The sequence below is a fragment of the Haemaphysalis longicornis genome, unplaced genomic scaffold (assembly GCF_048455015.1).
Source record: "Haemaphysalis longicornis isolate Haplotype H1 unplaced genomic scaffold, Haemaphysalis longicornis Haplotype H1 scaffold_9, whole genome shotgun sequence".
In the NCBI taxonomy this organism is placed as follows: Eukaryota; Metazoa; Arthropoda; class Arachnida; order Ixodida; family Ixodidae; genus Haemaphysalis; species Haemaphysalis longicornis.
In genome coordinates, this window is record NW_027526460.1 from 112,808,966 (window position 1) to 113,097,323 (window position 288,358).

Consider the following 288,358-nt stretch of genomic DNA (forward strand, 5'->3'; position numbering starts at 1 on the left):
TCATATCGCCGCGGCCTCGAGGAACTGCCGTCGTCGGAAGAGAGGTACCGCTCACTGACCTGAAACTCCAAACCCGCGCACATCTCCTTATCTCCACCGGCCAACCGCGCACAGAACAAGAAACGACATCGAGATTAGGCCAAGTTCGCCACGTCGGAGGCAACACCTATAGCAAAAACAACCAAAGAGACATCAGCGCCTACAAAAGACTCGTACCTGCTTCGTTTGCTGACCAGCGGGTGACAGCAGTCCCGTGGTCATCGTGCGACCGTCATCCGACTAACGGTTATCGCCGCCTTCGCGGCACTTGCAACTTTTTTGTCATACTGTCCATCTACGCTTCGGGTCCCAGCAGACGACGTCCCAGCAGACGACGTTCCAGCAGACGACGGGCGGGTCTAGCAGACGACAACGCAGACGCCCGACGGCCGCTCTTCAAGAACACGGCCACGCCATGACGCAACACTCTTCGCGGTGCCAAGCGGTCTTCCTCGCAATTCTAGCGTCCGCTCTAGTGGGACAGTGCTGGGCGGCGTGGAAGCCCTGCACGGCGAACAACGGCGAAGTGCTGGACCTGACGGTGAACGCTCCGCGCCACAAGGACAGCTACGTGCTCCAGAAGGGCACCAACGTGACGCTCAACGTGGCCTTCTGGGCGACCGCAGACGCCGAGCATGTGACGGCCTGCGCCCACGGCATGGTCATGGGAGTGCCCATAAGGCTGAAGATGCCCAACGAGGACGGCTGCAGGGAGAGCGGCATCGAGTGCCCCGTCAAGAACGGCGAGCGGTACACGTACGTGCAGCACTTCGAGGTCAAGCCTTCCTATCCCAAGATGAGTGCCACCCTCAAGTTGGCCCTCGGGGACGACAAAGGCGGCGTCATGGCCTGCGTGCTTCTGCCAGTCGAGATCGTCGAGTGATGTGCGTGCGCGGAACTCGCAAGAGTGCCTTGTGATGTCTTTAACGCTTGTCGACGTGTATAGGTGATACCGATGTATTTAATACGTCAGCGCGTATTAAACAGGAAGGTGTCCATGCCTACCTGGCGCTTCCTACTATCTAATAGCAACAATTATTTGCATAGTCATTCCTCTGCGCTTTTATCGATTTTTAAAGGACCGTGTTCTCTATCACTCTTTTTTTTTTCGATTCGTTGCTCAATGACTTGATTTTGCGAGTTCTTAAATTTCGCAGATTTCAATAATCCCCGTCAATTCGGGAGAAATTTGAGCACTAGATCAGATCTTCCGAAACAAACATTAAGGTAAATTCTTCTCTTGAAAATCTGTAAATGAACAAAAACTTGCTCTTATGCATATATTTCAACGTGACTGCCTCGTATAGTTTAGAAACGTGTCACGCTGCAAACAAAATATTAGCAGGTGTAACGGAAAATCGCCTCTGGACATGGGGATTTCCGCCCCCGATTGCCATTCTTTCGACTTTGCATTGCGTCCGCACACATCACGAGGCGCGTGCACAGTTCAGCGTAACTCGCTCGTGTTTACTTGGAACAGTTCCCCTTCACGTAGCGTTCACATTATGGCCAATCAATGGATTTACAATCCTTCGTACAGCCTGAATTTTTGAATGTTCCGCGGGCACTAGAGTCTGCAAAATATTGACGACAGAAAATGCTGAATGCCCCTGACAGCTTTATAAAATTCGAAACAGATATGCTGTCGCAACATACCTCCATACTGAGCAGCGTATACCGACTAGTCGATTTTCTTCTTTGGCATTCACCTAGCGCGACTAATATAGCGATTTATACAGACGGCGTTCCGCCTGACTTCTGAATTACGCGATGCCTCTGCGGCGGGAAATATCGCGACCGACTTTGGCGTGCGTATATTCGCGAACCTTTTTACATTTCCGTTACGAATTTTCTTGAGGCCACTTCACTTTTGAGAATTTCAGCACCGTATTTACGCACAGCGTTCACCTGAAATACAAAACTCTAAATTCACGTCACTAGTGGGTACACTTAATTTTATCCACCCCTTCTACCAATCGGAAGCGGTTCCAAGAAAGCGCCAGAACAATTAGTAGTTATATCACCCCCCCCCCCCCCCTCCCCCCGCCATCCATCGACTAGTCTGAAGGTGAATTTGTAAGGTTTGGTTTGCACAAAATTACAGTGAAAGACGCTGGCATACGCGAAATAAGGGCGGAGGGATTATAACTACTAATTGTTCTGCCACAAGCTAGTGATAACTAACGCCGAACATAGCAAGCACAGTAAAACCACGATCTTTTTGCCACCAGCCCGTCGTAAACATCGCACTCACTTCCCGCGATCTGCGGGGTCGACCAGCATGCCACTTCACTTTGGCACAAGCCAAGGAAGCTTTTAACCGCACACGCTGAGTTGAGTCGTCGCTAGTGATTAGCAATTCCGAACACAGCAAGCAGAATCCACCTTCAGGAGCACACCGTCGCCTTCCATCGTAAAGCGAGCTCATCAACAGCACACAAGCATCCGACGCCGGCCTGCAGGTGCTCTGTTCGGGCAGTCAGCGATCCCACGTTAGTTTCACTCACCGCGATTGCAACGTGCCAACCACGGGAGCTATTTAAGAACACAGGAGCAAAAAACATGTTCTATAAGACGCAAATTACTGCACACAGAGAAAAGAAAACGTTGAGGTGCTCCGCTCTACCTGCCGCCGTGTTGTAAACACAGGGACACGCAAGGGCCGTATCGTACGCACGCTACTTAGCTGAAACAGGCTAACAGCGTGCGCTCGTTTTACAGCCGCTAAACGCAAAACCAACTTTGCGTGCTGCGCATGCGCAGTTCCACCGACGCAAGGGAAGAGCGAGCAATAACACTTTGCGTAGGGCTGATCTACTGCAGCGAAAAAGAGCCGGGAGATCATGTAAAGTATGCTAACTGCGTCCCCAAGTTGCGTTTTTTGCAGTGTCTAGAGTGCGACCCGGCGGCTCTTTGGCGGGGCCTTGTAGTGCCGCCCGACGGCGCTGCAAGCGTATGCTCCCTAGAGCCACTAAATAAGCTACGCTTTTTATTAGTGACGCTAATGCTCCCTTAAGGGGCCTTAATGCTCCCGTCTCCCACCGTCTCCCGTGCCGTCCGGCCGGCCGGCCAGTGAAAGGCGGAGCTTTCGCACACGGCCAGCACCGCGCCTTCGAGCTTCAGTCGTCTTAAGATGCCTATACGAAAGAAAAGAAGTTTTTTACGACGTTGTGTTAATGTATCCCTGCGAGCAAGCGAGCCGAAACCAAGGTGCAATAGCGCTCACCCAGTGACTCGCTATCGGGCACGTGGGGGGCGCGACGCGTGTCGCGAGATGAGGCCGTGTTTCGCACTTGCGACGAGAGAGGATGCGACTTCATTCAGCTACAACATAGTTTAGCGGAGCTGTTACCCGACCTGTATAACTTCATTGGTGCTTCAACCATTTGCAGTCAAAGAAAATTATGTTACATGGACGCGACAAAAACAGGTACAAATTACAACTGAGAGCTTAGCGTTCCGTCCAGACGAAGCCGGCGTGAAATTTGTAGTTCCGTCCAGACGAAAGCAAAACCGGCTGATTAGACGCTATGCTCAGTCTTGAGATTTAATGTACAGGTTGCGCCTCGGATAACGGCACAATTGTACCACGTTGGATTGCCCAGGACCAGAGGTCGGCAAACTCACTCATGAGTCCACTCACTCAGACTCATTTGGACTCAAACTCACTCGTGAGTTTGAGTTTGAGTGAGAGCGAGGCTAGTGTGGCATGGTGAGTTTGAGCTTGAGTGAGTTTGAGCCGAGTGATCACGACTGAGTTTGAGTCCGATTGAGTTTGAGTCCATTTTGAGTTCTGAGTACATTTTGAGTTTGAGTCCATTTTGAGTTCTGAGTACATTTTGAGTTTGAGTCCATTTTGAGTTCTGAGTACATTTTGAGTTTGAGTCCATTTTGAGTTCTGAGTACAATTTGAGTTTGAGTCCATTTTGAGTTCTGAGTACATTTTGAGTTTGAGTCCATTTTGAGTTCTGAGTACATTTTGAGTTTGAGTCCATTTTGAGTTTGAGTTCATTTTGAGTTCTGAGTACAATTTGAGTTTGAGCTCATTTTGAGTTCTGAGTACATTTTGAGTTTGAGTCCATTTTGAGTTTGAGTCCATTTTGAGTTCTGAGTACATTTTGAGTTTGAGTCCATTTTGAGTTCTGAGTACATTTTGAGTTTCAGCACATTTTGAGTTTGATTACATATTGCGTTTTGAGTACATTTTGAGTTCTGAGTAAATAGGAGTTTTAAGTCCATTTGGAGTTTGAGTACATATGAGTAGCCTAGCAGGCAGCTATGGTTGGCTGTTAAGTTTCATGCGTCACTGTGGGCTCGGAATTCAAGTTACCTGCGGGTATGGCACCAATCGCGATCTGCATGATCGGTTGGGAGGGAGGTGGTGTCTGATTTTTTTTTTGTTTCTTGTAGAATTTTTATGGCCATAAGCACTTGCTGTATACCTAATTTTCGCGGCTGGGCGCGTGAGTGATAATTGACTGGTGAGGTCATAAAAAAGGGTTGTCTTAACTTTTCCTCCTGACGGATCCACTAAGAGCGTGGGAAAGGGTGGTGGGAAAGCACACGGCGGCGCTGGCGTGCTGGTTGTTCGCCTGCTACTGTTAACGGCTTGATATACTAGGGGTCACAAAGGAAGAGGTGAGAGCCGGGGGGAAATGGGGGCGGGGGCTGTCCTTTCTACTGTTTCAAATGAATTAGCTGAATTGACTGGGCAGCGCCCCTTAAGACAGAATAATGACCACGTTAGATTGGGTGAAAAGTGAAACTGATGAGGCTAAGGCGTGTAAGGTATCAAATGAAAGGTCCGGATTAACGGAATCACGCGGGGTAAATAAAAAAAATGCTTCCTGATTGTAGTCATCAGGCAGTCATAATGAGTCATAGATTGGGTTAAAATTCAAAATGACGCTGCGAGGGCATGTGGGGAATCAAATTCAAGGTCTCGATGTGGGGAATCATTCGGGACGAACATGAGATATGGATATATCATGACGTAGTCATGGTAAATCAAAGATTCGGTTAAAATTCAGGTTCATGACGCTAGGGCGTATCAAATTAAAGGTCTCGATGAGGGTAATCACGTGCTTCCTGATTATTATCATGACATAGTCAAAATGGGTCATAAATTAGGTTAAAATTCACAATGATGCCACTGGGTGTCCGGGGTATCAAATTGAAGGTTCCGATAAGGAAAATCACGAGGGACAAAAATGTGGTAGGGCTATATCATGAGATAGTCATGGTTAGTCATTGATTGGTTTAACGTTCAAATTGATTCCGCTAGGATTTGATGGGTATCAAATCAATGGTCTTGATGAGCCGAATCACGTGGGAGAAATACAAAAATGCTTCCTGGTTATAACCATTAGATTGTCATGGCGAGTCTTACATTGGGGTAAAATTCGAAGTGACCCCGCTAGGGAGTGTAGGGTATCAAATTTACGGTCTTGAAGAGGGGAATCACGTGGTACAAATAAAAAAAAGGCTTCGTAGTTCGAATCATGAGATGGTCATTATGAGTCATAGATGGGGTTAAATTCAAGGTGAGGCCGCTGAAGCATGTGGGGCGTCAAATTGAAGGTTCCAGTTAGGGGAATCACGTCGGACACTTAAATAATGCGTCCTGGTTACAGTCATGAGAGTCATGGTTAGTTTGACTGGTATGAATTCCATATGACCATGCTAGGGTATGTGGGGTATCAAATTAAAGGTATCGTCGAGGGGGATCACGTGGGACAAATATAAAAATGCTTTCTGGTTATAATTATGAGGATATAGCAAAAGGTATATAGCAAAAGGTACACACTCACACTCACACTCACACTCACACTCTCACTCACACTCTCACTCACACTCTCACTCTCACTCACACACTCACACTCTCACTCTCACTCACACTCACACTCTCACTCTCACTCACACTCTCACTCTCACTCTCACTCTCACTCACACTCACACTCTCACTCTCACTCACACTCTCACTCTCACTCACACTCACACTCTCACTCTCACTCACACTCTCACTCTCACTCTCACTCTCACTCACACTCTCACTCTCACTCTCACTCACACTCACACTCTCACTCACACTCACACTCTCACTCTCACTCTCACACTCACTCTCACTCACACTCACACTCACTCTCACACTCACTCACACTCCCACTCCCACTCCCAGTCGCACTCGCACTCTCCCTCTCACTCTCACTCCCACTCCCACTCTCACTCTCACTCTCACTCTCACACTCACTCACACTCACTCACACTCTCACTCTCACTCTCACTCAGTCACACTCACACTCACACTCTCACTCTCACTCACACTCTCAATCTCACACTCTCAAACTCTCACTCTCACTCTCTGACTGTCTCAATCTCTGTGAGGCCATGTGAGTTCTGAATTCATTTTGAGTTCTCAGCCCATTTTGAGTTCTGAGTTCATTTTGAGTTTTGAGTACATTTTGAGTTTTGAGTCCATTTTGAGTTTGAGTACATTTTGAGTTTTGAGTACATTTTGAGTTTTGAGTACATTTTGAGTTTGAGTACATTTTGAAGTTTGAGTACATTTTGAGTATTGAGTTCACTTTGAGTTTGAGTACATTTTGAGTTTTGAGTCCATTTTGAGTTTTGAGTTCATTTTGAGTTTGAGTACATTTTGAGTTTTGAGTCCATTTTGAGTTTGAGTTCACTTTGAGTTTGAGTACATTTTGAGTTTTGAGTCCATTTTGAGTTTTGAGTTCATTTTGAGTTTGAGTACATTTTGAGTTTGAGTCCATTTTGAGTTTGAGTACACTTTGAGTTTGAGTACATTTTGAGTTTTGAGTACATTTTGAGTTTTGAGTCCAAATTGAGTTTGAGTACATTTTGAGTTTGAGTACATTTTGAGTTTTGATTACATTTTGAGTTTGAGTACATTTTGAGTTTGAGTACATTTTGAGTTTTGATTACATTTTGAGTTTGAGTACATTTTGAGTTCTGAGTACATTTTGAGTTTTGAGTCCGAGTGAGTTCTGAGTTTTGAGCTCAATGTGAGTTTGAGTTTGAGTGAGCGCAGATGTGCTGCTCAGCATTGAGTCTGAGTTTGAGTGAGTGGTGATTCGAAAAAAAAAATTGTGAGTGAGTTTGAGTGAGCCGCGCCAACTTTGCCGAGGTATGCCCAGGTCATGCTTTTTTTTTTTTGTGCGTGGTTGTGCCAGCGTTTTGTAACAGCTGACTTCGCACCCACTTTACAATTGACGCGGTGAGAGCAGTCGGTCTTGATTTTGCGCTCAACCGGCCGCTCCGCTACCGCTCACTAGAGCCAAGGCCGACGTATCCATCGTCGGAGTTCCGATCATCTGTAGTTCGTAATGGTGATTAATAATTAACGGTTATTCTGGCTAGTCAATAAGCGGAAGAGGTTCGTTCGGCTGGGTAAATATCAAGAAAGACTGCTCTCGCTGCTTGTTGTGAAGCGGGCGTGGCCGAGGTAGCGGATTGGAGTTCCGTTTGACGGATTTAAACTTCCTCCGATCGCCTTTCGTGAGTTTTGTTGATTTTTACCCAACCGGTCAAACCGCTTCCTCTCATTGACTAGCCAGAGTCACAATTGATTAATAATCCCTCTCAATGAGAAGATTGGCCGTCAAACGAACCGCCAAGCTCGACCACGCCCGATTTCGTTACCGGCTACGTCGGGTGACTCTGCAGCCGTTATTAACTGTACCGTTTTGCGATGTCGTCGACCGACGAGGGACGAGCGATCGGCTCCGCTGTCGCAAAGCGACGAAAAGCGATGGCCGCCTCATCGCTTTGCGACGTGGCGCGGCGTGCTAATCAAGTCGCCATTGGGAATGACTAAGCGCACGTTGCACCTTGGTTTCGGCTCGCTTGCTCACAGGGATACATTAACACATTAACACAACGGCTTATATAACCACCCGCGAGCGTCCGATGTTGAGCTGGCGGATGCGTCATAAGGAACTTATTTTCTTTCATCAGGCGCCGCGCTGGCCGTGTGCCGAGAGCTCTGTACAAGAGCCGCTCAAGCGCCGGACCGGCCGGACGGCACGGGACTGGGAGCATACGTTTGCAGCGCCGTCGGACGGCACTGCAAGGCCTAGCTAAAGAGCCGTCGGACGGCACTGTAGACACTGCGTTCTTTTTAACGTCTTGCTTTTTTTTTTGTTGATATATTTTACTTTTTCGTATGTTTATGTTCTCACTCTCTCTTTTCTTAGGGAGGGGGGGGGGCACAGCTGAGTCAGCTGCTCCCCGTCCCTTCGCCCTCCGAAATGAAATCCTGCACATGACACAAGTGAAAACTGTAAATGTTCTCCCATAATTAGAATTTCGCACCGCAATTCATTTGTGCCGAAAGCCTGCACGCTTCACCGGTGGAATGCTTCACCACACGCCCCCGCGTAATACAGGAAAGCCAATTACGTGGGGGAAAGGACTTAGTAGAGCACTGCACGGGCCTGGGCTTGAACTCATGGGCCTGGACGTTAATAATCCCTACGTGAAGTGAAGAAAATTGCATTAAAAGGAATGTTCTGAGCCTATTTCTCCGCGCCTGCTGATATTATAGTTGCACGCATTGTTTCAAAAACGTGTTTTGCTAGGTCACTGCACTGCAATTTTAAGGATATTTTCTTTACTGCACAAAGATTTTATATTCTGTGGTATAACACACCAAGGAAAAGATTACAAGAAATTCCATAGCGGGGAAGACATTAATTCAGACAACCTGGAGCTCTGCACTTGTGTCTATGTACATGTGTGTCACACGTCACACCCATTGAAATGCGGCTGCCCTGGCCAGGAATCGAACACGCGTGCTAGAAAGGTAGCACCACTGAGCAAGCAATGAGGATAAAACATTTCAATGCACGTACATACTCGTGTATCGAAATGCGGCCCAAAAATTTCAGAATACCAACCTCTGGCCGAGACGTTGCCAAGATTCTGGTCATCAAAATTGACGGTGCCTCTGATGTAAAAATATAAGCTGTTATTATGCCGATGCAACATAAACTTAAGATGGTGGAAGGTAAACTACCTGTACTACTTAACTCTAAAGTTTAGCATTTCAATCTATGGTGTGCTGTACAGACTAGATATTGTCTGATTGCCCGCTACGAGGACCCTCAACCAAATATAATAAACAAATTTTCTTCAATGTCTAAGCCTGGGCCTGGTCACACACACGCGGACCCTCCCTAGGCTTGAAAATAAATGACCGGGTCCAGGCCAGGCTCACTTACAAATTCCCGGGCCCGGGCCGAGCCCGGGCTAGGTGTTACGGGCTGGGGTCGGGCTTCATAAAGTGGACTCGGGCCGTGCAGAGCTCTAGAGCGTAGTACTATTAGTGAAACACAACTCGACATTGCAATGTTAGTGCATAGCATTCAGCAAGGCTTGGGAGTGGGCTAGTTGGTGTTTTAGCATCTTGAAGTGCAGAGGTGCGCTGCCTGACACGAAACGTAGGACAGGGTTAATACCACAAAAACAGACAAGGTGAAGCGCCTCACCTTGTCTGTTTTTGTGGTATTAACCCTGTCCTACGTTTCGTGTCAGGCAGCGCACCTCTGCACTTCAAGATGCATAGCATTCTTTGCCGAACGTCACAGCCAGGACCGTGTAAAATGCCTTGCATTTCCACAAAAACACAGATCTCGCGGAAGTTACACCTGTAACCGTTATGACAATGGAGATGGCTGGTCGAACATAATTTTGAAAAACCAAAAAATAAGAAAAATATAAAAAAATAGCTAAACTGGCACACCATGTAACAACCGGCATTTCCACAAAAATGCAGATTTGGCGGAAGTTCCACCTGTAATCGTTTTAATAGCGTAAATAGAGATAATTAGTCAAAAAGAATTCTGAAAAAAAAAGAGCAATATAAAAATAGTAAAAATAGCGAACCATGCAACACATTTACACAAAAATGTAGATTTGGCGAAAGTAACAACTTTAATCGTTATAATAGCGTAAACGGAGACAATTGGAGAGACAGAATGTAGAAAAAACAATAAATTTGACTGTAAAGAACGTGCACTCGGGGCAAGTGGCGTAAGAATGTTACGCGTTAGTGGGCAATTGTATGAATTTCTGCAGATTTTTTGTACATGGAGCACTCTGGAAACTCTCCGCGGAAGCACATCTCAGCGTAGAAGCCTTACACCAAGATGCGATGTTGGTGGCTTTACAATCTTCACTCTAGCAAAGCGTCCCGCTTTGAACAAAAACATATGCACAAAATCGCTTTGCAATACTTTAATTACATCGTTGTTAAATCATAGTGACAAGCCAATTTTGAAAGCCTAGAGAATATGGGAGCTGGTCCCAGCTGGGAATTTGGCCATAAACCAAGTGTAACCAGCTACCATTTTCTCGAGGGAAAAAAAAATTTCAAGGCCTGTCTGCAAGCTTGCAAAAATGCATGACCTGTGGGGCTGTATAATACAAAATAGGGTACATCCGCTTGTTGCACAGAGCTGCAGCGCAGCACAGCATAAATCCTTGCGTGTGCCATACAGTTTTTGAACGTTGCCATGTCAGCCTTTTCAGAAAAGGCAAGCAGCCACACATCCATTGCGCTAGTATGCTAATCGCAGCCAAATTATTCTCGATCCATATACTGTCTGTGGCGCAATGCACGTTTGAATCCGAAATTTGTCCAGCAAGTCCCTCTGAAATTTTGCATATGCACCCTTGCGCTCAACCAATTCACTGCCATGGTACCTGAGTCGCTACCCTGCATTTTCTGCTTTGCGGCGCTTGCCTTGCTGTCAAGCCTGCCGCCTGCTCTCAGACATGATCGTAGCTGCTACTTATTGACCGCTACTACCGATCACACCCACATCTACATTCACGGCTCGTAAGCGGATTGCGCGTTCTCCGAGGCAGCCGAATCCATGCTCGCACCGAGTGTGGAATGCTACGCAGTATGGATGGTTTCCTAGCTTCCCTCTTGCTACGCCTTCTCATAGAAAGTGGCGTTATGCAGTATTATTGCACGAGGGGTACGTCAGAAAAATTTCAACATCGATCCGTGTTGCTCTGTAACAGAGTGGGCGAAAGAACTGCATTTGAGAGGAGAGAGGGTGACAGGGCCAAGCAATCATACATATTTTCTCGTCTTCTGGTGTGCAAGGACTCCTGGATTAAGGAGTCTTCCCACCGGCGAGAGGCCACAACACCTTCTGTTCTGCACAATAGAAGTCTTCATCACCATCTTCTCCTGTTGCTCTTTCCTGCCCTTCCCTGCTTGCTAGCCTTCCCATGTGTTCACACCTAGTACCCGCCAAACAGCTCTGGTTCGCGGGGAGAAACAATTTCCATGGTTCATTTACTGATTGTGTGTGTTGATTCTGGGGTTTAGCGCGCCTAAGCTACACGATGATAATGATGATGCTTAGCGGCTTCCCCTTGGTGATGGGGTGGCGTTGCACAGCGGCCTTAGTCATAACGCCACTGTACAATGAGCTCGCCAAAAAAGAAAAATACAGAAAAAGATAAAAAAAAAATACCTTTATGGAATTTTTTTGCTGGTCTGTCTTCTTTGTTCGCATGTCTTCCCAGATTGTTCTCTGCTCTTTCCCCACCAACATTCAAACCTTCTCTTACTAACCTGTACTGCTGTCCAGTTCACTTTTCCGTTAACCTTTGGGGGAACGCGACCTTAGCGCGTTCCCTTTCGCTTGGCTTCGCCGCACTGCTTGCTCCTCGCGGGAACTTGCTTGGCGAGACGTCGGCGAGGGGAACTACCTCCTCGCCGAAGGAGTGTCCTGCGGCCGGTGAGAACAGAGAGCGCGCGGGATGCAAGCGGCGGGAAGTTAGGAAACTACCTCCTCGCCGAAGGAGTGTCCTGTGGCCGGTGTGAGCAGAGAGCGCGCGGGATGCAAGCGGCGGGAAGTTGGAGCTCGGGAAGCGAGGCGACAGGACGGGCCCAGTTGAGGCTCTGTGGGAGCTCCCTGCAGCTGCTGTCTCCCTCCATGATGGAGAGCGTTGTAATGATCAGGAGTCCAACTAGAATATCGCGCCAGACGTACGACTCGCTCCGTTGCACGTTGTCAGCACTTGTATTTCCGGCACGAAAACAAGACCACAAAACGAAAGACTAGCGAATAGTTCCCAGGGCCCAACACACACAGACGGGCAGTTACGTAAAACACAAGTCTCTGGAGAATGTCCTCGCGGCGTCTCACCAAACCCCAGTCCCGGCTCAGATGTCAGCGTCGGTGACTGGCCGAGACTGCTGAGAAGTTGAGTTCCTCGGGCCCACGCCGCGAGGCAAGCGGGCACCGCCCTGTTTGAGCGCTCCTCCGGAACAAGGACGAGAGGTACGCCGTGTCTTCTCGCCGGCCTGGAGGTCCAAACGCAGGCCCGAACCACTGATCGGGCAGCTTCGGTTAGCCCGTCCCCTCTTTTTAAATGCATAGCATTTTAGTAACTCACAATGTCACGCGGCGTTCGGCCTAGTCCGCAGCCAGGCCACTACACTATAAAAGAAACAACAGTTTCCGGCGCCCGGATTCGAACCCATGACGCCGCGGGCGGAACGGCAAGTGCCGGGCGCACTACCGATTGAGCCACGCAACCAACACGGATTTCGATGCACCGATAGCGCCTTATATCCTTCACTCATTTATGGTTTGTTTCGAAAGCGCCATAAGTTGTCACGCGCCTCCGCAAGATGGCGACACAGGTTCCGCGATCGAGACTATGATCGAGAGACCCGCCATAAGTTGTCACGCGCCTCCGCAAGATGGCGACACAGGTCCCGCGATCGAGACTATGATCGAGAGACCAGCAGCGCTGGTCGCGTCTCGTGCTGCCGGGACGCCCCGCTGTAGCCCACCGCAAATTTGATGACGTGCAGCGTGTAACAAGAAAACCAACAACCAATACGTAATCCATACGACTTGCCGGCGCACCCCCTCGGAAATGCTGTGCATTTGATCGTGCCCCTCGCGAGGGGGATGTATTTCGTATGTGTCGATATAATTTTTTCCCTCGTCCTCCTCTTCCCACAGCCTGATCCAGCCATCTGACCGTCCTAGGCGTTGGCCACACACACTTTCCGTTCACCTTACCACAGGCGTGTTGGTGCGGCCGGCGCTGTCCTGTGCTGCCTTGGATGGCATCACTTCGGTGCTGGGCCGCAGTTTACGGTCGGGAGGCTCCTGGGCCTGCTGATACGTCCTCGGCGCATCCGGGCTGAGAGCAGCAGCTGTACGGACGTCATGTGCCAGCGCTGTCACTGCACTTGCTCGGGCTGCAGCTTCAACCCTACCCCTTGAGACCTGCTGTCTTCAACCAGGGCCGGACGGGACCTGCTGGTCACCGCCACCGACTTATAAGGGTGCCAGTGCGAGTGACGATTGCTCGTGTTGGCCTGCGCTGCGCTACGTCGAACCTTTGGTTGAGAACTCTGCAGCCCGGGGTGCATTGAGCCCGCTGATGCCTTCTCAGTGGGTATTGATGCAGGCAGCCCCGGACACAGCTGTCTACGACGAGACTGCATCTGTGCTTGGCATGCCTGTTCGAGCCAATTTATTCACCTCAGCGTCCAGAGCAGCTGTGTTAACCTCGGTGTTACCTGCGACACCTGAGCGCTACATTGTTAGATTGTGCATGCGACTGGCGATACCTGTTTGATGACGGGGAGTGTGAGGACAGCTACTACGCGGGGCGAACCTTCATGTTTTGTTTAGTGTTACGAACACTGCGTCTAGATGTCCCCGCGTTGTATTCTTGCCACCGTACGGAAAGGTTTAAGGTTGGAGGGATGTGGGAACGCGACCTTAGCGCGCTCCCTTTCGTTTGGCATCGCCGCACTGCTTGCTCCTCGCGGGAACTTGCTTGGCGAGACGTCGGCGAGGGGGAACTACCTCCTCGCCGAAGGAGTGTCCTGTGGCCGGTGAGAGCGCGCGGGGTGCACGCGGCGGGAAGTTGGAGCTCGGGAAGCAAGGCGACAGGACGCGCCTGGTGACCTCCTTCCTTCGAGAATAGGGCAAAGAGGAGGGAAACAATGGCTGCCATTGGCGTCCCAGCGAGGCAAACGTGAGCGCGCTGAGGCGCCCCTGGAGATGACTGTTGTCGCGGTGAGTCGAACCTCTCGATTCCCTTAAATTGCGCGGGCGAGGAACTAATGATCCTCGCCGTCAACCAGCTAGCCTGCATGCTCTTTGCATGTTTATTATTCAGTAATAAATGTCAATGAGCGAAAACACTTGTCACTTTGTTCCGTTGAGTCACGGCCCGCCGCGGCTGGCGCGGTACAGCGCGTAGTCGCGGGGTGGGAGAAAGCTTGCTTGCTGGGCGAAACGGAGAAGACCAAAGACTGGTTAATCTCTTTAGTCGCCGGTTTTGGCATTACAGGGGGAAAGTAACCTAACATACTTTTACCCCTGCGATTCCACACCTTCAAGACAAGGGCTTCTGGAAGCTGGATGGCTCCCTCACTGAGGACTGGACGGATACTTTTGCACTCCGTTACAATATGCCGCATGGTTTCTGGCTCCCTGCCGCAGCCTGCGCACAGTTCTTCCTGTACCGGCTCGCACATAAGCGTTTTTGTCCGCAAGCAACCCGCCCGGGCTTCAAAAAGCAATGCACTCCCTTTGGTATTATCGAAGAATTTTTCCCTCGTGATCTCCTGCTTCCCAATCCTGTAGATATCTAAAGACTTCTTCACGTTCATCCTCTTTTTGCAGGTCGTTGTTTCTGTTTCTTTCACTTCATTTTTTACTGCCTTGGTCGTTTCCCCTGCACTTCCAGGTTTCATATACTTTGTCCTGAGCCTTCTGGTTCTTTTCCGACACTTGGGCTATGAGGCGCACCCTGGTGGAGGGCTCTGAATTAATTTTGACCCCCTGGAGATCTTTAATGTGTGCCTTAGTCTTGACACAAGGGCGTTCTTGCTTTTCGCCTTCATCTAAAAAGCTTCCTTGGGCTCAGCTGCACAATGTCTTAGCCATTGAGTCACTGTGGCGGATGATTTCTACAGTGAGCTAGAGACACATCTGCTGGTGTTGCACTGTTGACGAGCGGCTGAACTAGCGGCCGCCTCTACAGTTCTCATTGGAAAGTCTGTTATGCCATGGGCAACGTTACATAGGCAACGTTGCTTGGGATAGCACTCCAGAGGCATTTGACCACCGTTTGCCAGTGCAGGGACAATGTACCCCCAGATTCTTACAGACAGATAGATTTACAATTTTTTGGGTGGTGCCAATTAGCTTTCCCTTTGCTGCAACAGATGTCAGCACATGCCTTAGTGGTTCGCTTTGCTTTCTCAAAGAGTGGAATCGAACTTTCTGACCCGGACACAAATAATTTACAGATTCCTACCCATATAAAAAAGAGGGGGTGGTTACACGCTAAAGGTCCACCTGTGCACCTTTTCTCTCTCAATTCTTTTAACCATGTGAATTGCTGCATAACAAGCGACTAGTAACAACCCAAATTTTGGCACAAGTGTGTCCTTTATTGGGAAGCATTGCGTGGTTTTATTTTTGCAGTAAAGATACCAGCCCGTCCTCTGGAACAGATGCAAACATATACAAAGACAGCAGAAACAGTGCAATGGACGGGACAGGAAGTACAACAGGATGATGTGATGTCCTGTTGTCCTTCTTTGTGCCAGCCATTGCGCTGTTTCAGCTTGCTTCGAAGAAGTATCAACCAGCCCAAATTTCTCTGTTGTTGATGTAAGAAACTGAAGGCACGGTGACACAAGTTTATTTCTCTTGATTTTTCCAGAAAAGTTTGTGGCTTCCACTTACATATACGGTATTTGAAGTAAGAAAAATAACAATAAAAAAGAATGGCTCAGTAACATTCCTGCAAATACTGATTTGCCATGCTTCCGGCCTCTGCATAAAAGGCCTGTTTAAGACATCCCACCAATGCACACGGCACGTTGCTTCATATATGGCACACTGGCACAAAGAGATGCATTTTTACATTTTTACAGGTAACAATAAAATTTACTTGATTACATTTATCTCTTCATATGTTCAAAAACAGTATCACAAGATAACATGGCACGAACAAGAATAAAAAACGAATGCATAGACTTATTCCTACTTCGACGTTTAGAGATTGTACTTTTTTCCAGGTTGACCAGATTGAGAAATTTTTAATACAAATTTTGTCAAGACAGCCTACAACTTTTCTGAATGAACAATTGAAACTGCTCCGAAATGCATTCAAAAAGTTTTTTTTTTTTGCCTGATAACATGGTGATGCTGTCACTTCAAATACAAGCAAGCAACATGTAACAGCCAAAGTACTATTTGCAAGCCTTGCCCAGCACGTTCAGCAAGCCAGAGTAAAAATGCTAAATAAAAACGAACAAAAGCTTGCATAGCCCTTTAAGAAGGGGGCATTGTCAAGTGTTTCTTCAAAACATACCAAAACTGACAAGTGACATAAACAACAAAAAATAATTTATAAAAGTATAGCTTTTATAGAGTACAATCCCTTTCTTTTTTTATGCACACTTTTCACGTAAAAGAAGCCCTAGCTCTTCATTCAATGATTGACAATGATACAGGAAAGAAAAATTGTTAGCTTTGCCTTTAGCTGCAAGCATACACAGTGAAATGCTCAGACATAGCTTTCTATACACATTTTCAGGCTACAAACTCAACACTAAAAACTTCCGTTACACTTCACATAAATGATCGTAGTTCTGTTAAGACACCGGTCAAATGTCTCCACATTTTTAACCATCTTATGTGCACCAAACAAGCATTATAAGTGAGGTACTCAGCACTAATACCACCACACAACGTTAATAACTAGGCTTCATCAAAATACACCCACAGTTGTCGAAAAATCACGCACAAAGCAATTATGAAGTTCCGTGATTAACATGGTGATGCTCCAAAGTACTCATGGGGCTATCAACGCAGCTATCATAAAAACCTTTAACACCACTAGTTTGCATTTCTTATCCATTTAAGCTTTACTCAGAGTGATCCCATCCAAGCCATACTTAATCTATCGAAAAATACTACATCTGCATGATACACAAATTCCAAGTTACATTCAAGAAAGCCCTTGGGTATATTCGTGAGCATGTGTAATTTCTGCGAATCATCACTGAAAGGATTTTTATGCCCTAGTCAACGTGCGCTGAATGACGTGAAAGCTTTGAAACAACAAATTTTCGTTTCTAATAGTGTACTGTTACATTCCTCCCAGTAACCAAGATAAGCAAACACAGCGATTCCCGGGTCGCTCAGACTGAGACATTTGGGTCAAATTTGAGCCCCACACGCAGTGCGTAATAATATGTGAACAATTTTCCAGTAAACCTTTTTCATCTCGCGCTGTGATCAAAGGCATGGATGGTTGAACGCTCGTTGCGCTTCAAGTTTCAGTTTTTGGCTTATTGGAAAGGCTAAGGTTGTACCGGAATCTTGCACAGGGCGATTTAGTGAAGCAAGCAATCAGAGGACCTGTCATGTGAGATACAGCCGACGACCATCTACATTGTGAATAAACCAGGCTTTCGTTTAGTTCCTTGTTCGGTGGCGATCAGCAACTATGCTGTGCTATTCTACTCCCATAATGACCGCAGGGATTTTGGAATTTGGGCGTGAGCCTGCGTAACAGAAAAGAATCACCACGCCACGTCATCGTATGCAAAGCCCACAACATGATAAATTTCCTTTGGTAAATCCCCAAGGCATTAGTGTTTGAATTCTAATGTGTTCAAACCGTACCTGGTTAGTTACCCTTTTGATGTGATTAACAATAAGCCAGTTGTGAGTCTGCGCTGATGTTGTCCTCATGTGTTCCTGTCCCCATTAATTTGCACACAGTCATTTGTTTTTAAGACGGTTTGAATATTGGAACAAACACCTGCTCTCCCAGTAAAAAGAAAATAGAGAAAACAGCCTTTCTGGGAATTAGTTTAACTCGTTTGGCCTCTGCAACTTCTAAGTTAACATATTTGGCCAACAGCACTTCCCTTCCTGTACAAAAGAACGGCAAGTTGGATATACTATCGATCAGCGCAGGTTTTTTGCATTTCCGTTCTTTTGGCATATTTAAGTTGCTTCTCATTCACCTTAATTGGAAAGAAAGGCAATTAAATTTTTAAAAACTTCTACAGGGTGTTAACATGCATACAAACTTTCTGCCAATCATACTCAACACCAGCCTCTCCAGAAAATCAACCCTGGTGGGAGATATTTCCAAGACTAGTTCACACATCTTGCACAATAATACATGGGGTTACAAACCTCTTTTAAGCTCGCAGCAGCCAATTATATTTAAAAACTTCTTTTACTTCGTCAGTTTTACTGCCACCCATAAACCACAGAGTTCTCTTTATTTTCCCAAGGCAATTTTCTAGCTGCCACAGGCAATTTTTGTCGACTACATTTCTTTGCACTCATTAAAAGGCTGCCTACCACCCTGTCACTTCCAAAAGCTTAACCTAACTAGCTTTCCGTTCAGACGCCGAATTCCCACGGAACAAATTTACACGGGGCGGAAACAGCACTGCCAGGCCATCTTGCTAAAACTACACGCCACTTGTCAAAGATGTCCTAAGCGCCAGCACAACCACTATGTTAAACTTCTGCCACCTCGCATTCTGCTGATTACCACTCCTATGTTTGAAAGGTTCGCTGCTGTACAGACATCGAGTCCTCAATTCGAAAGAGAGTCCACCCCTTCCTTCCTCAGATCATCTCCTTCTGTGGCTGGTGCTGCTGGTTCCAAAGCATGGCGTAGAAGGTGGACGGATTGGCAAGTAAGCTTTGGTGGGTGCCCCGCTCGCACACCTTCCCGTCACTCAGGACAAGGATCTCGTCGGCGTCCACCACGGTGGATAAGCGGTGGGCAATGCAGATTGAGGTGCGGCCTTGCGAGGCCCTCCGAAGAGCCATCATGATTTTCTGGAAAGAGAAAAAAGATGAAAGCAAGAAGCCATTTGTCTCAAACAGCGCCTCACTATGCCCCCCTGGCAGCTCTAGCCAGAAAGCATGCACAAAAAATACAAAGTAAACAAATTAAAGTCTTTCCACTCAATGTGAAAGCTATCGGAAGTGCAGACCAGTGATTTGCCATAATGGGCTGTGGCGCCGTTATTTGCTCGCTTCCCACCCATCACGCTCTTCGCCGCCCTGTCTCATTCCTCTCCTGATGAATTCAATGGAGGTTTGTCCAATGCATTTCAAATTTCCCGCCTTCGCAGTGCTTGTGCACCCCCTGTCTGAAGCTGCGCCAGTGGGAGTTCTATTCTTTTTGTGCTTGCTTTTCGTCCCGCACGTGCCGGCGTTGAACTGCCACTTTTTTTCGCTTACTATCGTAAAAACCAACCCAACAAGCGTTCCTAACTAAGTGAACGCAGGCGCTGCCGGTTTATTACGTATATTTTGCCTCAAATGTACCTACAGTTTTCTTTGCACTAAACAATGGGGAGATGTATGACAAGGGCCAGCGGTTCACGAGTTTCAAACGCTTATGACTACCGTATTTACTCGCGTACTGATCGCACATTTTTTTCCAAAATTATGATGCAAATTTAGGGGTGCGTTCATTACACGAGGTAAATTTTTCGCGAAAAAAGTTTCAGCACAGAAAACGCAAGCAAGTTGCAGGTCAGAATTTTTACGATAGGTCTCATGAACATAACAAACATATTAGATAAAAACATAACAAAAACTCCACGGACCACCACCAGCCGCATTGCAAAGTGACGCAGAATGCGGTGTTTTCATGAATTATGGAATGCGCCGGAACAAGTTTGCTGCGAGGTGAGAACAGGTGACCAATAAGTGGCTGCTGCTGTCACAGTGCGGGACATCAAAACAGACACTCTAAGAAAGCTTTCTCTGAGACACTCTAAGACATCTTTTTGTCTGGTGGGTACATTATGTGCATTTAGTGAGAGTTTCTTCCGCACCAATAATGAACTCATCCTTTCCGATATCACTAATACCGACAAAGTCTGCTGCAATAACGTAGCCATGTCCGCTTTGAAAGAGGAGGAAACATAGGCAAGCACGACCATCGTCAGCTAGACTTGGCACAAATACGACATATGGCTGGGGCAAGTTCAGGGTGCGATCATTGCGCAGGAAATAAAAAAAGGTCAAATTTTGACGATGAACTTAAGGGGTGCGATCATTACGCGAGTGCGATCATTATGCGAGAAACCGATTAGCTTTCCAAGCCTCCGTGGGACGCCATGACGACAGCTGCTACGACAGAATGCCGTGGGGCTCTACTTGGGTCCAGCGAGCGAGCTACGACGACAAGGTAAGCCCCTAAAGTGCTCTGCACTTGAAAACACCTCTGTGTTAGCCGCAGCTGCGAAACAAAAGCCAACACACACTGCATCCAACAGAGCTGGCATGGGCACAGCCGTTTTTGTGCAGGAGGATACGGATTTGCGTGATGTCTTGCTAGCAGCTATGATGGACTTGGCACAGAGCTTGCTGTGCAGAATGACTTAGCTGCTGTGAACGGAGAAATGCAGAAGCCCGCACAAACTTTCAAGCGAAGTAGCACTGTGTGTGAGCAACAACGTAAAACACCATTTACAGAATACTATTTAAAACACTATCCATAACATTTTTGTCTCCCCACTTTTACTAATAATTAGCACCCATAGTGGAGGGAGAGGAGGGAAGGTGCAAAAAAGCATGACCTTTCACCCTCCCTTTCTTGGGGGAGGAGGGGGAAAGGTAAATAGTGGCGAAGGAGTTTAAGTTGGGCTCTTAAAACAATTGTGCAAACTAACAGCCTCGTTTAGAGATGTGGCAGAGACTCCGATGCTATTTTTTATCATTACACAAGAGCTTGTAGCCTGCATGCCTTAGATGGAGATCCTAGCAAGGAGACATATCAGCATGATAAAAATTTTTAACTGCCAGCATCTTTATTGCTTGAGTCCACCCCATTACCATGACAAGCAAAATTTTAGCAGGTTTGCCTTTTTTCAGCAAGATTGAGAAATAAGTTGGAGTAAGTATTCCTTGTCGACATTGAACACTTGGAGGGCGCAAGTTGTGGCTAGGGTATACGCAGAGGCAGTCTCGTCTCACAATCAGACTGTGCTGACTTCACCAAGTGTTGTGGGAACAAGCAATGGAGCAGCAGATGCCCAGCAGTGCAAGGTTTCAGGGGGCTGTCCTAGCAATTGAGCACGAGTGTTCATCTAGGGCGAAGACTGGTCCTAGTGGCCTTAAGAACGACATACTATAGATCAACAGCCTGCACTGTACACTCTGGGGGAGAAGCAAAGACTTGACCAACATTTAACATTTCTGAGACTTTTGCATTCCAAGGTTAGTTCTACAAGAGCTGAAGTTCATTTTTTAAAGGGGCCATAAAGACAAAATACAAGCTTGCTTCATTAGAAAGACTGCTTTCTCCCGATGACAATGACACAAGTTTTATCGAAAACTTCAAACAGACTAACACTTTCGTGACCACGCCTAATCCCATCGATAGTATGTTATCGATGAATAGAAATTCAAATTTTGGTGCTCTCCGAGCGCTTCTGGACAGCTAGCACCATCCAAAAGGTAAAAGAGGAAGTAGTGCGTCAGTTTCGCTTTCGGGTTTCTTTTGTCTACCACAGAAAGGGGGGTGGGGTGGGGGGGGGGGGGGCATTTTTAAAGCTCCTTCAACGGCGGGGAGATGAGCTCATGTGGTTTCGATTATGGCGTCAATGCCGCTCGCCAACGCTTCACTCGAACAGCAAATTTTGATGGATTCCGATGAATCTGAGGTAGAATCTGTGGATGATGCTAGCAGCACAGGCACAGAAGACAACTTCAATTCGTCACACTCTAGTTTGGACGGCGAAAGTGGGTCAAACCGCCCTGGAACATCAATAGGTATCTTCCGGTAAGTTTCGCTTTCTCCTCGGGCTGTTTTATCGCGGGCGGACGTTGATGTAAACAGATTCAGCCTGTTCTAAAGGTCACAGCTCTTATCTCCAGGGCGTCGACTTCGTCTGGACAGGACCACTTGGCTCCGGCTGCACAAAGAGTGGAGTTCGCTCCATGAAAACGGCCTGGAGTGGACCTTGGCCTAGTGCTCTGGAGTAGCGCGCGGCGGTTCGTCAGAGCCGTCGATTTTGCTTTACTTTTCCGCCGAAGTCATCAGAGAGATACGCAACCACACAAATAAGTATGCGTGGATGCATATTTTCAGACAGCCAACGTACAGTAAGAGAAACGGATCCCGGAGGGAAGTCACTAAGGAGGAGATGCTCAAGTTCATCGGACTTCTGGTGTACACGAGAATCGTCCAAGTCCCGCGCTTGCATTGTTGTTAAAGTCGACGACATATTTTCAGGCCTTCTTCCCCAATCAGTGATGCCACAGACAAGGTTCAAGGCGTTGTTTGCCCTCTTGAGTGCCCGTGAACCGGAGAAGATTACTGTCTCACCCCACGGGAAGTTTCACTGCGTGTCTTCTCTACTGCAACGCATGAATGATTCATCCGCTCAATTTTTTCAGCTGGGTCAGAACCTTTCCGTTGATAAGAGAATGGTTAAATCTTGTGGGAATCGTGGAGAACCGCAACCCGCGATCCTGGGCCGGCGCACGCTTCGGGAGAGACTTGTGTGCTGAAACCGGTCCGCCGCTCCGCTGGTTCGTCGGCGTCCCCCGAGAGATGGCACCACCGATATGTGTGGGCATAGGCGCGCGCACACGGGCGGTGCGAACGTGTGGGCGCGGGAGACAGGGAAAGTCTCGTCGGAGACCCGGTCGGGGCTGGTTCGGCGGAACATCGCGGCGGTGGCAGATACATGTATCTCAGGTGGGAACTTTGTTTGTCGTGCGCCGTGAGTGCCTGCCTTCCGTTGGCGGTCACGACCCAGACGGCGTGATTCGTGAATGCCGTCGAGCCTTGTGCTCGCATGCTTTGGGATTCCCCAAATAAACGGCTGTGCTTCGGCACTACTGTCTACTGTGTTCTCGTATCGGCGAACCTCGCTGGGCTGCCGTAGGCATGGGAGCCCGCGTGGTTGACACGCTGGGAGCTAGCCTGGTGGCCTACGCCGGAGTACTGGCTAGGTCGCCCTGAGGAACCCTTCAAATCCCACATGGCGCCCGAACGTGGGTCTCGTCTTCAGACGAATTCGAGATTGCTAGCTCCCCGAGAAATGCGTTGCTGCAGTCGCAGCCCGCTACGCTTTGTCTGGAAGACTTCGGATGAAACGCCTCACGCCAGTCGGTAGCAGGCAGACAGTTTTGATGCCCGATACAGCTGTGACGGCAAACGTGTAAACCTCTTACACGCACCAGGCGGTAAGTCAGAAGGATACCTCCAAGCACCGCAGTCGCGGCCCGCTTGCGAGACGGGAGGTACAGTCTTTGTCAAAATTTTGTGGGCCACGGCAACCGTGGCCGGAGCAAGCGCGCGGCCACGCAGGGGCGCTGCGCTTGCCGCTGTCGGCTGGTTGCGGGGCTAAAGAGAGCGAGAGCGAGTGTGCCCGAAGCAACAAGTACTGCGCAAAGTACCTCCGCTGAAGCGAAGTGCGCCTGCTCTGAGAAACCGGCCCCGCTGCACTTATCGCGCCAGCCCTACTACAAAAGGAAGCGCGATAGTTCCCCTCGCTCTCTTTAGCCGTGTAACCAGCCGACAGCGGCAAGCGCAGCGCCCCTGCTCGGCCGCGCGCCTGCTCCGGCCACGGTCGCCGTGGCCCACAAAATTTTGACAAAGACTGTACGTAGGCCTTGTTCCAACATGGCAGCAGGTCGCCTTCCTCGTAGCGCCGTCCCCGCGCAGTCGTGCCGGCGGCGCCGGTTGAAGTTTCCCGCAGGCGCGGCGGACACTACCGAGCGAGGGTGCGGCATTTGGGAGTTTGCAAGCCGCACGGTAAGCCCGCCGCTACTGCGTTTTGAATCTGAGGCGGAGCGTTAGCCGATTTGACGCCTGACAAAGAGCGAGGGGGATCGCTGAAGAATCAGTCTCCTCTCGCTGCGGGGGGAAGCGGGAGCAATGGGACCGTTGTCGCCGTGCTTCCCGAGTGCGTGCGTCTCGATGCCGTGAAGTCTCCGCTCGAGATTGCGTTTAGGCAGTAAGAGCTTCGCGCAGCTCGGCAGCGGGCTCGTTGGTCGCGAGAGACCGCCAGTCTTAGTAAGAGACGGACTCTCAGGCGACCTATACCGGTGATGTGCGCCCGTAAGCCGCTGGTATTGCGGTTGGCACTGGCTCTACGGCAGCTTCTATTGCTGCGAGTAAGTTGCAGGAGCCCCGCCTGCTTGATGCTGACGCTGCTTTGCCAACCAACGCACCAGGCCGAAATAGCTCGGATGGGTGTTTCGATGCCGACAACCTGTAATAGTCAGGCGAGCTGCCTCCAGGCGGGGGTGGCAGCTGAAGTACAGTTGCCGGACTCGTGATTCCGCGAGCAAGCGAACGTGCAAGGGGGAGTACCCTCGGGTATCTTTGTTACCCTATTTGGCGAGGTCGTCGATAAGGTTTCTGGCCGGTCACAGGAGATTGCGAAGTCCCGCTGCTCCCCACTTCAAGTATGGGAATCGTTTGCACCAGTCGGTGAGAGCGAGACCTGCAGCAGACGGACATCACCGGGAGCCATGCCAGTCACCACTGCCACGGACAGCAAGGATGGCCTGCTGAACCACCGGCGGGGCCGAGCGTGGGCCGCGGAACTACCGCCAGTTGCTGCTCCGGTCTGCCGAGCGGCAGCCAACGGTTCGGGAGGACCTGCGGTCGAAGCAGCCACGGAACCCAGGATGCGGCGGGATCTGGCGCCTACGCGAGCGGCGCAAGCCTTTGGGCAGCCGCAGTGGGCGCGGCCGTTCCTGTTGCCACCTCGAGCTGGGAGTGGGGGGTTGCATCATGGCGCGATCCCGGCGCTCGTTGGCTGTGGCTGCAGGCTACCCCCGGGCCTGCCAACCTGCTGTGCTGTCCAGCCGCGAGGGACTCGGAACCTGTGCAATGTGTTCGCGGGTTTGTGAGGCGAGCATCGCGACGGCGGCATCGTGTGGCGAACTTTGGTGTGGACTGGCGTAGGAGTGGCGTTCGGTGGCTGTTTTGCTGACTTGAGGCGTCGTGACAAGTGTGGTGTAACGTGGTGTCACTCGAGCCCAAGTGGCGTCCAGTTTTTAGAGGGGAGGAGTGTGGGAAATCGTGGAGAACTGCGACCCGCGATCCCGAGCCGGCGTGCGCTTCTGGAGAGACTTGTGCGCTGAAACCGGTCCGGCGCTCAACTGGTTCGTCGGCGTGCCCTGAGAGATGGCACCACCAATATGTGCGGGCATAGGCGCGTGCGCGTGGGCAGCGCGGTTGTGTGCGGGCAGGAGATGGGGAGAGTCTCGTCGGAGACCTGGTCGGGGCTGGTTCGGCGGAACATTGCGGCGGTGGCGGATACATGTATCTCAGGTGGGAACTTTGTTGCGCGCCGTGAGTGCCTGCCTCCCGTTCGGGGTCACGACCCGGACGGCGTGATTCGTGAATGCCGTCAAGCCTTGTGCTCGCATGCTTTGGACTCCCCAAATAAAACGGCTGTGCTTTGGCACTACTGTCTACTGTGTTCTCGTATCGGCGAACCTCGCTTGGCTGCCGTAGGCATGGGAGCCCACGTGGTTGACATGCCGGGAGCTAGCGTGGGGGCCTACCCCAGAGTGTTGGCAAAGTCCCCGAGGAACCCCCCACATATCCCACAATCTGAAGGTCGCTCTGGTATTCGAAGTTACATGAGGGACCAAGTGGTCAAATAGGGGTACAAATTATGGGCTTAGGCATATTCGGAAGTGGGCTACGCTGTTCATTTCAACATTACAGTCAAACCTCAACGTAACGAGCCGGTAAAATTCGTAATTTACTTCTTTATATTGAAATTTCGCTACATTCGAATTCCTGGTTAAAATAAAACGTTAACCGCGTGAAGCAGTTCCTGCAAATGAGAACGTCGCGTGCATACACGGCTGGCGTACTGTTTCTGCTTCTGTCGGAGCTTCATCATCTACGCGGGCATCAGCGTGAACCACATGTAGCGTTTTCTGCACGCAAGAACTCGCCGCACAAGCCACAGGCACACTGACACAGCCGCAGAGACCACCCGTGCGATGCGGGTAGCTCCAGCGACCACTTCTAACCACTCGCTGAAACGCAACACGAGGGGCAAATGAAGTTGTTCATGCGGGAAAAAATGCTGATAAAAGGGTGAAAACTGTACTGTAAAACGTTATACGCGTCGCTAAAGAAATTACCCATCAAATGTCCTTCGTGGTGGTAAGTAAGCCTAATCGTCTCTGAAGGGGGGGGGTAGCCGGCATCCCTGAGCGCTTCGAAGCTCCTGCCATACGGTGAGCACCTCCCCATTGACGCAGGTCGTCAGGCTCGTCCCCCTGCTGTGTGCGGCACGAGTCACTTTTTTGCATCGTTTCTGGCTGAGGCACAAGCCGCTGCCAGTGTACAATCGTGGATGCGGGCATAAAAAAAATGCGTGCAAGGCTCATGGCGACCCACAAATGCATCGCCGCACACTTGCTTGAACGATGAAACCAAACAAACATGAGCGAACTCAAACGAAGGGCAAAGCGGTGGCATGCGACAGCGGTGGTGCCATACACAGTTTGTAGGCAAGGAGCTTGTAGGCAAGAAGCTTGCTAACGGACTCCGTGCCTCACTGCATCTGCGGCATTGGGCGGCCCTTGTCGCCATTTGCATTTTATCGAGACCCTGTTTCGGTGCTTGTGTCTCCAAAAATCTGCTTCTACAAACAAAATTTTGTGCGTAATTGTGCATGAAACTTCGTTACACTGAAATTTCAGCAAATGGGAGTTTGTTACACAGAGGGTGAACACACATGGTATGCATACACTTGAAGTTAAAAAAAAAATCCGTGGTTTGTTACATCGGGGGTTTCGTTACGCAAAGTTCATTACATCGAGGTGTGAATGTACACGGGAAGGCGCGAAGTTACTGGCGTGCGTGGATTGGCATTCGATGTCGTGACGTGGCTGTGTGGAAATTATCTTGATTAGGGCTACATAATTTTTTGAGACAATTTTTATACATCAACTTCTTTCTTTATTCACTTGTTGGAGCGCAAGACACTTGCACGGAACAACTCGAAAGATCGGCGTGGGCTTCCGAGTGTACTAAAAGACAGCCAGTGGGAAGAATATTCGAAAAAGGGGGGACGTTCGCTGGCTGCAAGAGGAGGAAGTTTTGCACATGCAATGGAATAACGTCCACAGCCCGCACAGCTAACAAATTTGTCCTTGCAAAATGGAGAAAGAAAATAGGGAATCCGTGGACAGAAATATCAGTAAAAAACAAAAACAAAACAAAAAAACAATGCTTATTCATGAGTATAACAAGGGCATGCTAGAAGTTGGCACATCTGACCAGCTAATTGGATCACAAAACATTCTTATGTAGTCGGTACGGTGGTGGAAGACCCCATTTTTCTACCGTGTAGATATTGCCCTTGTAAATCGTTTTATTGTTTTTGAAGAGCATCGTCAGCACCATCCAGAAGTTCCGGAGCTGTCACGGAGCTTGCACTTCGATCAGTACGCTTTCAGACTCGAGCTAATTGAACAGCTGCTGGGCTGTGATGAGCAACATCTCGCGAGCCCCACTGTCCCTCCTGTGGTGTCCCCTAAAACTGCACCTCAGGGTCCCCAGCACCAAGTACAAAAAATTGAAAAATATCGGAACTGCAAACTGTGTTACGAAGTAAGGAAGGTTGAGCAGAAAGCAAATGTTTGCGAAACATGCGCAGCCAACCTCTGTTTTACCGCGTCAAGAAACTGCTTCGCGCAGTGGCATGATAGGCACTAGTGTTTACATTTTTGTAGGTATATGTAAATAACTTTTGTACTTACAGAGCTTATCTTTGCAGTATTATTCTGTAAGGGCTTTATGTTCAAAATGTATATTTCAAATTTTTTTATGTGTACCCTGTGCAAAGTAGCATTGATGTTTTCATTTTGTTTGTTGCTTTCTTTGTTTTGATAATTTTTCGATGAAATCCCTAATGCATCTGTTGTTTCAAATTATTACTGTTGGAAAGACCTATCCTTCATCTACCATTTCATACTTTACACTTAAGCATCAATAATTTTCAGTGGCAAGAAAAAACATTTCTTGGACTACCCAAGACACAACCGATTTTTCCACGGTCACAAAAGTGTTGTAAACAGTGGTGACTTTACCGTCGCTTTTTGTCGCAGAATCTTGTTTGTGCAACTGTCAGCCAGCGACCTAAGCCACTGCCAAGAAATGTGCATGCGGAATTGTAGTGGGGCCTCTAGTGTCGTTCGGTCGTATCACTCGTATGCTAATGTGCATTTAACACACTGACACTAACTATGTAATTAATGCCGGCCCATATACCGGGTGCGCGAGGTATTTGAGAACAGAAAGTTGGCGTCAAGCACAACAGCATATCTCCAGCAAAATCAGACATACTTTCACCGAAATTTGCGAAGGACTTCTCATATGGTTTAATTCCATAACTACTCAATGAATCCGCCATCGGCAGCCATAAGTGATTAGATTCGGCTTCGCAAACGGCTCCATGCATGGATCAGGTGCTCCTTACAGATGTTGGCCATTGAGTTAGAAATGGCGGCCTTCACCCCGGCTTTTGTATTACGCGGCCCTTTGTTGGCCTCTCTCTCAGTGACGCCCCAGACATAGTAGTCGAGCGGACTTAAATCTGGAGAACTAGGAGTCCACAAGTTGGGAGTGACAGTCGCAGAAGTTGTCAGGCAGCCACCATTGGGTGACGCAGGTGGTGTGCACAGGTGACGAATCTTGCTGAAAGACATATGGTCTTCCTTTCAAAACTCCTTCTATCCATGGCTTTACAATGGTGGCAAGCACATCCACGTAACTGGCCGCATTAACGCGGGGTCTGGCAAAAAAGTGTGGCAGCATGCCGTCACCCTCATTGCTGACAATAGATAACACCACCGCCGGAAAAATTAAGGGGTTCTGACGATGTCTGACCACTGAATGTGCTTTTTCCTTTTCGCTACAGATGCCATGTCACCGCCCCAACACATCAGTTCTGTCCGCGCTTTGTAAACGGAAGACTTCGCTACTTTCAGAAAGGTGGCAATTTCCAAGTCGCTGTGGTGCGCGGCCAGGGTGACGAGGACTGCGTGGCGTTTCAATTCCCGCTTCAACTTGTAAGCTCCCATCTTTGAACAAACTGCACAGTATGAATGATAAGGGGTCGACGAATAAGAAGCCCTACGCCTAGATATATATGATGAGCCTGCTGGTGGCTATGGCGATAAGGAATAGCGTTCTCAAATACCTTGCGCATCCGGTAGGTCAGTCCTCCCCGTAACACATCCCTGTATTGAAAATTTTGAAAGTCTTTCCATATGTCTTGTGCTTTGTAGCTTTTAAAAAAGTGATGTATGTATCTGTGACGACACGCCAGCCGAAGCCGCCGTTATCACCACTGCTCCTTCTCCTCGCGCAACGCTACATTAACCTGCGCTATCGCAATAAACGGTTCGTCTTGGCCCAGCCACTGCCCCGGCGTGTTCGCTTCAGTGACGACGAGGATGGGATGAGAACGGGGCGTCAATTCAGTCCGCCATGAACGCCGCACCCACGGGAGGATACGCCAGCCCGCCGCAGTTCGACGAGACGAGCGACAAGTGGCCCGCTTACCAGGTTCAACTGGAAGCCTTCTTTGAGGGAAATGGCATCACGGAAGACACAAAGAAGCGGGCCCTGCCGGTGACTGCACTGTCCACCCACACCGTCGACGTACTGAGCGGACGCTGTGCTCCGGATAAGGTGAATGAACTTTCATACCCACAAGTGGTAGCCTTGCTTAAGCAGCACTTTTCGCCGGAACTGAACGAGATAGCGCAGTCGTACAAGTTCTTCACCCGCAGCCAGCTGCCCGGCGAACCGGTCCAGGATTTTATCGTGGCGATTCGACAGATAGCGGACACCTGCAATTTTGGCACATCGTTGGATAGAATGCTACGAGATCGCATCGTGTGTGGACTGCAAAGCGCAGGAGTGCGCCGGCAGCTACTCGCGAAACCACAGCTGACGAGAAGCGAAACGGAAGAAATTGCGATATCAGCCAAAATGGCCGAAGCCAACGCGCAAGAGGTAGTAAGCCCCGCCGCTGAGGGAAGTGTGCATGCGCTAGGAGGCCAGTCCTATCGCCCAAGAAGCCGGCCACAGATTGTTGCGTGCTACCGCTGCGGAGCAAAAGGGCACAGACCTGAGGATTGCCACTTCCGCTCGCCGTCATGCTACAGGTGCAAACAACGAGGTCATATTGCCCGAGCCTGTTGCCGCCGTGAGAGTGGTTTCGGGGGGGGGGTGCCACCAGTGCGCCAAGTACACACCTTGTCCTCGCAGGAGGAAGACACGGGCACGGACGGTATGTTCGCGCTGGAGGAAGCGAACAGTAATATCGGCCACGTTGGCATTACGCAACCCATCCTGCGAACCTTGGAGTGTGCTGGGGTTCCAGTGGACATGCAGGTCGACACAGGCTCACCAGTTTCAGTCATCACGTGGCCCACATATGAGCGGAACAAAGCAGTGTGGCCCAAGCTGCGTGGTTCACCATTGAAACAGACCTGCTTCCTGGGACGGCTTCCAGTGCGGGGACAACTTAAGCTCAAGTTTTCGTGCGGAAACAGGTCGACGGAGGGATCTTTGCAAGTCCTTGGTTGCTCCGGCCCCAACCTCTGCGGATGCGACCTGATTCAAGCGTTCCACATACTCGAGGCACCGGTCATGAACGTGAACACGCCAGGTGAGCAACTGCCGTTAGTTGGTGCTGGCAACATTAACGTGGACCGGTTGCTAGCAGAATTCGCTGATGTGTTCGTGCCAGGTTTAGGGCTCATAAAAGGGCCTCCGGTACACTTCGAGACGTGAGAAAACGTGGTGCCGAAATTTTGGAAAGCACGCGAAGTTCCTTATGCTTTTCGTCCAAAGGTCGACGCGGAACTGGACCGCCTTTCGGGCACGGGTATTATTGTCCCGGTGCCTCATTCGAAGTGAGCCGCGCCAGTGGTACCGGTAGCGAAACGGAATGGCTGCATCCGCCTTTGCGGCGATTTTAAACTAACGGTAAACAAAGCCTGTCACACTGAGCAATATCCGTTGCTACGGGTGGAGGATATTCTGGCGACATTAAACGGCGGTGAAGTTTTTACCACGATAGACTTGCGGGAGGCGTACAACCAGCTTCCATCGGATGAGGAAGCCATGCTACTCACGACCATAAATACGCATAAGGGACTGTTCAGCTTCACTCGCCTGCCTTTTGGAATGGCGTCCGCGCCGGCCCTGTTTCAATGCCGTATGGAGACCATTTTGCAGGGGCTTCCGGGTGTTCAGGTCTACCTAGATGACGTCATCGTGGCAGAGAAATGCAATGACTGCACCACACTGCGCGCAGTATTGAAGCGTTTCCAGGAATATGGCGTGCGCTTGAACGCAGACAAGTGCAAGTTCCGCCAACCAGAGGTGGATTTTTTGGGACATCGAATCAGCGCTCGAGCTCTTCAACCAAAGATGGAGAACATAGACGCCATCCTGGAGGTTCAGGCACCGCGGAATCCCGCAGAATTAAGGTCCTACCTTGGCATGGTCATGTACTACCACAAGTTTCTCCCCAACGCATCGACCGCCATGGCGCCCTTATATCAACTACTCCGGAAGGAAGCTAAGTGGGAGTGGGGTACCACTCAACAACAGGCATCCAGCAATGTGAAAGACCTTCTCAAATCCGCAGATTTTCTGGCGAATTTTGACCCACACAGGCCGCTAGTCCTGGAATGCGATGCCTCCCCGGACGGAATCCGCGCAGTGCTTTCACACGATGTCGGGGGCGGGGTACTTCGGCCCATAGGGTTCCGTTCTCAGTTATTGACGGAAGCTGAGAAAAATTACTCGCAGCTGGAGCGTGAAGCCTTGGCACTTGTGTTTGGTGCATCGAAATTCTGACAATACTTACTGGGCAATACTTTCACATTGATGACGGACCATAAGCCGCTTGTGGGACTTTTTCATCCAGACAGGCCAGTACCCGCGATGGCCGCTGCGCGAATCCAGCCATGGGCCCTGCTGCTGAGCGCATACGATTACGTCATCAAACACCAGCCTGGGAAAGACAACGTTCCAGCAGATGCCCTCAGCCGGCTCCCCACGTCAGCAACTTCCCAGCCATGGACGCAGGAAGAAACTGGGGACGATGAGTATGTCCTGCTCACGGAAACCCTCAATGATGGTGTCATGTCGGCGAAGCAACTGGGCACTCTCACGGAGCTCGATGACGATTTAGAAAAGGTGCAAAAATGGGTGCAGGAGGGGTGGCCATGAAATTTGGGGCCTGAGGACCAGCACTTGATGCCATACTTCAACCGGAAGGCTGAGATAACGGGGAGTTACGGGCTTCTCTACAGGGGCCATCGAGTGATCGCCCCTAAGAATGCCCGAGCAGTAATGTTACGTCTGCTGCATGATACTCATCAAGGAATTTGCTCAATGAAGTGGCTAGGGCGCTCCTTGATGTGGTACCCCCGGATCAATAAGGACATTGAGCACATGGTTAAGTCCTGCCCCAGTTGCATCCAAGCTGCCCCTATGTCCCCCAAGAAACCCCCTGTTGCATGGCCGGAAATGAATGAGCGTTGGTCGAGGCTGCATATCGATTTTGCGGGGCCGATCGATGGTCACATGCTACTGATTGTGGTGGATTCACACAGTAAGTGGATAGAAGCGATACCCATGAAGAGTTCCACCACACACGCCACCATAGAGGCTCTGCGCACCTTGTTCAGTACATTCGGGTTGCCCCGGATGCTGGTATCCGATAATGGCCCACAGTTTACGAGTTGGGAATTTCGCAATTTTATGAAGCTGAATAACATAGTACACCTCCGAGCAGCACCGTATCACCCCCAGTCCAATGGGCTCGCCGAGAGGGCTGTTCGTACTATCAAGTTTTCTTTGAAGAAGAATGTGCAGGGGTCACTGAAAACCCGCCTGGCGAGGATTCTGCACAGGTACCGCAGGACGCTGCAGGCTGGGGGCCCGACACCAGCGCAACTCCTAATGGGCTACGATATTCGCTCCAGGCTGGACAACGCAGTGTCCGTTCCGCCCTCGCCAGTTGACCGTTCCCTCCTCGATGTGTGGCAGCCCGGTGAGACAGTCTGGATGAGGAACTTCGGGCGAGGTGAGCCGTGGACTCCAGCCAGCATTACATCGACAGACGGAGCCCGCCTAGTGAAAGCCGACGGTCCGGAGGGGAAAACCATTCGGCGCCACAGCGACCAGGTGAAGCCACGGGAGTTGGAGCACGACCAGGGAGAAGCCAGTGACTCCGGGTGCCAGGAAACTGCCAGTAGACCCCTAGCAGGAGGAACACCGAGGCGAGTGCCAACAAGCAACGAGATCGCTGGGAGCATCTCCACTCCGGTGGGTTGGTCGGGCCGGCAACGCAAACCGCCAGACTGTTACTCACCGTAGGTGGAGCGAAATGATGTATCTGTGACGTCACGCCAGCCGAAGCCGCCGTTATCACCACTGCTCCTTCTCCTTCCCTCCCTCTTAACCCCTCTCGCACAACGCTACATTAACCCGCGCTATCACAATAAATGGTTTGTATTGGCCCAGCCACTGCCCCGGCGTGATCGTTTCAAAAAGCATCTTTCGTGCTTAGACTGGAGGTAACTAGGCTACCGAAGGCCAGTTTTTTCAAACTGAACCAGCTCGTGTTTTGTCTCCATGGCCCCTTTAAGACACACAGCCAAGCACCGCTACCACGAGAAGTACTTGCATTGGTTCTGCCTTTACAACTGGCGCCAATTATCCAAACTATTGTCCCGTTCTGCGGCCTCAAAACGAGCGCGAGCGGAGAGGCAGAACCGCACTCACGTGCTCCGTGATCGAGTCGAGGGAGGAGGTGGCCTCGTCAAACACCAGGATGGGGCTGTTCTTGAGGATGGCCCGGGCGATGGCCACCCGCTGCTTCTCCCCGCCCGAGAGCTTGAGGCCCCGCTCGCCCACCGGGGTGGCGTAGCCCTTGGGCCAGCCCAAGATGGAGTCGTGCAGCTCCGCCATGGTGGCCGCCTGCCGCACGTCTTCCAGCGACCGCGAGAAGTCCCCGTAGTGCAGGTTGTACTCGATCGTGTTATGGAACAGCACCGCGTCCTGCATCCAGGCAGGGGGAAGAAGAAAAATGAAAGCCGTTCCACTCAACGTGAAAGCTGACGGGAGTGCAGAGAAAGTGATTTGCCATAATGGGCGGTGGTGCCGTTATCCGCTCACTGCTACCAGCCAATGCAATTCAAATTTCCCGCCTTCGCAGTGCTCGCGCACCCCCTGCCTAAAACTGCGCCAGTGGGAGTTCTGTTCTTTTTGTGCTTGCTTTTCTTCCCGCATGTGCCAGCGTTGCACTGCCACTTTTTTCCGCTTAGTATCGTAAAAACCAACACAACGAACGTTCATAACTAAATGAACGTAGGCGCTGGCAGTTAATTGTGTACATTTTGCCTCAAATGTACCTGCAGTTTTCGTTGCACTAAACAACGGGGAGATGTATGCCAAGTGCCAGCAGTTCACGAGTTTCGAACGCGTATGACTATAAACCGCTTGGCTTTCAATGCTTCTGGGTTACGCCGCGATGACAGCCGCTACGACGGAACGCCGTGTGACTCAACTCTGGTCCAGCAAGCGAGCTACGACGACAAGGCGAGCCCCTAAAGTGCTCTGCACTTAAAACTTGCTGAAACTTCCAAGTGGGAATTGGTGGATGAACCACTCTGCTACACACCTAGCACTTCTAAAGTTGGCTTCACTACTACACCAGCGTGCGTTGCTGGAAAGACATTTTCGAGAAAATATATAAGGAGTCTGAAATCAGAGTATCAAGAGACTAGTGCCTTTTTCTCCCGGGTTTCCTTGTAGAATGAAAATAAAAGTGATTCTGAAAGGGAATTTCCTGAGTTAGCCACCACATCATATTGTCTTCGACATCGAACATGATCGAATTAGGCACTGAAACCGTGATTCGATTTTGAAGATGTGCTGTAGTGAAGGAGTTTATCGCCACCATGCTTGCCACGAGTACATGTACCTCACTGATTTGCATGGAGATGCATGCTGTGATACAACAAGCAAACGGTTGCTTGTCGAATCCTTTTATCTGCGCGACATGAAGAATAAGTTTTAAAGCATGGAAAAGCGAAACACGTCGCAGTTGTGCCCTACAGCATGCACGGTAAGTGCTGAAAGAAGAGTACACTTACAGCGGGGGTTTTATTCTGGTCAGTGAAGACCCCTAAAAGAACTGCTCGAGTTGCTGCTTGAGTCGAGATTGATTAACAAAACGTTCCCGCGTCACATTCTTTTTCCACAAACGAATGCACACACAGCTGGTGCCGAAACTAAATTCCCAATAACTGAACACCTCTTTTATATCCTTTATGTTCTTTGCACTACATATCCTAATTTTAAAACACGAATGTCTTGCCTTTTTTGCATTAAAGATGATTAAAACATTAGAGGGAATTGCAACAAAGGCGGTCAAACCAAAAACGTGTCAGGAACAAAGAAACCCACCTGGGGAACGATTGCGATAGCTTTCCGCAAGCTGTCGAGATTGACGGTCCTTATGTCCTGGCCATTGATCAGGATCCGCCCTTGCGTAGGGTCAAAGAACCGGTACAACAGCCGAATAACGGTCGACTTTCTGGGATGAACAGAAAAAAACCAGAAATTATCGCTCAGGCAGAAGCGGAAAACTGCAATGAGCAATGAACAAAGTCCACATTGGGGCACCGGTTCAAACAACTGTGGCTCTGAATGGTGGCGACAGGTTATTTATCAACGGAACTTTAACAAGACGTTCTTTGGCTGCCTTTCTCAAAGGACACTGCAGCGTAAAAACAACCCTAGTACCACTTCAGTCACTGCCACTGGGGTCAAAAAAAGGTCCCCTACACCCCAAAGTTGTTGAAGTGGCACGGTCTACCACATCAGAATGCAGAAAACACTTATACACACAACAGAGCACACAGAAGGGGGGGGTTTGTTGCTTTTGTAGCTCAACTGCGAAGGTTGCGTGTTTGGATCCTGTCTGGAGCGCAACTGTTGCCCTATTTTATTCCTTCCCTACCAATTCAAACTTCCTATTTTTAACAGAGATTTCCTTACTATGTTCATTCAAAGACCCCTTCATTCCCAATTATCATAAGCTATACATATATACACATGGTAGCCAGCAGCAAAAGCAAGCGTCTTAGTATAGACAATTAGGCAACCAAGCCGGCCATCACCTCTACTGTTCACTACACTGAAACACAGAGAGCCGGCCCTTGCATGTTATTTGAGGTGGCCTTGCATTGCTGCATCTAGTTCCAAGTTTGTGAAGCTTTATTCCACGTCATAAAAACCTGGGAGGAAAGCAGGAGAACTTAGAAGTGTCACCTTTAATTGTGTATTTCTAAACAAACAATGCATTGTCTTTATTCAAGCAAAAGCAAAAGTAGCTACAAAGGGTCTCATCTTCCAATCCAGACATAGTCACTCAACTTCTATTGTCCCTTCAATGGGTGATACATATGACAAGTGATCGGGCACAATGTTGATAACATAAGCAACCCCAGTTGCTGTTGTGTTTGATGCTTTGTTTGGAACAACCAGCTGGCGATTAATGCATGTACTGAGATCTTTCCACAAGAACATAAGGGGTGCAAGCACGGCACCTTGAGGAACGCCGAAAACGCACCCACTCACCCGGTGCCGCTGCCACCGACCAAGGCCACCTTCTTGCCAGCAGGAATCGAGAAGCTCAGCCCCTTGATGATTGGCTGCCCCTCGATGTAGCCAAAGGCCACCTCTTCAAACTCCACTGTAGCGGTGGCAGGAGTGATCACCAACGGGGGATCCGCCTTGTCGGACTGCATCGAGAACACAGGTGCACTTGCTTCGTGAGAGTGATGAGAACAACGGATGTTAACAGAGTGTGCTGTTATGAAGGAACACCTGATGGAAACAAGCTAAGCAAACTTGATTTTGATTGATTGATTGATTGTAGGGTTTAACGCGCCGACGCAATGCAGGCGATGAGGCGCGCCCTAGTGGAGGGCTCCGGATTAATTTTGGGTAGCATTTCGGCTGGCGTACCCGCAAATTTTCCCGCCATTTTTTCGCGGGGCTACCATGGTTGCCAGACCAGGATTGCCCTCTGTTGATTAGCTCGCATCGTCCGTAAAGGCCGCGGATCTGTCAGCCCGCTCTGGTTACAAACCCCTGCTCGCTCGCGCCGTGGGCTCAGGCTCGAGCCTGGTTTTTTTTTTTCGCTTCGTCCCCACGGGAGGTACTACAAACGTATGGGGCCTGTAAAGGCAGTCCGTAAAGGGGAGTGCAGTCCTGGTCTGGCAACCATGGGGACGAAGCGAAAAAAAAAACCCGGGCTCGAGCCCGAGCCCGCAGCGTGAGCGCGCTGGGGTTTGTATACCCAGAGCGGGCTGACAGATCCGCGGCCTTTACGGACGATGCGAGCTAATCAACAGAGGGAAGTCCTGGTCTGGCAAACATGGTAGCCCCGCGAAAAAAATGGCGGGAAAATGTGCGGGTACGCCAGCCGAAATGCTACCTAATTTTGATCACCTGGGGATCTTTATCGTGCGCCGAAATCTCGTACACACGGGCATTTTTGCTTTTCGCCTCCATAAGAAAAGCGGCCGCCATGGCCGGGAATCGAACCCGCGACCTCGTGCTCAGCAGCGCAACGCCTTAGCCACTGAGCCACCACGGCGGGTAGCTAAGCAAACTTAGAGCTTGTGACAAATGCCCGGCATATAATGCATAATTCATGGGATCGAAACGGCAGTGCACATCCGTGTCAGCAGATTGATTGATTGATTGATTGTAGGGCTTAACACGCCGACGCAGCGGAGGTGAGAACGGAGCAGAGATAGATGGACGATTTAGAAGAAGTTGGGACATGGGTGTATCACAAATAAAAGGTTTGAAAGGATGGTGGGTTATTGACGAAATCTTAAGAGCATAAGGAAGATCCATGTATGTTCGCTGGTGATCTAGGGACCATTTATCGCACCCGACGTATAGGCTTTGTATGGGGCTAGTGCGGAAAGCGTCCGACGCGAGGTGAAGCCCCAAGTGCAGCACTGGGTCTAGCATTTTCAGCGATGTTTTTGCTGCCGACCCATAAACCACACTCCCATAGTCAAAGCGGGACCCCACCAAGCTTGTGAAGACACGTAAGAGGAGTTGCTTGTCCGCACCATAGGAGTGGTGTGAAAGGACCTCAAGAATGTTGATTGATTTGAGGCATTTATGTTTTAGTTTGATGTGAGGAATGACTGCGAGTTTTTCGTCTAATACGACGCCTAAAAAATTGTGTTCCTTTTTTACTGGAATCAAGTTGCCATTCAGTTTAATTTCCGGGTCCGGCTGTATACCCCGCCTCTTTGAGAAGACGACGCAGGTACTTTTTCCAGGATTTTCGCCCAGATTATCAGCTCTTTTCTTGCATGAGCATCTTTGCTTGCGCCTCGTGTGGCATTTCAGCGAGCGGTTAGAAGTGGTCGCTAGAGCTGCCTGCACTACTTCACGGCCAGTGCCAATGCCATGTTGCTGCCTCTTACCCCACCACACACACCACACCAGTTGTATTTGCACCGGCGTCGCTGCACCTGCGGCATGCACTGCACGTTTTCACGAGAAGAAATCGCTCCATGCGGTTCACGCTTTGGAGCGCTGTGCAGATAAGCCACTGCCCCTTCCCTTTTTGAACATCTGTAGATAGCAAGCCGCGTGCAGCTGAAGATTTCCACCATCAGTACGTTGCGCTGATAATCATAGGTGGGGTCAAAGAAACACAAATGTCCCGCTGGCATTCTTATCACATTATCCCACGGCATCTGTTCAGACGCTAAAAATGCAGCTACGTATGAACATTTAAAACACAAACACTACGGAAGTTACAGCCATGCTCGGCGTTTGTAAGACCGCACCTGCAATGTGTAAGACCCTGCAGCAGCGGCTGATGTGGAAGAAAGATAAAAAAAAAAAAGAAGAAAGAAAAAAAGAAACGAAATAAAGACCATGCCTTTCTTTTTAAGTGCTGTGCGTTTGAGTGATGATGAACATAGGATGACTTGAGAAGTAGGTTGAGATGTGGTTGGTTTCGCGCATGTTTTGGTTATACATAGTGCGGTACTGCTTAAAGTGCGGATTTTTGCGGCTCCCGCGACATACGTTATAAGCGGTCTACACTGAGCAAGCGCACCTAAATCAATCGGTTCAGATAACACTAGCAAAATCCTAGTTAGAGCAATTCAGTTCACAGCATCTGCAAGTTTAGTTTATTGCTTTCAGCAGCCTTGCGCTCTACCTCCCTCGTCGCAGGAAGCGTACAATTACACCCTCCAGCCTTAGCAGCATTGCACAATATGTATGAAATGGAGTGCAGACTCGTTCAAATAGCTTCAATCTGTCTTCTACATGTGCTGCTGCTTGCTCCTGCTGCCATGTACGTAACGGGGGAGTTGACGACAATGGTGAATTTCGCCGCTCGTCCGTTTGCTCGTTTCACTGCGTTCTGCTCCCCGCATCTGCGGTGTGCTGGCGTGGACAGCCACCTCTCACTCCTGCCAAATTTAAGGTTGCACCACGAAACACCCCATCCTATGGAACGGCTCGGGCTATGGAACACTCCCCAAGGAACCGTTTTGCTGTCCTAGACGCCATTGCCAACACCAGCTTTATTGCTCAATGGGCCCTTTATGCTTTCGCACTTAAAGGAGTACTAACCCGAAATTTTCGTCTTACGTTTTTTTCGCTGCTATGCGTGCCTACCAGCCCACTAATCACAGCATGACACATTAGACGGTCGAGTGCAGTGTAATCATTCATTTACGGCGTAGTTTATTCGTGTCAGTTTCGGTTTCAACAGAACGAACGCCGAGCGGCCGCCATGACAGGAGGTATCCCGTGACGTCACCATTCTTGCCGTACCGCCGCCGCTCTGAATGCGCGCGCGCGCGCAAGCGCACGCGTACGCTCAGACCGGTTGAGGTCTTCACCGTCCCTACGCGCCCGAGCAGCGCGACGTCAGTCCAAAAACCATGACTTGTACACACGCCGGAGCAGCGCGCGCCAACCCCAGCCAGCACGTTGGCTTCGTCGCGGGAGCCCCGACGTCGGCAGTTTGGGGCAAGTAGCAGATGATGTCGTATCGGCCCGCTCTGGGCTTTCTCGTGCGGGCAAAGACTAAAATGGACTTAAAATATGTTACGCTGAACGGTTGCTGTCAAAACTTGCTGGGAGATATCTCCTGATAAAAAGGAAGCATTTTACATAGTTATTTCAGCTTTGAAATTTCGTGTCAGCACTCCTTTAATAACGCGGAAGTGCCCCCCTGCCCGTTTCCTGTTTTCACTTGCCTTGATGGGCGTCCCGAGCTTCATGAGAGCGAACATGGTCTGCATGTCGATGAGCGACTGCTTCACCTCGCGGTACACCGAGCCGAGAAAGTTGAGCGGCAGCGACAGCTGGAACAACAGCCCGTTCACCATCACCAAGTCGCCCACAGTCATCGTGCCTGCGACATGGCATCACCACAGGAGGGTTTTTCTTTGCTGCTGCAGCACTAACCTCAAGGAAGAGGAGGCAGAGAAAAAAAAAATGCCCAAAAAGATACTCAGCCAATAGCCTTACATAGTCTCGCGAAGCTCCAAATTTTGTGAACGGCACTGGTAACTACAATAGCCAAGTTTGGCTCACTTATTGCGTGAAAAAGAGGCAACAGCAGCCCCAAAGTCAGTGCCTTTGTTGTCGGCTCTTTTCTCATCATCACCCTTAGCAGAGTTTTATGCCACTATGATTAACCAACATGCCTGGGCCACCCTTATAGACAATATTTTCTCCCAAGCACCACTTTGCAGCGACCAGCAGGCTAGACACTGGGTACTCGATCGTTTCCGCACTCTTAAACATGTCTATGCTAAAGTGACGCGCTAAAACTATAATGGGAAAGGGTTGCCACCTTTCCCCGAAGAAAAAAACGGCGATTCAGATGGGGGGGAGTAGAAGTTGAATTTGTGTTGAAAAAAAAAGATGCCACATTTTTTTATTGACATGCAATGCCATTCCTTGTAGCTTTTTTCTACGGAGAAAGCAACATAACTTTTGCACTGAAGGCGATTGAGGGCTATTGCTCTGAATGTGCTGCACTGAAGAGTAACCGCACTTGCTGATCGCGCCGGCGACATTTCGTTGTGCTGTTCCCTCCCTTTGGTACCCTTCCACCTCGGGAATCGTGCTCGGCCACGCATTTCCTCTACTCGCGTTTCTTTGCACAGCTTGTCGACACATATTGGTTGTCGTAGTACGTGTTTACGCTTACAAAAGGCAAAAAAAAAAAAATAATAATAACCGCGGCACAATGGCCAAAAAAACCGGCCAATGTCGGCCGGTTTTAGGTACAGACCGGCAACCGGCCCGCTGTCTAAAAAACTGGTCGGGCCGGTCCAAAACCGGTCAGGCGGTAACCCTAGGAATAAATTAAGGCATCCTGAATCATGCATCATGCACACAGATTCAATTAGCTATACGCGACGGTCTGCCCGAAGCATTCTTTTTGCCCACACATTGAAATTACCGAATTTCATTTCAATGCATCACAGCCACACGTGGGCTGTGAGTTACGTGCCATGGTAGAGGGCTGTGGATTAAAATGACACTGAAGGCAACCAGCAAGTTGGTTCAAACAAAAATCTGACCATCTCATAGACATTTTAGCGTTGATTTGGTGCCAAAAGATGCCTTGATTGTTGAGAAATCGCTAATGAAACATTGATCAAACGTTCGTGCACAGCTCACTTGCTTCCTCGAAATGCGGTACCGCCAACCCAAGTATGAACGAGTAGCGCCATCCAGTGGCAGTCATGAAAGACATCCCACACGCCAGAGGTTTTAACCACTTCGGGTGCAAGTTGCGCGGTATAGCCAGCGGCAGCGGCACCTGTCTTCGCATTTCCGCTGTTCGCTACGTTAATTTGAAAAAAGCTATGCAAAAGAGTGGTATATTTGTGTTTTCGGTAAGCTAATCTATCAATATAGAGTAACTTGTATTTTGGCTTCAGGGTCTCTTTAATGTGGGCAATATGGAGGCAATGCCACACAGACACTATTCTTTTTCACCTCCCGAATAAATTGTATTCACTGGCGTGGAATGCATGTGGGCTGCCATGTGTGTGGCTCGTCACTGGTTATGTCGAGCTCCACGAGATGGCGGTACTTATTCGTGCTGGCGCTCGAAAAAGCACAGCACATGACAACAACAGCTGTTCAATGTTTTACACTGTGCCCCACCGAACGCAAAGTAATGACTCGATGCCAAATACTGTTTTGTGCAGCACCCTACGATCTACCTATCGCCAGACATGGTTGAAATCGTTGCACGACTAGGTAGAGCGGTAAAAATTTCGCAGCCTATGTATGCGTGCACCTGCAATGCGATGGACTAAGTCACGCGCGTATGCTATGAAAGCTGATCGTACCTTCAAGGTCTGTCACCTGTTCAAGGACAACAACAGAAATATTGTTGCCGAACATTTCGCCTTAAAAGGAAGCCCAACACAAGTAATTTGTTTAAATGGCACTTGCGATTTGCCAGCTCTTCTGCTGACTGCACAGTTGAAGCACAGCACAGTTCGGGAGACGACCTTGCACGTACTAGCTGCTACACCACCATCATATCTAAACCGGTGTACGCGTGCAACATTTCTTCAAAACCATTGTTTGCTTTTTGCACTCAACCATGCATTAGAAGGCACTTGTGTCGACATCCGCGGTCGCAGGCAACTGCAGCGTCAGCCTCTTGCGCGTTGTTTCGCCTTCGTTCGCAGCCGCGGTTTCACTTTTCGATGATGTGAAGTTCTCGGTGACAAGAACAGTGCCACCACATAATGTGAGTGTGATTAATAATATGTATATCTTTTCACACTATCGCTGAAAATCTGGTTGAAACGGGACTGACAACGCAAGCCGATGTTTTTTTTCTTCCTGCGAGCTGAGGGTGCAGTGGCAAAAGCCGCGCAATGTCTGAGCCAAACTGGCTCAGAAATGGCAGTTTTCAGTATTTCCAAGTGAAGAAATCACCCACTAAACCTTTCAGTGAATACCATCTATAAGTCAGAATACAGGTCAAGATTTTTTACGAAAAAAATTGCCGAGAAGTCACCCCTTGACCTACATATCAGTAATTGGCGTAATGCTAGTTGTCATCTGGCAACCAGGCCGCCCATCGGGCCCATGCAAACTGAAGAGGCCCCATTGCCACCAAAATCAATCAAACGTGCCGCCATCTTCTTTTTTTTTTCCCCTGCTTCTCTCACTGTCAACAAGCCTGTTCATGCTATTTCTTTCTTGCTCAAGATAAGCTCAGGCACTTGGCGCCAGTTCACCACAGCATTTAAACGAGACATTATATGAGTATGTCCAAGCCAAGGGCAATATTTACAACTGGTGGAAGTTTCGCGCCACCGAAAGGCCGAAAAGAGTGCCCGCTACTGGCGTAATCTGAAGGGGCAGCTCTCTGTATGCAACACTCAAAGACCTCGTCTCATGGGTGCCACGTTGTACACCTGGAACTGAAGGACAAGGTGGCAACTTTTGTCCACGAGCATCGAGCGAGGTCTCTATGAATGGATGGCCGGCAGCAACCCCAAGACACTAGCTGGCTGCCTGCACAGATTGGATCCCGTGACGGTCTGCATGTGGGTGGCCTGCGCTCAACGCCCGCTTCCTGATGGCATGGTTTTGTGAGCGTTTAAGATTGTGACGACTTGCTGTGTGGGGACAGTCAGACAGAAGCAGTCATCCGACAAGATTTCAGACAGCTCTAACAAGTAACTTTAGACAAACCAAATGCTTACAGACTCAATAAAACAATGTTGTGTACGTAATTTTTTTTTGCCCATTTTTCGTCTGCAAGGTAAGGTATTCCGGCTTGACCTGTACTCCGACTTATATGGTACATTACAGAATATGTACTGACACAAAAGTTTTATCGTGAGAAAACTCCGCCCCCGATACTCCCCGATGACTTTCAGCAATTATGGCCATCAAATGTTGAATAAATGAATGAATTAATTTTTTATTGAGAACAACAGGTGCTGCTGTTAGGGCACCTGCCCGGTGGAGGGGATCCCTAGTTCGGGATCCCCTGGCTGTGGCTGGCTGCACAGGCCCTGTTCACCAGGCCAAGCTGGGCTGCAGAGTCCTGGCTGGCCAACCCCGTGCCATCCACCGTTGATTGGAGGGACTGTGGATTGGTTGCAGACCTGACCTGGTGTTTTCTGGCACTCCCATACCTGATGGTATAGGGTACTGAGTGCTGGGCAGTAACTGCAGGTGGCTTGATACAGTATTCAGTCAGATATATGGCATGGAGGAAGGTGTGGTTTGGATACGTGTTCGTTCGGAGTCTTCTGAAAATGGTAGCTTCGACTCGTCTGTGTTGAGGGTGTCGATGGGGGAACATTCGCCGTTGGTGTCAATAGTAGGCCAAGATGTCTGTGTAGCACAGGGGAGGTTGTTGATGAGATGGAGAGGGAAACGGTCTGGTATATATAGGCGCGGGCAGTGGCGCGAGCTGCCTCGTTCCCCTTGAAGGATTTGTGACTGGGAACCCAGGCTACGTAGACCTTGGGAGAGTTCAGGCTCGTTTGGAGAGTATAAAGTGCCGTTGGGAATGCGTCCTCGTTAATAATTCCTGCAAGCGGTCTGTGAATCCATGATTATGGTGACTGTGTTGTTGGCAGTAGTTACTGCATGGGCTATTGCGGCTTCTTCGGCAGTATTGATTGGTGTGGTCTTGACTGTGGTAGACGTTATTTCCTGTCCCTATCCATTCACTCTACATGGGCGGGCAGGTGTGGATAAGGAGATGCGTCTACATAGAACCTATTGCAGTCATTGTTGTTGCTTGGAACCAATTTTAAGGGGGACTCACCTGATTACATTACTATGGCACTTGCTGATTCATGACAGTAAGGGCTAAAACCAATCTTGCACCAATGCAAAACGTTTTACAGATCCATGAAAATGTTCCTAACCGCATAGTTTGCTAATTTCAGAAATATATCACTTCTGCATTAAAATTGATTGATTGTAGGGTTTAACGCGCCGACGCAACGCAGGCGATGAGGCGCGCCGTAGTGGAGGGCTCCGGATTAATTTTGACCACCTGGGGATCTTTAACGTGCGCCGAAATCCCGTACACACGGCCGTTTTTGCTTTTCGCCTCCATAAGAAAAGCGGATGCCGCGGCCGGGAATCGAACCCGCGACCTCGTGCTCAGCAGCGCAACGCCTTAGCCACTGAGTCACCGCGGCGGGTCAACATTGAAATAAAAAAGTAACAAGAAACACAGTTTAGCTTAGCCAGTTTGCACCAGATGGCACTCGCCATCTAGCAAGCGAGCGTTTCATTACTTTATTACAGTACTAAAGTGATGTATGCCTACAATAAGTAAACTATGCCGCTAGGAAAATTTTCATAAAACTGGAAAGCTATTCGCATTGGTGCGTAGTGGCTTATAAGCCTGTGGGCCATGAATCAGCAAGTCCCATAACAATGTGATCAGGTGTGTCTTTCTTAATAAGAGGACTTAATAAAGCAAAGCTTGGTTTTCAAACCAGAAAACACTAAATAAAGTAATGTTTGCTTATGTTACCCTAGTTTTTTATCTTTTATAACTTACAATAGCGGCTCCAAGCACTTCAATACTACTTCAGCGTTCTGCCGACAGATAACAGGATAGTCAACTTGCCCCTCGCTTGCTCCTGCTTTCCCCCAGAGCAGGGGGGTCCACCGCAAACCGGTTTTTGATACATAGGGCCTACAGGAAACTTCGCAACTGGTGGCCATTTCAAAGGCCTTCTGAAGGCCGTTGGACCAATCAAGTGCCCTATTGTGAATACATATGATCTAACAAAACTTGTTGCTGCGCTAGTTGGTACATACTTAAAGAAAGAAGAAAACGTGGCGCAAGCTAGATGTGGACGAAAAAGAGAAGATACAGCAGATACGGCACCTATATCTGTTGTATCTTCTCTCCATCCACGTCTACAGACCTCCCAACCTAGCAACATAAAAATTCGGGAGACCGCAGTGGGGGGGAAGAGGGGGGCGTGTTTTTTTTTTTTACTTTAGCATTTCAGAAATTGCTGAGACTGGAAACTGACACCAGAACAAGGTAAGGGTGTTTATTTTGAGCTTTTTTGTTCTTCCATAATGAGAAACTCCAGTCCTCGTTCTTGAAGTAGAGCATGCCGAACTTCTGTAGTTGTGAAGAAACCTTTTCCCTCGCTTTCTTTTGCTACGTCGGCGAGCGTGTATCGCGGCCGGCCCTTGTAAGCTATAAGCAACATTCCAGCAGCGCCCAAACGCGTGGTGCATGCAGTGTATCGCACGCACTGCAGTATATTTTGCACACCGTGGTGCGGTGCTCACGGTATAGCACCTTGAATATAGTACTTGGCGGCCCTCAATGATATGATTACAAGGAACTAGAAGTGTGGTGGCGAGTGGTCTTCTAAAGCAACGCAACTGTTGCAGCTGGAAATACCAACAAACGCACTTAAATAAAAAAACGAACTCTCTGCTGTTCAAGAGAATCGAGATAAAATTCGTACAATCAGGAGACTGTCGAAATTCAGGAGTCTCCGGGACAATTTTGGGGAGTTGGCAGGTATGCGTCTAGTTTGAGCCCCGTTTTCTTCTTTCTTTAAGTGAACACACAGGGCGCACTTGTGGGCGAGTGTTCGACTCTCAATTGAAAGTTGTCGTGTAGCACAGGTGTAACCTGGATCAGCACAAGACCCACCGTTGAGGATGTTCTGGCTGGCCAGCAACATGATGGCCGACAGCGAGGCGCTGAAGATGGCGTTCTGGCCGAAATTCAGCAGCGCCAGGCTGGTGGTCGTCTTCAGCGACGCCTCTTGGTACTCGGCGAGCAGCTTGTCATAGTTCTGCACCTCGTACTTCTCATTGTTGAAGTACTGAAGAAAGAACGTCGCAGTGGTACATCGATTACACAATGGCCTCAATGCTGTCACTGTAATTTCACTGACATGTGCACACCGAACTTGACTTGAGTGCCGCTGAGAATATGCGAAGGCTTGGACCACTGGGGCTACTTGGAATTCACTTCAAATCAGCAGGCAAACGTAATTTCGATTTGTCGATGTGGACCAAATAGTAATTCAAACTAGACATCACCTAGCAAAGGAACTTGAAAACAAAAAAATATTGCGTAAAAAAGGCCACTGCGTGTAGCAACAAGCCTTTCATATCAAAATGGCTTCAATAATGCGCTTTGTTGCCTAAAGACCAGTGAGATGACAATATTTCTGGAATTCACCAGTAGAGAACAACACTGTTTGTTCTTCACATGGTGTGTGAAGAAATAAAATTACACGAAATGCTTATACAGTAGCACAATTACACACAGCATGCTTGAGGTGCCTCACCACACAAAAGGCTCCGCAGAGAACACAACAATTGTCATTTTTCTCTAGAGTTCTTAAATAAACGAGCAAGATTTCGATATTACAATTACATGGCAAAAAGAACTCACTTTGACTGTCTCGTAGTTGATCAGCGAGTCGATCGATTGGGCACCAGCTTCATTTTCCGCTTTGTTCATTTGTATGCGGAACTTTGTCCTGCCACAGAAACAAGATGCATTCTTGCTCAGTTCTCAGCATATGGGGACATTGTAATCTCTGCTGTGACAATAATTTAGCACGTAGTCCCTGAACTTCGTCCATCCTTACCGTACAGACTTCATTTTAAATTCACCCATCCCCAAAGCATACTGAAGCACATAATACACCAGTGCAGTGACAGCAGCTTCCACACAGAAGCACAAATCAAAAAAATTAAAGCCGTTCCACTCAATGTGAGAGCTGTCGGAAGTGCAGAGCAGTGATTCGCCATAATGGGCTGTGGCGCCGTTATCCGCGCACTGCTACCACCCAATGCGACTCAAATTTCCCGCCTTCGTTCTTTTTGTGCTTGATTTTCCTCCCGCATGTACCGGCATTGCACTGACATTTCTTTTCGCTTACTGTCGTAAAAACCAACCCAACGAGTGTTCCTAACTAAATGAACGTGGGCGCTGCCGGCTAATTACGTACATTTCGCCTCAAATGTACCCGCAGTTTTCTTTGCGCTAAACAATGGGGAGATGCATGTCAAGCGGCAGCGGTTCACAGGTTTCAAACGCTTATGACTATACAAACCGCTTGGCTTTCGAAGCCTCTGGGTTATGCTGCGACAACAGCCACTACGACGGAACGTCGGCTCTACTTGGGTCCAGCGAGCGAGCTACGACGACAAGGTGCGGCCCTAAAGTGCTCTGCACTTAAAATGCAACAACATCAAAAAAAGACCCGTAACCTTGCATGCAAAGAAGCCGAAGCTTGCAGCATGTGACTAATTCCTCCATACTTTTTTTTTTTGTTGGCCCTGACCACAAATAAAGGACAATTTTTTTTAAATTTGGGGGTTTAATGCACCAAAGCTGCACCTTGGCTATGAGGCGTGCAAAAGTGGAGGGCTCCGGCTTAGGCTTGTGCGAATATTCGGGGGCTTCGAATATTCGAACGAATATTACAGTATTCGAATTCGCTTCGACTCGAATTTAAAATTTCCGATATTTCGAAGTATTTGGGGTGAACGAATATTAAAACTGTTCAAGTTTCGGTTTCGCTAGGCAAGCCGCAGTGCCATTGACATCGCCTACATCTTGACTGCATGTGGAGCGAAGACAAGCTAAGCCACGTTCAGAACGTTGTCGTAGCCTTAGCTCGGCGGTCCGGCGCCTTGCCGGCTCAGTCATATCATCCGCCGGGCCGCGCAGGTCTGTTTGTAAAAGCCGAAATTTTTCCCATTGCAAACAATTCAATTTCGCTGGAACTTATCAGAAATTCGTATTATCCCGGAATTCTTATCACCCAGAAACGTATCATCAAGATTCCACTGTATAGAACTTTTTTATGAAGGTCCCGCCAGGGCCGGAAGCTCAGTGCCTCAGTGACAGGAAGCTCAGTGACACCTGACAGCTATTCGAATTCGCTTCGAAAGTATTCGACCTCAAGGACTATTCGCTTTGAATTCGCTTCGAACTAAAATATTACTATTCGCACAAGCCTACTCCGGATTAATTTTGACCACCCGAGGACCTTTAACGTGCTCCTAAATCTCAATAAACGAGCATTTTCGCCTCACCACAAAGACGGCCACCGTGGCCGGAATCAAACTCGAGTCTTTGGCTTCAGCAGCACAGCACCTTAGCCACTGGCCAGCCGTGGCGGGTAAAAAACATTTAGGCACTGCAACACCTCAAATGTGCAACCATGAACAGGCAAGCAACCAGTGTGGTACCAGGCCTACGCCATACCCTGGTTGAAGATGCAGCCCTATCACGAGCTATAAAAAGATTAGGGAGAAACTAAGAAGGCAATGCAATAAAGTTCAGCAGAGTATTGGTTTAGGCGAGTTGGTACATAGCGAAGTATCGAAGTGCAGCAGAAGACAAGGGACAGAAACACAGCAGACGACGCACAGAGCGCTCTGTGTGTCGTCTTCTGTGTTTGTTTCTGTCCCTCATCTTCTGCTGCACTTTGATACTTTGCAATGCAATAAAGCAATGCGGCAATGTAAAAGAGAGACAACAAGCATAGATAAACAACTTAGACACACACAGAAGAAAAAGAAAGCAATAATGCAGTCAGCTGCCATGCCAAAGCAAGCATTCAGGTATCGTCAGCGACTGACTGCATGCCTCATTGGTGAATTCCAATGCCCGTGTTCCTTGAGGAAAGCTCAGCCAGGCTATGCGGGGAGGACCGTGTTGCTCATGCTAGCAATATATTTTCTCTCAAGCACTGAAATATCAACAGGAAAATTGCCCCTTTGCATTATTTATTTTAGTTTCACTCTCATAAACTTTGTTACACTCAAATAACACATACAAAAATGTTTTGTTATAATGTTTTGTTATACATATAGTTCAAACGGCGTGAGTTACGAAAATTGTGTTATTTTGCTACATCAAGATTTTCATTGCGGTGAAGTTAGCTATACTGAGGTTTAACTGCATATATGAGGTACAGTAAAACCGCGTTACAAAAGACACTTAAGGAGCCTGGGAAACACGTCTTGTAACCAAGGTCTCTCGTATGCGATGTTGCTAACATGGTGAACATAGGAAAGTCAACCAAACCATTCTCATTCAAATGTCTCTTATCACAAAGTGTCTCAGTTAACAGTGTCTCTTGTAGCGAGGCTTTACTGTAATATACTAAAAAGTACTGAGCCAGCCTTAACATTTCCGAAATCCGTGACCTGACTTCAGCACCATTTGATTGAACCCCGAAGTACATACGGAAGCTGTTAATCTCCTACTTGCTGCCTCAATAGGCAGCAAGACGTTAATCATTAAGGTGCCGTGCGGGGTCAACATCACGTTCATAAGAGCAGAGCAACCATTCAATGCCACTGCATCAAGCCGTGCTTCCAATTTGGATGTTCACCAGTTAAAACCGCTGGGGAAATCCATAAATAAATCAAGGACAATTCGATGAAGAGAACAGGTGTAAAATACTGGTAGTGCCAGTTTTATAATTGCACGCAAAAAATGTGGAACCATTGCAGGACGGCGGTAATGGGGGGCATAACAACACCAACGCACAGATGGACTGCCCCTGAATTTACACCTTTGGATATGGGGAGCGCTGTAATAGAGGGCGATGGGGCAATTTTAGTCTACTGCCTTTGTTTTTTTACTTGCTGTATTTGCACAATTCTAACGCACCCCCAATTGTAACGCGCAGGAAAGGCTACTTTAAAAATTTGGAAAAAAAAAAATTGTTTTGATTGGATTGCATTGTATTTTTGGAGGCGTTCGTGTACATGAAAATGCTGCTGGCCGCTTTGAAGCCGATTTCAGCTTTGAGCCCGATTGTAAAGTGCACACCAATTTGAAGGATACTCTTAGCAAAAAAAAAAAAAAAAAAAAAAAAAAAAAAAAAAAAAGGTGCGCGTTAGAATCGTGCAAATTCAGTACACCAATATCCTGCACGTATGAAAAATTTCCTTTATTTTCTTCCCCCATTTCCATAAGACAAGGAGAGCTACCAAAGTAGAGGGAAATCACCCAATCCGGGAGCCACTTACCTCCAATGTGTGATGGCGAATGTAAACACGCTGTAAGTACCAATGCACCCCAACGTCACGGCAGCGAACTTCCCTCCACACTTGTAGTACTGAAAAAGGTCCAGTGAAAAGTTAATGCACCATTACAACAGGGGAAGATTGAAGTGTGCGGGGAATAGAGTTCTAAGTGCCCTCAAAACAAATGCTACCCACTCAACACCACACATTACCCCCTCCCCCCCTTTCCCGGCAATACTGTAAGGTACCCGTATCCTTCTTCTGCATAAAATCACTCTGAATTCGCCAATTCAGAACGAAATAAAACCAAGTATTCCTACCTTCAGCCCTCTATAACGCTGGGATATAAATTGTTTGCTACAACGGTATTTCAAGTACCATGCAGATGCATTTGCTTTCACTGACATTAAACCTAAAAAGACGAGTGCCAGATCCCCGTTTTGTCAGAAAAACTGTTTTGGGAAAATCATTAAATCAAGTGTGCTCAACCCTAGCGCAGTGGTGGCACTTTGGCTTCAAGTTCGAACGATAGCAGGCCCGTCAACAGTTGAATGATATCAAGACTGCCGACAGTGCCTACATTGCTTGTTATGAAAAGTATGGCCATCACACGGAAAACCATAACATTGACTCCTCAATCCAACATGAAACACCAACATGGCGCCTGTATGTGTTCTTTGTGCCTACTTCGTATTCGTCTCTTTAGTTAAACCAGTCCGCGGCATCTTAGCCTTCAACCCAGCGTCCCGGGTAATTGTGGTCGTAGCGCCTAATCCTCCCCTGGCGAGCCTGGGCGGGCAAAAGTGAGTTGTAATTGCCATAGCAACGTCGCCGCCATCTTGAGCTTGGAGGTGTACAAATTGTCATAGCAACACTGCGAGGAGGCGCGAAATGGGGGGGGGGGGGGGGTGCTGATGCTTTCCTCCCCTCGCTTCTTCCCGCCGCTCTGCTGCTGGCCCCGCTAGCCCCGCGCCCTTCGCGCTGCCCGCTAGGCCTCGCCGACGAGACCGGCGCGCTTCCATGCAGGCGTACGTACGCAGCTGGGACAGTAAGACGGCAGCCGAAATCACACTTCAACACTTTATTCACGTTACGAAAATACGACCGAGCACAAACGCAACGTGCCGTGATAAGCACTGATGTTCGACACGGCATAGCATAAGTTGACATCGAACACGGTACACGTATAAGTTGTACAGCTCACGACACCAGCGCTATCGTTCAGATTAAATTCACGCTTCACGAACGAGTGTCTCACCTTTTGCTAACACGAAGCGAAATCACTTCTTGCTGCGCTTCCTTCCTGTGCACGGGGCATATAACCGCTCTTCTGTGGTCTTCGGAGCGCAGACGCAATACTTCTACTATGCTACAACTCGCACGCGAGCCCCGCGACTTCTCTCGTGCACCGTCGCCGCTGTTGCTCCGGCAGCTGCGGCGACCATTATCCCGCTGTCGCGCATGCGCGCCTGAAGTCGCGCCGGGAAGAGGCGGAGTGGGAAAAACAGTGAGAGGAGGAGGAGTGTTTTCCTCGCCCTGCACCGCTGCGACTTGGAGCGCGTACATCAAAGAGGAACTAGCAAAAAGACACCTCAGACTGGTTAAACCACCATTTGGTCACCTCGCTTATTCCTAATACGGTGCGTGTTCTACACTACATTTAATAGACCTTTCCGGAAAGTTGCGCGCGCCCCCAAACGGCGGCCGCAAAGCAGCCTGGGAACTGTGAGCGCCGCAGCAGCCGCCGCCGCCCGGGCCGCTCTTCATGTAGCTCTACCGTGCCAAACCGTGCCGTGCGCGGCAGCGCCTGTGGAGGCAGCATTTGTTGACGGTGCAGCTTCGGCGTTTAACATTGTGTGATGCATGCAGAACATCTGCTATCCTGGACAGCTGTTTTGATAACTGGCTTCTTTTTCAAACTTACGCATTCTTACCACAGCCCGCATTTCTTCAACAAACTGCTGCATTTTGGGGAGTTGCAGTGTGTGTCCCATCGATTCATGCTACACTATGTCTGTATTCGCTTCAAGTACTGTTGCCTAAGAGGTGGCAAGTCTCATTGAGCAATCCTGAGCTCTTTTGCTGTTTTCGGCTGTGTGTAAATATGAAAATAGAAATGTTTATTTCAGTCGAAAAAAGACGAGGCAGCTAGTTTGGTATCATTGCAATAAAAGACAAGTACACTTTTATTCGGTTAGCAAAACTAACCAATACCGACTAAAAGGTAAAACTATTCAGAGGGCGCTAATACAAAACACGAGTTGACATTTCGCTTACTTATCGATTGAGAAGTGGTTCATGTGTTAAGTTGCTCAGGTAGCAACAAGTTTTCCATATCTGGTTTGGCTTGTCAGCCATCGCATTTGGGAAAACATACCACATGTAGTATTCTCAAGTTATTCACTTCTCGAATAACTCGCTCAACGTGTCTCCTCAGCGTGGCGATCTGCCGTGTGCGTGTTTGCTCCGCTACTGTCAGTTGACGCCGACCATTTAACATGGGGGGTACGTCTGTTCAATTTAACGCCAAGTTCACGGAGCTCATCTTCGATCAAAAATCCTGGGTCAGCTATGACGAGCTGTCTCCTTTGTTTTCACTCAGGAAGTACACCATACCTTAAAAGTGAGAAATAATAATTCCACAATGAACGACCGAAAAGAAATAGTCGAAATGCTGAACTCACAATGCCGCAGGAGACAGGCTGCAGGCAGTCGCTGTCGCTCGATAAACCGCATCGTTGTCTGCTGGAGCGAAAGCATTGCTTTATCGCCCTGTTACGCCCTTTGTGCTAAAATTCATTTCAAAACGGGCGTTGATTACTCTGAGCTGACAGGAGTATCTCGACAGTGCTGCATATCACTAGTTTGTCTTGGATGCCTGGAAGCGGGACGGGCGCTTAGGAAGGCGGTGTTTCGTTCACTTCGCGGCAGCATAGGAAACAAAAAAAAAACGTATAAAAAACATAATTTACGTTATAATGCTGGGCTTGCCTGTCTACCGGAGGACACCTCTTGGCTAAGACCTGGTGTGTAAAAGTGGTCGCATACGGTCCATGTAACATTTGCGTCCGCTCGCGTTGAAATGGGCTCCACATATCCTGTGATGCTCGGACGGCTCCCACAAAGCGAATCGGTCATCACGACCCTGGCGATTTATCCGGCGAACCCATTAATCCTTTTTAATTGTCTTGTCCTTCGGAAACTTGTGCAATGAAACGTGCCGGTCTCGTAACGTATTGTTGTCCCAACCGAGCACACAGGACGTTTGTCCGCCTCCTGCAGCTTCCTTGGCGCCATATCGTCAGTATCGCGTAAACTACAAACGCTAAGGCAGGTTGTAAACGAGTGTAGCTTTGCACACGCGGAAATGCATCACGAGTAGCGTGTGCACATGATATGGGCTTCTTCGTTTTCCCACTCGGCTCCCCGCGGGCTGCCGGAAGCAAGAGCTGGTTATTTGTATTTTTCTCGGGTAGCTCAAGTGTCACATTTGTTCTCTATCTCCTCGTGTTGAGGAATGTCTCTTTTCCCGCGGGCAGCCAGAAGCGCGAAGACGCTTTTCAACTGGCAGCAGCTGGTTCCACTCTCCAAGCTAGCAGACGACGTTGCTAGCAGACGGCGAAAGGTTCTCACGCGGTGCCAGCAGTTTCAGAAGGATGGAGAGTTTATTTCTTATTTTGGGTTCTATGGTTTAAAGATGCTTTAATTGATGCGTGACATAACTTTGAAAGCACAGCATTTCATTGACGGGCTCACTCCGCGCACGCGGCGCGCGGCGCCCATGCACCCCGTCGCCGCCGTCGCCGCTCGCACCGCGCGCGCACGCAGTTCCCATGACGCCTTGCGCGGGCCCGCCAGGGGAAGGAGCGGCGCTGCAGTTTCTGGAAAGGTCTATTAAGAATACAATCCAGCTGACAGTGTTATTGTTTGTTTGTTTGTTTGTTTATTTATTTCAGGAATACTGCAGGCCATTAGCCCGAGCAGGAGGGGTACATATATCACACAAAGAAAACAACCACAAAAAGCCCCTTGTGTACATACTGCAAAATATACAAGATCAACCAAGACATGGATAGTATCAGTAACTCAATGGAAAAACAAGAGGAACAACAATGTGTCAGAACAGTGCAGAATTGCAACAAAACAGTCAGCAAAATGATACACAGAAAAGCGGCTATGACGATTAAGACCCGACAGGTATCCATTTTAAACATTGGGTTCAAGGCGCTCTACTGATAGCAGGTCCTCTACAGAAGTGTTATGCCAATCGTTGACTGCGGGAAAAAGGAAAATTCGAACAAATCAGTCTGAGCAAAGAACGGCGTGAGAGATAAAGTGTGTGAATGACGAGTTTTATTAATTTTACGAAGAAATAGAGATGTTGAGGGCTCAGAAATGTGCCCTACCATAGGCAACTGCTTCTTGGGTGGACCCACCCCTTGTAAACTGTTAGATTTCAGAAAAGAAAGGCAGACTCGCACACAGGTAGTGCTGGCACTTCATGTTCAACAGAGCCTGGCACTTAAACCTAACCTCCGTGCGAACATTGGCCGCATATAATCCACAATCCGCATGTCTGGACTTGGAGAACAGACCATCGCTGCGTCGACTGCAACACAGGCCTTTCATTTAATCAGACACGTAATATTCTGCAGTAATGGGTTGATTGAAGCCAAAATGAAATACCAATAATCAATGTGCGGTGCTGCAAAGGAGAGGGCAGAAGTACAAGGCAAATGTAAATAAAATTTACTTACGAAACGACAAGTACATAAGGCTCATTAATTGCTCAAACCCAAGAATATGCCAAAATATTTTCGGTTTAGCAGCCTTCTTTTGACCCCATTCTTTGCTCGAAGATGCAGCCTACTTTCTTGGTCAATTTTCCCAAAAAAGGAAATTAAAAATAAAATGTCTGAAGATATTACTCCCCTAGGTTCATATGCAGAAAAAGAACTAACTTTGCGCAATACAAAATTTAGAGCGCTTTAACCGTCTTCTCGATGGGCAAAGCAGGCATACTGAAATGTTCAGTTGAAAATAAGGAGGAAATCCTTGGACACTTGAGTAAAGAACCCCAAATTTTAATACACCTGGGGTTCCTTTTACATCCACCAAACAGTTTCTATCCACCATTTCTGTCTTGTATAATACAGCAAAACCCGAATAATACGACTGTCAAAGGACTGCGTGAAAGCTTTTTATGACCAAGGTGTCTGATGATTGGGTACGGGTAAATGCCGGCCTAGTAGACGGTATCACGCAATAGGTTAGCTAAGAACTTATTTAAATTACTCTATTTAGCGCATTCTCACATTATGTGTGAACCCTCGGCTAAAACTAGAAGTTTTTAAAACAGAGAAACGCCTATTCTGTTCCCCCCCTTCCCCCCCCCCCCCCCCATGGCATCTGTGCTAAAGTCACTGGAACTTGGAAAGTACTGCCATCTCTTTCTCTTCGCTGTCACGCAAATCCGCACCGTTCCTTGGCCCGTTTAGGTCGTGTGGTCGGTGGCGACCACTTTCGGTCCTTCTGGGATTATGCGGGATTATGCTGGGATTATGCGGCAATCGGATTCCATCATCGCTTTCTTTCATTACATTAGGTGCTACAATGCAATGTAAAGGATAACAGAATGCCGGCATGCTCTCCTTTTGGCTGCAGCAACAGAGGGGAGTCTGGAAAGGCACTTTTTTTTATTCTAAGAGGCAAGGCGAGCAATATGGATACACAGGATTCGACAGGACAAATTTGTCAGCACAGGGAATACCAGACTGTGTGAGGGCTTTACAGAGGGCTTTACTGATGAAATGGGATAGTTGAAGTGTTCAAAGGCAAAAACATTACGTGTTGTTGTATGGAGTCCATTCCGCAGCTTATGCCATTTTTGTTCGAGGACCAATAAAGAACTTTACTAAAGAACAAAGAAAGGTCGGGAGGATGCGGCGAAGCGGTGTAAAAGATGGAGAAAACGCTGGTGCATCCCCACCAGGGCCTGTCATATGAAGTGGACCGCGTGAACTTGAGCGTTGTATAATTGGGGTTTTTAATGCATGTTTCTATAAGGAGTCTGCCGGGACAACAGTGATCCATCGTAAAAAGCATATCACTGTAACACCGGGGGACATATCACTGGGGTTCCACTGCATATAACTGCTCAGCAAAATGGCAGTTCTCGAGCGTACGGTAAGTAAGCTACATTAAGAGTTAAGGCATGTCTCCTACCATTCATTCGGAATGCTTGAATAAGGACACAATTTGCAGGCACCGTGCACGCAATAAAAGTGTGCACTGTCTCATTTTACGTAACAGGCCCAAAGAATTGTAACTTCTGCTCAAAACAGAGTCAATAAAGTAAATGTTCAAAGCACTTACTAACACAGAGCTGACGAGGGCAACCTCAAAGATGGTGGGAACAATGTTGAACACCAACGCGGAGAGAACAAAATTGATGCCCCTGAAAGGAAGCAAGGACAAGCCCATTTCAGTTGGAAACACGTAGCTCTATATATGGCCACACTATTGCACAACCAGTCCTGAGAGAAAAAAAAAAGGGCAATATACAAACCACTTTTCTAATCAGCAGGCGTACATACGAAGTTAAGCATAGCAGCAAAGTTAACAGTTCAGCAGCCTGTCAAGGGAGCTGCCGCCATTTAACGTCGGCCGTACAATAAGCCCTTGCTATAACTAAGCCAATAGAAAAGGGGATATCAAATAGTTTGCACGGGCACTTGATGAATGTGGGAAAGCCACAAAACAATAAAAATAGTCGTGGAAGTACATGAGAAAACTGCGAAGATATTAAACCTGACATTGATTGAAACAGACATTGTTGATAATGGCCTAGAAACATAAGTAGCCGAGTTTGCCGAGTGCATCTCTCCTGTAATCAGTTCCCGCGCTGCATCACAATATCATCGCAACTGCTACACTGCACTCCACAGTAAAACCTCGTTAATTCGGGCCCCATTATTTTGGCAATCCGGATGGTTTGGTGTCCCTACTCCCTCCTTTCAAAAATTTACATCACCTTTGTTATTTCAGTGCAAATTTAGCATAATTTCACGACTCTAATGCATCCCTGATTGCAACGCACAGGCAAGTTTTCTCATGAAAATTGAAAAAAATATTGTAATCTGAAAAAATAATTAGAAAATGAATATGTGCAACAGCTGGCTTAATTATGCCATCAAGGAATGGGTATGCCAAAATTTACTCGCATGATGTTGACCAATTGTTTAGGACATGGTTTCTCAAAGTGGGTTCCGCGGAACTTAGGGGTTCCGTAGGGCCCTCCTCTGGGTTCCGCGAGCCACTGATAAATTTTCCCTCATTCCGAACCCGAGGGGCTTAAGTCTAAGGAACCTCCATTACTCATGCCCAAGTGTCAGTCAGCACATCTCAGTGCATAACACAAAGGCGCGAGCTGCGCAATAAATCCCGCCAGCAGCTTGTAGCCAGCCAGACTCCGAAAACAGGCCACGTGGTTAAACTATTGCACTTGAATCTCGGCCTTATATTACCCCATGCACATTTCTCCTGTTCGGAGATAGGTGCCTTTAGCGTACGCGCTAGCGTAAAGTCAACATTCACGTGCAATAAATTCGGAATTTATTGCACGTGAATGTAGCATGAACGGAATGAAAAATGGCGAGAGAGGGGGGGGGGGGGGGGGTTTCTTGGCACTTAACGGAGCTTAGCAGGGTTCCCTGGGACCAACATGCCTGAGAACCCCTGGTTTAAGACATGCCGCGGTGGCTCAGTGGCTAAGGTGTTGTGCTGCTGAGCCCAAGGACACGGGTTCGATTCCAGGCCACTGTGGCCACTTTTCTGATGAAGGCCGCTGGATGTTTTGAAGCCGGTTTAGATTTTGCACCCATTTGTAACACATTTGTAACACCCATTTGCACACAAATTTGAAGACTGCTTCTAGCAAAAAAAAAAAAAAAATCCCGGGCCACCTCCAGTAATGTGAAACCTGAGGAGGGGCGAAGCATGCAGTGTATTTTTGGCGCCTTGGCATTTTTGTCAACAGAGATGAAATCGTTGGAAGGTACAGGTATACAGGTTTGCTGTGAAAGTCTCTTGTCTTTGAAGCACAAGGCTCTCTAGCGAGAGGTGTAAACAAGTGCCCCGGTGTTTTTTTAGTACGCGTTACATCCTAGTGCGAGGCGTAAACAAGTGTCCCGGTGTTTTAGTACCGTGACTACATCAGACGGGGGTTTCTTCCTCTGGCCAGCCACGCAGCTGGAGAACCGGTCGAGCTCTGCTGCGAACGCTTCACCCATTTGCTGCCCCGTGCGCGCAGGCTTGCTCCTGAGCTGCTGACCGTCTGGCTGCTCACTCAACGGCTGCAACATCACTTCAATGGCCGCGCTCTTCTCGATTTCAGTTTCAAAATCGCCGATTTTTGCTGACCGCTTGCGGCATCCTCGTGCGTATTTCAGCTGTTGTATTTTGCATCTTGCTTTCTTTTTCAGCAGACTATACGAAAATAGCATTTTCCCGAGGCCGAAAATTTAAATGCAGTTCGGCTTTAATTAGACTGAAATTTCTGGTATGTATTGGAAATTTCTGTGGGAAGGGTGCGGCTAGAAAGAAGGGAAATGTTAGGATGTGTGAGGTTTACTCGTCATTCCCTATTTCCATCTGTATACCTTCCTTTCTAGCTACGGGGTAGCCTGATTATTAATTCACAGCGCATGCTAAATTCACTCCCCAACGGCGACTGGGCGCTGCCTTTGCCTCTGCATTGCGATGTCATGGCGCCAGCCTTCAGGCCTTAAAATTCTAGAGGGTGTTGGTACATTGCGGCCAGTAAACAGTCAGCAGCGCCACGCCAAACACCGACAAACGAGAAACAGGGCCTTTTTCTTTTCTCGGAGGATGGCGCAGTCAGACCAGCCGTATTGCGTTTTTCTTTCACAAGGTGTTTGCTTTGATGCTCTATGCAATACTTTTGCTCTGCATGAGTTGTCACACATTTGCAAACTTGGTCTTCGTGCCCAGCTATCCGCCAAACAGCAAACTAGTATCACCAGCTTTGTCGCAAAGTAATGGTACCCATAAAACAATTGTAAATGAGCCGTTTTGTTGTTCATTCGATAATTCGACATTCGGATAATTCGTACTTTTTTTGTTTACACCCTAGAGATCTAAATTAAAAAGATTTCACTGTACTTCATTGCGAACCTGTTTAAGACCTAAGACACTTGCAATGTAGTTGCTACTATGCAACGCTTCTGAATAAAGCGATATTAAAGAAATATTTAAAAATTTTGATATAACAAGGAATCACGGCATTACTATATGCTCAACACCTAGCTTTACGAATTCCTGACTAATTTCTGCACCTTGCCTTCACCACAGACCTACAAACAACAAGAATGCTTGCAAAGTCAGACAAGACTTTATACAGCAAAAGCTTGTTAATTCGAACTCGGTTAATTTGAACTTCCGGTTAATTCGAACTCCTGCCCTTGTCCCGGCACAGTCGTGTTTATTTCAACGGGGGAAAACTCCCGATAACTCGAACGCACCGGTATCCAGAACGGTTAATTTGAACTATGAAGAAGTCGGCCTAGAGTGATTACAATGTGTTGCGAGTCCAAACCAATCAAATTTGCTAGAGATGCAAAACGAAACAAAAAACCACAGCGTGGCACGCGTGGTAGGCTCCTGCAACAGCTTATTTCGCTTCTACAGAGGGCAGCGCGCCACCGGCGCCAGTGCTCCGGTGCATGCCATTATTGTTTACGAAACATTATTTATTAAATCACCTGCCACAAACATGCAGTACTATCATCTAATTAGCGATAACGAGTCCAGAGGTGGCTTACCTATTTGGGTTCTGCCCGCGCAGTGTTGAGTGATTTCCATTCATTCTATAGCCTTGGGCCGGTAATTCGAACTCCACTTAATTTGAACAATTTTATGGTCCCCTTCAAGTTCGAATTAATGAGCTTTTACTGCATCAATAAAACCTGCACAAGCCTCGAACAATTTTATCATGAAATAAGCTGTTCCCCTTTTGAAAAAGCTCCTCCTCCCTTTCCTTTGAATACAGGGTCCATTATAAAAGTAATGCACATGATTTCATTATGATGCAACTATGCATGGCAGCGTGGTAAAACCAGTCGGGAAATGTGGTGGGGGGTCTGCCCTTCCAACGCAACCGGTCGAAGTTTACTACGAGCAGTGTGAGCAGATAACATGGTGCGATGGAGCATTTGCTTGAACAGCGATACTTGCTGAAGCTTGGAAAGAATGCAACCGAAATATTCCAGATGCTTCAAGAGGCCTTCAAGGACAACTGCATTTCAAGGTCACAGCAAGTGGCGCACAAAATCATCCGCCCACCCCAAGAAAGCGCGAATGAGCTAGTCTCGAATCAAAACGACGCTCACTCTCTTCTTTGATGCCCGAGGAATCGTCCATTTTAAGTTTGTTCTGCCGGTAGAAACTGTCAACTCAGCGTTTTTACCTGGAGTTGCTCAACAGTTTGAAATGCCGGGTCACGCGAGTGAGGGCTGACATCAAAGCCACGGTCAAGCTCCACCATAACAATGCCCCCAACCACGCGCCCTTCATCGTTACCAACTTCCTGGCCCGGAGCAACACCCCCGTGGTCCCCCATCCCCCTTACAGTCCCGATTTGGCTCTGTGCGATTTTTGTTTTTGTTTCCCCGAGTGAAGAGAGCGCTGAAAGGAAATCAATGGGAGACCACGGAAACCATCCAAAAGCATGTTACGACGTTCTTGAGAGACATTCCCATCGAGGACTTTCAGGGTGCCTTCCAGGCGTGGCAGACACATCTCCACAAGTGTATTGATGCAGGGGGAGAGTATTTTGAAGAATTTTACCCATTTGTACAGGTCTGGCCAGTAAATCTATTTTAACCGCGGAGCTGTTCAGCCAATCGTTATTTTTCGTGTCCGCGGTTAAAAATTGCAAGAATATGCCGAGCGCTTGTGAGCACGTGCCTCGCAGTGACCAACCAGCGGGTAAAAAACAAAGAGAATGCTATGTGTTCGTGTATGTGTGTGTCTAGTGGCGACCGCCCAGCGTCCCCGGCGCATGTTTGTCAAGCTAAGCGTATCACCTTAACGAGATTGGCCAGGACTGGCAAAAAAAAATAAAAATAACCCTCCAGCGTTTGCCATAATCGTGACAACACTTGTTCGGAACGAGGAAGACACGTAATAGCGTACACCACACCTCCAAGGTAATGCCCAATGATTATCAATTCCAAAAAAATGAAGAAGCTCGCACTTCTACCAACAATGATGCAGTGAAGGTATTGTGGCAGCGAAAAAGAAGCAAATCGGCTGCAATCATGGACTTAAACCCTTGTGATGGTCAAGAAGGTTGCGGATAGCTTTGCTACCTTCAAGCCTTACGCGTTAGTGTGAGCTGCCTTTATTTTTTTTTTCACCAGAAAATGTGCATTACTTTCATAATGACCCCTGTACACATATGTCACAGCATAACTCAAATGGCTTCTAATGAAAGCCAAAAAAAAGTTCAGAGCAAATTTAACCAGCACATCCAGTAACAAGCGCCACTCTGCCTTTTACTTTCAATGCACACATTTGGCTGTTTACAGTCCAATTGAAGCTGAACATGTTTGGCTTCCAACTATCCTTATCCTGTGTTGCATGAATTCATTCTTCATTCTTTCTTACTCTCATTTCATCTCCCCACCAAGCTGTTGTACATGCACTGAAACCGATATGAACACCAACTCAATCCGGTTAGCTTTGTAAGAGCTCAGATTTAATAAAGTCAACACTCAGGGCAGACCAACTGTGATGACAATGACATCAGCTCTCTATGCACGAGAGGAGCATCACAGCCATGGAGTTTCATATTAATATATGCTAGAAGAAAATCTGTCATTGCAATCGCATGCCGTCATGGGTTATGCGTAGCAGCTAGCAATGTTTCTCTACAACTTGGCTTGGCTTGCTGCATGGCTTCTTTTCGCTCTTGAAGCCCAAATCAACAAAAATGGCTAACACCTTTTTTTTACTTTCGTGTTGCATGAAGCTTTAAAAAAATTCCTGACCAGTAATTTTTTTGCAACTTCACTTTCCCATTAATAAAACAACTAGTATAAATAATCTTCCACAATATTCTTGTTGGCTTTTTGCAGCCCCAGGCAATTTTTGAGCATGTTGGCGAGCCACGCCAAGGACAAGTGGAACGTGCCTCCTACACTTGCTGAAGCGAAGCTTTCACAGACTTTAGAGCTGGATTTCTTTGTAGCACACATTAGTATAGAATTCTAGATAACAGTTATACACTGTGATGCCCTCTGCCTGCCTGAAGGGGGCAAGTACCTCGTTCCGCGATCGATGGCCTTGGAGAGAGCGCCTGTCTGCCGGGACAGGTGGAAGTTGAGGTCCAGCTGATGCAGGTGCAGGAAGAGACGTCGCGCCACCTCCCGTATCGAGTGGTGCGCCACCTTGGCAAACACGGCATTGCGGAGCTCGTTGAAGCCCGCCGCTCCAGCCCTGGCAAGCCCATCTGGGGGGAAAGAAGAGAAAAAGGTGGAACCCCAATTACATATACAACGACCTGCTTCTTACAATGGATCACTGCGGTCCCGGCAAACTCCCCATAAAAACAATACATTAAAACCCCAATTATACAACGCTCACGGGCACGTGATCCGCTTCAAAAGACAGACACTGGTGACAGACGCTGGCCACTTTTTATGCCGCTTCCCCCCCTTGTCCCGACCTTCGTTTATTCTTGACCCCCGTTCGATGCTGCTTGATGTGCAAAGGGCTGCAGGTGGGCCCAACCACTTGCTGAACAGACGCAAGCAAGCAGACGGGTACTGGAGGGAGGGAGTTAACCTCCGATGGCCCCACGCGACAGCACAACACCAATGCCCCTACCGCGAGAAGTCAAAGTCTCGGTGGCTGGCGGACTGCGCATTTGAAGCTCCTATCGAGCCGACGAACGTGGAAACACATGCAACGCAACCAACACCCATTTTCCTCGCCCGGTCGGACCAAATTTCTTCCATTCACGACGCTCTCCCCCCCCCCGCTTGTTCCAGCCTCCGCATTGCGCACCGGTCCTTTCTTTCCAGCCTTTACCACTCTTACCCACTGATCCCGCTTATCAGTGTCTTTCAAAGCCACGTTGTCGCTCCGTTCCTTTCTTTCCCGCCTTTTCCGCCTTTTTTTCCATTGCCGCCTTGTCCTATTGTTCGTTTCACTTTGCCTTGGCAGTTTCGCACTCTCACCTTTCCCCTCTCAATTTGCTTGGCCGAATCAGCTTTTCCAGCTTATCTCGCACGCACGAGGCACGAGACTGGCGGGCTCGCGCCAACGGCATGGGGGTCATGCGACATGCGGTGCATGGCTGGCGGGCTAGGGCAGACGCTGTGGTGAGGAGGGGATCACAAAATAGGCGGTTTTTCTTTTTTTTTTTTTTAGAAAATTAAGATTTTAGCCAGGGTTCGCAAATTATGCGAAAATGCGCTAAATTTGGTGGTCTAAATAAGTTTTAAGCACAGCTGTCGCGTGAGGCCCGTCTACGAGGCTGGCATTTACTCGTACCCCGATCATACGACACCCCGGTCATACAAAGCTTTCGCGCAGTCCCTTGAAAGTCATATTAGCAAGGTTCCACTGTACAACCCACTGTGGCGGCTGAGCGGCTAAGGCATTGTGCTGTTGAGCCCAAGGACATGGGTTCGAATCCCGGCTGCGATGGCTGCCTTTCAGATGGAGGCAAAAAAAAAAAAAAACACCCATGTGTTGGTATTTTGGGACGTGCTAAAGATCCACAGGCCGTCAAAATTAATCCGGAGCCCTCCACTATGTGTCTTGGAACCGAGGTGTATTTAAGTGAATGACAAAATTGGAAATTTGGGAGCTCAGTACACAGCCACACAGTGAAAGAGGCAAGAGAAAAAAAAGGAAATTCTGGTATTTTACATCACTGAACTGAAGTGTTGTCAGTGTAATTTTATAGTCATTTTGTTCATTTGTATAGGAGGTCCCGCTTGCAGTTTTCATAACCATGGGACCTCCTCCTGTATATACTGTGTACCCATATCATGTTTTTTTAATAAAACTTATTTTCAATTCAATTCAATTCAATCTGTTTTCTTTTTTGTGATGCTTGAGCGCAGTCAGTGTTGACCTGGAGTAGTATAGCTATAATACTTCACACTAAACTTGGTGGTCCCGTACTTTATGGTCACAAAAACAAATGCTCAGAAAATCTGGAAACCTCATTTAAGAAAAGCGACAAGTACAATGTGTGAATTCCATAAACACAGGTGACGGCGATTGAAAAAACACACGCAGCCTCTGTGCGTCTTAAATTTAACTAGAAGGTGAGCAAAAAAAAAGACAATACCTTAAAATACTTCCGTGTATAATGTCTGGTGCTAGATGATGCATTTGCTATGCACATTGCAATAAAATAGAGCAAAGAAGAGAAGAGCCAAGGAAAACAAAACAAAGACAAAAAAACTCAAACAACCTGCGATTCATCACAACAAAGTATTTTTAAATTTCTTGATATTTGCACTCCAAGCAGCACACTCATCAACAAAGATACTTATACTACTTAGTCGCAATGTGGTGCTTCTAGGGTGGAATGCTTTTCTTTTGCCAAACAGAAACATGCTGAACATAAAAGGCCTGAAAACAATGGTAAGGCTGAACTGAAATTATCCTTTAGTGAGACAGAACGCAATTTTAAATTCTTTTTTATTACATGATGGTCTATGAAAGCTTGCACGGAAATAACTTTTACCTGAGCACACTTGAATAAACTTTCGGCAACAAAAGGGCTTCAAGGTATATTAGTCGAACAAATTCCCCCATTGCAACCATTCCTAAAAGTGATACTAAGCAACTCTCAGGGAAAGCACTACATATTACCACATTTTTCATTGAAAGAAAGTCGCTGATTCAACACTTTCATTCAGGGAGTTCCACGATATGATTTGTAAACCCAATGCACCACAATAAGTTTGGTTTTCAGGCTGTACTTGACATTTCTAATTGCTCTGATCTGTACTGGGAACTGTACTGTACTTGCTTTAGTTGATTTCATTTTCATTTGCTTTTAAAGGGATAGACAACCGATTGAGTAAACGCTCTCTATCCCAAATGAAAGGGCATCCCTTAAAACACCTTAACATGAAACGGTCTAGCTGATAGCGCCCTAGAACTTTTTAAATCGAAATTTTTAGATCTACGAGCCGTATGTGTCCTCCCCAAAAAAATGCTGGCAACCATGACATACAGTATATCGTGGTAACATACTTTTGTCTGTATGCGAGACGAAAAGCGGTATTTATAAAAAACGTCCTCAGCTAAAGAAATGTGAATTGCAGGCTTTCTTATTCCTTTGTGTGTTGTTTTAAACAACAGAAGTAGCCACCTGTATGAACTGATGGCCTAGTATGACATACTCTATTTTGCACAAAGGCGCCATCTATTGGGATGGGCGAGAGGAAAAATGTTGGCTTCATGTTGTGGAGGTCGGCAGTTTGATTCTCCGTGGGTGCGTTCTTTCTTTCTTTTTTTTTTTTCTAAGCTGAGGTTGCCCCTTTTGGAAACTGAAAACAAATATTTCAGCAGAAGAAATGCTCCTGGCTCGGGCAGAATCATCAAACAACGTACAATACAAGCCGGAAGTTTCTTCCCTGGGTCTGTTTTCTGAATGTTGCAGTTAATTCTGGGTATGGAGGTTCAGTTAGCCACACTGAGAGCAACCCAGCGGCAGTGAGCGGCGGGTATCTTAAATTTTCAAAAGAATGTTTCAGAATACCTATAAAATTTAAACTTATAGAAATACTTGTGTTAAAAGGTTTTTAATAAGTGAACAATTGCTTCAGCCGTTTCAGACGCTGCAGGGTTTGCAGGTCACGTGACCAGGACATGTAACATAGCGTCACGTTTCTTCACTACGAACCGCCACCTTTCAGATTTCAGAAAATTCAGCGCCAAATTAAAATACTATCTGCCAATTTGTTCACAAATTCCTTGCGGTTACCCCACTATGTAATATGCTGGCTTTCATATGAGCTAGAGAGCATATACTCGACAAAAACCGGTTGTCTGTCCCTTTAAGGAAATGAAAATGAAATGAACTGAAGCAAGTGTAGTACAGTTCTCAATACAAATCAGAGCAATTCGAAATGTCAGGTACAGCCTGAAAACCAAACTCATTATGGTGCCTTGGGTCTACAGATCATATCATGGAACTCTCTGAGTGGAAGTGTTGAAACGGCGACATTTCTTTCAATGAAAAAAGTATTCAGCATTGTGGTAATGCACACTGGATAAATTTGCCCCATAGTTTGTGCGGCATTTATTTACATTCCAATGTTCTGGTGTAAGGGTCTTGTAGACTCCAATGTTTTCTTTTAATCCTGCAAGTCGGATTAGCACATCGTCATTACTGATTAAACCTAATTTATAATGACACAGCTTATAGCTACACATGAAATTAATAGGAACAGCGTCAAATTTTTTAAAAGCATCAGCAGTGTGCGAGATTCAAGGAAGTTTACAACAAAAACGAATGACTCGGTTTTGCATAAAGTGTGAGCTTGTGTAAGTTTCCATTCGAGGTAGTTCTCCAAACAGGAATTCCATTGTTAAACAAAAATAATGAGTTATATAGAAGCATGTTGATTGATAGCGGAAGATAAAAACAGCGGCGGCGTATGATGCCGTTTGTTTTAAACAATTTGCCAATATATGTAATAGGGTTATCCAGCACCATATTTTCATTAAAGTATACCCCAAGTGTTTTAAAAGATTTTAATACTTCTATTTCTATGTTGTTTAATTTAATGGACAGTAACTAAATTCTTTTGTTGTGGGAATGAAAGAGGACAGCATAAGTTTTACTGACATTTATTTTTAGACAATTATCAATAGCCCAATTATTAATTTTGGTTAGTGTTTCATTTGCGCTAGCTGCGACAGCAGTACCAGAGATACAAGCGAAATTATCAATACTGCTCGTGTACACAGAAACGTGCTACATATATGACTGTGTATTTATTACCATTGTTGCTTGAGATTGTGATTAACCGTGCTAACACTACATTTCTACATTGCTGCCATATGTGTAAACATGAGGCATGAGTCAAGAGATGTTTGGATCTCCTCCTGCCTTGCTTTGTGGGCATAATGCACCGTTGTCCAAATAAAGGTTCGATTTGATTTGATGTTTGAGCCATGCCAGCGGTTGTAGTAGTTTGGAACGATTCTGCCTACATATACTTCGTGTGGAAGGATTCTGTCACCTTGGCCAGGTAGCTGAACCGAGTGACACAGACCAAAATTTCCACATATATGCAGCCCAAGAAAGGCTACTGTTTTTAAAAGTCCCAGCATTACAATACAGGACACGCACAGATCACTGACTCTAGCGACTCCAATCGAGGGCCCGGTAAGAGCCTTCGCACAAACAACACGAAGGCAAGGACTCACATCCAACAAGAAGGGCAAAAGCCGCCGACGTTAACGTGCTCGATGCGTCGGCGAGTGTCAGATGGCTTCCCGTATGTTCGTTGAGGTAATCGACAGCAGCTTTGAAGATGAATGGTACTCCGATATTGATAACCTACAAAAGAGATGTGGGAGCAAATGGTTGGGGTACAACACGATTGCCCGAATACCAATCACCACAAGGAGAAAAAGAAAAGATCATTGCTCAAGCCACACTGCACTATGCAGATATGCATTAGTTGCACTACAGTGCCTAGACAGTGCCATCTGTTTTTTTTTCTACGCTACAACCAGCCTTTCCAGTAGTACTCTAGATACATGATCAGAACAGCTGGCCCTACACTTGACAGAAAGCAGCAGCGTATGCATGAGACACTGCCACTTCTTTATGAGGGACATTCTGAAGTGGTGATATTTTGACAGCTGGCAAGATCGCCGCTGCTGCAGAAGTTTCAGTCCTCAGTTGCCCTGCCAAACCCACACCGGCTGCTTTAAAAATGGCGCTGCAGTCCGGCTAGACCTGTTGAGCCCAATTAAGCTTGCGGCTTATTTATTATTCCTGTTTTTATCCCTCGTTATAACGTAGGCATACAATAAAGAAATGTTTCCAAAATTGTGCGCCCCCCTCCCCACCCCTCCCCTCAAAACCACAAGTGTGTTGATAACGAGCCGGTGCACTGTAAACTGTACCCTATCGGAACCATGGGTGTGTCCATTGATAGTACCGTATTTATTCGAATATAAGGCAAGGTTTTTTTCCAAAATCCGTAGCCTCAAAGTCATACGCCGCCCTATATTCGAAGCTCAGTATATATATAGATATGGCGACATTTTTTTTTTGGCTACCTTTTTGGTCCCACCATATAACGAGCCTGCTCCTCCACAACCGGATGCATCCCTTCCTATTGGGCCCCAGCAATACCGACAGTACAAAGTGATGAGTAGGAAACGGCTGTTTGATGCATTGTTACCAGGATTCCTTTCTACTCTCAATTGCCCGAATAGGCAAGGAGAAATCTTTGCCAATAAGGTTTACGCGAACCCTGCCTATACTCTGGATATCATCCATAAATGGACTCATCCACATGGTCTCTCCCTCAAAATGTCCATTTTATCAATCACACACTGACCCTAACCTTTTTCATTAAATATGGATATGCCCTCACTTTGCTCGGGGTCGAGAACAACTCCTTGCCTCCTATGCCCTCCCAAGTGATGCGCCCCCGCCGCCGGTGGCTCAGTGGCTAAGGCGTTGCGCTGCTGAGCACGAGGTCTCGGGTTCGATTCCCGGCCGCGGCGGCCGCTTTTCTGATGGAGGCGAAAAGCAAAAAACGCCCATGTGTACGAGATTTCGGCGCATGTTAAAGATCCCCAGGTGGGCAAAATTAATCCGGAGCCCTCCACTACGGTGCGCCTCATCGCCTGCGTTGCGTAGGCGTGTTAAACCACACAATCAATCAATCGATTAAATGATGCGCAAGAACACTTACTAAGAGTTCGGAGTGACACCACCCTACTTGAAGGAATTTTGCGGTTTTCACAACACAGTGGTCTCTATAAGGTTGTCCGATACGTGAATGACAATCCCTCAATCCCTTTTTCAGTGTTCCCTTTGGAAGAACTCTAACTGTTGTCCAGTTTGTGCACATTCACTGTACTGCCCTTCAATGTGTTTTTTTTTAACTCAAGAGCACTACACAAGAACTGAATACTATCACCTTTCAATAATCTGTAAGCCCCCTCCCCACCCCCACCCCTTATTCCCTTTTCCCCACCAGGGCTTCCTGCCTCTTTCTCATTAAAGCCTATCAATCAATCAATCAACTCTCCAAACTGCACCCTCGCCCAATAATCGTGACTGCCTTATAATCGAATAAACGCAGTAAGCCTGTGCATAGCAAAAACAAGTCCTACTTGTTGTATTCTCCCTACTTAAATATAGCGCAACACAGGTGCACTAAGTTTCACCAGCACTGTAGTGGCCGCCACTGGCAGGCACCACTTTAAGCTTGGCATTTGGACCAATAGCTAGCATAATTCTAGGCATTACAGCCGTGCAACAAAGAAATGTAAATCCCCTAGCTGAAAACTGTCATGGTATTCTCGGATGCAGCTTATGTCATGGCAGCTGCCGCAGAAAGATGCTTTGTCAATTATCACCCCTACCACACAATTTACAAAAAAAAAAAAAAAAAAAGAGAAAGAAACGTTTACCACCCTTTTCTGAAGAAAGTTGAGAAAAGAAGTTCAAAGCTGTCTCGCATCAAAACTGCATCAAAAGTGCGTCAAAACCTTGGTTAACAGTGTGTCCAACCTTTTGACAGTATGTCCAATCGATCATCAAAACTTCAAACGCCCCAACTGCAAACGGAGAACAAACCCATGGGACAATTTTTCGTGCACTGAGTAGACGCATCTACGAAGGATCGAAATGTACACCGATACGTGGTTTATGAGAAAAAGGTGCGCACTATTGTACTCCTCCTTCCCTTTTTCTTGATGTTCTCGAGCATGAATTACCTGTTACGTTTCCTGTTGTCATTGAGCCCTGTTGTATTATGAAGATAATCAAGCCATTAAAAATGCCATCATTCTGCGGCACTGATAACAAATTGTAAATTTCTGAAGCAGACTGAAGTGTACTCTTCTCTTTCTTTTAAGTAAGGTATTTGAGCAATCACTTCAACATGGCATCTTACCACACCAATCGAAAATAGGCAAAGTAGTCCCGCGATATAAATCTGGTAATAAGCATTCTCCACACAACGATAGACCAATTTCGTTGACCTAAAATTATGGAACATGTACTGTACACTCAAATTTTCAACTTTTGAGACTAAAATCAAACGGCTTTTCTTTTTCCACTCAACATGGCTTCCGTTGATCATTCTCATGTGAAACCCAGATAGTACTTTTCACTCCTTCCTTGCATGGCATACTCGATAAAGGTTCCCAAGCTGATTGCATTTTTCTTGATTTCCAGAAGGCATTCGGCAAAGTTAACTACACATTACTGATGATAAAGCTTCGTAGATTAAATTTAGAAGCCAGATTATTAACATGGCTTGAATGCTTTCTTACTAACTAACCGTGAACAGTATGTATCTGTTAAAGGCCAACTGCACTCAAAATTTCGACCTCTTGAAAACCCTATTTCCGTATAGTCTGCTTAAGGGGAGACGCGGGTCTTGGAATCCCGAAATTTGGCCAAAAAATCGATTTTTAGAAATCGCCATTTTCGGAAAGTAGAGCTATTTTTCTACCGGTTAGCAAAATATCCAGACCCTGGAGTACGTATTTGAGCCATAATATCAATTTATAGCACCGACGCCCGCTAAAATCGGCCAAGATTCGACGCGAAAATAGCATTTTTTCGACGACTCGCCCCTCGGGTTCTACATGCCCCACGGCGTCCATCTTGGTCTCATTCGAAAGCGCGTCTTTTCGTTTTCAATTCCCCGCCAGAACCACTCCGTTTCGTCCATTGGTTGCGAGTAAAACCGGGGTAGAAAAGAGACGGAACGCGCCGCCCAATTGGCTACTGACTGCACGTGACCGCAGGGCGCAACCTCATTGGCTGGGCGCCGTGGGTCGTCTGCTCGGCACTCTCATCACAGTGCAACGGCTCATGTATTCATCTATGCGAGGACCGGCAAAAGCCCCGCATGGCGTAAAAATAAAGTAAATATGTCTATCGATAACTGAAAGGAAGAACTAGCAGTATTAAAAGCGCCTGGAGTACGATTTTCTGCGTGTCTGACGACGACTTTTCGCGAGAACGGCGCCGAGACGGAGGTAGGCTTAGCGCCCCCGCGGGCTGCCGAGACGATAGCGTAGCGATATGATTACGCCTGCGGGGGCACTAAGTTGCGTCTATCTTTCGATCAGCAGCAAATAGAAAGAAAAGAAATGATAAAGTGGAGGATGCCGCACGCCGACGTCGCAAAGGAAGTACGTGTTCATTCTGTTATCAACGATGCCGCGGCGGGTCGGCCCGCACTCCGGCGCGCGCTTCCTTGTCGGCAGGTTACCATATAGATGAGCGATTTGGGAATTATAAATGCTCGCACTGAGCACAATGTGCGTTAGTGACGTGATATACGAGTAGATTAGACCGAAAACGTGGTTATCCCACCTAGCCAAGCACATGCACGTTACAGAACAGTGCGGGCGGGCATTCCGTTACCAGCCCCTTCGCTGCAACTCATTTCACGCGATGCAAATCCGATTTGATTGTTACAAATGAAGCAGTAACATAACAAAATAAACGTCTACAACTGTGGTGCACGATCGGCACCTCAGCCCTAGTCGCCAAAGAGTGACGGCGCGCTGCCAACAGCATAAAAATTGAAGCAACGTTCTGGCTTTGCTTTTGTTCAGTTTTTCGGCCAGGTGCCATCTGTAGACAGAGGATTTCATAATTTTCCCACCAACGGATTTCAGCAAACTTGGTATGCTCTTGTTGAGCGAAAAGCGAGCTACATTCGAGAACCTTTCTTTTTTTCATATGCTCAATAGATAAAACTGTCACTTGTAGTAAAACTTCAACTGCGATTTTCTCAGCTTCCCTTTTTTTGCATATGTGCCTAGCCTTACAGGGGTTTTGAGGTAGTTTTTTTCAAAGGATTTCTACAAGTGTTATACCGTTGAATTCGGGATAAAATGAACTGCATGCTGAAGCTATTTTAATTGGCTCATTTTGCCTCAAATAAATGTTATGAGTTATAATTAGAGGTCATTAAGTTTTCAGAAAACTGTACTTGGCATAATTTTATTAATTCTATCCAATCAACTACCTTTACAGGAATATAAATAGCTTCAGCATGCATGGCAAGTCTTAAGCTACACATCCATACCATTTCTTTTAAGAAAAATTTAATAAAAAGTTCCTTAAAGGCCCGTAAGAAATTACTTAATTAGGCTCTAGTGTTTTCTTTGTAACTCAAAAAATAATTATACCACTTGAAAACTAATTACATATTTGAAATGAGGAAGACAAAACACATATGCACAGTGATTTTCATTATCACAGACCAATTAATAAAAAAGTTAATTTCAAGACCCACGTCTCCCCTTAAAAAGAAAGCAACACGCAAAATACAACAGCTGAAATACGCGCGTGGACGCCGCAAGCGGTCAGCAAAAATCGACGTTTTGGAAACCGAAACCGAGGAGAGTGCGACCATTGCAGTGACGTTGCAGCCGTCCAGCGAGCGGCCAGACGGTCACCAGCTCGGGAGAAAGTCTGCGCGCAAGCTCTACGCGCGCACGGGGCAGCATATGGGTGAAGCGTGCGCAGCAGAGCTCGACCGGTTCTCCAGCTGCGTGGCTGGTCAGAGGAAGAAACCCCCGTCGGGTAGAATGTCACATGCGCATCATGGCTGTTTATGCGATCCGCCGGCAGGTGCAGCGTGGTCTGCGGCGGAGCTTTCTTTTAAACGCTTCTGAATGATTAACGAGGCGTTTCACAGGGCTACCACTCGTGTCCGAGCTGTTTGGGGGTACTTTCTACGCATTAAAAATTAATTTGGTCGAGGTGAAATTTGTGCGCAGTTGGCCTTTAATGACCGCGATTCTCCTCTAATCAAAGTAATGTTAGGTGTACAGTAAGGTTCTGCCTTGGGTCCATTACTCTTTCTTCATTACATTAATGATTTACCCAGGTATGTCTGTTCTCAAATACATTTATATGCAGACGACTGCATTATTTATCATGAAATCCATACTGACCATGACAAGTTGAAGGTGCAACAATATTTAGATAACATTATGTCTTGGTGTGAAAATTGGAAGATGGAGTCAAATTCAGATAAAATTAATGCGCGTCTCACATCTGAATGAGGATCCCCCAATACATAAGCTAAACAATATTAACTTAAAAAGTGTAAAATATGAGCATTATCTTGGCGTGCACCTAACTTCCACATTATCGTGGAAACCACATATTGGAACAATAACAAGTAGTGCGAACCGCATGCTAGGTTACCTGCGGAGGAATTTTAGCACGGCCCGTTTCGTTAAAACTACTTTTGTAAAAAACGTTAGTTCGTTCCAAACTTTAGTATGCCGCCGCCGCACGAGATCCTTGTCATGCTAATCTTGATCAAGCCATTGAACTTGTACAAAACAACGCTTGTGGCTTCATCCTATCAAATTATAACCGCACTGCCGGTGTCACATCTATGAAATCTACACTGTCTTTACCTTGTCTATCTCTTCGTGAGAACGTTTTCCAACTTAGTCTCTTTTTCAAGATATATATAGTCATGCTTTGCTTACAAACAACCTAATCTCTCTGCCTGCATACCGTTCTGCCCATATAGATCCTCAACATAAAGTCGCAATAACACAATGTCGCACGAATACCTTCTTTTATTCATTTTTTCCAAATACGGCCAATGATTGGAATAGTCTACCCCGTGACATTGCGCGGATATAGGACTTTGCTCTTCTTCGTCAGACCTTATGTGCTTTTTTCCTGGGCGACAATGTGGCATTACTAATTTTCATATTGTTATATTATGTGTTGTTTTTGAAGTGCTGCTGTTTTGTAAATTTTTGTACTACCAGTGTTACATGTCAGCCCACGTGTTTTTTGTAAGGGTGTTTTTTTGTGCCGCAGGTTGCATTCATCTACTCTTTTCTGTCTTTTTCTATGTACCCCACTCCCCTCTACAATGCGTAAGCCCTTGAAGGTATGTGAAAAAAAAATATATAAATAAATACATAAATACATAAATAAATCAATGCATGCATAGTTTATGTAGAACCACTTGTTTTTCCCGATTTTCAGGCAGCATTTTGACAGAATGAAAGCCCAGCTTCACACACCTACTGTGGGTCCACAGATCTTGTCAGAGCTTTTTGATTGACCACACAGTCTATGGGGAAATGCATTAGTTTTGTGACATTCTGACACGACTCCATCGGTCCCACTAAGAGAGCTTTTATTTTTAAAGAAACTGTTGAGACCAATTGTTACAAAGCATGTAACATGTCCACAAAATTGGGTGAAAAGCATAAACTTGGCCCACATCCTAATAGCAGGGGTGAGACAGCTGAATCAGATTTGGGAGCAGTTTTTGGAGCAGCGAAATCTTGATTCTGGAGCAGAAGAAGCTTGATTTGGAGCAGAATGATGACATTTATTACGTCACCTTAGGAGTCTAAAAATCAAATTTTTGGCAACTCGGGGGGGAAGGCGGGGGGGGGGGGGAGTGAACTTTTTAATGGGTTTTGAACGTACATAACACTGAAACAGCCTTTCAATGAAGTTTTTTCTACTAGAGTATCACAGGGCACGAACTGCACTACCTTTTTACAAGCCATTTATAAATTCTTAGGCTCTATGCATAGATAGCATGGAGTGCCGTAGAAAACATCGAATCGAAAAGCTAAGCAATCGTAAGGCATTTTCATTATCATGTGAATGCCGAAATTATTATTTTTGTAATCCCAGACTCGGCTTTACACACAATTGTAGAGGCATGGCAAAAGTTGCGTGAAGCAAGGTGACAATCTTCGCACCCCACCAGCCCTCTCATTTCAATCCGCAAGGTGCGCATTCACTACGATCGCAATTTGAATAACGTTGGTATGTTTAGCGACCTCCCTCTTAGCATTAAATTTTCCTTCAGATAGATGAACCATTATTACTAGCATGCAATAATAGCCCGTCCCGCTATCGGCCATTGCTTGAACATTTTGCGGCAATGTAGCCTGCGCCACCATTTCTGCAGTGTCGATCGTCCCATTTCCGCCACTCGCAAGCTCGCTGTCAAAGGCAGCAATAACTCAGCGTTTTATTATAACACCGCAATAAGTCCGAAATTTCCCTTCAAGCACGGACCGCGCCTCACACCCGAGGCCGAAACATGGCGAATTTACGGGCCCCACGTTGTTTTTGATGAATTCCCGTTCTTCGAGTCACGCAACTTCCCTCAACAGATCAAACGACTAAATGTAAACCCAGCCACCCCCATAACCAAAACCACACTATAAATCAGGGAAGAGCACTCTGCCTGAACCACGAGCAACTGCTTTGCCTGACGGCCATATTTTCCAATGTCGTTCCGAAGATACGGCGCCCCGAAAATTGCAGTTTTTTTCATCAATTTTCACCAGTAGTTTGTCGCCTGAGTACACATACGGATTTTTTCTACAGGTCTTTGCAATTTTAGGTTTTCCATGGGAAAACTTAAAAAAACTTACAGAATATAACATGTGCAACCCAACAAGGTGACCTTCGAAAAAACTATTAGGGGACAATTTTATGCAGGTTTTTTATTGAATGATCAATCAATTAAACCTTTACAAACAGGATCACCTTGGGGGTGCTGGAAAATTATGCCGTCACTAAGCATTTTCCCCACTGAAACTGGTGGGAGCGTTAAAATCCTTGGCTCTCTGACTCTTTTGAAGCAGTTTGGCGCAATTTTTGCAACTTTCAAGCTATTGGAGCAGCCTGGAGCAGGAAAGCAAATTTGTATCAAAAGTGTGCAAAATGCGCAGCTGTCTCACCCCTGTAATAGCATTCTGATAGACAAACCACACCGTACGCAACGAAAAAAAAAAAAAAAAAGGCAGAACCTGACAGGCTGGAAAGCCATACGATAATCGTACTTGCGTAGATTTCATGTTCGCATTGCACATGCTTACCCCAGCCCATGCAGTCAGGCAAAGGCTGCGCATTGTCTGCTACTGCGTCCAGCATCTATCAAATTGCCCTCACTGCTTTAACTGCATCAGGTTTACTGCGAACGACGACCTGCATTATGGACTGTTGCCTAGCATACATGCATTTCACAAACGCAATATGCATTTCACAAACGCAAAACGCAATATATCACGCCTCTTACCAATGTCTCGGTGATGCACTAATGGAGCACATTTGAAGGCTTTGTCCTGAGGTATAGTAGTTAATTCCCCATTATTCTTAAATGGACAGACAACTAATTTATGTGGAGTGCACGTCCTCTAGCTCATATGAAAGCCGGTGTTTTATATGGTCGGGTAACCACAAGGAATTTCTGAATGAATCTGTGGAAATTATTGTAGTTTGACACTAAACTTTCTGATGTCTGAAAGGGGGCGCTATGCAGTGTCTAAATGTATCGAGTTCCCCTATGGAGCTAAGAGTGGTGCAATCATTTTCCACGCGCCGCATTGACGATGTCGCTCCAATTATCTGATGCCGCACAGAGAAGCCCCCTCTCCGCCCACACCGCAGCCACCGGCCGAGTGGTACTGCGCCCCGCCCAGCAGCAGCAGCATGAGCGACATTGTAGGAATCCAGCATGGCTACTGCAAAGCGCCACCGACCTAAGCGCCCCCACCGCGCTTCGGCCGCCGTCGGAAACGTGGCGGCACCGCTCCTACACGCGCGACGGGTGGCTTTCCCACAGTACTTCGGATTACAAGATGGCGGACGGTTGCCCAACTCTTAGCTCCCTGTGTATCTAAATGTGACACTACCGTTCATATTTAAACAGTTCCATTTCGTTTCAATATGCGATTCAAAAATTGCATAGCGGTATAGGAAAGACTGCATTTTATTGTTATTTCAGCTGGGGTTATGTTTTGAAATATGTCCCTCTCTTCGTCTCGGGTACAATTAAAATGTTAAATGGGTTAAAGTCTGTTGCCATGCGGCTCACTATAATGATTGCCAACATTCACTTTGGCGGCGTACTTAAAGCTGGTAGATCTAAAAATTCCGCTTTCAAACGTTCTAGGGCCTTATCAGGGAAACTGTTTCAGTTCAAGGTGTTTTAAGTGATGACCTTTCACAAAAAATCCCTTTAAGTGGGAGGCGCATTTTCGATGCACGGCTTTTTTTAATCTTTCCGTGCAACACCAACCGTGTGTAATGGCTTGAGGAGCAGAGGAAGCATGTGTCAGTTGTTGACATAGACAAATCACTATCACTGGCAGTGTTTTCGGCTTCTGTCGACTCTTCTGTAGGGGTTAAGACATCGAGAAAATAAGATGGATTGACCATGTTACACATAATTGTTGGCACCCCTAATGCAGAGGTGAAAGTTATGCGGAATATCCGCACCTGATGTGGAATATGCTTTCTTACTTTTGCAAGAAAACATATTCACTCTTTTCGTCACACTTCTCCACAGACTGACATACGTAAGAGTAATCATTTTGAGGATCAGATGTTTATGGCTTTACTGAGGCTGTGAATGGAATAAATAAAAACGACTGCCCAAGACACATGTTGTGTCTGACTGGCTATTCAAATGGCTTCGCAAGCTAACCTCCCACTCATATTTGCCACTTTGTTTGGCACCATTATAGGCACGTTGCGCTGATGCTTGCCTCGCAAGCAGCAGGGCCATTTTCTATATCCTAGTGGTTCGGGGGGTAATTTTTGTTGTGAAAAGATCCCACGCATAACACGCGCTCGGTTCGTAGCCTTCATATTACAGTTGAACCTCGTTATAAGAGACACTGATGTAAGAGACAAATGGGTATAAGAGACACTATTCACCCACATGGTTGGCTGCCCTATCTTTCCCATTAAATCGACCTCTTTTATAACAGACATTGGATGTGGAAGATTGGTTATAAGGGACAAGTAATCCTTGAAGTTTAGTCAATAATCTCGCTTGTAACAGACATTTTAACTTCAGATGCAGTGCCACCAGTCACTAATTGCAGTTGCTTCCATTGTGGAAACACAGGTGGATGACAGACCCCTGCAGTCGCTATTTATTAAAACTTCAGCAAACACAAAGTGGTTCAGTCAGCTATGAAATGACGATGAGAAGCCCTGCCAATGGAAATGCAACTGACAGAAGTGGTTGAAACTTACTGCCATCCATTGGATGTAGCACGATCGCACATGCGGGCTCTCCCACTCGCTTAGCTCCCAATCAAGAAGCATCGCAGATGTTGGGTCATGCAAGCGTAATGAATAGCCTGAGCACACAGCGGAAGAAGCTGTGCGCTCTGACTATTCATCAGGCTTGTGAACTCAACATCTACGATTGATCTTCCACAAACAAGGAAAGGAAAAAAAGCTTGTAGAATCGGTTGTAAAAAACAGTGTAAATACAGTAATGAAGCAAACAGTTTCATAAATTCTGGGGCCAAACATTAATTAGAATGAATCTTTTGAAACATGCTGTAGTGTTCTTTTGAGCTTATATTAGTCATACAGTGCCCACATTGAACTAGGGTCTGATTAGTGAGTGAAAACATGGTTCCCTGCTTATAAGAGACATCTCATATAAGAGACAGAAACTGCTCCCCGGTACGTGTCTCTTATAAAGGGGTTCAACTGTACAAAAGTGTCGGCACTCTGTCCCAAACACCAACAGCCAGGATTATTACGAGTCAAAAGAAGACATCTAGGGTAATGTCATGATAACAAGACCGAGAAGAACGGACAGCTTAAGCAGCGCAGACGAAAATACGTCAGTCGCTGCTATTGTAGCCAACAAGTCAGACTGCAGATAACACAAATTGCAGGGAGGAATCGATGCATTCATCACGGCAGTCTTTCTTTACACCGTGTCTCAGTGCCAACCCCAAAGATTGTTGGCACGACATGCGGCAGGCAGCGAGTGAAAACTGCTCGAGAAATCGCCGCTCCTTTATCGATGCCCTAGCGTGCGCTGCAGACAACTTTAGTAGGAAAAGTGCCGCGCTCACAGCGGCCTCTGTGCGGTGCAACGTGGCTATGCGTCTATTACATGTGCGTCATTACAAAAACGCACGCAAAGCTACACTGAGCTCTCGTTTGGTATGGTTTCGCTCGGTCTTAAGTAATTAGCACTTGTCAATGCATGCGGCAAGATGCTACTGCCAGAATTGTACAAACGTTCCAACGACAAACACAGTGGCCACAGTAAAAACCGCGGGTGAGGTAACGGCGTCACATACCTTAGCCAAGATCAATATTCCCAAGGCTATAACAACTCTCGTCCGAATCTCCGGCTTCTCCTTTGGCCAAAGGTAGACGAACATCTGCCGTATGATGGACCAGCTGCCGACCGACTCTACGGGAACTCCAACTTGAGCCGTCAGCAGCGTCGAAGCTCCGGGGTGGAAGCATTTTCTCGGCTTCCCTAGCTGGACGTTTCTCTGAAGAAGCTGTGTTCGGACAAGAAAAGCCCAAAGCACATACTACTTTCACTGCAAGGTACAATACTAATTATTGTCAGACCAAGCGTTACCGACTATCAGCGATTCGTCTGACTTTCCAAGGCGGACTAGCTTTGATCTACGTCTACTTGTTGATACCGCGTTATTGGCAAACGGAAACAAAGTACGAACTCAACTACACGTACTTGGTGTTTACCTTAATGTGAGGCAATTGTTTCAGCAGAGGGATATCGTGGCGACCACTTGGAAACTGCCCCGACAAAAGGCACACGGAAGACGCAAAAAGAAGAGGAGAAAGAAGACAGAAAGACGGCGTGTTAGAAACACAGAAGCGATAACGTTACAACGCGATAGATACATGCACAGATTAGACAGAGAGCGACGACAAGGACATAAAACAAGAAGCCTTCACCCACAAGTGCGAAATAAGGTCATCGCTGAGTTTCTCGGTACAGCTGACAAAGTCGGATATGATATGTAAAACCAGTTTCCACCTAATCGTTAACGACGCGCACTGTTTTGAATGACCTAATCGGGTCATTGAATACGACCCAGCTGACTACTCACCTGCTTTTTCGGGCAAATGAGGCGAATCGTAGGAGAAAATGACAGCTTGTTCGGCGAAATGCTTAAGAACCTACGCCATACATGAGCAGAACTACTGGCATGCAGCGGTGAGACCGAATTTATCTTGAAACTGCCTGAGCGGCAACATCGCCCAATTATTACGTACGCCGCCATGCTGGCAGCCGACTGTCGATTGCCCTGCCGCTCGCAGATTAAACGCGAGCATTCTAGTTTCGGTTTCGGAAACATTTCGCCCGACAGGAGCCGCGGTGTTGAATCTTAGTTCTGCGCTGCATTCCTGAACTGGTGAAAATGCGCAGCTAAACAAAAAAAGAAACTTTGTATTAATATGAAATATTCAAGCCCAAATCAGCGTGTTATTCACACGTAAATGTTCTTCGGATATCGAAATATATGCCATAGGGAAGCCCCATTAGCATAGAGTTTCAGAATTTCGCTTGGCGTATGAAAACTGCATTTACGCGTGTTGTATTCCAACAGCAGCTCTATCTAAGCTTGATAAAACCAAAATACGAATCACGCATTTTCTCCCAGCTTCGTCGGAGGGCGACACAGGCTCATGCGCCTTCGATTTTTCGGATCTCAGAAACGGACACGCGGCCGCACCTCTCCCTTCCTCGGGCATCCCTCCTCCGGTAGAGAAAGCGCAGAGGCGCGAACATGTCGCTCGGGATGCCCAGCGGCGAGCGAAACTCCCCGCGTTCGAAATGACTACAACGGAGACCGCATCGCCGCCTCTCGATCCGGCCCCGCCCTTGGTTTTCCGACACCATGACGACGACGTCCGATCCGCGCGGCCCAGCCACCGCCGTCCAGCGCCGTCCACGACACCGTGCTCCGTAGTGGTCGTACATCTACGCCGGGCTGCCTTCGGGGATCGTGCGTGACGACGTGAACGTGGTGTGATTCGGTGTGCCTGTCGGGAGCGGCGTTGTGTTGTTGTTACGTGCCCGTCGGCGCTCGTGCGAGTACGTCGGCCGGTGCCGCCGATGGGGGAGACGAGAGCCGCGGCGTGCCCCCCGAGTTTGCGGCGGTGGCGGCGGTCCGCCGCGCCGCGTTCGTCGTCGCGGGTTGTGCCGACGACGGCGGCGATCAATACGGCTCGGAGAAGAGCGGCGGCGGCGGCGGGCTGTTGAGGTCGGCCTCCGAGAGAAGAAGGGACGCCGCGATGCACCTGCACTTTGAGCGCAGCTGGTCGTCTCGCACCGACTGCTCGGTGCTGTCGCTCACGTGGATGGGAAAAGTGCCCGACGAGCTGCCCGAGGAGGACGGATGGCGGCTCAACCGCGTCAACTACTACCAGGACGGCTGGCTGGCGTCCGGCAACGCGCGCGGGATCGTGGGAGTCACCTTCACCACATGTCACTGCCGCAAGACGGCCGAGCACCCGCAGCGCACAAACTACAACCTGCGTGGTCACCGGTCCGAGGTGAGAGGCGCCGGGTATTCAATGGGTCGCCAGAGCACGTGTCGCGTGCGGGCACGCCTTCGATTATGACGAGACGGCGCGTGGCGGTTTTGCGGACACGTGCTCGACCCTTTGCTGTTCCCGATAGCGAGTCGAATCGATGGCTATGTAAGGAATACGATGTTGAGGGGACTTAGTGGTTGAAAACGAGACAGAAAATATGCGTGACTGCTGTTTAGATTACCCGCAAGAAGAAAATAAAATGTACCAGAGAATATACCGCATATACACAGTGCCCCACACGAGCTGATGTGAAACAAACAAAATAAAATTATATATTAAAATTATGCGCGGAAACCGTTTATAATGTCACCGACAAAAAAAAAATTGAAGTAATAAACACCAGAAAAAGAAACTCAGCTTTCTATTTAGGAGGGATAATTGGGTTGCGTGGCCGCGTCACGAAGAATTTTTCTAATTTCTCACTTCGTTCAGTAAAACACCATCGTGAGCATAAACATTATTTACGAGTCCTGCAAGAGATAGATATTCAAACACAAAATAGGTGACGTTAGTACAACTTCATCGGCGCGTAAACACGCCGCTTTGCGAAATTGGAGAAATGCCCATACGAATGCATGCAAGAAGAGAAAATAAAATTGGAAAACAGAAGAGAGAAATTGTGATCAGGCAGAGCAAATTAAGCGTCACATTAGGATGCGTTAGGCGGATTTTAATATCCTTTAGAAAGCAAGCGTCCATCAAGAATGCATTCAGAGAAATCCAGAAAGTGCGCCAATATCTTCTACTTGTTAGAAGAGGTCCTTACAGAGTTTGAGGATACGTCATAAGTCCGCCAAGATCGCAACATTCTGCACTTCTCTTTTTTTTTTGCTGGAAGTGTAACGATAGTATGGGCAGACTATATGCACGGTTAAAACTATATCAGTATCTTTCCGAGAAAACGCAATTTTCACAGCTACAGTTTGATTTTATAGGTCAGGGCAACAGATCGCGCACTTCGAGAAACAGGAAGTATGCGAAATCTACAGAAATATGTCAGCTTACTTTGTAATTGTAGCGATCACCTCCTCTGGACTTGTAATGTTCGGCCTGTGCCGTGCATTCATAGGTTGATGCCAATGTCCGCGACATAGCTGAAATCGTTTGCTTGCCTTACACTAAAATTACACTGAAATTCCAGTGATAATGTCCTTGACTCGAAACGTGCCTCCAAATCAGCCATGAGTCATTTTTTATCCACACTAAAACCAAGAATCGCCGGGCAAACGACGTTGCATAATCGTTAGTTGTTCGGGTTACCTATATTTTAATATGTTTACGCGCTTTGTATTCCTTGGAAAATTTATTTTTCCTTCATATATCTCCGTCCACCGTTTTTCGTTCCTAACTAGCCGTGGTGAAATTTTTACAATCATAGCAAAGCCCTTACCGATAAAGTTACCGATAAATACACGCAGTCATCACGTTTCGATGTAAGTACGGAGTGCTGAGCACTCGATATTTGGTAATTTTGCGCTCTTTGAATCGTTTTTAGTCGGGCAAGCTCGTAGGCACTTGCCTTTCGCGTTTGTGTTGCTGCCACCGTGTTCGATTCTTTTTTGCGCTTGCCACATTCTTTTTTACGGTTAAATTTTAAATTAACAGTAACTATTACGAAACTGTGCCTCCTGTAGCGGTGTACGTTACGTAATGCTGTGCCAAAAAGCCAGTAGAAACGGACGTAGAGCGACAGTCCGTGCGTTAATTAAGCGACCTCACGGAATGCAGTTAAGGGGAAAATTAGGTAGACAGTTCATTCATGGTGAAAAAAAATTGCGCGGGAAATATCGAAGCTCGTTTGAACTGCATTCAAATAGACGCAAAAAGTAATAATAGTTCATTTGGAATGCTTAACGCTATTTTGTAAGCTGGCTTCTCCTCTGAAAGACCGCTAATGCAGTGAAGCCACCTTCAACGAGCACTTTCAGTCGTGCTGTTCATTCGTGGTTGACGTTACTCGCTAACACAAGGGTGACTATAAACAAAATTTATTCAAGTAGAATGGTTGTCCGCGCACCTTACGGCTCTCGCTTCTCTACTTTCTCCCGCGGTCGTGCATCGTTCTGTGTTGTCTTCCTATTACATTTTTTTTTGTCTCGGTATGGGCGCACGTGATTTTATTACGCAACGTTAGCCATGTGTTATGTTTCACTGATCGCGAAATAAGACCAGTATTGTCTGTTGTTGCGGGTGTTAAAAAGCGGAACGAAAAAAAAAGGCTCTGTTCATTTTCACCCCGCCTTTTAAGCTGAACTTTCGAGCAGCCTTGGTTACTTCGCGGTATTCATGTTAATATCAGCTGAACAGTCAAGGTGGGCAGTAATGATGCTAGTACTAATAATAATAAATTGGAGTAGTCATAGTGAGGCTTGCTTTTTTTTCCACCCAACGTGATTGCGAAATACACGCTTCTGTCGGCGACATTGTCCAGGTACTACATCTGTGCTGTTATATCCCGGTGCCTTTTGGAGACAATGAGCGAAAGACGCCGTGACAGATGCTCTGTCGCAAATAAGGACGATTATGCTATATCTACTTTATGCTTTTAAACCTACGCACATGCGGGGAAGAAATCGTTACGCCAAAAAAAAAAGAATTCCCGGTAGGATTTAAACCACTTCCTAAGAGCAATAAACGAATCAACAACTTAAATTTATCTAGCTCAAAGAACAAAAAAACATCACTTTGAGCCCCTCAGACCAAATCGGTTTAGCTGGCAATGTGATGTATTATGACACTTATACAAAGATTTTTGACCTGTACGAATATTACGCAGATGGCCAGGGAATTACGACGAATGCTAGAAACCTTGACATTATACCACCATACAACCTACTTTTGTTTGTGCCCGAGAATAAAGAAATCGCGTTTAGAAAGCCGTAACGACAAAATGAAAATTCGGTTAGTTCAAAAGATTGCTTAAGAACAACGCAGAAAGGCGGCACAACAAGAGGAGAGGGCACGAACACGACGCTGTACAAACATAATGTACCAAATAGCCCGATCACCCCTGCTAGCTTAAAAAAGCCTCATTTGCCCCGATTGAAATGATGCCAGTTTTAACGTAAATTAAGCAGATTGAATGTTAAGGAGGAAAGTAAAGCTGTATCGACTCACTGGACCCGTTTCACCCAGCCTTACAACGCCAGAGGGATTTTGCTGGTGCGGTTAGCGGCCGCAGACCAAAACCATCGCCGATAAGCGTGTCCGTGTGATTGTAGTGGTGACGTTAGTTCGACCCGTTTCATTCACTCACCTCTCACACCTTTCCCCTCCTGTCTCGCTCTTCTCACAATAAACACAGTCGATGTTTTCCCAAGTCAATTGAATTTTACCGCGCTCCACTGCTTGCGTGCCATTTTCTGGAACCTTTGGTTACTGTTAGATTTGGAATGACGCCACGAGGGCTGGTGTCACGCACGAGCCCTCTCAACAGCGCAGCTGTTTAGAGAGTTTAGAGAGAGAGAGAGAGAGAGAGAGAGAGAGAGAGAGAGAGAGAACTGTTTAATTTGGGTCGGAGAGGTCAGCTCTGCTAGCGGCAGTGCTTATTTCGCCAGATGGGGGTGATTACAATGCAGTGAAGTGAATGTGAGAGATTGGGAAGGCAACAATGAGAGAGAAAACAAAAGTTAAATAAAAAAATGGCACGCAATGAAATGCAAAGAAAAAACTTAAAAAAAAAGTTAGCTAAAAAAAATGGAGTGAATGGAGCCCAAGAAGGACGAGTCTTAACGCACCAAAAAACCTCGTAGGCCTGAGAAAGGAGATGCCCGGAAATCAAACCTAGGACCTTTACGCCGTGAAACCGACAACCTAACCACTGGACCACCCCAGAAAACCGAGGGGCACGACGGGGTTAGCAGCGACGGAGAACAATAACATGTGCAGCCAAATGGAAAGAAAGAAAAGGTTGTGTTGGCACGCACTGCGCAACACCTACAAATAAAAAAAAAGAACAGATAGGAATTTTCACAAGTATTAGGTCCAAATGGGCTAATTACGAAGCGGAAAAAAATGAACATAGCAACGAATATAGGTGCCCATAGCGTGCACAAACCATTCCATCTCGCCTTTCCAGGCCGCATTATTACGAGATGGGAAGGCAAATGCGCACATGTGTTTGGGAGGTTGGGAATAAATAATAAAAAGCGATAGCCTGACCCCCCAAATTAAGCGCTACAGCAAACAATTAAAAGACCGCCCCCGCATGAAACAAAGTAGACATACCAGGGGAAAAAATGGTTCCTGTGGTTCCTGGCTCGTGTTGTGAAACCGATTTCTATGAGATTACGTTCGTGGCGTGATCTCTCGCGTGCTGTTCTCCTACCCATTTCACGTGCGTTCGCGCCTGAAGTGGGCAGCACAGACGCCGAGTTCGCAAAGCTGGTTGCCGCGGGTTCTAGCAAGTGCTAAAGCGGTCCACTTTGGGAAAGATGTGAAAGGCCACGGACAAAACAATCCGACCCTGTCAGTCATGGAGAACTTCCAGCGGCAAGTTCGGCAATAAATGTGAGGTTCAACAGCAGGGTCTCCGACGAAGGGAGAGGGGCCGCCAGCTTTGCTGTTTCTCCAGCCTTGCACCACTAGTGTGAGCTGCGCCAATTTTTTGGTATTTTTGGGTCAAAACATTTTTTTCAAGTTGTACTTTAACACGAAAGTGTTTTATTTTGGGATACAACAAGATTTCACAGACATCATATCCGTCACGAAAGTGACGCCAGTACAACGAAGCAAGCGGCCTGTAAAGGCTGCACCCCTGCACACAGGGTCTTCTTGCGGGGAAGCAACCTTTAGTACTAAAGAGTGTACGTTATACGGTAGAACACGCATGTATCGAACTCCAAGGCGATCGCAAAAAAGTTCGATACATCGATAATTCGAAATATAAAATATGCCCATCTAAAGCTTATCTGAAAGCTCCACACATCACAGAGCTCTTTAAAATCGCGACAAGTGGTAACTTGCGGCGCAGCGTTTGATATATCGAATGTGCCCGTGATCGGAAGCTCGATACGCGCGTACAACAGCGCTATGCTTTTGCATGGGATTTCCAAGGGGGTGTTCAGACTGTTCGATATAGACAATAATTCGATATATGCGTGTTCGATATATTGGTGTTCGACTGTATTTAGGCTTGTTCGTTTTCTGGCTTTATGTTTTAACACGAAAGTGTTTTATGCCGGGATACATCAAGATTTCGCTGGCGTCACATCCGTCACGGAAATGACGCCAGTACACCTTTGCCCAAGCGACCCGCCAGCAGGACGTCGCTCGCCAAGCGAACCCACAAGACAGCCGCCGACCCGCAAATCATGATCAGCTGCAGATTTCGCTGCACATTTCACTTTCGTGCTTTACCGATTCCTATGACAGAGGAATCAACCACGTATTTTTATTTAATGAATACTGCAAATATCACTCGTACAGGCATTGACGTTTTTTTCCCCAAATATGCCTAATGCTTTCTTTTAGTCAAACAATGTTGACAAGTATGAACATAGCCACCAGAATTAATAGTTTGAAAAGTTTTGCCTATGTAAACGTCTCGTTCAAGAATATTTTAAACGTTTGTGCGGGCGTCTGAATTGCAGACAGACAGAGGCACAGACAGATAGCCAGGCCAAACTTTTCGCGTTTAAGAAGCCTAAGAAGAGTATCGTCTTCAAAAGAAAACATGAGCGAAAGCGGCATAAAAAATCATTCCAACGTTCGGCTCCCTCACGCACGGTTGCTGAAGGCAGCATTCGAGCCTGGGTAACAGTCGAGAACCCTCCCGGAATGCGCCTCCCCGCTTCCCGCCGTCATTGTATTCTCGTCACGCATGATGGGAGTAACCCTGAACCGTTTTTGCGCGCGCTCGTGTTTCGTAGACAGCGCTAAGGTCACACCACCACGTTGAAATTTTCATGGCCGTGTTATACGTGCAACGAAGTGTAATTTTTTTTTTGTCAAATAGCACGTATAGAAGTGGAATGTTTGAGGCAGGTGCCGTGAGCTAACATCATTAGACCTTATGTGCCACCGTTCTTACAAAGCCATTACATTTTGCGATGATATAGGAGGCGGCGATATAGGAGGATTGAGGAGTACTTTTTATTTTCCGTTCCCTTGACCCGCACCTGCAACGTCCCCTTCCACTAAGCCTCCCACGGTCTGACGCAACTCTTTTGTGCCGTCTCTGGCTGGGAGTGGCATTCACAAATGCTTACTCGTACTTGATAGGAATGGCAGCAAGTGAGGAGTGCGAAACGTGTGGCACGCCGGAGACGATACGCCACGTTTTATGCGAGTGCCCACGCTACTCGCCTGAAAGAAAGAAGCTGTCGTCAGCGCTGAGGAACTTAGACTCTCGGCGGCCATTTTCGGAGGAGAAGGTTCTGTGCCACTGGCCGTCTCTGTCATCCGCTGAGAAGGCGACTAAGGAACTCGTACGCTTTCTACGGGCCACGAACTTTAAACACCAGACTTTAGACTGAAAGCCGTCAGTGGCAATCACTGAACTTGAGCGTTTAGTGCTGCAGCGCTGGGCATACCTGTCTGCTCCAACTTTTCTTCATTCTCTCCTTTCTTTTTTTTTTTGCCTATTTTCCCTTTCCCACGTGCAGAGTAGCAAACTAGGCCCTATCCAGGTTAACTTTCCTGCACTCCTTCTACATCCTTCCTTCCTTCCTACCTCAGTATTCAGAATTTTAATGGTAAGCTATTTCTTGTTTGATATAAAATTTTATTTTTTTACGAACAGTTTATGCTGGTCAAACGCGCTAGCAACTCGTTAAATGCAGCCCTGCAGACTTAACAGTGACGTCACTGTCGACATCACCAAGTCGCCGAGGAGGATGTGGCAAGGGAAGTGCACCACTTGTGAGCACACTTTATTCGGGACGAAATGAGAGCCAGCCAGCCGAAAAAAAAAAAAAAACTCGGAAAGTAAACTACACATATTTAAGTTGAATCCAGTAAAAAATCCCGGGCCATCTCCACTAACGTGAAGCCTTGGAAGGGGCGAAGCATGCAGTGTGCGCTGGCGTTTCCCACAGCAAAATCGCTGCTAATGGATAATGAGAGACAGAAGACGATTTTGTTTCAACTATATACATATGTACATTTATTACATACAATCGGCAATCGCGTAGCTAATCCCAATCAATATGCATAATGTATTTCTTTGGATCCTCTCCCTCGCCCTAATGCTCCTGGTATTGATGACGCTTGTGCGCTTACAAGTCGTAAATCGTGCCGAGCTCACGTAGAGGTATACAGCTTTGCTGTACAAGTCTCGTGTCTTTGATTCACCAAGCCTTCTAGCGCGAGGCATCGGATAACGAGTGTCCCGGTGTGTTCTTTTAGTACGCCTTTTTGCCCACGGAGATGAAACGTTCTAGCGCGAGGCGTCGGAAAACGAGTGTCCCGGTGTTTTAGTACCGTGACCGCACGAGACGACGACAGGAGACGCCGACAGCCAGGGCCCCTAAGGTGCTTCGTCCCTAAAATGTTCGTAACTTTTGTATGTGCTTTATTTGAGCGGCTCACTAATAATGATCCGACTCAGATAGAAAAGCTATAATATACAAGTTTTATGGCGTTTCCTTCATGATTCCCACAGTCTACCGAACTTTGTTCTCATATTCCGCGTATTACTGAGGATCGAAACTTGAAGCTTAGTTTCTTAAACCCATCAGCATTACGCCAAATTCCCACCATTAACGAAACCGTCTCCCCTTTTTACTATCAAGGTAAGCAATTTTTAAGCCGTCTTGTCGTTGCGAAAGCCTCATTAAGAAAAGTGCCATGAAGTAAAATACCGCCAAATTTATCCGCGCCGCATCGAGCTAATGGAATTAAAACTTAAAGCATTACCTAAGCTAACGTCCTTTTTAATGAACTTTTCCCGACGTGGAGCAGAAAATCTATTATGCAAAGACAATTATGTACTAAACTACGTACTTCTCAGTCGTCGTTTTTGAACGGAACTGAGTGGCAGCGCATGCACTTCGAGTTTTCTGTCGTTTTACCCGTGGCCACCCAGCGAAAGTAAAAAGGTGGCATTTGTTTTCTAATATTTGAGCGAGACGGTTTGTTGGGGGGTGGTCTTGACAGTGGCTGCTGAGCCCCGGTGACGGGTGAGGCAGTGGGCATTTCTGCATACCGCACGCATGCTAGGGACGGTGCGGACTAAAATAATTGGAGGAAAAAGATCATCGAAGCACTTAAGTCTGCCTACGTGCTTTGAAATATAAAGCATTACGGCTTTTTCTGGCGATGCGTAGGTGGCGTTAAGTGTCCCGAGGAACATTTTTCTAGTTTTATTTTAATGAGGAGTATATAAACTTAGGCGCCTGCACATTACACCTGTATTTTCACCTCTACTTTCGCGTCTACTGCAAACCTCTATTAGCATTCCGTGACCAAGGCGCGCCTGTTCCGCTTACATGTCGCAACGTGTTCTCCCTACGTGCTGTGCTGCGCGAGGATTGTTGGTACAGTCAACAGCGCCGGATTTTTCGTCTCGGGAAGAGTATAAGGCGTTTGCCTTGAAGCGCCAAATACGGAGAGGAGAAACGCGAGAAACCTCCCAGTTTGCAGAGTTACCGTTCTAACCACATGACCGTTTTCAAACTGCAGGTTTATAGAGTCAGAGGGCCTCGGTAACTGTATAGGCTTTTCTGTCCGTTGGTGTATTGGTCTGCGAAAAAATGTAAACTACTTCTTCTATGCCCTCATGCCCGCAAGGGCATTTTTGGCTGTAGGGTTTCCTTATTCAAGGAACTCATGCACGTTGCACGTAGACACACACACACACTATATATATATATATATATATATATATATATATATATATATATATATATATATATATATATATATATATATATACACACTGTTTTTTCTACGAGCAGAGGGAACCAGTACCTGCGCTGTCTGCCCCGTCCGCCTAATTATGCAAGTGCCGGCGAGGTTCTGTTTCGTGACCCGGGCGGTGACAAGAGCTGCCTCAGTGCGGCCTTGGGGTAGACGGGCGATGAGGGCTGACAGCTTCGGAGCACAGCATGTCCAAGCAGTGCTGTCGACACGGATCGAACATGTTTTGCGGATCTGCGCCTCCCGTCGACGAGTGCATGCGACGGGTGTCAGACGCCGCCCAGAAGCCACGAAGCTCTGCGTCGCCGACTTCCCCATGAATATAATAATGGTCCCCGCGTACACCGATGAGAACGGCTCATCCGTTCGCAGAAACGCCTCACGTTGATCGACGTGCATGTTTTGACCTTATCGGTGTTTACTGCACAAGATTGTCCGTGTCATGGTCGGAAGCTTTTCGCGGAAGGGCGGCACCCTATGACGAGTGACAGGTTCTCTGTTTGTGGCGACTAGGATAATCGAAAGGGAAGGCTTGGTAGTTTTTACAAAGGTAGTACCTCCAGTGCTTGTTGTTGTGCCGGGGGAAGGCGGACTTCTACTTAGCGGAAGTAAGTGAAGAAGAGGGGGAAGAGGATGTGCCGTGCTCTTTGTTCCCCTCCTCCATCTTCTCACCTTCAAATCGAAAGTTTTAGGGGACGGATTTCGCGGAGATGTAGTATGTTGGAAGGTAACATCTTTTTAAAGGCTAACGGGTAGGGGAGCACCCGGACACTGCGCAATGCCCTTCAGAGCATAGTGCATATAAAATGACCACTAGGGTATGGCCAAAAATTAGAGCGGAAATGCGTAGACCTGTTGCCATGGCCATGTAATGGGTCCGAGGAGCTTATGCCCCAGGTAAGAGCAGAGGGACGTGCAGGGTTAAATTCTTACGGTAAGGGCGCGGACATAATGCAGAAGTGCCATAGTATGTGACGTTTGTCGCGCATTATTAAAGTCATAATGGTCTAATTCCCGGGCTACACGGCCATTTCCAAGGCCTTCCTAAGGCCATCAAACGCATTTTATAATGAGTGGCGCTTAGTCTAGGACGATGGAGCTCTTGTAAGTGGTGAACTGTCAGTTGAAAGTTTCCGTGTAGCCGAGATATAAGTCAATTTGGGGCATTGCGAAAGAACGCTTCAGTGCATAGTTTCCCCGCTTTTAGAAGAAAGCTTGCAGATACGAGTGCCTACATTAGCTTATATTGACTCAGTCTCCTGTGATGAGCCAATAGTTCAGACGCCTGAAGCGCACTTTATTACAGCTGTTTCGAAAGCCCTCTAGAAGCTTTCATGTGTGCCACACAAGCTTTTAGCAGGGCGGCATGTTGCACTGACACGACGAACTCATCCGCTAGTGGAGACACAGTTATCAGGGCCGCAGGACTTGCACCACTCCTTCCCTTGTCTTAAAAATGTGAACCCGTTGCTTCGCCATTGAGCGATATGGATGTACGCCATACCGGAAGCAACGGAGAAACTTTAATGGGGATTGTCCTACCCGCGACGTGTGGGATCGTTGCGCGCAAGTGCAAATGCGATAAGGGTCAATACGCGGATGGATCGAATAAAAAGCTCCTTACCGAGTAATGACATCTCTGCTCCCCACATCGCGTCGCTCACTCATGCTCATTTTCGCGAGCTAGGGAGCGGGACAAACGCGTTAGCAACGGGTGCTCTAATGGAAGAAACGTCGAGGGAGGGCGTTTTTTTCCCTAAATGGCTGTGGTGAAGGGGTCACGAACAAGGAGTAATGCACATCTAAAGAGAATTTTGGCTCTGAAAAGAATCGGGAAGGAGGAATGAGGTCAAAAAGAGGTTTCAGCATGAAGAATTTTAAGAGCGCACGTAAAAGAGCTGAGTCTTCAACATTGCTGAGAAGAAAGATCGACGCACAACAGTAGAGGAGTTCCCACTCCCGGTCCCTCTATGGTCACATAGGGCGTGCCATTTCCCGCAGAGTAGTGCCAAAACAAAGGGGGGGGGGGGGGGGAAGGGAACGTCAGCTTGTCAGGCTTTTGTATAGCCTTTTTGACCGTTCCCCTCGACGACTGTACTATTATGAGCAATATGAAAGGGAACACAGGAACGCATAGAAAACACCCTCAGACCCAGCTATGCGTGATACGCAGCGGCCGCCGTCGGACACAAAGTGGAAAGGGGGACGCTGTCTAACAACTGTTCCCATCCCAGCCGTGCGTCTTATTGGCTGTCGGACGATACCATATTATCGGCAAAATGACCTGAGCTGTTGCTTTGCAGAAATGCCAGCGTGGGGGGGGGGGGGGGGGGGGGGTGCCAACAGTTAGTGGAAGAGCGCCCTCCTTCTCCCTTTCATTTTCACAGCGCCATCCGCGTATCGCTCCGAGTCTGTTTCGAGGCTGTTTGCCACGCGTTCCTGTGTTCCCTTTCATATTGCTCATAATAGTACAGTCATTCCTGTACATGTCGCAAAAAACTTTCAACTTTCAACCATTAATGTGAAGTTTAAAAAGTTTGAAAATTGAACTAGATATTTTTCAGGGTACTTAAGCATTCCATTCTTACGTTGTCTGACGACGAAAGTATTATGGCTTCCCCTGGCGATACTTGCCAAAGGCTTCCTTACTGCCACACCGTGTTTGCGTCTCTTTCATCGCTTTCGTTTCTTCGTCTTTTGGCGCGAGTTACTTCGACAAACGGACTGGTGACATTTCACGCCATGGCCTCCCCAGAATCAGAGATCTTCGTGGCTGACTTGCTTCTGCTCTAATCAGGTGTCGTCATGTTTGCGTGTTAGGGATATGACGTCAACGCCGCACGCACTATGATAATTTTTCCGCCGCTGGCAGCGTGCTCAATTAGCGTGATAGCGTGACGGTAACGCACCCGGCTTGTATACTGTGGAGACCCGGATCCGATTCCCCGTATTAACTCAAATGCGCTTTTTGCTCTTTACAATGGCGGCCATATTCGGTAATGGTCAACAACAACAGCAACAGCAACAACAACAACAGCAACAGTTTTTGGCGCAATGGTGCATTGAGGCTTTCGGCTTAACACTGCAAAGACAACGATGCAGAAACACATAAGTCGTTGCTGGCAACATCTCGAAAACTGGGGTATTTTCCGCGTCATTGTGGAAACTATCAACTTTGGCACTGAGGTTACCGGAGCGACTTCCACGTCGGCTAGAGACTTTGTTCCATCGATTACGTCTCAACGTATCGCTCACAAATACCTACCGGTATCGCCTTGGCCTAACCTCGAACCCGTATTGGCACAACTGCGGTCCACTGGAAACAGTCAAGAATATTTTACTGGAGTTCTTAACATACAGTCAAGCCAGAAACGACCTCGCACAGAAGATCGGGTGCCTCAACTCCAGTTTACTAACTTTAAAAGCACTTCTGGTACCATGGCCATCTCCCTCGTGTCAGCGTAAAGTGTTAACCGCATTATTTGAATGCCTCAATAACATCAGTGTCTCTGAGATGATATAGGACCACAGAACATCCTTGCACTATGCAACCGTCTATGGACTGTTCACCTATCGCACCGACGGTCCCCTACGCATACGCTACCTCTTTTTTTTACTTCTTTGTTTCCTTCTTTCTTCTCTCCCTTCTGCCTTACTTCATATTGCAACTTTATTCCCTCCTCCCCACACCGTAGGGTAGCATGCAGGCGTTAACACGCCGGCAGACCTCTCTGCTTTCGGTTAATAAAAAGCTCTCTCTCTCTCTCTCTCTCTCTCTCTCTCTCTCTCTCAGTCATCTTGAAAAATATGGTATTTGCTGCGTCATTGTGGAAACTATATCTTGTGAAAATGCTGTGTTTGTTTAAAATGCAGCACCACGCGCCAGAAATCATGCTGGTACGAAGCACCTTTAAAAGCACGAAAATTCAACCCTTCGAGCCTTTTTAGACTTCACAATTTCGCTGGACCACGCGCCATCCCGCCGAACATCGAACCGTTCTTTCGCGAACTCAGCTGGTCGCTGAAGTCGTCGTCGGAAACTCGATAAGAGCGGAGAACGAAAAGATGGAGCCTAGTTCTGCCACTAATTCAGCCTGCATAATATACAAAAAGGGCAAAACTGTGGATAATCGCGCTACAGACCCCGCATTAGCCCCGCTTCCTCCCTCTCCGTGTTAATCAAATCTATTTTTCGGTCAGCCCAAAAAACTCATTCGCCCAGACACACTTTTTTTCGCGGTGGTGCAGCCGGAACAGACAGGCGCACGCCAGGGGATCATCACTTTCTCATTTGGCTCACGGCGAGGCCAACGCGGGGAAAGGGTGGGGTTGGGGAAGCGCAGAGGTAAGGTTGAGCCTAGCCGCGCTCTACGTAGGCTGCTGATTGCCTAGCGGAAAATCTCCTTCCCGTTAGAGGACGGCCACGGTGTGTCCCTAATCGTGCTGGTACACGTGTCACGTCGCCCGCCCTGGGAACAGCTGGTACGTACGTGACGTTCAGGTGAAGGCGGAGGACGACTCTTGTTTACACCGTGGCAGACAGTGCCGGGGTAAACAATGAGTTGGTGGTTACCAGAGTGGTCGTTGGGCTTGAGGGGACACTGAAGTGAACGTGTCGCTTTATGGTGCAGTTTAAAGGGACTCTGAAACATTTCCGACAAATGCTTCCACTTTTTCCTTCGCGTCTTGAAGTATCGTGAAAGCTATACCTATCACGCCCGCACGGAGTGGCACTGCGTGATTGGCTCGTCGCAGCAGGGGCCCTATTCTCGACTGCACAAATTCACAGTGAACTGTGGATTTTCCGCAAGTCTTTTCTGATTGGCTTTCACTTTTGGTCTCGTGCTTCCCGTTGGCAAAGCGGTTGTGGGTGCTGTCGTCATTTTGGCGTGTTATGACGTTTACGGGCACCAGTTATAAAGTTTGCCTTATATCTCTTTAGTGAAAGCGCATAATTCTTGGCCGGCAATGAAAAAGTAGACAAAATGTGGCGGACATGACAACGTACGCCTGTCTTTGCTATTCAACAACAATACGGTTTGGATGTCACGCACCATCTGTGATTGGCAGAGAAGGCGCGACGTGATTTAAGCAGCAGGCAGGAACGATCACGTCACGCATTGGCAACTTCAGCCTGCGTAAAAGTGACGTAATGTTACGTAACAGCTTTATATATATATATATATATATATATATATATATATATATATATATATATATATATATATATATATATATATATATATGAAAAGAAAGAAAACCTCGAACAAGGTAGAAGCACGATTGTTGCCAACGTTTCAGCAAAAAGACTTGCCTTCGTCAGGGCTTCTACCTTGTTCGAAGTTTTCTTTTCTTGTGTTCTCTACCATCTTCAAAGTTTTACTGTTCCCTATATATATATATATATATATATATATATATATATATATATATATATATATATAGAGAGAGAGAGAGAGAGAGAGAGAGAGAGAGAGAGAGAGAGAGATTAAATGAACGCTGAAGAGGTTAGCCCCAGGAACGGCGGCGGGACTTGATACTTCATTTGGCGGTGAACAAAGTGAGGCGAAAAAGAAAAAGAAAGGGCGGAAAGTGCGTAGAGACAATGAATAAGAGTGCGAATAAAATAAAATATACTATGAGCATAGAAAATAAATTGCAATATCATGAAAAATATCTGAGGACTTCAAGGTTATAGAAACTCGGGTAATCCTGAGTCAGCTATCAGGAAAGCCTGTGGCCCAAAATAGCTCCGCGCCATGCATTTAAGCCTTACCATTGTCTCATTTTACCCCAGCTGGTGTTTAGCTATAAGCGGTATTAGAGAATTGTGTTTCGTGTTTGGCGTAATTGCTTGAATGTTGCCTTAAATGTTTGCCTTAATTACTCCTTGTAGAGGAATCCGTCCTCTCGCAACGACATCTACAATGTCTGCTCCGTTTTATTTTCGTTATGGCTCTACACGACGGGCTTCTGTAACGCAAGCATTAAAGCAGAGCTCCATGCGCAACAAAAAAATAGGTCAACCACAGTCGCCCCATCTCTGCAATGCACAGAGATTTCCGCGTGTCCGCCATTCGGTTAGTTATCGACGACCTTTTTTTATTGCGTTTCAGTTTCGCGACAATGCTCTTGCGTTCGGTTCAGGGCTGCATACGGGTGAATCGTATACGATGACCTGTTCTGCCCTTGTCCAGGTCAGACGTGCGAGAAATTTTCTCTTTGCGAGATGCGCTTCCGTCTCCGCCCCTTGGATTTGTCTCGTTCGTAGTGCACATGCGCAAAAACCCAGCGAGCCATTCCAAAGCCCATTACGAGATACGCTGGAGCAAAGTGGCACAGCACTTGGGTCGCAGCGGCATTAATAATAGAAGATCGTGCACCGGCTTCCTGTTGTCAACGATAATCAAATGGCAGCATGTGACGTGCTCTGGCACGACGTCAACGAAGTAATATAAACCACCTGGTGTGCCGCATTTCTGCCAGATGGTATAGACTTCATGTGGGAATACGGTGCGGACAGTCAGCGATCCATGTGGGCTGTTGCGCCGCATAATTACGCGCCGCTTCACTCCATAGACCCGCACGGGACCTTTAGGATGCCTGAAGGACTTTCCAAGCATGACGAAGCGGTTCTTCACCGTGTGCGGCTAAATGTCGCTTACACCAATTACTTTCGATTCAAGACGAAACAGGCCGCTTCCCCCTTGTGCACTCTTTGTGACGTGCGCGAGGACCTGAACCACGTGCTATGTGAGTGTACGCGGTATAGAGCCGCCAGAACGTCCCTTTTAGTGTCCTTGGGTCTTCCGCTTTCTAGAGGCCTAACTCTCAGTGACGTGCTAGGCCCTTGGACGAACTCTAAACGAGCATCTCGAGCGACAAAAGCTCTACTGTCTTTCCTGCGAAGCACAGGACTGGGTCAGACTCTTTAAACAGGACTCTCTTAATGAGCGCGTCATCTTCATCACAGTCATTATCATCATCTCTTCATCGATTTCATTTTTTTATACATCTGGTGTAGCAAGCTAGGCGCCTTGGCCAGGCTAACCTCACCAGTATCATTAAATACTATTCTCTCTCTCTCTATCTCTGTCGGACCAAAAGGGAAAGTTTATTAGCGCAGCGGAAATAATCATCCATCGTATTGGTGGATTTGAGCTAATTCTGAATTGGGGTCCAAGAAATTGGCCGCGTGGCTGCTCGTCGTCTTGAAATGCAGCCTCCAGCTCTGAATGCGAGCGCGAGCCCTTTTCGTACTTTTAAAGACGATAGCTTTTCTTGGGCTACTTGAACGCAGAAAGTTTGGTCTGTCTATCTGTCTGTCTGTCTGTCTGCCCGTCTGTCTGACTCGATTCATGCACCCAGCCAAAGTGAAACAGAAGGGGCACAATAGTCTTATGTACCCACAGCCAAACCTAAACGTCTAAGTCCGGTGTCAATGTTCATACTTGCCAACATTGTTTAAAAGAACAAGACATTGCGCAAATGTAAGGGACAAATTCAATACATAACTGATATTTTCAGTGTTGATTTATTAAAAAATTAATGGATGCTTGGTTTTTGGCGATACCAAATGATATACTACATCTACTGCAGAAAACCGCCACCTGCTGTTGCCCCCACACCTGGCGGCATTTAAGAAATAAAACGGCAACACCAACGAAAGGTTCCGCTAGATAGGTTCCACGTTTCGCTTGGAACGCTCGTGGAGTTGGGCAACGTGGTTCTAGAAACGTTGTAGTCGGGCGCCTCGGATTCACGCTCGTCTTCGCCGTACGGCAGCCCTGGCATCGAGACACCCGACTTGGAGCAATGGAACGCGGTAAATTTGAATTGACTTGAGCAAACCTGGAGCATGTTTACCTTGCGAGGAGCGCGGCGGGAGAGGAACAGCATGAGAGGTGAGCGGGAAAGAGAAGGGAGGCATTTACTTGCCAGGGGCGCCGGTCGACTATCGTCTTTCGTCGACATTTGCAACGAAAGAAGCAGATACGCGGCCATTTTTTTATTTTCTTTCACAAAAACTCAAGCGCACATCTATCTCCAATTGAAAAAAAACACAGCTAGTCCTAGTTACGTATACATGTCTTGCCTCAAATATAGTTAATATTTTCTTTTTGCTCAACAATGCAGACAAGTATGAGGTATGGTACCGGCTTTAGCGGTTTTGAAAGGTTTTGCCTATATAAATGTCTGGATCAAGAATTCCTTGATCGGGATGCTCACTCGCGGGACAGACAGACTAAAAGTTTCAGGTTTAGGTTGCCGAAGAAATACTCTCGTTTTTAATAAACTTGGCGTGAACTCCAACCAGATCCCACTGACTGCGCTCCTCAGACACAGAGAATTGGGGACGGTTGTCAGGATCCCGCCTCTGGACGTACGCGCCGTCGTGCACCCCAGCATCTACAACGGTGGTCACAAGATTCATATAGCCGTCCTTCAAACTAGTAACTTTTAAATTGATGAAAACGGAGTTTTTCGTAGTCTTCCAACCAAGTGTCGCATTGAAGGGTTCCTCTCCACGCCCATTCACGTGTCCGAAAAATCTCTGGCCACATTTTGTGCGAAGCACATTACTCCTGACACCAACCCAGGAAACGCCTGGTAGCGTCCTGGGTTCAAGCAAGCGCCTGGTGCGCTGAAGGTCAGCCAAGCGCACATGCGGTTCTCCGCGCAGGCGGAAGCACCACCGAGCACCCATCGCCCCCGATCGAACCAATTCGCAGTGGCGAGGGCTTCCGCAGTGAAAGCGTCTCATCGCTCGTTCGTTCTAAGGGAGGGGGGGGGGGGGGGGAGAAGAGGGAGACAGGGGGCAAAAGTAATGGAGCGTGCCATCAGAAAATGATACGAAAACTTGCTGGCTGTATTAAACTTCACTGCGCGTTCGGGCCCGCAGTGGCACCGCGCCGCGCAGCGTCTGTGTTTTGCCTTGCCGTGGAATTGTGTGCGCGTTTACTGCGACCTTTAGCCAGAAAAGCGAGCTTACTTGGCTGAAAGACGTTCAACCGCGGCAAACTTTGTGGTTGCTGGAATGTATCGTGTCCGAGACGAAAAACTATTTATTAGGGACGACCAGCGTCCGCGGTCGACAGAAATAAAATTTGCTCACACCTTTCGCCTACATTGTGCGTGATGCCTGTGCCGTGTGCTAAAAAGCGTGGCTGCTCGTCCACCGTCACAGAGTGGAATGGCTCCTCATTTTTTTTAGTTTATGCCACGAAGAAAATATCCAGAAGAAAGAAGTTGTACCCCATGATAGCAAAGAAGTGAAAGCAAGCATCCTCACTAAGCGAATATTGAAGAGCAAATAACCTAAAGAGTAAGAAGAGGTTTCCCATAATCCATTGGCACAACTTCAGCGCAAACGTGTCAACAAAGTTCCTCCCCCCGGGCCGAACATCCTAAGGGAGAAATATCATGAGAATGGGTTTCCATGGAAACCTTAGTTTAGATGTGACGGGCGCTATTTTTTAATGGCTACAAAATAAAAAAAAAGAAAGAGTTTCAGCCATACCAAGCAAGAAGGGGAAGATGGGAACTAAGAAGTGAAGGTAAAAAAAGAAATGAGGGATGGTGACAACAGAGTCGCTACGTAGTATCCATAAAAATACGAACTGCTCAAGGAGGTGTCGAAACGCCCTTAGGATAAGCTCGAAGCTATCCACCAGCTTTTGCGCAAAGCGTGAGCTTTTCTTTTTACCGACCGCTATTGCGCAGCGTCTTCAGACAAAGAAACCCCGGGGCAGCCCGAGAAGATTGGTTTTTCTCGTGCTGAGCCCTGCAAGAGTTAACTCCTAACAAAACCAGCGTGCGGCCGAGTATAAGCTCCCACGCAATACGACACAGCACAAAACGAGGCCCTGGAGGAAACGTGTGCGCTTGCCGGGAGTTGTCGGTGGACGCACGGCTTGACGGCCCGTATACAGCTGCCCAAAACTTTTCGAGCCCCGTCATCGTGAGATCTCTCTTGTGTCCTCTAACCCGTTTTATGGGATTTTCGCTTCATTTTTTGCATTACTCTTTGAACAAGGCCGCGCCATGCACATTGTATTTTCGCCGTTTCCTTTCTTTCGAACCTTATTTTATTATTTCTTTCGCCAAACTTTGAGGAGGATGGCAGCGCGAAAAGGATAAAACAAAGAAAATGTCAAGAATGGAGTTCATCGTTGTTTCAAGATGAAGGTTGTGCAAGTTGGTGAGGACTAAACTTAGACAAGATTACTAGCGCAAAAAAGGCAAGTAAGGGATCTCGAAGATTCCATAGCTTACCTTTCTGAGTGTTTTCGTTATTCTTCCCTGCAGCTATATATGTGTGTGAACGCCGGCTGAGGTCTACAGAAGTGACCTTTTGAATTACCCAAGGGCAACTGACACAAGAGGTGAAGATGCGCCTTCGTTTGATTTCCACGGGCTTTTCGTTTTCCCACGCGCATCAGAAGGGCACAAACCAGATTAAACTAAACTATGTTTGATCAGACAGTTCCGACCTCGTGTGCTGAGCCTGCACTCTAAGCCTCTGGGATAACCACATTCATAACCACGAACACAAAAAGTACATACCGTATTTTCGTGCGTATAACCCGCACCGAAAATGCGAGAATTTCAGTGCCAAAGTATACGGGTGTGGATTATACGCAGGGTTTTTCCTTCAGTGCAGCTTCACGCCAAAGCGCATTGTACTGTGAAGCTCCTACGCAGTAACACTGACTACGCCTTGCAGGGCAGAGTGAGTGAGTGAGTGAAAAACTTTATTGAACGAGAAGCCATGGGGCCCAGAGAGGAGCAAGGATGAGGGGAAAAGGGGAAGGTCACTGCTCGCACAATGAACACAGTTGCAGTATTGGGGCCCTAATCACAAAATGAACACATTAAAGTCAGTCAGTGGCACCAAAATGCACAGTTCACATTTAAATGTACTGTATCACACTGTAGACAATGCGGTTCACACTGAAAACAGTGCACGCCGCAGGCAGTTCACATTGTAGACAGAAAGGCCGGAAGTCGACCAGGCCGTTACACCAATTTGTAATGGCCTGGTCGACATCCCCGTTCTGTCTACAATGTGAACTGTCTGCAGCGTGCAGTGTTTTCAGTATGAACTGCATTGTCTACAGTGTGAACTGTACATTATGATTGCACAAAACATACAAGGACAAGGAAGAAAAAACAAGGACAAGCGCACTCTAACAACGGAGGTTCACTAGGGAATGGTGACTTTCGCCTTTCACGCTTTTTCTGCCTACATAGTATGTGATGTGTTGCTTGAGCAGTAGCTTTGGTGTAGCCTTTCCTGTATCAAATGTGCGGGCAATACGCGAGGATTTTTTTTCTGGCGTGCTGAAAGTGGGGGTGCGGATTATATGCGGGGGCGGGTTATACGCGCGAAAATACGGTATAACCACCACCACCCAATGGCCACCATTCATTATTTGCAATGATCCCCATCTGCTATGTTCCTGAGTTCCGGATCAGTTTAACACCGAGATCGGTCGCCGCGCTTACATGGCCATTTAGAAATTGAATAACAACTGTTTTCACCAAGGGTGACCGGGCTCGAAACGGTGATTCCTACCGCCTCTCCAAGGGACAGCGCCCGCCATCGTCACCGAAACAAAATTTTCGCGTTCACTCTATCGGTGGCCGATGGGTCTTGCGTTCGTTGCCTTTAGTTTTTCAGCCACGTTAAAAATGGACGTGGAAGAGTGTGCCAATCACACAGGTAACTCCCACTCCAACTTACATATTTTTCGCACGAAATGAGGACGGAGCATATCAATAAACATTAAAGACGTCCTATGTCTTATAGTGGGAAATGGTGTGGATAATGGTTTGAGCACAAACAACCACAGGTAAGAGGGAGGATGCATTAGGGTAGTCCTAATCCCTTGCACAATCTTCTATTTGTGCCTCTTAGCAGGTTACTGGGGCACATACGCTGCCAATCGCTGGGGTATAAATGAGTAGTTATGCCCCATTTGAAGGGACCCTGCAACACTTTCGATAAAAGCTTTCACTCTTTCCTTCGTATTTGGAACCACTGAGAAAGCTACAGTTATCATCAGCACGACGGAGCGGCACTGCGTGATTTGCTCGTCGCACCACATACGCCTTCCGTTGGTGCTTTGTTTTTGTGGCTCCATTTTTAAAGTTGCTATCGAAGATCGTCCGTTGCTGCAACTGAAGGAAAACAGGCCAACAGCCGCTACATGGCCTCAGTGACGTATTCGGGCCGTCGAAGAACGTCAAGACCGGGAAAGAAAGAAAAATATTTTGAGCGAGTTTTTAAGTTATCTTATGAGCATAGAACAGTAATGTTTGGGTGAGGTACTTTGCGTCCCTTTAATCTAAGTACTGGGTGTATTTGGCGACTACGTTCTGCAAGCATTTAAGATTTCAAAAAAAAGTTGAAAAAAGTGCTGCAGGGTCCTTTTGATGCTTTCCAGGCGTTGGTCGTATGCAGGCTCGCTGAAAGTAACGTTCGCAATTACTGAAAGCGCATGACGGACGTAACGGATGTCCCTAGTTTTGTTGCTGATTTACTGATTTGAGGAACAGAGCCATAACTATGCTTACAACGCTGGTGGCAACATCACCACCAACAACAAAATCACCCTCCACCCGCAGCATTTTCAGGCTAACTTGATGTCCGCACTCCTTCTGTGGCAATAAGACAGAAGATCTCACTAATTTGAGGAGTGAGCGATCCTTCAAAGGGGGAAGGTCTCGGCAAGAAGAAAGGACAAGTAATGTACATGGGAGTGAATTTATACGGAATGTCTCTGAGGCAATAAAGCCTTAGCTTGCTCTCGTGAAGATGCGGTGCTTGGGCGGGAATAAGTTTCCGCGGCAGCCCTTCGTTATGTGAGACGCCAGGACTTTTCCGTTTGTCGTTTCTTCGTGTTAGCACAGTCGCGAAATGGGGTGCAAAAAAAAAAAAAAAAAACCCAGCGTATGCGGGAAAAAAATACGGTAAGTAGAGACAGAGACACACGAGAAATACATAAAAAATAAAAATAAAAGTTTACTGACGCTTCAAAAAGAGGACTTTCTTTCTTCAGAGTACAGAATAAGTTGGTTTCAGGGTTATATATATACAGAAAATGTAGCAAGGGCGAGGGCAGGGCAAGGGACGGGAGAGTTCGTACCTTGTGACTGTGGGTTCTTGTTATCCTTTTTATATTTTTATTTTTTTCTTCTCTCTCTTCCATTTCTCTCATTCTTTTGCTGCCCACCAACCATGATCCCATTGTACAAACTCTCCCTTCCCTTGCCCTGCCCTCGCCCTTGCTACATTTTCTGCATATATATAACCCTGAAACCAACTTATTTTGTACTCTGAAGAAAGGAAGATGTACTCTGAAGAAAGGAAGACCTCTTCCTGAAACGTCAGTAAACTTTTATATTTATTTTTAATGTCTTTTATATATTAGAACGGTCAGTTTAAAAGCCATATTCTGCATTCTGCAGGGACTCATCCTGGCCCTACCTTTTTCTCTTTGCTGTTGCTAGACCTGCTACGACACACAACCAGCGCTGCTCTTATCTTTATCCTTATCCAAGGCGAACGCATCCACGTACTTCCGCCTAACCCGGTCAGTACACTCCCTCCAGTTAAAGCGGCACGTCGGTTACTCCTGCCGAGCACCTCCCAGGTGATTCTTTACCATCTCAAAGCTGAGAGAACTTAAAATTCTCGCAAGGTGTTCGGCATTCTAGCGGAGAAATTTGTCCATTTTTCTCTTTCTCGTGCACAATAGCCAAGAGGGTGTGCAAGAAGGAGTCTTTGGTGTCGAACGCGGTGCAACTAGAGCCTCTTTGGCCGGGAAACGAGCAACAATGTCGGGGGTCGTGTGCAACGGAAGCCGCCGAAACGTGATCCCGTCTCTTGGGCCGGCGACGACTTGCCGGGCTTCCGCTGCCGAAGCCTTTCGGATTACTTGCGTCCCGCACTTGCGGGGGATCACTTTCTTCTCCGTCGCAGTGTTTCGTAACTGACCATGTATTCCCGCCGGCGTTCAGACGTCGCTCGTCCCACGCGGAGGCCGAAACCCTTCGTGGGCGAAGGCTAACACCGACGATAAGCTACCCGGTTCTACCGATCAGGCCGGCTGAGTCAGATTTATTTTGCGCATTTTTTATCCCTGCACTAGTTTCACAACTTCCAAGTAACAGCACAGAATAGCTGGTGCGTGGGATGTATGGCACGAACCGCCGCGATGGCCCAGTGGCCTAAGTGTTGCGCCACTGACGGCTAAAGGGGGGGGGGGGGGGGGGGGTGCGGTTACCAGTTGCTACGGCTGTTTTTTCGTGGCACATAAAAAGTCTGGCGTTGTCTTAATAATGATAATAACATGTATCCCTCCATTAGGCGTGCCTTATAGCCCATGTGGGGCTTCAGTACGCGAAAATCTCAAGCTGAACCTTCATTCTATTTTAAGTCGAAAAAATAGCTTCACACCCCAGCTGCGGGCATATAGCGCTGCCGATCTTCCATTGTTATTTGTGCGAAACGCGGATTGATCGTGCCACAAGGGAAGGCTCCTCGCATTTAAGACTTACGCCTCGACTAGAATCGGTTAGCACGCACGCACGCAAATAGGATGAGGAACAAAGGAAACGCGCGACGAGCGCTCGAAAATAGTTTGAGTGAAAAGTCAGGCACTCGTGAAAAACAATTCCACGAAGTTTACTATACTCACGTTTCGGCAAGTGGACTTGCCTTCAACAGATTACAGACTGGATTAACACTGGTATCCATTCTCGAGACAGAGAGGGAGTATATACGTGGAGATCAGTTAATGTAAAATGAAAGCAACAGCCAAGGGCTCCAAGGCAGGCGTAGCGGAGGTATTGTTCGTCTAGTTTTGGGTGAAAATAGGAATATTAAAATGGTAGAAAAAAAAAGTGTCAAAAAAAGCGTTAGAGCTGACATCAGAACCCACAACATCCGAATAACACCTCTGTCTCTTTACCAAATTAGCTGCAGAAGCGGTCGTATACAGCCCCCAATCTCGTGGGTATTTATGTGTATGCAAGCGTATCCTGCGTTCAGCAATGCTCGCCAGCACCACTGCGAAAAGTGGGTTAGGGGAAGCTTCCCAGTACATTTAGAGCGCTCACGCCGCGTCAGAAGCAGTTGACAGGCTGCGAAGCCTCCTATGCTGCCTGTGTGAACAAAATTGCCATTATCCAGGCCTTCGCTATGCGTGTGGGTTGTAAAATAATGAAGAGCTGGCTCGTTGGACAAACGTACAAAAGAAAGCCAAGAGCCAAGGGCAGCAAAAAAAGGATGGCAAAGGTAGTTCGTTTCCTTATGTGCAAAAATAGAAACTTAAAAATGCAAGGAAAGAATGAGAATATGAGTATATGTGCGGTTTATGTGGAATCCGAGCCCTTGAGCTTCGAGTAATCCTCAAGAGTTACTTCACGCGCAAGGAGAGGACACGTACGGCCTATCGTCACTAAATAAAGGCTTTTAGAGTATCGGCATCTTTTCTCTGATTGTTATGTGCCGCCAGGATTTTCATTGGTCGGTCGGCACCACGTGATGTTTGTTTACATATGGGCGCAGCCTTTTCTTTCTGGGTGCCTCTCCTCTCTTTCTCTCTCTCTCTCTCTTTCTATCTCTCTCTCTCTGCTGCTGCGCGGATGCTAGAGCGGCCTGTCACACTCTGCCCGTCACAACCGGCGGCGGTTCCGTTGGGAGAGATGGCAACACTGCAAGCCAGAAACAAAATGGCCCCCAGACGCTTCCGGGTGCACGAAGTGGCGGTACTCTTAAGCGTAGCCTATTTAGCGACGCTAGTACGGCCGAGTGCTTCAGAATAAAAAAAAATCGGCAGGCATTGCTGGCTTTGCTTTAACCTTGCCTTTGTCACAAAGCATTTCTGCGTCACGCGACATCTTCTTGACTAGAAATCCTATAACATCGCAGCTGCAGCTGCTCTGTAAAAACGCGGTCACATTCGGCGATGAAAGCCCCGGCCTCGTGAACAGTAGCACCACGCCTTAGCAACCTAACCAATCGGTGCGGCCTTGACAACGTTGCAAAGTCACTTTTCATGCCTGGCTTTTGCTGCTAACCTTGGTAATACCCCAATTTTCCCCAAGGCTTCCTTATTTAAAATCACGACCTGTCCCTTCCCTTGCAGAATACTAATACAGGAAGGGCGTGTGCCTTTGTTCAGCCTCGAACAGAAAGAGGGCAAAGAGTGACACAACCTGATTTAACGCTGCCGAGTTCTTCAGGGCAGACCGGACCTGGCCGATGAAGCGCGGGAAGGATGCACGAACAAGATAAATAGAGCAGACAAAAAAAAAAAGACGGAACTGTTTGCCCTTTGGTACGTCCATCAATTAACCTAATTGCCCTGAGAGAAAGGGCAACAAAACATCGTGCAAGGAACAAAAGCAAGATTGGGAAAAGTGCAAGCAGTCGCAGAATTATCACAAGAGCAAGCACCCGGACCTACGCAAGGGGCTGGGATCACCGCTGGCGTGGGATCGGCGCGCACGATAACGAGGCAGCATTAGATTAGCTTGCCCTGCCCAGGCGTTGTCTGCCAGGTAACATTCCGGGGCAGACGTTTGGTGTTTTATTAATTGCTTTTTTTAGAAGGGGGGGGGGGGTGCTTGTTTGTGCTAATGCTTGTTTTCAGCTGTGTGTACACGCGCGCAATGTGTTGCTTAAGCTTTTCGAGCTTCAGACCTTCCCTTCCTGCGCCACTGTCGAACGCCTGGCTCCGTTTTGTCTGAATTAGGTTCGGGAAATTAGGGAGCCGCCACGGTTGCTAATAAGATTGCCCGCGGCTGACGTGCGCCCTCTTGATGTTATACGCCGTGGTTGGTGCGTGCCGCGGTCGCGGTTATTACGTCAGCGAGAGCACGCGCTCAGGCCGCTAGCTAAAACCGGGTCAGCGTATTTAGCGCTGCCAGCTTGCATGCCAGGCGGCCGTTTGGAAGGGTCTGGCACGCCAACCTCATTGGATGATGCGAGTTTCCGCTTTCGAGCTACAAAGGGCAACATTATTTGGGATGCCACTGGCCCAACTCTTTTAAGAGGAGGCGTGCGTTGATTGCCCTTAACGTGTAAGCATTCCAAAGTGGAGTCAACAACGAAGCTGTCTGTCTGTCTCTGACGCTTGACGTGCCACAATTTCGCGGAGAAAATGCTATTAGCAAGACGCCTTAGGGAGTTCTGTTATTTTGCAAGGCAGCTTATGTTGCCGCACGGACAGTTTTTTAGCAATGCACAGCCGCTTCGTAGTGAAGCCGACTTTTTTGGCGGCTGAGTGTAGAGAGTTTTCTAGGGATACAGGGATAGTTTAGGTGGTGTTGATAGGACGGCTGTAGGGCCTGCGCACGTTGGTATCACACAGCATATATTTCCCTTGAAAAATGTCTTCCACAGTATCCAATCGCGCGATGTAGTGTTGGTGACTGAAAGCGCTAGGTGCATAGCCGAGCGGTGTATGCTCACTCATTATCCGATAGTGCCTTCGGAATCTCTGGAATTTTCTTTAATGCAAAATCCTTTGGTGTCTCATCAAACGCGAACAGCGGCCATAGGCGTCGTCGCTGCCTTCGGCATCAAAACGAATGCTAACAAAAGGACCGCCGCTGTAAGGAGAAAATAAATTGGGCTCGTGCGGGATTTGATCCCGGGTCTCCAGATAAGCAGTCTGGTGCGCCAACGACAGCGCTAACCCGGCAACCTAGCAGATTGAAGCAAACGTGCTCTGTGACAGGCGCCTTCGTTGCAGTTGAGTACATTCGCGACAGGGATTGGCTAATATATTGCTGGAGGAGGTTTTAACGGCGAAGCTGTTTAGCAAATCGTAATTTTCATGCCCGTAGTTAAAACTACCAAGAAATTGCCAAGCACGAGCATGTGAGCGCGGGCCTCGCGGCTACCACCCGGCAGCTTACAAAACCAACAAAATGCCTAGCGTATCGTGTGTGCGTGCCTCGCCACGACCGCCCAGCGCCCCCGGCGGACGTTTTCGAAGGCGAGCATACCCACTTAGGTAGACTGGCCAAGATCGGCAAAAAAAAAATCTCTAGCGTTCACCATATCGCGGCAACGCTTGCCCGGAACAAGAAAGACTCCGACATTCGCCGTAATCTTGGCAACACTTGCTAGGAGCGAGAAAGACACATCATAGCGTACGTCCCTCGGAGGTGATGTCCAATGCTTATCAATTCCAAAAAAAAAAAAATGAAGGAAGCTCACACTTATAGCAGCAATGATGGAATAAAAGTCGTTACGGCAGCCAAGATGAAGCAAATCGGCTGCAATCGTGCACTTATACCTTCGTGATGGTCCTGAAGGTTGCGTACAGCTTCGCTAAGTCTTACGCGTTGGTGTGAGCTTTCTTTATCTTTTTGCTAATGATTTCATTATAAAGAATCATAGTTTAGTACCAAAACCGACATTCATCGAGAAATCCTATCACGTGCGGGAGTCTTATTTCCTGCCCCATCTCATTTCTTGCATTACCACCGAATTGAACGTCGTTAACTTCGTCGTTGTTGTCTTCGTTGCCTCATTACTGCGAAATGATTACCTCTTTCCACATAAGTGCTGACATCGGGTGCTTCTCAAAGTCTTCCTTCATTGACTAAAGCGGAAAATACTTTGAGGGTCTTCGATTTCCTGAGTACGAGCAGCGCAGCGGGCAAAGGAGCACAGTAAAAGTGAAAGGTCGTAGTTCCCAGCAAGACCTTGCATGAAAAGACCAAAGTAGCGCTCGTGAGCAATGTTTCCTAGCAGGTCACGCGATGCGTTGATACATTTTTTAAGGGGGAGGAAAGGATGCCACAGGGAAAGCAAAGAGTACGTCGCTGGTTGTAGCGTGGAAACGGCGGGACGCTCATACAGTCTTGATGGGGGCAGCTTGCACCGTATGTCATAATTTGCCTGGTGGAAGTAGTTGCAGCTACAGGAAGCCACTGCACGTTGCTTCTGGAGACCATCATTCAAAGAGTACACGGATTCCGTAGGCTTAACAGCGTCCGCTACCCATTGTTACGTAGGCGAAGACGTCCCTGTACCGAGCTCCGACGCCTCCGTCATGTAGTGGTAGCGTGGTGGACGAGTGGCGAGCAGGAGAGCTGCCTCGGTATTGACGATAAAGAGACGAGAGCAAAACTTAAACTGGTTTATTGGATGGCGCGAGATGAACAGCGACGATACAGGAAGAGCATGGCGGTCGGGGGGCAGAGCGACGCATTCAGCAATGCCGACTGACTAAAGTTGCCGAAAGGGCGAAATTTATACACAGAAGTGCCAACGGACAAACAACCTTTCCAACGTTTTGTGCACGACCCGAAAACAGCACAAACCCAAAAGAACACCCTCCACTGGTCTCGTTTTGCGCTCGCAGAAGCCGGTGTATACTGTTGCCGGAAAGGAGGAGAAAAAAGAGGGGCTGTTGCAGAGCAGGGGGCGATGAGTCAGCGGTCGCGGCCAACCGTTCGAAGGGGTTTTGGTCAAACCGTATTTTAGGGGGCACATAAAACAAGTGCTCCTCCCCTTCTAGCATCTATACTATGCGGAAAAGCATCTCGGGGCGCGGTCGTGCTGTGCGCTACCGAAACTCGCGCACCGCGTCATCACGTGCACACACCGTGAATTCATAGCACCACCCTCACCGCACAACTGGGGTGGCCGCCGCGCCCATCTTCTGATAATGGCAAAATGCTTTTCATGCATTTCAAGGTTTCATTTCGCGCCTTAATTGTCTCCAAGATCTGGCCATCCCACTGTATGCATGCAGAAGCACGGGACACCACAAATACTTTTCCGAACCACAAAACAAAGACCTGCAAACTCGGAAAGGACCTCCCCTTTGCCTAGAAGGTGCGGCATTTTTTTTCAAAATGGAGCGCACAGCCAATAAGGACTATGTCATAGTGTAATAGCCTAGAGTGGAATCGCAGTGCAATGATGACAAGACTGAAGCCAACCGACAGATTCCGGGGAGCGCACGTGCGTAACTTCGTGTTAAGTATCACGATGTGGCCAAAAGGGCGAAAAAGATATTAAAGCGACACTGACAAAAACGTAGTCAACAGCGTTTTTATTAATCCTGCTTCTGCCGTTATTGAAGGAGGGGGGAATGAAGTAAGACATATTATGCAAAATGGGAGAAGACGAACACGCATACACGCGGCTGCCTGTCGTGGCCGGCCACTTGAGTGACAAAGGTCAAGCAGTTTATGTCTTATTGTTTACGTCTTATAGCTGTGAAATGCCATCTTTCCTTATTTCTTTTTTACCCTTTCTTTCTTCTTTACCTCTTTTTGTATTTCTTTATATATCTTGCTATTCCTTTCTTTCTTTCTTTCTTTCTTTCTTTCTTTCTTTCTTTCTTTCTTTCTTTCTTTCTTTCTTTCTTTCTTTCTTTCTTTCTTTCTTTCTTTCTTTCTTTTCGCGTGTTAGATTTATTTATTTCCCTTGTCGAAACTGTGTGCAATAATCTAGTAGCAGATCCAGTTTAGTGAAAACGTCACCCTCATCACTCCTGCCCCGCCAGGCGCCATAGCAATCTAGGCATGCTCGCCCCACAGCCCACCGCTTCTTGGTAACTTGACGGTTTTCAAGGGAGATCCTTTAGAAGGTACGACGTTTTTTCATATAAACGAAGTTAAGCCCTTTTTTTCTGTCACGTATTTTTGATTACTAGTCGTTATCAATTCCTCTAGCCGGTACGTTCTTTCCCCATTACCTTGTAAAGTGTATATGAAAAATAAACTGTTGTATTGTCTTCTACTGTATCGCATTGTATTTGCATTGTATTCAACGCGCCTTCTACCTTCAACAGCGGCTTGATACACGATAATAATAATACCTGAACACGAACGACCCTTCGAGGTTTTATGTCGCTCGTACAGCATAAATTCGGCTATAGTGAGGCAGCATAAATAAGTGAAGGGTGCATTGAAAAGAAAGACAGTGCAGCGCTTACACAGGTACGCTATAGTAGGTTTTGCAAAAGAACGTAACGAAGTCTCTCCTATATATCTTTATTCTGTTCTCCGTATAATGTACCCCTTAAGGCCAAAAAATATTGAAGACCCGAGATGTTATGTTGGTGTTGCTCACAGCAACTGAGGATATGATTCAATGACAAAACTATCCCTCTTAACCCCCTGCGTAGTCTGCAACGATGTGAACTGGCAACCTGCCAGCCGGAAACCTCGTAGCAAGTCCCACTGATATCGATCCTAGTCGATTCAACCTTTTTTTCTCGCTCGCTCTTTTTATAGGCCGGCCCAGACGGAACGATCGCTTTCGAAACAGCCGCCATCGAGTGCGTAGGCACGGGAGACCCCGTGTGGACAATGAACCGTGCCCTGTATTCAGGCTGCCGAGTTCGATGGTCGATTTGAGCAGCGCAGAGAACGTTTGGAGTCGTTACCGTGCGTCCTGAGCCGTAACGAGCCGTGCAGAGAGCGATCAGGCACTAGGCGCACTATCGAGGAAGCATTGGAGGACCCCACGTCGTATAGGCCGGGAACACAGTCGAATTTTCCCGAGTTATAAACGCCATGTTATAAATGTTATAAACGCTTAACGCTATCGAAGAAGAAAATAGAACCAAGAGCATCCCATTCATACGAACGAAGAATCGGCTACTGTTTGAACGTTGCTATGTCCGTTCCGTAGAAAAATAGTCGATTGTATTATATCGATTTGAATTAAATTACATTACCCTGACGGGCATACGCAACTAGAGCACTTTTATGGGGAATTTATGGATTCTGAAGGCATGTTCATGATGGTAAGAAATCGCGATAAGTTATTTTTTGAAAGGATTTATGCTTTGACACAGTGACAGTGATAAGCCAGCCGGGTTATAGGCCCGATTCGTCTTGATTTAGATAAGGCAAGTGGACGAGAAAACTGTGCTTCGTTGAAATTTCATGGTACTCGCTACGACTGGTGTGAATGCTACCCAGCGTAACTGACTGCTGGTTAGTTATTTACCGCTTGGATGGCAACACCGAACAGCAGTAAATAAATAAAATTTTTTGCCACTTAAGCTCCGAAATCCAATCCCCCCCCCCCCCCCCCCCCCCCTTTTTCCGCACCTCTTTCAACGTAGAAATTTTATTTATTTCATGCTTCAATACAAAACTACAAGAGAATACATACAAAATGTAATCTTTAAAAAGAAGTTGTTTTCAAGGCGTATATAGAGCGACCAAGGAATGCTAAAGCGCAACATTTCAAATATAGCGGGTTAACACAAGAAATGAGCCCCCCTCCTCCAGCCCCCTCAAAAAAAAAAAAAAAAAAAAAACAACCTTTTAGTGAAGTAGTTAAGTTAAAAATATTTCTGCAACCATCTGTGTTTCTTGTAAAGGTTGCAGCTTCAGCTGTTTTATATGAGCACCACAAAAAGTATCCCCACAGGTCCGTTTACGCAACTAGCGAATGTCCGCAATTTAAACAACGTCGAAAACTTATTTCTCCTTTTCTCTTCAAACGGTTTCTTTTGTTTCTCGCATAATACGGCGAGTTCTAAATGTGTCGAAGCACATTTATTGGGGTACTTTCGGACGCGTCCCTCTTCGTTTTAGTTACCCCGATTTCCGCACGTGGTGTTTCTCATTTTACTCAACTTGGAAGACTTATTCATACAGCAGCAACTTCAATCATTTCGATTTGGAGTCGCAAGCCTCAATACTTTCGTAACCGTACTGCTCTTCCGTATGCCTGAATGAGTTCCCGTGTTTTAGTCTCTGATGCACATTTCACCGCACTTTTTATTCTGAGCAACTAATTTTGTTGTAGCTGAGTGTTTGGTTTTGTTTTCGGTGTCTGATAACGGTACGCATAATGTCGTTTTTGTCTGCAAGCATCTCTTGCTCTCCGCCTGTCGCTGCTCCAGTATTGCGTATTTTTTGTGCATATATTTTTTTTTGCTTTTATTTTATTTGTGTGGACTTTATATAGGCAGTATATATGCATTGCTTTTTTTTTCAAATGTATTTTTAAATAAAAATACCTAAGTTTGCAATTCAATAAAAATTAACTGTCGCTAACTCCATAAGGCCTGACAAGCCAAAAACTAGACGCATCTATTTCGCATCCAAGAACTGCCGGGAATACCGCTAAGATTGCGGAAGTTGCAAGTCACAAGTTTGTCTGCTTTCATTTTGTAATGGTTCAACTCAAAGAGAGCGAATTATTCAAATCAAAAACAGAAATATGAAGGCTTGTTTCATAAAAAAAATATATCCCGAGTCGCACTTTTGGGATAGGATCAATTATTTCAATGGAAAAATTGGAAGATAGTTAGATGGATAGAAACTTTACGTAACACGGGGTGGTGAGGACGAATCGGCCGCCTCGGTCCAGGCAGCCTCTGAGGGCTCTAATGATGTGGGCCGCCAATTCCCATTGCTCTTGGAATGTGGCCGCCACAACCAGCCATTTTCTGGTGTAATCGTGCGGTTGCGTTGGGCTGGGGGACAATGGCACAGAACGTTCATACTCGGTGTGTTTTGGTTGCATTCTAATGTGTTGAAACTGCATATGCCGGCAATGCATGTTAAAGCATGCTCCTGCATGTTATACCTTGTGAGGACGTGCATGTGCGTACTGCGGCTGTGAAAGATTGTATTTTCTTTCTGCATCAATCACAATTTCTGTGTGACTATATAAAATTGTGCTTTCATCTCTCTCCTCTCTCTCTCTCTCGCGCGCGCGCGCTCCCCCTTTCCCTCTGTTTTTTCAATGTCTGCGCTAACTGGGCAACCCAGGTATGTACCAGCTCTTTTGTGAAGCTATAGCAGTCATTGTGCTGCCTACATAATTCGATGACAGTAAAACCAAAGAACATAATACATCCAGGATTACGACGCTCCTTATGCGAAATTTGAGACCAGCTGCTTAAGTGTTTTGTTTGTGCGATGTATTGAGGCAAATAATTTAATGGACATGCATGCAACTACAGTCGCAGACCCGTCGTTTTGTAGTATAAATACGGGAATGTTGTGAGTAGCGCGGCTAGAGTGATCAATGCGTTGTGCGGCACATTATAAACTGGGCGAATTGTTGCGCAACTTCTTCTTTAAAAGGACGAAGGAGAAAGCACGTGGTTGATGCACGGGCGCGTTTCCCAGCAGTCACCGCAAAGAAACCTCCGCTATAGGTGAAAGGGCGACGGATCTAGACGCCACCTCTTAGCCGCACTCTATTTTCCAGCCCGCAATTGTCATTTCGTTTCTTCGTCCTCGTTTTTGCCTTTTTTAAGTCATGAACCAACTATAGCTCAGCAGATTTTTTTCTCGTAAGGCCCCTGGACAAGTTACACGCATATGCGTGAGGCCAATGGGAAAGTCACCTCCCTTTATTATAACATAGCTTCCTGGCGCTATCACTCGGTTAAAACATACAACTCAATTTGTATTTTACCATAGGCGACTGGGAGAAAAAGTGAACAAAGCAGCATGCATGATATCATGACCTTCTGCCATGGCTCTATGGGCAAGCCATTCGCTTGGCTGTAAAGAGAAGGTTTACTCACGTAGCGGCAACGGGACTTGCCTTCATCAGAGTACAGTTACATGAGCAAAATCATGTAACTGTACTCTGATGAAGGTAATTCCCGTTGCCGCTACGTGAGTAAACCTTCTTTGTTATTATTCTTGCTCTGTATCCCACTCTTATACAGTTTCATCTTTCTCTCTCTCTCTCTCTATATATATATATATATATATATATATATATATATGCGTGTGTGTGTGTGTGTGTGTGTGTGTGGCAAATACTTCAGTGGCAAATTGTATAGGTGGGGATGATGATGATTACTATGACGATGACTATGTGTACATACTGCCACTTAAAGCACTGCGCGGAGTGAGTCATGGCAGCACATAACAAAAATTGGCCGCGTATCTGCTCCTTTAGTTGCAAATGCCGTCAAAAGACGATAGTCTTTATCGGCTTTTGCGAAGTGAATGCCTCCCTTCGCTTTCCCGCTCACCTCTCATGTTGTTCCTCTTGCGTAGCGCTCCTCCCAAGGTAAAGACGCCAAAGGTTTGCTTAAATCATTTTAAATTTCCCGCGTTCCACTGCTCCAAACCGGGTGACTCGATGCGAACGCTGCCGTACGGCGAAGACGCTCGTTAATCGAGGCGCCCTACTTCAACGTTTATAGAACCGCGTTTCCCTACTCCACGTGCGTTGCAAGCAGAACGTGGAACCTATCTAGTGGAACCTTGCGTAACTGTTGCCAGTTGATTTCTTAAAATGGCGCCAGAAGCTGTAGTGGCGCGGGCGACAGCAGGCGACGGCGGAGTGAATTCTTTTTCTGCAGTTGATGAAGTATTTAATTTCGCAAATTCAAGCATGTTTGATTTTTTTATAAAGGAACACTGCAAATATCACTTCTGTATTGATTTGTTGTCTCATATTTGCGTAATGTCTTGTTCTTCTTCAACAATGTTGACAATTATGAACATTCCACCGGACATAGACGGGTAGATTTAGCTGTGACTATATAAGACTATTGCGCAGGCATTGTTTTGCTTTGGCCGGGTGGCTGAATCGGGTCACAGACAGACAGACGGACAGACATACAGACATACAGACAGACCAAAATTTCTGGGTTTAAGTAGCCCAAGAAAGACTATCGTCTTTAAAAACAGAGAGCCCAGCACTTCGCGGTGTTGTTTACGACATCAAGAAACCGGGTGGGCGACCGGCGTGCTTTCGAAGAGGTACTTGCGTCGCAAAACACATACATCTTTACTTTGGGCGGGCGTGTAATGAAAAGTTGCGGGATGACTTGCGACACAGAAACACTCGTTTTACGCCCTCTTACTTTCTTTCCGCCTTCGCCTAAAAACGCCCGTTCCCGAAGCAGCGGCGAAGCGCATGTTTTCTTCCTTGTTTCGTTCTATCGTCGACATCACCATCGTGACGGGAGACGTCTCTCGTTATATTGGATGACAGCGTACACGACTGTCTCAATGAAGACGACGAGGCGCAAGAAGTTTGTAAACAGAGACCGGGTGTTAGAGGAAAAAATAAAAAGATTATTACGAGGGCGGAAAAAAAAGGAGGTAGCAACGACTGCCGCGTGATATCCGACGTTTTCCCGACTTCTGGCAACAGGAAACGAGACGGAAATTGAACGGACGACTTGAAGGACGCCAGTAAGCTGTAGCTCAACGAACTAAAATGGAACGGCAAAGTTCCGGAATGTCTGTAGCGGCTGTATCGCATCACATTGAAACGCATTACAAGGTTTCTTTAAAGCAAAACCTAGCCAGGAGAATGCTTTTTTCGTCTTCGGTTGAGAATTAGAAGAAAAAAAGGGCGGGGTTGGTGTGTTAGGCTTTATTATAAAATACCAAATTGTGTACTGTGAGCATTACGAGCCTGAACGATTGGGTGGTTGAAGCAGTTTCAATGTGACTTGGTATTTATTTTTCAGTCGATTCTTCTCAGGGCGTTACTAACTGGTGGTTGGTTCTTAGAAAACGCAGAAACAGAAGCGTAACGTGTTAAACTGCCGTCTTAACGCAGCTTTCAAGTGCAGGAAGAGGTTGAGAAAGGGCGAGCCAGTGGGGGAGAGTAAAAAAAGGAACAGAATGGGCGGAGTGGCGGGGCGGGGATTTAAAGTCCCCATAACGATTGGAGAAAGCAGGGTGCGGAAGTTTCTGCAATGCTTTGGTCTAAAAAGCTGTCGCTCGTTCGTTCACTCACTCACTCACTCACTCACTCACTCACTCACTCACTCACTCACTCACTCACTCACTCACTCACTCACTCACTCACTCACTCACTCACTCACTCACTCACTCACTCACTCACTCACTCACTCACTCACTCACTCACTCACTCACTCACTCACTCACTCACTCACTCACTCACTCACTCACTCACTCACTCACTCACTCACTCACTCACTCACTCACTCACTCACTCACTCACTCACTCACTCACTCACTCACTGAGCAATGCACTGAAATTTCAACTGCCCGGAGTAGGTGAGGACGCTTGATCGGAATACTTTTTCGTGATCAAGGAGGGCACTAGGGATCTACTTCGCCTTTTTTGCGTGCAAATGCACTTATACGCGCTTACTGTTTAATATTGGAGTGTTGAGGACGTCATTATCCACCGAAGGCAATGCGAGATGGTGGAAGGCGCGCTGTGGAGCGCTCCCGAGACTAGCGCAGGGTATCCGGGAAGCCAATATAAACGGATAACACATCAAAGATAACGAATAATAGATTCTGCGGCATCAAAGTTTCGCTGATCGTGTAAACGATAAATGTGACGCAGCCGTCCTGACCGGCATCAATAATGTTGAACAGCCGCCTGATGGAGGAACTTGCAAACAACAAGGTTCTCCGCGGATCATCGCGCTTCGTGAATGTTTGCCCATGTCGTTATTCGCATACGTGGATTGTGCTCGCAACTTCCAAGTTCTCCAGTAGGTACGGCGATAACCAGGAAAAGTAACGCAGGGGTAAGGCGGCTGTTGTTGGGTACGCGCTTCTTCACTTATTCCCGACCGTGCTGAAGCGTTTCTGACTGTTCATGATAAATTATGGATGATAGTTTATACATGAGGCCCTCTCGAGAGAAGATGGCACTTGGAGAGTAGGGAATTCTCAGTTCGTTGACTGTGTAGAGTCTGTACATCAAGCGATTCCTGGGTCCATTTTCTGCGACGTCCGGGCAGCCAAAGATGGCTGCCGGTATCAGGTCCGGGTCACAGCCTTCCGGTGCCTAATAGCTGAGATATTCTCGCTGCAGCTTCCAACAGCGCTGTTTCAGCGAAGCAGAGTGTACTATCACTGCTAGTCAAATAATCTCGATTGGGTTGAAAAAATGATGATGCCGAAATGAACAGACATATGGAAGGTTGGGAAACCATATTACATTTGCGTGTCAGAAGAAAACAAATATGCGACTGTTCCTGTACAAGTGCATTTAATGCATGATAGTAAACAGGTATTTCGGTGCAATATTTATTAACAATAAAATCGCCACTCCCTGGAAGAAGGTCGTCCTTCTGAGAGATGTTGGAAGCAAGCTGCAATGCTTACCGCCTGTTATTTGCGATTCTTGGCCTTTTTATCTACTACGGCTTCCGAGGCCCGTCGTCTAGTTGTGGCGGGAGCTGGTGAAGACGTATACAGTTGAACCTCGTTATAACTAACACTGATTTTGCGAATTATTGGCTATAGCGAACTAAATAGAAACTTTGGTCGGTCCCGCCTTATTTCAATGAAATTTATTCTGTTACAACGAAACTTAAACCGTGATAGCCGTGCGCGATATCGGATATAACGAAGAAATGTTCGACCAGGAGCCCGAGGAGCTACTTAAAAAAAAAGCCCGCCGTCCGAAACTGCATAAATATAAGTAACCTTTTGTTCGTGGACACTGCGGAAAACGTCATCCTGCTCGGTGCTGTAAATAGCCACCAGACGTAAATCACATGCTTCATCAAAAAGTACGCAGACCTGTTTTGTCAAGTGAACGTTTTCTGCTGTAATTTCACGTACTCATGTTCTGGTTCATTGAGAGAGAGAGAGAGAGAGAGAGAGTAAACGTTTATTAATACGACCCATGTCCGGGTCCGCGCTCTATAGGGGTTGAAATGCAACTAGGAGAAAGGTAAAGTTTACGTTGTTTATATTGAATAAAAAGCCTAAAAAAATAATTTTTTTGTATCCAGTATCTTTGCGTGAGCTAGATTTGCGATTTGTTAGAGGCGATTTCTGTCACAACGAATATAGTATATAACGAACTAATTTGCTTTCCTGATACTACGTTGTTATAACGAGCTTCGACTGTACTCGGACTTCTGTCATTTCACCACCACGACTCGCAAGGACACGCCGAGAGAGAGAGAGAGAGAGAGAGAGAGAGAGAGAGAGAGAGAGAGAGAGAGAGAGAGAGAGAGAGAGAGAGAGAGAGAGAGAGAGAGAGAGGAAAAGAAACGCTTTTTCAAGCAAATGGTGGTGGTTGAGCAGTCACTCGGTGGGGTGGATTTGCCCCAATCCAGGTGCCTTTAGGCGTTGGCTGCCGCCATTTTCACGGGTGACCAGAGAGTGTTCTTCGTCCATTTTTTTTTTGCGTCGTTATTCATCAATGATCACAGAGACCTGGGGCGGTATTCTCGAGTTTTGTCTCTTTTGCGTCCCTTTCAGAAGTGTCCCTTTTGGCGAGCCCTGATTAGCTAAACGCAAACAACAGGAAGTGACGTAACGCAAGTGCGGCAAACCTACTGCCAAAGCCCACTGCTTAACCGGAAGTACGTCACTATGAAATGGACGCGAAAGGGACGTTTTCAAAAGGAACAGTTACGAGAATACCGCCCCTGGTCAGTGTGATGAGCGCTGGTCAGCTGGCCTTCTCCCCGCTAGAGGGAGAAGGGTTGGGATTATTGGTGAGTGATGGGGAGTGTTGACAAGCCCACACAACGTAATAGGTAGTATTAGGTAAACGGAAGAAGCGACAGTTCGGAGGGTATTGAAGGAGAAATAGAGTGGAGGATGGGTGCGTTGTAAAAGGTGTTTGTGTGCCAACAACCCCAAATGAATGCTCCCTCCTTGGTTAGTTGAGGGTAGAGCTCAGGCAGGCTAAGGCGAAGGCTGCGGTAGTGGTGGAGGGCATCATTGCAGCGTGATGGAACTGAAAGATGTGGAGGAGGCTGGGCCATGGGTTTTGACCCTGAGGTGGGCCTGGTGTGGAACAGCGTGGGCAGAGGACTGACCCACCTCACTTCCCTCGAGGGACGATGACCACGGGTCCAGACAATGTAGAGGTCTAGGAGAAGGTTGGTTGATGTGAGTATCTGCAAGGCTGGAAGTGAAATGCGTCCACGTAGAATGTTGTCGCAGGCTTGCTGGGAATCTGCAAAAGAAAAAAAAAATAAACTCGCCATTCCGGCCATATGAAAGTGGATGACCACCGAAGCTTTTCCGCACATGACTGAGAAGTGGCACCGAATTTTTACGAGAAAGGGTACGAGGAAATTTTATTTCTCTTGAGCTTTTACGGGGATCATACCTAAGAAAGACGCATGCATATATACACACACACACACTTTTATTTTGACTCCGCTGGTCTTGGAAATGGTGCCCTTAATTGTAACTAACCCACTCCAAATGCATGTCCAAATCAGGAGACGTATAAACTCGACGTCCAGGTCACGTTTTGAACGACGTGAGACTTCGGCGGCGACCGCATTCTAATAGCCAACACACCGCAACGTTCGCTTTCCAACGCTGAGCGCTTGATCGCCTTGTCAGGCGCCCACTACGTCACGTGCCACGTTATGCATTCCTAGAGGCACATATCCACGAAGCCTTTGGCAACATCAGTTTGCTTTGGCGATATACGCTCGCTTTTGTTGTAGCCTCTTTCACCTTTTAGGGGAGCTCTAGAGCTTCCGCTCGTACTCGAGCAGCGATATGCGTTTGGTTTAGTGATTCTGGTCTGTGTAAACTGACTATCCCGAGTGGCGTTTTTTATGACGCAGATAATTGGTGACGTGTAAATAATGGGCCGCAAGCGTTGACCGAGAGGAGTTGAAGATAAAAGAAAGAAAACTAATGGGAAAACACGAACGAAGAATACAGTAGTCGGTCTAGTATCACAAATGTTAAGCTCAATGGTTGGCTTACGTTCTAACGTCAAACGTCCTGCCGCACCGGGTCGTAAGAGCTGTGCAGAACGTTCTTTTTGATCGGGCTAAACCTTTCAATGCTCATTAAAGCCTTACTTTGGTATTTCTCTCCGTTTCTCTCTGTTTTTCTCTGTTGATGTTTCCCTGATTCTCTATATTGCTGATGTTCTATATTCTTTCAGTGTACGGGCAGTTTTACTTGTAATTTTCTAATATAGACCTTGGAACCGCGGGAACGTTTATTCATGATCGGGTTACAACTACCCCTGGAAGAAGTATCGCACGTCATCGCGAAAATTTCCAGAAGCTTCTTAATGAAGTCGCGTGGCTATTTACATCCGGCACAAAGAAGCCTAACACGCGTGTTTGTGCAGAGGCCTGCTTTATCGCCGACACTGATAACAGTTTCATCGCCGTCTCTGCAGCTGGCCCCGCTTTCATTAGACCAACACCAGTTGGATGCTACATGCACCTGACTCATTCGTTGGTTTTTGTGACCAAGCAGGGAAGCGTTTTTCTTCGCTCCCCTTTTTAATCAGTCACGGCTTAGCTATGCAGCCACTTTTCCTGTGTTAAGCGGTAACCACGCTAAAAGCGTAGTTATCTGCTTAACAGTTCTGCCTTGCCCGCATACTCTCCTGTCGCCTCGTAATTAATGGCGCGAGCTAAGTGCGAGACTCTGCACGCATAACCAGATTGACCGGCCGAGAGACGATGCTTCATAATTAAGCGCGCGAACCGAACCCCGCCCTGGCTTTGTTCGCTTCTCGCGCTAAAACTTGTCGCTTGTAATGACGAACAAAGGGCCAGCTCTGCGAGTTTCCTCTTCAAGTTTTCCCTCTCATGAAGTTCCTCAAGAGCTGCTCTTGGGTTGTTTTAGCTCGTAGGGGGAGAAGGGAAGGTGGAGACAAAGTTGACAGAGAAGTATCGGCGATGGCAGGGAAAAAGGATGGTTCTGGTGAACCGATGAAGGGGGTAAAAAGGAAGTCTAAAGCAACATTGCAGAGCCCTTTCAAAAATAATACAGATAACATTGAAAAAGGCCCGGGGTCCAGCAACACCTCCAACGTGAGGATCAAGAGTGCTTTGCACACAGCCATCATATGTGTGCCAGTTTGTTGGTGAAAGTAACCATATTAAACGGAGAAACGTCTTCGCACTGAAGCCAGAACATGCTGTTTAAGATGATTATACTCAGGTGGTGCAACCCCTACGCTCTTGGGCCTTCATGTCTAGTAGGTGTCCATCGGAATGAAGCGCCGAAGGATGTGGTCTTCCTGAATATTTGACGAGAGTTGGTAGGAACGGCAGCTTTTCCACGATCTGGGCGTTGCCGGCGTGTGTCTGTTCGAGCTCATCAGCGGCGGACGGGCACTCCTTCGGAGCGTATTGCTCTGCGCTGAGTGAACTCTCTCATCAGCCGCGACGGCGGAGGAGCTTTCCTTTTTGCGATCGTTCCTGCCGCAGCCTGGCCCCGGTGTGTCGTCGCTGCATTCGCATTCGGTACAGGCAGCGGAGAAAAACGTTGTTGTGGACGCCCGTTCTGCGCTGTGGCACTGTACAGCTTGCTTTTATACGAAACTCAACGTTGGCGAACGCCAGTAGGTTTTTTCTTCCGTCTCTTTTTTTTTTCATTGCTTTATGGAAGCTCATTTCAGGTCACGGAGACTGCCATTGTAAAAAGTGCTACAGCTGCAACCGTGTTCATGAACAGAAGTTACATGGGCAAATAACTCGTCCAGATACTAGCATCGGCTCATACGACACGTCCGCCCTGTTTACCTCATAGGAAACCTGGGGCCTATTTTAGGCCTAACGCATGCACCCAAAAATGGTTTGCACTGACCTGTTAATTACAAGTACACATTGTATTCAATTTAACGAGAAGAAACCGTATCCAGGTTAAATATTGTCACGGGAAGAAGACGACGAGAGCTATCGGCCCAACCTCTGAAAAAAAAGAAGACCCAGCTGGGCGGGCTCCCTCATGGCTGACATCGTGTAAATAGTGTAAATACATCACTCGCATCTTCCATTGTTCATTTCCTGTGTCCTGCCGCCACGTAACATGTTTTGGTGGAGGTTGCGGATGTCATCCCCATCCTGGTCCCAGCTCCACTTCGCCTCCGCTGCTGAACATCGCTCAAAGGCTCTTGGATCGCGTCGGCCCGCCCCAGCCTCGGTGAGCCATGGACGCACCATTCCCCAGCCCCGTGTCCCCAGCCTGTGACTTGCCGAGACCAAACGACGTGACCAGCCGCAATCTGAACAGAAGACGACACCGTTCCCCTGCCCTGAACTCCGTCGCCCCTCCGGGGCCTTTGGACGTCGGTCTACTGCGTCGGCGGACATTGCTCTTTTGGGGCCAGTGCTCACCACGACGAATCAACCTCATCCGTGGCGGCGAGGACTCCCTTTTTCCTCTCATCGCGCATCGTCACCGCATCTGTACGTTTACTAAGGCCTCGACCGGGACGGTCGCTTTCGACGACGGGGATGTGTCACGGGAAGAAGACGACGAGAGCTATCGGCCCAACCTCTGAAAAAGAAGAAGACCCAGCTGGGCGGGCTCCCTCATGGCTGACATCGTGTAAATAGTGTAAATACATCACTCGCATCTTCCATTGTTCATTTCCTGTGTCCTGCCGCCACGTAACAATATAATGGCTACGGAAACAGCGCGAGAAGAAGGAATACATTGATATTGCGCGACGATACCGTGACGTGTTGAATTGGAACGTAGCTATGTTAATCATTAGGGATAATGTCGCAGACCGGTCGCTTGATTATGCTGATTCCTGTTTGTTCTTGAAGTGTAACTGACTAGCCCAGTTTTCCATTGTAGTACCAGCTTCAAAAAGTTGCGGAGAATCCCCAAACACACTTTTATATGAGAGCGTGAAAGCGTTTCTCTGGGATAAGGTTGTCGAAGAGTCATCTGCCAATGTCCACGCACAGCCAACATGAAGCAGACACGCCTCTCATTCATTAGGAATTGAGCACGCAGCGAGTGTTTCTGCGCGTTGTATTCATACAGTTCTCCCGCCCATAAGGACCCTCGCTAGAATATCACGTACAGCGGCGTAATTTTCGCTCCAGGCATTGACAACACAAACGTCCATGCGGCACAATACTAACTCTTATCTCTAAGACAAAGAATGCTTCCAAAAGAGACCGAGAACAGCTGCCTAATGCTGTAAGCTATAGTTTGATCTACAAGGCCGTCTTCTTTCTCAAGCCTCTATAACATAATGAAATATGAAAACACAAAGTTACTGCACTTCAAGTGCAACACTTTTCAGCAGGTTAATCCAGGCACGTGCACTGCGATCAATTTGAATTGAATTGATTGTAGGGTTTAACGCGCCGACGCTTTACAAGCGATTGGGCGCGCCGTAGTGAAGGACTCCGGATTAATTTTGACTACCTGGGGATCTTTTAACGAGCGCCGAAATCTCGAACACACGGGCGTTCTTGCTTTTCACCTCCATCAGAAAAGCGGTCACCGCGGCCGGGAATCGAAGCCGGGTCCTTCTGCTAAGCAGCGCAACGCCATAGCCACTTTGCACGACAGCGTACACCTACCGAATTGCGCATTGATCACGGCTCACTGCTACTTGCACGCCTCTGAAAAATATTTCTAAATTGGACTTATCGGTGGCAGCAGAATATTAGGCCGATAGCCTTCAGGCAGGATATCAGGTATTGGTGAAAGCAGCAATGGGTCGTGCTCTGCAATGGGCATACTTACTATTGAAATTAAGAGATAGCGCTTAGGCCCACAGCACACGTTAGGCCAGTGGCTTAATTGCAATTGAGAAGAGCAAAGATGGAGGGTGGAATTTTTTAGCAGCGTCATTTTGCTGTGCATTTCACTTGACAATTGCGGCCACGCATGTTGTGTTATGAGACTCTCGTAATACTCTTGGGTGTGTTCAAAACTGCGTTTTGAGCTCAGCGCCAGTGTTTCTCCGTTGCTTGGAGTGTTAAGCGCCCCGTTTCTAAGAAAAGCCAGCGTCGGCGTCGGCGTTGACCATGAGAGAGAAATCCCGTAGTGCTACCTTGCGGCGCCCGCTGAAACCCAAATAGATGGCGTGCGAGCAAGAGCGGAAAGAGTGACCGCTAGGGAATACCAATTTTTTAAGTGCGAATGCACTTCTTAAGCGAGCCTGAATCGTCCGCCGCCGTAGTCCGCATAGCAACAGCTGCGGGTGCGCGCGCTCCTCGTCTTCCCTAGCAACGGGGGGAGATGGGCGCGCGCTGCCTGGCCGCTGATATGGCACATACCCACGTGGGGGATTGGCCAGGAATCGGGCGTGAGAAGGGCTAATGCACCCGCTTAAAGGAGTACTGACACGAAATTTCAAAGCTGAGATCCGCTCTAGCAATCAAGTGCAACGACAACGCAAATAGGTGTCTGTGAATAAATGCATCTTTCTTTCTTTGTAGTTGTGTGTGTGTGTGTGTGATCTCTCTTTCGCGAACATTACCGAACCGCGCAAATTCAACTCGTGCATTCGCACTTTCACATTCTTCCCCTCGGGGAAATGCGGGGAATTTTTTTTAAACCTCCTTGGGGTATACGATGGCATCAGTGCTGGGGTACGTGTAATACGCGATAGCGTGCGCTCACTCTCCATACACGATTGAAGGATGCGCTGCTCTTGGTATATCTGTGCCAGGCTCCCTGCAGAGTCTTCATCGCTGGGTACGATAACGGTATCGCGTTCAACGCTTAAACGAACACTTAAGCGTCCTGCAATTTTTAAAGCGAAAACTTTCTTAATGTGACCGACGGCGTCTTGTGAAAAAAAACTAACGTTTTTCCCCGTAGACCGGTTTGGTCGACCGAAAATTAAAACTGCGAGGGTTGCTTAGTAGACGAGAGAACCTAGCCAGTTTGTACCAGCAAGAGGTATGCCAACGTTACTTTCAGCAGGTGATGGCGTGCAGGTACACCAAACCAAAAAGAATTAAAAGACCTCTTAATTTTAGTTCTTCTAAGCGACGGGAGCAATTTTACAATGTAAAAATGTGGTTGATTCCTATGTCATCGGAATCGGTAAAGCAGCGAAATCTGCTGCTGAGCATTATTTAAGGGTGAGCGGCTGTCTTGTGGGTGTACTTGGCGAGCGACGTCCTGCTGGCGGGTCGCTTCGGCAAAGGTGTACTGGCGTCATTTCCGTGACGGATATGACGTCAGTGAAATCTTGGTGTATCCCGGTATAAAACAGTTTCGTGTTAGAATGTAAAACCCGAAAACGAACAACGCTAAGTATAGCGTACTGTTGCTTTCCCGCAAGAAGAGCTTGTGTGCAGGGGTGCACCCTTTACAGGTCGCTTGCTTTGTTGGACGGGCGTCATTTCCATGACAGATATGACGTCAGCGAAATGTTGTTGTATCCGGGAATAAAACACTTTCGCGTTAAAAAAATTGCCTCGCAGCGAAATATAAACGTGTAAGCTGCTGGAACTGCCACGTGTGCGCTACTTTCACACAAAGTTCGAGCAAAACCTGATGGGTGAGAGCTCCACAAACAAGCCACTCAAAATCAGCGCAGCTTTCGTAAGCGGATTTTGTCAAACATGCTTTGCAGTATTAGCCATTTAGAAGAAACAGAATAACAAAGCAGGTCAGCAGAGCACACGCAACCAACCTATTGTCGCTAGAGAAACCGCTCGCGGGATTAGCCCAGCCGGTAGACGCATACGTCGCGCAAAAGCCTGCACCCACCATCGCCAATGAATTAGCCGTACCGTACATTGCGTGACCCGACCTCTCGACTGTGGCTCGCCTTAACGAGGGGTGTTTTTTTACCCAGTGCGTTTTAAACTCTGCATGCACTACGCGGTGTTCGCCTCTGAATGGTGGAGCAGGGTGGGCCGTAAACGGAAACGATCGATGAAAGACAACGGCAGGCAGAGGCGTCGACTTGGATCACCGACCAGAACCACCAATCTTCCTTTTCACTCTTAGTTTCTTCTGATACCGCGTACAGGCGGCTATGCAACTTTAAACAGCTTCATTAAAGCTTCAGTGAAGGGCGCTCTGCATTGAAGAACGCGTCGCATTACCTCATCTTGTCTTTTGGTGCGTTATTTTGTGTGGGCTTAGGAGCACACGCGCTCTTGCTGGGCGTGGAGTATCAGGTCACGCTATTCGCTTTAGATTGCGGGTTTCGAAAACAACTAATAGAGTTTGTGGCTGCACTTCGTTTCGGGGGTTATCTGGGAGCGCACGCTAGCAGTTTTGAAGTTATATGAAGACGCACTGGTGCGGTCACGTTCTTAATTGTCCATCTATTTTAAATTAGCAGCGTACGCGTCTGGGATACTTGGAAGTTCTGGCTTCCGCAATGGCACAGCGCAATTAAGTTATAATATATTACCTCATAATGTTATTTATTAAGTGTACAGTTCCCTAAGCATCTAAGTCATGATAAAATTTAAAGACTCCTTTTCTTTGGAGAACGAAAAGCTTTTTACCAGCGATGCTGTTTAAGCTTGCGTTGACACGGCGAACGTGCGCATGAAAACCTCGCCGAGCGAAGACGCCATCGCGCGCAGGCTCCGCTCGGCTTTCGAGAACACTCTGCCCAGCGTTCGTGGCGGGATCTCTCACGTGCTGTTTTCCTCACCAGTTCCCGTACGTTCGCGCTTCAAGTGGGAAGCACGGAATAAATAGCTCGCGCTACAGACGCCGAGTTTGCGAAGCCAGTTGCCGCCGGTTCTGGAAGCATAACCGAGTCTGGAAGCATAACCTCGCAGAAAGCTTGGCCGAGCCTTTAAGCATAACCACGCATAAAACTAGCCGAACCAAGAATAAGCTAGGTGGGGCGACAAGCCTCGCGGTTTGCCCAGTCGTCGCGCCACTTGTGTGAGGCTGCCCCATTTCTTTTGTTGGGCAGTGTTACATACAAGCTCTTATTTCAGGTAGCACATCCTCTTCATTTACAAGCAATGATGAGTGAATACTATACTCGTCGCTACTACATCTGCGAATTCAAACGTTACCATCGTCCCGCATGCATCCGATATTCCCAAAAACTGAGGAAAGCAAGAACGTAAACTGTCATGGGACGATCTTCGTTGTTTGGCTTACTAAATTCAGAAAAAAGGCGCAGTTATTCTTATTTATCTGGTGCCTCGACCTTTTGGCACTCTTTCGTTAGAAGGAAAAAAAGGAAAGTAAACTTAAAATAAAACGCAACTCAGTATCTGCGAGGAAAGTGACTGACGGGACCAAATGACGTGCTTCGGGGCAAGACTTAAAAAAAATCTAATCCGACCGCGGGGCGCAGAGCAGACTAAAGCCCGTTGAGAGACGGCCCGTCCCAGGCGGCACTTTAGCGAGCCCTCGACGTTCCGCTCGAGCGGCCTTCAGCGCTGAACAAGTTTCAGACGGAGACTCGACAGTGGCGGTGGCAACTGTGTGCGCGCAGGCTGAAGGGGCTATATTCATCTCATAAGAAATAAAACGGGGAGCTGGAATGGAAACATCGCGAAGTGAGGGAAGACAAAATAGAGCGCCGCGAGAGACAATGACGGGCGTCGCAGAAACGAATGCGTTTATGTCTGCGTCGCCGCTGACAGCGTAGCAAACAGCCACGACGCGCGACGCTAACTCATAGTGGGAGGCTCTGCGTATGGAACGAAGTGAGGAAAGAAAATAGACGAGAGCTGGAGACATTGACAAAGAGTTGGAGAAAAGCGCGAGAGCTCACGCGAGGAGACGTGGCCTCGGCGAACTGCGCTAAGCGCCTTCGCACGCGAGTCCGCATGCGAGATGCGCGGGCTTTCCTCGTATGCTCTTCGTTTCGGAGACGGATGCAGCGCACGGGAGTGTTTATGGATGCGTCTCGCGTGAAGAGGGATGCATTCAGAGAAATTTTGGTTTCGGTGAGTGGCACTTAAATACACAGCTCTCGGGAAAGCGCGACCAGGGGTGAAAGAGCTTGCGAAGCTATCGCCGACATACGTGGCAGCCCGTTGAATTGAGTTTGACGTGCCACGGATATGTTAGGTACGCCACGGTGAAAAGCTGTGGATCAATTTAACTTGTGTGGGGGATGCTTAAGGCGCGTTGGAAAATCGTAACAATGTTTTCTTTTCCCTTCCTTTGTTTGTGTTATAAAAAAAAACCCCGGGCCATCTACACTAACCTGAAACCTGGTGAGGGGCCAAGCATCCAGTGTACAACTGCATTTTTGGCGCCGTGGCGTTTTTGCCAACGGAGATGAAACCGTTGGGTGGTAAAGGTATGCAGCTTTCCTGTAAAAGGCTCTTGTCTTTGAAACAGGAAGCCCTCTAGCGCGAGGCGTAAAAGTGTGTCCCGGTGTTTTACCACCGTGGCTACACGAGAGGAACGACGATTACGACGACGATGACGACGACGACAGGAGACGCCAACAGCCCCAGTCTTTAAGTGTCTTCGCCACTAAAACAGCCGCCGGGGCTATAGCCACGTCACTTCGTGCTCAGAGCGGAACTCAAACGCCACGATGTCATCCCGTGCGTTGCACCACATCGTCTTAACCACCTCAATGGGTAACTGAGACCAATCGGAGTTTTTTTGAAAGCTCAGTGAGATAATCCATAAACAAAAGAAGCACTCATGAACAAATATTTCTCTGTAATGTATTCGGACTTCGCACCTGACACCCGGGAAGGCCTCAAGTCCCGATTAGGGTATACTATTTCCGCGCTATACGTGCACACTTAGGTTACGGCAAGGCTTATGATACGTTTAAAAGTGAACAAATTTAGGCTAACACTAGAGCGTAGAAGCATACTGCAGGCGGTTTTAATTATCTAAATATTGCGGTCCCGAAGGTGGGTTAAGGGTGCAAGGAATGACAATTTTTGCATTAGCATAAGTTCTAAAATAAGTATAACCAGAAGTATTGATGTGGACTCCCGGAAAAATAGACGAAGATATTCGAAATAAACAGATATTTGCATTAAGTACTGGGAAGTGGGGTGCGAGCTGCGCAGCTTACTCTGAGCCTTCTGCTGATCTGGAAAAGGAAATACGTAGCTGAGATGTCCCCTGGCACGCATTCCTGGGGCTACGCGAATATAAAAAACCCAATAACCGCCCATACAATCAACCAAGGCCGGTCATAAAGGCGCGTGTCGCGTTTTCACGGCCTTCATCCAACGAGAGTAAAAGGCAAAGCTAGTTCGGCGGGACCGACATGCAGCTGCGCTTTTTCATGGTTCCTTTCGCTTATCGTTGCTCCGGGGAAAAAAAAATCGAATTCCGGTTTCTGCCGTCTTTCTTCCAAACAACTTTTGTTTGAAGGACGTTCTCCGAGGACCTCTTTGGGCGCCAAATGCCGTTGTTCCCTACTTTTCCTTTTCGCCACTGGTGCAGTGCACACAAAAGCGAGAGACCCTCCACAATGAGGCCTTTTGTTTTACGCTTTTGACTCGTATCTCGTTGGCGCCTGCAGCGCCGAGAGAGCGCTTTGTCGCGCCTTTGTTTACTGTCTTGTCTTCTCTGCGCCGTGGGCGTCTCCTGCCTGACAAAAGGCAGCGGTTTGCGATGATGTTAGTACGATGTTTGCATCTGTAGACGCGGAGTCAAGTCATAAGAACAGGCAAAACCAGTCTCATACCGAGTGCGCCTTCAGAGCGAGTAAGGGGTGCACGCCTGACCCTGAAACTGTGAAGAGTTGTTGATTAAAGAGCGCGGTTTTGTCGTTTGCTTCCCGGAAAATAAAGGAGACGCATGCACCTAAAGTGGGACTGCTTAGTTATAAAAAAATGACTTAAGCCTAACCCTTGTAAACCAAGTTACCACTAGAGAAAGCAAGGACTATACTCAGAGTGTTTCGTGACAGTTCGCCTTTGCTTGAGATTTCGCAGAATTCTGTCTAGCTATATCCATGGCGCTGGGTAATTTGGTTAAGCCTTTCGCTTGCTGAAGGACGCTCACAGACAGCTCAGTCGGCGCGCCATTAATGACAAGAGTGGGGGACCAAGCGGAGGCAAAGCAGCCGTTACATTCTTACCTAGTCACGAGGCTCGCTTAGGTTGAAGTGCACGGGCAGGTAGCCCAGCCGGCGTTGAGCGATCAAGCGCAGGCGAAGCAGCCCTCTCCCCCCTCGCCTAGTTACGTGGTACCACAGCGGAGAGGGTACAAAGAAAGGCGGAGCTTGCTTGCCGCCGGTTAAAGGCCACTTGCCACGCGAGGAATGACGCTGAAAGATGTTGCGTAGTAGGGCTTTCGCTCTAAACACACTTCGAGGTACAAAAAAAATTATATGCGTTCATGATTTCCTGTTTTATATAAACCTGCACAATGGGCTCCAAAAATGAATACATTTCTTTAACGCTTTCTTATCGAACATCTCGTTGGATTCCGCTAAAATTTCTTCGGAGGACGATTTTAATGTTATATATATTCTGTGTAACACCATAACCGGGTACGGAGCTTACCTGCTTGTGTAAAAATCGAATAAACATCGATTTTCATCGTGAGAGGAATGTGGTGCAACGTGACTTATCGCAAAAAAAAAGCACTCTGTCTTTCTCCAAGCACTTCGTTTTGGATAAAAAAGGTGGCGCTGTCGTTTAAGCTTGGTCAACAGTTGAATACCACTTGTATTCTTTTCCTAACGAGCGAAAAATTCGCCGCCACTAATCCTAATGTTAAGCAAAATGTGTTGAAGAAGTGCAGCTTGCTAGGCCAGTTGGTACTTATTGAGGGATGGAAAACCAGCGAAAAAAGGGCGCAACTTGGGAGGAGAGACAGCGTTGTGTTGTCTCGTTTATCCTTTCGTGTTTCGTCTTTTTTTCGCTGGTTTCCCATCAGTCAAAATGCGTTGTTCGTGCAAATTTTCAGCGCAAGTCAACGCGCAGCTTGATCAACAAACAAGGTGTAAATGCGCGCTTCGTCACCATGTATATTCTAATTTCAGCGTCCTTCAAACATACTCTTCAATCCCCTTCGTTTGATTTTAACCCATAATATGTAAAAGTGTATTGCCCACGTTAAACCATCGCGAGGTACCTGAAATTGTCCTGCATTTCCGGAGAAGGTTCGAACAGTTCTTCCCTACAGTAGAGGAATCTTCCAGTCTCTGCCGACCGGCAGTTCGGAGAAAATATTCCACCGCCCATCCTACCAGGCTAACATGCCACTCTGCCGACTTGTCTGCACTGTGCAAAATCTTTCACCAACTTTTACTATGTCGTAAATTTCGCTTGGGGTATAAGTGGTAATGTCGTTTAGTGCGCGGATTCGATATCGCCCAATACCATCTTTCTGTCGTTCCTCTTGAGCCCCTGCCTTTTAGGAGGGTTTCCGCAGTCGCAGTTACATCGCACTGCAAAATTGTGGTAAATTTGATACCTTTCAACGTCTATTACACCTTAGCCAAGTTTGTGGTATCCTCGTAGTGTGACACCTTCGTATATTCAAGTCTCTTAAAAAAGTTATTTCAGCGGAAATTTATCCGATTTCCTTTCAGATTTTGCTCTCCCTCGTTGTTTTGCTGATTCTAATGATTTTGTGAAGGGACGCTGAAAATGATAGAATATACGTAATAATAATTGGGCTATTTGAGTAAGACGGAAGAGCTTTCCATCGCCGAACCCTGCCTCCGCAAAGGTAAAAACTCCGCCACTTTCTTCTCACCATGTTGACCAGTTTTAAAGGCTAAAAAAATGTTGATGGCACCTAAGTCACTTCACGTGGGAAGTCGCGAAAGCATAGTTGTGATGCCATAGACATGCAACCAGTCGATGTCGAGGCAGAAACGAGAAGAAAGGCCGGGACATGTCCACGTTCGCAGCCGTTGTGGACGTCAGGCCACCGCACACACGTCCGTAGTCAAACACACACACACACACACACACACACACACACACACACACACACACACACACACACATAATGGTTCGTCCAGAAATTTCCAGCCAGGCTAACCCCGCCTGATCCCAAACAACAACCACAACCACCACCGCCACGTCTAGAAATTAAAACGCATAACAGGTGACAAACGCTGACAGCCGCCGCTGTAATGTCTTTATGGAGTCTGAAAAAAAAAAAAAAAGAGTTTTGGAGTTCGTACTGCCCGCAACCCGCTTTTCTCTCGGATTTCCAGATTTATTTCTTGTTAAGGCTTTTATCAGCCATATAGCTGCCAACAAGGGAATCAAGGCGACACCTTTATGGCAAAGGCTTTTCCCTAATGAGACATAACGACAGTGCAAGCTCGGTCAGAGAAAATTTATCGCTTGCCAGACTTGGGAGTCTCAGTGTCGCGAAAACGAAACTTGCGACGGACAGATAGTGCCCCAGAACTGGCTTTGCTCCGTTTCTGTCATCACTCACCGTAATCACTCTACGTCAGCCATTTATTACACTCGCAAGGCGCTCTTCTAGTGAAGATTGCAAAAGCGGGAGAAAATATATCTGGGATTAGGAAATAGAGGCTTGGGATACGGGGTGGCAGAAAATAATACCGTTCGTAGGTGCAAGGCCTCGGCGACCTGGAAAAGACAGACAGGTGAAAAAGGAAGGTAGGGGTTTCATATGCCACGCAGTCAACTGACGAGAGTATTTTACGCTTTGGGAAGCTGTTACACATTTGTAATGCTGGTGTAAGTCTTAAACTAGCAGAATTTCTGAACAACTGTGACGGGCGAGTTTTGGGCCTTTGTACCGCGTGCTCAAAATTGAGCTTTAGGGTTTTATTAAATTTGGGCACTGGTAGGCACGCGAAGACCACCTGTGAAAATAACTTATGTGGCCAGGGGTACACAAAGTGAGATAATAATTATCGCTACCAGCAGGGTAGTTAACTAAAATCGGATAATTATTTTTTTGTTGACTGCAGTAAGTGGGTTTGTTCGTACTGAAAAGTTAGATGCAGTCGTGTTTCTACACAGTATTGGTTGGAAGAATCTTTCTAGCGTGTCTGTGCTCCGAAATATCCTACTCCAAATTTTAAATGTCTTTCGCATGATTACGCATGCAAGAGAGTTAGGATCGGCACAAAGCTCCCCACTGATGTCTGTCTGTCTGTCTGTCTAGTGGCCAGGCTGTAGGTCACGGGGGCCAACCCCGTAGGCCACCGCTGGGTAACGGCAACGTCAACGTGATTGTACAGCATGCTGCGGGTACCGGTTCGCGACGGTAAAGTTCAAGGCGTAACGTCAGGTCTAGCGTCAGGCCAGAACATAACCTCGCATTCGCACTGCTCCTGCGTCATGTGTTTGGGCAGCGCCGCATGATTGCAGGTTTCGATAGATGTCAGATGATGATGCTTGTAACGTCAACCGCAATATACCTGTTTTCTCGTCACCAAGCGAAAAACGTTTGCTGGTACGTTCTTTGCTGCTGCCCTAATCACCACTTATGTCATTGGCGTGCTAAAATTACGCATGGCGACCTAGGTACATGCCTCTAACTCACTTGTCTAAGTCAAAGACCACAACGCATTTACTAGGTCCACCGGAAGTCAGCTGGAACTGCGCAGCCGCAGTGGCGTGGAGTATAAAGGTTTGGCTCTCATTAGGAGGCCGTGGGTTCGATGCCGCTCAAAACTCAAATTTACCTCATTTTTGTTTAGCTTGTTTTTACTCAAGTTGCTTTTATTCTCCGTGCTTTTTCGCCCATTGTCGCGTGGGTTCAGGAGCCGTTTCTGTCGCACAGACACAGAACGCCTGGCGGCACCTTTTTCAGTCGACGAACCATTTCACGCGTTCGCATTCGCATTAGAAACTCGTTCTGCGGAGGTACATTCCATTGTTTTGGCTAGCGCCACTTCGCTAGTAATGGAAGCAGACGAGGGGCCTTGAACGCCTGTGTCAGCAACGTCATACGCCGATTCTAGTGTGTCTTGTGCCCAGTTGCACGTTTTCCTACTCGCAAGCATTCTTTGTTTTATGACATTGATTCAGAGGCTGCACACTAGGCCCGAACGACGTTGCCTAGCAACTCTATAGCTTGATTGAGCAGTACTCTTTATCTCTGCGTCATTCAAACACACTTGAAACACGATAGGCGCGATTTAAAGGTGTGACATTCAGGGCTGTCGCTCTAAATTGAGACAGCTGATGCGCGCAGCATACCACAGTGAATAACTTAGCCATCGTATTGGGAGTACAGCTCATTCTCTCTGTGAGTGCCTAGCTCTACGTGAAGCAGAAATTCGGCAGTCGGCTAAATTCACTTGTGTCAAGTAACATTCGGGGAGAATTTGGTGACGTGCAATTTGGAATAGATGCATGTTCCTCTATTTGCTGCAATGAATTCTTGATTTATTGTGATATCATTTTAAATATATGCTTTAAACAATATCTGGTGTCTTTCAAGATATGTTTTTGGTCTTAATAATAATAGCAGAATATGAAAAGCAGTAACTGAAAGCGTAAGGAAACCTTTCCTTCAATCCTTCAATCCTTTCCTTTCCTTCGATCCTTCACTTTTTACTCTCACTCACCCACTCGCTCACTCACGAAATAATTAAATCATAAATAAAAGTGAACGAAGCTCACACTAACGCGCAAGGCTTGAAGGTAGCGAGCCTGTACGCAACCTTCACGGCCATCACGACGGTTAAGTCCACGATTGCCGCCGATTTGCTTCTTCTTCGCAGCCGCAACGACCTATACTCCATCATTGTTGCTATAAGCGTGAGCTTCCTTCATTTTATTGGAAGTGATAATCATTGGACACCACCTTGGAGGGGCGTACGCTGTGGCGTGTCTTTCTCGTTCCGAGCTCGTGTTGCCACGATTCCGGCTAACGCTGGAGTCTCTCTCGTTCCGAGCAAGTGTAGCCACGATTGCGGCGAATGCTCGAGTTTTTTGACCAATTGTGGCCAATCTCCATAAGAAGGTACGCTTGGCTTGACAAACGGGCTCAGGGGACGCTGGGCGGTCGTCGCGAGGCACGCACACACGAGCGCTACGCATTTTTTTGGTTTTGTTAACAGCCGGGCGGTCGCAGCGTTTGCAATTTCTTGGTATTTTTAACTGCGGACACGAAAAATTGCGATTTGCTGAACACCTTCGCTGTTAAGATAAAATGATTAATTGCGCGAAGTATTTAAAGGAGGAACAAACATTGAATTTGCAGCGCTGTGTACAAAAAAGAAAATCAGAATTTTGTTGTTGAAAAGCACGCCTCAGCAGCATCGATAGCGATGGTTTTTCTAGGATAGTCTGCGCTGAAGGCGCTAGAAGCAAAACCCGGTGGACAAAAAAAAAAAAAAAAAAAACCTTTACAAAAAGTGCACACCAGCATCCTTCTCTCGTTCCCCACGTTTCCCTCATAATTACCTGACATGGTTGGGGCGTTTCTCTTTCCAGGGTTGCGAAATTTTTTTCGCTGCTTCACTGATATTGCCCCAACCATCCGTCTAATATATGATCGCTTGCGAATTCAGCGTGTGTGGTATTAATATCCTCAAGAGGTCGCTCCGGAAAATTAGCGTCTTCATAACTGAATTGACGCGTGGCCTAGGGAAACGACCTTTGCGTCGACGACGTTGAACGCAGAACTTGATGGTCAGCGCTCCTGTCTCGATCTGGAGCGATCACTGTGACCGGAGTGACCGAAACCTTCATAATTACTGTTCATTATTCGAACAAAGAAAACTTCATACATCCTTCAACTGTGGCAATAAAAACCCTATTTCATAATTTTCGTGCCACCACCAATTCTCGTCATATATAAAAAGAAGAAAAAATAAAAACCTCGCGTTTTTGCCTCATAAATGCCCCATTTAGCGCCATCTATGGAACGAAGGGGAATTTATAATTCAGTGTGCATGTGCGTACATCACTTGTATCCAGTATCGATGACCGTTTTTTGCATTCACGCTTGGTTTCGTGATATACTACTAAAGTCGCTCAAACGCCAATTATAACAGATCCCACGCAGGCAGAAGAAATTAGGAACAAGATGTGGTCTGAACCAGGACAATGCCAACATATAAGGAGGCTAAAGCAAGATGCTGATTACGCAGAAAGAAGTAGAAGTTACAGCGAAACGCTTGCAGCAGAGTCAAGGTGCTAGTAACGGGTGGCCATAAAAATTGACCTCGAAGCTAAGACCGCGCTAATCGTTGCATATGCCCGCGTGACTAGAATAGGAACGAAAACGCACAGGAGGCCGAGAAAAGAAACAAGCCCCTCGTCTCTCGTAAGAAGCTTACCAAGAAGGTCAAATTTCCACGTTACCATTACTTTCTGGGTGGACTGCTCTGAGTGTGCTATTTCCCTCTCTCCTGAATTCCCCATAAAACTTGGTTGCTTTCCTCTTTGCGGAAGAATTCACCCCATATAGATCTCGTACTTGTGAAACTGTTATATTCGCCGTCGCATGTTTGTCTGAACTACGTAGTATTAAGCTTTTTAGGCCAGTGGCTGTGTGCGTACAACTTGCGTTTTCCGGCACTGTGCGTTCTCAGTTCGCGCCGAGACGGGAGAGCGTCTGTGTTTCTTCCAATCTGGCATACAGCTAGGTTGTTGTGCCAGAAGTTCCCACGAACCGCTCTATAACGCACGTAAGGCTATCGCACCGTCTCGCGTCTGTCCGTGATGCCTTTGGCAGCAGCGTCACGTCGGGCCACTTTTACGGAGAAGTAAGGCGTGGCCAGGGGCGGACACGGTCGCGGCTTCAATCGCCGCCAGCTTGCCGCGCTCGATCGATGCGCGCGCGAGCGTGCCGGGGCATCGTGCGGCAGCTGACGCAGCCGGCGCCCTGGGTGCCGCGTGGACGGAGGACGACACGGCCGCCACCGACCCTCCTGACGTTCGCCGCCTTCCTTTCTTCGTCTTCCTCGCCTCTGCCTTCATCCCTTTTCTTGTTTTTATTTCTTGTCTGCCATATGTTTCCCCACTTTTCCTGCCAATTTCATCTCTTCTCTCTCTTCTCCCTCTCCTGCTCTTCCTTTCTCTATCACATTTCCCCGTTTTCCTCCCCTGCATTCATTGGGCCATCGCCATTGCCCGAGGCTCCTATACACAAGCCCCGGGTTTTGTTGTTGTTGTTGCGCTTTTAGGTTTTCTTACCTCCTCTTCTTACTCCTTTTCTTACACTCATTTCTTTCTTGACTTCGTTTTCCAGGCTGTCATTTTGTTGCGGCACCCCGTCTCTGGTACTGCGCGTTTGCTTCAGCTGATCGATCTGCTTTTCTTGGGGGGTAGCTGGTTAAGAGAGGAGGGGGATGCAGAAGCATCTTTCCTCCCTTGGGTGATTTTATATGTTAGCGCCGGTCCACCCACCGTTAGTCACTGGATTTCCCAGAAACGCGCTTCCAGCTCATAAAATTTATTTGAAAAAAAGAAAAAAGAAAAGGCAGAGGAGGTTTGTTAGGAAACCGGCGATAACTGAGGGGTAGTACGTCGTAGCATATTCTTGTTTAGACAAAACAAAGAATGCGTTCATCTTACAGGCAAAAGTAATCACCGTCATCTTCTCACTGGCTTCTCTGTGGCATCGCTCTATTTGTAAATTCATCATTAGACTTATAAGTGATATGGGACTTTTCTGGGTAGTGCTGATTACGTGCCGTAGTCTGACTCAAATATTTTCTGTTTATTGGCGGTAGGACGTCCTCCAGAGAACTTTAAATCCAATCAACGATTATAATTTTCTGTGCATTATTGATGCTACCGAAATAGCTTTAGTGGACGCAATTATCAACGCTACAGCATCTAATATTCTGCTAGCAGCGGACATGCAACTTCACAGGGTAATTCATTTCCCACCTCAGGACGGCGCACAAACAGTAGAAACGAAGAAAGGGGAACCAGGCATAATTTTTCAGGAAGAAGTTTCTAACCAAATTTCTGGTTCGATTGAAAAACGACAATTCGAATTAAATTTCAGCGGCTGACTAATTAGCCACCACGAAAGAACAGTCTTGTTAGCTTTTAGGTATTTCTTAAGTGCAAAAGCCTATGAAAATAATTTCCGTTCTCTCCAATTTTCTTTTGGGTATTTTTTTCTAAACCATCACAGAAATAAGTGTGAAGTACGTATGTATTCCTTTCTGAAACTGGAACATTTTTCCAAATTTCTGCTTTATAATCTACAGTCAGAGAGGGCCAATCGACCGTTTTGCTAGCTTGCGCTGGCCCTTGGCTCACTTTGCGATACAAAATATTAAACTGCGGTTCTCTATGCTTCTAATGTTATAGAAGTTAACTGTTACTCTAAATCAGGCACGAGAACACATCGAAAACATGCATTGTGAAGAGAGCCTCTTCCACTTCGATGCGATGGCGACAAAAAAGCAAAGTCACGTGGGCTCCGTTGAAGATGGCAGAGCGAACAATGACAACGCTTGAGAATACATATGGATGTTGCTCGTCTGACATTCAAAAGAATGAGCAGTGAAATTCTGGGAAAAAGGAGCAGAACGGCTGGATGCCGCGCGTTTCAAAGAGGGCTCTCAAATAACAAAGAAACAAACCAAACTGTAAGAGGTCCTGGAAACGGAACACTGAATAGTATGAAAGCAAAGTGAGTCTGCGAAAAGAGCCGAACCGCAGATGAAACAGCGCCTGTTTTGACATTCGAGGGGACATAACAATGAAATGGCCTCGACGTGGGCGCCCTGCGAAGCAGGCAGAAATGCCGCGTTTTTCGTGCCGAGATACGCGGACCGGAAAAAAAAAGTGGTGCTTTCGGTTTTTTCCCCCTTAGGGAAAGTGAATTTTACCTCGTTTGCTTTGTTCCGTTTCTCGAGAGAAAAAAGACGATTTCTTCCTCCTGGCTTGAGCCTTTTTGCCCATCGCGTGAAAATATCAGAGAGATGCACGAAAGACTCAGAACTATCCCAGAGTTAAAAGCAGCTTTACTAAAATCTGCCTTCCGGGATCTGTTCTTGGTCGCTGAACCGTGGCATGCTCATCTATGATCAAGTGGAATAGGTAAATTAGCGTTTTAGCGGCAACCATAGTTCTAACCCGAAGTATAAAATTTTAGTCAACGTTTAAACGTTTCAGTTCACGGTTTTATTTTTTCCTTCTTCATCCATGATGACTTTGTAGTGGTCTGGCACCCTCTATTTTGAGGTGGGAAGCGCTATGTCCAGCGAGTTCCTTTCATGGTTTGAGTTCTGGTTTGAGGCCTGTGCACCTGTTCAAACTTACTTTTATACGGCCTGCCCATTTGCTAGCACGAAGGATATTTATCATTCGCAGGAAAGCTTTGGCGCATGCCGTTCCTTTTCATGACCAGCTCTGGAATGCGTCCACTTTCCGGGGGCCGAAATTTTGACGTCGTGTGATTTGGAGCGAGGGAAGCTCTCACGCAATCGTTCTTTTTTTTATGCTACTAGTGAACAAAGGACTGCCTGAACAGTCATACATTTGCATCCGGGACTAGTTTGGCTGACTTACACTTCTTAAGATTGATTGATTGATTGATTGATTGATTGATTGATTGATTGATTGATTGATTGAGTGAGTGAGTGAGTGAGTGAATGAGTGCGTGCGTGATTGAGTGAGTGAGTGAGTGATTGAGTGATTGAGTGAGTGAGTGAGTGAGTGAGTGAGTGAGTGAGTGAGTGAGTGAGTGAGTGAGTGAGTGAGTGAGTGAGTGAGTGAGTGTGAGTGAGCGAGCGAGTGAGTGAGTGAGTGAGTGAGTGAGCGAGTGAGTGAGTGAGTGAGTGAGTGAGTGAGTGGGAGTGAGTGAGAGTGAGTGAGTGAGTGAGTGAGTGAGTGAGTGAGTGAGTGAGTGAGTGAGTGAGTGAGTGAGTGAGTGAGTGAGCGAGCGATCAACAGGAACGTGAAATAAAAATATTGCCACACTAAAGTTAAAATCGGTTGCAAAAACACTTTTGGCTTGTAATGTTCTCTCGAGATTTCATTTTTATTTGACAGTACATGCGGAAAATTATAACCCAAAACAAACCACGCGAAAGAAGCCTGATATGAGGTCATCGCCGCGATATTTCTGCTGCCCCCTTCATTTTGGCATTGCTGACTACGTCCCTTGTCGCTGAGGTCATCCGTATGAGTCACCCCTTTCTGCGGTCGTAAAGAAGACGTTAACGAGACAAGGGGACCATGGATCCGTGATGCTGTTGTCAACGGCCTACAATATACGCTGAGCTGCTAAAAGGGAGGATGCTGCAGAGTATTCCAACCAAAAACACGAAATACAATAAGCACTGCGTATATCGCGGGGCCTTGTTTTCGCCCCTTGCGAACTTTATTCGGTCCAAGGAAGGACACCGTAAATACCCAAAAAAAGCACTAGAGACGGATCGCCTATATCCAGAATAGCGTTTTGTGAAATAAAATCTTGGCTTTTCTTTCCTGTATTGCTCACGCCTTTTTTTTCTCTTTACGGTTGCAGTGTGGCGCAGTTGAAGCACTAAGCGATATTTGCCTGCGTGTGTGCTCTAGGAGCAGCAGGCGCCTGTCGGGAATGCGGCTGCAGCGTTCTGTTTGGCGGTTGCGCAGAGGACGTCGTTGTCCGAGCCGGCTGCCAAAAAGAAGAAAAGCGCGAAAATATAAGACCCTGCGTTCTACAAAATATGACATCGCCCTTCATCTTGCACGCCTATGCGAATTATCTGAATTACGATCATCAGATAATAGAACGCGAACAATAAAATGGAAGCATAAATGCAAAAAGTTGTCTTCGTTTAAATTTTAAATATTGGCTGGACTGAATTTCAGCATGTGATCACTGCATATTTAAATTACGCCTTTATTTTACACCTAGAGAGCCAATAGTTAGAAACTTTCGTTTCGTTTATGTTGTGTTTATGTTTATTTCCCAATTTGTTTCTAAATGTTCATCATTTTCATCATTATTGTTATCATCATCACCACCATCATCATCATCATCTCCACCACCACTATCATCATCCTATTGAGGTCCTATCATCATCCTATCACCTTTCTAGAATACGAAGGCCTCTCCCATTAACCTCCACCTGCTCCTGTCTGCGCCGCGCGAGTACATTCCCTGCCTCCGAATTTTTTTATTTCGCACATCCATCGCGTTAATGGCCTTGCCCTTCTTTTAGACTTGTCTCTTGTTACGTTAGAACGTTAAATTATCTCAAATAAAAATAACGGCCGCAGGCAAGGATTAACAGGGTGCTAGAAGCTTGCGGCGCAGCGAAAAAGCTAAAAAGAAAGTAACGTAAAGTAATTAAATATTTTCAAGGACAGGTCAGTGCATAGAAACTCTGCATTCATTTAGCTCAGAGACTTAGAGCCGTACTATAGTTATAATATGTAAAACTGAACGAGAGGTTTTCCCTTATGTGCGCGAAGCCTGCTTTCTTCTCAATCGGTGTTGCAAAAACGGACCCGACCGGAACGGGTTCCGTAAAAAGCCGCTCCTCGACCGAATTCAGCCTCCCTATCGCAGAACCGGTTTTAGAAATAGCAGAATCCCTTCCGTTGGCTTCCGCTTTTATAGCACGGACCGCGAAGAAGACAGGCAGAAATGAGTAGCAACTCGGCCTGCACAGCGTTTCTCCGAGTCCCGTTGGAAAGAATTTCATTCGTCAGCACAGCTCCGGCACCCCGTGCCATTACCACCACTACTTTCACTTGAACAGATGTCGAGACTAGAGATTTAAAAAGTTTTTTTTAATGTTTTCTCCAGTTTATGTAAAAACAATTAAATGCGGTAGAAAGTTTCAGAAACGAAGTGCCCGGGAAACTTTTCTGCGCGTTAACTTCGTTCAGCAACGAACAATTTTCGTTTGTTCGTTGCTGAATGTGTACGCGGCCTAAGTTTACAGCTGCTTTATGGCCACCCACTAACATACTTTGGTTCTCCGCGTCGGCGTTGTTTCACAATGTGATGTGTCAAGGGCTGTCTTGCGGTTCATGCAAATGCGAACAACTGGGCGGAGAAAAAACAGGAAGAGATTTGGATAGATGGTGATGGCGTTCTATACGGGTCACGAGAGACCGTAGAGCTCAGCAGACACCGGAGAAATATACAAAGCGCTGCCGGCGTCCACATGTCGTCGTTGTCAAGAAGGACTGCACTCGCGCTCTATATCCGCCACTGCTCGCCCTTGATAAATTTTGCCGTATTTGGGTTGACAGCACTCTGCCATAACTTACCCTGATGTTTAGTCCATCTAGCCTGGTTTCCCTTTCTTCCACTTCTTCTTTTTGGACAATCGTTGAAAACCGCCGCGTTTAACCCTTGCTCGTAAAAGATGGCGAAGCGAGCGAGCATCGTCAACTGGGAGCAGTTTTCAGTTGCTGTTGGCGGACGTCGTTACCATTCGTTCCCTTTTCGAATTTCCTTTTATTTTTGCTCCACCATTTCTCTCCCTTGCGAGAAGAGATAACGCTCTTTCTGTCGACAGCGCAGAGGGCACAAGATATGGAGACGGAGCAAAAAGCGTGAAGGTTTATGCCTTTAGTCCGGCCTCTCTTGACGCTCCGGGTTGGACATCTTTTTTTGTCCTGGGTCGCCGGGGACTTATCTGCAGCGACACGTTTCCCCTTTGACACTCTCGGCATGCTTCCCCGTTATGTTGCTACACAAAGAAGCGCAGGGATAGCAGACAAAGGTCGTTAAAGAAGGAGGTCAAGAGGCGATAACATAAGCTTTTAGCATCCGGCGTCAAGCGCAGAAGCGTCCGTTAGAATATGATATTGTAGTACGTGTCATTATTACACACTTCCATTACGAGATGCACCTGAGTAAATCAGTACGAATCTGCATTGTCAGGCGTGGCGGTAAAAGTAGGGCATATACAGTAATACCCCGTTAATTCGAACTCGCATATCTCGAAAAATCGGCAAGGTCGACATTTTCCGGGCACCGAACAATTTTCTATACATCCCATGTATTTGTTGTCCTATATTTCGAAGTACTTTTTGGCAAAACTGCGGATATCTCGAAATCGTGACTGATAGTGGAACCAAAATTTCGCCGCTGCGGACCGTTTCACAAGATTCGCGCGATGTTGCCGCGCCCAAGTCTCTCGATTTTTCTCTCGTTTAGCCGCACCTACTACAAAGCCGATGTTTTCCCCCAACGTGAAGTCTGAGCCTAGAGGGAATATCAACTTCGTCAAGCAACCTTGTGGCACGTCATACGACGGTAGAAACAGGCGCAGTGGTACTAGAGTGTACTAGAAGTTTTAGAGTGGCCCGACCGGCCGCGCAGAGAGGTGCTCGTTTCGCGCAGAAAATAGCGGCGGCGCTGTAGTCAACAACAACTGAAAGCGGCGGCTGGCCGCGCGTACGGCCACGCGCCCAGTCGGGCCAGAAAACGCTGCTTCTTTACGCGCGGAGCGCTCGAAATTTGTTCTGGGGGACGTCCAATTGCTTTAATATACTGTAGGTACAGTGGACTGTGGGTAACGAAAGGAATAATAAACGCTGCAGCTCATTTTGCGTTAGTTTTGCCTTTCCCGCTCGACAACAACGACAAAATTACGGATTTTTCTTAATTGAGTGCAACATTCTTAGCGGATTTCAAATAAAGTATTTGCATCGACATTTTGGCTATTCCAACTTCCCATCAAAATTTATTTTGCCTGAAATTGCCTGATATGAACCAGTTCATGATTGCTTGATGAGTGTGTCCTTATTGTGCTGCTTGATGGACATAATTGGTCGACACAAATGACATGAAAAAATATGAGGACTAGGATGATGGCTTTTCAGAAGAATTTCTTATTTATTGTCTGGCACTTTACGCTCCGACTGCAGTTATGTGGGGTGTTTGTTTTTTTATTGCGTGAGTTGTTATTTAAGCAGTGGCCCGCTTGTGATAATTAGGGGTCACCGTGGTGTTAATGCTGTCGCCTGTCCGAACAGAAAATTACACGCGCAAGGGAGATATCTTTTTAAATAAAAAGGGGATAGCCCAGCGGTTAGCTCAGTAGTCCCAATCACCGTCTTTCACAGTACTATGCCCACAACATTCTATTAATCGCACCACCTCTCACCTGATTCGGTCAAGAAAGGAGTTCAATCAAATTAACACAAATTTAATTCACAAGTATGCTGAGAGTATAATTAGACGCACATAAAACCAAAGCAAAGCATAGATCAGGAAATATATTGACCGCGTCAAAAATGGAATATAACACGGGAAATCATACACAGTCAAGAAAGCTAACTTTGAGGTTCAAATAAACGGAACAAGAACAAAATACACATTGTGTTTTCATTTTCAATAGCCCAGCATATAAAATGTTACGCGGGAAATCATGCACAATGTCTACACAGGTAACGGTTTAGAAATGACGCTAACAGGGAGATTTAAATTGACATTTTTGGCCAACGCATTTTCATAACTCGCCTGCGATCATTAGCGACAGCTAAGTTTAAGGTGTTGCTCGCGCCTTCACGTGTAATCGCGAAACTTGTTTAAACCTTTTATATAGAAATGAATCCGTGTCACAATGTATACAGAACCAACCAAATTTGCTGTCAAGGTCTCACTGTGCTGGTCGCAACCAACGCCGTTAAGGTGTTTCTTGTGAATAAGGGCTGCAGCACATCCATAAGGCTGTCATGGTGGAGCCCTTTGTCGCTGAAGCAACCGGTAAAAACGTCCTCCAGATCGCTAATAACCTTTAAAAAATGCACGGAAGGATTCAGAAGTTCCCAAAATTACAAGAGGTAGTAAACACAGCGGCATCTTCCCCTGGCATGCAGGAAGCAGTAGTTGGTCCTGCAGACTTGGCACTGCATTTTCAGTACACACTTACTGACCAAGTGCGTGCGACATAGTAGGTTAATAAAATAAGAAAGCCCACTAACGACAGTACAAGCACCAACGTTAGGGGTATCTCAGAAGAAGGCTAATAGTTTCGTTCCAAATAGGAACGTAAAAAAACAGCAAACTTTTTTCAGCCTATAGAATGTGCGCCCCGCCGCTTTTGCTCCACGCGCTGAGTCAAAAAGGGGAAGGGAAAACATTCCTGGTGCCTGTCCGTCAAATTAATCCCTCGTTAACTCGAACTCATGCTATCTCAGAATATCTCCTCGAAACTTCTTCTTTCCGTGTGTTTACCTCCCATAGATCATACGCATTTGCCCGCTTTATCTCGAAACGTTTTTTTTTTTTTGGAGGACCACGGATATCTTGAAATACTGGCAGAAAGGACACAAGGCAAAGTCCGCTACAGGCAGCTGATAAGGTCCCCGTTCGAATGCTTACTCCCACTACGCACCGAACGCGGCCGTGAAGTGCAAGTTTAATTACGCGGACTACGCGTCCCCGTTACCGGAATGCTGTCTGGCGCGTACATCATTGAGATAGCTGTGGACGACGCAGCTGATCACGCGGAGGAGGAGGAGCCCCCAGAAGTGACTACGACGGCAGATACAACATACAACAACGGCCGACACAACATAGATGCTGCGTCTGCTTCGTAGCAAGGTAGAATGTAGCGGTGGCGACCACCAATTCCGCAGGTTCGACACACGATATATGCAGACGACATTACGCTGTGGGTCCCCGGGGGGAGCGACGGCCACATCGAGAGTTCGCTGCAGGAGGCGATAGCGGCGATCGAACAGCAGCTGGCGGGCACCGGACTAAAGTGCTCCCCGCAAAAGTCCGAGTTGCTGGTGATTCCACCGCCGGGCAGGTACCGCAAGAGAGCCGAGGAAGAGGCGAGTAAGATCAAGTTGTTCACGTGCGATGGGACGGAGATCCCCAGAGTCAGCAAGCTGCGAGTGCTCGGGATGCTGCTGGAGGCGAACGGTGGCAACGGAGCCACGGTGGAGAGAGTAATCACAAAGATGGGAATGGCCACCAAACTGATCAAGCGGGTGGCCAACAGATACAACGGCATGAAGGAGGAGAGCCTGTTGCGGTTGGTGCGGTCCTTCGCCACGAGCCACGTTGCCTACGTGGGCGCCTTTCACCCGTGGAAGCGCAACGAGAGGGACCGCATCAATGCGGCGATCCGCAAGACGTACAAGGCGGCGCTGGGGCTCCTGAACAGCGCCAGCACGCAGAAGCTGCTGGAGCTTGGCGTCCACAACACGCTAGAGGAGATCGGGGAGTCCCAGCGAGCGTCTCAGCTGGAAAGACTGCAGACCACGCGGACCGGAAGAAATATCCTGAAAAGCTTGGGCCTGGGTCAGAGCAGAAGACTACAGGAGAAGAACGGCCTGCCGGAGGAGGTGCGGAAAAGAGTGCGGGTGCTGCCGCTGCCGCGGAACGTACACCCCGACAGCAACCGAGAACGGCGGGCGGCCAGGGCCAAGGCGCTGGCCGAGATCTACAACGACGACGCCGGGGCCACTTACGTGGACGCGGCGAGGTGCCCGGACCGCCCGAACACGTACGTGACCGTAGCGGTGTCGGCCAGGACCGGAGAGACGCGCAGCGCCTGCAGCGTGAGGGTCTCGACCGCCGCGCAGGCGGAAGAGGTCGCGATCGCGCTGGCGCTGGCGGATCCGGAATGTACCACGATCTTGAGTGACTCTAGGACAGCCATATCGGGATATGCGAAGAACGCGGTGTGCGCGCAGGCCGCGAAGATAGCTGGTGGTGCCCGTGCGGGGGGCACGTGCGAGCAGGTCACTTACGTCCGGTGGTTCCCGGCGCACTCGGGGACCGCGACGGGAGCGTACCCGAACCGCAACGAGACTGCGGACGCCGTCGCGCGTGAACTTTCCGGTCGCGCGGCGCCACCCCGCGCCTCACGCACGGAGGGTGAAGAGGCAACGGAGCAAGAACCTCTACTCAACGGTGGAGAAATCCTGCAGTGGTACAGGCTCGGCAGGAGGGAGCGGCCGCCGCCGCACCCGAGGCTCACCCGAGCCGAAGCCGTCCTGTATAGACAATTGCAGACCGACTCGGTACTGACTCCGGTGTTGGCGCGATACGTGTGCCCCGAGGTATACGTGGACGCAAAGTGTAGTGAGTGTGCGTGTGCGAATGCGACGGTGGCCCACTTGCTGTGGGGTTGTGCGGAACACAGTGCGCGGGGGTATGACGAGAGTCTGCCCCAGGAAGCCACGGACTCGATCAACTCTCACGAGTACGAAACACAGCGAAGGACAATCCAGCGGCTCGAGGCGGCTCTCGGCCGGCAGAAGCGCAGGGAGGCGCAGGCGAGGGGAACGGGGGGTGACCCCCAGAGACCTTTGTGGCGCCGCCCGCGCGGAAGCCCGGGCCGAGGCATCGTCGCGAGGACGACAGTATAGTCGGGGTGGGGGTGCCCTGCGTCGCACTTGAACCCACCTCCGCAGGATATTTATTTCACAATAAAGTCATTTTCTCTCTCTCTCTTGAGAAGCTCGAGTAGGCTTTTCTGGTATGCAGATACGAACGCGACAGAGCCGAGCACAACACAGTTCTTTCTTCTGCAATAATAAAAGTTTATTTTTCCTGCGAATTATTTTGTCTTTATAACGAAATCTCCCCTGTGCAATCGTGCTTTTGTTAGAAGCACTAGCTGCTATTTCAGGGACCTCCACAAATTTCCTGCATTTGACTAAACTCGGAACTCCGCGCTTATCTCGAAATTTTCAGCTAATTTTACGACTTTGAGTTAACGAGAGATTACTGTAGATCAACAACGTTTTTAGAATACGCATCAAAACATGAGAAAGTATTTGGGCGGGGGGGGGGGGGGAGGGGGTTAGATAAATGTTGGGTCGTACTAGTTTAAAGTTTGATCAAGCGGAGTCATAACGGTCTGCGTGTACTTTCTAAATCACCAAAGTAGATTTAGCTGAGCAAAGGCGCGGGTTTGATTCCCGGCCACGGCAGCCGCTCGTGTGATAGAGGATAAAAGCGAAAAACGCTCGTGTCTTCGAGATTTTGGCTCATGCTAAAGATCCCCAAATGGTCAAAATGAATCCGGAGCCCTCCACTACCGCTTGCCTCATCGCCTGTGTAGCACCGGCGCGTTAAACCTCATAATTCAAACTAAATCAGCTGAGCAAGCGCAAAACACCGCAGCGAGCAAAGCAAATCTTGCCGCGCGCAGGTGCCGGGGAGCGTCGGCTGTTCAGTTGTCGGCGACAGCAGCGCCGCCGCTATACCGGTATTATTTTCTGCGCGAAAGTCGACCCGGCGGAGCAATGGGAGAGGCCGCCGCTCGGGCCACTCTAAAACTTCTAGTACACTCTAGTGGTACAGTGTACTATACTCGGTGACAACTTAAGAACGGCAACGATGATGATGATGATGATGATTGCTATTGGTCTCCCCTTTGAAGCGGGGTGATGACATGTCATCTTTGTTGTGTCGTGGGCGACGGCGAGCGGCCTCGGCGGCGACGGGAGCGAAGGCTCAGCGCGCCGGGCCCACGCACAAGCCCAAGAAGAAGGAGTGCGGCCTGCCCGTACCAAGACCAAACCCAAAGAGAACGTTTATTGTTCGACAAGACGACACCTAGACGCATACGCACGTGACCCGTCACGTGCGACCACAGCAACGACATCTAGTTACAATTACACAACCAAGCGCCCACAGTGAGCGGGCGCTCCACTAGAGGGCGCCACTACACCACATCATCTTCCCGTGCAAAAGAAGTTCGCACACTCTGCGAAATACGCCACTACACCACATCATCTTCCCGTGCAAAAGAAGTTCGCACACTCTGCGAAATACATACAGCATCTTAAATGCACACTGCACATCATTCTCCCGCGCTTTGAAGAATGTCTGCATCTTCCTTTCACTTGACTCACACAACAGGCTATCAGTCGCTCACGACAGTTCTATAAGTCCCAAAAAAAAAACCCGTCCAAAAAACATTTTCGCTCACGACAGTTCTCTAAAGTCCCAAAAAAAACCCGTCCAAAACACTTTTAATGATGATATACGATTCAACACAGACATGACACGTTCAACATGACGCAAGGCATGAACCGTACGTATACCCCTTACTGCACATATTCGCGAAGCCACTGAGGCTGCTTAGTCTTACGGCGCGGACGCGTAGACGTTGAACTTGCATTATTTGACGATCCAGAAACCCCCTCATTTTCCCTTGTGTTGTCTACATGGCTATTTGGATCTGTTTGTTCACTATTTTCTTCCTGACATTCTAATGGTTCCCGAGGGACAATGGATTCAGACCTTGCACTGGTAGAGACCTCCGACAGATCAGGGTCTGTCTGAACACTGGGGCTTGTCCCTTCTGACAACTGTAGACTAGGGGACTGACTGTCACAAATGTCCAAGTTAGACAAAGAGTACAAAAACTCTTTATGCCTCGACGAGAGTTCAACATTGTCATAGGAATACGGTGCCGAGCCAACCTCAATTCCTTTCGGAACGACTGTGAGTTTCGAAGCGTTCCAGATCTTTCCATCACTGAGCTTAAAGGTGAAAGGTGCAACCTGAGCTTGCACTGTCAACGGCTTACTATACTTCAGAAATCCTTGCTTACGGAATTTTACCTTCACGACATCTCCCACCTTTATGCGGGTCTGCTGGGCACCTTTCCTTCTGTCAAAGTACTGTTTAGCTTTATGCTGCTTCGTGAAGACCTGATTCCGAACATGAGGCAGGAAATTGTCCGATTCTGCTGCCCTTTTACGTATCCTGAAGTTGCTAATATCCACTTTGGAACGAGGCTGACGTCCATGCAGCAAAAAAGCTGGAGAAAGACCTGTCACTGAATGTGGTGTGACCCTATACGACCCAAGAAATTGTGTAATGCTTTTCGAAGCATCCTTGCCTTCAAGTCTGGCTACCTGTAAATGTTCTTTGAGAACTCTGTTAAACCGTTCAATCTGGCCGTTAGCCTGAGGGTAATAATTCGACGAGAACACGTGGCGGATACCTTTTTCCTTTAGATACTCTTGCATTTGTTTGGAGACAAACTGGGGTCCATTATCCGTCACTAAAACCTCAGGGAGCCCTTCCCGACTGAAAGAAGAGTCCAACAACTTAATGACATCCTCAGTTGAAATGGAATTTGTGCCCAGAACCTCAGGCCACTTAGAGTAGTAATCGACTAGTGTAACAAGAAATCGGGGTACGACACATCTAACGGACCGACGATGTCCATTCCCAACTTTTGCCAAGGCCCTTCAGACCATTCCACTGGCTGTAACGGAGCTACATGAGGCTTAGCAGACTTGTCTGCCAGCTGACAAACGTGACAATGCTTTACATGTTCTTCAACATTGCGATCCATTTGAGGCCACCAGTAACGTTCCCGGAGAAGTTGCTTCGTTCGTACTATTCCTTGATGATTTTCATGTGCCAACTCGAGAAACGTAGGTACCAGTACACCAGGAATGACTACACGGTCATCACGCATGAGTAATCCGTCCACAACAGAAAGTTCATCCCTTACATGAAAGTAAGCTGTTAAGTCACTGTGTACCTTTTTCTTATCAGGCCAACCCTTTGACACATACTCTGCTACCTTCTGCAACGTTACATCGGCCTTCGTTGCCAGCTGCACGGTTTCTTTATCGACTACTGATGTTACCAGCGACACTATCTCTTCTTCCTGAAGTTCCTGACCGGTCTGAATGGGTAATCTTGACAGAGCATCAGCCACCAGATTTTCTGACCCTTTGCAATACTCGATGTCAAAATTGTAGTACAGCAGACGCGCTGACCACCGTGAAATTCTTAAAGGTCTCCGACCTGAGTCTCCTGCGGCTAACAAAGCAACTACAGCCTGATGGTCAGTTCTAAGTGTGAACCGTCTGCCCCAAAGAAAAATGTGCCACTTTTCGCACGCGAACAAACAAGCCAGCGCTTCGCGCTCTCCCACAGAGTATTTTCTCTCAGTCTCCGACAAAGTTCTAGATGCAAAGGCTATGGTTTCAAGCCGAGAACCATACCGCTGCTGTAGTACCGCGCCAATTCCCACATCAGATGCGTCGGTAGTTACTACTACAGGCAAGTCAGGATTAAAGACCTTCACGACAGGAGAACAAGTGAGGTACGCTTTCAACTGATCAAAACTGCGCTGAGCATCATCAGACCAACAAAACGTCTGACCCTTCCTGAGCATGAGGCGCAGTGGTTCAACTATCTCTGCATAGTTCTTTATGAACTTGGCATAGTATCCTGCAAGACCTAAAAATGATTGCAGTGACTTTATGTCCGTAGGAGCGGGAGCATGAACTATAGCTTTTACTTTGCTCTCCAAAGGTGAGATGCCCTCAGCCGAAATCTTGTGACCCAAAAAATCAAGTTCCTTGACCGAAAAAAGACATTTGTCGTTCAACTTCATGCCACTGTTTGCTATACATGTTAAGACTTCAACCAGGCTCGCGTCATGCTCAGCTTGAGTCTTTCCCCACACAAGAATATCATCAAGATAGCAAACAACATTTTTGCAATTTTTTAAGATCTGAGACATCATTTTTTGAAAAACCGCAGGCGCCGACGCCAGACCAAAACACACCCGTTTAAACCTGAATAAACCTTCATGAGTCACGAAAGTAGTTAAGTCCCTACTGCCCTCTTCCAGCAACAACTGATGATAAGCCGACGCCAAGTCAAGCTTAGAAAAACAAACAGCACCATGAAACATCTGCAACAGCTCTTCAACATGCGGTAAAGGATACCCATCAATGATAATTGCCTTATTCGGTTCCCGGAGGTCCACACACAGCCGAATGTCCCCGTTCTTTTTCCGGACGACGACGAGTGGCGAAACCCACTCCGAGGCGTCGACACGCTCAATGACATCATTGTCCTCGAGGCGTCGCAGCTCGCTGGACACTGGATCACGGAGAGCAAGAGGCAATCTTCGTAGCTTAGATGCAACTGGAGTCACACCTGGCCGCCGTTGGATCTTATGCGAGACGTCCTTGACAAGACCCAACTCGCCGTTGAAGAGATGTTCGAAACCCGGGGGCACGTTCACGGGACACTGCACTGCACACACCGATGCTAGTCGACACGTAAGAGACGCACCGTCGATCTGAATGCCCAGTTGCTGGATGGCGTCGAGCCCCAAAAGAGATGTCCCTTTGTCTGTGACGTAGAATGTGACGGAGCAAGACCGTTGCAAGACTTGAACAGGAGCTTGGAATGAGCCGCGGATGCCGATACGTTGTTTGGAAAAATTCCACAAGTTGACGGAAGCCTTGGACAGCGCATGCTGTTTACTGAAGTGACGCTTGAAATCTTCGACAGTCATCAACGACACGGATGCTCCGGTATCGACTAAGAGTTGCATGGTCACTCCGCTGACTTCGGCTTGAACGACTAAGTCCTTTCTTGGAGGATTGTTGACGCTGTCTTCAGCTTGGACGACTAAGTCCTTTCTAGAAGAAGTGCTGACTGTTAAGACGGAAGATCTTGCGGTTGCGTTGATCTCCGTGGATGCTGAATGCTGTACAGGTTCCGGTGCCGGAGCGAAGCCCGTAACTTCCTCCGAAGAAACTCGATGCACTGGTGCCGGCTTACGGCACATCGATGCGAAATGTCCCCACTTGTTACAAGAGTTGCAGCGCCGATTTCGGGCTGGACAATTTTGAAATGCTGAATTATGCCATTTATTTCCGCATCGTTCGCACAACTGAAGCTTGCCTGCAAACTTCTGCTGAACTGTACCGCGGAACTCTACAGCTGACTGCGGATGGAAACGTCCATCTTGGAGGCCACCATCTTGCCTTCCCGAACCCGGTGGAATGACGTCACGGCCTCCCCGGCTGGCCAGGCCATCTTGAATTCCTGTGCCGCCATCTTGAGCGCGCCGGCCTCCCCGGCGGCCCAAGCCATCTTGATTCTCCACGCCGCCATCTTGAGCGCGGCGGCTTCCCCGACTGTCATCTTCCGCGACGCCACCTTCTCCTCGTCGACCTACTGCTTGTACTTGATGCGAACCGAAGGCTTGGTTCGCCAACGACAAAGATTCAAAACTCCGACCAATCTCTTCAGCTTTCTCCAAAGACAACCTTTCGCCATGTGCGAGCAGCTTTTCTCTAACCTGGGGGTTAGACGTTCCATGTATGATTTGATCTCGGACGCGCTCCGCGTACGTCAGCCCGAACTTGCAACGTACGGCTTTCTCCTTTAGAGCGGTCACGTATTCTAAAAAACTTTCCCCCCGAAATTGACGACGGCTTGTGAACTCATGTCGTTCAACAAGCGTATTTGTGGACGCAGCGAAGAGCCGGTCCAGCTGCTCCAAAAGTTGGTCGAATTTTGAAATGGCCGGAGCCGAGGATGCGGTCACACTACAGTCGGTCGCGGAGTCGGTCACGATAGGGCTGGTTACATTAGCGTCGGTCACGTTACTGGCGGCGTCCCTCCTTGCTTCGTCCTGCTCCGCCTCAGCAAAATACCTTCGTTGCCCCTCCCTACCCAAAACGCTGACGAGCGCCGACGCGCGTCGTCCGTCATTCCAGTCGCTGCCGCCAGCCGCCTCTAGATGGGCCTGAAACAATTTTTTCCAGTTATGCCACGGAATCGGAGGCGGCCCCGGCAATTCGAGGAAAACGGGCAGGTTATCGAAGAGGCCCATGCTGCCAAGCAGGAAGGAGAGAGATGCAGGAGCAGAAGCAGAAGAACGAAGTAGGGCGAGGCCTAAACGACGGTTCGACAAGCGTCAGCACAAAGAACGCTAGGCCTCGCGACGCCAGACGCGCCGGACAGTCACACTCGAGCGAGGTCAAACGCACTCACGTTTTCATTCTGCCGGACCCGTCGACGATGTCGTCGCAGCAGAAGAAAAGCATCCCATCCTCGTCGCCAAAAAGATGTTGTGTCGTGGGCGACGGCGAGCGGCCTCGGCGGCGACGGGAGCGAAGGCTCAGCGCGCCGGGCCCACGCACAAGCCCAAGAAGAAGGAGTGCGGCCTGCCCGTACCAAGACCAAACCCAAAGAGAACGTTTATTGTTCGACAAGACGACACCTAGACGCATACGCACGTGACCCGTCACGTGCGACCACAGCAACGACATCTAGTTACAATTACACAACCAAGCGCCCACAGTGAGCGGGCGCTCCACTAGAGGGCGCCACTACACCACAATCTTACCAAAAAGGACTAATATAATCATGTTTTACACTCTTGGTTTAATACTAGGGTTTAATACTAGCGCTGCTTAGGGCAGGCACTAAAGCTAATTAGGCCCGTAATACTTTTTTTCCCCTGGTACAGGTGGTAACTGTCCTAGGCAATATTCCCCTCTCTGCTTTTCGTCCACCAGCATTCTAATCTTATTTTCGTTCCCTCGACAGCCTCATGCAAATGCGAATAGCTGGCATTTATAAAACCCTCAATTAACTGTTGAGTTTAGCTTTAAAACCTATAGGTGGCGCTGTGCCCGAAGTTGCCGCTGTGCCTCATCACTGCGGCCGGATGTTACTCCGCGTGGCGCAAGTAGTGCGTTACTGGGAGTATTTTGAACATGGCACGAGCCATTTCCGTGATTTTTCGGACTTAACGTGCTTAAAACTACTGCAGCGACGACAAACAAACTACGTGAGATAAGGCCGATGTCATCACGCATTCATAGCAATCTCCTTTCAAAACTCGCGCGCCCGTTGACATCCGGGTCCGTCGCTTGGGCGGAGTGGTACCGTACATGAGCTATTGCCGTTCTTGACTTGTTCCCGAGTATAGAAGATAGGGGGGTCCTGCGGGGAAAAACCCAATTGAGAGCGCGGGTCCCTTTTACTATGAAAAAAATTGTATGGAGCGCAAGCGTTCCCCGGAGAACGCCTGCTGCAGCCAGCGCCACCTATAAGTTTTAAAGCTAAACTCAACAGTTAATTGAGGGTTTTATAAACCTTTATAACATAAAATGATGAAATAAGACTATTTGAGGTAATAAATAAGGATTTATTCTTTTCTGCTGAGTAACATTGCCGTGCCACGAAACCCAGCCGGTGAACGTCTCTTGTATGCTTTTTTTCTCTTTCAAACCGTTATGAAAAGCGAGATTGGAAGCTGGTGTTGAAGAGCTGGTAAGTAGTAGCGAATTTTTGCGAAGAACTCGATATTTCATGGCAATTCGCGGAACTTTGCTTATCTCGAAAATCCACTTATCTCGAAATATTTTCCGGTTTTTACTACTTGGAGTTAACGAGGTATTACTGTAGGTACTTCTCTTAGTCGGTCATGTTCGGTGACAGTATGCTTACCTGATCTTATAAAAAAAAATGGAACAGCTTGCACTCGTGCCGCAAGGCAGGAGAAACAGTGGAGCTGGTGGTCGAACTGGCTTCTTCCGTTCTTGCTAAGTTCTGCTAGGTGTTGCTAGGCTTTGCTAAGTTTTGTTAGGTTTTGCGATTTTCTTGCTAGGCTATGCGTTGAGGGGTGAAGCCAAGTTTACCGGATTTTACAAGGCCGTTCCGGTCGGTCCTCTACACTGACAGCGGATACTAGGGGCGGGGGGAGGGGGGGGAAGCTAAAGCAAGCTGCTTCGATGTTATTGCGTTTTAGTAGCCCAATAAAGAATACCACATTGAAAATGGCACAGTAAGATGGGCGCATACGCCTATGCCCCTTGTACTCCCTCTCACGCGGGCTCGAAAGCAGGCTTCACTGCTATAATACCCTATCTGCGGCGGTGCACCCTTTACAGGAGACGCATTTTTTTTTTTCTCTTGGCATCTTTTTGCTGACGCAACCGGATCAACCTCAAGCTTAAACAGCTCCACTGTTTGAAATTCAAGGTCAGCTAAGCTTTATTCTTTTGTGTTGTGAATTCGAAATAAATATCGTGCAATTAAACGCCGTTTAGTGCTACTTTTATTTTTGCAGTGTGTGTAGTATTTTTGAGTTTCCCTCCAGGGTGTAGTTTCGAGTGTTGGGATTGAACTGGTGGGGACTACTTTCCCCAGGTTCAATGCTGAAATTTTGACTGCATACCGTAATGATCTGTATTATTTTGGTTAGAATGCGATTACATTTATTCGCGAGCCGCACAAGGGTTGTATTTGCTGCCCGCCTGTCCGCTCGTTTGTCTGCACTCTCCCGCCCCCGTACTTCATCTTCAGTGTGCTTGCGTGAACAGGCCGCGTATCGCTTCTTCCGGGGTTGGGGCCGAGACCCCACGGCGGTACGATACGTACTCCCGCGAAGAGTTGCCTTGCTTGGTGGAAACTTTTCTGGACTCTGGAGTTTGCTTCTTGTGCGGAAGAAGTTCTGCCGTACCTTCGCTACCTTGCTGGATTTCGCCGATGTGAGATGAGGTCCCATCAACATTGCCGCCGTTCCCAGGGACCCCACCGAATTGCTGGCGGAGGAGTTAGGGGGCCTAACGAGGACGATTGTTCAAGACACTTAGTCTTAGTAACGAAGAGGAGATAGAAGCGGCACTAAGAGAAATTGATGATGATGATGAGGCTTTCACGCCGACGTTTTAAACCCCAGAAGTTTAGATGTTACGTGTAACTTCAATCAAGCACACCGACAGTGGCTCATATATCAATCAATCAATCAATCAATCAATCAATCAATCAATCAATCAATCAATCAATCAATCAATCAGTAAGTGACTGACTGACTGATTGACTGAGTGAGTTTGAGAGATTGGCTGAGTGAGTGAGTGTGTGTTGGTGAGTGAGGGAGTGAGTGAATGAGTGAGTGAGTGGATTGAGTAGGTAAGTGAGTAGCAGGATGAATGACGGCAACACATCCGTGTGCGCGCTCTGAAGCCGTGTGCATACTGTCAAGTGTAGCAAAGTGTTGCATGCACAGAGAGTAGTTCATGCCCGTGGTGCTGTGTTGGGTGTTGGACGGCGCTTTATACACATAAATGTAAGGTGCACTCGCACGATATTCCGTGCTTGGGGCAGCTCAACAGTACCGTTTGTAATTTTTGCACTTCACCACGACATTAGAGTTAACGAGTTATTGCAAGTACACGCACACGTGTGTGTGTGTGTGTGTGTGTGCGTGCGTGTGTGTTCGTTTGTGTGTGAATGTGTGTGTGTGTGTGCGTGTGTGTGTGCGTGTGTGCGTGTGCGCGAGTGCTCTATCTAAGCAGCACTGGGGTAACCCTGTTCTCATCTTTTAAGTTGTGCAGTAGACGGTAGCAGGAGTGCCAGGTCACTGCCGCGCCGATTAGTAGATCACAGCCTTTCGTCACGTCCACTGCTCAACCCGCTAGCAAATTGCGTCATGCACTTGCGTTCCGCGCCTCCCTATAGATAGCACCACAGCGGGGGTGCCTCACCAAATTGTTAATGCGCTTTTATCATCATAATCATCATCATCACCGTCGTCGTCGTCGTCGTCAGCATACTCAGGTCCACTGCAGGACGAAGGCCCCTCCCAATGACCTCCAACCGCTCCTGTCCTGCGCTACTAGAGTCCACAGTTTAGCTCCGAGTTTGTTTATTTCATCCCTCCATAGGATAAATGGCCTTCCTGCCCTTCGCCGCCGTCGCCGTCGCCGCCGGGGAGTTCTTCGCGCCACCGTCACGAAGAAGATGACGGCACTCGACGCGCTCCTGCAGAACCCGGCGGCACCGACTCTCGAATTTCAGACGCTTCTGGACATAATTCTCGACAAGCAGCGAGCCTTGCACGAGCTGGACAGCCAGATTCAGGCGGCTCTCACAGAAGAGGAATTTGACGCGGACGTTTTGGATGCCATCGACTACGACGAGCGCATCTGCGCCCTTCGCACGCGCGTGCGCTCCGTCACGAGCCCGACCCCTTCAGCCAGCGCAGCTACAGCCGAGTCTGGTGAGCCTTGCGGGAGCGCACCTTCTCAGCCTCGACCGGGCACCCCTCAGACAACGCAGGGGACCCGCTTCGCCGCACTCCCGAAGCTCCAGATACCGAACTTCTCGGGCGACCGACGCGACTGGCAAGGGTTCTGGGACCAGTTCGAGTCAAGCATCCATTCGAACGCGACTTTGCCACGCATCGAGAAGTTTAAGTACCTTCTCTGGTACTTGACTGGTCCCGCCAAGGACGCGATCGAGGGCATTAGGCTGGCCGACGACAATTACGACTTCGCCGTCAAAATCATTACCAACAGATTTGGGCGGAAAGACCTACTAGTTGACGACCACCTGGACAAATTGCTCGCCTTGGAGCCGGTGCAGAATTCGGCCGACACCGACAAATTGCGGGTCCTCTACGACACGGTCACGTTTCGCATAAACGCGTTGGAGGGTCTGGGCGTTTCCCCGGACCAGTACTCCGTCGTGCTCCATCGCGTACTGCTGCGGACCTTGCCGCACGACCTCGGCCTCCTGTACCGGCATAGGCTGAAGGAGGCGCAGCAGGACGCATCCGAGGTGTCCGCGTCCTCTTCCGCCAGATCCAAGGAAATCAAGGTGATCCTGGACTTTCTCCGCGTCCAGGTGGAGATTCGAGAGGAGAGCGTCTCCGATCGTTCTGTGCCGTCAACGCACCGCGTCCAGGAGAGGGGTCAGTCGTCGCCACCGCGTGTCGTTCTTCCAACGGCAATGACTCTGAGCGCCCAATGTCCCTCTGCGGGGCGGCCCAGGTGTCAACTTTGCAACGCTCAGGACCACGTTCCCGCCCACTGCACATCGGCGGTATTACCCGAGGAGAAGCGAAAGCGACTGCAGGCAAACAGGTGCTGTTTCAGGTGCGGAAAGCACAACCATTTCGCCAGACACTGCAGAACAGCCAACAGTCTTTTCTGCAGCCACTGTTCCCGTCGCCACCTCACATCGCTGTGCGACATCCAGCTCCCTGCGGAAAGGTTTGGGCCCACCAGTCCAGAGTCGGAGCAAATTCGCAGCAAAGTGGCAGCAATCAATAATGCCAGCGCGGTGACATCCGCGTCAACCAGCGGTGCAGGACCCATGTCGGTGCTTCTCCAGACAGGCCGTGCATGGGCCCTCGGCAAGAGTCACCAGCTGCTCGTTCGCTTTTTGTTGGACACCGGGAGCCAGCGAACGTTCATTCGACGCGACGTGTCCCAAGCACTTTGTTGTCCGGTCAACGGTGTCGAACGTCTAACGCTTTCTACGTTCGGAGACACTCGCCCGAGAGCACCTGTTACGTGCAACAGAGTCTCTTTGACACTTAAAAGTCAGCACGATGGCCAGAACATCACAGTCGAGGCCCTGGAAGTTCCCAGCATCGGCACCATCACAAGCCCGCCCGTCAGCAAACAAATCGCTCGTGTGATGGCCGATCAGGGTCAAGTTGCTGCGGATGCCCGACTTGCGCCCACGTTTCAAGAGAACCAGGTCAGCGTGTTGATCGGTTCAGACACGTATTGGAAGGTGGCAACAGTAAACGTTTCGAGAATTTCCCCCACTCTGATGGCCGTAGAGACGGTTCTGGGCTGGACCGTTCTAGGTAGTCAACTCGACAGCTCAAGCCTTTCGACCGCTCACTCGAGCGCACTCTTTCTTTCCCTTGGAGAATCGTCCACGGAAGACGCCGCCGTAGACAATGATCGATCGTCCATGTGCCGCCTGGAAGTCAGCGAAACTTGGGGCACTATGGAAAACTCCACGTTCAACGATCCCGCCGTCCAACCGTTCGAACTCCAGGATCGCAAAGAAAACCACCGAGATCAGGTGTTGCTCTGCAACGAAGAGCCAAGAAGCGACTTCGCCAACCATCCGTCCTTCCAAAAGGTGAAACTTGATTTTAAAACGAAGAGAGGTGACCCCTGCATCATGAAAGTGCTCGGCACGCAGTGGAAGGGCTCAGACAGCCTTGTTCTGAGGGAGGACAATGTCACCATGTTTGTGTCGGAAAAGCCTGTGGCAAAGAGCGAAGCCATGCCCGCTGTTCCAAGCGCACTCCTGGCTAAGCAAAGGGAACACGTGCCTCCAGCAGAAACTCTGCCTTCTGGAACTCTTGTGGACTCGCAGCGATCTGCGCATACTGTAACAGCACCGTCAAGCCGCCAAGGGGTGTCATCTGTGGCACCGTCCGATATGGGAATACCTCCTGCTGCTTAGGTTCACCCACGAGGTAACAGAACAGCCGCCAGCCAAGCTCGAAGTAGAGGACGTCGTGCTTCTAGAAGACAAGCCGATGCCTGCCGTCTAACAACTCGACCACCATCGTCACCGGTTTCGGTCGCGACGGAGTTGTGCGACCATGCTCCTTCCGCCAGTGGATTTCCGTCCGCCTGCCATCGGGACTTAAGATACGGCGACAGGTTCCGCAGATATTATGGTGCAACAAGTCCCTGCTCACCTTGGGGGCCGCGGGAGTGTGTTAAATAAAGAGAAAGAAGCGCGCCACGAGGCAGGCAGCGGGGGCTCGCTCCACGAGCGCGGCTCTCGCGGCAGTCGGTCGTAGCCATCTTGGATAGCCGGACGTCAGGTCTCCTCGTTCCCTTTCGCTACAGCCCCAATGCTCTGCATTTACTCGTGTTCCCCTCGCGAGAAGGCGCGGGAATGTTTTTGGAGACCGCAGTGTAGTTATTTTGGGACACTGCGTGTTAGTTACTTGCTCATGCTTCGTTAGTAAAGCAACTGGGGTGATTTTCTCGTGCGATTGAGCTAGAGTGACGACAACGCGTTATGAGGTGTTGTTGCGCCTGCGATTATTTTTTTCCCTAGGCCTCGAACCATGAGTCGCCGCGAAGTGCTAATAGCCCTTCTCTGTTTGTGCTCCTGTCTTGCTCCCAATGCCTCCCGGCCTCTTCCGCTGCATTGGCCCACCAAGGGTAACAACTTACGCTGCTAGAAGTGGCTCACCAGCTGTCGATGGCCACACTTGCCGTGGGCAAACAACGCCGTGTTTTTCACCGATCGTAATGTGTGTGCATTGTTCGCTCACTGCCACTGTTGGATCGCTAACGCAGCAGAGCCAGCTAAAATGCGAGATTTTTGTTTAGCGCACCTTTTATTTCATTTTTTCCGCGAACGTGAACGCACATGGAAACGAAGGATGCTTCCGAAACGATGGCGAAGGTAGCCGCCTGCGTCCGTGTGCATTGAGGCGAGAGGCTTTGTTGGGACGGTAATTACCAGACGCCAGCTTCACCTTTTTCTAACAGCGAGCTGCTGGAGCTTGCCGTAATGTGTGGCGCGTAACGCGTTAAAAATACCAAGAAATGCGGAGCGCTCGTGAGCGCGTGCATCGCAGCGACCGCCGAGCGTCGCGGCTCGCGCAGTGGCTTTAGCAAAAAAAAAAAAAAAAGAAAAGAAAAAAAAAGAAAAAGAAAGAGAAACTGGCGAAAGCCCCGAGGAGCACCTCGCATTGCCTAGAAACCAACAGCCTGCTCCACGTATCCTCGATGCGACTCCAGGAACACCGCGCATGCGACGTGCGCGCGTACTCGCCGCCGCTTCGCCCGGCTGTCGTCTAGCGCTACCGCGCTTGTAATGCTTGACATGTGGTACACGATATTACTGATGAGTACGACGATGACTACTACTAGCACAGTGCAAAGCGATGATGGCATATGTAAATAAACAATTTCGAACTTTGTACAAATGCGTGGCAATGGGTCCTTGAGTGCGCACGTAGAAAGAAATCCTGCAGCTTCGCTATGCTTCAAGCCTTGCGCGACTTGGTGCAAGCCTCGCCAGTTTTTTTTTTTTTTTTTGCTATCCGTACTAGTTTCCTGCAGCTTTAACTTCTCTCAGTTGGCTAGAGCTCGTTCGGAGGATGCTACATCTATGTATGGCCGGCCACCTGCTATTGCCCGTGGGGCGGCTGTGGTCTCTTTTTTAAAAGCAGCGATGTTTAAGCTTTTAGTTTCACGGTTTACCATTGCCAAAAAAAAATACCAAGGAGAAGCACCGACCGCACTTGAACGTGCGCCTCGTGAGGAGCTTCCGGCGTCGACCAGGCTTGCGCGTGGGCTTGCGCCATGTGACGAGGTCGCAACGAAAATACCGAGAAAAAATACCGAGTGCACGTGAGCGCACGCCTCGAAAACACCCTTGGGCGTTTTAACCCTAAAAAAGCCACTCCGTTTCTTGGCCAATCCCCCACGGGGGTATGTGCCACTAGAACAACAACAACAACAACAACAACAACAACAACAACAACAACAACAACAACTGCAACAACAACAACAACAACAACACCCTGTCCAGCGTTCGCGGCGTTGTACCTCACGTGACCTTCTACGAGCAAGTTCACTCGCATTCGCCCCTGATGTGAGGTGCGAGTTTGCGCTACAGATGCCGAGTTCGCGAAGCCGGGTTGCCGCCTGTTCTAGCGCGTGCTAACCCGGTCCGCTTTGTGAGAGATGTGAAAGCCTAAGCACGAAAGGACCCGGGCCTGCCAGTCGTGAAGAACTTTCAGCGGAAGTTCGCAAATCCATGTGAGAGAGGTGCAACAGCCGGGTCTCCGACGATGGGGGACGGTTCACCAGTGCTGCTGTTTCTTCAGCCTTGAATCACTAGCGCAAGCTACAAACGTGTTTAAAAGAAACTAAAAACGGTTGAACTGCAGTAATCTAGATACGTCCATATTTTACCGCGCATGTCGTCAGCACAGGAATTCACCTATTACGAACTCTTCAATATACGATATTCAGTGATGTTCCTTTCTTGAAAAAGTGATTACTTTCTTCATAAAGGTGAAATATACCTTGCACATGCTGCTATTTTGTTTAACATAGCGGAAAATGACGTAATCGCATCATACACTCTTTAAACAAATGTAGGAGCGACAAGTCTCAAACATCCCAGCCCTCACGTAGTTTTACAGGCGACATAAAGGTTTCAGCTTAAGTGTAGTGGTGTCCAAACTATGTGGTTAAAATGCTCCTATACAGTCCTTGATGTCAGACATCATGGATTCATAACACACCATTTTTCCCGGCTCCCCCTCCTTATGAAGCTCACTGTGCTCTAACCGGTGAGAGTGTCTGTTTAGTTTCTAAGGGCATTGCCATAAAAAATGACTGTTAGGACGCATCTTTCAATAAAGGAGGGGAAAAGGCGTTTGTAATCATGGGAAGCCTCGCACCGGGAAAACATTTCGCCAGGGAATAAATATTTCGCATTTGAGGCCTCATTACCCATTCTGAAAAAGACGTGTGTCTACAGTCTATTCCACGAGGTGCGTGCAGCAGAGTCGAAGCTCCGAGGCGTACCGAGGCGGTTTCCACTTGCAGAGCGAAAGTAACGGAAATGTTAACTGCCGCTCGAACGCCTAGTGTCGCCTTTCGTCAGCTGGCCTTCGTTGAATCTCACGGTGAACTGGACGCGCTCGTTGGGATGATTATTTGAGAGCCGCGCAGAATACGCAGTGCGGCACGCAGCTCGTCAAATGAAGTATAGTTTGCGAGAGAAGGCTAATTAGCCTTTCGTTCCACACGTGTTGCCCCGGCTAAACTCACTCGCATCTCAGGTTTCGCCATCGAGTCAAACTTTGCAGAGTAATGACCTTCACTGCTTCCCTCTCGGCTCCAGTAAGGGGTCACATATTGTGAAGCGAACGCCACGTGTCGAGTTCCCGACAGTCTCAACTTTGCAGACCAGCAGTTCTTCAGCCTCACCTCGGCGCAATAACGAAGTTAGCTGTCGTCTGTTGAAAAATAAATAAATAAATAAATAAAAAAATAAATAAATAAATAAATAAATAGGACCGAGCAACCTCAATTGTCATGATCTGCATGGGGCTACGCATCAACTAGGCTTTTGTCGTAACCACTGCAAACCACAAGTGAGCCGTCTTTCAGTTACGCGTTTACACTGTTCTGATATGGATTAGTATATATTGTTCGCATACCGCCACTTATATCGCTTTTCAGTAGGCTTACGTTGATGTTACATGAACCTTTGACGCATGCGCACTCAGCACAAACATTACGGAGGCCTAAAGTGCGCTTTCAGAACGTCTCCTGGGCACAGCGGGAAAAACAGGGGCTTGGTAGAGTCGCAAGTGGTATTCGTGGTGTGAACAGAGCATCTGTAATTTGCCTCTTTTTTTGCACTATCGCGTGTGCCAGAATACAGGCAGCCGCAGGTTTGCTTTCCTATTAGCACACAGGTTAACAGCCATTTGTTAGCATATTGCCGTGCACCGCTCAGGTATAGGTGGCTGTGGCGATGCGGGCGGAAAAATTGCTACTAGCAGGAACTGTGCCATTACACCGTTGATGTAGCGAAGTTGCGTAATTTGACGGCTGCGGTGAGTCAAGGTGACATTTTACTGAGTAAAAACAGCAACAGCTTTTGCACTGACGAGCCGTGTTTTTTTTCTTTTGTTTATACAATAGATATGTCGCGAGAGAGTTATTCAAACATAAAATTGTTGCGTAAGTTCAACACCAGCCATGGAAGGTTAAACTTACGCCATGATCCTCCAACAGAAAAAAAACATCGTGTAACCTTCCTCTCAAAGTTGCATAATATGTATCCTAGTTAGCGCTAAAAATGCACAACAGCGTATGGTGATGATTTTTCCCTCTGTGGGCTCATCTTTATTAAAGATACACCGTGCCCTCTAAAATAACCATTTGAATAAAAAGTTACTGCGTTAGAAAAAAAAGAAGAGTAATTCTGTGTCGCAGCGTGTTTTCTTTGTGTAGTGCGTTTGCGGCATTGGGGGTAGCCAGTCAATTTTGCCGATTTGTTTTTGTAAAAAAATCTTTTCTTGCTCAATTTTTTGTCGGAAGAGGTAAACCCTACACTCTTTATTCTAATCCACTAAAAATAGCATAGGCTGCTTTTAACTTAAATGGTGCAACGCAAAATGAAGCATACCTAAAGCTCCAAGGATAGAAAAAAGAAAGAAAAGTTTAAAGTAAATTCGAAGGCTCCTAGAAGAAAATGAAACTCTTTCGTTTTTAAGACTTGTGCTTGTACCATATGTGTACACGACGGGATGTTGCACAAGTTCTTTCGCGTTGAAACAGAACGAATGGACGTGAATCAGCAAAAGCAAAAGAACTAGCGAAAAAATAACGCTGTAAGCTCCATTTGTGACAGCTTCCTGAGAGTAATTTAGGAACTGGAGACTAACGGTAATGAAAAGCAGTTGCGACAAAGCAGACACTTGAAGAGCTCCAGCTCGCGCGAATCCCATGCGCAATATAAGATGTTTCGGAAGCAACGCTTCCGCGAATGAGAAATGAACTAATCTGGCCGGATTTGTTTTTCCTCGGCGCGCGGTCCGTATAGAGAACTCGGCTGCCATAGATAGATCGACAGATAGATAGATCGACAGATAGATCGCATAGTCTGCCTTGTCGGGTGAAATGCATGTGCGCTGTGCTCCTTGACAGGAATGCCGAAACAAAAGTCAAGGTGTGTGCATGTTTCGGTATTCGGGATTATTGCGCTTCAGGAAGCAAGAAAACAGCGCTGCAGAGGCGGGGCGTATAGAGCACTTTGCTCCATTGTGCTCTCGTATGCATATTTCTAGCACAAAAAGAGTCGCGTTTCGCCGAGGAGTCACTTCGACCCTTCGGTTGCAAAAAAAGGGCACGTTCATACTTACTGAAAATTCCTTTCAAGTTACGTAGGTGGCATATTAAAATCAGGAAGGTGCAGCAGAGGACGAGATGCAAGGGCTTTCTCCTCTTCTCTTCTCCCGCACACAAAAACACAACAAGACTGGTGTCCTTGCGGTTTTGGAGCAAGGTGCATACTTTTTGTAGTGCATTTCATATCTTAAACACAACGTTGTTATCTGCCCACGTAATTTATAGACTGAACTGTGGTTGACTCGCGAAAACCTTGCTCGTAGCATTGCCGGATTGTGCGCACAAAGCTCCTTAAGTTTGGATATGACATATTACCTTGGAAGGAAACACTTCATAAAAGTTATACAAGCCAAATAAAATGCTCAGCTTCTACATAAAGAGAACGTGAACACAAAAATGCAAAAAGAAAAAATACAGCTTTTCAGGCAGACTGCAGACTACGCCATACGCTGGATAAGCGAAAAACTTGCACCCCTCCGTGTAAGGGCGACAATGGTTGAACGCGAGGCTTTCTCGTGTGGATTCTTTGGTAAGCCAATCCCACTCAGCGAGTATGTGCTACTCTGGAGGTACGCACCACCTGTCTAGAATACTCACAGCAACCCTCGAGTGTACACTTCCTAGGCTCACGTTTGGGTTAGGGGTCTACGGCGCCAAACGCTACCTCCTGCCTGGCGTTCAGTGAGCAATTTTTGAGCAGGTGCCCGTTTGAGGTGTTAAACCACAAGACGCGACGTTAGACCTATCGTCCTAAACCTCAAAATGGGAAGTTAGGCCTAACGTCCTGTGGCTAACAGCCTTGATCCGCAGAGCAACGCCGTTCTTCTCGTGACGGATTCTTTGGTTGTCGCCTGAGTTTTCCAAACCGCTTCGATCATCCCGAAATGGAGCAATCGTATAGATGCTTGCTTCATAATGCGCGCGACCCAGGTTCGATTCCGGCCACGGGAAGTGCTTTTTTCCTTTTGCTTCCCCTGCGATCATTCATCATCATCGTCAGGAATAGTTGGCTTTCCGGCAGGGCGTATTGGCGTACAACGGCGTCGCTGGGGACACTAAAGTTTTGCTGTAAAAATCAAAACGACCGGGTGAGTTAAATTCGGGCTCTTGATAACGAACTCAGAATGGGCTGAATCTACCGGTTGTCTTTTCACTACGCATTCAAAAAGAGGTCAATAAAATCAAGCTCCCCAGATTAATGGCCCCATACCGACACACGGCGTACACTGATGCCGGGGATTGAACAAGAGTGAATAGGAGCAGAGCGCTTAGTGCTACGAATGCCTGCTTGTTTGCTTACTTTCTTGGTTGCTTTATCGCACCCTTGTATTCTACCTTTATTTGAGGTGTCTATATTCTACTTCAATGCACTCGACGACCTTCTTGAAAGAAGGGTCAAGTGCTGTTTGTTTTATTGTTAAAGGACCATTTTATTTTTTTCTCTACTACTACTCTCCTTTCTTCACTACACCTACTACCTTTTCCCCTCTCCTCCTTTCCCCGCAGAGTAGCATGCCGGCGAACTGATGTCGGCAAACCTCTCTGCATTTTCCTCTTTAATAAAGAGTTTCTCTCTCTCTCTCGATTTTGTTCACGTTCCCTTTTCGCCTGGATCGATGGCAGGGTTTAGCGCGCCGACGCAACGCAGGCGATGAGGCGCGCCGAAGTGGAGGGCTCCGGGTTAACTTCGGCCACCTGATGATCTTTAACGTGCGCCGAAATCTCGTACACACGGGCGTTTTTGCTTTTCGCCTCCACCAGAAAAGCGGCCACCGTGGCCGGGAATCGAGCCCGTGACCTCGTGCTCAGCAGCGCAACGCCTTAGCCACTGAGCCACCTCGGCGGGTCCCCTTTTCGCCTTGCCCAGGCATTGGATTGTATTTATGGACGTGGTTCACAGACACACGACAAAGAACTATAGGCTAAATTTAGCCACCAAGTTTGCTATTGCTTTCCTCGCTTATTTCTGTACTCCTTGAATGCACTCTATCCTTACTTTGTTATTTTGCCTTTTCATACCTGCTTATTTCTGGAAAATTTTCTCTGCGCGTTCCCACGTGTAAATTCCGTCTCTCGGGATTAACTAACATACTAGCTGTGTTACGCTTCATTCCCAGCTTTTTTAGTTTCAAAACTGAATCTTCGATGTAGCTCGCAAACGCGGATAAAGCAATATCTCACGCGGCAGCCGGGGCGGCGATGAACGCCCTGATCAAATATACAGGAGAGGCGGGCTTCAGGGGCCTGTCCGGTCTCCTTTATCGCTTCGTTCATCTTCCCCGGTCGATCGGTGTTGCTACCGGAAGGATCGGTAGGTCGCGGCGTTTTTTTTTTTTTTTTTGCGTAGTTTCGTTTTCCGTTTTTTTTATTGTGTATCGCTGCATGCAGAGGCATGGAAAGAATAATGGCTACGACACGAGCGCGCACCGGCCATCTTGTGAACGCGGAACGAGCACGTCGAGGCTAAAAGATAAGGCATGCAATTTAGGCGTGTTTTCGAACGAAGCAAGGGTGCTATTTTCTGCAGTCTTCGTACATCGTGCGTTCACTCGGCGCATTACAAGGAAGTTCTGTAATAGATTAAAGTTACCCGCCGTTCGCCTGAAGGCCTGAATTCGGGAAGGGGAGGGTTAGAGAGGGGTCGAAGCCGACATCTATCCAGCAATGTAGCACGGCTAATCGCATGAGCCCTCTCCTGCATGCAGCGGTCACTCATCATATTGGCGGCCCGTCCGTAAGGCTGGAAGGCTGCGGGTAGTCGTTTTCCGAGTCTGGTTTTGGAGACCAAACCTATCCGCTACGGCTGGAGACCCCTTTTCGTCTAATTTGCCCGCTTCCCCCTCTTCCCATGTGAGCGTAAGTAAATGCGATTTCAACTGCCCCGTCCAACTCCTAGCACCAGAACGGCAAGGGAGAGTGTACGGCGCCAACTTTCAACAGTTTCATTGGAGGAATCCACATAAATTTGGGAGGGGACTGGAAGATTCTGAATATAAAAATTGAGACGGGCGAGAACGTCACGGTAACGCTTCTAAAAAACGGCACGTGTTTTGTTTTAATGATCGAGGATAAATAGAGAAAGATGGCCAATATTCAGCCATGGTGAATTGAAACGCATTGCCCCAAGGTTTGGACCTTATAGCGGTATGTGGGTCCCACATAGACGACGACCATTTTTTCTGGATTAGATCATATGCAGCGCTAGGCCGCCCAGCATTTTAAACCGCGATGGTTTTACTGTGATAGAAGTGACACATCGCCGTAAACCGCGCAGAAAACCGAAACAAATTGGGCTTCACACCTTACACCTTACCGATGCGACGCGATTGGTTAGACACTCCTTATTTTGCTCTCCGCATGGGCGTGTCTGAGACTTACATGCGAACTAAAACTCGGCGTGTCCCACAAGTATACTGTTATTCTGAGCTTTACATTTTTCCACTGCAAAATATCTGAGAGTTAGCCTCAGAATTCGTCAGGCTCAAAATAAAGTGCGTAAATTGGCCCCATAGGAAGTCCTGCAATAGAACCAGGATCAGATCCTAATCGAAGTCTCTTCGAAAACCAGGACTCTGAATCCCAAACCACAATACCTATACCACACTCAAACACGTCAGAACTGTTGCATAAACCGAGAATATATAAACATGTTAACGACTGATCCTTTGCTACTCTTTGTCGATGGTCACTACATCAAGCGGAAATAATTTGGGAGAGAGGCCCCGAAGCGAGAGCAATTTATTTCTCAATTGTTGCAACCAAAAAGGGTCAAACTATTTGTGACTGAGAGCGCCCGAGTTCTCAATTCCTTAACGCAATAATTCGTTCTCGGTATTTCCCAGTAATACGACGCTAACAAGAACGCCAGTGAGTCTTTTTTATTAGAAAAAGACCACTTCGTTTTAAAATAGGCGAGGAGAAAATGGCTCATGGAAGCTTGTCAGTAAAGAAAAAACTAAGGTCCTGTCTTTTTCTAGCTATAGCAAACCCTGCCAACCCATATTCATGCTACTGGCTCGAGCCTCATCGAACACGTGCAGGTGCGATTAAAAGTAAACAGACCACAGGTTGGAAAAATTTAAGAGAATTTTTTCCACTTGTGCAGCCCGCAGCCTTGAAGTGGCTTTTCAAGAAAGTCTTTCTGAAGTAATATCCGCCCGCACACACGCAATTTATGCTGAAAGCTGCACGGGAGAAAAACTACGATTAGTTCAAGAACCGATGCTCCATTTACTTCTGATCCTATGTGTGCATTATTACAGTTACCTCGGCGTAATCATTTTTTCTGACCTCTCCTGGAATCTGCATTTACAGTATGCACCTTCAAAGGCCAGCAAAACTCTCCGTTTCCTGCCCAAGACCGTGTACGCGGCATCAAAGAATTCGAAACTTCTTGCGTATACCACTTTCGTTGGACCACAGTTCGAATACGTTTCCATCGTTCCGTACGCTTCCATACGTGCACATCAGAAATACCTAAGACGTTCGCTTGACTCTATACGAAAGCTACCAAATGGTTCTGTTGTCACAAATTGCACTCGACGCAGTTACTGAACTTACAAATGGCTCGAACTTGCGAATTTTGTCAGCAACGGAGAGTCGTATAGCTACTTCAGAATTTTTTTAACATTTACCATGGCGAATCCTCCTTTCGCTTGAAGTGCAGTCACAGAAAAATGAAACGCGAAGATAAAAATACGAACCAGAACACGCAAAATGAAAAAAAAAAAACACATTGTTTGTGGAGGTCCACTAATGGCACGCAATTGGAATATTTGGAAAGACGCATTTCCCAGCTTTGGTTTCGATGCGAAGCAGCTTATGGTTGAGCCTGTTCCCTCCGCCGTTGTGTGGGCGCTGTTGTGCGGCGTACACACCCCCACTGCGCATGCCTGGCCAGGCACCGCTGATGATGATTGTGGAAGGATGCCCCTAGGGATTGGCCAGCCAACGAATTCATCACGAGATAGCTTCGCGTTCAACCACCGTCGTCATCTTCCCGTAGGGGAACCCTGAGTAGTACGCGAGGCATTTCTCCTCTCCTCTTTAACGCTCCTCTCCTCTCCGGCATTTCTCCTCTCCTCTCCGGGATTGCGCAACGAATGGCAATACCTGCGGCTCTGCGCGCGATAATGCGAAGCAGCTTTGGGTTAGAGATGCGCCGGTAGCCGCTGCATACCCCGCTGGGGGCGCCACTGTAGCTCCGCGGTATAAATGAAGTGCGCGCGCGCTCCGCTCCCCTCATTCTCCTCCCGCAACGCCGCGATCGAACTGAAAACTAATGGGAACTTGAGTCGACCGCATAACTGCTTCGCATACTACTCAGGGTTCCCCTACGGGAAGATGGTGAAATTTTTTGTAACTGAGTCGCTCGTCATTTTCACTTACATGGAGAGAAATCGCGCAATTTGTGTGTTCTGGTTCATAGTTTCCTGTTAGCGTTTCGTATGTCCGTGACTGTACATACACCCTGCTTGATATATTTTCCCCCGAAATGATCATCCGTTTAGAGAATATTTCCCATTCGTGCGGTCAAATATGAACAACTTTTCTTCGCTCCTCTTTTTTATCCGTCCATAGATTGAGCTACCATGTCATGGTGTACTGAAAAAAAGATTTTTTTTCGCTAGGTGGTGTCTCGTTTGTGGTCTTGACATTTTGGCCGTGTATTCTATTCTCAGATGCTAGTGATTGGCCTCCCCCACCGTATGCAGTAGCGCTTCAGATGACCTTAAGGGTAGCCGCAAACAAACAAACAAACAAACAAACAAACAAACAAACAAACAAACAAACAAACAAACAAACAAACAAACAAACAAACAAATAAATAAATAAATAAATAAATAAATAAATAAATAAATAAATAAATAAATAAATAAATAAATAAATAAATAAATAAATCACCACCTCCAAACCCTTCGCGCGGTGGTCGTAGAGGGAGGGGTGGCCTTGCAGTGAAGGACTTTTGGTGCAGTCAACATGGATGGCAAACTTTGAGGGCATCATCGTCATTATCATCATCATCATCATCATCATCATAATCACCACCACCACCTGCGCTCCGGACTGAACGTGTCGGTGTTGGCGCGTGGACACGCTACGGTAATGCCTCGAATCTTTAACGTCAAATTGCGTTTTTAGCGCGTACAAAAGCATTCGCTCAATATTTCGCTTACTGGTCAACCGCTTACGTAATTATCCCAAGGTTGCGGCATTCACGTAGGATATCATTGCTGTCCCAATATTGGTTAACCAGAGGAAGAGAAAATGTTGCCGCGGATCAATTAAGCGGGACGTTAGGAGAGGGGGCGTGGTACGCATAATTGGTTCACCGTTGCTTCGGACTAATTACTGGTCAACGGCCGCATTGGGACCACTTGTCGCGGCGGGGCCAACCCTGCCACGGTGTTGTTTCACGAGCAGTCTCACGAGGTTTATCTGATATAAGGCCCTGTACATTCTCTCTCCACCTCTCTCTCTCTTTTTCTCTCCTCCACCCCTCCGCTGCTCTCTTGGGGGCACATTACCGAATGAGTGACCACCGATTACGCAGCTCTCTTCTTGTTTGTTTGCTTGTTTCCCTTGTCACTGCCTTTTTTTCTGTTGATGTGTCGTCATATTTTTCTTCGTGGTAGTTCCAATCTCCCAAAGTGGTCATCGCGCCAATTTCTGTAGAGCCAACACCGCTACTAATTAGCCAGCCAACGTGAACGTAATGAAAAATTACTAAGAGCCCCGCCAACGAGCACTGCAAGCCGTTTGACGGGAGCCTGGTTCCCGTATACGTGGCTCCCTGCTCATACTTTGTCAAAAAAAAAAAAAAGTTACACCATCTTCCCGTAGGGGAACCCTGAGTAGTATGCAAAGCAGCCATGGGGTCGATTCAAGTGCCCATTAGTTTTTAGTTCGTTGTTTCGGTTAGGTTGAGGTACGCAGCTACCGTTATATTTACAGTTTGGTTTCCATGGTAACTACCACACTTTTCACTTACCGGAACTACGAAATGGGAAATCGCATACTACTCAGGGTTCCCCTACGAAAGATGGTGTAATTTTATTAGATGCGACGGGGCTATGTCCCTCCCTTGTCGTTGTTGCGCCGTCCACACCCCCACTGCGCATGCTCGGCTTGCTGAACGCCCGGTGGGGTCTTACCCTTTAACGGCTCCTGGAGCGACAGTGTTACCGGTGTCTTCCTGGGCCGGCCCGAGATGAGCCGAGCATGCGCAGTGGGGGTGTGGACGGCGCCACAACAAGGGAGGGACATAGCCCCGACCATGGGATGCTGGAGCGACAGTGTTGGCGGTGTCTTCCTGGGCCAGCACGAGACGAGCACTCTTCCCCTTAAAGGGCTCCTGGAGCGGCAGTGTTGCCGGTGTCTTCCTGGGCCGGTGGATGGACGGACGACGGACGACGGACGACGGAGTAGAGAGCAAGAGATGCTTTGCATCTAAAATGTCCCGGATATCTGACTTGAGAGATAAAATTTACCCGTGCGAGCATACGTGCTAGTCACGAAGATCTCCCACCTCATCTTTCTTAAGACTTCCCGGTGTGCGGAAATTACTTCCGCGCTACATCGGCCCGGTGTACAAATTACAGGCTCCTTATGTGCCCCGCTCGTTGCGATAGTAAGCACGCTCTCGAGGGAGAAGATCTGCACCTTTTATGTGCTATCGTAGGGCTGTTTTGGAAACATTTGGTATGTACCAACAAGCCCGCATTAACAGAGTTTTCCCAAGCTCTGTACTTCCTTTCTCCCCGGCTATTTGCCGTGGGCTGTTGTTCCCCCTATCGCGATACTGGATTTGCACGTTCACTGAGATATAAGTACAAGTTCATGGGCCAAACAACAGCACTCCTAAGTAAACGTCAAGCGCAATTGTGGAATCTATTCGTTTTTGTCAGTTTACGCAAAGACCAAACAACATGGACGTTTTTTCCCCCCGAATTGTTCAAAAGATAGCTAAACCCGCCGCTGAAGACAGGAAATCGCGGCACGACAGGATTACCGTAGACGTGGACGGCCTTAAAGATTTCTTCAGAACCAAGGGCAAGTCGTAAAGAGATTTGGATGACGCCATTGTTTTGGGCGCCTGGACCGGAAAAAAACGCTCCATCAGGACTTAAAGGAGGTAATCCTTTGGATGGACGTCAACGCCGGGGTTAGCTGCCACTATCTCCGAAGCTCGGAGGTTTTGGAGTCAGTGGGTCGCCGTGATGGATGGGAAGCTTTCTTCAATTCACATTCTAGTGGCCGGCGTACAAGAACGATCAGAACATAAATTACTCGACGCTCTGTATTGAATGACTACACAATTAATTCACCCGAAAGTGTTCCCTTTCTACGTACAGAACGTTGGCTTAAATTGCATTAGATTAAAACTGCGCCAACATTTGACAAGGTTTGTTCCCAGTTATGTGCAGTCAATGCACACATTTGCTGAGTAAAGTCATGGACAAATAAAATTACAACACGGAAGTTTTACTCCAGTTTTTTAACTGAACTTCACGAGCCCAGCTCGTGAACTTCAGTTGAAAAACAGGAGGAAAAAGAAGCGCCCTGAAACGCCATACTGTAAACGTTCGATATATAGATTTATCTATTTATGGCGTGGCAGATATATTCTGCATCGACTCAATGCACGTTAGGATATAGCGGTGGGGCTTTTCTACGGTGATTTTATTCTTTTTACCCGCTGTTATATTCACCAAAAAGAAATGAATTTTCATGTAGTCCTAATAAGACGCAACTTAGCATCGCCAATGACTGTCATTACCTGAGCACTTATTGTTGAAGCAGCGACTTTTCAACAATAAATGCACGTTCTCGTCCCCCGAATGGCCACATTAGGGTGCTTGCGTTGGACATCGCGTAATCGCACCGGAATGGGCTCTGCAGCCGCTAGTATTCTCGAGAACGATAACTTCATTAAAGATTATGTCGACGAATTTTTCTTCGCTAGAAAACAAACCACATTGAGTGAACCCATCGTTAACTTTTTTCCTTACCTCAGCATTGCAGTCGCATAGCGTGGTGGCCCGATGTCATTATACTTCGCTTAAGGCGCTCGCCGTTAGGCGCTGTTGAAAAGCCTCCCTTTCTAGAAAGAATGAATGGGATCAAAGAAAAAAAAAAAACCGGACTAGTTTCAACGTGGCGATATTAAACTTGTTCTTTCAGCATTTTTGTAAATCACTCCTAATAGGCTGTTACAAACTACAATATCCTAAATAATAAAAAAGAAATGATAATGGGTCTCTTTCGATACTGCGATTGAAGAGGCTTCACTCTAAACCAATTAACGACAAGATAGCACCAGCATTAACAAGGACAACGAAAAAACCCTGTTTCATTTTTTCTTTCACCGGTGACCTCGCCCTGTTCAATTTTGTGGCTTTTTTAGCTTCATTTGTATTGTCATGGTGCATACATCACTTTACTAAATTGAAGTAAGTGTAGAGGATAATATGGACGAGACTAGAGTGGTTACGATTGGTGCTGGCTAGAACACAAATCCCTCTTCATGGCCATGTGGCATGTGTTGAAGCTTGAAGACGACGCTGAAGGAGCAGCGCCTCGGACGAGACCCACGAGCGCACTCGGCAGAACTCGCTTAGTCCTCGCAAACCCCGGCTTCGTCTAGGCCTAGACTGCTACTTACCGGTCGTATAAACTTCGCTTCATAATGAAGGCTTTTATTATTGTTAACCGCTTCAGAGGCAAGTGCCTTTTCCGACTAATGCAGGCCCACGAGAAAAATCGAGCAGCTTTGCTAGAACTTTGCAGTACAGAACATTTTCCGATATTTTCGGCGAGACAAAACGAATCGCTTAAAACTAAGTCGGAACGCTTTAGTTTAAACACGACGCTTCGCAGAGAACAGTACGGCCTCGTGGTAGCGTTGACAACTGTACTTAGGCGTACTAGCGGGCGTGTGATACACCCGCGTGGAACACCGCGTGATACTGTATGGGGAAAGTAAACGTGACGCGGCAGCTACGTGATGCGATTTAAAAGGTACCAAACTGTCCTCACAAAAAACGGTGACGAGAAAACATTTAGTCACCTTGAATAAATTTGGACATGTTGCACAGAAATGAGTGTGCTATGTTGATACAGACATCCATAATCTGCTTTAAACCTGTTTGAGGGAGTACTTTATGCTCCAAAGACGAAAGCCACTATCAAATGTGACTGCACGCGTTCTAAAGGCAGCCTCCTAAAATTTTTTAGACAAAATGAATGAATGAATGAATGAATGAATGAATGAATGAATGAATGAATGAATGAATGAATGAATGAATGAATGAATGAATGAATGAATGAATGAATCGATAGGGTGCTGTTCTTTGGCAACCCGCCTGGTGGAGGGAATTGCCAATTCGGGTAGAAAAACATAAATTTGGGTCCACATTATGAACGGAATACCACGCCTGCCTCAGGGTCGGCTGTTACCAACCGCGAAAAATAAAGAGATTAGTATTATCATAATGACACAGAATTAGCACTCATACAGATTCGTGCAATATTTCCGTCTTGAGAAATTCTGTGAGCAGTTCCATCAAACTATAGAGTTCATTGTCTGTCTGTCTGTCAGTTCCATCAATGCTGATGATCATTTCTTGGACATTTTCGTGACATGACGCGAGTGCATATTTAAGGCCTAACCTACAGAAAACCGCATCGTTCGCTTCGGAATGCGTATTCTAATCCACCACGAAGTATGATTATACTTTAACAGGGAAGCTTTCTTCGGCATTCCCCCAGTGTTTCGCGTTCATAGTCGTTTCCCCGCCGAGCAGGTCACGTGATCACTGAGAACAACTGCGCCTCTGCGTGAATAAGAGCAAAGGATAGACGCGAAACTGCTGCGTGTACCCGCATAAACAGCTAGTAAGCCTACGCGGGTAGCGCTCACTTCGCGATTGGGCGGTATTAACCTCGGCTACCACAGGCACGTGGCCACCGAAAAAAAAAAAAACACCAGTGCCTACGTAGTGGTGAGAAAGTGATTGTTTTATTAGTTTTCAAAATGGTAACTTGAACGTAAGTGGTTACCCCGCCGCTAGAGCTCTCACGCGGCTTTGTCTCCTACCGTAGTGTGCAAGACTGCAGTGCGTTGCAAGGGTGTGCTCAAAATTTTACGTGCGACGAGTGTGATACAGTCACTTGGGGCTCCGTGAAAGGGAAATAGAGAGGTGAATTGAGCACAAAGAACAATACCTATCGCCGTCGTCGCCATCATCCTCATCGTCACAGCCATCATCATCATCATCGTCATCGTCGTCGTCGTCTTCGTTTTTTTCTTAGTGCACGTCTGACTGCTCCTCTCTTGCACTGTTCAAATACAGGAATGCAGTGGCAAATGAGCGTCTTGGACAAGGGAGAAAACTCGAACCGGTGACATTCTAGCACAACTTAATAGAATGAAATGGGTTTCGCTGGACATGTAGGGCAGCGTACAGACAACCGGGGCACCTTTGGACTAACAGAGTGGATACCATGAGACGGAACTTAAGAAGTAATAGGAGATCAATAACTCCATGCAGGGATCAGGTAAGGGAATCCGATGAGAAAGAATAGAGCACTAATATTGCTAGTAAACGCAACGGTATGCACATTGTCGTTGGCAGGTTACATCTCCCACACGCCCGCCTGACGTTGCCCCTTCCTAACAACACAAAAAAGAGAAAAAAGCAAGATCCCGTCTTTCATTATTTTATTCCTTTTTAGCGAAAGAAAAAAAAAACAGAGCTGCGAAATACCGTTACGCCGTGCCATAATCTCTTCGCCATCAGCCTAATTTGACGCGTAGATCTTGGCTCGTAGAATTGCGCAGCGATAATTTATGCCGCTCGCTCTAAGTTCGAAAGTTTTACGGGGGCTTACAGCCATACAGTCCGAGTCTTTGCGTTTAATGCCAGTAAAGTGGCTCATTACACCCGTTCTAATCGCCATCATTCCGGAAAATCCAAAGCCCGAGCCCTTTTCGGCATCTACGTGCAAGGGTTCAAGCGATTGCCTGCGCAACGCTTTCAGGGTGTTTTACACTGCCGCCAGACGGGGGCGATGAATGCACCGACTCTTTCGTAATCGCCCCAGAAATTAAACAAATAAAGGACAGACGATGCGTTGCTACGTCCAAATCCCTACCGGGCGTTTATACGAAGGAGCGACAGAAAATGCGAGACGTCTATTCCAGCATCCTGTAAAATGGGTCGATTTCAGCAAGTATTGATTTTACGTCGGCTGTGATGGAGGCCGTTGGGACTCAGCAGGAATACCCTTGTTCGGAATCGAACGGTTGCCTCGTCGATTCGCGCGCGTGATGGCATCATCGGTGAAGTAAGCATAAACGATCGTGTACTCAAACGCCTGAAGAACACAGTAGAGAATCTCGCGGTAATTTCAGCCAGGTTCGTCATTTTCAACTGAGAAGACTGTCCACACGCTGAGCTGTGTCATCGACTCAAAAACCAGAATTTACATTAGGACAACGTATATCCTCACTTTGCCCATCAAGTTTTCGGTTCAAGCCTTTACTCACTAAACTATATTTGAGATTTGAAGAACGTGTTTTAAAACGAAAATGATGCTTAGAAACTTTCAAGTTTCCCGCCGCGAAAAGTGAAGGTTGCGTCACTAGGGAGTCATGAAAAATACAGTAATCGGTGTGTTAACTCCGTAGCAGCATTTAATCTGTGTTACCAAATGGAACCAGTAGCGCTGTACCTTTACACAATCATGTGTATTGGCGTTAGCGTTTATTAGTAGACTCCAAGAGAACAAGCTATAAACAGGGATGTCACAGTGATAGTTCGACAAAGTGGTTAACGAGTCACCATTATTTTATGTAGTTTGCTTATTATCGAGCTTAACTCCTTCATGTTTGCGTACGATTCGTACTCTGGCAGGGCAATCTCTCGAGGGAAGGAAACCAGTACTTTTTCTTCACGAGCTGTGGCCATAACCAGCCGTAGCAACATAGGGAGCATAACTGATGGGGTGCTGCAGGGCTTCAAGATAATGCATGTTCCCCGTAGTTCTTTAATTCGGTCCTAACGCGGTAGAAAGTGGGGACCCTATTTTTCGCATTCATTTCGAGGACGATCTCCTCGGATAAACCTCATACGATAGGTTCGAGAGAGTTTTCAGGTAAGTAACTGAAAATTCTTGTCCAGCCAGCGGTTGATCTTAAGTTCAGTAATGATAATAAATGAAAGCCTTGGAGCCACCTAATTACTGGTGAATTTTGGGCCAAGTAAGTCTCTGTCTTTATTATGGGCCACGAATTTCGATGCACCAGCTCCAAAGGTGAATATGTTTGTGCACTTATATGTAAATGACCCAGCTCCGCAGGGTAAGGATCGCACTCATCACCGAGTGGGTGGTCTAATGACTGAGGGGAGAAGTGTTAGAAGGCGGTTGTCCCTTCTTTGTTAAATGCGAAGCATCTCATGCTCGGGGCTGTGTCCCTCCCTCCCTCGTGGTCATTGTCAGCCATCCGCCGTCCGCACTCTACTGCGCATGCGCGCCTCTTCAGCCCAGTCAGCGTTTGGGCTGACGTCCGCGCAGTCCACTACAAAAAGAAATAGTAAGGCGGCGCCCGGTTTCGATCCCACGACTTTCTGGCCGCAACGGGAGGTACGTGGCGCTCTTCCCACTGCGCTACAAACCGAGGCGGGAGCATGTGCTACGAACGCGCCTTATGTCCTTCACTCATTCAAACTGCGTCGAGAAGCTACTGATACAACGAAGGCACGCGAAGCTGAACGTCAACGGAGACGACGAACTGAAAACTGTTGGGAACTTCAGTCGACCCCATGGCTGCTTCGCATACTACTCACGATTCCCCTACGGGAAGATGGTGTTCTTTTTTTCATTTTTGGGGGCGTTAGGCAAGAGTGGTGGCTCAGTAGCATCTTTCGGGAGTAGAACACACGTACAAGAATATAGCTAAAATCAGAACCGACAGTTGGGCTAGTAAGTTTTTGGACATCGTTAAGCAGCGCTTGAAGACCGGAACAATTTAAAAGGGGGGGGGGGGGAGAGGAGGGCACCATCCTTGTATTCAGGCGCTGTTTAACGATGTAGGTAAAAACGTTGTTTTGTTCGAATTCATCTATTATTTATGGCGAATACCCTAAATTGTTCGCACAGCTGGAAAGGGACGACGTCGGAGGGGACAACTAAGGAAGAAGGCCGGCCGTAAAAGATTTGCGTCGTCTTGCCCTCGTTGCTGTTTCCATTAGACGTTCTCGCTTTCCAGTTGTGCCATGCTTTGCCAACTTGCCTAAGGCGAGTATAGCTCTGCCGCAATTGTTGCTAAATGTGGTACTCAGAGTACCGGGCTCAGATATGAGTATGAGGAACATTTTTTTCGTTTTGTTGGCCCCGGTTCAAACGCAACCGTGGAGCACCGTACGCTGATGCACGCTGCTAACAGTAAGAGCATAACAAATTACTGTTATACAAAGCAAGCCGAGCTTATGGGTTCACGCCTTTTTCTTTGTTACGGCGAGTCTGCAAAAACACTCAGCACAGCATCAGGGTGTATTCGTTGCAAGCGGTGCCCTCTAGAATCAAATGAACGTAACGTTAGAAAACAGACTCTTTCATCCTTAAAGTGCCATCTGTGACCTTTACTTTCTTTTGAAGTATCCGCTTGACCTGTTTACTGTAATATGATTCCCAACCATCTCTGCTTAGCGTAGGCAACGCCTCCAGGCGAAGCGAATACCGTAATCTCCTAATTCCCTGGAGGACTGCCCGGCGCCTGATTTAACTTGGGCTTGAAGAGCGAAGTAATCTGAAATGTCGCGGCGCTCTTAGTCGCAAGGGAACTGCTTGAGCGGCGATGTGAAAGTGCGACTTCTGGCTCACGCAGCGCCTTGATTTTCCCGTGTGTACACATAGACGTAACGGAGCTCTTTCCTCCAAGGCGAAATTGGTTTCAGCGGCCCGCTGTATCTCGCGCGGACAGACGCCGGGGAGCCCAAGTGGCGACGAGTTGTGTGGCCGCTGCCTGCACCCTATTATCGATCGCGCTTATACGCCGAGGAGAGCAACTTGAGCAGCGGGCAGCGATCCGAGCCATGAAAAGAAGGGTTCGAGCCGAGCGAAGCGGGCCGCGGGGTTCATTACGTCCTCGCCTCCTCTCTTTCGTCGGACCACTTTGGGCCGCGGATGCGATGAACGCGCCCTGGGTACACACAGAAAGCCCCCGCCGCACTACGTTATTACAGGGGTACGAAGAGCGTGCATCTTGGTCTTCTTAATACCTAGGTGAAGACATGTCGCTTACAGTGAGGTAGACTATCAGATTCGGGAATATCAGGAGAGGGGGGGGGGGGGGGGGCGTGGCAGTACGGAGGCTTTTTTTCGCCTCTTGGAGGCGTTGACGCAACTCGCCTCGGCACCCGCGTTTGTGAGATGTTGTGATGTAACGGCTGCCGCAGAAACGGGGTAAGTGGCGCACATCGGTGGATCGGGAAAGGACCCTGCGCATTGCCTTCTACCCGGCCTCGGGCGGCGGCGCTTACTGCGATTCGGGAACGGAACTGAGGGTAAACACGAACTAGAGAAGAATAGGTCCAGAAATGCGCAGAAACCGCTTTTTAATGCGAAGCAGTATATGTCCACCCCCCTCTTCCCATTTTTCTTTCCGGTGAAGGCGCTTTATACTCGGCGCCGCTCGACAGTCCCTCCTCGCCACCGCCAAACCCTGATTCACAAATGTTATTTGCAGCCACTTCGCAGCCAGCGATGCCTCTTTCACAAACTGCGCAATCGGCCGACAACGGTGGTAGCGCTGTTATCAGATGATTGCGAAGAATCTACAAAAGCGCGAATGGGTGTGGACGGTGTCCAGCTTCGCAAGTCATTCTTCACAGAGTGATTGATTGATTGATTGTAGGGTTTAACGGGCCGACGCAACGCAGGCGATGAGGCGCGCCGTAGTGGAGGGCTCCTGATCAATTTTGACCAGCTGGGGATCTTTAACGTGCGCCGAAACGTCGTACACACGGGCGTTTTTGCTTTTCGCCTCCATCAGAAAAGCGGCCGCCGCGGCCGGGAATCGAACCCGCGACCTCGTGCTGAGCAGCGCAACGCCTTAGTCACTGATCCACCGCGGCGGGTCCCTTCACAGAGTGGACGGGCACTAATTTTTTTCCTTAGACATGAAAACAGTGCTTGAGGAACTACAATCAGAAGGCACGGCCGTGGGTTAGGAGCACTCGGCAAGCATTCCCAAACAATGAAAAGTGAGCTACCTATGTCACTCAAAAAAAAAAAAAATCTACAATTAGTGCATACTGCCGGTGATGACATATCGGAGCTGAAACTTGGCACCTTTCTAAACAGCTAGAAAGCAAACTTAAGTCGGGTCAACGGACTATGGAACGAATAATGTTAGGAATAACACGCAGGGACAAAAAACGAGCTCCCTGGATCAGAGGCAAGACTAGAGTAAAAGATGTCATAGCTCAATGAAAGAAAAAAAGAAATTGACTTGGGCTGGTCTTGTGATGAGACGAACCGACAACCGGCAGACAATTGTGAAGACACCAGAAAATTCCTTTTTCGCCGAATGTGTACTTATCTAAAAAACAAAAGTTGTCTAAAAGAACCCAATGCGCTTCCAGGAAACGTAAATTAATGCACCTTCCCCGCTTGGACAAGAAGGAACATTTCTTATACAATTACTTACTTTGGTTGGAGTTCTTGAATTCAACAAGGCGCTTGAACTTCTATTACTTTAATCCGCGTGTTATGATATTTGCTGTGTGGTATTGGAACAACTTAATTCCTAGTTAAAGCACAGGCGCCATTACGTACGATTTGACAGCCAACCCGAGAACGGCTGGTGTTCATTAAAACAGTATTTAAATCAACCGCTCTTTAGCACATGTGCAGACGATCCAGTTATTATATACAACGTGCTAAATTCCTGAATATCGCGCGTGATACCACATGTTAATTTTCTTCAGCCAACACAAACTGCCCAGCTACGACAGCCGAGCCCGTTTCCAAAATCACGCCTGGTTTCTCGCGAACGGCCTCAACATAAAAACAGACAGGACAAAAACTGTGCTATTTAAAAAAAGAAACCGAATTCATGCAATAATATTCGATGAAGAATTAAACTTGTCAGTTCAACAACAACAATTAACAACAAAAAAAAAACACTAGATGAAATATTTGACTGGTTTAGGCGTGAGCACGACAACGTTAATTTTTTTTTGCACGGAAGTTATCGCAAGTCAGCGGTCGTTTGTATACATTACCATCACCCCCCCCCCCCCCTCCCCGCGAAAGAATAAAATGTCGATTTATAGCGCCTTGTCGTGCTCGCCCGTCTGTACTGCTGCCTTTTTCGCACGAACATCGCCCGCTCATTTTTACTGAAGAGAAAAATGATTCGTGTAAGTCATGGCGTTTCCTAAGGTTACCCCGTGGAGCCAGTCCTCACAAACATTGAATTATTACGTTCACCACTTCCTTCGTTCACCGGCTTGTTCTTGCTCATTTATAAGAAAGAAAGGACAGATATCGGCTGCGCCCATTATGAAATGAAATGCGAAAGCAGCCCACGTTCTTGCTTAGAAAACGTTCCGCAGTTGCCAATAGCTCTGGTACCCGGTCGGTATGTAACACATCCCTGTGCTTCAGGGTAACCACACAGTATGCAGTGTACGGGCACAGAGGCACTCTAGCCGTGCCTTTCGCGCTGATCTGGAGCGCCGGCGGACGGCACTCCAAACTTTGTGTTGTGTTTAACATACCGTTATCGTTGAGCCTAACTGCATGTCAAGCAACGTCGTACTCCTTGTACGAAGAGCTGCTGGGGCTACCGGTTCGACGTTAGATCTCAACGCGTGACGTTAGGCTTAACGCCGCGCCATTGCACTACCGCATCGCCCCTTCCTCTTCTACGCACTAACCCTTGCGCATCTGAGAATACGGAAGGTTTCACTAATGAGGCTTCATGAATTAAGATTCACGAGACAGGCTTGACGAAACCACCATGGAACCGGCAAAAATAGGCTAACGGTGCTTCCGCACCAAAAAATCGATATTAAAACCACATTTTCAAGTTGATATCCCACAATTGTAATATCCTTCCCTAGGATACACGCTCTTTTTAATATGGGCCTGTAAATGGCACAGGAGCAATCAATGGAATGCAAATGATATCTCGTATCATGCCAAGATTGCTAAATGATCTGTTGCCTAAATTAACGACCACACTGGGCTCTTCCTCGAACGTGTACTACTATACAACTGCCATCAATAATTTAGCTCTCGCCTTTACTTTTATATTAACCTAATTTAATGATTTGTTTTTATTTGGTATTTACAATAGACCATTATTAAGCTAGACCAGGGCAGATTGGACGTAATACACCAGTATGAAGCAAAATCATCTTTTGTAAACAAATGGTTTTTATCAAAGTTACGGATGATGACTTAATGCGCTCTTTTTTTACCATGTCTCACACAATACCGCGAATGTAACATAATAATTCAAGCTGTGTATTGTCGTTTTAGTCTATTTTTCTCCCTCCATTTTTTTCGGTATATTTTTTGTTCCATGATCGTTTCGCTGCCATGCTTTCTGTTTTTTTCAGGCATTTAGATCTCGTCAGGTAGACCTCGGGCAACTTTTATCGTAAGGCCGTGCCTCTTTCCAATTTCCGTTATCTCGAGAACCGAATTTCGAGAACAACGCGCACCAGCACTTTCTAATATGCGCTCGTTTAGACCCCATTATGACGAAATTTTGTCCAAAGCCATCCAGTTTTTCTGTCTCCGTGGCTCCTCCTTTTTTCTTTCCTCCGGCGTGTTCGGTCTTTGGCATATCAGAAATGGAGACGCGATAAGCCGGTGCGGTGCGTTTTCAAAGTGTAAACCTTAGCATCGCCCCTGCGAAAGGGTGATTTTTCCCGGCGTCATGGCGGCGGCGTCGCAAACGGCAACCCTTCCCGTCCGCTCTTCCGTTTCCGTTTTTACTTCGCTTCCTTCTTCTCCCTCCCTGCACACACATCCGTTCCCCCCCTCTCCGCTCTGGTGCAGTGTGCCTTTGTGCGAACGATCCACAACATTCACTCAACGGTTTATCCATTAGCGAGTGGCCGGTCTTCACGCGCGGTCGAGCCAGAAATAAATTCAAGGGAACTGCTGTTCCATATAGAGATCGCGCTACAGCATCCTCATAAAGCTGAAGGCTCGCTGCGTAAATGACTCACGAAAGAAATTTTAGTCGATCCACCAGAAAAAATAAAATACACTCACGGTAGTTTCATCCGGAGTACAAACCCACCGAGTTTAACTATTTTGGGCAGCAGAACTTTCCTGCCGCGATAATTAAAGATGCATGAACAGCAAGCCCGAACAAAGGGGCGCGTCTATCTAAAACGGCGTAAAACCATTTGTAAGCGTTAAATCGGACGTACGCCGAGCTTTAAAGCCCAGAACTAGTTGTGCGAGATAACTTCCAAAAACATCGTGAAACTTTTGCGTAATTACTAGTCAACAGTCGACCACCGTTAAGTTAATCATTACCGCCCTTTATAAACCAAGTGGAACGATTTCGTAAGAATTTGCGAAACTTGTGGGAGCATTTCCGTGCTTTTTTCGCTAAACTTAGTCGTTTTGGAGCTAAAGCTAACCTTCCCGAAAGGGTTTATTTCCCGGAACGTTTAATATTCACTTTTTAGAAAAGTGTAGTAACAAATTAAGTTGGGCGAGTTGGTAAGGGTGCAAAATGAAACGAAGCGCAAAAAGAAACGACAATACGGGAGGAAGAAATACAACTGGACAGAGCGCTACTATTAAGTAAAGTTTTCAGTGGAAGACACGAAGTTATATACATGAAGAAAAGAGATACCGCCAAATAAGATACGGCATTACTTAAGGCGGACACGAGTGAAAGGATCTTTTAAGTAACATCCAGTTAATTAATTGCAATGTTAGACACAGATACGGAGGGTATACGGACACATTTTTCACCCATTTTCGCGATATCGGCTGCGTCCACAATTCCGAGTGTCTTTTTGTCACGGTGTCGAAATAAAATTGAAGTTTCCATAAACAGGGGGTGTCATCCACACGACAAGCAATGTGCAGATAGGTGTGAAAGCATATCGGTGTTCCGGGCCCCTTTATGCTCGCGCAGACGAATATCCAAACAGCGTCCTTTTGACCGATATACACTTATTTTCATTTCAGTGGTATTTTGTGGACCACCGCCACGCGAGATGCCGCATACTTATGTTTAATAGAAGGAAGGCCGGACCCTGAGCATGACGCAGCCCTTCTTTCAATAGCCTAGCAAACACGGCAAATCTTACCCGGGCCACTGAACACAAAACTTTTCCCACTTTCTTTAGTCAGTGCGAAATAATATGCATGTAGGGCACCACCGCAATCTTTTTAATTCTGATTTTCTCCTTATCTCGGTTAGTCTCGGAACAACAACAACCCGACTTCACGCATTTCACAGGCTTCTTACATGCGTTTGACAACAGGTTTTCAGATAAACCAGCAGCTATCAACCTAGCCCCCCGTAGCGGAATGGGGGCTGGATTTAGATGGGGCCGGCCTAATGCACGATATGGCCATGCCATTCTTAACGATTTTCGAGCGGGCCGATCCGTACCTTAGGAGCGGCTTAGTCGACCTTTGTCTCCATTCTTCATGCATATAATTTCGTATTTTCCAATAAAAACTTTAATTGATGGTAGCGCTCTGTCCTGTTGTATATGTTTCTCCCGATTTGTCGTTGGGTTTTTTCGCGCTTCGTTTCACCATATATAAACGTGCCTGTAAGAGCGCCCTGGTGTTTAGCACGTTCATTCTAAGCGAGCGCGCTCGGATGTCCTAAACTGTTGGATGGATTAACCTGGTAAAGTTCGCGAGGTATGCCGCACGCCGCTGCTTGGAAAGACTTTAAGCCATGATCAGCGGCGTCACGGTGTTAATTCCGCACCCTGCCCTGCGTATTATATAGCGTGAGCATACGCTTTAGAACTTTCGGTAACGACGAGATTTCCTGGGAGACACGGCGTAGACCTCCACAGTACCTCTGGCAAGTCGATCTAGCAAGCTTTAAAACTCGCTTGATTGATCCATACGAACTTTCCGTCCGTGCGGGTTCGCACAGAACTGCTATGATACTCCGAGCTTATCGGACTTGTAGCGTAGCTTGGAAACGTGAATTTTGAGCTCGCCGTCGGATAAAGGCGACTCACAGAAAAGACACGTCCTTTGTGTATCGAAGCCATTACACAGATACCGCAGCTAGAGGAATTTCCTCGGAAAAGTGAAATGCGCACCTAATCATGCGTATTTACTGTAACACGATTCTTTGAGTTTCACAAAATATGTAATATGTTAGCTTCTACGAAAAAGTCCATTTTAAATTTAACTAAACGTGGTGCGAAATTGAAGAGATACGAACGATGTATAGACGGTATTCAGAAACAGTATATATAGCATTATCCGAGATTTTTCTGTGGATACGAAACGGCGCAGAAATTACTGGCACATTGGACGCGAGTTTTCGTGTAATTGCGAGTAAAAGTTGCTGCTTGTAAAAGAGCGCCTAACCGCTCCTCTGTCTATGCAACTTGGCGTAAGCAGCCCCCCTAACACTACGTTGCACACGAAGCAAACTCGTGCCTTTAATAGTAGCTCCACGGAAATACTCCACAAAACAATAAAGAAAGCCAAAGTTAATACTTATGAAAGAACTCGGACAGAAAGCTGCAAGAAAGCTGCAGAAAGACAGAAAGACTCGGACAGAAAGACAGAAAGCTGCAGAAAGCTGCACTTACGTGTTCGAGTACTCGGACTTACTGTGTAATTATCTGTCATGACGTCTTAGTGATACAAGATTTAGACTAAGAATTGGTTTCCAGCGGACGTACCGTTTTTTTTCTCGCTTTTACCACCGATTTTCTCGTGAGCGCTAAGCACTGTATCGACCTAAGCTGCATGTTCCGTTCCGTGTTCCGTTCACTCCAATGTCATCAGTAGTTCGAAGCGTACGATAAAAATAGGCAGCGTTAAACAGAGGCCGTGTCGTCTACAAACGGAACAGGTGGGCAACAAAATTTGGCTTCGGCTGCTTCGCGGTAGAAGCAATTAGGTGGCACCGCGTTGCTGATCTCTCGCTAACAACCATCACGTCAGAGTAGCCCGCCCGCGCGAGTTCTTCCGTATGGCCCTGCGAAGGGAAAAGCGGAAGACGTCATTAGCCTAAGCGTCCCAAACGGTGCGAATGTTCTGTGATCGAACTTTAAGGCTGCCTGCATTTGCAGTTGCTTTTGGGAACCAACACTTGTCGCCGAATTTACTCGCAGTTTAAGCCTATGACAAGAACTCTGGAAAGAACTACCTTACAAGGAGCTCATCTATAGTCGACGTCACTAATATTCACTAATGCATTGCTAGGCGGACGTTTTGCCAAGAGCAGTCTGAGCAGTCTGATGTACAAGTGCGAACGCTAACGCGTTAGTTAACATTTTCGCTAAGCCGACGCTTTGGCAATCGTACAGAAGTTCATTGCTAGCGCAATGCGTCGCGTCTTTGTCTTTTATATTGTCTTATTCTTACTTAGCGATTTTTAAGGAGCTGGTAATCTATATTTGCCGTATTATCCCAATTACATGTGTTATCCTGACCAAAGGCTGTATATGAGGAGGGTGGATACGCGCTGGAGACGGAGGACCAAACAGCTGACTTAGCGGTACGGAAAGTCGGTAGGGGAAGGTGGGGCATACACAACAGTTGAAAAGCAGGTCAAGGCAGCAGAGACGACGAAGTGGGCACAGAGAATGGAAGCGACAAAAACACCGGAGTCTTATAGGACAGAGAAACTAAAAATTGGGAAAGAATGACTCTATTGCAATACGAGCGGCCGTACTAGCTCTTCGAAGCACGGGCGGGGTGCCTGAGAACCCGGGCATACATTGCTGTTTACAGGCGGCAGGATGAAGCATGTGCATGCTGCGGCAGTGATTAGGAAACTATAGACCACATTGTCAGGGTCTGCTCAGAGGTACGATCACCACGGGGCGAGGGGGAAACGACTTTGGCGGATGTTTTGGGGCTTGGAATGAGGGGGTGCCTCAACTTCAGGGCCATAGAGGTAACGAAGAGGCGGCTGGAATGGTGGTGGAGGAAAAGTAGGGAAGGGATGGGTACGCAGGAGGAGTAATCATAGGGATGAGAAGTTGGAACACCCGGGGGAGAAAAAAAGGGGGAGGGAGTGATGGGTGTTTGAAACAGGGGTGAGGGGGAGATGGCGGGAGGCAAACCTATTAGGTTAGCAAAGAGTAAGGCAAGTAAGTGGAATAAAACAGGCAAGTCAGTTACTGACAACCGACGCCCCGATTCAAAGCGTGCCGCTAATGATCATATAGTGGGGTGACCTAAGGATACTTATTCCGAGAAGGCTGCCGTTGTTATCTCGAAACATTAAAGTGACGGCCTTCTCGCCAGGGAAGAAATTTGTCCTTGATTCCAGAACACTTGTGACAGCCCTCCGAAACGACTGGACAGGCCGGTGTTGAATAATTCGAAGTCCATCTTAAGCTTTTACTGCTCTACATAGTCACAATAAACTCCCACAAAACAATATTTTGGGCGCGATGTAGCCAGCTTAAAGGTGCAATAATATTCCGCGCTTTCCTCCATATTGTTTCCCGTGCAACTGAAAGATACAACTGAGGTCGCTGCAAGACGTATCGTCGTGTGACGTTTACTCTTTTTTCTTATCCCAGGTGACGCTGGTGAAGTGGAATGAGCCGTACCAGAAGCTGGCGTCGTGCGACAGCAGCGGCGTGATCTTCGTGTGGATCAAGTACGAGGGCCGCTGGTCCATCGAGCTCATCAACGACCGCAACACCCAGGTGACCGACTTCGCCTGGAGCCACGATGGCCGCATGGCGCTCATCTGCTACCGCGACGGCTTCGTGCTCGTCGGATCGGTGGCCGGCCAGCGCTACTGGTCCTCCACGCTGCACCTGGACCGGGCCGCCGTCCTCTGCGGGATCTGGACGCCCGACGACCACCAGGTACGAGCCCTCAAAGAACCTGCTACCACAGACTTACTTCACGGTTGCGACCGGCGTTGATTGCGGCCCCCGTCAAAATAGTTACGGCTGCTGAGCGGTAGGTTCCGAGTACACAGACGTTTCTAGCAACTGTCATGGCGGTTAACACCGGCACTTTATCCAATTGCTTACAAATAAAACAAAATTAGTAGTGCTTTAGCTCTGCTATGCCAGGATATACGTAGCGTGAGCTAAGGTTCAGCAATCCAGTCCAATCCAGTCCAGTCCAGTCCAGTCCCATTCAGTCCAGTCCAGTCCAGTCCAGTCCTGTCCCGTCACTGCTCCTCGCGCATGCTCAGCACGGCTCTTCACGAGCCACGCGAAACGGCTATCAAGCGGCTCCGGCGCAGCGTAAGACTTGGCTACTGCGCAATTGAGGCGCACACCTGGGCACACGCCGGCGCCAGTGCGTCTGCCGCGGCTATGACGCAACTCAATCCAACACAATCCACTTTAATCCAATCCAAGCCAAGCCAAGCCAAGCCAATCCAAGCCAATCTAATCGAATCCAATCCAATGCCTCTCGCGCATGCGCAGAACGGCCCTTCACGGCACACGCGAAACTGCTCAACCTCGGCCAGTGTAGCTTACTCTACAAAAGCTGTGTCTGTAAACTCACTTAAGAGGGCGATGATAATTATGGTTATTGTTAACGGCGTTAGAGCCTTTAGCGGTAGCCATCACCATAGTGATGGCTGTAATAGTGTGGGCATTCGTTCACCACGTCAGACGTGACAGCCATCAAAACATCTTTGGCGGGAAGGCCTCATGCTGTTCCAGTGGAAAGGGCCTGGAGTTTCTCCACGTTGCTTGTTAATGGAAAGTTGGTCATTGCCGAAAGCTTCCTTCTAGCAAGGCTGAATTAATACCGTTCTGAACAAAGTGGAGAAACAACAAACTTGGGCGAAATACCGAGAAGGCTGACTTGCAAAAAAAAAAAATCAAATTAGTTAAAGAGTTACAGAGCATTCGTAAGAAGATCGTCGGCTTTACTACAAACGCATTCTGCTGACAGACAAAAACACAAAGAATCCCGAGGAGTGAGCCGTATTCAAATTGTCTGTAAACTATCTAAAACGAGAGCGATTAAGCTGCATAAAAAAGTGGGGTGAGGGTCACATGAGCGCTTTTGCCAATACCGCGTGGTGTGGTTGCAGGAGTTGTGGAGCATAACGCTCGCAATACTCCAAGGTGGTTCTTCCAGCGAAAGCTCTACTACGCTCGCAAGGTCATTCATCCCAGTAGACATATTCTGGACACCGGCCCACGCGGGACAGGAAGGGAACGAAACCGCACACTCTCAGGCTCGAGATCTTACCCTCCGAGCTGGATGGCGCCCGACCCATCCCACGGGGCAAGGTCATCCAGAGACAGTCTCTTTAACTATACCGACATTACGGAAAATTACCGCCTCTGCCGCCGAAAGCTAGCACCCCCGCACCCGGAACTCACAACAGCCCAAGAGCAAGACTGGAGGTTCATACAAACAAACACATACCCACACCCAACCCGCCTGCACCTAATCCACCCAACACAAGTCCCATCCCCGAACTGCACCCTCTGCACAGCCCCAGCCACCCTACCCCACATTCTGTGGGCCTGCCCCCAAAACCCCTATCCCCGAATCACCACAGCTGAGCAGTGGAGAGAAGCACTGGCATCCCACGACAGGGAGGTACAGACCTCCCTGATCGCAAGGGCCGCCTCGGTCGTCGTTGGGATGATAACAACGAACACCAACTTCTCACGCTAAAGAGCAGTTCAGTTTAATAAAGTTTTGTCTCTCTCTCTCTCTCTCTCTCTCTCTCTCTCGCGTCGCAATGATGTTGAGCCGCCGCAACGCTAGTGAGGCAGGTGTGACGTCACGCCACGGGATCCGCTGCGCCGAGGCATAAAAGCTTCGCTCTCTCGAACCCTCGCCGCTTGGTGCCGCGTGACTAAACGAGGGTGTTGTCGCGGAGCGACCACCTCGTTGCAGTTCGTTCGACACCTCGTTCGGAGCGACCCCCTCGTTCGGCACTTTGTTTGGAGCCTAAACTCAAGGGAAACGAGCGGTTTCCAACGACGTGGACAATGATCCACGACGACGACGAGTTCCTTTTGTGAAAAGGTGATCGGAGCAGCTTCCTCCTCCTCATAACCGCACCCAGGGAGACAACGCGTGGAACTGACTACCTGCCGAGCAAGTCAGCCGAGATTTTAACGCAACGATGGACCGGACGAAAGCGAAACGTGGTGCTAGGCGAGACCAAGAGATAAGAATCGTGACCGAGGTGACAACGCTTACCGAGAGCGGCTGGGCTGACAGAACAGCGATGCGGAATGTAATAGACAAGCTCATAGTCAGCCACGAGGAGCTTGGCAGGATTGACGTCCAGATCGAGGACGCGATTCCGGTCAAGGATCCGGCAAGGGAGTACGAATCTGCGGTGCACTACTACGACCAGACGCTCGAGAACCTGACCAGTCTTCAGTGCCGGCTCGAGGACCTCAGCGTCGGCAGGACTACGTAGTATGCCCCCTCGGCGGCGATAAATACGCCACTTTCTTCAACGACGGTTCCATCCCAGATCTTCGGACCTCGTTTCACTACGCTTGCCATCAAGCCTTTTGATGGGGACGTGTGTCAATGGATGTCGTTCTGGGAGCAGTTTAATGGTGCAGTCCCTACGACTCTCAGACAACTCTCAGACACGACTCAGACACGACAACTCTCAGACACGACTCTCAGACAACCCGATTCTCAGCACAACTGGCAAGATTGAGTACCTTCGCAACTACCTGGAAGGTGAAGCCGCAGCTGGCATTTCCCGATTTCCAACAACAGAGGTGTGCTATGACAGTGGCATCCAGATGCTCAAGGATAGGTTCGGGGACAAGAGCCGTATTATACAGCGGCATTTTATAACACTCCATAAACTGTAGCTCGTGCCATCTGCAACTGGCACGAGAGAGTATCGCAGCCTATACGACTACGTTCAGCTGAACATCTGCTGCCTGAACGTGTTGGATGTCCCAACGAGCAGCTGCTTGGCGATGCTATACGACATTCTGCTCGAGGCATTGCCGGAAGAGATCATCTTGGCGTTTCACCGACACGTCCTCCTCCAGGAGAAATTAGCGGCCACGGCATCATTTCCTTCTGGAGAAACAAACGTAATGACTTGCCGGTAACTGGAGCAAATTTTACGGTATTCGCAGATCTAGGTCGAGGCAAGAGAGCAATGTGCTCCAGTAGGGTCTTGTACAGGATAATGTGACCCTCTCGAACGTAACGGCCAATCGACACCGGTGCTGCTCGCCTCGCAAGCTTTGATGCCTGAAAGTAACAAGTGCTTTTTTTTCTGCAAATCGTTAAAGCACGGTACCGAGGCCTGCAAGGCTTCTCTGAGCATCCCGAAAAGAAGGAGTTGGCAAAAGCTATGTGGTGCTACCAATGTACGAGGACGGCTGTCGGTAAAAGGAGTGCCGATGAAAGATAATGGGTTTGACATGCAAGAGAAGGACCCGTCATGTGCGACCCTGGCTACAAGGCTAGTCAAGACGAGGTCAAAAGCGAAACCACCTTCAATTTCCCGGTGCAGACGCTGGCCACCCATAGAGCTCTTATTGCACTCCCTCGCTGCCAGCTGGGCGAAGACGTTCACCTCCACAACTTCCGGTCGTGGATCGTCGGTCCAAGCAACGCGCGCTACATACGAGGCATTTTGGATGGTGGCAGCCAGCACATTTTTATCAAAGACGACCTTGCTTCGAGATTAGAATTAAAAGCCATGGGAGAGAGAGCCCTCCCCGTCAATACATTTGCGTCGGCATTCCCTTGTGAAATACGAAAGTGCAAAACAATTGAGGTGCGACTTCGTAGTCAGACCCGCCGCGGTGGTTCAGTGGCTAAGGCGTTGCGCTGCTGAGCACGAGGTCGCGGGTTCGATTCCCGGCCGCGGCGGCCGTTTTTCTGGTGGAGGCGAAAAGCAAAAACGACCGTGTGTACGAGATTTCGGCGCACGTTAAAGATCCCCAGGTGGTCATAATTAACCCGGAGCCCTCCACCACGGCCCGCCTCATCGTCTGCGTTGCATCGGCGCGTTAAACCCTACAATCAATCAATCAACTTCGTAGTCAGTTAGACGAGCCACAGCAAGTGATAGATGCACTCACCATACCCACGATTTGTCAAAACGTCTCGGATACGTACATAAACGGAGCGTTCACTGTACAGTTAAGAAAGGCATACCGTCCGCTGGCCGACAAAAGAACCATTCCAGAGATGCGAGAGGCGCCAGGCGTGAGCCTTCTGGTAGGCTCCGACCAAACGTGGAGAATAGCGACCGGGGACACGATCCGTTGCAACGAGGTCAACGGTTTAGTTGCCGAAAATACTACACTTGAGTCGAAGCTGCAGGGTCCGCCCCAGAAACATAGCATGACACCCAGCCCCCAGCAAATAAAGTGTGGCGTTCTTCAGACGCAAGTACTTCAATGAGCGGACAGTAACGCTGGCATTCGTAACGCCTGCCTCCGGGACACAAACACGACCATCAACGGAGCGATTTGTGTACCTTTGGAACAGCCGTCTACGGCGCACGATCACGGCAAAGACACCCCTGAGGAATTTCGAGTGCGAACGACTATAGAAGATCGAGAAAGGAGTATTTTCGAAAATCGACATCTCCGTGAGGTCGTCACGTTTCGGTGCCTTCGACAGATGCCAGACGGCAGCGCATTGATCGAGCGGGACAACCATAGAACTCGATGGTCCTGGTCAAGGAAACCAGCACTCCAGCTCCAAGAACCAATGGAAGATGAAGCTCCAGATCTCACCGGCAAAAAAAATCGAAGAAATGTAGAGGAGGACCGAGAAGACAATCTAGTCTGAACCACCCTGTGTGTCGTGCGTTTTCCAAGAACTACAGTGCTATGTTTTCGCCAGGGACCTGCTGTCAGACGTTATTGTTTTCCACATTTGTTTTGTAGCCGTGAGGACGTTGGGGACTAGCAGGCGAGGAGGAGGAAGAAGAGATTGTGTGCTTTTGCGTCCGCAGATCCCCTCAGGCAACTGGGTCTTTCTTTCTTTGTTTTGAAGTTACTGTCATTTAGGGCATTGGGGCTAGGTTTCTGCCACGGGGATATTTGTCGCGCTCTGCACTCTTTTATTTCGCAGACAGGTCGGTTACCCTGCTAATAAAACACATCTCGTACTTTCTCTTTCCGGTAGGTGTAGTATCTATTTTTACTTCAGTATGTTGTAGTTACTATGGTTTTCTTTGGTTCTCCAAATTGTTGACATCACGTTCCTCACATTCTCCTGAGTTCGATTTGCCCATTAGTTTTAATTCTTAACCATTTCAACAAATCTGACTCGGCCAATCCCCCTGAGTGGGTACCAACCAACCAAGATCGCGCCCAGCAAAGCATGCACCAGTATCATCATCATTGTAAATTTGTGAGTCGTCACCATTAAAGCGCCCCATCAGGGTGACTGACGGCTCGGTTCCCTGGTGGCTCATCTGCAATGAGGTGCTCGCTCCGCGACAGGCGTAGCGTAGCGGCTGCTAAGCCGGCGCTTGGTCGCTCAGTGTAGCATGGATGGCGCCCCAGCTGAGCCGTTTGTGTGTGCGCTTCAGCGCAATCGGCAGGCCAAATTCAATCATCCAGTAGATATAGCTAGGATCAGGCCGCGAAATCCCAGGAAAAGGCAAGCCTTCAACTAAACACTGTGCTCATACTCGTTGCGAAACAAAGCCAAACAGACCATTCACCCGTGATAACTAAATTTACAAGTATCCATTTTCCCCAAATTTTGACGCTCTTCTGAATCACTCTGTCTCAAACGAACTGAAACGAACTGGTCAAGTCTTCAAAAAACGCAATATTTTACTTTAACGCGCCGAACCTTCCCCTAGGATATGAAGCGCGCCGTAGTAGAGGGCTCCGGACTAATTTTGACCACCCGGGGGTCTTTAACGTGCGCCGAAATCTCGTACACACGGGCATTTTTGTCAACGTCAGAAAAAAGCCACCGTGGCCGGGATGGTACACGCATACTTGGGCTGAGCAGCACAATGCCTTGGCCACTGAGCCACCACGGCAGGTGAAATGCAATATTTACAATTTATTTTGGTCTCTCAATGGTAAAACAAAAACGCACACAAATTCCGAGAATTGACTAATAATGCGTAAGCATACCTACTCTGTTTTTTTTTGTATTTTTAGTTCCTTCCTTTACAGATTTACCTCTACATACACCATTATAACGGTCAGATATATAAAGCAGTACTGACACCAATTTTCGGCGATAATATTATTGCACAGTTCGCTTCCTTTACTCAACAGAATACACTGGCTGAAAAATGAGCGGCCTGCGACGCGAAGAACCTACTTCAATTGGATCTCATTTATCGCGTCGACGGAGCAGCGCGTGGAGCGGCACTCAGCAAATGGACATCAGCGTGACATCATCCCGTGAAAACCAAAAGAAGTGACGCGACAGCGCTCGTCAAACACTCGTGACGTCACTTCACGCGAGCGGCCCCGCGTGCGGCGAGCGGGCGCCGGCGCATTCACAAATAGGTGCACGTACCCGGAGCTACAGGCATAACCGCTGCTCAGAAAGGCACTGTTGACAAAAATAAAGTTCCACACACGGGAAAGGAAGCGATAATGGGGATCCTCGATTTACCAGTCCTGGACGGTCCGCGGGCAGTCCGAAGACTGCCTTCAGAGTGGAGGTCCCATAAGAATACATGGAAAAATCGAGCGCCGGATCGCGTCTCGGGCAGTCCGCGGACGATCCGTGAATGATAATCGATTCGAGGAGGCCCAATATAGCCCGGAATCGCGAAAGAAGTCGCCATCACGACTTTTTCTTGAAAGCGGTCATTGAATTTCCGCAGCAATGGTAGGCCTAGCCCCTTCAGGCAGCTCAGCCGTTCAGCTCCGGCGGCGGCGCGGTCGAAACAACGCCGCCTGCAGCCTCCGCAGTGTTTTTACGTCCGCACAAAGCGGTGAGGTCACGCCGGGATTCTGTCATATGCGCCTTTCTGGATGAAAGCGCGGGAATTTGAAACAAATGATGTTCAGGTCGTTCAATGTAATTAATTATCGAGCGCTGAAGTATTTAAAGTGCTGTTTCGGGTTTGCCAGCCCGTTAAGCATCGATAAAAGCAATAAAAGTGGAACATAAAATTTGTGTGTCAGTACTCCTTTAACTTCGCCAGGCATGCATTTTTGTGCAATTTTTAAAATAATAATAATACAATTTTTGTTATCAAAGAGTGCGTGCAGAGGTAAAATCGGCCCGCCAAAGCCCGAGGACCATCAGGTACGGGCCCTCAAAGAACCTACTACCATAGACCGTCTTCACGTGGGCTTGGGCGGCGTCGCCCGGCACCAGCGGTCATCACTTCTGTCAAAAGTACTCATTGATAGCGATAACGCCGATAACTGAATACAACAACAACAACAACAACAACAACAAAAAAACAAACAAAGAGAATAAAAGAGAGAAAGACAGGCAAAAAAGACAAATAAAAATAAAGCCAAAGAGACACAAACAAAAATAGAATAAGTGAACAAAGAAAAAAGAAACGAGAAAATAACAAACAATAGCAAAAGAAGGCAATAAAAAGGCAAATAAAAACGAAGACAAACAGATACAAACAAAAATACACAAATTCAGCATTGGTTATAACTATTTGTTAGCATTTTTTAGCAAAACTCATCACGCTTCCGGAATCGATTCGTACTCTTGCAAGCCATCGTAAGCTTCCTCATCACCAAGAAACAATTGTAAACCAAAGAAATAATAAAAACCGGGCTATCTCCACTAACGTGAAAGCTGGGCTCATTTGCCCGAAGGCGATAAGTGTGGGACGAAGTTCTACCCGCCGCAGTGGCTCAGTGGCTAAAGCGTTGCGCTGCTGAGCACGAGGTCGCTGGTTCGATTCCCGGCCGCAGCGGCCGCTTTTCTGATGGAGGTGGAAAGCAAAAACGCCCGTGTGTACGAGATTTCGGCGCACATAACGATCCCCACGTGGTCAAAATTAATCCGGAGCCCTCCACCACGGCGCGCCTCATCGCCTGCGTTGCGTCGGCGCGTTAAACCCTACAATCAATCGTGGGACTACGTTCTGAACTACGACTTTAGCGCTGTCTAGGTAAGAAGTCGTTTGTCCGGAACTGATACAAGCGCTCGGGTACGGTGGCGTTTCCATCGGGTTTTCTGGCAACCGGCTTATTTGCCGTGGACGGCTTCGACTTATTGGTGTCTTATTCGTAAGTGGGAACTTAAGCGGGAACTTATGCGTACGGGCAAACAGGCACTGGGGAAGGGCGAAGCATGCAGGGTTGAAGTGTATTCTTGGTGCCTTCGCGTTTGTGCGCACGGAGGGGGGTAGCGGTTTGGGGGTTGAGGCATACAGCTTTGCTCTAAAACTCTTGTGTCTGAAGCACGAAGCGTTCTAGCTCGAGGCAGTGGAAAACGAGTGTCCCGGTGTGTCTTTTAGTACGCGTTTTTACCCACGGAGATGAAACGTTCTAGCGCGAGGCGTCGGAAAACGAGTGTCCCGGTGTTTTAGTACCCTGACTATATGAAATGACGACGACAGAAGTCTCCGACAGCCCTAGTCTCTAAGGGGCTTCACTCTTAAAAACGGGCACCGTGCACAAATAAATATTTCAGTAACACTCTTACGTAAGAATATATGGCACCACGCAAATGTTTCCGCGCAGTTAAAGTAATAATTGCTTTAGGTAATTCATTGAAAAAAGCCAGTATACAATACGGTCTTGCAGCCTTTCGTAATGTGTACGCACCCTTAACGTCATAAAACGAGGTTATATGCCGCAGAGGTATAGGTTTGACATGGAAAGTTCTGTAATCTGTACACCAAAAATAATTTAGCACAACAATTTGCTTAAATAAAACATCAAATGACGGTAAGCTTCTTGCCTTGATTACGATGTCTGAATACGGCACGTGTGACCTATAAAAAACCCTCTGGGCTATGTTTTTTTTTTAAATACCGTAGTGAAGATGGGATTCTCCGAAGTCCGGTGTCGATCAGGAACCCAATCGCCCGGGCTCCGGTTGATTTGGCAGGAGGCTGGCTGGGTGATGGTGTTGAAGTTCTTGGAGATGGCGGTCGAATTGACGAACTCGAGGCGTTGAAGTTGATTAAGGGAAACGTAAGTTTATGTACAGCTATTTACAGTATGAAAACTGGGTACATGAGAAATAAAAAGAAAAACTGCAAACTTCAGCTAGACGCTAGCTCCGAGTGCGCACAAATCACTCGAGCTCCTCAGCTTCGTCTAACTCTCCTACTCTCGGAGCGTACACAAACCGCTCGAGAAAACACGGCCGAGACTCTGTCTCGCCGCGAGATCCGTCTAGTTGCCCGGTGCGGCGCTGCACCCTTAACCTCCGACGCGATCTTAACCTCGACTAGGGGGCTCACAAATCCCAACCTAGCGTTAACGGTCGAGACTCCTTGTCTCGCCGGGAACTGCCAGCTCAGCGCTCAGACAAGAACGATTACCAACGGCCAAGTTGGGTCTTATATAACCTCGAGATCACACTCTCTCGGGAACGCCCCTGTAGCGTTCGTACACGCGTATGGGCGTGCCCAAATACATGTAGACAGCTGTCACTCAGCACGCCACGGAATATTCATTGAGGCGCCGCCACCTTCGGGTCAACGGCACGCTCGTAGACGAGCAAGTTCGAGCGACCCCGCGGGGCGAAAACGAAAGACGGCGACAGTGCGTCATGCTGACCAGGGCGCGACAACAATGGAGACGCCGGTAATCCCAGCGGGTCCGGCAGGCGTTCCTGGAATCCGGCGCCGCCGTCTGCCCTCTCAATGGGGGATTATCCTTGAGGAATGCGAAGGGCCAGACAATCCGTCTCCCGCGCACGCCGCGACGAATTAGCGGTGGCTGCAGCGCAGTGTCGGCAGTGCTACGTCGCCAGACAGAGCGGCGCGTTCTCACGCGCAGCCCGGGCACCTGGCCGCTAACTCATAAGTGGACCTTACAACTCCCCCCTTTAAGAGGGTTACTGGGCCTCTTGGTTCAGTCAATCCGAAAAGAATTTAAAAGGGCCACTCGTTTCAACTCTCCTTCCGCAATAACAGCGGGATAAACCAACAAACAAACAAACAAAAAAACACGTGGAAGGAGCTAGGTATAACCACAAATGAGCCCCCTTCTATTTCTCCAGCTGATCCAACTCCCTCTAGCCTAAACTACAGACACAACCTATTCACTAGCCGTTCAACAGGGACGGAATACTCTAGCAAACCGGAAACACACCAGAAAATTGCTAAAAACACTAAGTGCGGGTAAAAAGAAATTGGGTCGTGTCTCCGGAGCGCGTAAACGCCACCAACAACGGGACAACTCAAGCTATAACACTGATGCGCGCTATAACCGCAAACGCGCACAATCATTCCGGCACTCGACAACAAGAACAAAAGGAATTAGAACTGGTAAAGAACGCGGGCAACTTTGCAGTCAACAAAAATAAAACGTTAATAAAGTTTGCATTGCCACTATGCGCACGCGCGCAAATGTTCTCCGTGACGGCGTAGCATGATAACGTTCCTTCAAGAATGTCCAGCTGTGCTTTCGCTCACTTGCGGTGCACAGAAAGTTCAGTTCGGTGCGCGGATCGATCAATTCGGTGCACGGATCGAGCACTCAAGGCATCTCGTCGCCGCACAACCGCGGCACACACACACACACCACCAACGAAAAAGGACGGGTGAACGGGAACGTTCACGTCCGTCGTGGCGGTGTTAAGGCTCGGAGGCAATTCAATACTAGCCTCCCCAAGCAACAATCTGAAAGCAGGGGAGTGCATCCGTGTACTTCCAGCCCCCTCTGCAGATGATCCAGACCGCGCAGCGTTGCAATGTCAACGCAAGTCTCGACAATTTAGCCCCATGAGGCGAACACAACTTCGGGGAAGACGGAGTGGTATCACAAAATGCGACTTCGCTTCCTGTCCCATAGGCCAAGTGGCCATGCCTCTCCAATGCCCCAACGTAAGGCAATGCTGCGCGCTGGCCGCGTGAGCGCAGGGTTGATGCTGGAGCGTAATGGCGGCCCGCGAACGCGACGACCTTCTCGGGATCATTCTTTCCCTTGCGCGCTGACTGCCCCACAACCACAACCTCACAAGTACCTGTCACTACCAAGAACCGCTCGTGCACGCTAGGTGCATTCTGAGCAGCGGCCTGACAAAGACAGTTTTTCGGCTGTCCCAGCACGCACTCATCCTGGCACAACTCAGAACTAGGGCCTGTGACACACTGCCAGGTCGCAGAACTTAGGGCGTCAACCCATCCAGCGCGGCTCCCGACTAAATCTCGGTAATGGCCGCAACCAACGCTAAAGCTACGAAGCTCTATCTCAGACACCGGCTTCGCGAGATCGCCGATTGCGTCTCCTTCCTCTCTTTCAACTGTAGCTGCCTCCTCACACGGTTTTTCCCTCTCCTTCACAACCTCCTCGGGAGCTCCCATTCTTGGTTTCGCAGTCTCCACGCCTGCGTTTTCATGTTCTCCATCGGCCTCCTCGGTTACACTCTCACCTTCAAGACTACCAAACCCACGCGACATCTCCGTATCGTTCCTACCCTCGTCAAATGCTCTGAGCTCCTCATCCTCCGTCTTCTCGCGTTCTCTCTCAGTTCCTCTTCCATTTTCTACCTGTTCAACCCAGTCTACCTTCTCAGCTCCCTTATCCGCCTTTAACTCCTGCTTTTCTTCAGCCCGATCGTCAGCTCCGTCTCTTTTCCGCTCCGTCTCATCACATGCTTTCTCGTCTTCTCTCTCCCTTCTCCTCTGGGCGAGCGCCTGAACGCCCGACACGGCGTTCACTTTCTCGTGCAACTTTTGAGCGGAATTTAGAGCGCGGCGGGCCCCAAGACTTTCCTGCACGACTCCAGCCTCCTCCGGTCCACCGATTAGAATTTGGGTACTGCCCGTGCCAGCAAGTTCAGCATGCATTAGCGCAGCATCCGGTGCAAAAGCAGCTGGCGGCTCTACACCCGCGACAACGGGGCTACCCCTTGGCTCTGCTCCCATGCCGGGCGCGCTCGCTTGAACACTCCGCGTGCTCGCCTCCCATTCCATGCAGCTGTTCACGGCTGAGCCGCTCGCTTCCCGTGCGCAGCCACGGCCGCTTATCTCGTCCTCGCGCGACTTCAAATTGAAAAACGGGCTGCCCCCATTCAACTTTGCTGTCAGCGCGTAACTGGGCCTGTTCGAAGGGTTCTGTCTCATGCGCTGCAGCTCCATTCCCAAACTTTGCCCGCGAGGCTGCTCGTCATGTTCGAGCATCACTTCATTACACCGTTCTACGGTATCTCCGGACGCGCTTACTTCGTCGCTCCTCATCCCAATGTCCGTCTCCACGCGTTTGACATCGGCGGAAATGCTAGCCTCGTGTAGCGAGTCACGGCTGCTCGCTTTGTCATCGCAATGTACAACCTCCAAACACTGGCCGGAGCCATTCAACTTCGCTGTTTCTATACAACTAGCTGGGTCTGTGCCCCATTGTTTCTGCTCGCGGGAGTCCGAGCGCAAGGGCGCCTGCCTTCTCCGCTCCAGCTCCAACTCATACCTTCGCAACCGCTCTTCAGATTCGAGCTTCAGCTTTTGCATGCGCTCTCTAAATTCTTGCACTGCTTTTCTCTCTCGCTCCTCCGCTTCGCGCGCTCTTTCCTCCGCTTCGCGCGCTGCTTTTCTCTTGCGTTCTTCGAATTCGTGCGCTGCTTTTCTCTCTCGTTCTTCGAATTCGCGCGCTCTTTTCTCCTCTCGCTCTTGAAACTCCAACTCCATTCGCCTAATAATCATTGTTTCGGACTCCGCTTGGAGAGATTCTCCTGCTGCCGAGCCTCCTTGAGGTGGCGCCTCATGCGTCTGACCATTTCCGCCTCCTTCCGCCATGTTCGCCAGCATGCTCCGCGTGACTACCATGCAACCCCAGCCTCAGCCTACACCGCCACAACGAAGCGCAAGAAATCCCACTCACCCGCACCTTCGGTGGTCGGCTGCCGCGTCGCTGGCTCCGTGCGCTGGCTTGGCTCTGCCGCTCCACTCCGCGCGGAGCTCGGCTGCTGCCGATGAGGGCGGGCTTGCGCCCGCTTGCTGCCCCTGGTTGTGGCCTGGTGTTCTCTTCTGCCAAATCCTGCCGACTGCGCCAGTGAAGATGGGATTCTCCGAAGTCCGGTGTCGATCAGGAACCCAATCGCCCGGGCTCCGGTTGATTTGGCAGGAGGCTGGCTGGGTGATGGTGTTGAAGTTCTTGGAGATGGCGGTCGAATTGACGAACTCGAGGCGTTGAAGTTGATTAAGGGAAACGTAAGTTTATGTACAGCTATTTACAGTATGAAAACTGGGTACATGAGAAATAAAAAGAAAAACTGCAAACTTCAGCTAGACGCTAGCTCCGAGTGCGCACAAATCACTCGAGCTCCTCAGCTTCGTCTAACTCTCCTACTCTCGGAGCGTACACAAACCGCTCGAGAAAACACGGCCGAGACTCTGTCTCGCCGCGAGATCCGTCTAGTTGCCCGGTGCGGCGCTGCACCCTTAACCTCCGACGCGATCTTAACCTCGACTAGGGGGCTCACAAATCCCAACCTAGCGTTAACGGTCGAGACTCCTTGTCTCGCCGGGAACTGCCAGCTCAGCGCTCAGACAAGAACGATTACCAACGGCCAAGTTGGGTCTTATATAACCTCGAGATCACACTCTCTCGGGAACGCCCCTGTAGCGTTCGTACACGCGTATGGGCGTGCCCAAATACATGTAGACAGCTGTCACTCAGCACGCCACGGAATATTCATTGAGGCGCCGCCACCTTCGGGTCAACGGCACGCTCGTAGACGAGCAAGTTCGAGCGACCCCGCGGGGCGAAAACGAAAGACGGCGACAGTGCGTCATGCTGACCAGGGCGCGACAACAATGGAGACGCCGGTAATCCCAGCGGGTCCGGCAGGCGTTCCTGGAATCCGGCGCCGCCGTCTGCCCTCTCAATGGGGGATTATCCTTGAGGAATGCGAAGGGCCAGACAATCCGTCTCCCGCGCACGCCGCGACGAATTAGCGGTGGCTGCAGCGCAGTGTCGGCAGTGCTACGTCGCCAGACAGAGCGGCGCGTTCTCACGCGCAGCCCGGGCACCTGGCCGCTAACTCATAAGTGGACCTTACAACCGTGGAGATCTATTTTTATATGCAGTGGAGCAGTTGAAAAAAATATCACGTGCCATAACAGAGAATACTATAGCCCAATGTTTAAGCAAGTATTTTTGGAAGAGAGGAAGGCAGAAATATTTTTAAATTGCACGATATGCAGGTAGTGACTCTAAGATTTTTACTTGTGGGTAATATGTGTATTGCACGAAGGGTCCCCATGAAAATATAAACCTAGGCATTTAACAAACGCGACGAAGAAAATACGGCACAGGAAGTAGAAGCTCACTTAGACGTCTGTAATGTAATGAAACAGTCATTTGGCACAGTTTTTGTGGATTTTGGAAAGAAAATAGCCGACTTTTTACAGGATTAATTGATATTAAATTTGTCTCAAAACAATGAGCTGCATGTCTAGCAACATCCTGAAGATTTGAAAGAGTGACTAAATAATCAGAGTGGCTAGATGATACCAGCTGCGTGTCGTAAGCGTATAGACAACTTTTAAAAGTTTTAACAGCAGTAGCTAAATTATTAACATGCAAATTAAAAAAGAAGAGGTGACAAGATAGATCTTTGCGGAATACCACTCTTGCTGAGTATTACAATCACCATAGTCCTGAGTGATACAATCAATCAGCCCCGATCCAAGTGACACCAGCTGAGAACAATCCCGAATGAATACATTTGAAGCAGAGATAGAGCTGGTATGCGCAAACCATAACGGCATAATTTATCGCTGAGTATATGATAGTTCACAGTATTAAACGCTTTATGAGCCTCAAGAAATAACTCACCCGAAACCTCGTTCTGATCTATGCTGCTATGAAAGGTATCAGACAACTTTTCAAGTAGCACCTTCAGGCCCGCGCCGGATATCAATCAATCAGTAAATCTTTATTTCAACATCTGTGTTGGGGACTGTCAACAAAAAGCCACCAAACGGGCTTGATAGGGTTCACGGACCCGTGTACATGGCAAGTGGCAGCAGCGGCTTGCTGCCAACATAAGCATGTGCATACTTGAGCACACAGCAAGTTACAATACATGTATATTAAAACATAAATCCCATCGCTAGAAGATATGCGTACACATAGAAAAAAACCATTACAACAACTTAAACTAGAGACGAAGCAAAACGTAACACCAGTTATCTAAGGTAAAAGAAGAAAAAAGACGATGAATTACACCAAGCATATAGTTATACAATCACTAGACAAAAAGTGGGTATCAATTGAACAGCACGCTAAAAAAAGACACTGATTTTTCACACAGACTATTCATTGTCAAAGCTTGTTTAGATAAAAGGGAAGATGGTGACGTAGCATTTGTGTGGCGCAGTTCGTACGGGCCCGCGGCGGGCCCAGCGGGCCCAGCGTTCAAAAGTACGGAAGTTACGCTGGTATTGTTTTGCAGTTAGTATTGATATATGCGGCAGAAAATTGTTACTTTTTCATAGTCCACTTTCATATTGTTTGATCAGTGTGGTTCTGTAATACTCAGGCATTGGAACTAAATTCATATCTTTAAAAAATAGGGTAACTGTGGCTATCATTTGCTGCATTTACAATTATTCGGGCTGCCTTTTTTTAAAATACATGAAGTTTAGTGATATTGAACTGCGTAGTTGTGCCCCATACCAGATGACAGTAGTTGGCGTGCGATAAAAATAACGAGTTTTACATAAGAAGTTTAACACTTTTGAGTAAACAAAATCTCAGTCTAGATAGAACATCGGTAACTCCAGAAAGCTTCGTAATAGCTGAATCTACCTCAAAATTCCATGACATATGTTCCTCAAAAAGTACACCCAGGCATTTAAAAACAGGTACGAGCTCGATATCTCCATTGTCTACATGGAGGGCAGAGCGTATTGCACTCGTATTGCACTCGCTTTGATGCTCACTGAGTAACTCGGGCTTCGTTACAAAGGCAGATGTTGCGCCCAATATGCGTTTTATAAGAATTTGGAATAAACACAATACAACCGATATAGGGCGGTAGTTTGAAGGGTCCTTTTTTACCGCTTTTATAGAGGGGGACCCCGCGTCCACACTGTGGGCTGTCTGGACAAGAGCAATGTTCTATTAATTTGTACAATATATACAAAATAGCACCTTTTAAATACTCAATATTTCTGCTGATGTCACCTATGTTTATGTTATCAAGCCCTTATAATTTGTTGCGGCTTAAACTACTGACTCTGCAAAGGCGACCAAGCTCTGTCAAAAATGGAATAAATGTGGACGATGACACATGATTGGGTAGTATATTGCGACTTGCACACTGAACTAGTTCCTTTTGTTCTAATGAAAACGTTTTATTCATTATTTTTTTGCTAAGTGGGAAGTAGGGGAACCTAAGTTGCGTTCTATCATGTTTTTTTGTACACACGCGTTCGTTACCTTCGTTTACACAGTTAGTCTGTTTTCACGATATTTAAATTAGTTTCTCGTTTTTTTCGGGCTTTTTTATTTGTTTGCGTTTTTTGACGTTGGTGGTCGGAGTGCAAGGTACATATTTTTTATTTCTTTATTCAAATTTTTATTTTTTATTGCTTGCTTCTTAAAAAAATCCTCGAATATTTATGCTTGTGTTCACCGTTATAACGATTCCTTTTATTAACTTGGGCAAATATGCATTTCACGTAAATGCGGGGCGTTAGACGGTTTGGTCTGTGGGTTACTCAGCAAAGAATGCTGATGCATTAAACCCCTCACGCGTTCAATCGTTGAAAACAAACTAAGCGAGCTTCGTAATGCTCGACAAAAGCTTTCCTTCATAAAACGTCGCTGCTGAAGCAAGCTGGGAAGCCAGGCGTACGTACACCCAACAACTCAGGGAGTCCTCTTTCAAGAACAACATTCTCCCGTAGAAAGCGCGTACGTCATATTAGCGGAAAAGTACCCATCTCCGAAACCTCCCTGATGCGGTGAGGAAAAAAAGACAACTCTTTCCTGCACGCCCTGATAGATGAAGTCCCTCTGCTGGCACGCCGTTGTCGCTTCACCCGTTATCAACGGCGTGGCGACATAGCGCTAAGGTTCCCCGGCGGCTCTTTTTTCACGAGCCGGCGGAAAAGGAGAACGTCGAGGGAAACAGGGAAGCGAACAGACAGACAGGCAAACTGCTTCGTCCTCCTCCTCTTCCGCCACGTGGCGCAGGCACTGCGAACCCGCATCCCCCATCCGTGCGTGCGCGAGCAGCGACTTGTCGCCCCGGTCTGCGCCGGATAGAGACGGATCGATGGCGACGCCGGCGTAATGTTGCACCCGCGTTCATCATCCGTCGCAAGATGCAGGGACTCGCGCTTCCCTTTATTCCTTTCATTTCTTCGCCATACAAATGCGCCGGGTTGGGAGTTGCGTAAAAGAAAACTAACGCATCTGGCCGCTACACGACCGTAACAACGATGATTCAGCTTCTCGGGCGCGCATTGGCCGAGCGACCGAGTGTGCGCTCAATACGGGTCAGTGCGCATGAGAGAGAACCAGTCGCTCGTTAAGCGGAAGAAAAGAAAATGTAACTCACTCTGATGACCCCTCACAATTTGTAGGGTATTCACTAACTCTAACAAATGTGTGTGTGTGGTAAAGTTAAACCCTCCTCGAAGTGTATAAGTGAACACTGTTAAATGCCATAGAGAAACCTTGTTTAAACATTCTTCCGCTACTCTTGCTCTCCTTTTCCCAACAGCGCTTTTTGGCTGCCTATCTTGAATACTGTCATCCGCTCTATTCCATACCATCCTGCCCATTATTTGTGTGCCATGGCTACACCACAACGTCCATGCGGTCTGCATCTTTACTCGAGGTCACGGAGCAAGAATATGACAGAAGGGGAAACGTCGCTTGCTCGGCCAGCCAACATCGCAAGCATTTGGTCTAGGTTACTCCGTGCCCGAGGGTTTGTTTCATTGTCCACAAAACTAAAAGCGAAATATGGCAAGTTCCTTGTTCTACGCTCTGCGGGTGTAGGGATATGTTGAGCCTGAACTTCAGCATGCAAATCTGTTCACACCTGTCTGTTCACATCCAGCCCTCTCTTCCTTTATTTTCAGTGCAGCCACAGTCGAATTAAGCAGGTAGCAAAGCGTCCGTTTTATTTGAACAGCGGAATACGTGCAGATCCGGTATTGTCTATATATATTAGAGGTTATGTCTCTTTGCAAGTTAGCCTCTGTGCTCTGTTTTGCTGAAGAATGTGGTTGATTGTTTTCTTGTTTTCTTGATTTTTCCTTCAATGGAGCGGTATGAGCCATATTCTTTACAAGCACTCCTGAAGGCCTTTTGGTGTTTTGTGCTCTTCCTATTGTTGTGTAAAATTGGAGTAGCGTTGTTTAGTTGTTGTCCCAGACTAAACAGTGCCATTTTCTTATGACCTGTGCAGGTCCTGTTTGGCACGTCGAACGGCCAGATCCTGGTGAATGACATGCACGGGGAGCTGGTGGCACAGGTGACGCTGAGTGAAGACGCCGCCATCGTGGCCATGGCCTGGTCCTGCGAGAAGTTCAAGATGGAGGAGGCGGACGACGACCGAACGGCCGCCACGGGAGACGGTTCCGTCCCAAACAACGCCACTCAAGGTCAGCCTCTCTTCGCCCTCCTGCCGTCAAAGCCAAGCACCGTGACCTACTACGAGAAAGAAAAAGAGAAATTCTAGTGTCCCGCCTAACTCTTCACTTTAGGGAACATACTGAGTTAGGTCGTTTCCCAGGGTGAAAATTCTAGGCATCTGCGCGAGAAGGTTATACTAATACCTGAGGTAGGGTAAGTACAAGAAGGCGGCCATGTTGTTCTCATGTTTTTGTATTGATATCCCCGATGAAAATATTCCTTGCTGTGTTGTTGGCGATAATAGCGACATCGCCTGTGTGAGTGCCGTAGATTCAGCTACAGAGGTCTGAGCGAAGATGTGCATAATTCCCCTGTGTTTGTTGGCGGTTCTAGTCTGGTGATGTAACATCCCTTTATCCAAAGGAACAACCGAAGCTGATCGTGTTAAATATTCTCTCTTGTTATGCCCGCAGATAATGTTCGAAAACACCGCGTTTTCTAAGCGCAATATGGTTCGTTTGTCCCCCTTCCCCACTTTCTCCCTCCCCCCTTCCTCCCTATTTCTCTCTCCCCCTTTCTCTCTCTTTCATGACGAGCAGCTCCTGAGCCTAAGATATCCGTCCTGGCCGTTTGCTTCAGCAACGGAGCCATTCATGTCATGAAGAATTACGACGACATATCACCCACCATAATCAACACTGGTCTCAAAGGTACTGATGCCCTTAGGTACTTGTCATCACTCTTATTGGGTCATCATCATCATCATCATCATCATAATCATCATGACTATTTTTTCCTCCATATAGGGATCTTGATGCGGCATTGCATCAGCAAAAACTTCCACAACGTGGTAGTATGTTCTGTACGAAAAGCGCAAAAAACGAATTCAGAATCTTAACAGGCACAGATTTTCGGAATTTCCGCGCAATAAACGAATTACGATAAACTACGCTAAGGTACGGACGAATAGCTTAGAGTACGTTAACTCATAGCGCATTATTATTTTTTTGTGAGATATGCCACCGACGTCGATCCGGCTGTTTCACTCAATGGCCATTTCAAGCTATCGCATTAAAAACTCAAAACTGCTGAGTACTGCTGCTGCTGAGTACAGCTGTTAGTGATTATGCCATACCGTTCGATGATTTCTGTAGCTTTTGACTGTATTTTACTTGTCCTTGCACGCTAATTCAAGAATACCTCGGCCTGAGTTGAAGCTCGCGAAAATAACCCTATACTGGCCACATCATGCTTACCTGATTTATTAGGTGGGACTAGCGGTCGGTCATGACAGGCGTTTTTACGCGTTTGATCAATTACATGCTGTCCAACCACTCAACAACCACTTGCTAGGAATAAATTTTGCCCGGCGGCCGTTTCCCCCAATTATTGCTAACGGTCTCGTCCTTTTTGCTGCGTCGTCATTGCCAGACATCAAAGTGGAGTGGTCCAACAGTGGTGAGGTCCTGGCCGTGGCTGGCATCACGTCAGAGTCCACCGAGGGAGACTGCCGAAACCGCATCCATTTCTACACGGACGCCGGGATGCTGCGATTTGTGGCTTCCATACCCTACACGCAGGTACGGTGGGCGAAAAAAAAGAAAAAAACGTTTGCACGTGGATCTTCCATTCTGTGCAAAGAGTGTTTTGATGCACTGAACTGGTGCACTGAAACCCTCCAAGTACAGGGCGCAAATACTAAAGGGTGAGGACGACTCAGCGAGCAATGGAACGGAAGACGATAGGTGTAACATTAAGGGACATGAAGAGAGCGGAGTGGGTCAGGGAACAAACGCGTGTTGATGACATATTAGTAGAAATTAAGAAGAAGAAATGGACGTGGGCAGGGCATGTAATGTGAAGGCAAAATAACCGCTGGTCATTAATGGTAACAGAGTGGATCCCTAGAGAAGGCAAGCGTGGCAGGGGGCGGCAGATGGGCAGATGAGATCAAGGAGTTCGCGGGGATAATTTGGTCACAGTTAGCATAGGACCGGGATAACTGGAGAATAATGGAAGAGGCCTTTGCCTCGCAGTGGGCATAGATAGGCTGATGATGATGACTAGGGGGTCGATAACAAGCCTGTACGCGTATCTACAGCTCTGAAGCCTGTCCCCATGCCAGGAGAACGAACGATTGTGTATCAGGGAAGAGAGGGATACGTGCACGTAATGCTCCACGTAACAGTAAGAGAAAGTTCACATGGTGCACAATGCCGGGCTGTATAAAAACTGTAAGGTTAATAAAAATATGACAGGGTAAACTGCAGGCGTTCGCCGACTAAAAGTAAACAGCTTCAAGGCTGACGGTGTCGGAGCTGTCGTGCCCTATAGCGCGGCGTGTCGCAGCAACACTTTACAGACTCAAAGCTGTTAAGGGCATGATTTCGTGAGTTCAGGCTTACAAAACTGCCACACATGGGGGGAGTCACAGGGATGGGGCACCAGCGTCATGGGTCGCAAGCGACGTCAAAATAGCGAGGGTTGCAAAGTTTTAGGTATTTAGGCGATGACGCAGGTAGTAACTGCTCTCTAAAAGTTCGGCATATACACTTGAGACTCCTTACGCCTTGGAATATGAATGCCGAGAAACGGCGCAAAATCACCACCGCGCTCCTCTACGCGGCAGTTCCCGCCGCTGAGATCACATGACTTTTGGTGCCGTTCGTGTTGATGCCACCGACGACGGCGGCCACTTCTATATAGGGCTGAAGTGTGGGTGCAGCTGTGGGTTTTTTTCGCGTTGTTCCCAAGCATGAAGCGGGCGTGCAGTTGTGTATATATAACCACGCGTCGTCTTCAGCGTGTCATGTGCGTGTCATGGGCGCATGCGCAGAGTCCCGTGACGGCGCTGACGTGGGGCCACAACGACAAGCGGCTGTTCGTGGCCACGGGTAGCGTGATCCACATCGGCTGGGTGACGCGGCGCATGGCCTCGCTGCAGCTGCTCTCGAGGTTGACGCTGCACCGCGCCCTCCGGGACGAGGCGGCCGTGCACACGCTGCCGCTGCCCCGCAGGCTGCGCGCCCTGGTGGCCAACCTCTTCGGACAGACCGTCAAGGTGCGCCCTGCGTAGCTGCGTAGTACATTGGACGCCTCGTGGATGGGCCGGCGTTGCGTTGTTTTCAAGCAAAGCTTTCTACCTCTACCAGCCAACGGTTCCTTCGCGGCGCGTGGGACAAGAAACTCCTAACGTTGGCTGAAGAGGGGGAGGGCGATTTTCACCCACGGAGCACAGTGTAGATGGCGCTGCGAACGCGCGCTATTACCCAGCGTTCCCTGAGCGCCGGCGGGCGCGACGGCAGGAACCATTCCGTCGGCTGTGTCGTCTGCTTTAGCGACGGTTGTTTTAGGCCTGTTTTGGCACAGCTTCGCGTCAATTGCGGGTTTCCTTCGCACGGCTTGATTAACTAGTTCGACAGCACCTCTTGGGTAATCCGGACCCGAAAGAATTCCGAGGTCGTACGGCGAAGATACGTTCAGGTTTGGTTTGCAGGGCGGGAAAAGAAAATATACAGACCACGTACAGACATATGGCCGCTAGAGAAACGCTACCTTTTGCTAACTGCTTGCCAAGATTCGGACTCCGTTTTTTGAATTGCTGAATACCAATTCTGTTCTGTTTTAAGAGGTATTAAAAAAGCGAAAGTAGCAACTTGTTCTGATACATAGCGATCATAAGAGTTCTCTCAGCTTTTTCGCAGTTCTCAAACCTGCTAAACTAACTAGTTTAAATCGGTAGGAATGGAAATCACTAGGCTCACATGCCGAATTTTTTCGGTATCTGCGCTTGTGTCACGCGTTGGGTAGTCCTGGGCTAGCACATCAGGACGACTAGGTTCCGCTCTCTCACCGCTCCTCTCTGTTTTCTTTCGGCCGACCCACGTCTGGGCTACAGCGACGGCGTCCGCCGCTCTAGCCCGGCCGTGGCCGACGCTGCTGCTGCGTTGGGGTGCCGCCCCCGCGAATTCCAGGTTACTCCTGGCCAAATTTCTAGTTTCGCTCTTCGTAGAGACACGTGTGTGAATTCCAGTGACGTCACATGGGCAATTGTTGTGGGTGCCGTTTAAAGATTTGCTTTCCAACCACCTTCACAGCATGGACTGGAGCCAATATTTCCGATCATCTATTCTGATGCATGCCTGGATCGGGGCAAAGTTGTATGCGTATGCAACCACACCTACCGGCATCCAAATCGTCACCATCATCGTCGTCGTCGTAATCATAGTAAAGATTTCGGAGAAACCCTCTTCGAATGTTCACTCCTGTACCACTCGGCATTGCCGTATAGTTACAAATGGCTGCAGTTAGGTGCTTGAAGAAACTTCGCCTGGTCAGGAGTGATATTTGGAGGGAAAAATCGCAGTCACTGGCCAAGTTAAGAATAAATGTTTGACGTTTTGGAACCCGTACGCGTTTCTTGTTCATGGATCCCGTATTGTTTTCAAAACATCAAACATTCTATTTTTCATTTGGCCACTGGGTTTTTAAACATCAAGTAACAAAACGCCTAAGTGGCTAAGGCGTTGTGCTGCGGAGCACGAGGACGCAGGTTCAATTCCTGGCCGCGGTGGTCGCTTTTCTGATGGAGCCTGGAGACGTAAAGCGAGAACACCCGTATGCCGAGATTTCGGCCCACGTTCAATATCCCTAGGCGGTCAAAATTAATCCGGAGCCCTCCAGTACAGCACACCTCATAGCCCAGGTGCGTTAAACACTAGAATCAATCAAACAAATCAAGTTACAAAAGGCTATGACAAGTTAAAAGTTTAGCGGTGATGAAGAATGAATACTCCTGATTAGTGCATGTAGTAGCAGTTGAAGTTACGTGTACCTACAAGCGCTAACCTTCCTCTTTACGTCTCAAAAGTTTCTGTAGCTGGTTTATCTGGCAGAAAGACAGTCGCGTATTTAAGTACAAGGGAGAGAGAGAGAGAGAGAATGTATTTAATGGTAAAAGCGAGCTTAGCCGAGCCATATCGCTTAGCATGCTACGCCATATGAGGGAACGAAAACATGAGAAAACATGAACTGAAATAAATAAATAAATAAATAAATAAATAAATAAATAAATAAATAAATAAATAAATAAATAAATAAATAAATAAATAAATAAATAAATAAATAAATAAATAAATAAATAAATAAATAAATAAATTAATAAATAAATAAATAAACAAATAAATAAATAGATGAATGAATAAATAAATAAATAAATAACGAGGTAATGCACACAAGTGTTCAAGCACATACACAGAGTTTGGAAGTTAAGTTCATCACAGCACTTGTTCCAGGCCAGTGCTACGCAAGAACACGAGCAGAGCTTTGGTAGCCCGTACGGCCTGGCGTGGGTCCGACCAAGGGCCCATAACTGCCCTTAGTTCAAGGCCTGCGTGGTGTGGTATACACAGAGATGTTTGGAGAGTCTGCGTTGGCACTGTAAAGTTTCGACAGGTACAGATGACATGTTTGATGTCTTCTGTTACATGGCATGTTGGACAGAGTGGTGAAATGTCCTGTTGAATTTTGCTGAGGAAATGCCGTGTGTACGCCACGTTGAGACGAAGGCGGTGCACTACCGCTTCCTCACGCTTGCTGAGCCCAGGAGGCATCTTGAAGCTGCATTTAAGGTCAATGGTATGCAGAGGCGTGTACTGACGATTCTTGTCGGTCCAAATGCACCGCTGTGATCTCCAGGCAATGGAATGAGCGAGGGTTGCCGCATCCTTTCTTGTAAAAGGAACGGGCAGCGGTGGAACACAGAGGCTGTGGGCCGAAGAGGCTGCAGTATCAGCTGCAACATTTCCGGCGACTCCGCAGTGAGCACGAAGCCATTGCAGTTCGTGTCGCTGTTGTGTTGCTTGGAGGTGCAGATGATGTATCTCCCATGTCATCTGATCTTTCGGCAGTGATCTTAAGTACACTAGAGCAGACCGGGAATCAGTGAAAAAAGCCCATTTAGTGGGTGGCTGCTTTAGGATGTAGTGAAAAGCAGCCCGCAGCCCAGCGAGCTCGGTAGCCATCGTTGACGTCTTGTGGCTAAGTGGGACGCTAATGGTGGTTCGCGACGAGGGAATCCAAATCCCAATCGCCGAAGAGGTACCCGTCACTGATCCATCCGTGTACACATGCGTATGGGCTCTATAGTAAGTATTAATGAGCTCCAAGGCAAAAAATTTCAAAGCTGGGGCCGGCATGGGTGCTTTTCGCTTGAAGCCAGGAACAGTGGTCGTGATCTTCATGGGAGGGAACATCCACGGTGGGTGAAGAAAAGGGGCTGGGGCCTGGAAATGTGGGGGTAGGACCTCCTGCGCCCTGGACACATATACCGCTGCTAGTGGGTGCCCACGCTGTCTGGTTACAATGCGCAGTTGCGTTCGACATAGCTCCAGTGCCTGCAGAGTAGGGAACGGAAGACGTCTACTTTCTGTCATGGTTCCCACAGTGGATGTGGTCTTCGGAACCCCAAGACAGATTCGTAGTATTTTGGCCTGTAGGCTTTCAAGCCCTCTACGGTTCCCTTTCGAGAGTGGAGTCAGTGCTGGGAGGCTGTAGCGGAGGAGTCCTTCACACAGAGCGTCGTATAGCCTTAAAAGAGAGCTGACACTGCATCCACCAGCGCTGTTGGAGAGCATACCAATAATGTGCGCAAATGATGTCAGCTTCTCTTTTAAGCTGCGAACGTGTGGTGTCCATGTCAGATGACGGTCAAAAGTGACACCAAGGAATTTGTGGTGATCCACATATGGTATTGGTACGCCAGCGGCCATTAAATGGTACTTGGATACATCCCGTTTAGTGAAGGCCATTGCGGCGCACTTGGCGGGTGATATCTCAAGGCCGCGTATCGCGAGAAACTTCGCAACCGAGTTAATAGCGCGCTGAAGTCTCGAATCACACGCCGGTTGCGGCCTGAGAACCAAATGCATATATCGTCTGCGTACATTGAGATTTTCACCGACTGCGGCAAACATCTCTCAAGACCAACCAAGGTGAGGTTAAAAAGAGTTGGGCTCAGGACGCCGCCCTGGGGAACACCGCGGGTAACATTGTGCGATGACGTGTCGCCATCTGCTACGCGCATGTAGATGCTTCTGCCGGAGAGGTAATCACAGATCCAATTGTACATGCGTCCCGAAATACCTGCGGACCTCATAGCTGTGCAGATAGCTCCATGGAGCACGCAGTCATAAGCCGATTTTATGTCAATAAAGACTGCGATGGTTAATTGCCGTCGAGCCTTTGCCTCCTTAACATGTGTTGCAAGGGCAATCACGTTATCGATGCTGCTCCGACCTTTGCGGAAGCCTGACATCTGCGACGGATATATACCTCTCTCAGTGAGATCCCAGTCCAAGCGCTGCAGTACCATCTTCTCCATCAGTTTACCAATGCAGCTGAGGAGCGCAATCGGCCGATACGAGTCAATGTGCGTAGGCACCTTGCCAGGCTTTAAGACTGGTACAATGCGGGCGCGCTTCCACTCTGGTTCAAGGTGGCCGGTTTCCCAAGAATGGTTAAACACTGAGAGAAGCCACCGCTTCGCTTTAGCACCAAGGTGACTCAGAACCACGTAGCTAATTCCGTCAGGACCTGGGGAAGAAGCTTTCTGAACTGAGGCCAGGGCGGCCTCGAGTTCCGCCACACAAAAGGGTGTGTCCAGATAAGATGTGTGCGCCAATGGAGGGCTCATTGTTCCTACGGTACTTGTACTAGGTGAGCCTTGCGTGGAGGTGATTTTGGCACAGAAGGCTTCAGCTACATCCAGGTCAGTTGTCTTCATTCTCAAGGAAATTGATGTGAAGGGATGTAACTGAGTCCTTGGTGCACGAAGACCACGAACTAGACTCCATATCCTCGTGAGGGGCTTCCTGGGGTCTAATTTGGAGCAAAACGACATCCATTCACGCTTGGCGAGCTTTTCCAAATGTCTCTGAATGAGCTTTTGCGTGCGTCTGGCCGCTCGTACGTCTTCAATCGCTAATGTTTTCCGCGCACGTCTTTCCGCCCTTCTGCTGATCGCACGAAGATTGTCATATTCAGCATCAGCCACAGTATACTCCTTTGGAAAGATGCCAGCTTTGCTGCACAACCTCCGGGCTTTCGTGATGCTGTCGATAGCGTCATCGTAAGAAGAGAAAGTGTCAGCGCTCTCTTCTATTGCGGTGGTGAAACCTTCCCAGTTCACAAATTGAACCGCAGGTTTACGACGACCAGCAGGGAAGCCACCCAGAGTGATGTACGTTGGTATGTGGTCACTTCCGTGGGACTCAATGTCGGCATACCAGCTTGTGGTCGACAGCAACGCCGCGGAAACCATGGTGACGTCAAGGGCGCTCGACATCCTTCCACGATGATATGTTGGGTCCCCGGCGTTTACTACACTTAAACCAAGGCGGTCAGCAATGTCCAAAAGGCAACGTCCTTTAGCCGTGGTTTTTTTGCTTCCCCACGAAGGGTGGTGCGCATTGAAGTCTCCTGTCAGGATGTGCGGAGGCGGTGTAGCGCGAATAATGTCCTCGAGGCGAGTGGCGTTCAGTGATGCGTTTGGAGGGATGTACGCAGCGATAATTGTGAAAGAGATGCCAGCATGTCGCACTGTGGCGGCTGCGAATTCATTCGATGCGTTAGGTGGCAGGTTGTGTTCGAGTAGGGTAAGGTCTTTACGCACCCCTAGTAAAACCCTCGTCTTTGCTGCTCCAGTTGATGACCGCAAAAGTACGTATCCCGATAAACGTACGTCTGTGGTTAGTCGGGACTCCGATATGGCGATGAGCGGGAACTGATATTTTTGAACAAAGCGGCGGAAATCTCGAAGCCGCTGTCTAAGTCCTCGCGCGTTCCATTGGAAGATTGTTGCTTTTTCCCGAATTTGATGCACTGAGGGGGCCCGTATCATAGTCGTTGCCGTTACAGCCATTGTGCGAGGAGAGGGGAGATAAAATCGAGAATTGTCAACACGGCTTTGGCTACTGGTGCGGAAAGAGGGCTGAGAACCAAGCGCAGAGCCTCCACAAGAGTGGAGATTGAAGAAGCGAGGCATCCGGAGCTGCTCGCGGCTGGCGATCCGCGCTGTCCTTTCAGTGTGACACGAGAGTTGGTTCTAGTTGACCGAGCAGCAGGAGTGGTCGTTGTAGTCGGTGTTGATGATGGGGAATTTATTGGTTGAGATTCCGGCGCTTTACGAGGAGCTGGTTGAGGGACACCTGTTGGGTCAGAAGGAGGCACATGTGCAGGCTCCGTAGAGGTAGTGCCTATCCGATCCGGAAGAGGGGCACCGCCTGATTTCGGAGTGGGAACGCCCGTTGTTGCTGGAAGTATTGTAACTGCAGATGCGGTCGCCTCGGGGGTTGCGGTTGTTTTGGATTTTTGTGGCTCCTTGCTATGAAGGGAGGGTAGTGCCGGGAAGTCTTTATCGACGTCCATGGAGAAGTGTTTGCCTCCCTTCTGCGCACGCCTCCTTGAAGCTTTTTTGCGTCCAGTGATGAGCTGCTCTTCTACGGCAGCTTTGGCAGACTTATAGTCAGTTTTATGAGTGGTCTTGTATTTGTATATTGTTTGTTCATCACGGCGGGCCCAGCATTTTCCAGACGTCGCTTCGTGTTCTTTCCCGCAATTGGCGCAATGAAGGTTCACGGCTTCGCACGTGGCACGGTCGTGGCTGCCACCACATCGAGTGCAGCGCGTTGTAAGCTTGCACACGCCTGCCACATGACCGAAGCGAAGACACTTAGAGCACTGCCTGGGTGATTCGACGTAGGCATACACACGGTAGCGTGTGTAACCGATAATGACGTGTTCGGGGGTCGATTCAGTAGCAAAGACTATTTGCACGCTTTCGGATGATTTGCCCAGTCTGCGGACCGATTTGACTGGTATTCTTTGACGCAAAGCCTCGAGAATCTCAAGGTCTGAGATGTCCGTGGCTACACCCCGAATTACGCCAACACCGCATTTGCTTGGGCGTGGTTCGTATGCCGTCACCGGAATCCCCGCAACGCTTGAAATTTTCAGCAGGCGCTCCGTTGCATCAGCATTACGTGTGTCGATGGCCATGAGGTTAAGTCTGTAGTTAGGACGCACTTGCAGCACGCCATCGGGAGCCAGAGATTCCAAACCCTCCGTGACGGATATTGGGTTGAACCTAGTGATGATTTTTGAGGAATCGGTGGGCTTTACAATTACGACAAGCCCGTATCTCAAGGGGTTCTTTACAACTCCGTGCAGGTCCAAGGCTTTGTAGAGACTCTTTGATCCCCGACGGCGCTTGGGAGCTTGCACATTCTGAAATGGTTCTGGAGTTTCGGAGAGATTGTTGGCCTTATCAGCGCATATCTCGGTGCCAGTGGAAGAGGCATCAGTAATGTCAGAGATGTCCGAGATATCACTCTGGCTCTCTGGAAGAGGTTGCTCAGATGGGGACAACTCACGGCTTAATTGGCCTGGAGTTACCGAGGGTCCTGGAGAAGCTCCGAGAGAGCCAGGCGGCTCGGAGAAGCCGCCAGCAACGTGGAAGGAGGCACTGCCGGCTGGATGGCCAGACTTGGTGGGGCATCAGGCAACGGACTTTGAAGGGACCCCGGCTGCGGAGCACCGGGTGCTGCCCCCACCGCAGGGAGCATTTCTGTAGCTCAGTGCAGCAGATGACCAGATTTTAACGTTAGGATAGCTATTAAAGACGTACAATGACAGAGAGAAGCGATTCAGCTAGCCGAGCGATCTGATCTTCGTCGTCGTCCAAGTACAAGGGTTTGACTGCAAGTACAAGGGTTTGACTGCATGTATTAGGCTCTGGTGCCTTAAAGCATACGCTGTCAGCGGAACTGCATCAGAAGTGACCTTTTTCACAGGGAGGCAGCGCTCTTTACCCTTTACGATCGGGATGAATCATGAGATGATATAAATTGCGTGGGACGCGGTCCTAGTCCTAGAAGGCTTTGTCCTAGTTGGTAAGGCACCGAGAGGGGGGAGGGGCGGTGGCGGTCGCCTTTATATCCTCTCCGTTGCGTTTTCCGGCGGCTGGTGGAGGAATTTCATACCGTGATGAGTTAAACACTTAATTTCATTACTCTGACATATACATACATATTTTAGATTGTCAGATTTACATATTGATGGGAGTTTATGGGCGCAGTCTATGCCAATACGTGCCCCTGCTTTGAGAATCAGCTTTCCCCTTCTCAGTCTTTAGTGTTTATTTCCTTCAGAAAGACGCGTTTGTCCGCTCGCGTGAACGTCTGAACGCACAGCATGGCTGTTATAGGGCATTCGGAGAACGATACTGAAAGCCAGCAGCGTGCAACGTCGGCAAAGTGTTTTACGTTACGCATCTGAGTTACGGCCCATAGCCTGCGCCGATAGGAAGACCCCTGGTTCCAGATGTGATTGGTCGTAAAACGGGGCGCCTCAGTCTTCCAATCCATCGGCAAGCAGGAACGAACAACAGGGCCACCACTGGGTCGACCGACCCGAAGCCATCAAATCCTCCCCTCTTACGAGGTTCGCGCAAAGTTATATATGCCTTGACGATCCGTAAAGAGCAGCACTGGGCGCCTAGCATTTCAGGCCCCATTATGAAATGCGGGCCTGGTACGTAAAGGAAAAATGGCCCGTTTAACCGATTGAGCGTTGTCTGTAAACGTTGGCGTTTTTCTAATTTCTCTACTTTGTTTGTACAAAATCACGTGCTGTCGATCTGGTTAACTGGACATACTATTAAGATTGTTTTGGGTATTTGCACAAATGCCACGAATAAATCAGATGTAGTGAACCAGCAAAGGAAGACGCTAAAACGCAGCTTTGTCTGGACAAAAGAGATTTACTGTTTTCTACATTTGTTTTTTAAGGTGATAGGGGAACCCGTTACATGCGTGTCTACAGCTGCTATAGCGTATGATAACATATTTATTTATTTATTTAATACATACTACCAGCCACCTCTTGGTAGCCAAGGCTGGGGTGATACAAACTTGCATACTTGCAGCCGTGCAACACAGTGCAGTTCACGGTACAAAAATAAAATCACCACATAGTAGGTTGGCGTGGGACATGTATACTCGGGTTACAGGAGCAACCCAAGAGCGGTATCGAAATACAATCCAACTTTTGTTCACAACACGAAGTGGAAAAGCATGATAAAAGGAACTGAAACCTGCACATGTGACCAGACAGCTTTTAGTACAAACAGGCAATGGCAGCTGATAAGAATGCGTCGGGCGCTGCGATGCTAGTGACGTCACGGGGTAGTTGATTCCAATCGGAAATCGTTCGTGGAAAGAAGGAATATCGCCGAGAATTTGTTTTTGTAAGCGGCATCACTATGGTTTTATCATGCTTTCTCTTCCTCCATCTACTCAGACAGGTCGTCCTCTAAAACAAGGCATGCTTGTGTAAGCGTTTATTATTATCATTTGTTATTATTATTAACTGGCATTGATTGACAAGCCTCCAGAGTAACTAAACGGGGTTACTCGCTTGTTATCTTCTGTAAATTAAAAAAAATACAGCTGTGCCTCTCTACGTTATAGCATTAATAACCCTGTCGGGTGTTATCTACTCGTTTCTGCTCGGTTCTGCCGCCACTTCAGAATGTCTTAGTTAAAAATTTGTCGCCAGTCTCAGCCTTCTAACATCGCAGAGAAGGGCACATGTGGGAGTTGTGTCCCTGTCTTTCTTGATTAATTGTTGACATATGTTTATTTTGCTATTCCGTATACCAGCGTATACCGTGTACCGTGTATTCCGGCAGTTTATTCCGCAGATCCGGCGCAGGCGTGTCTGTGGAATAATCTGCCGGAAAGAGCATGAAAAGAGTCCGTGGAAGCTCTATAAAAGAGTAAAATAAAGCAATACGGCAAAAGGACAGAGTGGTAGCGTCTGAGTTAAGGAAAGTCGGGACCATGACAGGGAGTGCCCAGCCCCTTCCCCACATATTAATTCGCTTGACCCACTTGCGTAATTCGCATGTCCTCGCTACGAACTTGAGCGCACCACGGCAAAGCTTTCTCTGGGCCTGTCCGCGTCCGTCCAGATCTCTTCGAGTCACCTCCTTGGGCCCTGGCTTACAACCGGCATGGCAAGTCGCGCAACAAAAGGGCTCTTAACGTTCCTCCGGAGCACTAGACTTGTCAGTGAGCTATGAACTCTCAGACAAATGACTATATCGCCTGATTGTGTGTGCGCTTTTTGTGTGCGTTTTTGTGTTTGAGTATTCATATGAAAGTGAGAGTTTTCATAGATTTTCATCACACCTTCACCCCCATTTGGTGTAGCAAATCGGGCGCCCAGCCTGGCTGACCTCACTTGCCCATTAAAGATGTTTCTCTCTCTTTCTCAAACTTCCCCAATAGAAGAAAACAGCTTTCCAGCTTGCTTCTTTCCAATGGTTGTGGGTCGATTCAATTCTAGTAGCTGTGTGGCCGCGATGTGCAGGCGCTGCAGCGAGTGCATTCCCGGAGCAATCTTTTAGTGTCCTCTCCAATGCCGCTTTTGCGGGGGCGCAGTGCTACCTGCCCGAGGCGCACCAGCTGCGCGAGTTCGTGTCGCGGCCGCACAGCGTGCGCCTGCACTGCACCATGGTCCGGCACGACACCGAGGACCTGGTGTCGGGCAGCGCCACCTACACGCTCTTCCTCGAGTACCTGGGCGGCCTGGTGCCGCTCCTCAAGGGCAAGCGCGCCTCCAAGTTGCGGCCCGAGTTCGTCATCTACGACCCCCAGCAGCCGGCGGCAGCTGCGGGGCACAAGAAGGGAGAGGGCGGCGGGCGCCAGACGCCCTCATCGCCCCTCCTCTCCGGGCCGGGAGCGCGCCTGGCGCTCGACGCTGGGTCCACGACGGCAGCCGGTGCTGCAGCTTCCAGTCTCATACGGGATGCAGGTGAGTGCATGCACTTCGCGGAGCTGTTGCGAACCAATGCTGTGATTTGATGAACCAACCCGCCGCGGTGGCTCAGTGGCTAAGGCCTTGTTGCGCGGCTGAGCACGAGGTTGCGGGTTCGATTCCCGGCCGCGGCGGCCGCTTTTCTGAATTGAGGCGAAAAGCGAAAACGCCCGTGTGTACGAGATTTCGGCGCACGTTAAAGATCCCCAGGTGGTCAAAATTAATCCGGAGCCCTCCACTACGGCGCGCCTCATCGCCTGCGTTGCGTCGGTGCGTTAAACCTTACAATCAATCAATTTGATGAACCAAGGTTTTATGGCGCAAGGTCGACAGAGGGTAAGGGGGCTTTGGAGATGGCGCCAGGTCTTTATTAGCTGTTAAAATGGGTTCTGAAATTAAAATTTCACTTAGGAGATGGGTGTATAGACACGTTAAAACAATGAATATGGGCATGTAAGGATTAAAAGTCTCGTGATTTGGTGCCTGTTTTATGCCGTATTTTAGAGTGACAGCACTGCGACGAACGACCGCGAGGAAGAAAAAGACTGAGAAAGGGCGCGAGTTGTAACATCGCATCTATAAATGGCATAAAGGCGGAACGCTACGCCCCAGGAAAGTGCTCAACAACAAAGTATCGCTGGAACAAGGCGGCACACGTGTGCTGCACCCTCTACACCAACTTGCCCAAAGGTTGTGTTTCAAAACAGTTCTGTTTCGGATGGGTGCGATTGCCGTTCTCGTGTAATGGTTCACTTCGCTTTTTTTCTGTCCTGTCCAAAGTTGCGCGCGCAGAGCAGTTTGAAGCTACGTAACTTAGCTCTGTAGGCTCATGACATTCTTTCACTGACACCATTGAACATCATTTGGCATAAATGAACAAAGGGACTCTCCAGGCCCCGGCTTGGCGGTGTACGGCCATTCATAGTGCCGCGAACCTTGCATTGGGTTTGTTTGTTTATGTTTTGTTTTTACCGCCCGGCTGCGCCGGTCTGTGTTATCTGTGTGCTTAGTGAAAGCGCTTGTTCCATTTTTTTTATTTTTATGCCGCACGTGTTATCTGCTTTGATAGGGAAAGCGTTTACAACTAACGTCAACAGCCTAGAATAATCTTGCTTGATCTACAGTGTTCTGGATGTAATTCGACGGTTCGAGAAACACTCGCGCCCGAAGATGAATTCCCGCAGAGCAGATGCCGCGGTATTCGGCTCGCCAACGCTCGCCTGCGCACGTCACTTTGTTGACTGCTGCTTCGCCGCCTATGTATTCTTTGAGTTGTTAGGTGAGCACAAGTTCGCTCCAATAAACTTCTTTTCCTTGGAGACAACTGCGTCGTCTTTGGCTTCGTGACAATAGGGTACTCAAGACCACGAGGCAAGAACTTGTTATAATGCGAACAATGAATTGTGGCGGGCGCGGGAAAGCGACAAGGTAATGTCAGGATGAATACTAACGCGGTCTACGAAGCTTCACAGCAGCAACGGTGTAGGAGATGATGGCGGCCACGTTTACTCCTTGGCTAGGGGCCAGGCCACGTGTCAGCTGCGCACCGTAATGCCGATGGCGGCTTCCGTGCCGTCTCAATGCTCCCGCACCAGATGGCGCTATCCTAAGCTGCGCCCAGCGTTTGTGACATTACCTATCCGCCACAGGAAGCGAAGTTTCCCCTCCTGTCTTGTTTCTCCCTTCGTGCCAAACACGCATTAAAGCCACCGTAGAAGATACGAAAACGGTAGTGTCCGGCTCCTTCGCCGTGCCGTTCCTCACTGGTTATAAATGATATGACTGACCCTTAGTTAATTGCTGATTCATAGCCTCGACTGTTTGTAGAGGGCTTAATTAAGCCTTGGAAAAAGGACATGAAACGCAAATGGTGCAGCTATACGATATAGATAAGATAGGCAGAATAGCGGGAATTCATGGTACGCTATGCTAGCGTTCGCGGATATCGTGATCCGACTTCGGGCGCGCGTGCGGGCACGCTATTGGGGGCAGGGCGTCAGCAGCGCTATAAACACAAGCAGAAGACCGTATACACGCTTTGCGAGGTGCCATCTAAAGACTTGAACGCAGGTTAACACGTGAACCTGCTTCCAAGACCCCAAGCACCTGAGTCACTTGGATACTCATTCAATTTATCAATTACATTTCATCTCGCGGAGTTCTGCATTGTCACCCTCGGCACAGGCGATGTTCTGAAAGCGCCATGCCCGTCCGATGCATAGTGTGTATTGAACGACTTATAATGGGCTGTAAAATTTGAATTTCGTGCCACATACATGAACTGAAAGGCGATAAAAAAAGCCGTTCGTCTTGTAACGAACTCAACTGTCTAAATGTTTTGCTCACGGGAATATTGCTGATAATTAGATATGCTACTGCGATGGTAAGTAGGAGTAACGTGGACATAAAAGAACACTTCCTAAGCCGTCCCCCTGGCGTATCACAAGCGTGCATCAATTGATGCGCAAGTCCTGGATGTAATTTGTGGATGCGATGAAAAGCTCGCGCATAAATAAAACGGACACGAGAAACGTTTAGTGTTGTGTTTTGTATGGTAACCAGGGAAATATTTTAATTCACTTGCGTTGCTTGCAGCGCTCAGCGCAGCCCTGGCGGCATCGGACAGTGATGCTGACGAAGGCTGTGCATCGTCTCCGGGCCGCCGTAGGAGAGCGGCGCGCAACGCAGCGGCCGCGGACACAGCTCTCGTGGTGGACGTACGTCAGTTTCCGCCGTCTCCTTCACAACCCTTCCCATCTCCGTCAACGATAGACCCGGTCAAATCTTTTATGAAGATCATCATTACATCATCGTCATAATCATATCAGCCGAACGTTTATTTATTTATTTATTTATTTATTTATTTATTTATTTATTTATTTACATACATACACTAAGGGCCCGGGGGCATTGCATAGGGGATTAGCTTCCAACACAGAAAAAAACACTTCTTGACAGTAATATTTGGAGAAATAAGCCCTACGAACACTAAAACCGACATTAAAAACAAAAAAAAAGAAAAAGAGTGAAAATAACGACAGAAGCCCTAAAAAAGCAAAAAATCACAAACGAAAAACCGCAGTACATAAAAAATTCCAGGCCATCCGCATTAACGCGAAACCTGGGGAGGGGCGAAGCATGCAGTGAATAACTGTATTCAAACATGTCTTAACATTTGAGCAACACGCACTACCACGCTTTTTTACTTCATTGTATCTCTCTCTCTTTTTCCACACGGCATGCGCTGATTGGGCGCCGGAGAAGCGCCAGAGGGAGGAGCAATCGCGTGCTTGCTGAGGTGGTGGCGCCCTCTCTTGCGCGGAACCAGATTTAAGCAATTAAATGAGAAACAGACTGTCCGTAAGTTGTCTTCTGGTCACAGGCCGCAGCTTGCTAAGAAGTATGCTTTACAGGAGAAAACCTGTTTGAAACACATTTTCGAGACGAAATTTAACATTTTTTGATAATGCAATGAAATCCTGATTATTCCTGTATTTTAAATTAGTTTAAATCGTGTTAGTTTATTTTGAACCGGTTTTATCCATCATACGCTTGTTTTTTGACCACCATCGTTTGAGAACTTGATTTACCGTGACTACAGGAGACGACGACGACAGGAGACGCCGACAGCCCGAGCCCATAAGGTGCTTCGCCCCTAATAAGCATCACAAGAGTTCATTTCCAAAGAAGGCTAAAAGGGCAGTTTGAAATGAAGACGTGTCGGTTAAGTTGGCTGCGTGTGATGCCAGCGAATTCTATTCGGCGATGCTGAGCAAGAGCGGGGGAGTTATAATAAATGTTTGTTCTCGCGAATATCAGGTTATCTTTATGCGCATGATCAAGACGAGGTGACACATGAGCGGCTGGGCGAATGTGAGTGAGTGGAAGCGAGTGGGTGCTATGATACAAGAAGTGGAAGCATGATATTCTGGAAAACGTTCTGCGCAAGGTGGGGGCAGGAGTTCAAGGGATTTGTTTAGTGAAAATACACTTTGCTGCCGAGAGTATGACAATAAAATTAACCTTGCATCTTTATTTCGGGCGGACTCTAATAAGTTCGTAAGATTATGATGGTAGAAGTGCCATATTATCGACGCACACTATAATTACGCCTAATCAAAGAAACATAAGCATGAAATGTGGTAATAGCCTGCCGTAAACGGTGCTTTAGTGGTCCAAGTTTTTTAAGTGCTTTGCTAGTTATAACTTCGATATGAGAGTTCTAAGACAGGTTTTTATTAAAAATAATCCATAAATATTTGAATGAAGGAACGGGTTCAACTAACGTATGGTTAGTTATATATCTATTTGGAGATTGATCACTACTCATTGAAAATTTTATATTTCGTCTAATCTGTATCAATTTCCATTTGCCATGTGCGACACCAGTCTGTTAACTTTGTTAGATCGGACTGTAAGGTAACCACGTCATCGGGATTAACTATCGTTTTAAAAACCGCACAGTCATCGGCGAAAATGGGGGAGTCAATATTCTTAGCTATGTAATTTATATATATTAGGAACAGTAAGGGTCCCGATACTAAGCCCTGTTGTCCCTCAGATTTGACGTGCACACTTTTAGAAAAGACATTACCGATTTTCACTGCCTGAGTTCGAATACTAGAAAATCCTCAATCCAACGAGTGGTGTTAGCGTCCAGCTGGAGATTACAAATTTTTAGCAGCAATAACTTATGGGGCACTCGATCAAACGCTTTCGACATGTCTATGAAGATGGCAACGACGTAAACTGAAGAATGCAAAGGAGCTGAGGATCAGTAGCGAGTACAAACTGTTGAGTATGACATGATCAATTGCGTCTGAAGTCATGCCACATGTCTAGAAGAGGATTGTTGAGGTTCAAGGGACTCATTATTTGAGAATAGAGTATATGTTCTAATACCTTGCAGCGAACTGACGTAATAGAAATGGGTGTACAATTAATAGGGTTAGATCTATCACCGCACTTAAAAAGGGAAGTTACTTAGGCTATGCTTCAGTCGTCTGGGATGAGTGGGGGGTCTAGTGATGGCTGAAAGATTAGAGGCAGAACAGATGATGACTTATCAAGCCTGGGTTTTAATAGTTTGATGGTGATGCCATCAGGTCCAGGACTAGTGCTAGGAGAAAGCCGATCGATTGCGCAGGATACGCCATTTTCAGTGATGGCTATTAAAGGAAACGAATGTGGCATTTCTGCTTCTGTTAGAGATAATGATTCGCATTCGGGAAGTTCATCAGTGAATACATCATTAAAATGGTTATTTGAAACTTTCCCGCATAAATTGAGTGGTAGTGGTAATGTACTGCCACCACAATTTTTTAATGCAGTAACTGAGTTAATGGTTTTCGGGTTCACTGTGCGCCAGAACCTCTTTGGGTCGGTTTATAGTAGCGTTTGTAAAGTCGAATTAAAGTATTTATCTTTCACTTCCACAATCGCTGTCTGTGCCACTTCAGCAAGCTTTTTGTACTGCAGCGACGGACATGGGAAATGCACGTTACAGAGCGGAATAGACGCGATAATCGATTATGTCCGCCCTAGAGGCCTCGAGTGCTCCCCCCCCAAAAAATCCGAACTCTTAATATACAGACCCACTAGCAGAGGACGCAAACGGGAACCTGCTACACCTAACATCGAGCTCTACGCAGGCAGCCAACTCATTCCTACAGTGGCCAGTATCCGAGTGCTTGTCCTTAAAATTCAAGATAATGGCCGCCATAAGGAAACCATTAAACAACTAGAGAAAAGCACGCAACTAACCATGCGATTGATTGCACGGGTAGCAAACAGGAACAGAGGCATGAAAGAAGAAAGCCTAATACGACTCATTCAGTCATTCGTGCTAAGCAAAATTACTCATGTGACTCCCTTTCTCGATTTCAAAGCGGACGAGAAAATAAAAATCAATGGCCTCATCAAAAAGGCGTTCAAACAAGCGATCGGACTTCCATTCAGCACTGCAAATGATCGTTTTGAAGCGCTGGGCGTTCACAACACGCTTGACAAATTGGTAGAGGCACAGAGAACGGCCCATTACGAAAGACTATCCCAGAGCCAGGCCGGAAGACACATCCTTCGTTCGCTAGGAATAGCATACGAAACACAGGCGGGTCCTAAAGAGGATATCCCCCCTGAATGGCGAGCTCACCTCGACGTTCCCACACTACTCAAAGCATGGATCCTGTGCATAGCGTCGAGCGCAGACGGGAACGAGCACGCGCGCTAGACAAACGATTTGAAAGATCAGAGGCCGTAGTCTACGTAGATGGAGCCGAATATCGTGCCCGTGATGCCATGACGGTAGCGATAGTCGATCGGCAGGGGCAACTACTCACTGGCGCTTCGCTCGCTACGGTGCGACCTACGGAGGGTCAGGAGGCGGCCATTCCCGTGGCCATATCCAACACCAGCGCAAAAATATTTGTTAGCGATTCGAAATCGGCAGTTAGAAATTTTGCAAAGGGTAGGGTATCGCCTCGAACCACGAGCATACTCGCGAAAGCGAAAAATGTAAGAAACATTCAAATAACGTGGACACCAGCAGTGCAGCACACTCGGGTCTGACAAGAAACGAGAGGGCCCACGACGCCGCCCGAGGTTTAAGACCAGGCAGACGTCGACCCCATCTCACCCCACCTCGTCAGGTCGGAAAGAGATCGCATGGTGTCGTACAGAGAAATCATTGATCTTTACAGGTTGGCAAGACGAAAGTATCCCGCCGCGCACCGCAACCTCACTAAACGGGACGCGTTAAGGTGGAGGCAGTTACAGACGAACACGTTTCGAAACCCGGTTGCGCTCAGTCGCTGCTACCCGAAATATACTCAGTAGATTGTAAGATATGCGCGGGTCGGGCGGACCTCTACCACATGTTATGGTCGTGTCCCACAAGGCAGAATCAAAAAGGTGCAGCAAATGCTAGGTGCAACTCATTTATTATAAAGGAAACGGAGAAATGGGAGACGGCTTTGCTCAGCCCAGACCCGGAAGTGCAGCTTCGGGTCGTCCGGATGGCCGAGGCCGCCGCCAGAATCCAAGGACTTCTGGTTGACGACTGAGGAAGAGGGCAGGAAGACGAGTAAAAGACACCACCTTCTCCTTCGCCCCTTTCCTTCTTGACCCCATCGCAGGCATAATAAAAGTATCTACTACTACTACTACTTCGAAATGACGCCAAACAGCTCCAGCATACGAAATTAAAGCAAGCGAAAAATTAACAGAACTCCCGCTGGCGCAGTTTCAGGCAGGGGGCGCGCGAGCACTGCGAAGGCGGGAAATTTGAAATGCAGCAGTGAGCGGATAACGGTGCCACAGCCCATTAGGCGAATCACTGCTCTGTACTTCCGACAGCTTTCACACTGAGCGGAACGGCTTTAATTTTTTTTACAAAACTGCCTTGCCGGAGACGAACAGTTCACTCTTGCGCTCCTTGTGCCGCAGGGCATCTCGTTGTCGTCCGCCCAAGGCTGCGGCGTGGCCGCCTCGGTGGGTCGCCGGGAGCTGCTGTACACGGACGAGCTCCCGGAGCGCGAGAAAATCGTGGCGGTGACGTCCAACCTGTGGGGCACCAAGTTCAAGGTTCTGGGCCTGGCCCGCTGGCTTCCCGCATCGCTGGGGTCGGTCACGTACCGCACCAGCCTGCTGCACCTGCAGCCTCGCCAGATGACGCTGCTCATCAAGGAGCTGCAGGGGCCGCAACCGCCATCCTCTTCCTCATCCTCATCCGCAGCATCCTCCTCCTCATCGCGCACGCCCAACGCCGGGGGCTCGGCCGCGCTGGTGCTGCACAACGGCACGACGACGGGGCTGGCGGGCTCGCCGGCGGGATCGACCGCCGGGCAGGGGGCGACGGTCTTCTCGGAGGACGAGGATGACGACATGTGCGGTGAGTGCCATTCGAATCTGCCCGTAAGCGATCAGAAAAGAGATGGGCCAAGAACCATCGCAATCAGTAGGTAGCAATACTGTTGGTATAGTTGGGCAAGGTCGAAAACTTTTGTTATACGCGGGTCTTACATTGGGGGCCTGTAAGCTATAAGTAAACTTCTGAGACTCTGCCAGAAATTGCAGCAGGGAAAAAATCTGCAGAAATTCAGACAATAGCCTACTAATGCACAGCATTCTTATTGCCGCTTCTCTAGAGTGTGAGTAGCCAAATATACCTACGAGTAGCGAAAGACGTTGGATTATTATAGTCTTTATAAATTTTCTTTTGTTTATTTTCGCCAGTGATGTATATATATATAGAATTATAGCAACGATGTGCCTCTACTTTGCTAATTATTGATTTTTCTCGAAGAAGCAAAGGGTCCGCAGACTTGGCCCATTTACGCTATTTTTATACGTATTTCAATCGTTCTTTTGCGGACTTTTTTTGTTCTTTGGTTTTGGAACGAGGTGGCTAGGATAGGCCATTTTTTGTGAGAAAAATTATTCTGTTTATTCCGCCGATTATCTCCATTTACTTTATAATGATGATCACTGTTTTTTTTTCTTAGGCCAAATCCGGGCGTTACACGGTTCACCATTTTCGGTATTCTTAACAGCGAAGCTGTTTAGCCAATCGTAATTTTCCGTGTCCGCAGTCAAAAATACCAAGAAATTTCTGAGTGCGCGCACATGAGCGCCAGCCTCGCGGCGACCGTCTGGCAGTTAACAAAACCAATAAAATGTGTAGCGCTCATGTGTGCGTGCCTCGAGGCGACTGCCCAGCGTCCCCGGCGCACGTCTATTGGTTGGCCAAGATTGGCCAACTTATGAAGGTTGGCCGAGATTGGCCAAAAGAAAAAAAAGCTAGCGTTCGCCGTAGTCGTGGCAGCACTCGCTAGGAACGAGAAAGACGTGTCATAGCGTACGCCCCTCCATGGTGACGTCCAATGATTATCACTTCCAAAAAATGAGAAGCTCACACTTATAGCAACAATGATGGAGTGACGCCGTTGCGGCAGCGAAGAAGAAGCCAATGGGCTGCGATTGTGAACTTAAACCTCCATGATTGTCGTGAAGGTTGCGGACAGCTTTGCTACGTTCAAGTCTTTTATGCGCTCGTGTGAGCTTCCTTGATTTTTTATCGTATTTCGAAGGTGTTTTTCGCGGAATTTTTTGTTTATGCTTGAGCGTTGGGGGAAGATGTATAAGATGCATATTTTTATTTGGCAGACCCTATACGTGAAAATTTTATTTTTTCTATTTTTTATGTCTAGGTTTTTCAAAATTCTCTTCGACCAATATCTCCATGTACAAAATCTGCATTTTCGTGGAAATGCAGGGCATTACACGTTTTTCCGCCATTTTCGCCATATTTTGTTCGTATTTTGAACGTTTTTTTCTGGACTTTGTTGATTTTTGGGTTTCGGTAAGAGTGTATACGATGCATATTTTAGATTTTGTCGGATCATTCGTGTGAATTTTTTTTCATTTTTTCTATGTTTTGTTTTTTCAAAATTATGTTCGATCAATTATCTCATCTACGCCATTGTAACGATACTGATGTTTTATTGCCAAATCTGCGTTTTCGTGGACAAGCAGGGCGTTACAGTGTGGTTCCCCATTTAGCGGGGAACAACACACGGGTTTATCGGGGAGATGTGTCAGATGCGTATTTTTGATTTTGTCAGGTCTATTTTGTGAAAATTTTATTTCTTGTAGTTTTTCAATTTTTCAATTTTGGAATTCTGTTCGACCAATTATATCCATTTGCGCCATTATAACGATTGCTGCTAGTTATTTCGCCAAAAATGCATTTTCGTGGAAATCTAGAGCGTTACGTGGTTTTTTGCCACTTTCGCGCTGGTTTATTCGTGTTTTGAACGTTTTTGCGGACTTCGTTGCCCATTCTTCGGTTTTAGGGGATGTATAGGGTGCATATTTTTGCATAGGATGCATATTTCTGGTTTTGTCAAATCATTTTAATGAAAATTTTGTTTTTCAACATTGTTCATTTCTTGTTTTTAAAAATTCTGTTCGCCAATTATCTCCATTTAGGCTGTTATAACGATTACTGATGTATTTTCCTCCAAATCTGAATTTCTGTGGAAATGCAGGTTATTACACGGTTTTTCGCCATTACCGCCATTTTTATTCGTATTTCAAGAATTCTTTTTCTGACTTTTTCTTAATTTTGAATTTTTTGGGAAGAGATGTATACTATGCATAGTTTTTATTTTGTCAGATAATTTTTTTTGTTTTTCTCATTTCTTATTAAAAATTCTGTTCGGCCAGTTATCGCCATTGAGGAGTATAAAGATTACTGGCGGTATTGCCAAATCTGCATTTTTGTGGGAATGCAGGTCTTTGCACGGTTTCTCGCCATTTTCGTCATTTTTTAGTATTTGAAATGTTTTTTTCTGGACATTTTTGCTTATTCTTGGGTTTGGGGAAGAGATGGATAAGATACACATTTTTGATCTATTCCGATCATTTTCGTGAATTGTTTTCTTTTTTGCTCTTTCGAAATTCTGTTTTGAAAGTATTTCTATGCTATTATAACGTTACTGGTGTTTTCTTGGCAAATTTGCATTTTTGTGGGAAGGCAGGACATGGTTTATCGCCATTTCTTATGCGTATTTTGAACGTCTTCTCACGGAATGTCTTGTTTGTTCTTGAGTTTTGCGTGGAGATCTGTCAGACGCATACTTTTTGTTTTCTCAGCTCATTTTTGTGAAAATTGTATTTGTTGTATCTTTTCTGAATTTTAAAATTCTGTTCAAGCAACTATTTCCATTTGCGCTATTACAAAAATTAGTGGTATTTTTTTCGCCAAATATGCACTGTTGTGGAAATGCATGCATTACAGGCTTTTCTGCCATTTTCGCCTTTTTTTATTCGTATTCTTAACGTTTTTTTGCGGACTTTTGTTGCTTATTCTTTTATTTCTGGGGGGACGTGTACACGATGCATATTTTTGATTTTGTCAGATCATTTTCGTGAAAATTTTATTTTTTCTACTTTCCTTTTTTTTGCGTCTTTAAAGTATGTTCGACCAGTTATTTCCATTTACGCTAATGAAACGATGACAGGGTTTTTTTTCGCCAAATTTGCATTTTTGTGGAAATGTAGGAGAGTTAGGGGTTCTTGGCTGAGGGGGTGCTCGTTAAAGAAAACCAGTTAACCTACAGCAACGCTAAATAGTAGCCACCCAGTGTTGCTCTCCGCATACCACAAGTAGTACAATTCGTTGCTCTTAGATTTACCGCGCGAAGCCGGTGTAATGACAATGGCCGAGTAAGCTTTTAACATATGAAATTTAACGTATCCCTTGAGGCGGCTTGTAGACACGCTTCCCGCTGTAGTGAGGCGTCGTACGAAGATACTTCAAAACGAAAACGCTGACCATACTAGTGCTTCGTTCAGCAGATATTTTGTCAGCGGGAAGTGTTGTGTATACCTGGCCGTCACGGTCTGACCGCCGCTGACGTCACAGCCATATTAATATACAGTCCATTTCTTATGATAACTTCTGGGGACTGGTGCTTCGTAGGTTAGTGCTCGCTTTTTCCATGTATTTTATACGCCGTGAACACATCGCGTGTTTACCAAAGCATTCCGCTTCGAGAGCGCCGAGTTGGTCCCCTCACGGGTGCTGTTCTGGCGCCACTGCTTTTCTTTAGACCCCATGGCGAGCGACGAGGCCGCTGCCCCGATCGCCCCGATGACGCCCAAGAAGCGCTGCGGCATGGGCCGCAGCCCCGGCCTGCCAGACCCGGAGACCGGCGTGCTGGCCGGGGACCGAGACTCGACTGGCGTCCCGGGATGCCCCGGCGGCGGCTGCGGCGGCGAGGAGTACCTGATGCTCGAGACGACGGCCGAAACCGGCGCACAGCGACTCACGCTGCGGCAGTCAGGCCTGAGCCGTCCGCACGGCACCTTCATGTCGCTGACCGCCGACGCGCTGCCCTGCACTTCCGCTTGCCAGCCGAAGGAAGAGGAGGCCACCTCGCCGTCCAAGAGGCCCCAGGCCGAGCTCAGGCACGAATCGAAGCCCGGGTGCGTGATGCCCTTGGCGCTCTCCCCTCTGCGATTTCCCTGCATGCCTCACTGATAATTTATGGGAAGTAGTCCGAACGTGAGTTCCCTGCTAGTAGTCAGAAGATGAACAAGGAAAGAATGAAACATCCTAGAACGTTCGTAAGGACGTGGTTGGATCTTCTATCCCCATGGCGTGTCCGCATGCGCTGTGCTGTGCTGACTTGGGCTTCAGCGACCGCCCCAACTCCTGCTTATCCGATCTTCCCGCGCAGGTTACGGCGTGGCGGCGTCGCGGCGGCGGGCCGCAGCAGCCGCCTGTCTCCCGAGCTGTCCCCGGAGGGCGAGGCGCCCCTGTAGGGGGAGTCGGCCCCCCACAGGACAGGCGCGGCGACCTCCGCGGGAGCAGCAGCGGCTGTCCGGCACCTGTTGGACCCGGTGCCTCGATGGGCGGACAAGGCCGCCGAGCTCAAGTTCATCGACGACGAGCAGCCCGACGAGGGGGTCGTCGGGGACGTGGCCTCGGTGCTGCTGCTGAGCCACCACCGCAACCGCAGCAGCATCGGGCCGCCCAACGCCGACTTCCTCGTGGGGGACCCCAGGAGCCGGGGATGCGACGCGCGCCGGCTCACGCTCCGCTCGGGCTCGCCAGCTCCTCAGCAGCAGCAGCAGGCTTCGCACAGCGTGGCGTCTTCAGCAACGTCCCCGAAGGCAGTCGGAGATGACGCCGTTGACGCGACGGCAGCGCTGTTCCTCGACAAGGTGAGTGTGGGATGTAAGAAGGGGGAAAGTTAGCGCTGAACTGTGATGCTTATCCATGAAAGGAACCTGTGGGTCATTTGCTACTTAGGGGCATTTAAACGAGCTCGTACGCGTTGTCCCTTTAGAACCAGCTGCCCCTAAAATAAATGGTAACAGGTTATTTAATCGGATGGTACGATGGCGCGTGCCTTAGGTAGTTCGTCTTCGCGCACTTACTTTCATAGGCTTCCGTTTCACCTAAAGTTAGAGCGAGAATTTTAATCCAGGCCCCATCAGTTTTGCAGAGCGTAAACCTGGTCATATGTCGTGCGCTGGCGGGCTGTGATAGTGAAGAAATATACGAGGGCAACATTTTCTCGCCTTTTTGCGAGCACAGTCCGCTATGCAAAAATCGAGCATGCTGTACGTGTACGCTGAGTTTTTTCCTTCAGATAAAAAGAAGGCCATGTTTAGGGTTGCAGCAATGGAGAGAGTAATAATGTTTCAAAGGGCTAATAGGCTCATCCTGGCAGGTTGACTCGGTATGTCAGGTGGCAGCACAGAACTAGTCCAGGTACTATGGGGGGCTGCCGTGGCAAAGCCGTCAACACATTATTCGGGCACTATACTCAGGTTTGTCAAAAGAATTGAGTCACCACATTTTCCCACATTTTGTTTCGACGGCTTGCAGCAGAACATCCGGAGCAGTGAAGAGCCTGCCTGTGTCTGCGATGCGTCCCACAACTGTTCTCCGGCCACAGCACGAAAGCAGCTCTTCGCAGAAGAGAACCCTTTCGTGTGCACCACCAGAGGGAGGAGCGCCGCCACGGGATGCCTGGCTAACGGCGCCTCAGGGACCTCTTCATCCCAGGGCGAGGACAGCAGCTCGAAAGGCAGCGTCGCGGCGTCTCCGCCGCAAACCACGACGTGCCTGAATGGCAGCAGCTGCTGCTCCGAGGACGAAGGAAACCGCACGACAAGTCGGGAGAGCACGCCTTCGGCGAGTCCGTGCCGGCTGCCTCGACGGCATCGGGGTTCGCTGCCCATTCCCGGCGGAAGTGCGTCGTCGGCAGCCGGAGGTAGTTTCGGAGACGACAGCAGTGGCTCGGCGCCGCCGTCTCCCGCACTGAGCCGCAGCATCCCGTCGTCGCCGGTGACGGGTCGCAAGAGTCGGCAGCAGCAGCTGCGAACGCTGCTCTACAGCCCGCTGCTGCTGCGCAGAGTGCGCGGTGGCGGCGGTGGGGGAAACCATCGGCAGACCCGTGGTCTGGACAGCTCGGACGAAGAAGGCGGCCAGAGTGGCGAAGAGGTCCTCTCGGACGGCTTCCGCGACCTCGAGAGCATGCAGAAGGCGTACATACGAAAGAAGGTAAGGCAGTACGAATGATGTAATGTCACTACCCTACAATTCAAAACGTCGTTATTCAAAGTCACATTATTGTTAGCCGACCTCCCTCTTGAAGCTGAAAGGGGGACACAGCACAATCCTGCTTCTTCTGTCTTCTGCGGCGTTGCAGTTGAAGAAGCGACACGGAAAGGTGCATCAGCAGGAGATGCTTCCCCCGAGCAAACCTCCGCCCATGTATCGGGAGTTCGTGCTGCACAACAAGGCGCCCCTGTGGAACGAAGTGAGCCAGGTCTACCAGCTGGACTTCGGCGGACGCGTTACCCAGGAGTCGGCCAAGAACTTCCAGATCGAGTTCAAGGGAAACCAGGTGACGACGGAATGTGCCTTCTTAGCGCTCACACGATCGAGTAAATAGATCAGTAAATATCCGTAAAATAGAATGGGATACTACTAGTGATATGGAGTGAGGTGTAATGCCTCGAAATCCGCAGTAACAGGTAGAGTGTTGGGAAATACGACGCCGAAAGCATGCGCTTCTACTGACGTGTGTGGCTAACGTAAGGTGCATTATGATAGGCAGAAGGCAAAGCGCGATCACTGCATTGAGGACAGCAGACTTGGAGTAACTATATGGAATTGCGACTCAGCCCTTTCAGCCCTGGTGTGTTCATTTGACGACGCCACACAAAATATTTTCTAGTGCCTTGAGAACTAAACCAATACTGCTGCTTTTCTGGTCAATAGTTCTACAAAGTTGCCTTTTGCGATAGACATTGCCATTGTTGCCTTTTCGCGGAGCTGGAAGCTAGGAAAAACAAGAAGCTCGAGGACACAAGGTATGACGACGCGGCGTGGAAGAGAACTGAAAACTTGATTTTTCAGAATATCCATAAATCTGTAAATACTCTCACCGCCAGCTTTATTTTTCGCTCTAAACTCAGGATCTCGTAAATTTTAGAAAAACAAGGAACAATTTTTCTTCTCGAAACCGAAATTTTACTGCCTAATGACCTAATTATTTGTCATGCCTATCAATTAATTATCCCCTCACTTGGTCGTTTATGGGCATTTGGAGTCTAAAACTGCATAAAACATCATGAGGAGAAACAATTTCGGCTCGAAACAAAGAATTCCAAAGCTGGAAGGGTTAGACATGAAACAGTTTTAGGCCGTGTGCCGTTATATAACGACGTGAAAAAGAACAAGCCTCGCAAATCCGAATGCCCAATGACAAGCAAAATGACCCTTTATTCATATATATAGCGCCAGTGTATCTCCCCAAAGGACAGCACTTCCCGGGCATGACTGGCTTTCATCACGACAGATGGGGTTATTGTATTGCACTCCACAGGCGGACAAGATGTGAATGCTTTCTATCGCCAAAAGAGCAGCGACGACCACTCCTCATTTGCTTCCTAAACCGTCGCCTCCTTATGTCTCCATTATGTTGAAAAATTGACTGACTCATTTCGGGCTTTCCCTCCACCCTTTCCCTCCTGCTTCACTCCTTATCACAGGTGATGCAGTTCGGCCGCATCGACGGAAACGCCTACACGCTGGATTTCCAGTATCCGTTCAGTGCCCTCCAAGCGTTTTCCGTCGCGCTTGCCAATGTAACCCAGCGGCTGAAATGACAAGCTGCACTCTTCAAAGCGCACCATTGAACATTTGAAACCCGGCTGTGGCCCGCCTTCGAGCGCCCTCTCCTTCCCCCGCCCGCGGCGCGAGGGGAAAACGTGCAGGCAGCAAGCTCAACTGTGCTCCCGAGGCGGCTGTGAGGTGACGTGGCAAATATCGAAAGGGCCAGAAAAGGGTGGCGTTGCCTGTGAGGCCTGCCCAAGGCATCGAGGAACTGTAAAGATGGCGGCCTGTGTACGTGCGACGTCCCGCAGCTCTTGAAGCAAGGGCTCGCGGCTAGTTAGGCTGTCATGGAGACGCGGAACGACCAGGCTGCAACGTCCAAGCGGACGTGCACTGCAATCTTCGCGTCTGCGTTCCTACGCTTCTGTGAATGTTTTGTTCAAGCGGTCCCCTGTTGCACCAAATGTGTTGTTAGTGCGTCGCTGCGGCGAGTGCAGCGTCCTGTTTTGCTCTGTTACGAAGCTGCATCGTTATGGTTTGTGCGCCTTACCAGTCCGTACGGAGTTGAGGTATCTTAATTACCCCTTGTCGCAGCTGTGCAAGTGAGCTATCTTGGGAGGAAAGTGTATATTTGTGTGTGCGGTATTGAATATTTGGTTGATAATTAATTACGAAGGTTTAATGTTACGCGTTTTGTTCAACGTCATGAAAATGCTCAAAGTGAGCCCCATCTTTGGGAGTAACATTGCAAAAGTGTTGCATGGGCAACCTTGGTTAACTCTTTCGCCCGGGCATGGGCAGCGTTTTCAGAGATGACATGTTGTTGTAGTTGTCTCTCGTACTCCGTTTAGGGCTGACACGTTTTCTTTGTAGAGATGCAGCTGAGGGCATTAACGTTTTTCGAACGGAAGACATCACGTCAACAGTAATTAGAATCTCAACGTTGTTCAATTATCGCCATGTGTTCGCTTACACTTATAATTCGGGGATTTCGCCAGCGCTTGTCAACGTTTAATGTGGGTGTCATCTACGCACTTTCAAAGTCCTCAAAAGGCACTGAGCTCCACTGAGTCACATACGCTGCTAGAGGCGCTGATGCTATTGTCTTGCGGTAAGGAACCGAGGCTTTGGTTGGTTTTTCTGTATTACTTAAGAAGCTGCGAAAAAAAAAACTGCGTGTCTGTTGTACCCACGAATATAACCATGGGAATATAATTTGTTTAGTACATTCACTTACGCACTCCATGGTAACGCAGGAGTTCGTTTGTAACCTTCCTAATTCGGTGTCATAGCTTGCTCCTGGAAGTCTCCCTCATTTACTCCCAGAGCACCGAGCAGTCACTGACCTGAATCTCGTCCATCATCAGCGACTACACCTACCTTCCTGACATAGAATTGCTAAAAGTCCCACAGTTCTTTCAGTAACTCAACGCGTTTTGTTATCCCGGTATATGATTTCTGCGTTGCTTCTTAACTTGTTCGCAGTTGCTAGTGCACGAATTGTTGCCATGTCTTTGCTTCACATTGTTAATTGTAGTCGTCAGAGCAAAGTGGAGGTTAGGGCAGATATCGGCAGAAATCAAAACCACACGTGCCATCTATCAAAGAGAACAGGTCCCGTTAGTAGCGCGATTAAACACCCGAAGTATTTCAGTAAACAGTCATTACACTTTTATGTCATTACAGCGTTGGCAGAAAGAGAATCGAATGCTTAGACTTAGAAGCCTCAGCAGGCTACGTTTGTTCATGGTACCGAACATTGTTTGTCTGGAAAAGACTTTAGTTAAGCGTTCTATTTAAACGCCGAAATCGGACAACTTTTTGGTCTAACAGTGAGCTCTCTTAACAGCGGAGCTGTTGTAGGTCGAGCCTTTTCGTACGTCTACTGTAGGTCTTGCGTCACGCGGGCAGCCTCGCACACGGCCGGCCTAGAGTGGCGGCGTGTGCCGCCGCTCTAGCCCGGCTGTGCCTCGCAGAAACCGGTTCCCAGACCCACCGATAGGGCGCTGTGTTCTCGCAGGGGCGTGTTTTTTCACCTCCCTCTAGGGAAGGAGAAGGGACGGAGTCTCGCGCCGCTGACGCGTTCCTGATCGAAGATGTCCCCTTAAACATATACAAACCACGCCTTCTTGACCTAGAAAGCAAACGGACGGATCTTTTTTTTTTAAATTGAAGCACGAATAATTTATGCGAAACGTTCAAGCATGCGGTGAATGACGCGCGCATGCGCAGCTAGCTGAACACGTCGAATGCAGTGTAGCTGCAGCTCTGTCCACAGAATAGAAAGACTGCACCTTCGGGGGCTGACGGGGAAAAGCCGTGTTTATGAAGCGTTTTTTTTTTCATCGCCAATTTTTGCCTTTTTCAGGATAGAAAACTGTTTTTGTTGCTGCCTTTTTCAATACTTTCTTTCTGTTCTGGTCACGCGGCAGGTTGTAAGAGCACACGGAAAGATCAGAAAGCGGCGTTGCAGCAGCCGACGCTGCGGCGAGTGTCTTTGAGTCGCAAAGTTACAGCAATCCAGCCAGAGACCGGGCCGGAGATTTTACATGAGCGAACTCTTGGGCCGAAGACGGGCGCGATGTATAGCGTGCGTACCGAATACTCATACTCTATATACACATATAACAAGCCTGCGTGCATGTTACGCGAGAGATAACACAACGTTTGCCTTGTACGAAGAGAAAAAAAAAAGCAGTTGTATAACATGCCAGCATTTTTTTCTACACGCTTGTTGTCGTAGCAACGTCGTGGGTAAGAGAGCGAGCTCAAGTCAACTCAGCTTCATTGCCCCGCCGTTTCGCATTCTTCGCTTTGTGCTTGTGTTGCGCTCGGCGGACGCTCTTCCTCCGTCTGGCCGGGAGATGTGCAATGCCGCGAGGACATTTTCACGCATGCGCGTGGCTTTTGGTAGCGACCTCTTCTCACTCTTCGAATGGTGCAATCTCTTCCTTGTCGCGCCTTTATACGGCCACGCTAACGGTTCGTGCGACTGTTTGTTCCTCGCCTGTTTCGATTGTCTCTGGTTACGTCTACCCCGACTTGTGGCTGGTGCGAGTGTGCGTACATGGTGATTGTGAGTGTGAAAGATGTAGCATTGCTTCGCCCAATTTCATGTTCGATGAGTACAACTACAGCAGTAACAGAATCAACAGCTGCTCGTTATTTTTTTCCCTTTCCAGAGCCTATATACTGTAACAGCATCTCGACGTACGCCGTAGTTGGCATTGCCGCTTGTGTGCGGGCCGCATAATTCTCATCCCATTTCACTACGCATTTTGTCGTTCTAGTTTTATCGCCGTCGTGGGCTAAGCGGATTGTAGCTAACACAGCAACTAATTTAGGAGTCATTGCAGATTAAGAACGCGCCCAAAAACGTATCGTGATTCAGTTCGGACGTTTTGTACAGAGGTGGGAAAAAAAAGCGAATAACAACTAAGAGCAGCTCTTCTGATATGTCATTGCGAAAGCGTTGACAACTCATTACTCATTGTCAACTTGGACAAGTCATTGTTTAATCGAAGGCCGCGGAGGCTGCAAGTTTTGCTAGGAGCAATCTTTTCGAGTTAGGCGAATAAATTGGTGCATATTATAAAAAGTGTTTACGTTTGAATATTGGCCGTATACCGGAATAGCTTGGATTCTATTGCTGAGAACTCTGCTGATTCGCAGAGCGGCCCTGCTTGATGGTAACTGTTGCGCCGCTGGGAGAGGCCAGCGCAAGCACATGTCGTTGCCACCGGACCCTGTGTGGTGGCTGCTGCCACCATCGCACTTTCCACTCACTACGTGCTCTGCGCTTGGCCTGGCGTTCACAATGCCGAAAACGCATTTTGTTTTGCAGAAAAGATGAAAGAGCTAAGAAAGCTGAGAACTTACAGTTGAAAAAAGTTGTTACTTCTACTTCAGTGTTTCTTTGACATCCAAGGAGCGTGAAATGTCGCGTATATATGGTATGTCGCGTCCATTATGCATGTGGCCACCCTTACGGCACGTCGTAATACCAGTACATAGTAATCTAGTCAGGTTAACGAATGTTCCTACAAGACCTTTGTGCAGGTGAGTTCAGGCGTTCGTAAGTGTGGCAACTCCTTCTGAAGATAAAATTCAAGGCGGTATTTCACGTGAGGTAGATATATCTTGTATTCAGCACGATGTTGTTGCGTTAAACAAGATCCAACGCGTTTTTGATCTGCAGTGGCTCCTAAAATAAGCCTAAAATCCACGTCTAATGGAAACTGCATGCGAACGGGACTATTAATCGCCCGCCGTGCTTTTCTCGGGTTGCAGAAACTCGTTTTATTGGAAAACATATGCAACAGATGGGTATTTTTCAACCGCTTGATTGTTTGAATGTACTACATACAGCATGCCATTCATGAAACAAATACTCCAAACATTGTCGTTTGACGCTTTCTAGCGCGTTGTACCCCCGCCTGCATTATACACCTCATAACACTCGAACTAGCGCAGCTATGCCGCACCTCGGTGTAGCACGGAACATACCACACTTCTGCTTTTGGAGGCCCGATCCAATACCTGCCCGCAATGTGAAATTGCGCATCTGATGCTACCCGAAATGGAAAGTTTCGCAGCGCAAAAAAAAAAAAAGAATAAAAGATCAGCCACAAAAGCGGCTGATTTTTTCCTACACTACGGATGTTGGAGTGAAAGTAAAAACCAGTAGTTTTGTCCGACAATGCCTAGAATCTTGTGAAAGGCTTCACCGCGAAAATCGGATCGTGAGGCAAAGCAAAAGGTATTCTTGTCATGAGTTTGTTTTAAACTGACTTTCTAATGAAATAATTTTAACGCAGAAATTTTAACCACACAAGAAGCTGTCCTTTATTTGCAAAACAAGGAAATACTCCAAAACGAAATAACTAACAAAAATTAGGATATCTGTACCTTTAAGGTTACAGCCCCAACACGTCTTGTTGTTCCTAGATGAACAAAAGAAAAAGGAAAGGAAGACGGGAGCTTGTAAGCACTCGTTGGTCATTAAAAGTTGAGGAACGTCGTGCTTTGTTTTTATTATGTTATTAATCTGTTTCCATTGAAGTGGGCTGACAGCATGAAACAAGAGTCGGCTAAAGAAGCTTACTTTTGGCGAAATTTTTTTTTATATTCAGCGCACATTTTAAAATTACCATTCTCGACCTTCTCGGATAATCACAAAAATTCCCAGCAGCAAATTTTTTCTCAACCTTTCGTAAATGAGGAAAGGCTTCAGTACAGCTGTATTCGCGCCCGTGTACTAGTGTCATAGGTACAAGGCGTGACACAATTCTCGGGGTAAATGGAGGTAAAAGTTTAATTGGGAAAAACAGCTAAACGTAACTGTTTCAAAAAATGATGGCACTTTTCTTCTATGAATCTGAGCTGAAATTCCTATGGTGCACTCAACGACTGTAAAAATATGCCCGTTAGCGTAAACATACGTCACCGCAGCGTTGAAGGTGACCGTACGTAGTTTTAAGAAGAATACAAGATTTCGCTTAAAAGAATATTTCGTATGCGGCCATTGAAAATGGTTGAGACATGGCGATAAAAAGAGTTGAAAATGATTTGCCGCTGCCGCGTTAACATTTTGGTGGCAATTTAAAAAAAAAAGTACAATGAAGGAGAAAACAACACAAAAGCGCTCGTATAGTCTCCGCATCAGCTTGTCTCGTAGCAACCCAAGCCACGTAGTGAAGCTGAAGGTTGTATGGAATGCCTTTTCATCGTAAATTCCGTACTTTTGCTGGGCACTCACTTCATCCGTGTGGCGTTCTCTTCAAGCTCCTGAAACACTGTAGCGTCTGTGGCGCAGGCTTCCGTTCCTGTATTCAAAGCAGGCTTCGCTCGCATTAGAGCATCTGTGCTGAGAGTCAAGTCATCAATGCCTTCTGACTCCATTGTTCAGTAAAAAAGATACGACACTTTACTTTCAAGAAAACTGTTTTTCGCTAAGGAACTAAATGAATGCTGGACTTCTCTCTGAATCGACCCTTTTTTTGAGGTGTTGAGGTCTGTAAGAACGACCGCAACCTCGGAAAACTGATCCTATCTATGCTTTCCATGCCACCGGTGTTTTTATGTATGTTTGTTTTTTCTTTTGTTTTTTCTCTGCAAATAAATGGGCTGGAGCATTTGCTCTCGCTGAATGTGGCTAAATGATCCCGTTTACGTTATTATTCATTGTCACAATTGATGCTGCAACAACGCTGTGTGCAAAGCAGTGACTACCACCCCAATTGACTGCAGTGCCCATCAGTGTCACCCATCTCCCTATTTCCATCCTCTCGCAACGACCCACACAACCGGATGCCAGCATCGTATGGATTCCGGGGATTTTTTTGTTTTCCCGTGGATGAGAGAGAGAGAGAGAGAGAGAGAGTAGTGTTTAATGATACTAGTGAGGTTAGCCTGGCCAAGGCGCCTACCTTGCTACACCAGCGTAGGTGGCTCACGCCATTGCCCGCGCCTACCGAGCATTCCTGTAGAGGATGAATCACCCACCAGCCTCGCACATCCCTATCCTCCAACATGTACTCCACAAGTACGCCTATATACTCTCGCACTACCGAAAATCCCATCCCCTCTATTCACGAACTCACCCCGCCATTCCCATCGCGGATGCACGGATATGGCCCCGCCTACAGACCAACACTTTCTACGACCACAATCATCTACACCACATATCTCCGAACGCTTGCTCCCTAAACTACAAGCTCATCAACTCCCCATTAACCACACTCAACTTGGTATCGCAGTAACCAACTAACCCCCCACCCCTCAACCCTAGAAGTAGTAGGAATGGAGTGCGTGCAGCTCAAGGATCAGGCTGCACTGTTCGATCGGGCTAGGTCCGCGGCCATGGCGCGTGGCTTACCGGAATAGGATGGCAGCCCTTGCCCGCGTTCTTTATCCACCTCCCCCAAATTTAAGATATCTATGTTAAATATATATATCTCTCTCCCTTTCGGTCTCTCTGCGACATTTTCCCACTGTCTTGCAATCGCAAGGTGATCTCTGTGGGGCCAGAACAAAAAAGAAAATTCTACACTCTTCGGCGATTGCAGACAAATTCCTATCCCCATAGCACCGCCCTCTATGCTATATTCACCACTCAGTATTCCTCCCTTTGGAGTTTCTGTCCCGAGTACGGAACCTTGTACGACCAGGCATGGCAGTGCCGACGATGTCCAAACCTACCACCTACCCCCTCTCACTATTACGAGCAGTGGATGGCTCGTCTGGCCGATCCCAACCTTGGACACCGGCAAGATTTGGTAAAGAGGGCCTGGACGGCAAGTCGCAGACTGGGCATCCAGGAATAAAAATGCCCTCCACCGGGCGAGTGCTCCGATACCGCCCTCACGCTCACCAATAAATGTGCTGCTGCTGATAAACGCTGCTGATGTGCGTTGCTCAAGGAGCAGCGGAAGCAGCGTACCAGAAATGTGTAGCTCCACCAAGAGCAAGGTCAGAGCTTGCCTGAGCAAGAAACCGCCACAGACGGAGCCCTGGACGTCGCGGGTGCCCTTTGGGCCTCTGCCACTTTCCTATCCTGAACCCAATGTAAAATAATGTGACACTACTACTACCGCCAAGAGCCGTTCGTCAGTTTCCAAGGTATCGGTAAAAAAATTATATTCTGCCGTGAAATGATTTGGGTTCAATGATTTTAAGGATGGCAACTTCGCTGTTCCTTAACTTTGCGATTTCTACTAACCGATTATGAGGGCCACGCGTTCTTCAGTAACCTAAATGCTATGAAAGACCGTTTGCGGACATTTTAAAATAAACGGTCACATTATCCTGATTACTGAAATATTTCTCGATCATTTGTAGTTCTAGTTCTAGACTGTCTGACAGGTTTGAACGAAGACCAGATAAATGAATGTGCAATATCTACTACGTACGTGCACTGTGAAGTTCATATTTATAGTACGCGTCTTATGTGGCCTTCAGTCTAGTGCATGCCACTGTCATGTCAAGAAAGAGATTCGTCCGGAGCTCTTGCACGTCAGGCGGATAGTGTTATGAGTGTGGCGAAAAACAACAAGGCCACTTCCAGCCGATTCTCTTGGTGTGACCATGAACTGGAAACTATTGGCTCGTCATTTGTACGTGGCGGGTTTGGAAGCTTTTCTTAAGTTAGGGGGTGCAGCGTTTTTCCTGTGATCGGTGAAACCAGGTTGGCTGGGCTGGAGATTGCAGCACGGACGCCAGCGAAGTTCTTCATTTGCCCAAGTTCTGACCTTGTCGACACGGTGCAAGGGAGGCTAGTCCGTTGGGCTCACCTCACGCAAGTCGCGTAATAAAGCGAAATTCTCTATGTCCCACTGATTCGTCTGCGAGCACCGAAAATGCACTGCAGGTAAGCCAACTCGGTAATGATGATGAAAATTCAGAGCGTTTGGGGAGCATGATTCGTGTCCACGCAGCTTTCCTGTACAGCCTCAAGAAAAAATCAAAGCCCTTTTCTTAAAGAAAAGTGGCTGAACGTGAAACCTTCCCCAATGCAAACCGAACCAGACTGAAAGTCCAAAGCCATCCAAACACAAGCAACGAGCCCAAGAAACGAAGAAAAGCTGAGCGTCCCAAATCCGATCACCTAATCAAGCGAAAACATTCCATCGGCTCTTTCAGAATTTTGTGGGTTCGTTGAGTGGTCGTTGGCTTTGGACTTTGAATTTCATTCAGGTTGCACGGAAGAAAGCTTCATGTTCTACCCTTTCTTTTAAAGAAAGGGGCTTTTGCGTGAAAGACACGCTTTTCGCTCGAAGATGTCGTACTTCGGATGTCAGGACATCTATCCGAGGTGCCATCGCCTGCAGGAGCGGAATAGCGCTCACAGGAACCGTAGGTATGGTTCACCAGCTCCGTAAGAAACGCGGATAGATCGGGGGGCGCGTACCCGCGGTGGCATTGGCAGAACCGATGGGCACACCTGACGAATCAAGCCTTTTCATGAAGCATATGCGTTTGTAGCTGGTTGTGCCAGTGTGAATTAGGAAGCTATATCATCATCCTCGCTATTCAAGAGCTTGCAATGTAACCGCTGTTTGCAGCGTGGACAAGGTAGAAACTGCTGCCTTGCTCGAATCGGTTCAGAGCAGGACACGCATGCGTCCACATTTGAGTAATGAGAACGCAATGGACAGATGTTAGTTTCGAGGAGGTCACCATCGTAAAGAGACAGCACTAGTTGTCACCTAACCATTGTCAATTGAATTTTGAAGCAGGCCAAAGAGCCTCTCGTTCAGTGTTTTGCTTACGAAATAAAAGCAGAACACTTTAATCTGGTCAACGTATCCGGGCGGTTGTTTTTGCTTTTTACAGCGCAGCTTTAAGTTTGTTTTATCAAGAACAGGGTATGCGGATTTCCTAGAAACATTGCACACGGTGAAATTAAACGGGTGGAATGCGATCACTCTAGCAATCGAGCAGCGGCAATTGCTTCGAAGTATATCAAGGTGGGAAATTAAAGAATATTCCCGCTATGCAACACGGGGTTTACCGGGAATGAACTCCGCAGTTCCGCGAACCTTCTGTAAGTGCTCAGGGCTATTGTCTTCACTTGTGGGCCCTCGCGCGGGCGTCCGTTTAGCCGCGTGACCTTTTACTGGAGTGAAGATGCACCGGCGTCTTGTTACGGTTATGTGAGATTAGCAACGCAATACGTAGGCGAGAGAATCCAGAGTTATAGAAGGGCGGAGAAATGGTGCTGGTACGGTACGCGGTAGGGGACCGGCGCAACTGCATGCGCGTGCGCCGTGGCGGCAAAATTGGCTGTGCGCATGTGCAAGTGGACCGCTTACCATGCTGAGAACGGTTCTCCGCTGTGCTTTAATATTCACATCGGGACACGGTATGGGGGCAACGCAACAGTCCGGTAGGACGAACGCAACAGCCTTTACAAGGGTTTCCAACGGAACACTCTAAGGCGACCTACAGGTTGTACATGTCAACTCAACGGGTCTCCCAGCCAGTGTAATGGGCAACGCAACGGCTCACCGTAAAGTATCGAAAGGGCTCAAAAGGTGTGCCTAGGCTGGAGCGACGGCTGTCACCATCTTTGCATTACTGCGGCAGCTGAACTGCAATACTGAACGTTTTTTTTTCCTGCTTCATCAAACACCATCCATACAAAGCTTGCACTCTTTTGTGGCGATATTACAAATGCCATAAAGAACTCTCGCCCTTTTGAGATATTTCCCGACCTACGAGGTTGTGAAATATCTTAAGTGAAGCGGTATTAAAGCGTTTTCATAGCCACCTGGATAATACTTAAGACTGTACATTATCTATTTTTTTTTTTACATGAGGAGTGCGGATACAGAAATCTATCACGAAAATCCAGGATTTTCCGAAATGTAGTGATTACTAAGGTAATGAAATGTGCGTGGACGCTTCGTACTCGCGTATCGCTGCTTCGGGGCATTATTGTTATTTTGCGAGTATAATTCTGCAACAAGAAACTCTAGATAGGAGATATGAAGACAGCGGTGAAGGTACCCAGGTGCTGACGTTTGTCTTGCTTTAATAATAAGCTCAACATTTTTCTCCCAAGTTATTTCCTTCAACGCTATTGCATTTATTTCTCATTTACTTGGAGGTAGAGCATAGCGATGTATTTTTTACACTTTCGTTGCGTATAGCTTTGCTCAAGTGCAAGAATTTTTCGCATCCATTCGTAAATCACCTTAGCGGGCATCTGCTGTATACTTTATGCGGAGCTCTGTGCAGCACTCATGCATAATGTATAAGGCAAGCCATACGTGAAAGAAAACATGAAAGAACGGACCAAGCACTTGAATTCTCATAGAAATCGCCCCATATATTTTCCATAGATAGGGGCGTAAAGAACCTCGTAAGCGTCTCATACACGCCCGCCCAGGATACTGCACAGGGCTGTTCTTGGTCTGCCTCATGTGAGTTCTTTTCCATTTCAGTTTTTATGAATGAGGGCCGCTTGGAGATGCGCCGCTTTCGCTGGGAAAAATTCAGCTGGTTCTTGCTAACACGCATACATAAACATTGCTTCCATCGAGGCGCAGTGGAATTGGTTTGTATAGAGTGGACGAGTGTTAGTTTATTCCTTTCCCTCGGATAACTAGAAAACAGAATCCATTGAGAATGCATTGTGCCATTGCGCAAAGGGATGCGCACTTTAATCATGTTGCTGGTGGCGGTTCTAGACAGTAGTTCGACAAAGGATGCTCCAGCGCAAAACGTCGGACTTTCTGTTTTTCTCGATTGGCACTTTTAGTAATTCTAATAATGAGACATTTCGCATTCCGGAAGCAATCATCTCATTGAGGGTGTTTTATATAAAGTAGTCTGTCTGTCCCCATTTACGAATAATCTTCATTCAGGAATATTAAAAACGAACTTAAATTACTTCAGGAATATAAACATGTATAAATGAGGGCGATAGTAACTTCGCCTTGAGGCTTACCGCGAAGCGACGCTTGAAAGGCGGCTTCCGTCGCAGGGCACTTTTTTTGAGAGATCGACATCCCGGTCGAGTGAACTGCTGAGTTTCGCAAATCTTGAACGCAGGAACAAAATCGAACGCAGTTGATTTAGACTTCCACTGAGGCGACATCAAACGAAGCTCCGCATATGCCCGCAAGGAAACGGTTCAGAGCGCCGCACGCTTTAAGCTGAACATTTGTTTTTGCTGTGCCTCCTTGTTAGAGTCGTTGAAGAGAGCCACTTTGCATGTCAAGATGAGTAGGCACAAAATCGACAAATCGACAGAAAGACGGGAAAGAAAAGCGATGGACGGAAAGAAGTAAACACGCAAAGACAAGAATTTATCTCTCGAAGAACAAAAAAAGAAATTTCCGCAATTGGGAGCTTCACAGACTGCCTTTCTTCGGTGCACGGACGGTAGTGTACGTATATGACAGACACGACGCGTAGTCGAACATTGCTAGCCTGTTATTTAATTCCGTGGTTTCTTCGACACGGGAAAGACGCATAATTCACACGAACTGTCGAGCGTGAATTGTAACATTGTGCGTGGCTGTTATTTGCAGGGCTTACATCCGCACATACAACACTACATTTGGGTACCTCGGAGGCCTTTGTTCCTAGGAACCTTTGATTAATAAAAGTTTCCAGGACCCTTCACCAAATATCTGGTACCAGTGTCGTACGCAGGAATTTATTTCGGCAGGGAGGAGGATGCGGATAAACTTTATTATTAAGAACATCGTAATGTGGTGTGGGGCCCTAAGTCGAATTTACCCAAAACAGGAAACGGGGTGCGAAATACAGAAAAGTAAAACTATTCCAACAAAAAAATTACAGGTAAGGTAAATAATTTATTTAAGGTAAAAATAAAAAAAATACGGTCACTTAGGCACATCTTGCAACATCTGAATAAAAAATATTATTGTCTGACTGCACTCCGCTGAGTCGGGTAGTGGAGGCTATTCCGCTTCTGCTCAAGGTCAGGGAAACGCGCACTCAAAGTCATAGCTACAACTTTCCTCTTTTCACAGAGCTATGCGTTGGCTAGCAGCGTGTTGTGTGTTTTTACGACCACGACAAACTTTATAGGTTCGGTCCTTCTGTGCGAGAAGCAAAAGCGCCATTTAGGCTCGAGGGAAACACCATTTGCTCATATTTATTGCCCAATTTCTGCGTCACCTCTATGTAATATGCTGAAAAGCTTCGCTGGTCAACCAGCTTCACAGAGTGGAATGGCTCCTACTTTTATCAAGAAAGATAAGTGAACCAGTTTAACGGGATGGAAAGTTGGGCGAGTTGGTGTTGATTCATCTTGAAAACATGAGAACGCACTTGATGGGCACTAGTTTTGATTGGCAAGTCAAAAGACTCAAGGAGGGGCGGTTTCCGGATTGCGCTATTGCAGCCACGTGCAAAAAAATCAGGCGTGCCATCAAGCACGCCAATGACACGATTATTTCGAAACCTACCACAGAAAAAAAAAAAAAAGAAAGGTGATGCGACGCTGAAGGGGGTTCCATTGGCGTCGCATCAAGCAATCGTCGGGTACGGCAAGAGAGCAAGGAAGGAAGGAAGAAAGACTTTGTTGGATGCCTGCAACAGACACAGTGTGTACACTGCGCCCGGACGTAGCCACTCGTCGATCCCGACGTCACCCCTACTCGGACTACCCCTTCGCTACTCCCTACGGGGTTGGACGCCGCTGCCCCATAAGGGAGGGCGTCACCCCGCAGCTTTCGCTCCGGGGCTGCTTTTCGAGGGCCGCCAGGACCTGCTGGACGGCTGATAGTTGGGTGTCCTTGTCACAACTGCGCACTGCTTCTTCGATCCACGGCGGTAGGTCTGTCCTAGTTGCCGCCTCGTTAGGTCGCACTTCACATTCCCAGAGTAAGTGGGCGGTCGAGGCCCTAGCATTGTTACATAACACGCACGTGTCGTCCGTATAGAGTTCTGGCTGTATGTTTCATGACGACCGGGGTCATCAGTGAATTCGTCTGCAGCTGTCTGAACGTGGACGCTTCCTCCCTGGTTAGCTCGGGGTGAGGCGGTGCCAGCACCCTCCTACAATTTCTATAATATTTGGTGATACCCTGAAAGGTATCGTACCTGTCCTTCGTCTCGGTCCACCACTCTGCAGACGATTCAACTGCTGCCGCGCGGCCAGCTAATCCTCGCGCGACTGCGTTCGCCGTCTCGTTGTGGTTGGTGGCGAGTTCCGATACCTCGTTCCCCGCATGGGCGGGAAACCACTTGATTGTCACTTTGCGTCCGTCGATGTTCCCCGCTCGAGCACCCGCACCACTTCACAGTACAGCCAACCCTTGGCGAAACTGCGCAATGCACTCTTTGAGTCGCTAAGCACCGTCGTCGTCACTGGGTCCGCGATGGCCAGGGCGATGGCCAGCTCCTGTGCTCGCTGTGCGTCTCTCGTGACGATGCTCGCGGCGTTCAGCGTGACTCCCGTCTTCCCATCTATCACTACCGCCGCGAAGCACCGTCGGTCGCCGTACTCTGCGGCGTCGACGAATCTGGTGCCCGGAACGTTCAGGTGAAGTTCCAACACAGCCTTCGCTCTGGCCTCTCTCCTGTCCGCGTTGTGGGTCGGATCCATGTTCTTTGGTAACGGGAACACTCGGACGGCGTTCCGGACTGCCGCCGGTACTTCGCGCTCTTCCTGCTTGCCGAGGCTCTGAGGGTCGGCAACCGTCTCCATTCCGAGACGGGCGAGAATAGTCCTCCCCGTTCGCGAACCCTTGAGCCGCTCTATTTGGCCGACCCGCTGGGCTTCCATGATCTCCTCCAGCGTATTATGTGTTCCCAGCTGGAAGAGCTTCTCCGTGCACGCGCTGTCGAGCACGCCTATGGCTGCCTTGTACGCCTTCCTCATGGCCGCGTTCAGGCGGTTGCGCTCCTGAAGCAACCAGTTGTGGAAGGACGCCGCGTAGGCGACGTGGCTTATCGCGAAGGACTGGATAGGTCTGAGCAGGCTGTCCTCCCTCATCCCGGATCTTCTGTTCGCCACTCGCCTGATCAGCTGCGTTGCGGCCACTACCTTGCCTACCAGTCGGGTGACCGTGTCGTTGTTCCGGCGGTTGCGCTCGATCAGAAACCTCAGCACCCTGATCTTGACTACCTTCGGGATCGCCTGCCCGTTGCTCGTGCGCAGGCTGATGTCGCCCTCCTGCTTGGGTCTGGATTTCGGCGGGATTACCAGTAACTCCGACTTGTTCGGGGAACAGATAAAGCCCGTGCCCCTCAACTGGTCTTCTATGGCATCCACCGCCTGTTGCAGGGAAGACTCAACGTGCCCGTCGCATCCGCCCGGCACCCACAGCGTGATGTCGTCCGCGTATATGGAGTGACGGACCTCGGGTATGGCTTCCAAGCGCCTCACGACTCCGATCATAACAAGGTTGAATAGCAGCGGCGATATCACCGAGCCCTGGGGTGTGCCCACGCTTCCTATCTTCCGCTCGTCCAGAGAGTGGTCTCCCGCTTGAATCTTGGCCGTGCGTCCAGAGAGGAAGTCGCGCACGTAGCTGTGCGTGCGCTCCCCCATCCGCAGGGAGCCGACTTGGGACAGGATGGCCGAGTGCTTCACTTTGTCGAAAGCACTCTGCAGGTTCAGTCCCACTATCGCCTGGTTGTTTTTCGTCGCGTTGTCTATGACCTCTGCCTTGATCTGCAACATGGCGTCTTGGGTGCTCAGTTTGCTCCTGAGGCCGATCATCGAGTGGGGGTACAGATCGTTCTTCTCTAGGTACGCCTGCCACCTGTTCATGAGGACGTGTTCCAGCACCTTCTGCACGAAGGACGTCAGGGAGATTGGGCGCAGATTCTCGATACCCGGGGGCTTGCCCGGCTTGGGTATCAAGATCGTATTCGCAGTCTTCCAGCACTTAGGTAGATTGCCCTCCTTCCAGCACCTGTTGAACAGGGCCGTCAGGCTGGCGAGCGACGGCTCGTTCAGATGCTTTAGTACCTTGTTTGAAACGCGATCAGGGCCCGCTGCCGACCGGCAGTTCAGCTCCTGGACCGCGGCGCGAACCTCCCAGAGTTCGATGTCTCTGTCCAGCTCCTCGCTGGCCGGACCCTCGTAATCGGGGTGGCTCTCCTCCGGGATGTTGGGTAGATACTTGTCGCCGATTCGTTTGAACGTTTCGTGCTGGCCGAGCTCTCTGATCGTCTTGTTCTGGATCTTACTGAGGTTGTCGCGCTGGTGGGACTTAGTCTTGGTCTCGTCCAGCAGGTGGTGTAGTAGCGACCACGTCCTCTCCACGTGGAGTTGACCGTCCGCCGCACTGCAAACCTCCGCCCATTGCTGGCGGCAGAGCGCGGAGCAGTGTTTTAAATGCAGAGCATATCAGTAACTCACGATGTCACCCACGTTGACGTCCGTAGTCCGCACCTTCGTTGTCCCTACTATATAAAAAAAATACTATCCGGCGCCCGGTTTCGATCCCTCGACCCTGCGGGCGGAACGCAATGTACATGGTGCTCTACCCACTGCGCCACAAAGCCGACACAGAATGGGACGCTACGAACGCGCCTTATATCGTTGACTCATTCAAATTACTGCTGACGAGCGCGCTCTCGTCAGCAGTTGCCACAAGTGCAACAACATTAACGTAACGCAAACTACTTAACGTCGTGCGCCCCCGGAAATGCTCTGCAATTGATCGTGCCCCTCGCGAGGGGGATGTTTCAGTGCGTCTTCTCTCGGTCGTGGGACCCGTGGCGCCATCTGACGGAGGCGCGGCACAACTCGTAGCACTTTGAAAAGATGCGGCGCCACCCAGCTGTGTGTGTGCGTGCCGCACTTTTAGAAATGGCGAGTGCATTGGCTGTCCACAGAGCAAAGCATTCGTGCAAGTAAGCCGTTGCAGTCAGTCAGTCAGTCAGTCAGTCAGTCAGTCAGTCAGTCAGTCAGTCAGTCAGTCAGTCAGCCAGTCAGTCAGTCAGTCAGTTAGTTAGTTAGTTAACAACTCCGCAAGCATTTGCGTTTCTTGCTTTGTCAACAAAGCGAAACGCGCAAGAACGACGAAATTTCGTGCCTTGAAAGCCTTGATCAAGAACAGCTTCATGGTTAAAATGGTAGTTGGTCAAGGACTCCATTACAGGCCAGTTTTTTTCTTTCTCATAGTAGGTCATGGTGCTTGGCTTTGACGGCAGGAGGGTGAAGCGAGGCTTACCTTGAGGGGCGTTGTTTGGGACGGAACCGTCTCCCGTGGCGGCCGTTCGGTCGTCGTCCGCCTCCTCCATCTTGAACTTCTCGCAGGACCAGGCCATGGCCACGATGGCGGCGTCTTCACTCAGCGTCACCTGCGCCACCAGCTCCCCGTGCATGTCATTCACCAGGATCTGGCCGTTCGACGTGCCGAACAGGACCTGCACAGGCCATGCGAAAAAGGCACGGTTTAGTCTGGGACAACAACTAAAGAACGCTACTCCAATTTGACACAGCAATCGGAAGAGTACAAAACACCAAAAGGCCTTCAGGAGTGCTTGTAAAGAATAGGGCTCATACCGCTCCATTGAAGGAAAAATCAAGAAAACAAGAAAACAATCAGCCACATTCTCCAGCAAAAGAGAGCACAGAGGCTAACTTGCACAGAAACATAACCTCTGACTTATATAGACAATACCGAATATGCACGTATTCCGCTGCTCAAATAAAACAGACGCTCTCCTATCTGCTTAATTCGACTGTGGCTGCACTGAAAATAAAGGAAGAGAGGGCTGGATGTGAACAAACAAGTGTGAAGAGATTTGCATGCTGCCGTTCAGGCTCAACATATCCCTACACCCGCAGAGCGTAGAACAAGGAACTTGCCGCATTTCGATTTTAGTCTCATGGATAATGAAACAAACCCTCGGGCACGTAGTAATGTAGGCTAAATGCTTGTGATGTTGGCTGGCCGAGCAAGCGACGTTTCCCCTTCTATCGTATTTGAATGGCCCGATTGAGATCTGCGAATTTCTGCCGTAGCTTCCTGTTGTGCCGCTGCTGCTTCCATCTCTTGTGGATGGAACGCTTCGCCTCGAGCGTGTGAGCCAATCTGCTGTCTATCACTTCGATCTCGGGTTCCGTCTCTATCACCTTGGTGGCTGCTCCTGCGCATTCCACGATCTTGGTCGTCCAAGTCTCTACGTCTTGGATATCCTCCTCGTCCTCCGGCAACAGGGTGCGATACAAGTCCCAGTCCGTGATCTTGTGGACTCGTTTCTCGAACGGCTTTTCGTTCACGGGGACCCGAATTTCTAAGATATAGTGGTCGCTGCCCAAGCTAAGACCCGTGTTGGTCCACGTCGGGAGCTTCCCACGCGTTCTGACGAACGTTAGATCCGGAGTGGTATCGTGATCGTTCTTGGAGCCGGTGCGCGTGTGGTGCGAGGGGTCCGTGATCAAGGTCATATTCTCTTCCTGGGTGGTTTCCAGGAGGTCCTTTCCCTTGGCCAAATTCTCGGCGTACCCCCACCTCTTGTGGTGAGCGTTGAAATCGCCGCAAACCACTAGTCCCACGTTATTTCCTGCCGTCTTGCCGATCTTGCGCATGAGCGTCTTGAAACGCTGCCTGGGGTAGCTCGGCCTGCTGTAGACGTTGGCCACGTAAACGCTTTGCTTTCTTTTCTTGTCTATCACTACTTCCGTGATGGTGTGCTCGGCCATGGACTTCTTTAGGCCTTCTCTCTCTTCGTGACATATTCCCTTCCTGACAAATGTGCAGATCCCCCTGCCCGTGCCGTTGGGTGCTTTGCTTGGGGGGCTGGCGTGCGCTTTGTAACCTGGCAAACGAGCGTTCTCGCTCAGCGTTTCCTGTAGGACGATGACGTCCGGCTTCCTATTTGACTTGTCGGCGAGGACTTGGAGTACGGCCTTTTTGCTGTCGTAACCTCGAGAGTTCCAATGCCAGATGACAAGGGACTTGTCGTTTACTGCAGCGCAAGCGCAAGCGCAGACGACCGTCGACTGAGAGACCGGCCGGAGCGAGGCACTCCACTTCTATGCGCAGCGCGCCCGAAGGAGAGGAGACCGCGAAGAGAGAGAGTACTGCACATGCGCACAGTGCGCAGGCGCGCGAAGCGCCGCGCGCAGTGCGACCGCAGATGTTGGGAGAGAGTGTTCGCTATCGGAGAGAGTAGAGGAGGCGAGCGGAGGAGAGACGCAGCTGTGCGGACGCGGACGACGGACGCACGCAGGACAGGGCCACCGGCAAGAGATGCTCCTCTCAGCGTCGCATCTAAAAGAGTGGAAAAAAATCCGCATATTCATTGACTCTCTCATGGCATCAAGAGAGTGGGTTCCCGATACGGCGTGAACGTTGTGTTTTCTGCCGAGAAGAAAGTAGGCCAGATATGCTCGGCCGCTGGCAGATGCATTGATACGCCGGGGAGGCACAAAACAAAAGAGGCTGCCTCATGAAACCCGGAAAGCAGTTCGTTGCTTGCACCAATTCAGTGATGTATCGCCTGCCGCTGGCCTGTGGCAAGGTCTATAGCAGGCCAACCAGGAAGATGGCTGAACGTACGCCTACGGGAACATCAAAGTTCGCTGTTGGGCAGGCCTTACACGCACCTGGCTTCGCACTGTAAAGAGTGCCAGGTAGAGGGGGGGGGGGGTGCAAACCCATTTTCGAAAAAAACTACCTTGTTGTTTATGCACAGGGGCAGGACGTAAAGGGAGCTTATGGAAGCTTGGAAAATCAGCCGGGAGGGGTCGATGTGCGTGAGTCACCCTTCAGTCAGTCTGCAAGACGCAGAGTTGGCGTTTCTGGGACGAAACGTGCGGTGACAGCACACTACACCTGATAGGTTGTATTTTTTTATGTTTGGAGTATTTTTAGTACGAAAGTGTTTTATTGCCGGATACATAAAGATTTCACTGGCGCCATATCCGTGACGGAAATGACGCCAGTACAAAGGAGCAAGCGGAAGAATCCTTCACTACTAAAGCGTACGTTATACCAGTGTCCTTCAATGCTTTGAAGGACTCTGGTTATACTAAGGGTTGTTTGTTTTCGGGTTTTAAATTGTAACACAAAAGTGTTTTATGCCGAGATACACCAAGATTTTACTGACGTCATATCCGTCACGGAAATGACGCCAGTATACCTTTGCCGAAGCGACCTGCCAGCTCGCCAAGCATACCAACAAGACAGCCACCGAGCCGCAAATCATGCTCAGCTGCAGATTTCGCTGCACATTTCACTTTCGTGTTTTGCCGATTCCTATGACAGAGGAATCAACCACAGTTTTTTAGGTGCGGAGCCCCTTAGGACTGCACAATGTCCGTCCGCGTCCGTCCGCGCAGCATTTACAACCGCAAAAAATCGCACAGGCACCGGCAGGATTCGAGCCTGTGCCGATAGGCCAGACAGGGTTAGTGTCAGTCGTCTTACCCATTGGGCTAGGATTGTTTTTTTTTCCTTTATTACCTTTTTTCGCACACAATACACGTCACGGATAGATTAAAAACCGTCGGCCGAACTTCGGCTGACGGAAAAACTTAAAATAAACATCAAACGTACACAGTTCTTCTAGTACAGGTAGCCATTCCATATCGGGAGTCTGCAACTTGTGCACTTCATAGACCAAACAAATACTCTGTGCAAAGTATTTGCTCACAGTGAGGGCGTGCGCGTCAGCGTGGCGCACTGCCATCCTCGACCTCTAAACGGCATGCAATCCTAGAGCCATGATGAGGTCATACGGCACACTGTTATCACTAGCTACGCAAAGAAATCGTATGCCTTGGGGTGAAACGCGCAGGTCTATCTTTAAGGTCTTTTGCAACACATCCCGGAAATAGATGGCGTCCGAGTACTCCGCGAAGACCTGCTCAACAGTTTCTGGCTTGTTGGACAAAGTGCACGTTGTAGGACCAGCGACAAACGAGCCTTTCTCTTGCATCCACGTCTTAACGGGAAGTGTACCGGTGTGTAGTTTAAAGAAAAATGTTTTCACCGCTGCTGGGATGGCCATCTTTTTAACACGAGATAACACGTCCGGGCCAGGAACAGATCTAACACTGATCGGCAAATTGTCACAGGTAACAACACACCCTTTAAGTCTTTAGTAAGTGCCTTTCTTGATACAGCTGCTAAGTACTCCAGTGAAAACCACACTGCTAGAAACCTGAAAGAGTCTACAACCTCCTTCATATAGCCTTTAGGGCTGCTACAGGTTTCGTCTGCGGATTAGACAATATAAGTTGGCAACGCTTTTGCCAGCACACTTTGTAAAAATATTCGCAGAAAAGGGTCATTTGTATCCCGTAAGAACAAAAACCGATTAACAAGCTGGCGAATGTAAACGTGACACAAACCAACCCCGCCCTCCTTAACTCGCCGGAAAAGATTGATTCTGCTTGAATGCTCCCAAACTGAAGACCAAATGAACACGGCAAACACGATGTATTTTCTGAACTTGAACTCTCGAACAATGAAGGACTTGCATCACGTACCAGAGCTTTGCTACCAGAAAAAGGTTGCAAACTGTGGCACGTGCGAAAACAGACAAAGCTCTACCTCCCCACTTGATTGTCTTTTCGCGCAGCCTCACTGTTTCGGGTTACCAGTAATCGCGGCTATGCTCGTAGCTGTCCAATGGAACTCCGAGATAGTGCACTAGTGTGCGTGATCAGATGATTATGATAGGGCCTTCGATAAAGTGTGTCCCGAAATCTTGTTCTGCATTCTGGACTATGTTAAAGTTGGCGATTTTGTGAAGGAGAATGTACGTATGGCGTATCGTGAATGTTTCACAAAATTGATTGTAAACAAGCATGTATCCAAAAGTATTCCAGTTTTATCTTCTTTGAGACAGGGATGCCCTGCCTCTCCCTTGTTGTTTTGCATTTTTTGGAACCTTTTTGTTTGCGCATAATCAATGACGATGTTTTGCGCGGGTTTTGTCTCCACTCGAGTGAGGTCAGGCTATTAATATATGCGGATGGCGCGGCTGTATTTTGTGAGGACAAGGAGAGCATCAGCAAAGCAATAATGATAACAAAATGATTTTGTCGCGTTACAAAGAGTTCTGTTAATTGGGCAAAGTGTGTGGGGTTTTTTCATGGAGAGTGGGCGGCAGCACCATCAGTTTTTGAAAATGTGTCATGGATTGGGCTACGATTGTCAGTTAGCACCCGAGAGTCAAACGGCTTACTCCCTCGCCTGTAACGGTGCGGAGTACCTTAGGCCCTCCCAATGTCCGTGCGCGTCCATCCGTGCGCACACCACCATCAAGCGAAAATCAAGCGAAATTCAATATGAGCTGTGAGTTGCAGTTTTATTTAGGGAATAATCAAGGTGCAACTCACGGCTTAAATCGAATGACGGTCAGGGCGCTAATCGGATGTCACTCGTGGCGCAACTTGGATGTCATTTCGAGTCCCCGTACTCCGCACCTTCGCCATCATCAAAGGAGTGGAGATGCTGTCATTTTATTATTAATGTCTGGATAAGTGTTAATCAGTTGGGTCATGTCGGTTGGTTTCCCGATATATTTTCTTCGTAATAAATGTTGCCAGTTGCTAGTCGCGCGTCGTGCTGTGTATTTATTTTCTTGGTCAAAGTCTTTTCCGCACCTGTTTTCAAGATGAATCCACCACTTTGTTTAAGTTTATGTTTACAGGGCGTAAAAAGACATTAACGAAAAGATGAAGGCATTCCCAAACAGGGCGCCATTTACAAATGAAATTTGATTCGACAAGAAACGTATATACACAGCCTCAGCGCATGTCACATATTCGGGCTATGCATTGCGTCTTACGTTTTTCCCCAAATACGCTACTTGTTTTTGTGATAGTGCGAGCGATGGCTGGCTAACAGAGGGAAGCAGGGAAATACTCGAAGCCCACGCGATCTTTTCTGATGTTTTCTTTCGACGTCACGAATGCGTTATCCAGCCGTACCTCACGCTATCACACAATGAATTAGCGTATTTAGGTAAAAACATGTGGCGCAATGCATTCCCTTATGTGTGACGTGCGCCGAGACGGTGTGTAAACGTTTATTCTTGTCGAATTAAATTTCAGTCGTGAGTGGCGTGTGGTTCATTTCGAATCGTCGTGTCTGTGAGTAGTCTTGTCGAATTAAATTTCAGTTGTGAGTGGCCGTGTTTGTGCATACCTCCGTATTTCCTTACGTGTGTTTTTGCGCCTTGGAAGCATGCTCCTATTTTGTATTCTATTGTGGAGATCATGCTATAGGAAGCGGGAAGCCTCGTAGTTTGGAAGCTTTTTTGAAGCCGTTTCTCTGCCTCACCCGCCAACGGCAGTGGTACACGCAGGCGTTTTCGCATAATAAGCCATTTATTGTTTTCGCCTTAAACGTCTGGATGAGGCCGTACTCTACATAACTATCCCATTCCTGTGTGGGCTTTTTCGCCAGAGAAATTGCAAAATGGCGGATCGACGGGGTGAGAATATACATACAAGGAACACATGGTTGCAGGACGTAACAATAATTATCGTAGTCACTATTCTATGATAGGCAGAGTTGGGTTGCTTCATCAATTTTCTCTCATTATTAACTCGCCACATTGAACGAACCAGGGTCATGAACATAAAGTATGGCGAAAACCTGACTACAAAGAACGCGGTTGCGTCCCCTTATCCTCAGTGGCCAGCCCACGCGGTCTGCGAAACCTTCCACTTAGTATTACACGCTTCCGTAGCCTGTAAAAGAGGGCGCATCTACCCTCGAAAATATGGGCACCCCAATCAAACGCCTGGCCGAGCCGGTCTGAGGATGCTCCGCGGTAACTTTCAATTCCGCCATTTTCTCGGTAACCTGTCGTTGCCTTACAGTGGGGAATGTGCAAGAGCCCGTGCCAGTTAAACAGTGATGCCTGCTGTGGTTAACGGGGGTCGCCTTGTGTTGGCTGAGTGCAGCCGAGAGTCCTGCTAACTCCATATTGTAAAGGCATCCGTGGCTGGCAGGGAACCAGTGAACCAATGCCAGCGAAGCACGATGTACCATTGCAGCCCATTTCCTGAAAAAAATCTGAGGACACCTGGGCACTTATTTTAAGTTGTAAATGCTAAAGAATTTCTAGGAAGGAGCCATGGACTCGGTTGTTCGGATGCGGCTCCCAACATTTATTGCGTGTGCGTGAACCCGGCCAGGACTGCGCACGGCTATGCCATGCTAACGCCCAAATGCGTGATCTTGTTCGATGTGATCTATAGCGTAGCACTGCTGACGCTCGAGGCCACCCCCCGCTGATGATGGTAGGATGCTGTTCATAATGATGATATTGACGTTGAAGGCAGATGATGATCACGTCACCACAAGTTGATCGCGAATTGAACGCCGCTGATTGCTATTTCAACTTTGTAGCTGCCAGTAATGTTTTCTGGTATTGCGAATAAATGCGTGCTTGATGACATGTCGCTTCAGCCGGACGCTGAACGCAGCCACTGCCGGAATAGTTATTTTCCCCGTGGCTCTGTGCATGTCCAGGCGTTACCTAACAGCGGGGCCCGTTGGGTTTTAAACTGCGAAGCACGCGCTATCAACGGGTTGCAGTTACGAGGGTTCAGGAACCGTTTTCCTCCCACAGATGTCGCCTGCGCCATCTTTCTGGGGGAGTACGAGACATACCCCTAAGCTCATAAGTAAGCCGAGGATTAGAATGCACCGCTGAACCATAGATCAGAACAAAAGATGAAGAACAAAATTACACTATCTTCCCGCAGGGGAACCCTGAGTAGTATGCGAAGCAGTCATGGGGTCGACTGAAGTTCCCATTAGTTTTCAGTTCGTCGTTTCCGGTGACGTTCAGCTTCGCGTGCCTTCGTTGTATCAGTAGCTTCTTGACGTAGTTTGAATGAGTGAAGGACATAAGGCGCGTTCGTAGCATATGCTCCCGTCTCGGTTTGTAGCGCAGTGGGAAGAGCGACACGTACCTCACGTTGCGGCCAGAGTCGTGGGATCAAAACCGGGCGCCGCCTAACTATTTCTTTTTATAGTGGACTCCGCTGACGTCAGCCCAAAGCTGACGGGCCTGAAGAGACGCGCATGCGCAGTAGAGTGAGGACGGCGGACAACGAGGGAGGGAGGGACACGGCCCCGAGCATGAGATGCTTCGCATCTAAAAATCAACTGCCCCTCAGCAGAAATGACAACTATGGGGGAACGCGAAGCTCTCCAAAATCAATTCCAACACCAAACTATCGAACCCAGAAGCGAACGGACCGTATATATTCACGATGATTAGTATGATGGTAACGCGATTCCTGCCTTACGTTAATGGTAAGGTGGTGTGATGTGGGTTCGCTCGCGACTGATACGGGAATTCCACGACTTTTCCTAGCGTTGAACCATCGTCTTCGTAACACGGAGGGGCGCATTTTGTCTAATTTTGCACGTCCATTGCAGCCCTATTTAAATCCAAACTGCTCCCAGCATGCCGGAATGGGGCGATACAAGAGCCTGCGGATTCAGCATTAATTATAATTTTAGTTTCAGCCTTATTTATTGTTCAGTTAATATATTTATAATAATTATAATTATTATATAATTATAATCCATTAATTATAATTATAATTGCGGATACATGCCAGGAAGGTGCAACTGGGGAGACATCGGCTTCATAACACGAGGGACCCATGTTCGACTAAGAATACAAGAAGCGTTTTAATCTACCCCGCACCCCTTCAAGACTTGCATGCCCCCCGCAAATGGCGCCACTGCAACCAGGGAGCACTTCTCTCATAGTCGCAATCAACACAACACCAAGGCAGTATTTACTGACGCCGCTCTCGATGGATTTCGTCTTGCCCTTGCCTGGTACAAACCCTCGACCATAGAAGCCAGGCGTTACGTCTGCACACTGGACCACGGAACACCTGGACAAGCAGAATTTTTGGCTATCTGGACAGCTCTAAGGGACAACACCGGGCCTTCCGTCATATATACAGACTCATTTAAGGCACTACGTAGCATTGAGGACCCAAAAACAGAGGACGCCACTGCTCAACGCATGCGCCAGATACTCCAGCACAAGCGGAGGAACGACGCTAACGCTAGGGTCACCTGGACGCCGGGACACGTCTGAGATCGCGGGGGAGGTAACAAGGTGGCACATGGTCTTGCCACCTCACAATCTGGAGTTCTACCTGTACACCTCCAGCCTCCCCTGCTTGGATCTCCCGACCTCTGCGACCACCCCTACACGGACTCGCTGCCAGGCGGCCACTCCGAAATGGCGCGAGTACGACGCTACCTCAGGTTTCTTCACCGCGAGAGATTAAAAAGCATCACCCCTTCACAAATATTTAAGGATTTACCCCTCAACTTACCGCAAGAAATATTTATCAACAAAGTACTTGCCAACAGTGCCACTACACCTCATATCATCCATAAATGGCAGACACTTGCTGACCGAAAGAAGGGCATTGGAACCGCTGCCCCCTGCACATGTACCTTTTGCCACACTTAGTGGGAAGCAAACATCAAACATCTTGTTCTGCACTGCTCCGCTTTTGATATTCATAAACTGAACCATAGTGTTTTTCAAAATTCAGTTATAGAAACATTGCATAGGGACATCCTTGAACATCCTCAACACCTGGTGACCTTAGTCCAGTTTGGCGTTGCCAGTGGCCTTGCGAGCGTCATTTATTGGGCGTATACCTCCCTCCCTATCCCCCTCATCTCACAACAGCGACCTTCGGTCATCCCTTCCTAATAAAAGAATTTATCATCATCAATATTTCTTCACTCCCCCCACGACTTTCATCATCGTCAAAGAAAGTTGGCTTTCTTACGTGGCGTTCTGGGTGGAGTACAGGTTGAACGTTTTGCTTAAAAAAATGCAGAAAGCTCACACTAACGCGTAAAACTAAAAGGTAGTGAAGCTGCACGAAACCTTCACGACCTTCACGACAGTTTAAGTCCACTGTTGTAGCCGAATTTTTCCTCCCCCGCTGCCGCAACGACATTCACTCCATCGCTATTACTATAAGTGTGAGCTTCCTTCCTCTTTTTGAAGTGATAATCATTAGGCATCACCTCGGAGGGGCGTACGCTATGACGTGTCTTTCTCGTTCCGAGCAAGTGTTGATTGATTGATTGTGGGGTTTATTAACGCGCGCCGACGCAGCGCACGCGATGAGGCGCGCCGTAGTGGAGGGCTCCGGATTAATTTTGACCACCTGGGGATATTTATCGTGCACACGGGCGTTTTTGCTTTTCGCCTCCATCAGAAAAGCGGCCGCCGCGGCCGGGAATCCGCGACCTCGTGCTCAGCAGCGCAACGCCTTAGCCACTGAGCCACCGCGGCGGGTCCGAGCAAGTGTTGCCGCGGTTACGGTGAACACTGGAGTATTTTGGATAATCATGGCCAATCTCCCGAAGTTGGTATGCTTGTCTCGCAAACGTGTACCGAGGGCGTTGGGCGATCGTCGCGAGGCAAGCACACACAAGCACGCGGCGTTTTTTTTTTTTTTTTTTTGGGGGGGGGGGGGTGGGTGTTAACTGGGGGCAGTCGCCGCGAAGCCCCGGCTTACGTGCGCGCTATCGGCAATTTCTTGGTGTTTTTAACTGCAGACACGAAAAAGTATGATTTTCTAAACATCCTCGCTGTTCAAACACATCAGGCACCGGGTGCCACGTATGGTTGACATCTAAGTGAGGCGAGCTCTTGCTGTGTGACGTCTCCAGCCAAAGGATATATTCTGAACTCGTGTTAAATTGCAGCTAGGCATCTCCTGGTCGATTTATCACTCATAAAATAACAGGCTGAACGTTATTCCTGCATTGCGAGAAAAAAGTTAGGCTCCCGCTGTCGACTTCGCTCACGGAGGGCGCGAGCCGAACGGGGCTGTTTCGTGCCCCTTAAAGAAAGTTATCTATTACCGTTGCTGAGGGTAAAATAAATCCCCATGTGTGAGGGAATGAGCCATCGCAAAAAGCTCATTAATTTTCAGCATCAAGCATGGACAGCTAGCTGTAATCCCAGGCCTTCTATTACGTTAGCAGCGAAACGGCATATTTATAGTCTTAATTTAAACTCCGGAGTTACTACTATCTTCATGATTGCTGATTAATGAAGAAAAAAAATCGTGCGAAATGCGTATCAGTAACCATGCGTTGGCGGATTGTGGGTACCCGCCACAACATCTCGTCAATCGAAAAACATCATATCAAAGCTGTATAACCCGCACTACGTCAAATGCGGCTAAAAGTCAACAAAGGGCTCTCAGTCGGGCCGTAACGAAATAGTTAACTTTTTCTTGCGGTACTTTTTTATGACGCTTTTCGCTGCCGCGGCAGCAGTCCGAGCCTGTAATTAAAGGTGGATAGGATTTCTCTCACACGGAAAGATGAGTGCGTTGAGCTGTGGAAGATTTTCGCGTTGCAGCAGAGTAATAAGGCGCAGTACAGTGTCCGATGTCGGTTTGTTTCTTTTTTTCTTTCATTTATTGTGTCTTTGAAAATAACGATCGTGGCTGGAAAGGTTTTTGAAATGTAACAGCAACAACGCAATTTTCAAAGCCCCCCCCCCCCCCCCCCACACACACACACACACACAATGGCTGGAATCTGGAACTGAGTTTAAAAGAAGCAGCTGTAAAGCATACGTTGCGTCAGCCTGCAAATTTTTAGAAGAAACTCGCGGTGATAACTGAGAAGTGAGTTCTTTTTGTTTGTTACCAATCGCCTGCGCCGTCAATTAAAGAGGTTACTGCACTGCGGGCGAACTTTTTTTCTGTGGTGTTCACGTTGTCGTTACCTGCATGGCAACAATTTTATTTTAGTTTTTATATTTTTTAGCGCAAATCTCTAAGGAGACCAGTTTCAGACACGGAAAGGGTTTTTGCATTTGATTTTCCTGTACTCCTTCGTCCGCATGCACCGGATATCTTGCAAGGGAACAGTTTGTCTTTAATTTTAAATACCCAAGAAATCGCTACCCTACATCGACTAACCAAACAGACACTTCATAAAATAAAAATACAATGCAACTAATAGTCAAAATAGTCAAAAACGAATAGCAGCGATTCTGGTTAGTCAATAAGGGGTGTCGTTTTGGCCGGTTGGATAAAAATCAAGACAGAATGCTCCCTTGAAAGATGTGTGGCGTATGCGCAGAGCGCAGTTGGAGGGGGGGGGGGGGGGTGAAATCTAGTGCATATAATCCTTGGCATGTATCACCAGGAGAAGCCAAACACTTCTTCACATTTACATCGTGTTTGCGTGGCTTTCATCGTTTTCGTTTCTTCGTCTTTTGGCACACATTACATCGATAGGCAGTCCGGCCGCACTTCCCGTCACAGGTTCCTTAGATTCAGTGCTCTCTGTGGTTGACGTGCACTTGATCTACTCACGTGCAGCCACGCTCACCGGTCATGCAGCACGCACTAGGCTAATAGGCTGTCAACGTGCTGAGATAACGCCGTAGTAAAGCTCTCGGTTCTTGCTTTGGAGATCAGGGTTCAATTATCAGGCTATCTCAAATGCATCGTTTATTTCTTTTTACAGGGGTGCCCATTTTCTGAACCGGACAACCACCACCACCGTCACCACCGCCACTACCACTACCACAACAACCATTTCGACGACGACGACGACGACGACGACGACGACAACAACAACAACAACAACAACAACAACAACAACAACAACAACAACAACAACAACAACAACAACAACAACAACAACAACAAAAACAGCAACAACAACAACAAAAACAGCAACAACGCCTGTTTTTCGCACAATAGGGCACTTGAAGTTTTTGCCTTAAAACCTCTTTTTACGATTTTATTCGTGAAATCGCCGTTGGCATGGAAATAAATCTTCGTAAAGCACGTGCTTGTGTTTGGCGTGGCCGTAAGGCACTGTACACAGAGCACTCCGACGACACATAGCCTCCTTAGGGGGTGCTTCGCCCAGACGAGGAATTGCACAAAAACATTTGGGGATGTTTCACGATGTATAATGGGATTTGGTAGCATGGCACTGTTTTGTTTGCGGGAAACGCTGTTTTTCTCGAAGCAAAAAGGGCTCAAAAAGACGCGCAGAGGCACCGATTATTCAAGCTGCGAACTAGATTATTGTTTTTTCCCTGTATCCCTGCTCTAAATGTTTGTTATGATAACAATTATTTTTTGTTCAGCTATGCAAATACCTGCTACTGCCTTTTTCACTTACCAAGTCAAGCTCACAATCTGGTACAGGCATTTGAAAAGCCACGCATTTATGCCCCTGAGTTGGGTCCCCATAATAATCTGGCTGCTTATCCACGAAGCATGTACGTTGTTGGCTGCTTTCCTCGTCATCAACCGTGACATTCGTTCCGCAGGCTGCATTGAAAGTCCTTACTTTGGGCCATTAGGCGAAGACAAATAGAAAACAGGTTCTTGGCGCGGCCTGGTATGGACGCGGAAAGTTGGGAGATAAGGATGTTTGCCGATGGGCGGGCGCAGAGGGGGGAAGATGCCCTAATTTCCAAAAATGTCGGGGTGACCATTTAGGGACAGAATAAAGCGCAGTCTGCTGCCTCGAATTGCTTCCTGCCTAGACAGGCTACTAAAAAACTAGACCAGGACGCATTTATCTCAAGCCGTCCTCGGTCAACGCCGTCTACCCGGCAGCAATTTTCGGGGGGACAAGGACGAGCTCTTGCGAAACAGGGTTCTCAAGATTCGAGCAGTGTGTCTTGTGCGAAAACAATTGGGATAATAAAGGCTCCGAGCACCCTTCGCTCTGGCGGAAAATTTCGCGACGGCGAATGCTTGCGGAAGTAAGACCTGCAAGATTAGCCGTCAGCTGCTGCCTTTATAATTCCTCTCAAAGTTACTCTGAGTTTACCTTTATATCGATTGAGCAGTTTGGCAACGTTTAGAAGTCGACCGATGTCGTGGCTGCTTTAAAAGCGAACCCTTATACGGCCGGAATTGCTGGAATATTTAATGTGAACAACGCCCTGGAGCAAAGCCCACTTCATCGTGAATACACGCCAGAAAATGGCTGTATTTCTTGATTGATCAAAAGTTTCCTCAAAACAGTTATATGACAGTGGGCCGCTACAATGACTAATATTAATCCAGGTACACTTTACGTGTCATAGATAATTCCCAATGAAGTTGTAAAGGCTACAGAATTCCCGTCTGTTGTTATCTCTTGGGTTGCTACGGAAGGACAATGGGTACAGAAAACGACTGGAAGAAGGGCTTGGGTTCAAGCTAGCTGGCATTACATATTTGTAGTTTTAGCAAACAGAAAAATCTCCGACAAACCAGAAGAGGATAACAGCTTATCCTCGCCTTGTCAGGAAACAAACGGCTGTAAATATTAAGGACAATAGTCCTTCTTGGGCTACTTAAAGGCAGAAATTTGGGTATGTCGGTATGTCTGCCGGTCTGTCCGTCTGTATGGCTGGCTGCCTGTCTGAAAAGGGATTTGTATTTTCCTCCTGTGGCATACACAAATACAAAACACTCGTGGTTCCAGGCTCTACCGCCTGCGAATACATGGCCCACCTGTTACGTTTGAGACCACCACGCCTTGCTGGCAACCGAAAGAATAAACACTTTTCACAGAATGAAGTGGGAACTGCCATTAGTAGTTGCAAAAAAAAAAAACACAAGTGGTATACATTCGTTGGCACAAAGACTGCGCTAGAGCGCAGCCGGGGCCCAAGGGGGGGGGGGGGATACTTCCCTCATTCCAGGCTCCCGCGCTTTTTACATAGCACTGAGGATATTGTTACCTTGCAAAATGCACAAATACAAAGCATTCATGGTTTCAGACTTTACCACATACGCATCTATGACCCAACGTTTCATTTGGGAGCACCAGGACTTCCTCAATGACACAAAAGATAAACGCTATTTACAGGGTTAAGTAGAAACTTTCTTTAGCAGAATGGAAACAAGCATGCATGACTTACATCCGTGAACGCCCACACTTTGCCCTGGAGTAGGACCGCCAACACCAGGCTGGAGGGAAGAAGCGTCTCCCTGCCCCAGGCACTCGCGCCCTTTACAAGCATCACCCGTCACATCATCTGGCAACTTATGTTCCTGTAAAACGCAAACTGTGTATTGGTGTGCACCTCAGGTGCACTCGCCCATTTTGAACTTCAATAAGAGGAAAAGACTATTTTCACAAGAACTCTTCTTTCTCAAAGAAAAAGAGCTCTGCTTCCAGGTTTTCTGTTAGCTTCGTGTGCATATGGATCAGTATGCTTCACTCGTTTCGCCGGGGACGTGCTTGCTTGACAGCAATATACCTGTTTATCCGTAAGGCATGAAAACCGATCGTTATGACGAGCGCTGCTAACGGGCTTCTTGGGCACCTCCTGCCTTCCAGGAAGCCCCGTATGCGAAGCTGCCTGTATGCCCTGCTCACTATGAGCCAGAATGTTTTAGCTACTGTTCATTGGTTAAGTGCGTGTTCGTTTGACTCTCTTTGATTACAATGTACACACTTGTCGGTTGGTGTTGTACCCAATTACCTTAGAAAAATTCTAGTCGGCAAAACTGACCATTCAAACTTCCATGCTACGTCTTGGGCTTCGCCCGGTACATTTGCATTTATCAGAGTGCGCCAGGGAAAGTTCTTTTGTTTCGTGCCTATATGTTATCCGAGTTCGCCCCGTCAAGTTTATGGGCTAGTTCTACATTCCTCACGTCTTCTATCTCCCTTTGTATGAGTGGTTAACTTCCTGTATGCTGCAATTACCATGGCATAAAAGGTGGGTGCCTGAGTTGTTTTGGGACCGCACGGAGTCCGCTGAAGGAATAACCTAGCCTGTGTGCTCAAAAAGTATACGCTGAGCTGTCTAGCTGGATGTCCTGTCTGCAGTCCAAGGTCCCTGAGAACATTTTTCAATGCATAGGTCACGGAGTAGTTAGCTACTGAAGGAATGTTCCACCCTCGGAGTTGTCTGGGCAGGCCCAGTTTTCCAGTTTTTACCAAAGCTGATTTATCTGACCAAAACATACGTAATACTCCAGATGTGATGTTAACAGCTATGCGCCGAGGCAGTGGATTTCTGCTATGTACCATATATTCCCTGTGAACACGTTCAAAGCGAAGTACCGTCTGACTGTATATGGGAAGTCGTACGCCAAAGCGTAACATCTTCTTTGGGCTGTTTAAGTGCTTGATGCCATGTCCTAACTGATACCCCGGTTGAAGTGTGTTACACCAAGGATTTTTTCATGTGTGACTACTGGACTACTGGAATGTGTGACTTGTTTTCTTGATGGACTTAAGTTTAAAGCTTTACTTTTCGTGCAATTCAGTTTTGCGCCAGCTTGCTCAGAGTACTGCTCGAAGAAGTTGAGTACGTGCACCTAGCTCAGAGTACTGCTCGAAGCAGTTGAGTACGTGCACTAGGCTATCTTCGTCTCTTAGGTACAGAGTGACGTCATCCGCATCCGCTGTTACTTTAACTGTATGACTTCCTGGTAGCTGGAGACCTAGGATGTTCGTGTTCGCTTCGACGCTTTTTAAGAACGATTCTATTGCTAAGACAAACAGTAACGGGGAAAGTGGGAACCCCTACCGGACACGTCATGTTACATTCAAGCTAGTTACTACCTGTTTGTTAATGACTAGATCACTCTGCATGTCTTCATAAAGAATTGCCAAAACGTTGATTAACTGTTGTGGTTATCCAAAAGCAGTTATTGTCGCAAAAATGTAATTATGCTCCACTCTATCAAACGCCTGTGCTTGATATTAGGAAACAAGCCAGCCTTTAGCATGACTACTTTTTTTTACACTCTATTATGTCTCGATGTAGCATGTTTAAGGTTTGGCAATCTCTGTCTGCAACTGAGCAGGCTTGCCATGATGTTATTACTTCTGGTAGCGTAGATGCCTTGTTAGAACTGACGCAGGTAATTCGTAGTCTGCCCCTAGCAGAGTAATGGGGCGCCAACTCGTAGGTACGTTCCATTCCCTGGCGTGTTTTGGTATTAGGATTATTCTGCATCGTTTAAAAAAACGGGAACTGTGTGACTTGCAAGAATGTTGTTCAAGACTGCACATAAGAAAGGTCCAAGGAGGTCCCATAATGTACCGTAAAACTCAACTGGCAGCCCATCTACTCCTGCCGCTTTACCCTTGTGAAGTTTCTCCCTTGCTTCTGTTAGCTCTTTTAGTGTAATTGGGGCTACCAAGTATACGAAGTCTTCGTCTGGTAGTTGTGGGAGACTTGCTAGGAAAGAACTTGAAATAATGCTATCAACATTTTTGGTTGTTTCACTGGAGGTCGCTTCCCGGAAATGGGAATTGAACCTGTCGATGTCTCTTGGTGTGAAGTTTGCTTGATTAGACCTGTTCGTTTCTGTTTTCAGCTGCCTGTTTCGTTCATACCATTTCTGGATTGGCGCTGGGAGATTGTCTGGCTCTGTACGGGTTTGCGAAAGTGGAGTAGGGCCTGCTTAGCCTGGCATGTCTCTGCTTCAAGTCTTTGTGATAAGTTTGCATGAGTAAGGTTTGGGGGTTGCCTCGTGTTTCTATTCTTATTCGTTTCAGGATGTTTGTGAGCATATCTGACTGTCTGTATCTGAGTTTCTTACCGTCGTCGATACAGATGGTTTTCTATTCTGTTTTTAGTGAGTCCCAGTCGTTAACTTGCCTCCCTTCTAACGATGTTGCTATTCTGTTTCTTAAGCTGGCTTTACACGTTTTGTCATGTAATATGCGCGTGTCCAACTGCCAAGCGTGGTTATTGCTTGGGTTTCCGTTAGTGGGTTTTTTTATTCATACTGGACTGTCGTCTGAATTTTGTGTGGGAAACGATGCGGTGTTCATTATTTCGCATTCGGTAACTGTGTCCGCCAGAGCCGGACCTACGTAGGTTCTATCTAGCCTACTTCGCATGCGGCCCTTTTGCCATGTGTACTCTACTGCCGTGCCGTGAAGTACGTGAGCGTCGATGAAGTTGAAGTGGAGGATTAGTTTATGTAATTCGCGCCCTTGGTAATCTACACGCTTTGAGGGCCCTATTCTGTCAGTTTGGTTTATTACACAATTAAAATCTCCTAGGCATATGATATGCCGGTTGTCTAGAAACAGCTGTTCTATGTTTAAAAAAAACCTTTTTTTGTGGGGTAGCGTGGGGCAGCGCAAAGTTTAATTAGGCAATATCGATCGCCATTCCAGTTGAAATCCAGGACTACTGTTCTGCCTTCTGTGTCAAAGGTGAAATGGCTGTGTGCCAGCAGGGATATGTTAAAGACAATTATACCGATTCCACAGAAGTTTTGCAGTGGAAATGAAAACATTCCCTTCTGGCCGAAATGCGCCTTAAATGTCTGGACATCCTGAATGGATCTTACATTTGTTTCCTGTAAGCAGAGTATGTCACATCGTTCCTGTAGTGCAAGATCTCTAGGTGTCCCACGCTCCCTTTAAAGGGGCCCTGAAAGGCGTTTTGAGCACACTAAATTGACTAGCGCAATCGTTAGATTGGGTTGTCAACATCATCTGTGCAAGTATTACTCTTTTACGCGCAGCGGAAAGCTCACACTTTTGTTGCAAAGTTTGTCGCTTTTTTCTCACCCTTTCCTTCGTGTTTTTGGACGCCGCCATCTTCACATGTCTACATCATCGATTCCCAGATGTTCGTCATTAGCTAGACATCCTGCTATTGGGCGGCTTTTTCACGCACTTCCGGCAAAGAGATGAGTCGTCTGCTCAGCGTCGGCTCACCGGCTGATCTGCCAGCGGAGTGCCAGAGTGCTTGGACATTTTACGACAAACGAAACAAGTGTAAACGCTTAACCGTTTGTATTGAATGCAACAGGGCCATAACACGACATGAATATTCTCTTACTTGAGCACGTTCCATAAAGAAAGCGTTGAAGCCCCGTGGCACTTCTTTCTTGCAATCGCAGAGAACGCCCTGAGCCGAATGCCCGGGTTTGACGCATACATTTTATTCAACTTCCAAACAATCGAGAGATGCGTTTCGAACGAACACAACGTCACAACATGCGTTGCAAGTCCGAACCGCGATTGACAGACGATGGGTTGCCTCCTCCTCCCCCTCGTAAATTCGGCGCTCACCTCGCGCGCGGTTTGCGTGGACGAACAGCAAGTCACTGGCACAAGCCGAGATGGCTTTTAGCCACGCACACTGCACATACCCCATGTGAGGTTGAGTCGTACGCCGCTTGAGAAAGATAATCCAGACCATGGGAAACACTATCCACCCGCAGAAGCACAGCGTCGCATTTCATCGCGAAATAAAGGCGTCCGCACCACACACACCATCGCCTCCTGTAATGCAAAACGCATCTCGCACTTCCAAATGGGAGTGAGTAGTATGCCTGCAGTGCCGATATGCCGCGAGGTGGGGCGCCAAGCTGAACCGGGATCACGCAACCGTAACTGACTTAGAGTAGAGTGGTTTAGTAGAGTAGAGTAGTAGACTAACAGTAGAGTGGTTTGTGCCTTGTTGCCAGGGCAACCGATGTTTGATATTGTCAAAGAAATGGTGCTCGCTCCAGCGCGAGGAAGCTCAGAGCCGTGGCGGAGCATGTTTTGCCAACGTTGCCGCTCTCCACCACGCGTCGCCCCAAGCTGAACTGGCGTTTCGTGCACTGGTTCTGTATCGGTTTAAAATGTCTTTTTCACATGCCGCCGGCAGGAATTACCACCGCCACAAAATAAGACCCGGCACCAGCGGGGCCACATCTGATACGGCGCGTTTTGGATAAACAGTGCGCTGTGCATCCAAGGGAGCGAGCGCAGGATCCTCCCCGTGCGGCTGCGAGTTCGCCGCCGATAAAAAGTCGCGTGCCGCCAATAGCAAAGTTCTGCAGCAACATACACCGCGAAAGGGCAAGGCCAGACCGCCGCACACAGGGGGCCAGATTTTTCGTTCGCTTTTCCAGCCTTTAGAGGAGTGCGGGATTCATGGTGTCAACAAAGCTTGCCCTTAGCAGACGGCTGTGTGAGCAGCGCAATAGCGGAAGTACGTCACCGCTGAGGAACGCAGCATCATGGGAGGGAAGGCTCGCTCGCCGTCAACAGCGGAGAGTAAGTTGAAAGGAGGAGGAAACGCGGCGCGACGATAATGCGCGGTTTTTGATTTACGATTTCTCAGCTAATACTCATCGCCTCAACAAAATTCTTGCGCGAGGAGATTGCTAATACATTGCTTTATTTGGTTACATGTACATCCACGCATCGGCGGAAGGTATTTCAGGACCCCTTTAACATTGCCCATCGCGTCCGCTGAAAAGGGCGAAACGGACGCTTTCTTGTTGCTCTCTCCTGCTCTTCCCCACTGGCTAGCCTTTCCGCGTTCTGCCAGTTGAATATTGTCTGCGGGCAGCAGTGCTTCACGAACTATACGAACTTTTGGGAGGGTTCGTTGAGCCTTAACAAGATTGCGGTCCTGTGACCCCATGTTTAGGTCCCTTAGCACGTTGAGTTTCTCCGCTGGTACGTGATGTGGTGTACGCGCAGGTGGAGACATACGCCTCAGGTGTGCCTATATCTTCCTTTTGAAAGTGACTGAGGAGTCGGGGAATGATATACAGGCGGTATTTATCTAACCCAGCATCCTGCCGCGATTAAGTCTGAGAATGCTCTCGCACGTCAGACAGAAATACGTAGTGGTTTCTGGATTATTTCCTTAGCTGTAGAATGCTGCCTATAAACACTCCGCAGTTCATCTAGCCTTAAAGTTAAGCAAAGTGGCTATGCCTTCCCTTACGATGTGCATTGGCACTGGAGAAAAAGTTTGTCCTCGTCATATACTTTTAAGGGTTTATCAAAATCACCTACATTCAAAGACAGGCGCCTGGACACGAAAAATAATAAGAAACACAACAATACTAAAATTTTTAATAAGAATACGTTTTCTTCCTGATCATTGCGCATCAAGGTGAAGCTTTAGGAAGGAAGAAGCCTACATAGACCCACGACGCACTTTAAAATCAGTCATGTCCTCCTGCTTTCCAATGGGCGCTCCTTGATGAACCTACAAAGAACAAATTTTATGATTATATTAAAGAAAACGTCACCTGATAAAGGTCTCACGTCTTTTTTTCTCAGGCTAGCCTGCAACACTTTCAAGTAACTTGAAACGTTCGTTCCGCTGATAGGTGAATTGGTTGTTGTCATGTGCGGTCAAGTGCAGCGATGCCTATGATCGCAGGACAGACCAAGTGTTCTGAAGGATATATGTTGGTTTATATTCATGTTTGGGCTACGAATCGGGAGCAAGCGGGTCAGTAATTCTAGAACTTCTTTGCTCGCCCAAGCGACCTAGTACACAGACCTGAAGGTCAAAGCGTAAATCGGAAATGACGTGACGTCCTCGCTGACGAACTACCTTGATCACAGTTAGGGTGAACACGGGAGCACGTGTCATTCCGTGCGCGGGAGTCGCCTGTCGGCGTTCTGTGTAACTTCGCACGTATGTGCAGTCGTTTGCAACGAGGCTACGTGATGCGCGTGCGAAGTTACCCGGAACGCCGACAGGCGGCTCCCACGCACGGAATGACACGCGCTCCTGTGTTCACCCTAACTGTGATCAAGATAGTACGTCGTGGTGGTCGTAGCTCCAAGCCAGCGGGATGTCGAACAAAATAATGAATTATGCTCGCTTTATAGTCAAGACAACTTGAGCAAAACCAACCGCGTTAACAAAACTGTCTGAGGGACTCTACTCCGGTCCATGACCCTGGTGTACCATAAACCTGGTCCATGAACATAATGTTGGGATGCCCGCCACGGGAATTAGCTAACAAGGGCTGCACTCGCACAGCCCCAGCGGCATCGGATCGCCTAAAACCGTTTCTGCCAGCCGTCAATTGATATACAGTTGCCACACAAAAAGTCAAACATCACACTAGGCGATATTTCACTCATCAGTAGCCTGTTATCAACAGCTATCAGAAGCAATTAGCAACGGGAAGCGCGCAATCTAACTTTGGAACTTTTGCAGTTCGCAGAGAAGGATTATCCCCTCAGGGTATTTTTTATCAGGTGTTATTGCTCTTATGAAGATAAAGCAAAATAAGAAGAAAAAACGCGTCGTGAAAGCTTAATCACCACATTGTTGGCCGCACGTCTTCACGCCCCGCAAATTTTCCAGCGCTGCCCGATGCTAGTGAAACGAAGCGCAAGGCTTGCTCCTCAGTGTCAACAGAAGCTTCAAGGCTCTTTTGTGAGGGAGTGATATAATTTCTTCCCGTTCCAACTTTCATTTTGTAAGAAACCGTACCCTAGCACGATGTCAATCTCGAACGCTCCAAACGGTTATAGCGAAGTAACTCCATCCTGTAGCCTGCTCCTAGTTGCATGCGTGTATAGAGCTTGATAGAAGAATTGATTTAGTCTCCGCCGATTCTTTTCTCTCTACAACCCGCCGCGGTGGCTCAGTGGCTAAGGCGTTGCGCTGCTGAGCACGAGGTCGTGGGTTCGATTCCCGGCCGCGGCGGTCGCTTTTCTGATGGAGGCGAAAAGCAAAAACGCCCATGTGTACGATATTTCGGCGCACGATAAAGATCCCCAGGTGGTCAAAATTAATCCGGAGCCCTCCACTACGGCGCGCCTCATCGCCTGCGTTGCGTCGGCGCGTTAAACCCTACAATCAATCAATCTTTTCTCTCTACAGCAGGCAGACGCCGACAGAAACCGCGGAAGCTTCTGTCTATCGCCACAGTCATATCGACCACACTTGCGTCGAACTACACCGAATGTGAATCAACACGAACATGGCCTAACTGGCGTCAATTCCTTTTCCCCCGAGTCTCTTGGCACGGCAAGTTCCAGCCGGCTTGTCCTACCGTCTTCGACAACTTCATTTCGCACATAGTGCAGCTGCCTGTCTAGTGAGGCTGCTGCCATTTACCCAGGTGGTGTTCTCTCAAAACGAACGGCTCCTGAAAATCCAAACGATGCGGAGGGAATACAAAGTGAAGCTGAGCGGAACGGTTCAGGGCCCGTCACGTTTGGCTTCTTCGGAGCCATTTCGAGCTGTATATAGATTCCCTGAGGGCTGAGTGCCGCTTTCGTATACCTGAATCGATGGGGCCGCGCGGACCGAAGAAAGCTGGAGAGGCGGATCAGGGACCAAGCCTATTTTCTGCTTTATTTTATTCTATCTAAACTGTGTACCATGACATGGGTGTAAATTATGTTCAGTACAAGCGGTAGAGGCGTAGACTGGGGAAGAACTGCTCTTGGCAAGGAATACCACTATTTATTTAGTTCATTAAGGTTTTAGGGTGCATCCCGATGAAAAACAAGACATATCGATTTTCAGTTTGCGAAGTTGACCTTGGAACGTGCAAGTAATCAAGTACGTAGAGGGGACCGAAAAATAGTCGTCATACATTTTGCTAGTGATTGGGAAGAATACAAGAGACTCGTCTATGTACAATTTATGTACAATTTACATAAAATTTATGTACATACACAGGAGGCTTAAAGGGAAAGAAACAACGTGCATCATTGAGTGGCCCAGTTACGTAAGCAGGGCTTGGCCAGCACAAGTACCAACAGTGTCAAGGATAACTCAGCGCGGTTACGCGTTCTTATACTATGCCCTTATCACACGGTGCCTGTTCCACCGACAAAAGAAAGGAACCGCCGGAGAAGGCATTCCAGACGCGGGGAACACTACCTGTTGACGCAGGATGCCCATGATGGTGGACAGCTCCTGTCCGCTGTGTCCGCTGCAGAAGCCTCCTGGGGGTGGATATACGCTGTGAACTGGGGCCCATATCACACTCAAAGCTTCCCAGAGAGGTGGGTGAACAGGATTTCAACCCTCATAGATTTCAACCCTCATTTCAACCCTCATACCTGCTGGCGCAAGATGCTCACGATGGCAGGGAGATCTCCTCGGGTGTGGTCATTGTAGCCGGCTCCAAAGTTGTCACCGGTCGCTGGATACGCCGTAAACTGAGCGCCATTCTGTGACTGCGCCAGAGAGAGAGAAAAATAAACCATGTGCTCTACCCGATGTCCAGGGACTTAAAAGGGACCATGAAGACAAAATGCAAGGGGCTAGTTTAACAACCGACGTTTCTCACCCATTGTGCCTAGCTGCACTGAATGTGTGGGTGGGCGAATTGATGCGTAAAGAAATCAGGAAAGAACAGGGGTTCTAAATGATCTACTTCAGACCAAAGGAGTCCTTCAGGAATAAATAGGAACAATCGGCATACAAAATAGAGCCACCCCCCACCCCCCTGACAACATGTTCACCGTAAGGCAACATTTTCGTCGTTCCCGACTAGTGGGATTGGATTTACGTAAGAGGAATGAACGATTGCACTGAATAGAAAACCCTTGATTTGATAGGACAAATGCCTGCGCTCTTCGTATCCTGCCTACTGACTTCACTTTAAACCGTATGCTTCACGCGGACTTTCTTGGAACGGAGTCAGTATGGTTTCTATGGCTTCTGGCTTCTGATTTATATGGCTTGTGATTTGTGTACAGCAACCTCGAAGATATTAGTTAATTTTCACACTTCTCTTCTTCCGCCAAGGAAGAGCTCGGCAGCATGACACCAAGGCCGTAAGCTCATAGGTTGCATCAGAACAACGTTATGTGTACCGCTGGTGACCAGAAAAAAGAAAACTCCGTGGAACACTCGAGAGTGCTCAGCCAAAAGAGCGCGACTAGCCATTACAAGCCCTCACAAACGTCATGATCCTCTTGCACATGTTCTTGGCCCTTACGTCCAGTGACATCCATAGTAACCTGGCCATTTCCGGTTCCGCCGGCAGGTGAGAAAGAGAAGAGTGATCAGGCTTTCATAATGCGGTTGTAATGCCTTGCCTGGTGACGCAGGATGCCCATGATGGTGGAGAGGGCCTCTCCCCTGTTGTCTCTCTATCCGACGAGATGGTTGCCGCCGGGAAGTAGTTATGCTGTGAACAGCACGCCTACGTAGCGCCTGTAACTACCTGCGTTCACACGCCATTGGATGCTGTTTTAGGGCGCAGCCCTTTGGCGGCCGTTTCTGGGCTGAGCCGCGTTGCCCGCGTAACCGAGTGAACGATGGCAGGACCGGCGAGTGAAAGAAAAACCGAACCATGAAAGAAAGCAAACGAGGAGAGTGTCGAGAAATGGGGAGGGGAGAACAGTTCGCCGTGGCGGCGCAAGCCAGCGCTCTCCGAAGTGTGCGGTAGAAGTGAGTAGGGGGCAGTATGCTGTGCCCGCACGAAGCGCTCGACAGCGCGACGCTTGGCGAAAACCTGAAGGGGGCGTGCGCGTGACTTGATGTGCTTGATGACTTGATGACTTGACGTGACCTGAACGCGTGACTTGATGACTTGACGTGACTTGAACGCAAATGATGTGCGTTCGCGTAAGACGCAGTTCGCGGTCCCTTCCTGAGACGCACTTCGCGCCGCCGAAGCAGAGGCTCATCGTCGCTGCCGTCGAGAGAACCCACGAGTGAGTGCTGCCTCAGCGCGCTACTGCTGCGCCAAAATATCGCACTATGGAGTATCGTAATCGCCAGCCAATTTTTAAAGTGCGTGAGGCAGAGTTGAAGTGATTGGGCTATGCTCTTCGCAGGGATTTCATGGTGCAAAGTAAATGAGCCAGGAAGACACTGATAAGCGATCTTGCGAAACATGCAAGCAAGTCCAACTATGCAGTTTCATGCCAATCAGTTCAGAAGGGAGATCGGTCGCTGCCGTCGTGGGAGCCGGGATAACAGGTGAAAGCTTTCCATTCGCATATGTTTGGCTGCGTCTGCGTCTTGGTATTTCATCTCCCGGTAAAGATAATAGGCAACTTAGGCAAGCAACGTAGGCAGCTAGCCGGAGTCTCGAAGCATAACCATACAGAAAACTTCGCCGAGACTCCACGCACAACTACACATGAACTTAGCCGAACCAAGAATAAGCTAGGTGGGGCGGCCAGCTTCGCTGTTTGCCCAGTCCTCATGCTACTAGTGGAAGCTGGCGCAATTTTTCGCACAGAACGCAGGATTTATACAGAGTGGGAAAAACGTTTGGTGGGCTTGTAGTACTTCCTTCCCGAAAGAAGAACGTACACAAGACCTCAGGGGAACATGGTGTTCTGTGTGTATGAGTGCTCATGTTCCAAGCAACCTAGTACCGAGGAGAGAGAGAGAGAGAGAGAGAGAGAGAGAGAGAGAGAGAGAGAGAAGGGGGAGGGGAGCAGGCATTCGAGTCCCTCGGAACACTACCTGGTGACGCAGGATGCCCATGACGGCGGAGAGCTCGTCTCCACTGCGAACACTGCAGCAGGCTGCAAAGCTATCCCGGGGCGCTCGATACGCTGTGAACTGCGTGCCTCGCGTATCTGGACGCTGTTCAGCACCTGTGCACAACACCGTTGAAATGTATCGGCTAAGTCGTGGAATAAATTGTATCTTTAAGTTGAAGAAGGCTCACGGCTTTTGACAGCACCCTTGCAACATACGCAGCCTTGCAACTCCAATTGGATTGGATTTCCAATACAATACAGTACAATCCAATTTAATCCAATCCAATCCAATCCCATTCAAATCCAAGCCAAGCCAAGCCAAGCCCATCCAATCCAATCCAATCCAATCCAATGCTCCACGCGCTCCCACAGCACGCCCCTTCAAGGTCCACGCGAAACTGCTCAACCTCGGCCAGTGTAGCTTACGCTACAAAAGGCACTTACCAATTTTCAAGTCGAATTAGGCGCCCAAATAAACCTCACGACACGCAGTCCAAAGCGAATGGCGGAATGCGGGTGCAGTTCCCGAGGAAGCGCCCGCCTGCGGCGGGCGCACTGATCGCGGGAAAATGGCGGCGCCCTGAGAGCGGAGGAAAATTTGGTCTATATGCTCACTCGTAAAACAAATGGATTTCTCGGCTGTAGGAATTGAGTCAATGCTATAACCCATTCAGCCGATCTTACCGAAGCCAATACACTTAAAGATATCTCTTTGCCTTCCGCCGATTTCACAAATATGTAGCCGAGCAAATTTTTATCTGGCTATTTCAGTTAGAACCAGGAATTGAGGAAAACCCTAAAGCCTACGATCATCCTCCGTTTTTCAGCAGCTCTAAATCTGTGCACGTATTCTTGCAGACAGGATCCAGGAGGCTACACGTCATTGAACCAATACCAGCGGTGTTCGCACCACGCACTCTGGATTCTATTGATACGAGATGCTTTGGGGAGAGCAGTTTATGCGGCACTGGGACAATATTCGCTTCGCAACCGTCGATCAGACGTAGAAGAGGTAATGTCTTAAATTTCTGGAGCTGTCTTCCTCCGGACCACGAGCTTTGCAGCCAGGTATTGAGCCTAAGCTCGTGGTAACATGGGTACATCTTCTGGCGTCCCAATGGCGCTCAGAGGAAAACAAACTGCGTGCGCAATTCAAATGGTCCAGTGAAATTAGCAGGATATGCAAGTAAGCGCTTAGAGTGGGCGCGACGTCCTATAGCTAATGAATGCGTCCTTAAGTGGCTGGACCAAACTACTCCCCAAAACTCTTCCGGTTTCGCCAGCATAACACGCAAGCGGGAAAAGGTATTCGAGCCGTGATGAGCACTCTACCTGGTGACGCAGGATGTCCATGATGTCGGAGGTGGCTTTTTCGCTGTGGCCACTGCAGCCAGCTAAAGTATTCGAGCTGTGAAAGAGGCTGCAACTGTTGACGCAGAATGCCCATGATGCGAAAGAACTCCTCTCCGCTGTGGTCCTTGTAACCGGCTGGAAGGCCATCACCTGGAGCTAGATACGCTGTGCACTCAACGCCATGGTAGCGCCAGAGGTATACTCCGGCCCGTCGGATGCTGTTAAGGGATTGCGCAAAACGGAATTTAATTGTACGGGCTATCCCCTCTATGGGAACTTCAAAGTTTAAAGTATAAAATTTCCACGGAATTTAGAAGCACTGTTGAAGTTCATGTGGCCCGATGTGTTCATCCCATGCATTAGCTACAGGGACGGATGTGCAAGATCAGAAACTTCCACGGATATTTAACCATTCCCTTTAAACGCATACAGGTCAGTGAGACTACTGTTCGTATTCCCATTCCCACGCACCGACTATGGAATGAATGTGCTGCAGTGCGTGGCTCGGGATGATTCTGTGGGAGCGGCGGCTCTAAAACCAAAACAACCATTAAATATCTATTGCCCTACAACGGTGTCTAGGCGGAGATAAATGGCCAGGAAAACACGCCACCTCCGGTACCCAGAGATTTTTCGGTGTAACGCTAACCTGGCTAGGGCTGTGGACAGGTGCTTTGCAGCTGGAGAGGAGTGCTGGCGGCGCAGTAGGTTGGTGGAACATTTATGCATCAGTGGGGCCAGAGCCTCTTCTTGTGACGGAGTACTGTCTGCGTTAGGGAAAACCTTTATAGTAGTATACTACTATAAAGGTTTTCTCCAACGCAGCCTAGCTGGTGTCCGGCATATTTTCTGCTGGGGGGGGGGGGGGGGGGGTGAATCCACGAGAGGACGAACATGCGTGTACACGCGCATTTTGTGTTTTCCGATATTTTAATGTTATACGGAACCCAGATAATAGCTTCAACTGCAATCCGTTTTCCTCTGGCGTGCGTACTTCGCCAGAAAACAAATGGCAAAGGTGGTGTGGGTGACGCGCGATTTCAGGCGGCTGCAGGTTTTTTTCCACGTTTGGGGCTTTGCACACGGCAAGGTTAGATGGTTCTGACTAAATATTTTTTAAAACAAAAACTGCAACAAAATTACCGACAGGTAAAGACAAATTTGCGTTTTGCGGGGGAAAAAAATTAGAAAAAAATTATAATATAACTTGTAATATCGGGACAGACGCTAGATTGTCGCTTACTTTGACGCCTCCTATCTCCGTATGTGCAATTGAGACCAACTTGTAAGTAATCGGTAATGTCGACCAGATATTTGCAAACATACCTGGAAAATATCGCTTGTCTAGAAAAAATATAAATATACGCAAAAAAGTTTGACTGCTGTGCTCTTTATAAAAATGCCTAACTTTAAAAGTAAAAATAGCAAAAAACTGCCCAGATTTTCTTCCAAATTGGGGAAACAACACTCCTCAAGAGGGCCAACAATACTGCTGAAAAACATGTAGCATCATTTTGTTTGTACCGAAGTGATATGCGGCTGAAATCACGCGCTCGAGATGCGTCCCTGTGCCGAGTGCTCCACTGCTGCCGCTGCATTTCTGGCTCCGCACTTTATTAAAAAAAAAAAGCGTCCGCTGGAATTCTGCGGCCACACCAGGTACCTTTAAACCTCTGACGTGCCTCTAGAAAAAAATGCGCGTTATATTTATTAAGTGCGAATGCACTTTATAAGCGACCCCAAACCATCCACCGCCGGCGGCGGCGGCGGCGGCGTCCGCAGTGCTCCTCTATATTTAAAAAAGAAACAGCATCCGGCGCCAGGTTTCGATCCGAGGACTTTGCGGCCGCAGCGCGACGCTCTACCGACCAAGCCACGGACGCGACGCTGATATCAGTGTTAGTGACGCGCCTTATCTCTTTAACGCATTCAAACTACGTTGTCAGCGGCGTGCGTTGGCGACTCAGCGGCGTTATAGCGGCTTGATAACTGCGTGGTGTACACGTGATACTACAAACCCGATGGAAGAGATGGAAGAGAAGGCGGCGAGGCGGTGGGCTGCGGGGGCCGAGCGCAAGCGCCGCAAGCGGGCCGACAACCGTGCATTCGCACTTTCACATTCTCCCCCTCGGGGAAATGCGGGGGAATTTTTATTTATTTTTAGATGTTTCACAATAAGTGCTAGCACAGCTACGCCTGTGGCGAAGACGCGCCAAAAAGCGCGCCTTTGCGGGCGTAATGTTTCTTTTATGAAAAAACCAAAGAGCAGGGTAACTAAACAAAGAGTTTCCTTGGTGTGGCGACTGCCTTAACCGACCCAGTGCCGCACAGGTGCAACAGAGGGGGAAAGAAGTAATTTTATTCACTGAAATAACTGCTGACTCGTGTGTTGAAACGCAAGAAACGATCTCGGACAGTATATGGTGCATACATAGCTAACACTCTATTTTTGCGCCATTCACACCGTACAGCCACTATATGTGCATTTCCCGACTTCCCAGAATTCAATTTTCTTTAAACAAGACACGATTTAATGCTGCCAGATCAGCCCTTACATGATTAAGCGCATACCTGAGGTTTTCGGGCAATGGGCCTGCTCTCACCTACCGCAAAGCAAGCCACTTTTCACGGGGAACATTCTTTGTTTGTCAAAGTTCTTATCAGGTTCGCGTCCCTCGACTAACCTTCAAAATCTGCGCTCTGTTTACACATTTCACTTCCTAGAAAGAAACCGACTTTCCCAGCCAGGAAACGAACATGTGACACCGTCCATAACGTCAGAGCATAGTTGTGAGTCCCCCCAGGGCCCCAGAAAAGTAGAATCCCCGTACATCCCTCAAACGTGCCAAATCAGGATATCGGGACTGTATGCTCAAGCACAATGGTGACCAAGATGGTTGCGCACCGGTAGGAGTTTTTGGATGTAACCTCCCTAGTTCCCAGACCACTACCGCTTCGGCGCCAGGATAGAGAAGCGCTTGGCAGCCTGCGAGCCTCGAGGAACGTCCTACCTGGTGACTCAGAATGTCCATGATGGCGGAGAGATCCTCTTCACTTTAGTCCCCTAGCGTTGTGATCGGGAGCTGAATACGCTGTGAACTGCTCGCCTCCGTAGCCCCAGGGGCTTCCAGCGACCTCACACTGGCGGTGACTGTTGGGCACCTGTGCAAGACAGTTACTGTAAGTGGGCTTCTGTGGTTCAGGTATTTCAGTCTGTAGCTAAAATAATTTCAAAGTTATTTAACGGCCCTGTTGTAAGGCTTGTAGCCAATACTGAATTCTCGCCTCGTTTATACAATACCGTGCACGTGCATTGTGGGCTTTAAACCAACACCCGTTTCGCCATCAGGAAAGCTCCAACGTTCGTTTTGTAGCGTGAGCTACACTGGCCTAGGTTGAGCAGTTTCGCGTGGCTCCTGGACAGCTGTGCTGCGCAAGCGCGGCACGTGGCGGCCCGGTCCACTTGATGACCATGCGAAGGGTGGCCGGGTGTGGAACCGATCGCTCGTGCATCGCAGCAACACATTGCAGTGCAAGCGCGGCACATGGCGGCCCGGTCCACTTGATGACCATGCGAAGGGTGGCCGGGTATGGAACCGATCGCTCGTGCGTCGCAGCAACACCGTGGTGCGCAAGCGCGGCACGTGGCGGCCCGGTCCACTTGATGACCATGCGTGGGGTGGCCGGGTGGGGAACCAATCGCTCGTGCATCGCAGCAACACCGTGCAGCGCAAGCGCGGCACCTGGCGGCCCGGTCCACTTGATGACCATGCGAAGGGTGGCCGGGTGTGGAACCGATCGCTCGTGCATCGCAGCAACACCATGGTGCGCAAGCGCGGCACGTGGCGGCCCGGTCCACTTGATGACCATGCGAGGGGTGGCCGGGTGTGGAACCGATCGCTCGTGCATCGCAGCAACACCGTGCAGCGCAAGCGCGGCACGTGGCGGCCTGGTCCACTTGATGACCATGCAAAGGGTGGCCGGGTGTGGAACCTATCGCTCGGGCATCGCAGCAACACCGTGCAGCGCAAGCGTGGCACGTGGCGGCCCGGTCCTTTAGATGACCATGCGAGGGGTGGCCGGGTGTGGAACCGATCGCTCCTGCGCCGCAGCAACACCGTGGTGCTCAAGCGCAGCACGTGGCGGCCCGGTCCACTTGATGACCATGCAAAGGGTGGCCGGGTGTAGAACCGATCGCTCGTGCGTTGCAGCAACACCGGCGTGCGCCTGTG

General features: G+C 48.2%; 4 protein-coding genes and 1 long non-coding RNA gene across 6 annotated transcripts; 3 read left to right on the forward strand and 2 right to left on the reverse strand.

Moving 5' to 3' along the window:
- Positions 1–124: 124 nt before the first annotated feature.
- LOC144153888 (NPC intracellular cholesterol transporter 2-like) lies at positions 125–1,074 on the forward strand. Its single transcript, XM_077685643.1, has one exon. The coding sequence runs from the start codon at positions 455–457 to the stop codon at positions 920–922; it is 468 nt and encodes a 155-aa protein (XP_077541769.1). The 5' UTR covers positions 125–454; the 3' UTR covers positions 923–1,074.
- A 14,680-nt stretch (positions 1,075–15,754) lies between these two features.
- Positions 15,755–81,674, reverse strand: LOC144152712 (iron-sulfur clusters transporter ABCB7, mitochondrial-like). 2 transcript variants are annotated; one of them, XM_077684117.1, is made up of 14 exons: positions 81,469–81,674; positions 81,098–81,151; positions 80,680–80,889; positions 68,764–68,896; positions 63,622–63,808; positions 57,652–57,733; positions 51,280–51,368; positions 47,675–47,762; positions 46,922–47,096; positions 40,473–40,630; positions 36,796–36,959; positions 35,620–35,749; positions 33,934–34,209; positions 15,755–18,947 (listed from the first exon to the last, which is right to left on the reverse strand). In XM_077684117.1, exons 1-14 carry the CDS (start codon positions 81,640–81,642, stop codon positions 18,732–18,734), a joined length of 2,136 nt encoding a protein of 711 aa, XP_077540243.1. In that variant the 5' UTR covers positions 81,643–81,674; the 3' UTR covers positions 15,755–18,731. The 2 variants fall into 2 exon arrangements, with proteins under 2 accessions (XP_077540243.1, XP_077540244.1); XM_077684118.1 differs by lacking the exon at positions 81,098–81,151 and having other exon boundaries at positions 81,469–81,673.
- Positions 29,611–31,054, forward strand: LOC144152713 (uncharacterized). The gene has a single exon (XM_077684119.1). It carries the CDS (start codon positions 29,611–29,613, stop codon positions 30,922–30,924), a length of 1,314 nt encoding a protein of 437 aa, XP_077540245.1. The 3' UTR covers positions 30,925–31,054.
- Positions 81,675–82,042: 368 nt separating the features above from the next.
- Positions 82,043–241,273, forward strand: Tusp (WD40 superfamily protein Tusp). Its single transcript, XM_077685015.1, has 14 exons — positions 82,043–82,918; positions 191,511–191,804; positions 210,436–210,631; positions 211,202–211,312; positions 212,034–212,182; positions 213,439–213,663; positions 224,105–224,477; positions 227,076–227,197; positions 231,924–232,368; positions 236,093–236,472; positions 236,808–237,209; positions 237,880–238,557; positions 238,706–238,903; positions 240,054–241,273. The coding sequence occupies exons 1-14, from the start codon at positions 82,658–82,660 to the stop codon at positions 240,168–240,170; spliced, it is 3,951 nt and encodes a 1,316-aa protein (XP_077541141.1). The 5' UTR covers positions 82,043–82,657; the 3' UTR covers positions 240,171–241,273.
- On the reverse strand, positions 150,781–156,251 carry LOC144153901 (uncharacterized). Its single transcript, XR_013319410.1, has 2 exons — positions 156,047–156,251; positions 150,781–155,798 (listed from the first exon to the last, which is right to left on the reverse strand). It is a non-coding gene; the product is annotated as an uncharacterized LOC144153901 (long non-coding RNA).
- Positions 241,274–288,358: the final 47,085 nt, after the last annotated feature.

Excerpts from the sequence above, each read along its gene's own strand:
- Tusp (XM_077685015.1), top strand. The coding sequence starts at position 82,658 with ATGCACCTGCACTTTGAGCGCAGCTGGTCGTCTCGCACCGACTGCTCG. Across the intron at positions 238,558-238,705 it reads AGGCGTACATACGAAAGAAG|TTGAAGAAGCGACACGGAAA; the intron begins GTAAGGCAGTAC and ends GCGGCGTTGCAG. Across the intron at positions 238,904-240,053 it reads TCGAGTTCAAGGGAAACCAG|GTGATGCAGTTCGGCCGCAT; the intron begins GTGACGACGGAA and ends TCCTTATCACAG.
- LOC144153888 (XM_077685643.1), top strand. The coding sequence starts at position 455 with ATGACGCAACACTCTTCGCGGTGCCAAGCGGTCTTCCTCGCAATTCTA.
- LOC144152713 (XM_077684119.1), top strand. The coding sequence starts at position 29,611 with ATGAACGCCGCACCCACGGGAGGATACGCCAGCCCGCCGCAGTTCGAC.
- LOC144152712 (XM_077684117.1), bottom strand. The coding sequence starts at position 81,642 with ATGGCGGCGTACGTAATAATTGGGCGATGTTGCCGCTCAGGCAGTTTC. Across the intron at positions 63,809-68,763 it reads TTTTGCCCTTCTTGTTGGAT|ATGGGCTTGCCAGGGCTGGA; the intron begins GTGAGTCCTTGC and ends CTTTCCCCCCAG. Across the intron at positions 34,210-35,619 it reads CTATCGCAATCGTTCCCCAG|GACGCGGTGCTGTTCCATAA; the intron begins GTGGGTTTCTTT and ends GCCTGGATGCAG.